This window comes from Lynx canadensis, chromosome C1 (genome assembly GCF_007474595.2).
Source record: "Lynx canadensis isolate LIC74 chromosome C1, mLynCan4.pri.v2, whole genome shotgun sequence".
NCBI classification, from domain to species: Eukaryota; Metazoa; Chordata; class Mammalia; order Carnivora; family Felidae; genus Lynx; species Lynx canadensis.
The window spans coordinates 214,207,595-214,471,923 of NC_044310.1; the positions used below are offsets into that span (position 1 = coordinate 214,207,595).

General features: G+C 50.0%; 3 protein-coding genes, 1 long non-coding RNA gene and 2 other non-coding genes across 11 annotated transcripts; all 6 read left to right on the forward strand.

Annotated features, from left to right (window-relative positions):
- The first annotated feature begins 12,581 nt into the window (after nt 1-12,581).
- Nucleotides 12,582-15,131, forward strand: NEU2 (neuraminidase 2). The gene is made up of 2 exons (XM_032594165.1): nt 12,582-12,782; nt 14,100-15,131. Exons 1-2 carry the CDS (start codon nt 12,582-12,584, stop codon nt 15,108-15,110), a joined length of 1,212 nt encoding a protein of 403 aa, XP_032450056.1. The 3' UTR covers nt 15,111-15,131.
- A 15,678-nt stretch (nt 15,132-30,809) lies between these two features.
- On the forward strand, nt 30,810-153,692 carry INPP5D (inositol polyphosphate-5-phosphatase D). Its single transcript, XM_030326163.1, has 27 exons — nt 30,810-31,081; nt 47,817-47,880; nt 83,064-83,214; nt 85,740-85,911; nt 89,596-89,736; nt 99,922-100,009; nt 104,041-104,121; nt 104,290-104,361; nt 105,306-105,429; nt 112,861-112,967; nt 115,366-115,468; nt 117,626-117,822; nt 118,285-118,402; nt 123,184-123,280; nt 123,806-123,944; nt 125,661-125,769; nt 125,956-126,044; nt 130,032-130,113; nt 133,625-133,714; nt 136,164-136,277; nt 137,574-137,656; nt 139,122-139,209; nt 141,823-141,972; nt 143,998-144,097; nt 146,357-146,623; nt 151,057-151,657; nt 152,546-153,692. The coding sequence occupies exons 1-27, from the start codon at nt 30,948-30,950 to the stop codon at nt 152,546-152,548; spliced, it is 3,564 nt and encodes a 1,187-aa protein (XP_030182023.1). The 5' UTR covers nt 30,810-30,947; the 3' UTR covers nt 152,549-153,692.
- A 29,812-nt stretch (nt 153,693-183,504) lies between these two features.
- ATG16L1 (autophagy related 16 like 1) lies at nt 183,505-260,544 on the forward strand. Of its 6 annotated transcripts, XM_030323728.1 has the most exons (19): nt 183,505-183,769; nt 187,468-187,561; nt 191,614-191,719; nt 192,451-192,524; nt 193,352-193,603; nt 197,947-198,012; nt 200,040-200,126; nt 200,785-200,841; nt 201,057-201,104; nt 201,758-201,860; nt 204,695-204,800; nt 207,940-208,010; nt 208,735-208,806; nt 213,928-214,048; nt 214,320-214,425; nt 216,416-216,565; nt 216,708-216,755; nt 217,105-217,206; nt 217,984-219,522. In XM_030323728.1, the coding sequence occupies exons 1-19, from the start codon at nt 183,655-183,657 to the stop codon at nt 218,075-218,077; spliced, it is 1,872 nt and encodes a 623-aa protein (XP_030179588.1). In that variant the 5' UTR covers nt 183,505-183,654; the 3' UTR covers nt 218,078-219,522. The 6 variants fall into 6 exon arrangements, with proteins under 6 accessions (XP_030179588.1, XP_030179589.1, XP_030179590.1 ...); XM_030323729.1 differs by lacking the exon at nt 201,057-201,104 and having other exon boundaries at nt 183,506-183,769; XM_030323730.1 differs by lacking the exons at nt 200,785-200,841; nt 201,057-201,104 and having other exon boundaries at nt 183,506-183,769.
- LOC115519845 lies at nt 194,046-195,384 on the forward strand. The gene is made up of 3 exons (XR_003970633.1): nt 194,046-194,133; nt 194,309-194,371; nt 194,493-195,384. It is a non-coding gene; the product is annotated as an uncharacterized LOC115519845 (long non-coding RNA).
- On the forward strand, nt 202,799-203,073 carry LOC115522655. Its single transcript, XR_003971541.1, has one exon.
- On the forward strand, nt 213,179-213,404 carry LOC115522656. The gene has a single exon (XR_003971542.1).
- Nucleotides 260,545-264,329: the final 3,785 nt, after the last annotated feature.

Genomic DNA, 264,329 nt, shown 5'->3' on the forward strand with positions numbered 1-264,329 from the left:
TTCAATTAACAAACATTTCAGCAGGATACTTTAAGCCAGACCCCACATTATTAGGCTCAGAAGATATCAGAATAAATACAGTTATCCCTACTCGCCTTCACTGTCCCCCACCACCAAAGGCTCCTGGTTGGGCTTCCACATATACAGGCATTTCAGGGTGTGTCCGCCGAACCAGCTATTCTTCAGGAGGACCTTTCCTTCAACTGGCCCTTATATGCTACACTTCTGCAACTCTTTTTCTTCGTGCTCACTCTCCTTTCATTGTTGCACTTGTTAAAAACCCTTATCTTAAGCATATCCTACGTGTGAAGTGTTATGGTAGCCGGGGCATGCATGCCTGTGTGTGTGAGTGCATCTGTGTAGGGTTCCATCTGATTTTCTTGGCATGCTTTCCCCCTTCCTCATTAGCAGTTTTCTTGTCTTCCCTTAGCTCCCAAGGGAAGTGAGCCTGAAGCTTTTTGGAGACACCCCTTCTGCCACATACGCCCAGTGCAGGGCTGTGTCTGCAGTAAAGCAGACATTTGGTGGGGTGCCTGGTGAAGTGAGGGCAGGGGTAGAGCAGGAAGGTTACGCTCCTGGGTGGGCAGGGCCAGAGGGGCGCAAGGGGAACGTGGGCCCTAGCTCTACCTGCTTATGTCCCCATCTCCTGACCCTGCTCCCCAGGGCCCAGGGCTGAGTGAGTGAGCTCTTAAGAGAGATGATGAGGTCTGTGGGATTTACATCTTGAGGTGGCCAGTGGATGTCTTGGGAGAGGAACTGTCAGATCTTTCATATGGGAGACAATTTATTTCATACCTTTGGTGAGCATCTAGTAAGTATAGTCACTGTGCTAGGCACTGGGGATACCATTGGTAGCATCTTGAAGGTGAATCTGATTTCTTTTTTTTTTTTTTTCTCCACCACTCCATCTCACTGCTTCAGAATAGGCCTCTAGCAGCTCTTATCCTGACTAGTGCAACGTCCTTTAAACAGGTCTCCTGGCTCAATTACTTCCAGTCCTTCCCACTCCATCCCACTCCGTATGCCTTGTGAATCTGCTAACAGCCCTGATCTTGTCACTTTCTTTCTCAAAAACACTTTACATAACCTCTGAGAACACTTTCATGAGCATTAGTCTAGAAATGTTCTGTCTGTATATAACCTCTCTCTCTCTCTCTCTCTCTCTCTCTCTCTCTCTCTCTCTCTCACACACACACACACACACACACACACACACACACACATCTGTATTTTCCTTAGGTGGGGTCACAGCATGTTCACACTGTTCTATGTTGTCTTGGTGTTTTTCCAATTCTGCACACGTTGGAGTCCTTCACTCTTTAATGGCCAGCTACTACTTCCCGTAATATATTCTGGGATGATACTGAGTGCCATGGACTCAATGTTTGTTTCCCTCAAAATTCGTATGTCGAAAACTAACCCCCAAAGTGATAGTATAGGAGGTGGATCTGTGGAAGGTGATTAAGTCATGAGAACTTGCCTATGAGGAACCTATAAAGTCTTTACAAGAGAGATCCTGGAGAGCTCCTGTGCCCTTCCACTATGGCCATCTATGAGCCAGGAAGAGGGGTCCCACCAGACACTGAATTTGCCAGTGCCTTGATCTTGAACTTCCTACCCTCCAGAACTGTGAGAAATAGATTTCTGTTGTTTATAAGCACCCCCAGTCTATGGTATTTTGTTATAGGAACCCAAATGGACTAAGGCACTGAGAAATCCCTTTCAAAACCTGAGATGTCCTTGATCAGAAGCTTTTGTGATGTTTTCTGGGTGATAATTTTTGATAGATCACTAATGGACTTAATACTCACAAAATAATCATTTTAAAATGGCTATTATAAATGTGCATTGGCAGAAATTGAATGTTCAAGTGTATGAAGTTGAATTCCTTATTAAGAGAATTTCTTTTAAGATTATCTAACTTCCTGTGTTGAGTTTGCTCTTGGGAGTGGAGAGAGGAGAGGAAATTTCAGTGTTTTAAATTTAAAAAATTGTAGTGGTTATTTTAAAAATACATTTGAAGGGCACCTGGGTGACTCAGTTGGTTAAGCATCTGACTTCGGCTCAGGTCATGATCTCCCAGTTCATGGGTTCAAGCCCCACATCAGGCTCTGTGCTGACAGCTCAGAGCCTGGAGCCTGCTTCAGATTCTGTCTCTGCCCCTCCCCCACTAGTGCTCTGTCTCTCTCTGTCTTTCAAAAAAATAAATTTAAAAAAATGTTAAAATTTTTAAAATACATTTGAAATATATAAAGGCCTGATCAGGGAAGAGAACTGAGCAGAAGCATGAATAATTACCATGATATCTATTGACCACCTCTGGGCCAGGCTCTGTTCTAAGCACTTTACACGAATTAGTTTGTTTAACCATCACTACGGTCTTACGATGAGAGAGCCAGGTATACAGAAGTTCGGTAGCTTGCCCAAGGTCATGTGAAATTTCCTGAACATACAGAAATGCTGGAAAATATATATATATATATATATATATATTACATATATCATATTTGATCTCAAATACATATTTGATCTCAAAAGTAAGAAAGGTAAATCTCCAGGTGCCATAAATAAATAGGTAATTCTATATTTACCTATTTCTATTTCTATTTCTATTTCTATTTCTATTTCTATTTCTATTTACTAGCTGGTGAGCTAGTTTATTAGGGACTGTACAGACATAGCCAGGGTATATGCTTGTTTTAAGTTCCCAGCAGTGAGGGCACAAGAATAAATACTCTGGACCTGAATACAGCAGAAAGTTTAGAAAGGAATTATGTCTCAGACGTAAAAAAGAAAAGAAGTCCCAGGCCATGGGTAGAAAGAGAATCGCTGAAAAGAAAATAGAGAACAAGCTGGGTTTGTACATGGGGTTAAAGCTTTTGCCACTTACAAAGTACAGATACTCTAAGATAGAAATTAAGAAAAAGTTGAGAAACTGTGAACCCTTAAGACTTAGGTTGAGACAATTGTGGGGAGGCATCCACAATCTGGGGCAATTCTGGGGGCATCTCCACCGCCACCCCCAAAAGATAATCCCCAATGAGGATGAGCTCATACATAAAAATTATAAAACGTTTGGGGAAGACCAATATGAAGGAATAAATGAATATAAATGATTAAAACATTAGTGTAACAAATCATAAAACATTTGAGAAAGTCCAATATGAAGAAAAACGTTCCATAAAAATGAGAGTTGACATAGGAGGAGATGAAAACAATGGAATAATATAAAAAGCGACATTTAAAAAATAAGTCTGTTTCAAGTGCTTAAAGAGGTAAAGTAGTAAACTATATAAAACAAGAATAGGAAATTAATTTTTTTTTTAAATTAAGACTTCATTTTTTAGAGCAGTTTTAGATTCATAGCAAAATTGAGAGGAAGGTGCAGAGATTTCTCATTTACCCCCTGTCCCCACCCGTGCACAGCCTCCCCCACTATCACCAACCCCACCAGAGTGGTATGTTTGTTACAATAAATGAATCTTCACAGACACATCATTATTATTCCAAGTCCATAGTTTACATTGGGGTTCACTCCTAATGGTGTACATTCTATGGGTTTGGATGAATATATAATGACATGTATCTATTATTTTGGTACATTACAGAGCATTTTCACTGCAGGAAAAAAAAATCATTTACGTTTCCCCTACTTACTCACCCCACCTCTGCAATCCCTGGCAACCACTGATCTTTTTACTGTCACTATTGTTCTGCCTTTTCCAGAATGTCATAGACTTGGAATCACACAGTGTGGAGCCTTTTCAGATTGCCTTCCTTCACTTAGTAATACGCTCTATGTCTTTTCATGGTTTGATAGCTCATTTGTTTTTAGGGTGGAAGAAAATAATTTAAAAAAAAGTAGTGTCAAAGAAGAGCTAAATAGAAATTGTAGAAATATTAAAATGTTGCATTAAAAAATGCTTAGCTATGGAGAACCTGGCTGGCTCAGTCAGTAGAGCATGTGATTCTTGATCTCAAAGTTGTGAGTTTGAGCCCCATGTTGGGTCTAGAGATTACTTAAAAATAAAATCTTGAAAAAAAAAAAAAAAGCTTAGATAGACACAACTTTAGATTTGGTCATTTGAGCAATATATCTACCTTCTCTGGCCTCTGTAGCTCATGTGCTTGCCTTTTCCCCCCAGATAGATAATCAGCACTTGGAGCTCTGGGACCTCATCCATGACCTCTCTTCATCTCCTCGGTCAGCATGGTATTGGCTACATAGGATGTATTCGATGAATACTTTTGAACAGTTAATCAATTGATCCCTTGGAGTCAAATGTAAGTTAAATTTGAATGCTGAATCAAACCCATTTTTAAACTTTTTAAAAAAGTTTATTTATTTATTTTGGGAGATGTAGGGCAGAGAGAGAGAGAGAGAGAATCCCAAGCAGGCTCTGTGCAGTGAGCGCAGAGCCCATCACAGGGCTCAAACTCCCGAATCATGAGATAATGACCTGAGACGAAATCGAGTCGGACACTCAACCGACTGAGCCACCCAGGTGCCCCAACCTCATTTCTATACGCTCTTTAGGTCCTTTTAAAACCATACTTCTGCACTCAATGGTCTGGCCAGGATAGAGTTAATAGCTACCCTTAAGCCACATTTTAAAGTCTTTCGTTATATTACTTACCATTGGTTTTAAGATAATACCTTTTTATTTTTTTATTTTTTTTGAAGTATTTTATTTTTTTATTATTTTTTTAACTGTTTTTAATGTTTATTTTTGAGAGAGAGAGACAGAGTGCAAGCAGGGGAGGGGCAGAGAAAGAGAGGGAGACATAGACTCCGAAGCAGGCTCCAGGCTCCGAGCTGTCAGCACAGAGCCCGACGCGGGGCTCGAACTCACAAACTGCGAGATCATGACCTGAGCCGAAGTCAGACGCCCAACCGACTGAGCCACCCAGGCGCCCCAAGATAATACCTTTTTAAACTAATAATATTCATATGCACCTAGAGGAATACAAGGAAGTAAATAAATATCATTGTAGTCCCACTAGTTAAAGTTAATTAAAATTAATTAGTTTTGTTCCATGCAGTGTGCTAAGTTTGGGGGGTAGAGCAGTACGTATTTTGATATAATTTTTGTTTATTTTTATATAGATTCTTGAGTGTACAAGAAACACATTTACAAAAGTGGGATCCTACCTTGTACGCCATGTATCCTGCTTTTTATACTTCCCACCATCCCGGCATTCTCTCATGCGTTACCTAATCTTTAAAACATGATTTAAAAAAATTTTTTTAATGTCTGTTTATTTTGGAGAGAGACAGAGACAGAGACAGAGTGTGAGCGGGGCAGAGAGAGAGGGAGACGCAGAATCCCAATCTGGGCTGTCAGCAACAGAGCATAACGCAAGGCTCGAATTCATGAGACACGAGATGACCCGAGCTGCAGTCGGACGCTTAAGTGACTGAGCCACCCAGGTTCCCCTTTAAAACATGACTTTAATTAATTGGTACCTAATATTCCATTGTATGGATGGATGGCAATTGCATTCACCAGTCACTATGCCTACGCTTATTAACCCACTTTTAAAACGCCTCTTCTGTGGCCCAGTGAGTTAGCCAGAAGACAAGAAGGACTTAGTGAAGGCATCAGCTTCAAGGTGATTCCCAGACTTCCCACACATGGGGTATGAGTCAGAGCTAGGAGGCTGGGTTTACTGGGCTTTTCACATAGGCTGGCCTTCGGGCGTGGCTTTTTTCAAAGAAAAGTTCAAGGTCAGACCACGACTGTCTCTCTGAGAACACTGAGAGGGCTCTAGACCAGAGCAGGACAGGGAGCCCAGAACGTGCCATCCAGGGGACACCTCTGCTGTGAGGCAGCCAGAGAGAGCTGACCCCCGGGAGAGAATGTGCCAAGGTGTGGCTGCACCTGGCTCTGAGCTACCGGACCTGTCTGGAGCTCATGGTACTGTGAAAGGACTTTGTTCAGTGGATGGAAGGGGAACAGATTAGGAAGACCTCCCTCAGCCCCCCGTCCTAGACTACAACAGAAAGCGCACCTTGAACCAGCTGGACTGCCTTCTGATTTTTCCAGCTCCTTCAGCCTCAGCCACACAGTCTGGTGGTGAGCTGAGGCGAGGTGGGTTATACAGGTGGTCCCCGATGTACGACGGTTCAGCTTAGGATTTTTCAGCTTCGAGATGGTGTGAAAGCAGAATGCATTCAGTGAAAACCCTACATGGCGCTTGGAATTTGGATCTTTTCCTGGGCTAGTGATGTGCAGCCCATCCTCTCTCGTGACGGCGGGTCGGCGGGGGCTCCTAGCCAGCCAGCGACCCCCAAGGTCAACGACTGGTACGCTGACAGCTGTTCTGTGCCCGCAGAGCCGTCCTGTCACTTTCAGCACAGCATTCGATACATTACATGAGTTAAGCGACAGTTCATTACAAAATAGGCTTTGTGTTAGACGATTTTGCATTAGACGATTAGCCCAACTTGCGGGCTACTGGAAGCGTTCTGAGCACGTTTAAGGTGGGCTAGGCCAAGCGAGGATGTTCAGTAGGTTAGGCGTATTAAATGCATTTTCAGTGTGTGGTGTTTTCAACTCCTGATGGGTTTATTGGGATGTAACCCCATTATAAGTTAAAGAAGCTCTGTATTTTCTGGCTGTGCACACGCGGATGACTCATCCTTCTGGGAATGAACTCACGGTCCATGAGTTAGGCTTGGGTATGGTGGGTGCGGAAGAAAAGGGCTCTTTGCCAGGTACTAGCACCTAGTGAGTCCTTGCCACATGCCAGATGCTGGGCTAAGAGATTTAAATGGGTTTATCTTGTATGATCTTCACGGCATTGGCCCTGCCTGGAAAGGTAGCCTCATCCGTTTGCTTGTTTGATGAGCACTGATGGAGCACCGATGATATACCAGAAACTTCTCTCAATACTGGGTTGTAGTAGCAGATGAGGCATATAGTCTCTGCTCTCACGCAGCTTGGAATCTACTGTGATGTTTTTTCTACCATTTTTCAGAGGAGGAAACTGGGGTCCAAGAGGTCAAGAAAGCTGCCTTCCTTACCCAGCTGGCCCTGGCAGAGCCGGAAAAGGAGCCGAGTCCGGCATGGCTCTAGCCTTTGCTCTTGCCCTCCCTGTACTTCCAAAGTGTCCCAGGCCTTGGGAAGCTTGGTTCCTGCTGGGCACACATTTTGCTCGTTGCAGCCATTTCAGAAGCAAGCTTGATTCAGGCTGTCCATGGCTCATTCTGATTCACTCTGACTATGCAGGGACCTGGACAGACTTCCTCCTGGTTAATGAGTACCAGCATCCTAACTGGGCCAGGGCTGGGCCTGGAAACTGGCATCGCCCTGGAGCACATTGGCAGATGAGTGGGTGACAGAAATAGGGCCTCCCTTAGATATATATAGGCACCGGCACAATAGAGGAGGCCCTGAGACTCGAGATGAGCCCAGAGGAACTCAGGAGCCCCACTGTTCTTCTGGAAGCTGGATTGCCACTGCCTCTGCTACATACTCTGACTTCCCACCCAGACGCCAGGATCTGACTTTGAACACTCTCCAAAAGCTGACCAACAGCTTTTCTTGGAACTGACCTACCTGTTCCTTTGTTAACATAAGCAAGAGCTCTTCTGTGCAAGGTAATTATGAAGTGACAGCGATATGGGAATGTCTTAGACCATGGCAGTTCTAAAGAGCAGTACAGCTCATCACCCTCAACCCCCTGTCTTGGCACCCACTCTGTTCTTGGGGAGCCCAGAGTACTGCTGGATGGGGAAAGATGTGGAGAAAGCTCTAGTTGGTCAGCTCAGGAAAACTCCTCATTCTGGCCCCAAGTTATATAGCTGGTCTGGACTTCGAGAAGGCAGCTCGGTGGTCCTATACTGGCATGGGAATCAAGAAAGCTCTTCTCAGCCCGGAGTAGGAATCCCAGCAATGCACTGGGCCCAGGCTGAGTTGTTGAACCCATTGGAAACAGAGTTTTCTTGGGAAAAGAAGCTGCTAGAACTTCAGTCTTGTGGTCCCCACATGCTTGCTTTGCTCGTGCTGTGGGCAGTCCAGATGCGGGCAGCTTCCTGCTCTTTGGAGAGCTGGTATTTCAACATGGCAGCCAACAGGCAAACATTCCCCCCAAATCTAACCCCCAAGAACAAGGGCTATTCCCCTGGGAAAAGCTGCATAGAGTGCCTCTTGTCTTGTTCCCAAAATTATTGGTTCTCTCTTATTACTAGAGGTTCCTGGAGGGCAGGGACCAGCACTTACCTGTTGATCTGTTTCCTGGCACCTAGAGGGTGCTCAGTGCAAATCTAAGCTGCCAAGGTATCTTCCTGAAGTGGGCACATGGAGGCCTCTGGATGTGAAAGGCACCCATAAGGCTGTCCTCTCAACAAGAGAGAGAAGGCAGGCCGGACTGCTTGCGTTTTCTAGGAAAGCCTTTTCGATCTGAGTCTCAGCTATGGGTCCCATGACAGCAGAGCCCCGTGGTTAGGGGTGTGGGCTCTAGAATCTGGCGGCTCCAGGCTCGCACCTGGGGGGCCACCCACTCCAGGAGGCCACCTCCTGCCCCCCGACTCCACTTCTCAGTTTCCCTACATCCGAGATGGCAGCACTAAGCCAGCCTCTCGGGTTGGGTGGGGAGAAGTGAGCTTCCTTATGTAAGATGCTTTGCTCTGGGCCTGGGCCCCACAAGACCACAAGCCATGTCAGCCGCTGGTTCCTTTGTGGGACCGTCTGAAATCACTGCAATTCAACCATTTTTGACCTACAGTGTGGTGGTTTCTCATGGCTCAGCCTGACATTGTCACTTGGCTGACTGCCTGGATGGTGGCATCTGAGGCTGGGTTATGCTGAGGCCCCCTGCCCTCCCCTCCCCCAAGGAGTCAGCCCCCGCTGGAGACGGAGGGGCCTGCATGGTCACCTCCTATAGCTCCCTTCTTGTCAAGTGGGGAGATGGAACCCAGGGAGGTAGGTTCTTGCTCAAAGATACACAAGGAGGGGACCTAGGGCTAGAATCTGATTTTTTTTACTCCTAATTCAGTTCTCTTCTCCCTATGTTGCTCTCAAGCTGCTGCCATGATATGGGAGCCAGAGCTGGGTCCAGATGGGCCAGCTACCAACACGAGGTGCTATAAAGCACCAGAAATGTAACGAGGTGCTGGAAGATGGCATTTTCCAGAACCCCTCCCAGAGTCAGTACTGCGGGGAGTTAGAAGTGTCTTTAGTCCCACCTCTGGCACTTAAGTGTTAGTGAGCTCAGTTTCCTCATCTGTACAATGGGATAAAAAAAAGTGGCGATTTCGTAAGGGTGTCACAGGTATTAAATAAGTGAATATTTATAAATCGTATTGTAAATACTAAAATTTATAGGGGTGCCTGGGTGGCTCAGACGCTTGAGTGTCCGACTCTTGGTGTCGGTTCAGGTCATGAGCCCACGGTTCTTGGGATCGAGCCCCATGCGGGGCTCTGCACCGATTCTCTCTCTCCCTCTCTCTGCCGCTACCCCTTGGCCCCCACCCCTTGGCCCCCAGCCGCGTGTGTGTGCGCGTGAGCTCTCTCTCTTTAAATAAATAAATAAACTTAAAAAATAAAATACAGTTTATAAATACAATTTACAAAAAAACTTTTTAAAATATAGCAGAGCACTTAAAAGAGTGCCGGCCCTTCGTAAAGGCGGTGTAAGTGTTGGTTATGATGATTATGAAGACATTTTTGGATCGGTGTTGTCGGTGGGCGTGCCAGTTCAGGCGGGTGCTGAGTTGCCAAAAATGAGATGAGCCCTCCAGATTCTCTTTTTCCTCCGCACCTGCCCTCCTGTGTCTGCTTTGGCTCAAAATACACATGGGGCAAAGACTCAGCCTAGCAGCCCCTAGGGGACAGGGTTAGCACATGTCTACAGCCTCCCCCTCCATGCCAGGCTCTTTTCCCACAGGGGCGTGGCTTTCAGCCTCACAGGTTTTCAGAGGGCAAGGCATTGGTGGGGGCATTTGTGAGGTCAGGTACGGCCATCCGTGTCGAGTGCTCAGACAGGTCCTGGTCCTAGCGAGCACTATTTGGTATTTGGCAATAAAGTTAAACCCTTCCCATCCTCACTAGAACACAAACTCCACCAGTCCACGGATTTATTTATTTATTTATTTATTTATTTATTTTTATTCACAAAGCATCCTGAGTTTCTAGAACAATGCAGGGCCCAAGGTAGAAGCACAATAAATATTTGCTATTTGAATGAAAAAATTTGTCCCCACCCTAAAGGAGAGCAGGGTCTAAGGAAGGTGTCTGGAAAACAGTGCAAACCTGGAAGCTTGTAACAAATTCATCTTCTGCAACGCCTCCCTCCCCCCCCCCCCTCAGCAACAGTTCCCTGGGGCCAAAAGAGGGACTTCCTAAAAAATAAATCGGGTTAGATCACTGCCTTGCCTAAACAAATCCGAAATCTTCCCATTGCCTCCAGGCTAAAATCCAATTCTGATGGTCAGTGAGCACCAGCTCAACATCGTTAGTCATCCCGGAAATGCAAATCAAAACCACAGTGGGATGCTACTTAACCCCCGTAGGATGGCTGTTATCAAAAAAAACACAATAACCAGTGTTGCATTGAGAGATTGGAATCTTGACATGGCTGGTGGGAATGTAAAATGTTGCGGCTGATGTGGAAACAGTCAGGCAGTTAGTGTTACCATATGACCCAGCAATTCCACTCCTAGGTACATTACCCAAGATACACGCCCAATAAACTGTTGATCGGTTTTCTGGAGAACACTGTTTACCCTGCCTCTTTCTCCCCCATTTCATTTTTATTTTTAATCATATTTGATTCTTCCCCATCTACATTTCTTTTTTTTTTTTAATTTTTTTTTTTAACATTTATTTTTGAGAGACAGAAAGAGACAGCGCGTGAGCGGGGGAAGGGCAGAGAGAGAGAGAGGGAGACACAGAATCTGAAGCGGGCTCCGGGCTCTGAGCTGTTCAGCACAGAGCCCAGACGCTCAAACCCGCGAGCCACGAGATCAGGACCTGGGCCGAAGTGGGCCGTCAGAGGCTTAACCGACTGAGCCCCCCGGGCGCCCCTACCACCTACGTTTCATAACAAAGTTTCAACGTAGCCACCCTTCTGTCTACTAAACTCCATGTTCCTGGATGACAGTTTCCAGGTCCAGATTTTACCATGAAGACTTACCTCTTCCGCTCACGTTTAGGCAAACACACATTTTTACCTTGTGCAGTGTTTGCCCTCATTAGTTTTATTTTGTTATTTTGGCCTAGCAATAATATTCATTGTGGCTTGAATAGAATATCGGTAGATTGCACTCGTTTCCCAGAAACGTTGAATTAACTTTTAAATAGAGAATCCCCGGACGTGGTAGGAAAGGGTGCAGAGGAGAGGCTGTGTGCTGCTTACTGCTCACCCCGCTTTCCATTTCCCCTCCCCGAAGGCCTGTTGCAGGCAGGGCTCCCCAGGAAGCAGGCTCCGAAATGGACAGGAGGTTTGTGGGGGCGCCTCCTGGGGTCAGCTCGGTGGAAGGGAGGGGAGGGCAGTAGGAGCAGGCAGGAGAAGGGGGGCTGTGATGCAGTGTCTGGGGAGCCTCAGTGGAGCCCACGGGAGCCCTGGAGCTGGGCTGGTCCTTGAGAGCATCCCAGGTAGGACGAGGGAGCCAAGTCTTTACGTTCTGGGCAGGCTGGCTGGCAGGTGGAGCCCTTCCTGGGTTATGACCTTGGTTCTTTTCAGCTGCTGGCAGTCCCGTCCCTCCCCTGGGCTGACAGCTGAGGCCCATCTGTTCTGCAGCCAGCACTCCCTGAAGCTGGGGGTGAAGTCACCCTGAAGGGGGAACCAGGTGGCCCGGCACAGGGACCACTGTCACCCACATCACCAAGTTACCTCCAGCTCTCCCTACCCTTTCTGGCCAAATATTTCTTTTTTTTCTTTTATTTTCTTATATGTCCGGAAGACCCTTCCAGCCCGGGTGGGGTGTCAGGAGCCTCTGTCTTCCATTGCCTGCACCCCCTCCCTGCCCCGGGGGGGAGGCGGGGAGCCCCCATGGTGGGTGCAACTGGGCCTCCCCTCAGGCAGCCTGGGGACGAGAGCCTCGAGAATGGAGCCTGTATTTTTTCCCCACATTTTTTTTTTCTTTTTGCTAAGGCAACTTTCTAGGGCTCTGCAGTTATAAAAAAAAAAACTCCCATGTGTCATTTTCTGGCAGCCGGACAGCTGCGGAGAGCCCCTCGGCAAGCACTCCTTTCCCACTCAGGGTTTAGCGTTTGATTGATGAGTTGGGTTTGGGAAAAGCAGTTGAAGGTTATCACGAATCTGTTGTAAGGAGGTTTGTTAACTTATAATAAAAATACGGCACAGAATACTCTTTTCCGAAGACCTCGTCTCCCATGTCTCACGCATACACGGCTGCCAGGCCCTACGAGGGGCATGTGCACAGTTGGCAGAAAGGGTCTTGGAATGTCATAAAGGGCGATGAGCCCCCACTGGGAAGAAGGACAGGCCACCCCAACGTCGGGTGGCTTGCCCGCGGGGTGAGCAGCCCCTGCCTGGGAGGGTGGCCGTGGCCCCGTCTCAGGATGTGAATGCAAGAGACTCACCTGCCTGTCCTGTGCCCTCCCCCAAGCCCCATGGAGTCGTGCCCCATCCTGCAGAAGGAGAGAGTGTTCCAGTCAGGAGCCCATGCCTACAGGATCCCCGCTCTGCTGTATCTGCCTGAGCAGAAGACAGTGTTGGCCTTCGCGGAACAGCGGATAAGCAAGAAGGATGAGCACGCGGAGCTGATCGTCCTGCGCAGAGGAAGCTATGACGCATCCACCCATCAGGTCCAGGTAAGGCAGGGCGAGGCTACAAGTGCTGGGAATCCAGGGGCCATGACATGCTTAGATGGCCGGCGTCTGGGGAACAGAGGGACAAGACATGCTGAATCCCAAGAGGGGCCCAGAGATCCATCAGAGATGGGGCAGAGAAGGTGTCCCCAGTGAGGGTGACCCACATGGGGTCACCGTGAGCAAGTTCAGCTGGCCTGGCTGCTTCTGCTTTCTTGCATAACAGGACAAGTTGGACAGGGAAACTGATGTTCGTACAGCTCCCGCATCCCTGAAAACCTGAGGGAGGGGTAGTTTAGTATCACATAACTGGTGGGGGCGGGGGGAGTGTATCCTTTTAGTAAAATTAACCTAGGGAGCAAGGTAAAGGTTGGAACTTGTGTCTTGAGATTGCAGCACATAGACCAAGTATTTAATTTTGATGAAGACACCCAAGGCTGGCTTATCACATTTGAAGGGGTTAATATACTATTATCATTATTTCATGGTCTTTATGACACAGTACCCAGCCAGAGCATGGGGTCTGAAGCAGATGGACTTGGGTTCAAGTCCTGGTTCCACCACTTATCAGAGGCATGGGCTTGGGCAACTCATCCATGCTGTCTAAGCCTCTCATTCTCCAGACGGCAGACGGAGCTGGTGACACCTGTCCCCCAGGAGTCAGGGATTAGTGTTAGACGGCATAACAGACATCATGCTCTGGGCACGGTGTCTACCCCTCGAACCGTTCACTGGTGGAGGGCTATTAATGGACGGAGATAGAGGGCAGAGCTGCTGCATGTAGGCCACAGCCTCAGGAACCGTGGAAACTCCTCGTGAGTCCTCGGTGTTGTGGTGCTATCCCTCCTAGGCTGCATTAATAGACTGTGATGTGTGGCAAATGGGAGGTGATTGTCACATTCTGCCCCGTCATGGTCAGACTGCCGGAGCTACTCTAAGGCTTTATTTTTCAAGAATGGGAAACTGGACCGGGCTGGTGAATGGAAGGGACCGGGATGAACCTGGGAACGGCTGTGCCCGAATCCTCTTCTCATGCTGCGGTCTGGCACTCTGCGGGTGCTCTGTAACGTATGTTGCTGGAAACGGCAGCGGTAGCCCCTCGAATGAAGAGTGTGCCGCCTCGGAGGGAGTACGGAGGGGCCGGGCTCCCAGCGCTCCGGGGAGACGTTGCGCGGGTGGACGCGTGCCGCGAGACCTTTGACGTTTCTCCCGTGGGATGCGCCACCTGCCCGTCTCCCCACACTGCAGTTCCTGTCACTGCCGCTGTCACCGGCCATTTCAAAGTCGTTCTTCTCCTCCTTCCTGTCTCCTCGCATTCAGTGGCACGCTCAGGAGGTGGTGGCCCAGGCCCAGCTGGAGGGCCACCGGTCCATGAACCCAAGCCCCTTGTACGACGAGAAGACAGGAACCCTCTTCCTCTTCTTCATCGCCATCCCGGGGCAGGTGTCCGAGCACCACCAGCTCCACACCAGGGTCAACGTGACTCGGCTGTGCCAGGTCACCAGCCCCGACCACGGGAGGTCCTGGAGCCCCGCCCGAGACCTCACCGGCCCCGCCATCGGCACAGCCCACGAGGAGTGGGCCACTTTCGCGGTGGGGCCGGGGCACTGCCTGCAGCTGCGCAACAAGACGCGGAGTCTGGTGGTGCCCGCCTACGCTTACCGGAACCTTCACCCCCACCGGCGGCCTTCGCCGTTTGCCTTCTGCTTCGTCAGCCACGACCACGGGCACACGTGGCAGAGAGGGAACTTCGTGGCCCAGGACACCGTGGAGTGTCAGGTGGCCGAAGTCGGGGGTGCGGAGCAGAGGGTCGTGTATCTGAACGCGAGGAGCCCCCTCAGAGCCAGGGTCCAGGCCGAGAGCACCAACGAGGGCCTCGACTTCAAGGAGGCCCAGCTAGTGGAGGAGCTCGTGGAGCCTCCGCACGGCTGCCAAGGGAGCGTCGTCAGCTTTCCCGGCCCCGGGGCGGGGGCGGACGCCTCGGACAGATGGCTGCTCTACACTCACCCCACCGACCCACGGCAGAGAGCCCACCTGGGCGCCTACCTCAGCAAGCCGCGCCCGGGCCCCGCGGCCTGGTCGGAGCCCGCCCTGCTGGCCACGGGCAGCTGCGCCTACTCAGACCTCCAGAGCATGGGCACCGGCCCTGACGGGTCACCGCAGTTCGGGTGTCTGTACGAATCGGACGATTACGAGGCGGTCATGTTCCTCACGTTCACCCTGAAACAAGCCTTCCCAGCTGAGTTTTTGTCTTTGGGAGCCAGCCGTGTGCCATCCAGGAAGGACTCCCGCCGGCCTGGGGCCCCCTTTCCTCCTGAACACCCCGAGTGAGAGGCCCGTGGGTTTCCCTCTGGGCTCTGGGGGCCAGCTCTCGGCTCCCCTCGCTGAAAGTGTGTGGAGACGTGTGCCTCTTGGCTGTCTTCCTGCTTGGATGTTTCCGTCCTTCCGAGGGATTCGGTTTTCAATCAGAAGTTGAAGGAACCTGGCTTCCCACGGCCCCTCGACAGGGAAGATGGGGAGACGTCGCTCTGCATGGCTCAGCCTGCCTGTTGCCCCCCCAGCCCCGGCTTCCGTGCAGGTCCTGATAAATGGTCGAGTCCAGCCCATTTCTTCTTGGTAAACGCTCATCATGTTCCTGGGAGGAGACGGAGACAAATTAGCAGAGGGGTGTGTGTGCATGTGAGTGTGCATGTGCATGTGCATGTGCGTGTGTGTGTGTGTGTGTTTGTGTGTTTGATGATGCTTTAGAGCAGACAGCATGGAAGACAGCTTTGCAGGGAGGTAAGCGGGGCTAGGAAAATTAAGGTAACTCCTCAAGCTGCCGTAGCAAATCAGTACAAACTTGGTGGCTTAAAACAACAGAAATTCATTCTCTGACCGTTCTGGAGGCCGGAAGTCCAAAATCAAGGTGTCAGCAGGACCTGGGGAGAACCCTTCCTTGCCCCTTCCGGCATCTGGTGACCCCAGGCAGCCCTCGGCTTACGGCTACCTCCCTTTAATGCCTCTGTCTTTGAATGGCTTTCTCCCCTTCCCCTGTGTTTTTTTCTTCATACCTGGGTAACCCAGGATGATCCTTCACTCAATTATATTTGCATAGACTCTTTTCCAAAGGATGCCACTTTCACCGGTTCTGAGGGTTAGGACGTGGATGTATCTTTTGGAGCCACCACTCAACCTGCTACAGTCATCCATCCTAAGTTATTTTTGTACAGGTGATGCGGCTAAAGGTAGGAATGAAATTCAGATGAATCAGATAATTCAGAAGAGGGAAGTGGGCAAGAGGGACTGGGCTGTTGGATGTGCGTCTGTGGCACAAAGCTGCTCCGGGGCGTTCAGCCTTTGCCATGACAGGTATGCCACCATGTGGAAAGAGAGGGGGGCAGGGGTGTGCTTGTGTAGATCTTGCTGTGTAGAAAGAGCAGGGAGAAGGCCGCTTCTGGTTGTCATGAGGGTGATAACCTGAGAGGGGGCCCGACCCGGGTGGAGGGGGCTGATGCTTCTTGTCATATGTCCCAAGTCCATTCGCCCCCTCCCCCCATCAGAGCCCCTCCTACTGATTGGATCAGTCTAATAGTTTGATGGCAGGGATCGATGACAACAGTCATGGATTCTTGCAACGGAGCCGAGTCTCCATGTGGCCAGGCAGTGGTTAAATGGAATTTTTACAGGGTAGGGAGCTGGAGGTGTGGCTTTTGTTCTGGTGTTTCCCGGCCCTGGCCTCCTATCTGGGTGCTACTTCTCTGTGTGGAGTTTTGTGAAATCCAGCTGGAAGGATAAGGAGTTAGGGCCTGCTCGTTGCTGGGGTGGAAAGTAGAGCTCCTCTGCGTTGGGGATGTCACCTGCTGTCTTCTAAACCCTGCAAAGTTAGCTATGCAGAGGCCAGAGGCCTGGTCAGGAGAACGAGGACAGGGCCACACAGGCCAGGAGCAGTGCACTAAGAGGTTTAGAGGTAGGGTGGTGCCACAGTGTGTTATTCAAATCAGGACACTTTTGAGAGTGAAAGGAGAATGTTATTAATAATTACACCAAGACAGTGGGCATCAGCCAGGACCGTCCAAGATAAACTGAGAGCTTTAAGAGAGAAAGACCCACCGAGGATTGTATCGGGAGCTGGCCTCTGCTAACTCCTCTGGAAGAGTCAATCATCTGCTAAGGGTCTTGAGATGAGTCGGGAATACGATAAGACATCCGGACACTGCCAAGCTCAGAAAATTATTCCCTTAGACTCTCTCTGTTCACAAGTCAGTGGGTCTCCATTACAACTGCTTTTTAGAATTCCCTGGGGAGCTTATAAACCGTGATGATGCCTGGGCTCCAGCCCTGACCAACTGATACAGAATCTCTGGTGGTGGCGTCAGGGATGAGTATTTTTTTCAAAAGCTCCTCAAGTTATTCTAGTGAACATAAGGATCAAGAACTGCTAGCACAGATGATCTCTAAAGTTCCTTCTACTTCTAAATGTATGCAAATATCAAAGTCTTCTGATTTGAGTGAAAAAAAGCAATAGTTGATTTGGTTAAAGTCGGACTTATCCACTCATTGAAAAACACCACTAAGAGAGTGAAAAGAAAAGCCATAGACGGGGAGAAGATATTTATAACACACATGTCTGGCAAAGGACTTGTATCCAGAATCTATAAAGAGTCCCTACAAACCAATAAGAAAAAGACAATCCAACGAAAATGGGCAAAGGACTTGAACAGGCACTTCACAAAAGAGGATATCACAAAGGCTGCTAAACACGTTTTTCAGAGAAATGCAAATTAGAACTATGAGATACCCACCAGAATGACTACAGTGAGAAAGATCGACAACAGCAGGTATTGGCAAGGACGTGAAGCAACCGGAATTCTACGCATTTCTGGAGGAAGCGTACCTGGTATGACCACTTTGGAAAGCTGTTCAGTAGTATCTACTAAAACTGAACATGCAAATACTCTATGACCCAGCACTTCCTCTCTGCAGTACGTCTCTAAAAGACATGAATGCATATAGCTGCCAAGGACACGTATTAAGAATGTTTCTGGCAGCTTTGTTCGTAAGAGTCCCAAAGGGGAAACGATCCAAATGTCAGTCGATATCAGAATGGATAACCGAATTGGGCAATATTCGCGCAAAGGAATATTTCACGATAATAGAAGAATGAAGTACTGCTACACACGAGAGCGTAGGTGGTTTTCCAGACATTATATATTTGCGCGAATGAAGCCAGATTCAAAAGACTACATACTTGATGACTCTATTTATATGAAGTTCAGGAACACGCAAAACAAATCCGTGGTGTATAAATCAGGAAGGTAGCTATTTCTGGAGGAGGATAGCTGTTCATGGGGAGCTAGGAGGAGTCTTCTGGGTGCTGGAAACATTCTACTATTTGATCTGGTGCAGCTTAGGAGGGCTAATTCTCATGTGAGAATTCGATGAGCTGTACACACAAGATTTGTGTACCTTAAAAGTTCAACTGAATAGTGGATTTGCTAGTTAAACCTCCAAATCAGTATATTATATTGGGTTGTAATAAAACTTTGGAAATGAATTTTTTTAATTAAAAAAAATTTGTTTTAATGTCTACTTTTTAGAGAGAGAGAGAGACAGAGCATGAGCGCTGGAGGGGCAGAGAGAGAGGGAGACACAGAATCCGAAGCAGGCTCCAGGCTCTGAGCTGTCAGCACAGAGCCCGATGCAGGGATCGAACTCACGAGCCATGAGATCATGACCTGAGCCGAAGTCGGACACCCAACTGACTGAGCCACCCAGGCGCCCCAGAAATGAATTTTTGTGATAAACTTTTTTAGGGGGAACCATTTTAGATTTACAGAAAATTTGCGAAGATAGTATGGAGTGTTCCCATATATCCCACACTCAGTTTCCCCTAGTGTTAACATCTTATGTAACTGTGGTACATGTATCAAAACTAAGAGATTAACGTTGATGCACTATTACTAAACTCTAGACTTCATTCGGGTTTCACCAGTGTTTCTACTAATGTCCTTTTTCTGTTCTTGGATCCAATCCAGGATACATTTAGTACATTTAGTGAAACTGAATTTTTACTATAATTTGTGTCCATGGAGACACACACGTATCCACAGACCGACACATAGCCCCTCCCCTTGCCGTGTGAGGCCGAGGAGACGAGAGGGCTTGGGGCACGTCCAGGGCGGTCGCCTCGGAAGGCCCAGAGCCTGGCCCCGCAGAGAGGGCAGGCAGGGTGGTCTGCTCAACCCAGTGGTGCCGGTAGAGAAGATCTGCCCCTCTCAGGAGAGACTCTGTCTCTGCACAGCGCGATGAGCTGAGGGCAACACGGTAGCCACAGAGAATTACTGGAACTTGTCCATTCTTAGAGGTAAGGCCACATGTGGTGAGACACAGCATGTTAGCCTGTAGAGACGGAAGTGAACTTGAAGTCTTTTAAGTCCAGCCTCCTCACTGAGGGACGGGAGGAGGTGACAGCAGGTTCTGTGAGGTCCAGTGACTTCCTCAAGACCACACAGCCCGTGGCAGGGCCGGGAAAGCAAGTGGGTTTCTGACCCTTGACCAGCGTCCCCACCTCTGTTCTGAGTTGTCTCCATTGTCCCTGTCTGACCATCCAAGGAGTACAAAGGGGTCTGTGTGTCCAGATTCTGGGACGTGGAGCTCTGCTCGGCCTGTCTCTGGAGCCTGTGCCCTTGGTTAGCCCCGGGCGCAACGCCTCCCTCGCTGGCATTGCCTCGTGGCCTCACCAGAGAGGGCGGAGAGATGCCAGCCCGGGCGTCTGGGAAGGCAGCACCTCCTGCAGAGCCGAGAGGCGTCGGAGAGCTTGGTGCTCCAAGTCCCTGCTCTGCGCTGTGAGATTTTAGAGCCAGCACCACACCACCACCCACACAAATCCCCATCCCGTGAAGAAGAAAGGAAGAAATCCAGTATTTAAATGTGATACTTTAATCACACTGCTCACAAGGTGAGAAAGCTGACTGTACTTTTGGCAAGGTGTTTCTTTTTCAAATTCCATTTTTGTACTGTTTTTAGGGGAGGATTTCAAGGGAATAGATGCCAACCATTTGGAAGTACAAAAAGGCAGGATAAAACCACCCGTAATCCCACTAGGCAGAGGCACATTTTCTTCTGGTCTTCTATCTGTGAGATTTGCTGAGATCATGCTGCAGAATCAATGTGGGATGGTGCCTTTCCTCCCCACTTGACATTATACCCGAAGCATTTCCCCCATGTTATATTCTTGCAAAAGATAATATGTCGAAGAAACATACTGTGAATTATGCAATCATTCTTGGGTATTAGAAATTGAAGGTACTTTGACTTCTTTTCTGTTATAAAAACACTGAGATGAACATCTTTGTGAGTAAACCTCTGTCTTTATCTGTGATCATTCTGTAAACTGAATCCTCTAAAAGGAATTACTGAGTCGAAGATGAACGTGTGAAATCCCTTGAGATGTGTTGTTTGCAAATGTAAAGTGCAACTCTTCATTATGAATTAAAATGTCTTGAAATGGCTTTTTTCTTTTATATTTTTCATATTTTTATATTTGTATTCTGAGCTCCTGGAAAAATTGAATTAAGTCACGTATTTGTTCCTTAATTCATAAGTCATGGTTCCTACTCTCTCCCTACATGGTTTATGATCTGGCTTAAAGACCAGTGGTAGACACACATACAGGAAATTCTAGAATCACAGAGGTAAGAAAGCCCTTCCCCGAATATTCTCTGGTCTAACTGTGTTCATCTGATGAAGGAAAAAGTCCTGGGAAGGGGGCATGACTTGCTCAAAGGCCCCTGTATATCCCCCCACCTCCCTCCTACTGCTCTGGACCGGAAGTTCCATGGTCCCAGCAAAAGCAGGTGGAATCCTGATGGCTGTCAGTTCCTTTACTTTTCTTCGGGCCCAATGGGTCACTGGTTGAGCATGCAGGCCCTCCTTTCTGCCCAAGGAGGTGCTAGGTCAGTGGGAGCTCAGTGACTGGTACCTGAGTCATGCTATTTCCCCGTGGGTAGCATTTTTCTCCTTTCTAGATCTTTTAATGAGAGCGTGGCTTTGTAACACCAGGGCTACCTGGTTTCCACTGAGAACCAAACTTCCAGTGTGCTAACTACTTCTACTGTTTTCTTCTCTAATCCAGCCAGAAAACATGTATCGAGTACTCATTACTCAGGCACTGAGCTGATGGTAGAAAATAATAGTGAGTGTCCCTTGAGGCCTGACTGTGCACCAGGCATTATTCCAAGCCCTTTGCAGGTGTCCACTCATTTATTCCTCATCCCGATACTGTAAGGCAGGTTACTATTATTGTCCCCATTTTACAGAGGAAGAAGCTGAGGCAGAGAAAGATGAAGCCCCTTGACCAGGATCGTACAAGCCGGTAAGTGGCCGAGCCAGGTGGTCAGGTTCCCGAGTCTGCCCTTGTCCTGCGTGGCCGAAGGGGAATGACAGCTGGGGAGGAGTTCAACCATGAACAAGTATCATAGCACAGAGCGAGAAATCCCAATGCAGAGTGCAAGTCCAGGAGGACAGGGGCTGTGTCCCCTGCTACATCGTGGGGTCTAAGACAGTGTCTGGGTGTATGGGAGCTCTCAGTCATTATGTGTTGAATGAGTGAATGAATGAATGAACGAACGAACACATCAAGGTACCAATGTGGTCATGCTGGAGCCCAGAGGGAGTGTAGGGGATGAGACGATCAGGCAATTCCATGATGGGTCTTGAATGGCTTGGTACAACCTGCCAGGGAGCTTGCCTTTCATCCTGTGATAAAAGAAAGGCATCAGGAGATCTGATCTGGAAGAGACGCAGACTCAGAGGTGCAGTTCAGAAAGAGCTTGGTAGAAATTTGGAGGACAGAGTGAGAGATTGTGTGTGTGTGTGTGTGTGTGTGTGTGTGTGTGTTTGGGGGTCGGGGGATCCTGAAGGAGGACAGGCTAGTGACAGTCCTCTGGAAAAGTCCAGGGGGCAAATGATGTCAGGGTGAACGAAGCCAGGACCAGAGAGGCTGCATCGAAGGGAGTGGATATTCCGGAGGGTTCTACAGCTGGGTGATTCATCAGATGTAGGTGGTGAAAGGAGGGGGGATGAAGACTTGGATTCTGGCTCGGGAGACTGGGTAGTTGGGTGACCACGTGGAAGAACAGGTTTTCAGCGTAAAACTAGGAAACTCAGGTGAAGTAGGGCTATAGTGCCCGTAAGAAAACCACCTGGGCAGTGGGAAGTGTGGACGAGGCTTAGGAATGACGTCAGGTCTGGAAAGGCAGATTTGGAAGCCCTTGTGGGGAAAGGGCCCTGGGAGAGCAGCAGACAGACAAAAGAGAAGGCCAGGAACAAAAGTGGGGGAAGCACCCGTATATCAGGGGATGGGGATGAGACAGGCTGGGAGGGAGGAACAGCAAGGCAGAGGGGCAGCAGTCAGGGTTCCAGAAAGGCGGCACGCCACAGCGAGGATGTTGGGAGAGGGGAGCGATTGGAATTTTGACAAGAGGTTTTCAGTGGGAATACAAGATGCTGTGACAGCAAGGACAGTTTATTCAAAAGGGTCACCAGTGAAGGCACAGAATAGGGCAATACCCAGGCACGAAGGAAGCAGGTGGGGACTTGGCTCTCAGTCTCGGCTGCCCACTGGACTCGCCGGGGGTGTCCAGACCCTCCTGAGAGATTTCTCTTTAATTGGGCTGGTGTGGAGCCTTTCAAACGCACAGCCAAGGCTGGGAACCCTTGGCGGGGAGGGTTGTTGCTGATTTAAGATAGAAAAATTTTAAGCTTCCTTGTGGGACGAGGGGAAGGAGAGAGAGAGAAAATCTGGGGGGGGGGGCAGGGTGCCTTCAGGAGCTGGTGTCCCAGCAAGGTGACACGGGAACCCAGAATGGTGAGGATAGAGGCGGATGAAGATGCATTTGAAGGTGTCCTGGGAGGCCCGGCTACCTGGGCAGAAAAGTGAGGGGTTTCTTTTTTGATGGCTTCTGGCTTCTGGGTGAGCTGCTCTGAGGAGCATGGGGAGGTGAGGTAGGCCAACGGGGAAAACGCTGGCTCTGGGATGGCGGCCAGTGGGGAAGGCAGAGGGCATGTCTACAAGAGCCTGGCCGCCATGCAGGTTGGGAGCTGCGCATTTGTCCAGGCTGAGCTGCCTGGTAAGGGGTTTTTCTGGGGAAGGTCAGCACCCCATCCGAGGGAAGAACCTGACTGGAGGCTTTCAGGGAGGGGTGGTGGGAGGAAGGGGCGGGGAGAGGAGTTGAGGGTGGAGAGAGGCCCGTCATGGGGACAAGGGAAGGGGGGAAGGGTAAGGACTGAGGTTTGTGGAAGACAGAAGGGAGGGAGGTGGTGGTCTGAGGGGTAGAGCAAGGTCTGGAGGTCAAGATTTGGTTGTACACATTCCAGTAGCCACCGCGACAATGGACAGGCGTGGGAGTAGATGCCCCTCCAGACATGGAGTCAGGAGGGCTCCTACCAAGTCCCCAAAGGTGGGGCGGGAAAGAAGAAGGGACGAAGGGACGAAGGGACGAAGGGACACAGGTTAATTTGGTGAGCCCGCTTAGAGTTTTTGCAAATGCAGGGTTTGCAATTGCAGGGGCTTTGTTCTATGGACAGCCAGGAACCATCAGAGGATTTTCAGTTGGAAGTGGCTAGACCAAAGCAAGGCTTTAGGAAGATGACCCTGGAGGTTGTTTGCAGTCTGGATTGTAGCCCAGGGCTTGGAATTGCAGATTTGGGAGATCAGCTTGGCCACTACTACAAGGAGAACAGGGACCTCCAGACGGGAAGGGATTTGCAGGTCGACAGGTTCAACAAGCAGCCAAGGCCCCAGTGCCCCCTACCAGGTGGTCATCACACCACACTTGAGTTCACGGGAAGAAACCTGGGGCACCTGGGCGCCGGATGGTTAAGTGTCTTCATTTCAGCTCAGGTCATGATTGCACGGTTCGTGAAATGGAGCCCTGTGTTGGGCTCTGCACAGCACGGAGCCTGCTTAGGATTCTCTCCTCCTCCTCCTCCTCCTCCTCCTCCTCCTCCTCCTCCTCCTCTCCCTCCTCCTCCCCAATTTGCATGCATGCACTTTCTCTCTCTCAAAATAAAAAAATAAATAAACAAAAACAAAAAGAAACCTGGAGGGTTGAGTGTGAACCAAACTTCTGTTCTCAAGGAACGTGTTCTAATTCTGAAACTCTTATGAGCAGGAGACCAGCACCCTTGCCTGGAACCCAGCTACTCCTTCACCTGTGCTACTCCCAACAATGGGAGCCCATGCGGCTTCCACAGACAATGCAGGGGAGCCTTTAGATGAATGGACCAAAGGCTCCCACCTAAGGATTCCAGAGTCCACAGAGAATTTCAGTCTCATCCAACCCAAAGTGTGCAATGTGCATACTGGTTATGAGGTCAAGCAGAATCTCTGATCTGCCACTAACTGGCAGATGAATTATTTATTTAATGTCTCTGGTTCTCCATCTCTCTGCCAGTTAAACGGAGATTATAATGAGACCCCCTATGGGGTATCACGAGGAATGAATGAAGCAATTCATATGCCAAGAGCTTAGCACAGTGTCTCACACATAGTAGCTGGTAGATAGATATTAGCTTTTGTTATAATGCAGCAAATATTTAGTAGGTACTGCTATGGACCAAATCGTTTCCCTTCTGAATTCACATGTTGAAGCCCTAACCCCTAGTGTGACTGTATTTGGAGATAGGGTTCTTAGGAGGTAAATAAGGTTACATGGGTTCATCAAGATGGGGTCCAAATCCTAGAGGTTTGGTAGCCTTATAAGAAGAGGAAGAGTGGGGTGCCTGAGTGGCTCAGTCGGTTAAGCCTCTGACTTGGGCTCAGGTCGTGATCTCATAGTTTGTGAGTTTGAGCCCCACATTGGGCTCTGTGCTGACAGCTCAGAGCCTGGAGCTGCTTCAGATTCTGTGTCTCCCTCTCTCTCTGCCCCTCCCCTGCTCTCTCTCTCTCTCTTTCTCTCTCAAAAATAAATAAACATTAAAAAATTAATTTTTTTTTCAACATTTTTTTATTTATTTTTGGGACAGAGAGAGACAGAGCATGAACGGGGGAGGGGCAGAGAGAGAGGGAGACACAGAATTGGAAACAGGCTCCAGGCTCTGAGCCATCAGCCCAGAGCCCGACGCGGGGCTCGAACTCACGGACCGCGAGATCGTGACCTGGCTGAAGTCGGACGCTTAACCGACTGCGCCACCCAGGCGCCCCTGAACATTAAAAAATTAAAAAAAAATGAGGAAGAGAGAGAAAGTCTCCCACCCTCCCCCGTCTCGTACAGGCCACGTGAGGAGGAAGCGAGAAGGCAGCCATCTGCAAGCCAGGAAGAGGGTCCTCAGAGGGGCATTTCAGAGACGACGTTCACACAGCTTGGGGACCTCCTCGGGGAGCAGGGATGCGGTCAAGAAATCCCAGGGCTTCCCAGCCAGGGGCCTCCGCGCAGGAGGAAGTTCACAAGACAACAGCGGGCAGAAGATGCTGATGGGAATGAAGTTAGAAGCAACAGCATGGTTTTGCTTTTGGTTTGGGCATTGGTGAAGAGCTCTGCTGGCTGTGGAGGCAAAGAGGAAGACTGACCGAACACGAAGCCGGGAAGGAGCTGACGTGTAGTCGCCGCGGAAAGCTGACGGCTGTTGGCAGAAAATGCATTTGGGAAATGCAGCGACAGGCCCAGGCAAGGGAGGATGGGGAAGCGCTCGGGGCTGGGACAGAGGCTGGAGGTGACGTGCAGATGTCAAAATAGGTAAAAACGTGAAAAAAAAATTAAGAATAGAAGACAATATGGCATAATTAACCCCAGAGAAAAACGTGCACTGCCTTTGGACCCTGTCGCCCTTCTGAGGATCTATATCCAGCAGACACACTGACTGGGATTTGTAATAACAAATATTGGAAACACTCTCAGGGGCCACCAGTAGGAGACTGGTACAATGCATGATGCTACGGCATATAATAGTATGCTAGCTTTTTTTTTTTTTTTTTAAGTTTTTTTAAAAATTTATTTCTGGGAGAGCACAAGTGGGGGAGGGGCAGAGAGCGAGGGACAGAGGATCGGAAGCGGGCTCTTCGCTGACAGCAGCGAGCCCAGTGTGGGGCTTGAACTCACGAACCTCGAGATCCTGACCTGAGCCAAAGTTGGATGCTCAACCTACAGCCACCCCGGTGGCCCTAGTATGCTAGCTTTTCAAAGACTATGGTAGATACAAAAAAGCTCCATGAAATGTTCAGAAATATTGTGAAGTGAAAAAAGTAAGCTGTATGACAGGGTTAAAAGAAAAAAAAAAAAAAAGATGAGGCCTTGGTTCCTCTCTCTTCCTTATGATTCCAGAGGGACATGTACCTGGGATGCAACCAGCCCAAGGGCCAAGTTGTCCAGAAAGATTTCACGCGAAACTTCTGGAACCCTAGTTGTCTTTGTATTTATTTAATTTCTATTTACATAAAAGTCGCATGTGGTCCTAAAGGAAATCTGGGAAACTAGAAGGAGGGAAAAAAAATTGCTCGTGGATATGGCACTTAACTCAGCACTCTTCAGATTCGGTGATTTCCCAGGATAAAGTTTTTTCCACAGCTGGATTCGTGCTGTATCCTCAACTCGGTTTCCTGATTTTTTTTTTTTTTTTTTTAACTTACCATTGTATTTTGAATATGTCCCCGTGTCCTTAACAGTCTTGGCAAAAGACACAAGTTATTTTTGTGGATGTGATTTTTCTCTCTTACCCAATTCTTCCCCCAAATCGAGCCCTACTCTCCTGGTTGCAGTTCAGGCCTATTTCATCTTCTGGCAAGGGGAGAGCTGCTCGCTGCCAGGCCTTTGGTATTCGAGGGAAATCCTTGAGCACAATGATGAACTCCGCCCCTAGACCCCTTGGGAAATAGCCTCCATCCCTACGGCGTCGTTACTATGGGAACGGCAGAGGCGGGACTCTTGGAAAGGAACAGCTCCCCCCACACAGGAACTCATGGATGGAGGCAAGAGTTGGAGGCTCCCCCTGGTGGTAGGGGGTCGCAAGGCTCAGAATCTGACCTATTTTCGGTTATTTTTAGTTGTAGGTAAAGAGCACTTTTATAGAATCCTCTCTTTCATACCAGGGTTGTTAAATCAGTGGCCAGCGTCAATGGCACTGGCGGCTGGCTGGGGTCCCCCAAGACTCTGTCGTCCAGCCACCGGTCAGGAGGGCCCCCTACGGGAGCCGTCTCATCGGAGAGCACCTGCCTCGCACCAGACCCTTTAGTGACTTCACAGACACTCTGTAGCGGAGGGATCTTGGGGCAGAGCTGGGGCTCAGACCCGGCCTTGCTCCTGGGTGTGTGCCTCGGGGTCTGCTTTCCAGCCCTGAAATAGAATTACTAGAGACTGGAGGGAAAATAGTGTGGGCGCGCCGTGAACGGAGACCCTGCCTTCCCACCCTTCGGGGTGCTCCGGCCTCCGGGAGAAGCCCCGCCCAGCACTCAGAGGACTGCTGAGCAGAATTAATGTCTGCAGGGGCCTGGGGGGAGGATCTGGGAAAGCCACCTGAAGATGCCATAGCGGACGCGGAGCCGGAAGTCTGTGAGAAGGCAGGCAGGTGGAGCCAGGCACCCTGATAGCGCTCGAGAACCCACAGAGGTGAAGCTGGGAGAGAGAGGGCCCAAGAAGGAGGCACCCTTCCTTCCCTGCAGAGGGTCGGGGGGATGATCCTTGCTATGTTTGGAGGTGTCTCAACCCTCAGGAGATCTCTGCTGAGTCGTCGTCTTTCACTCTAGTGGAGAGTGAGCCCTTCCCCATCTCGATAATAAGAGCCCTTGACCTTTGATTTGGGAGGGGCCGATGGGGGCAGGGTATATTCTCAGGGCAGAAGAGGGTGTCACTCTTTCCTGATGGGGGCGCTGACCCACTTGCCCTGGGTCCCCTGGCACTGGGAGCAACGCTGCCTGACCACAGGAGGCTCAGGCCTCCTGGTCCTATCCCGGTTTTCTGGGAATGGCCACCCCATCTCCTTCTTCAGCCCAAGATGCCTTTTTCTCAGGTCTGGGGCGGGGGGGGGGGGGGGGGGGGTGGGGGGTGGGTGAGGGAAGTTCACTCCTCATGACACCAGCCCGCGGGCAGCCTTCAAACAGTTCCTTCTGTATTGGTCAGGGTTTTCCAGAGAAACACCACCAACAGGATGTGTGTGTGTATGTACATATATATGAGAGAGCTTTATTTTTAAGGAATTGTCTCATGTGATTACAGAAACTGACAAGTCCAGGATCTGCAGGGTGGGCTGGCAGGCTGGGGCGGGGGGGGGGGGGGGGGGGGGGGGGAGGGACTACAGTTCAAGCTGAAGGCAATCTGCTGACAGAATTGCCTCTTCTTATGGGAGCCTCGGTCTTTTTCTATAAAGGCCTTCAACTGATTGCATGAGGCCCACCCAACATATGGAGAGTAATCTGCTTTACTCAGAGTTTACGGATTTAAATACTAACCTTGGGGCGCCTGGCTGGCTCAGTTGGCAGAGCATGCAACTCTTGATCTTGGGGTTGTGGGTTTGAGCCCCACGTTAGGTGCAGAGGCTACTTACAAAACAGAATCTAAAAAATTTTTAAATAACATAAATACTAATCTCATCTAAAAGTATCTTCACAGAGACATCTAGAATAATGGCCCAGCCAAGTTGCAGAAAATTGACTATCACGGCTCCCTCTGTTTTTGGTGACTCAGTGAGTCAACACTTCCTTCACTCCTTCATTCCTTTGCCCTCCAGTAGGAATCAGTGGGTGACTGCCCAGGCTGGTGGGCCGTGGGGAGCCCTGAGGTACAGCCAAGGGCTTCCGTGAACCCAAGACACTAAAATACAGGGTCTGAACAGGAAGCAAGAGCCTGGATGTCACAAAAGACTCTTCAGTGCACTGACTGGACACTGAACACATAGATAATTACCTCCTCTCTATCCATTATACTAAATCTTCAATGATAAGTCACTGTACCTCACGTGGGTGCATGAATTTTATAATACAAATTTTTAGTACGTTGTTTATATAGACAGGGGCCCCGCAAAAAATATTCACCCAGTCCCCACCCACCCGCTGAGAGGGCGGCCCTGGTCTAAGTGTTGTGGTTTTCTGAACAGGGCAGCAGAAGGGCAGGGGGACCAGGAAGCTGACCATGTCAGATGGCTCAGACAGCTGGGTTGGATGGAAGTAGAAATGGGATGGGCCTTAAAAATTAGGGAAATGCGTGTGTCATGTATGTGTCCTGTGTGTCCAAGGGAAATCACAGGGGTAAAGGAAAAAGGTGGTCCCACTGGCCCCCCGACTCTGCTGAAAGGCAGGACTCGGTAGGGACAGAGGCCTGAGAGAGGGAGTGTGGGAAGCTGGAGAAAGTGGCAGGAAGGCAGTGATAAGTGCAAGAGTCTTGGACGTGGTGGAGGGTCTGGTCAAGGTACTAAGGGGTCAGGACTGCAGATGGATCCTTCTGATGGGCCCTAAAGAGACCAAGGGGCCTTGAGGCTGAGACCAAGGAGGAGGTTGTTGGAGGGTCAGCAGGGAGGCAAGAAGGGTGCTAAATGGTGGTGATGGGAGCGTAGAGCTGGCTTCCAGAAGGCTGGAGTGTGGAGGCCAGCTCTTGTCCCCACGCCTAGCTCAGGGCCTGCCCAGAGGACCCTTGCTTCCTATGTCCTGAGAGTTTGGGAGTTGAGTGGTTAGTCCAGTGGGAGGAGCCGGGCAGGGTCAGAGGTCAGGGGAGAGGAAGCTCAGAGTGGCTTAGGGAGGTGGGAGTGAGGACTGGGGAGTTCACTGAGCCGGAGTTTCCAGAAGGAACGTCACCTGGAGCCCAGAGGCCACACTCTGGCCTCATAATCAGGACATGCTTGTTCAGAATCACCTGCCTTGTGGAGGTCCATGCAGGTGGAGGTGCCAAGGGCTCTTCAGCACAGGCAAGCTCCCTTAGGGGTTATTTCCTCAAGGTAGAAAAGAGGAAACCTCAGCTGAGAGAAAGACGTCTGATCAGCTCCTGAAGCTCCGATGTAGAGCTGGGGGGCTCAGACGGAGGCTCACTGAGCTCGGGCCTCTGGAGGGGGTCTCTTGTCATGTCTTGGGGGGTGGGGCGAGGCCTGGCTGTGGGATGGGGGGGGCACCACTGCCTTGTGCGATGGGTCAGCAGCGCCCCTTGACCCTACTGGGCCTGACCCAAGAACGGAGTGCACCCCACGAGTGGACGTCTGCTTTGGAGCCCTCAGAATCTGCTGGTCCGGGATGGTGGCCCCATGGGGGCAGCTCTCCTTTCAGCCACCGGCAAGTGCAACCATGGCAGCCTGGGGGCACTCCACTGGCCACCCTGACTCTCCTGGGATAAAGGGCACCGGAAGCCACGTTCTTCATCCTTGGCCAGGTGGTCAGCCTGTGGGGAAGTGTCATTTCCGAGCATCCTGGAAAGACCCAGAGGGGAAAACCCAGCCCGCATTCTCTCCGTGCAGGGTCAACGTCCCCAAGCCCTCCACCCCCTTCGTGTGTGGCTAAGCTGGACCGCCATGGAGAACAGGGTTCCTTCACACCCACCGGCGCTTGGGGACGAGTGCAAACGTGTCACAGAGCTGTCACCTGGGCCGTTGGAGCCCTAGGGTGGTGTCCCTCAAGGTCCTTCCAGCACCCAAGGCTGTGTGGTGGTTTCCTGAGTCTCTCACATTGGGAGGGGGCTCCACTGCGCCCCTCTCCCTCAATCTCGCCTGGCCCTGGGGGGCAGGCGGTGGTCCCAGCTGAGTAGCCCCTGGAGTAGGGTAAAGCCGAAGGCGAGGGATCCGGCCAGGGCGTGGCCATCCCACGTAAGCATCCAGACAGGCCTCCAGTGGCCACTGTCCTGGCCCGTCCACCTGCCAGGCCGCGCTTCTCCGGAAGCCGGCCGTGAGCCTCCTGACCCCGACGACGACCCAGCTGCCGCCCCGGGGAGGCCTTGGGGGGGCAGCGGGAGGGGCGGCCGGCGGGGGGGCGGGGTGGGAAGGTGGAGCGCGGCCTCCCCCGGCCGGTCTCCGCAATGAGGAAGTTCTCTGCCGCTGCTGGCTTCCTTTCCCTCGCTGAGCTCCTGAAACAGGAAGTCGGGCAGGGAGCTGGTGGCAGCAGCGGGGCAACCGAGAGGGGACCGACGGCGGCTCGCGGTGCGGGGGCCTCATCTCCCCTCGGTGGCGTGTGGGTCCTGGGGTGGCCGCCCGCCCGGCCCGGGGAGGCCCGTGGCCGCCATGGTCCCCTGCTGGAACCATGGCAACATCACCCGCTCCAAGGCCGAGGAGCTGCTGTCCAGGACGGGCAAGGACGGGAGCTTCCTCGTGCGTGCCAGCGAGTCCATCTCCAAGGCCTACGCGCTCTGCGTGCTGTAAGTGCGCCGGGCCCACGGGAGGAGGCGCGGCCCGCCGGGGGACAGGGTGGCTTCGGGTCACGCGATGCGTGGGCCCCACTTGTGTGCTGCCCGGATTTGTTGGTGGGTCCTGCTGAGGCCCCCTGTGGGCCTGCGTGGCCTTGGAGCTCAGGTTTTTCAGCGCCGGACCCCCCAGAGCCACTCTGGGCCTGGTCACACCCGAGCGGCGGGGGCAGGGGCCGGGTCGAGGGTCTCCAGGCTCTGGGAGGCAGGCGGGAGCTCGGGGCTCCAAGGTGGTGCCCGTGTTAGACAGCGGCTGGCTCGGCTCAGGTATGGGTCACAGATGCCCAGCCCGGAGACCCTGGTGCAGACCTCTGGGGAGCAGGCGTGGCGAGCGGGGACCCTTCTGGCGCCTAGGCTTTGGGTCCCTGGAGGACGCCGTTGTTCGGGAGCCAGAATGTGGGGTGGGTTCGCTCAAGAAGGACCTTTCAGTTCACCTAGAAGTTGCATTCGGGGCCCTGAGAGCAGAGGAAGTCACCATCACTGACGGGGAGAGCCTCTTCCCTCCTCACCCCGGCACCGGGCTGTGTCCCCCACCCATTTCGGCCACCCTCATCTACCCGCTTCACCTCACTCCCGGCTCCGGGAGATCGCCCAACGCTCTGGTTCTCTTAACAATGGAGGAACCAGCCACTTGCTGGAGGTTCCTTTTTAAAACACCCTTCTTGACCCATGTCTGAAGAAGGCCCTCAGCCCTGCAGCCCTGGCATCTAAGCACCCCTGCACGGCCTAGGGCAGCACCAGGGCACAGCAAGGGACGGGCTGTCCCCCTGCACTTCTCAGGTAGCATCCCTGGGCTTGCAGGAAGTTCCCTGTGACCAGGCAGCAGGGAGGCAGGTCACTGAACACAGACCCGTTTTGAGCATTAAGCGTACGTACTTGTCGGGGCGTTATCTCATTTCGTCCCCATGGCAACCTGAACCGCAGGTGCTGGTGTCACCCCCCTCCTTTGCAGTTGAGGAAACTGAGGCTCGGATAGGTTAAGCGACGGACGACGGTCGAAGCCAGGGCCATCTGACCCCAGAGGCTGCACCCAGGCCACCCCACTCCTCACCCTGTCAAGCTGTGAGCCTAGGTTCCGGGTGATACGGCAGGAGAAGCCAAGGTGTCTACGAGGACCAGCTGGGAGTATTAGAAAATGCTCCTAAACAGGCCTGAGTGTTGATGGCACCAGAGGCCCAACTCCCAAGGCCAGCTTCCCATGCTCCCCAGTCTCACACTCAGGGGAGGGGACCCAGGACCTCCCCACAGGCAGTGCCCCCGTGGGGACCCACCAACAGGGCCTGGGAAATAGTGGGGAGACTCCAAATTGACTCCGCTGGGCCCGCATGGACCGGTCTCCTGCCCCAGTGAGCGGCCGATTCTGTTGGGTGTTCGCTGTGTGCTGAGCCCCCGCTGACCTTCCAGGGCTAACTGGTGCAGCAGCCCTCTGGTCAAGGGGCTCTGATTGTGCCCCGGCTACAATGCAATCTCTGACTCCAAACGGGCAGCATGATGGAGGCCAGAGCCGGGGCTGAGTGGAGGCCTTGGGAACCTCTCGTCCGATGACCCCTGAGTTTGCAAGTGAGCGGAAGGAGCTTCGAGAGGGTGAGGCCTATGTCTCCACTGCCCTTACTAGCTGGCGGCAGGCTGGGATCCAGGCCTGGTTTCCCGTAGTCCTTCCTCCGCTCCTCCTCCCCCACCCCCACCCCCGTCCCCTCTTCTGCATGCAATGACTCTCAGAGCTGTAGAGAGTTCGGGGTCTGCATCTTAGGGAGGGCGCCCGTGGTGCCCAGCTGTCTACTGTCCTCTTCACCGAGGCCTGGACTTGTCATCAAGTTCCTGTCCTCGAAACCCTTTCAGGTCTAAACCCCAGGGCTTGGATTCTTCCCTGGGAACCCTGCCCTTCGGCCAGGTCCGGGGCTCCCCGAGCCCCTCTGCTTTTCAAGGGAAGCCATCCTTCCCGCAGGGTCAGGAGCCACTCCAGGCTGTGGGATGCCAGGGACCACCAAACTGTCCCCAAACCTGTGAGACACAATCCTGCTGCCACCTTTCATTTTGCCAATGGAGGAGATTTAAAAATGAAAAACTGACTAAATGCATGACAACTCACTGGACCTTCCAAAGGCTCATTTCATGGAAGAAAGCATCCTTTAACACCAAAAAGCAGTAAGAGTGTACTCTTAAAAACAAAACAAAACAGGGGTGCCTGGGTGGCTCAGTTGGTTAAGCTTAGTCTGACTCTTGATTTCGGCTCAGGTCATGATCTCATGGTTCGTGGGTTTGAGCCCTGCATCGGGGGCTCTCTGTGCTGGTAGCACAAAGCCTGCTTGGGATTCTCTGTCTCCCTCTCTGTCTGCCTCTCCCCTGCTCATGTTCTCTCTCTCTCTCTCTCAAAAATAAATAAACGTTAAAAACGAAACAAAAAACCAACCAACCAAACAAACAAAAAAACAAAGCAAACACCAGTCCTTTAAATCTAATAGATTTAACCTCTTGGGAAGCAAAGCCCACTATCCTTAGTTTTCTCTGTTCCCCGTGGCCGGGTGCAGACCTTGCCCCACGCCGTCCTGTCCACGGCCTGTGGGGTGAAAAGCAACTGGGCGAAATGTCCTCGGTTTCACAAGCGACAGGCTTCGCCCCTCTGCTGTCTCTCTGGAAGTCAGCTGGGAGTACGGGGACCCAGCTGGTGCAGGTGTGGGGTCAGGGCTCTCAAAGTGAGCCAGGACTGCAGGAGGAGACCACCAAGACTCCCCTCCTGCTCTAGAAATATCCACAGAAAGAGACCTCATGGCCCTGCGTGCGCAGGCCTCATTCTGCCTGTGCCCACTGCCTGGAGCCTGTCCCCAGTCCCCTCTGCTGAGTGAGGGGACAGCAGGGGGCCTCCAGCGGCTGGTTTAGGCAGCTGTGTTCAGAGCACCAGGAACTGAGTACAACCTCCCCAGTGGCCTTGGTGCTCAGGAAAGAGAACAGGATTTGACTATTTAAATGAAACGAAGAGGGGGGTGAGGAAGGCACCAAAAGACAAGGCTGCAATTCAGTGCCACCCACGTGATGAGAGCACACGTTCACCCCAGGCCTCGCAAACCCGCATTTCCTCCAGAGAGGTCAGCCCTACCGCCCACCTGCCACCGGGCAGGAAAGCTCAGGCCTCTCCTCAGCAGCTCAGAGAACCCCGCTTTAGGGAGGCCTGGAGGCCCGTCTTGGGCCCTGAGAGCCGGAGGGGGAAGGCCCCAGGCAGCTCTGCCGTCTTGGGGCAAGGGGGCTTGGAAACACAAGCGACAGTGTGCTCTTCTAGATGGGGCCTCCGTCGTGCTCACCTGACCACACTCAGTCCCACCGCAGGGGAGGCTGGAGGGGGCATCTGGCCCAGCTGGGATGGGCATACTAAGAGGCCGTCTAGCTTGTGCCCTCCTCTCCGGCCAGGACAGCACCCCCACGTGGCACCGGTGCACCTGTTAGGTGCTTTATGCTACAGAAAAGAGATACATACCTTTGGGGATGGGGGTCCCCCCGATGTAAGAGCCAGGAGTCAGCAGGGCCAGCCTCCCCTGGCTCAGGCCACACAGGCAGAACCAGAACAATGGCCCAGCGTGGTTGGGAACACAGTCTGCCCAGTGGAGTGGCGTTCCCACTGTAGCACACTAGAGTTGGCTTCCCTCCTGGAGGAGGGGCAGACATGTGCTGCCTCGTCCAGCCAGCTGGGGGGGCGGGGTGGGGGGGGTGGGGAAGTAATCTCGGTTTCCTCAACACACAGCCTTCCCCGAGACGCCCAGGTCCACCCACGGCCTCCTTCCCGGGGACGGCGGCCAGGCAGCCTGGATTGTGGCCTCGTCAGCACGGCCCCAAAGATGAAGAAGCACAGGAACGACATTCAGTCACCAAAAGCTCCCTCAGAGAAGGCCGCCTTCTCGTTAGGAAATGTGACAGGCCAGTTGGGGTAGAGCAGGCCCTAAGCCTTGCTCCCCTCACAAAAGGTGGTTGCTCACCCGTTCTGCCTAAAAATAACCGCAAGAGATTCACGAAGGCTAACTGTGTGCCAGGCTTTGTTCCAGGCTCTTTACATGTATTAACTCACCGTCGCCAGCGACCTTCGGAGGAAGTCCTGTTATTATCCCCACTTTAAGGACGAGGAAACTGAGGCCCAGAGAGGTTAGGTAGCATGCCACGTTTACAGGACCGATAAATGGCAGGGTCAGGACTTGAACTCAGGCCGTTCTCAGGAAGGAGAAACAGAGGGGAGCCAGCAAGCCTGGGGCTGTGTGGGATCGGGTAGGCCCGGAAAGGGGGGACACAGAGAAGGGACTGGGGGGGCAGAAATGTCCAGGAGAGGCATAAAGCCATTTCCGGTGGTGTGAACGCATGGATACAACCCCTTTTCCTCCAATTCGCTTCCAAAGTTTCAGTCAAGTTTGCACTGCTCACTGATTATTTTTGTGCAATGCAAAGAAATACACTGGTTTTCGTAGCTGGTGTTGACAGAAAGTGGGGCCCAATACTGGTCCAGACGGTAGCCTCTAGCCAGGCCGGAGGACCACGGGCTCTTGAAACCCAGTTTACGTCAGAGTTGGTCCAAGTGTTCTTTTCTTCTGAGTTTTCTTTCTGTGCGCAAGACGGGAGAGAGTGGAGCGCCCGTGAAGGCCTGTGGGTTCAATGGCTCACTGGCGTCTTCTGTGCACGATGAGGGACTCAGAACAACCTGGTGAAGCTGACGGTCTCCAGGCTTTCTGCGCCCGTGCCCAGCACACCAGGGCAGCTCTTCCAGAACCAGCGTAGGCTCTGGCTTCGGTGTGTTTTGCAAGCTGGCCTGCTTGGCGGGTTAACTTCACCTGGGCACAGACACTGGTGCCTCCCCGTCGAAGGGTCCGCTCTCCTGGAGTGTGAACCCAAACGTGGTGAAATGGCTGCGGTGCTCCTGGCCAGGCGTTCCTCGTTGCCCCAGAGATGGGCTGACAGGCGGTCTGCCCTTCCCGCCTCAATCCATGCCGTGCGACACAGTGCTTAGCGGACAGCCCTCCGTGACTGGCTGCGTTCGATGTGAGTTCTAGTGTTTGCAAGATGCTAACCTGCCTGCGCCCACCCAGCATCCTCTCTGGTGAGGTGCCCACTCCTGGGGTTAATTTGTTTTTATTGAGGTATAATTCACATCCCATAAAATCACCCTTTGCACAGTGTACAATTCAGTGGTGTTTAGGACATCCTTAGCGTTGTGCAACTATCACCACTGTCTAACTCCATCATCCCAAAAAGAAACCCTGTACTCACAGGCACTCACTCGGGATTTCCCCACCCTCCAATCCTTGGCAACCACTAATAGACTTGCTGACACTTGCCTGGTCTGGATATTTTATGTGAATGGAATCATACAATATGCGGCCTTTGTGTCTGGCTTTTTCCACCCAGCATTAATGCTTTTGGAGTTCAGCCATGTTGTAGCATGATTACGGTTAAATAATAGTCCGTTGTGTGGCTAGGCCACATTTTAATCATCCGTTTATCAGTTGGTGGACGTTGGGGTCGTTTCCACTTTTTGGCTATTATGAGAAATGCTGCTGTGAACATTCATGTACAAGGTTTTTGTGGTTTGGTTTTGTTTTTAAAGTTTATTTATTGGGGCGCCTGGGCGGCTCAGTCGATTAAGCGTCTGACTTCGGCTCAGGTCATGGTCCCACGGTTGGTGGGTTCGAGCCCCGCGTCGGGCTCTGTGCTGACAGCTTGGAGCCTGGAGACTGCTTCTGATTCTGTGCGTCCCTCGTTCTCTGCCCCTCCCCTTCTCGTGCTCATAAATAAATAAACATTTTAAAAAATTTTAAGTTTATTTATTTTGAGAGAGACAGAGACAGCACAAGTGAGGGAGGGGCAGAAGGGGGGGCGGAGAGAGAGAATCACAAGCAGGCTCCACAATGTCAGCGCAGAGCCTGACGTGGGGCTCGAATGCACAAACTGCGCCCGTGATCGTGACCTGAGCTGAAACCAAGAGTCAGGCACTTACCTGGGTGAGCCACCCAGGCACCCCCATGTGCAAGGTTTTGTGTGAACACGTGTTTTCAATGGTCTTGGGTGGGATTGCTGGGTCAAATAGTAATGGTAGCTTTCTGTGGAACGGTCACACTGTTTTCCACAGGAGCTGCACCGTTTTACGTTCCCATCAGCCATGACTGTTCCACATTTTCACCAACCCCCGTTATTATCTTTTTGGTGATGATTCTGGTGGCTGTGAAGTGGCATCTTATTGTGACCTGGGGCTGCGTCTCCCTAAATGATTAACGACGTCGAGCTTCTTTTCGTGTTTATTGGCCATTTGTCTATCTTTTTTTTTTTTTTTAATGTTTTTATTTCTTTTTGAGACAGAGACAAGAGCACAAACGGGGGAGGGGCAGAGAGAGAGGGAGACACAGAATCCGAAGCAGGCTCCAGGGTCTGAGCCGTCAGCACAGAGCCCGACACGGGGCTTGAACTCATAGACTGTGAGATCATGGCCTGAGCCGAAGTCGGACGCCCGACCGACTGAGCCACCCAGGCGCCCCGGCCATTTGTCTATCTTATTTGGAGAAATGTCTCTTCAGATCCTTTGCCCATTTTAAAAGTCGGCCTATTTGTCTTTCTGTTGTTGTCATTGGATTACTGAGAGGGTAAAAATGGGAGAATGTGGGCAAAATGTGTGACCCAAGACCAGGCACACACGGTCAACACCCACTAAACCCTGGCCGTTATTTTTTACAACTCATAAAGTGAGTAGTGACATTTCAGATGCAGAGGAGTATAGGGCCCCTCTGTGGAGAAAGTTCCACAGCAGAAGGAGAGAGAGCACCGGCAGAGTGACACTTCTAGAACTTCCTGGAGCCCTGTAGGAGCCTCCCGGAGACAGTGAGCTGTCATGTGGGGCCTCCTCAGAGGAAGTGCTCAAAAAGATAAGGCAGGAAGAGCACTTGAATGGCGCATGAGTGTCCAGTGGCCGCTGGGGCCAGGGTTGAGCTCCCGGAAGCCTGACGGAGAGAAGGGTCTGGGGCATGGATGCCAGGAAGAAGCACCAGGCAGATTGAAGATAAAATCAAGGAATGGAGGCCGTCTTAAGAGGGATTGACTAGTTCCCATTTGGGAGGGAGCTACTGAGGGGACAAAAGTCCTAAGGCTCTGCAGAGGGAACCAGCCCAGCATGTGGATGGGGTGGGGATCAGTGCAGGTGGCCGAAGCGGGCCCTGCCGGAGCAGAGTGGGTAGAATAAGCCTGCAGCTCTGGGGACCAGATCTTTCCTTTCTCCCGTGCTCATTTCATACCCCTGTTGTCCGTTAATTAGAAAAGCATTGTATCGGGGTGCCTGGGTGGCTCGGTCGGTTAAGCGTCCGACTGCGGCTCAGGTCATGATCTCACGGTCTGTGAGTTCGAGCCCCGCGTCGGGCTCTGTGCTGACAGCTCAGAGCCTGGAGCCTGTTTCAGATTCTGTGTCTCCCTCTCTCTCTGCCCCTCCCCTGTTCATGCTCTGTCTCTCTCTGTCTGAAAAATAAATAAACGTTAAAAAAAAAATTAAAAAAAAAAAAAGAAGAAAAGCATTGTATTAACAAGTACCAGGACCCAAACAACTTGGGTTCAACTGCGTTGTAAAAATCACCCCAGACAGGGCTGGTCCCCAGAGCATCAGCTGGTCCGGCCTTGCACTCATAGCCAGGACCCTGCCCTCCAGAGTCTCGAGGCTTGTTGAGGCCATCACAGGCGTCAGTGACGATGCAGAAATAGATCTTCTGATAAACAGCGCAGTGTTCTTTCAAGTAACTTAAAAAAAAAATAGTGTTAAGGGGAGCCTGGGTGGCTCAGTCAGGTAAGCATCAGACTTCAGCTCAGGTCATGATCTGGCGGTTTGTGGGTTTGAGCCCCACATCGGGCTCTGCGCTGATGGTGTGGAGCCTGCTTGGGATTCTCTCTCTCTCTCTCTCTCTCTCTCTCTGACTCTCTCCCACTTGCTCTCTCACTCTCTCTCTCTCTCTCAAAAGAAATAAATAAACTGGAAAAAAATCTTAAAAAAATAGCATTAAGCATAATGTGCAAAGAGGTATAAAGAAGGAAAGTAATCACCCAACTATTGAGAGACAAACGTGAATACTGCTAATTTGTATGTGTACCTTCTCATTCTCTTTATTCCTCTTTCTCCAGGGATGTAGAAATCTCTGTAATATTATATCTAGCTATACGCACATAATTTTGGTCTGTGTTACATTAACATTCCTCAGTTGGCTAAAAATTTTCCTAAATATCATGTTTAGCGGGCGCCAAGATTCTAGCACAACATGTGCCACAATTGATGAAATGACTTGTGTGATATGACATTTAAGTCGCCAGCAGTGTTTTATTGTTATAAATATGATGGTGATGGAGGTCTTTGTGCAGAATTGTGACGTTTCTGGGTATAGATTCCCAGAGGTGGAATTATTGGATCAAAGGATAGAAATACTTTTTAGATTCTTGATACAGAAAGACCAACGGCTCTCCAGAATGTGGTTCCACTTTGTGCTCTGGTCGGCTGTACAAGAGAGTGCCTACCTCATTCCAGCGGCCGTGTGCTGAATCTTTGCTCCTAAAAAAACATTATTAAGTTGCAAGGTGAAAGGTGGTTAATACCTGTTCATTTCTCTTTGCATTTCTTGATTGCAGTCGTGGTAAACTTGTTTGACAGGTGCGTTGACCTTCATCATTCCTCTTCCGCGAATGGTCTGTCCATTCTCTCTGACATTTTGCTTTTGAAGCTGCTGTGTGGTTTTTCTATTATCTGTTTGCATAAAGTCTTTGTATCACATTTGTTGCAAATATTTGCACTGTGGTTAAACTTTGTGATTTTCTTGACATTCAGAGACTTTTTCCTTCTTTTTCCTTTGTGATTTTTTTCTCTCTTTCTCCTTTGCTTTTAAATGTAGAGAGTCCCTCCGCTCAAGATATTCTGGGTTTTTTGTTTTTTGTTTTTTTTTTTTTTAGTGGGAGGCAGGAGGGTTAGGACAGGGCCTTTGGAACTTGATAGACTTGGGCTAAGGAGGACTCTGCCTGTCCAACCTCCAGCAAGTTGTCTAATTCCACGGGCCCTTGGTTTCCTTATCTGAAAACCAGGCTAAGAATACCTTTTGGGGTGCCTGGGTGGCTCAGTCGGTTAAGCATCCCACTTCAGCTCAGGTCGTGACCTCACTTGTGAGTTCGAGCCCTGCATCAGGTTCTGTGCTGACAGCTCAGAGCCTGGGGCCTGCTTCAGATTCTGTGACTCCCTCTCTCTCTCTCTCTGCCCCTCCCCTGCTCATGCTCTGTCTCTCTCTGTCTCTCAAAAATTAAACGTTTAAAAAAAATTGTTTAAATAATACCTATGTAGTAGTGTCATTGGGTGGATTGAATTTAATTGTACATCATGTGCAAAGTATTTGGGAAAAACAGATGGAAAGATGATAAATTTTTCATTTTTGTATGTTTATTTATTTATTTTGAGAGAGGGGGAGGGGCAGGGAAAGAGAGAATCCCAAGCAGGCTCCATGCTGTCAACACAGAGCCCAACACAGGGCTCAGTCTCACCAACTGTGAGATCATGACGAGCCAAGATCAAGCGTGGGATGCTAAACCGACTGAGCCACCCAGGTGCCCCCAGTTTTTTGTTTTTTGTTTTGTTTTGTTTTTTACATTTGACACTTTAATCTCTCTGGAATTAATTTAATGAGTAGCGTAAGCCAAGGATGTATGTGTATTTTTTTCGAGTAGCCAATCGTCTTTCTCAAGAACTTTCACTGAATGATTTACTTCTTTTCCTTTTCTGATTCATCCTTCACTGTATAGTAAGTCTTATATATCTCTTTCTTGCCTGTCAACCCTGTTCTGCCTATTGTCTGTTTTCTTACATCACTATCATGCCAAATGCATCACCACAATTTTATAAACGATTTTATTTTAGGATTTTCACATCTATTGTTTTCAAGTATCCTCCCAGGCGAACCAGCTAATAATTTTGTCGAGTTGGGAAAAAAGACAGTTGCACCTTCAATTAGAATTCCATGAAATCCATAATATAACTTGCAAAAAGGGACATTTTAGTATTAGTCTTAATGATAAGTATAGCTACCCCTATTTAAAATTGTGTCATTTTCTTCATACAGATCCTTCATATTTCTTGTTATGATTACTTCTGATTACTTTACAATTTTGTTAGTTTTGTAAATGATAGCTTTCCCCCTGCAGTTACCCTTTTGTGGTAACTGAGAACACACAGGAAAGTTACAGGTTTCATGAATTCACCTTTTATTCTGTTACCTTACTCCTCCTTGTTTCAAATTGCTTTTCATTTGCTTCTCTTGGATTTTCTTGATGGATAATCCTGTTGTATGTAAATCGTGATCATTTTGTGGTCTACTGTCCAAATACTTATAACTCTGATTTAGATTTCATAATTTATTACATTGGCCAGTATTTCTAAAACACTGCAGTGGAGGGTATTGGGAAGAGAACATATCTACCTCAGGAAGTTCTATGAGAATCAAACGTGACAGTTCCTGGAAAGAATTTGGTACAATACCTGCATGGAGTTAGCACTTGATAAAAGTTAGTTGTTGCTCATTGTCACGTTAAACAAGGACCCATCTTTTCCTAGTTTTGTAAATAGTTTTGAATAACTAAGTATTGAATTTTATCAAATGCCTTTTTAGTGTCTATTGAGATGACACATTGTTTCCCTTATTTCAGTATAATAGCTTAATTTTATGAAGTCCCTAACATTGGGGTGCCTGGGTGGCTCAGTCAGTTAAACATCTGACTTCGGCTCAGGTCATGATCTCATGGTTTGTGGGTTTGAGCCCCGCATCGGGCTCTGTGCTGACAGCTTGGAGCCTAGAGCCTGCTTCGGATTCTGTGTCTCCTTCTCTCTCTGCCCCTCCCCTGCTCACGTGCTGTCTCCCTCTCTCTCTCTCTCTCTCTGTCTTGCAAAAATAAATAAAATGTTAAAAAAAAAAAACCTTTTAATAAATAAATAAATAAAGTCCCTGACATTAACCATTTTTGCATGGTTAAAATTAACTGGGTTTGATCATGATAACTTTTGATTGTATTCTGAATTATTCAGGATTTTTGTGTACGTGTGCATAGGGGAGATCGATTTATGTGATTTGGGTCAGGTTGTGGCTTAAGAGTCATGTAAGTTTTATAAAATATGGAGACATTTATGTGGCATCATCATTATTAAAAAAAGTTGGGCAGAGGTGCTTTTCCTCAGAGCCACTTATAGAGATCATTTTTATTTTTCATTTATTTTTTATTTTAAAAAAATTATTTATTTTTTTAAATTTTATTTCTTATTTTTTAAAATTTACATCCAAATTAGTTAGCATATAGTACAACAATGATTTCAGGAATAGATTCCTTAGTGCCCCTCCCCCATTTAGCCCATCCCCCTTCCCACAACCCCGCCCGTAACCCTCAGTTTTTTCTCCATATTTATGAGTCTCTTCTGTTTTGTCCCCCTTCCAATTTTTATATTATTTTTGCTTCCCTTCCCTCATGTTCATCTGTTTTGTCTCTTAAAGTCCTCAGATGAGTGAAGTCATATGATTTTTGTCTTTCTCTGACTGACTAATTTCACTTAGCATAATACTCTCCAGTTCCATCCACATAGTTGCAAATGGCAAGATTTCATTCTTTTTGATTGCCGAGTAATACTCCATCGTTTATTTATACCACACCTTCTTTATCCATTCATCCATCGATGGCCATTTGGGCTCTTTCCATACTTTGGCTATTGTTGATAGTGCTGCTACAAACATTGGGGTGCATGTGTCCCTTTGAAACAGCACACCTGTATCCCTCGGATAAATGCCTAGTAGTGCAATTGCTGGGTCGTAGGGTCGTTCTATTTTTAGTTTTTTGAGGAAGCTCCATCCTGTTTTCCAGAGTGGCTGCACCAGCTTGCATGCCCATAAAAAATTTTATTTTTAAGCAATCTCTACACCCAACTTGGGGCTTGAACTCATGATCCCAAGATCAAGAGTCATATGGTCTCCCAACTGAGCCAGACAGGTGCCCCAGAGATAATTTTTAAATATTTCAGGTGCCTGGGTGGCTCAGTCGGTTAAGTGCCCGACTCGATTTCGGCTCACGGGTCATGGGATCAAGCCCTGCATCAGAATCTGTGCTGATAGCATGGAGCCTGCTTTGGATTCTCTCTCCTCTCTCTGCCCCTCCCCAACTTGCATGCGTGTACTCTCTCTCTCTCTCTCTCTCTCAAAATAAATAAATAAACATTTTTTTAAAAAGCTTTAAAAAAAAGCATCTGTGCTTTCAGAAACCCCTATTTATGCGTGTATGAGGACAGAGATCCTTGTTGTCGCTTATCTTCCCTCCCTATCTTTTCTTTCTGTACTGAATTTCTCGAACTTTTCTTCCCCGTTAACATTCCCCAGGACACGAGCTGTTGTGGTATTTAGTGCTGACTCATGAACTCCACGTTTTCCACTTCTGATCACTTTTCCTTTGTCTCATGCTGCTCAGTTCTCACAACTGACTTTTCCCACACCAGCAATGCAATGGTGTGCTGAGTTCACAATCAGACTTCTCCAGAATGTCTTTTATTCTTTTCGCAGTGATTCTATGAAACATGGAGGTAACGCCTTTGAGTCCTTAGAAAAATGATGCCCTTCTTTTGAGTGGCATTATGTTTTCATATGCCTGGTGGTTTTTCTTTTCTGACAAAGAACTGTCAGGAAACGTCGAGTCAGATTCTTTTGGAGATCAGAGTGGGTTTTTGCCCAAATCCTCTTACCAGCAAAAAAAAAAAAAAAAAAAAAGGACCAGCAAGGAGGGGGGTGGGAGCCCTGATCCGAGATCTAGCTGATGGGAGTAAGTGATGAGGGGTGGTATGGCCTCAAGGATAGGTGGGCTTCCTCCCAGGGGTCTCATATAAGGAACAATGTGCTGGACCCCCAGACTGCTGGGGCAGGGTGCTCAGCAGACCCCCAACAGCACTCTGGCTGCCTCCCCTCTGCCTCTCACCCAGCCACCTGGCCTTCCCTCACCTTCTCTCTTCTGAACTAATGGCTTCTTGTAATTCATCCATTTTCTTACTCTCTTTCTCTGGGATTCTTTGAGGTTCTGGTGGTGAACGGTGAACAAACACTGTTGGTTCCTAGGGCTGACCCACATTTTCCCTTGTTTCTATACGGGTCCAAGTGGCTTTTTTGAACACAAGGTTTCCACCCCTTGTTCTCCCACCCCATCTTGTCTACAACACTTAAGCAAGAAAAACAAAACATGTACAAACAGCACTAGAAATTGAACTGATATGTAACAAGAGTTACAAAGGGACTTAAGAACAATTATAGGGCATGCTAAGCCAATCAGCAAAGCGAGACAGAGACACTCGTGAGGTTCTTGAATTTTAGAGTTTGATTTCTGCCTCTTTCTCTTTCTCTCTCTTTCTCCCCCCATGGGGCTCGCCGTGGCAAAGGATGTTTCTGGGTATGCTCGTCAGTGTTTATTTGGCTAGGAATAGTCATACAGATATAGTCCTGTTTATCTGAGAGAATAAAAGTGCTGTGATGTTTCTTCCTACTTCTGTTTCCTTGTCCTCTTGCATTAAAAAAATTTTTTTTTAATGTTTATTTATTTTTGAGAAAGAGAGAGACAGAGTGCGAGCAGGAGAGGGGCAGAGAGAGAGGGAGACACAGAGCCGAAAGCCGGCTCCAGGCTCTGAGCTGTCAGCACAGAGCCCAACGTGGGGCTTGAACTCACCAACCGCGAGATCATGACCTTAGCTGAGTTGGACGCTCAACCCACTGAGCCACCCAGGTGCCCCCGCTTGTCCTCTTGCATTTACGTATAACTTCCGCAACCATATTGGGATTGATCAGGAAATGCCCTTCCCGGGAAGCATCTTCCCTCTTAGAACAGGATGGGCACCTGGCAGCTGTCGGGAGTCATGCGGGAAATTTTCTGTAAGCCCCACGTCATCTGAGGTGGGACAGCCTCCTCCATACCCAGCCCAGCACCATCCCAACGTGGGTCTCCAGTGGGACTGTTCCTGACACAGTCACCCTGAAATGCGACCCGCTCACTGGAAGGAGCAGCGGTCGAGGGCCTGTGTTAGCACCCTAAATTGTTACTGAATCACCCCAAAAGAGCTGGGAAGGGCTGGATGACGCAGCCAGTACATGTGTGTATTTGTACAACGTTTGTGCATCTGGGACCGGAATGCGGTGTAGCTGCTGAGGAGTGAGGGAGACCAAGGGGTGCCCCCCTCCACCTGCTCGCGGGGCCCCCGGAGCCTCATAGCATCCAGTCTGGAACAACTCATCTCCTGTGGGCTGTGTGTGTGGCATGAGTGGTGGTGGTGGTGACGTCGTGCATTTTCCCCACAAAGACCTGAAATGACCCGGCTCCGGGGTTGGCTTGTCTGGCCCTGTGCGCTGGGGCTGCTGAGACATCACTGTCTAAGGGGAAGTGTCCTCTCTTCCTATCGGACTAGCTTCTGAGTCCTGGTCTGTCTGAACAACATGGAACTGAGTCTGTCTTTCGGTGTTCCTAGAACTTCTCTGAAAAGGCCATAACGGCTCGTCTGCCACACTTGATTAACTGAAGGGCCTTTCCGGTTCCGTGCAGCTGTCTGCGCCCCTCTCCTTGGGACCCTGTTCTTCTGCTTTAGGGGCTGGTGTTTTGGGCCTGCTGAACTTCTTGCACAAACCAGCTGCCCTCAGCCAAATGAGACTCTTCTGGCCCTGGTGTCATTTGCATATCTACTGGAGGAAGTGTCTCGAGAGCCAGCAGTGGAAGATAAGGGGGTAGCAGGGCGGAGCCACTCTTGGCATTTGTTGCTGGCTTTGCACAGGGGGCTGAGGCTGGAGGGGATGGCGACGGGGGGGCTTGGACTGGGGTCCTGGGGCCGTCCTCCGTTTCTGGGACCTGTGTGGGAGGTGACGTGGCAGTGGCCTAGAGAGTCATCCCTGCCATCTCTGATATAAGCCAGGTGTGCTGTCAGCTCAGGCTCTGGAGACAGGGTGCAGGTTGCTGAGAATTCAGAGATGAGACAAGACAGGAAAAGAAACTTCCCTGTGAGAACCGAACCAGGTGGAAGTGAAATTACACAAAACATTCTCTAAAACTTTCTTGAAATATCCATTGGTTCAAAAGCCAAAAAAGATTGTAAAATTGACCACATAAAATCGTAAAACACAGCTAAAAAAAAAAAAAAAAGTCCCATGAGCACTGTCAATGACAACTCCAAAATAGTGTAGCATCTATCAAAGTCTGGCAAATAAATAAACAAAAGATGATCTTAAAAAATGTAATTCGCAGAAAATGTCAGTTTGTAAAAAGAAATTCGCAGAAAAAGAAAGACAACTATGAAACATAAGAGAACGCGTTCAACCTTCCTCATAAAGAAAGGCAGATTAAAGTAAGCGATCATTTTTCTTTCACCTCTCAGATTTGCAAAGATTGAAATGTCTGATAACAGCCAGTTGGCAGGGTGTGGGGAAGCAGACATATCCGGTTAGTGGGAGAAAAAAGTGACACAGCCTCACGGGAAGGCAATCGGTAGTCCCTGTCTCAAAATCTAGAGTCCGTGTCCAGCTCTTCTCGTGCCGACCTCCCCACAACCGCTAGTAAATGTCAGCACGTGCAGGGTTTAGCGTGCTCCAGGCATATTCAAATGCCTTTCAGGGGTGCCAGTTGGCCCAGTCGGCCAAGCATCTGACTCTTGATGTTGGCTCAGGTCATGATCTCACAGTTCGTGAGTTCAAGCCCCACGTTGTGCTCCTTGGAGTTCTCTGTCTCTCCCGGCCACGTGCATGTGCTTTCTCCCTCTCCTAAATAAATAGGTAAACATTAAAAAACGAGAAGAAATGCTTTTCGTACGTTAACTCACTTAATCGACACAGCAACAGGTAGGTGTTGTTACTGTCCCCGTTGTACTGACGGGGAGGCTGAATCTGTGACTTCACCAGTGCATGTGAGATGTAGGCACAGAGATGATAAAAAGTTAAGAAGTAACTACTCATCTCTCATCATAGGCTGGTCAAATAAATGATCACACAACCACATGGTGGAACGTGAGTTGGAAAGAATTCTAAGGTTTTTTTTTGTTTGTTTTTTTTTTTTTTTTGGTGAGAAAAGCAAATTTCAGAACAGCATGTATACTATGATATTATTTGCATTTAAAAAGACAGGGACATATAAGCTTGCATGTATGTTTAAAAGTTCCGGAATGGCTTACAAAAAGGAGTAGTAAATCTAAGAAGTGGGGCTCCATAGGAGCAGGAGAAGGAGACATTTATTTTTCATCCTTTACCTTTCTGCATGGCTTTAAATTTTTAAAAATCGGGGTATAATTTTAAGATCTAGTTACCCAACACGTATAAATGTTGAGCAAAGTGCCAGGCACCCAGGAGGGGCTGAGTAAGTGAAACTCCTGTAATGAAGCTATGTCTTGATGGGGGATTCCTTTAAATCAGACCACAAAGCTGTCAAGCACCAACATAAATCACACGCAAAAGACCCCACTGCCTTTCTTCCTAAAGTTCCTTGGGTGTGGAGGGGGCGGGGAAGGGGGCTTGGTGCAGGACTGCTCTATGTCAAGGCCGATCTCCACCTCGGTATGATCAGCTCCAAAGTTCAGAGACATCATGCCCAGATTCCTCCAGCCAGGTCAGGAATTCTCCAGAGAAATGAATTCTCTTGCATGGGTTCTGATAAAGTCTTTGGTCTATTTCAGGTATCGGAATTGTGTTTACACGTACAGGATTCTGCCCAATGAAGATGATAAATTCACTGTCCAGGTAAGCCCTTTATCAACCTAGACACACCTGGCCCTGCGTGGAGCCCGTGTTGGCAGAAGTAGGTGACAAAGAAGAAGAAGAAGAGGAGAAAAGCCTGTGCCCTAGACAGCCTGGACATGAGGGCCTGGCTGAGCCTCTTTCTCCCCCAGAAGTCTGTGGTTGAGGGTGGCTTAGTGGCTAAACTGTGACCCTGCAGAGTAACCCCGCTCTGTGACACGAGGAAGCAGGCCTGACAGACATTAACTTGTGTTCCTGAGTGCAAAGGAGAATGATGGTGAGGAAGGATGCCCAGAGACAGAGGAAGGGAACTGTGGCTTGTCAATTCTTTCCTTCAGTGAGCTCATCTGGGTGAAGGTCAGCGGGCCAGGGAGGAGAGGAGGGGGAGCTTCCAGGAGAACAGACCGTTTTTCCTGAGGGACTAGATGATTGCCCGGCGGGTTAGCGTGAGACGGTAACTTTCACTTCACAGACGCCTGTTCTGCCCAAGGCTGATGCTCATGGCATCTGGCTGCACCAGGTAAAGTCCAAGTGTGTAAAACTTGCCGTTAAATGTTAGCAAAGAATCAGCTGCACAAGTCTTTCCAAGTCTGGAAAGACCACCCTACACATAGTTTGCATGACAGACACCACGGGCTCTGTGTGACCGCAGTGCATGACAACCAAGTGAGGTGGAGGCCAGGGGAGCTATTTTTATCTGGCTGCTTTAAGAGAGCATGGGGGTGGTCAGAACAAAGGAGGTGATGCTCTCAGTGTCCTCAGCAGGGACAGAGGAGTCATGCTCAGTTCTCGAGAGGCACCCACAGATGGGGTGCACCTGTGTGTGGAGCAGAGCGGAGGAATAGAGCAGGGCTGGGACACCGCGTCATGTAGGAGCAGCAACGGGGTCTGTGGGTCTTTCTTTCAGTTGAAAAGAAAGTAAAAGTGGAGGAAGAGAGGTGGGGCCCTATCGTTGATTCCAGACGTGAAGGGAAGGATGCATTTTGTGCAGAACTAGATGCAGTTGTGGAAACAGGGCTGGACTAGGGGCAGGACAGCAGGCGAGTCCCTGGGGCACAGGTCACTGGAAACGTGTCAAGAGGGAGAAGCTGTGTGGAGCGGAGCGCCTCTGGGGAGCCTATTTACAGGGTCAAAGGAATCACTTCAATGAGCCACTTGTCAGAGAGTGATGTCCTAAGGGCATGCTTGAACCAACCCAGGGCGTTGTGAAGCTGCCTCCTCAGGCAGCTGGGGCTGTTTGATGCAGGGGCTTCTGGGAGATACAAGTTTGGGCTCACTCGGAATTACTCCACCCAGTAGAGGTCAGGCTGAGAGCCGCTTTTGGCTTCTTCGTCCTTTCCACATGTGCACCTACACCAGTATCTGAAGAGTTTTGGCTAGCCTGGGGTGTCCCCCTGTCTCGGCTTGGTCACCAGGGATGAATGGTAGCACATCTAGTATAAGACTGTCCGTTCATGTCCCTGGCGGCCGCTGACCACTGGTACGGTTGTCTCTCACGTGGGCTCCTCGCCTGCAGGGGGAGGCCCTCGGGGAGGCCCGTGTGGGGCGGGCAGCGGGCCTCAGCGGCCGCTACAACTTTCCGTATGTCTAGGACCGTGTGAACTTTCCTGGCCGGGTTGGCATCCCTGACAGGTGGTTTGCTGAAAGGAGTCTACACTCTCTTAAGTTAAAAGTTGGTCAATGCTTTTGATCTTTTTTTCCCCTTGTGGTTTCTTCTTTTCCTTCAAAGGGCAGAAGACTTTAAATATGACTAGGCCTTAAGCTGGAAAAGACACGACTTTGTGGCTTCTTGTATATACAGCGGTACCCACGGCCTGTAAACACGTATAGACTGCGTCTAGTGTGCCCTGCCCCCCCCCCCAACTCACCTTCACGCCCTTGCTGCTGGGTGGCCTGTGTGGCTGTGCGTGGCGGGGTGGCGGGGCACCGAGGGAGAAGGCCTGGCCTGGGACCAGAGGGTTTGGGGCCCTGCACCCGGGTGCAGCCTGCCGCGACTCAGCCCTTCTCTGTGGGTCCGCTCTTTCTCCCACCAACAGGTGCACTTCTCAGTTCCAGTCCCCAGAGGTAATCTGGGTGGCTCAGCCACCAACAGCTTTCTCTGCACAGGCCACTCGGGGGCCACGGGCCTGTGTGTGAAAGGGCTGCCTGAGCCACTACCTGCCCCACAGTCAGAGTGTGAGGACAGAGGGTTACCTGAGACCACGCCCAGCCAGGGCGATGGGCGGGCAGGTTCCCTAGAAGAGCTGGGGCCCCGCTGGACACGTGTGCTCCCGACCCCGGCACTGGGCCTGCGACCTCTTTGGTGGCCAACAGCAGGTCACCAGGGTGCGGGGATCCGTGAGGACTGGGCAGCCTGTGGAAGCTTCCACGCCTAAGGATACAGCTTCCTATAAAAAGACAGCACCTTGCCGAAATAACGAGAGTAGCTGGCTGCTGAGGGGCTGGTTAAAGCACGTGCGCCATGAGGTGAAGTCAGAGACTCGACGGGGCCTCGGTCCTCGCCAACTGCCGCTTACTTTAACTCTGGTTCCTCTTTTCATGTCGAGGCAAAACCTCATACTCTTTTCTGAGCTGAGCCACAGTTTCTAAATAACTCACTCCTTACACCTGAGTCTGCTCGGTGCCACCAGAAGGTGAGGCTCCTAAAATAAGAATCGGGCCTGAAAAACTTGGCCAAGTGAAGCGGCAAAGGCTTTACTGGCTTTCTCGTGTTAATTGCGTCCGCTCTTCTCCTGGGGCGTCTGTCTTTTTGGCAAAACCAAAGGGCCACTCCTGGTCCATCCGTCCGTTCTTTGTAGGGGGACCTCATGATGAGTGCATCATGACCCGCAAGAGGAAGCAATCCTGGCCCTCTGTGACCTTGCTCTCTCTCCACCTTTCTCAGGCTTCCAGATAATCAGAGAGGGGAGGGAAGGATGTAAACTAACTTCGTTCAACGCCCCCCCCACCCCCACCCCTGCTGTTAAGTACGAGTGTGGCTGACGCGTACAGACGGTGGAGCTCAGACCCGGGTCTCCACCCCAAAAGCGTGTCCAGACCTGGCTGGGTGTTGGCCCCCTGGGAAGGGTGAACTCTGGCAAGGGAGGATGAGGAGGCAGGGCCATGTGGCCTCTCAGAGAGGCCTCTCTTCCTTCCCACGGTTGTTGATGACACTGGTCGTCACTGGCATTTGGGCCTTGTGGCGAATCAATGAGGCAGCTGGCACTAAGGCAGGAAAGCATAAAACGTGTAGAACACCCACCCTGGTGACCGGCTGACATGGGGGAGCCATCACCTCCGCCACTGCTGTCTTTATTGGCTGAGAGGAAACCAACGTAAGTCAGTCCTACCTTATGCTCAGGTGAGGGAGGGAAGGAAAAATGGAGGAAATGAGATGGAAAGATGGGGGGAGAAAGACAATGGAGAGACAGGGAAGAAGGAAAGAGAAATGAATGAGAAAAAGAGGAAGAGGAAGAAAAAAGGAAGGAAGGGGGAGGAGTAGAGGTGGGTGAGGGTGGGGGGCTGTTTTGACAGAAGACAGCGTGGAAATAGGTGTGGGGCAGAGCCAGCAGAGAAAGGGGAGGTGGGGAGAAGGGGAGGTGGTATTCTAGAAGATTCTAGGCAAGTGCCTAAGGGTGGTGGGAAGGGGGCAGATCTTGTGGTGACCGGTCTCTCTCTGCTCTGCTCCTTGGGCTGTGGATTTCTGTGTCTCAGTTACCTCAGGGGCCTGAGAGAGGGGTGTTCAACAGCCTCTCTGCCCCCCAAGGCATGAGAACCTTCTGGTCCTCAGGGGTGGGCAGTGCTCAGAGCCCTGTGTGAGGCCAGAGGAAGGCACACCAGCTCAGCCCCTCACGCCTGAGTTTCCCAGGCCCAGAGCTTGGGTTTCTTGTAAAGCCCAAACTCCTTTTCTGACTTGGAAAGGGAAGCGACACTCCTCTGAGGAGCATTGATTCCAGAATGAGCTGTTAGGCCTCTGTGGCTTTTAAAATGGCCCTCCTCCGTGGGAGATTACGGACAAGTTTGAAGCGGCACGAGTGGTCCTGATGGGCCAGCCTGAGCGTGAGCAAGGGGAGAGAGGAGGCTCACGACATGGCTCATAAATGGCTGTCCCAAAGCCAACACCACAGTCGAAGTCCACACAGTCCTTTCAGCTGTATTCCTACAACCCCTCAACCTTTGCCCTTGTTCTGACATCCTTCCTACCAAGAAGAATAAAGCAGAAAATAAAAACGGCCCCTGGTCCCCGTCACATCAGTGTTTGCGGTGAACTTCCTGTCTTTTCTCATGGTTGAGACCGTATCCAGGATATGGACTGTTTAAGACAGGAACACGCACGAGTTTTAACGCAAGTTTAAGTGAAGACGGAATGAATTTGAAACTCTGCCTCATAGACTCTTTCGGTCTTCTTTCCTGATTTAGAAGAAAAAGCCCGGTGGCTCAAGCCGCTCGGGTGAGAGGCTCATGACTCAGTTCCTGGTCCCTGACAGTGGCTGTCATGTTGCTCTGGGCAGTGTGGCTTTTGGAGACAGAAAACAAAACAACTTTCTAAAAGTTGTTCATTCGTCACAGTGTCCCGGAGGGTAAACGGTTGAGCCATTGTTATTAAGTTCAGGAAGAGGGTGGTAGCTGTTATTGTTCTGAGTGGTCACCAAGTGCAGCAAAGATTCCATCTGAGCTGCTGGGCGAAGGATGTGGCTCTAACACACATTTCCTGACATTGCACAACGAGAGGGAGCAGAGAAGGTGCAGGCAGCAAAAGACACCCCGGGGCCATGCAGAGGGCAGTGGGCCTGGTGGGGGCCGAGCAGTCCCTTCAGGCCTTGAAGGCCACATTCTAGAAGCCTGCATTTCTTTACATTGAATTGAATTGGCTTGAACTGAATCGAATTGAATTTATTTTGTGAATTTTTAAAATTTTGCTTGCTGCAGAACGCAGGCCAGTTTTCTAAGCTTCTGAACATCTCAAAACGTCCCCAGTTGCCTTTACACTCAAAAGGAAATTTGATGGGGATAAAATTTTTTGAGGACCAACATCCTACAGAGGTACCCTTCCAGTGCCTTCAGAAAATAGCCCCCAGTGCAAAACCCAAGGCCATCCTGGGGCTGGTTCCATTATGGGGAATCCGTTTTTTCTAATTTCTCTGCTTGGAAGCTGGTGTGAATTGTTTTCTACCCTTGTCGTTTTCCTTTCGTCAGTAGTTCCTGGAATGTGTTCAGCCTGTTTGCTCTGCAAATTTGGGTCTGTCTTTGGCTCAGACTTCTCTCCTGTTTGGTCTTTGAATAAGCTTTTATATGCCAGCTCTTCTGACTTGTGTTTGTCATGTCAACTTCTACATGACTGTCTTTATCTTCTCTACGCACCCCCCCTCCCTGTCCCCAGACATCTTGTCCTGTCCCTGCCTCTCGTGCCCTAAGCCTTCTGGTCCACCTTGCCCCCCGAGATGGGCCCGTTTCCTCTTTGTTGCCCAAAGCAGAGCTCCCTAGGGCCATCCCCAGCTGTGGTCGACAGGCTTGGGCACGGGGATAGGACGCAATTGTAACCGGTGGAATGTGAAGGGAAGTGTTCTGTGGGGCTTCTGGGAAAGGTTGATTTGTCTTAGAGACACAAAGACGGAATGGTCCCCTTTCTCCTTTCAGAAGCTGTCATAGTGTGTGGTAGCTGGGGCTTTTGCCCCTCCCCCCCCCCCCCCCGCACCCAAGAGGCAGCTGGAGAGAGAGGCCAATAGGCAGAGGGCAGAGCAGAAAAATGAAATGCATCTGAGGCCACCATCCCCCATGAGGCCATTAAATGAACTGAACGCAATTAGCCAACCTGGTCACCGCCCTGCGTCCAGTCTTTCTTTCTGTTCAAGTAACTGAATTAGGGTCTTCTGTCACCTGCAGCCAAAAGTGTCCTAACATGCAAAGGTTCGGGCTCCCTAAGGGGAATTTCAAAGCAGAAAACGAAAATTTTAAACTGAACATCCAGTTTCACTGCCCCACAAGCCCACGAGCCCACGACGTGTCCCATGTGGTCTCTGCCTTTCCGCTGTCCTTAGCTGCCGCCTGCACCGTGTTCCTGGACTCACTCCCCAACCCTCCCCCCAAATATTGCCTGTGACGCACCTCCAAGCCAAACATCCTGGCGTTCAGTGTCCCCTTCTCCAGCTGTAACCACAAAAAAAGCACAGAAACCAATCCGTAGCTTAGCAGCTTCTGCCCTGGGAAGGCACCTCGGCTGCTGCTTGCGGCAGATGGGTCAGCCCCTCCTCTGGACTTTGCCTTTCAAGATGAGGTCCTGGGTCTAGCTGTGGCACATGCAAGAAGCCACGTAGTGTTACCCAACAGAAGGGAGTCTTTCCTCTAAGAACATACCTCACCTGAGAGGCCTGCCCTGACGACTCCATAAAAATATCTACCCGCACCCCCGTCCCCATATCTTGCTGTATCTTCCATGTGGCACTTGTAACTACCTGATTTTATATACTTCTCACTTGATTCATGTATTGTCTGTCCCAGAACTGTCTCTGGCATGCAGTGGCCACTTGGTAAATATTTATGGAATGAATGAATTCTCTGCCACCCTTGAGAATACAGAAAGAGCTACATACTTCAGTTACAACTTGTTTTGCCCTAGCCGCACTCAGCAGTCCTAAATTGGGTCTCCACGGGATCCACTTTATCTGTTGACTACTCACTCCTGTTTTTCGTGCCCTGTTTCTCATTGCCTTCAGAATGCCAATTTCCTCTGCATTCTGGGCAGCGGCCTCTGTCCCACAGTCTCCGTTTGGCTGCCACTCCCTCCCATGTGGATTAGAAGTTCACCATTGAGTTTTTCACTTTGCTGCAAGCCTGCCTTATCTGGCTCATCTCCCTCTTTAACTGGCCCTGTCATTTGTTGGTTTTTCCCTTTGTCCTCTTCTTGTGGGTTTTCACTCCTGGGTATTAAAGGCCCCGCCTTCTACATTTGTGTGAGGACATCAGGTGCTTCCCAGGGTGTTTTCCTAGTTTCTGCCGCAGCATTTTCAGAGAAGGCTCCTTCCCGTCTTCTTCCCTCTACCCTCTGTTTCTTCTTCTGAAATACTGGGATAAAGGCAGTACGTGTCTCGTAGGCAGATTTCCAGGGTGGACGGAGATGGTTTATGTGAGGCACGCAGTGCAGTGTTGGATATATGTGTGTCTCCATGAATGATCGATTTACAACAACAAGGAACGGGGGAGAGAAGCAAGGAGGCCAGTCAGCTAAGCAACCCCCAGGCAGAACCCTGCCAAGGGTTAAGGATGCCAGCTGCAGGGGAGGCAGAAAGTCCAGACATTTGGGGACACAGAAGACTCAGGAGTCCTGGGATTGGTACACGACAGTCAGAGGGGCTTGGGAAGAAGTGTGAGTGGCCAGGCATCCTGACTGGCCAGATTACTGCCCAGGAGCAGAGAGGAGAGGGAGGCACCAAGTTTGGGCTTCTCTGTCCTGTCTGGAAGGGGACCTGTTCGAGAACTGTGATTGGCCTAGGCCTGCTCATTCCCAGCTTTGAAGCAGTAGGGAAGACAGAAGGAGGGGGTCAGGGCAGGGGCCGGTGGCTGGGGTCCCCGCTAGGCAGCTCTCAGAGAGCCTTGAGGATACCGGAGAGGTCAGAGGGAGGGTCCTCTCACTCCCCCTGGGTCCTACCTCATCGTCCCTTCTCACCACTGCCCCCCATCGATTGAGCCCTTCTTGGAGCCAGCCACTTGACATATGTTCTTTAGTTTAACCCTGGAAGGGAGTATCGTTATCATTATTCTCACTTTAAATACAAGGAAACCAAGGGGCTGATACTATTTGCTTGGTTCACACAAGTAGTCAGTGACAGGATAAGGCTGTTATTTGACCGGCCGTGCTCTGGCTCTGGCCAGGCCACCCTCCCTCCCTTCTTAGCTTGGCTCTTAGTCACTAAGGCACCCGGCAGCCTGGGCCTCCGGCTGGAAGGTAAGCGCCAGACTGAGTCTGCTGCTGCCACCATGTTTGGCTCTCGACCTTTGGTTTCCCAACCACTGGACTTTGGCCCTAGCAATGGAACCAGCTGTGAGTTGTATGGCATTTGAGCCTTTAACCTTCTTGAAGGAGGCTCGAGATGACCCTACTTTTAAGCCGAGTCCAGTCAGCTCTGTAGCCATATCTCCTGACCATATTCCTTAATGACTTGTCATTCCAGAATGACTTAGCTCAGAGATGCCCCATTCGTACATCTGCTTGTTCACGCAGCAACTTCTGGTTGGGCGCTGGGGGTACAATAGTTAGCCAACTTCCTAGGCATTGTTCCTGCCCTTATGGAACAGATGTTCACCCCAGAGACTGATGACAAGCCATCATCAAGATTGTCCCCTGGACCGAGATCTATATCGCTTGAAGTAGAGGTGTTTCAGGTGTTTCTGTAGCAAAAGGAGCCCGCCCCAAATGGGAGGAGATGAACGACCCGACCAATGCCCCTAAAATATCATCACTCCCTCTTCTGTGCTGCCATAGCACTCCCCCTTTTCCCGCTACCGTGCCCTCTCCGTGTGGGTGGTCCTCAGCTCTGTTGTCTGTCCCCCCCCCCCCCGCCCCCGCTCTGGTGAACCGTGGGTGCCTCACGAACATGTGTGAGGGCTCGTTTGGTTCTGTGCTGCCCTAGAGCCTGGCACAAGACAGAAGGTTCATAAGCATTTGTCCAACAAAAGGCCCGGTTGGACTTAGCTTGAAAATGGTGCCTCTGTTTACCACTCAGGGCTCACAAAACCTCTGGAGGTTAATCTTAATCCCCCCATTTCTTGGCAGAGGTGTGCCCTACTTTGAGCAACCGCAAGAAGGAAAAATCCAAATTTCTTCCTAAGTATTGAATGACTTAATAGATAATCCGTTAGTCATTTTTACAAAGAAATTCACCATAAGAGAGTAGGAAGATCTCAAAGTCCCTTCATTTCTTCTCCTCCTGACAGTCCAAGTCGAGAGACCCTCAGTGCCTGCCCGTCTCTCCGCCACACTTATGCTCCTTCATGACTTGGGGGGAAAGTTTCTGAAGTTTTGAAATGAAGAAATGTGTTTTCCAAAATCCAGTATCTCTGGCAAATATATATACCCTTAAGACCCTAAGAAGAGGCCTTAGTACCTCATACTGGGACAAGGAGAGGACACAGGGACACAGTCCCAGGCTTTAAGGAGGGAAACCAGACATTCAAACAAGCAGATTTCAAGGTTACTCAGAAGTCTGCAAGAAAAACCATTGACTGCTTGGGAAACCGGACAACAGAATGGCTCTCTCTTTGTGGGAAGGCATCAAGGAGGTAGTAAAGATAGTTACTTCTACCAATACCAAGCTCCTTCCTGCCCCAGGATCTTTGCACTTGCCCTGCCCTCTGCCTGTGACTCTGTCCCTCTAGATTACCATGTAGCTAACTGCCCCAAAGTTACTCCCAGGTCTTCCTGTCTAAAGTCATGCCCTGCCCTGACAATCATTCTATTTATACCCCTTTCTTCATAGCCCTGATCACTGTCAGCAACCGTATTAGTTTCCTTTTGCTGCTGTAACAAATAACTGCAAATGTAGTGATTTAAAAACAACACAAATGTGGGACGCCTGGCTGGCTCAGTTGGTAGGGCATGTGGCTCTAAATCTTGGGGTTGTAAGTTGGAGTCCCTCGTTGGGTGTAGAGATTGCTTAAAACTAAAATCTTTAGGGGCACCTGGGTGCTCTGGCTCAGTCGGTTAAGCATCTGGCTCTTGATTTCGGCTCAGGTCATGATCTCACAGTTGTGGGATCAAGCCCTGCATCAGGCTCTGTGCTCACAGCATGGAGCCTGCTTGGGATTTTCTCTCTCCCTCTCTCTCTCTGCCCCTCCTCTGCTCACACACACACACTCTCTTTCTCAAAATAAATAAATAAGCATCATAAAAAATAAAATATTAAAAAAAACATAACACATATGTATTATTTTACAGTTCTAGGGGCTGCTAGCCTGAAATGGGTCTCACTGGGCTAAAATCAAGGTATTGGCTGGACTGTGGTCCTTTCTGGAGACCTAGGGGGAAATCTCTCTTCTTGCCTTTTCCAATTGCTGGGGGCCACCTGCCCTTCTTGGCTCACAGCCCATTTTCCCATCTTCAGCGTCAGCAGCAGCCAGTCAAGGCTTCCTCCCCATGCCATGTCTCTGGTTCTGACTCTCCTACCTCCCTCTGTCCCTTCTGAGGACCCTTGGAATTTGACTGGGCCCACCTGAATAGTTCAGGACGCTATCCTTATCTCAAGGTCAGTACATCAGCGACCTTAATTCCTTCTGCATCTTAATCGCCCCCCCCCCACCTGCCCCAATGCCATGCAAGAAAACCTATCTATGGGATTCAGGGGTCTGGGATCCGGATGTGGCCTTCTTTGGTGGGTTGTTGTTCAGCCCACCCCAGTGACTGTCTTTGTTATTTACCAACTCCCCTGTTTGTCCTCTGTCTCCACCATGAGGATATGAAACCCACAGGGGAGCTAAGACCTTGGCCGGCTTGCTCACCACTGTATCCCCAGCTCTTAGGAGAGCGCGTGGCACATAGGCGGTTCACCATAAATATTTGCTAAATGGCTGAATGAAGGGGTCAATTTGTAACATGAGTGTGGGAGGAGACGCCTGCATTTCTTTACCTCTCAGTGGAGGGGAGTGGGGTAGGGACCCTCAAAGGCCTCTGTGCTCTAAAAGTCTACGATTCCTTCTGTATCAATGACCTCAACCAAGGTTTAGGAGAAGGGGTGCTCGGAGCAGCTGTTTCATAATCTGTTCCGGGGTGTGGCGGCACACCGGGCGTGGCAGGCGCTGGGTCTGGAACAAAGTGAAGGCAGCAGGGGAGTTTGGGGGCGAGCAGCGGAGTTCACTAGGGAGCTGCCCCAGGCGGCGTCCCCCCCAGGCAGCTCCTCTCCAGGCTGAGGACGCAGAGTCTGTCTGCCAGCTGTCATTTCTGTCTCCCCCGGAGCACCTTGAGAGCTTCACAAAGAGAAATGAAGCAAGCTGGAAAGAAGACCATCTCAGGGACCTGTAATTAAGGATAAAAATATCCCTCCTCGCCTCCCAGGAGCGGAGAAACAGAGAATGCCCCCGTCCCGGGGACCCGGGGAACCATGTGGGGTTTGGAAAGATCATGATTAGCACAGGTTGTTGGTATGGATGAGCTTGTACAATTAGAAACGCCACCTATATCCAAGCAGTGCCAAAAGACATGTGGTTAACTTCCTGACGGGGAGGACTGAAGCGTGAGGCGTGTTAAATACAGAACCTTTGCTTGGGGAGGAGACAAAAGGGGAACTGGACACAGGGAAGGAGAAGATGGGCTTCCTTCTCTGCAAGCGTCAGAGGGAAATGGCGATTCCGAAGGCAAATGTCAAATACTGGAGGTGGAGGGGGAAGAAGAGACCCCCGGCAGCACCCCTGCCTTCCCCTGCCTCCCGGCCCATCGGTCTTGAGCTGGACTGAGCCAGGCTGCGGAGCCCACGACTGTCCTGGGCCCGCAGGTGCCCCCACCCCAGCCCCCTGCCCCCCTCAGCCCCACCCATGCTTCCCACCTAAAGGACGTACCCCTGCTGGCGCGGGTGAATACATTTGGACCCCGTGGTGAAAATGGTTATGCAGGCAGGAGCGGAAAGGTAAATCAGGAGCACGTCCTGAGAGCGATGTCTTCCTGTCTTCCTGCTTACACAGCCCGGCTAGGACCACTCGATCACTCTGTTGGCTAACTTTTCTTTCTTTGCATTCAGAAGGATTACTGCGGACCAATGTGTGTTATCTCTGCTTTTGCTCTTAGCAAAGTAGTAAGTGACGGTGAGGAAGTTCAAACCGAAAATACTAAGCAGAAATGAAATCCCCTGCCCCTGAGCCATGCCTTGCTTCCTGGGAAACCGTCCGTGTAAATGTGTTTCTCTAAAATGTAACTTTAGAACCTGTGACATATTTGCCGTCTTAAAAATAGTCTTAAAAGTACGTTGAGTGCTCATTAACGCACTCTTTAAATGGTGACACTCCTCCCATACGTGGGGGAGAGATTTGCAAAAATTTGGCAACGATGGTGTTGTGCCCGGTCAGCTAGAGCAAACACAATTTTAAGTGTGCTATGATTCCCTTTAAAAGTGGAAGTGGTCAGAAGGTGCACACTTTCAGTTATAAAATAAGTAAGTCGTGGGGAGGCAACGTATAGCATGGTAGCTGTAGCTAATGGAACTGTATTGTACATTTGAACGTTGCAAAAAGTAAGTATATGGCAAAAGCTCTGATTACAGGGGGGAAAAATTGTAACTGTGGTGCCGAATGTTAACTAGACACGTGGTGATCATTTTGCAACACATATGCTTATATCCACTCATCATGTTGTACACCTGAGCTAATATGTTGTATGTCAGTTCCAGCTCAATGTTTTTCTTTATTTTTGAGAGAGGGCGCAAGTGAGCGAGGGGCAGAGAGAGGGGGAGAAAGAGAGAAGAACCCCATGAGAGAGAGGGAGAGAGAGAGAGAGGGAGAGAAAGAGAGAGAATCCCATTTAGGCTCCCCGCTGTCAGCAAGGAGCCCGATGTGGGGCTCGAACTCGCGAACCGTGTGATCATGACCTGAGCCGAGTCGGATACTTAACTGACTGAGCCACCCGGGCGCCCCTCAATTTTTTTAATGTAAAAAAGAGTTCACTGGAAATGTTGCCTAGGAACAGGTCAGTGATAGATAGTGCTGATAGTAATAAGAGCATCATTGCTTGAAGTCCTTATGCCATCTGGAGCTCCTGCTACTGTCAGTCCTGAGGCAGCCTCAGGCCACACTCCCTTTGGCCAAAGACTGTTCCCACTAGTGCCTCCCGAGTGCCCTTCCTCTGCCTCCGCCCCATTCGCCCTGTGCCGTCCCCTGGTTCCCTCCCTGGTAGAGCCCAAGAGGTTCTCTAGTTCTGGGGAATGAGGCAGCCGCTGGCCCCAGGAGGACATAAAGTATTTGGGTTGCAGCTGGTCTGAACGGAGATGTGCAAAGTGAGAAATGCACACCAGATTTCAAACACTTAGTACAAAAAAAGAAAATTGAAAATTTTAAGAGACAAAGAAAAGAATAATATATCTCATAGTGATTTTTTTTATTGCAGATTGAAATCCTCCTATTTTGCTCTATTGGGTTGAATATATGCATCAACTTAATTTTACCTGATTTTTTAAAAACCTTTTTTTAACTTTTTTTTTTTGTAATCTCTGTGCCCAATGTGGGGCTCAAACTCACAACCCTGAGATCCAGAGTTGCATGCACCACCAGTCAAGCACCCCGTAAAATTCTTTTTTTTTTTTTTTTTTTTTTGAGAAAGAGAGAGAGAGAGAGGGAGAATCCCACAAGGGACAGAGAGAGAGACAGAGGGAGGGAGAGAGAGAGAGAGAAGCGAGGCTTACCCAAAGTGGGGCTCCAACTCGTGAACTGTGAGATCATGACCTGAGCCGATCTCAGATGCTTAATGACTGAGCCACCCAGGTGCCCTTAAATTTATTTTTAATGTAAAAAAATTCTTTTTAACGTAACTACTAGAAAATTTAAAATCATATATAAGGCTGGAGTTGTATTTCTACTGGAGAGCCCAGAGTGTGGGCCAAAGACCAGCGTCACCTGGGAGCTTCTTAGAAATGCAGAGCATCAGGCCCAGAGGTACTGATTCAGAAGCAGCATTTAAACAAGATCCTCAAGCGACAGCCAAGTTTGAAGACCATGTGTGTGGGGGGGGAGGGGGGAATGGCAGTTGGTCTCACACACGACGGGAGGGAGGGCAAATCAGCAGTATCCAAGAGCACAGATAGTGCCTGGGCCCGTGAGGATGGCTGAGCCACCGAGAATGCGTCCAACAGGTCACATGGTCAGAGATACACACAAGGGCGTTCACTGCAGCCATCCTTACAAGCAGGGGACCAGGGAGAACGGCAGACAACCTGACTGTGATTAATAGGGAACCGATACGTGAATTGTGGCCTGGCCAGTGGAAGATTTTGCAGTTATTTGAAAAATTAAGGCAGAGTTGTGCACAATAAGCTGGAAATCTCTCCAAAATGTTAAAAAAGTTGCAGGATGATATGTATTCTAGTACAATTGCTTTGTTAGGGGATAGATTATATACACAAAGCTACGCATGCATCAGAATAACAGGAAAGGTGTCTGAGAAACTGTTCACGGTGGAACGAGAAGGGGCATTTTCGGGCCATCGGGGGGGTTACCAACAAGAGAAAGGGATTCTACTTTCCAATTTACAGCCGTTAGTACCATTTTAATTTTTTTTTTAACCATGGCTGAGGTGGAACTCCCTTAATCATTATTTTTCTTTTTAATATTTCACTTCTTGCCTTTATTTCAAAATTATTACTACAGGAAATGGGATCGTGTCAGAAAATCTGGGGCTGAGGTTGCTGTAGCTTGGGGTCCCAAACGGGAGTCCCCATAGAGGTTGGGGAAAGAGCCTGAGACCTGATTGAGGAAGGGCTTGAATGCTGGGCTGGGGAGGTCAGAGACCGTTCTGTGGGTAGGAGGGAGTCATGGAGGGTTGTTTGTAACTGATGTGAAATTCCCATCCCACGAAATTAACTGTTTTGAAATGAACAATCCTGTGGCATCTGGTACATTCACAATGCTGCATGACCACCACCTCTGTCTAGTTCCTGGACATTTTCATCATTCCAGCATAAACCCCCAGACACATAGAGTAACCATTTGAAAGTGAGTTGTTGTTGTTTTTTAAATTACCATTTATTCCTTACGCCCGTTTCCCTGACATCAAGACCCTTGTAGGGAAGTGCTCCTGTTCTCTTTCCTTCCCGTTCTTTCTCGTTTTCCTGCCCTTTTTTTCTTGTTTTCTTTTTCAACCCAAATGAAATGTGAATATACCTTTTAAAAAAAAGTGTTCAGACAAGGGCGCCTGGGTGGCTCAGTCTGTTAAGCGTCTGACATCGGCTCAGGTCGTGGTCTCACAATTTGTGAGTTCGAGCCCAGCATCGAACCCAGCATCCGTGCTGACAGTGCGAAGCCTACTTGGGAGTCTCTCTCTCTCCCTCTCTCTCTGCACCCCCCCATCTCAAAATAAATAATAATTAAAAAAATACTTAAAATCGTTCAGACAAAACAGAAGCACAGAGAGTAGAAAGCAAAATTCTGCCCTCATCATCACCATACCCCTCTCTCCTCTGTGGGGGTAACCATTGCCAATGATGTGGTGTGCATTTACATAGAGATATGAGCTTGTACAAATATATAGCTTTTTAAAAAATAAATGGGATGATGTGGGCCGCCTGGGTAGCTCAGTCCGTCAAGCATCTGACTTTGGCTCAGGTCATGATCTCATGGTTCATGGGTTCCAACCCCGTGACAGGCTCTGTGCTGACAGCTCAGAGCCCGGAGTCTGCTTCAGATTCTGTGTCTCCCTCTCTCTCTGCCCCTCCCCCATTTGCAGTCTGTTTCTCTCTCTCTCTTAAAAATTAAAAAAAAAATTAAATGGATTATGCTGTACATATTGTTGCCCAATTTGCTTTCTTCTCGTAACAACTTGTCTTTGAGATCTGTCCATTCAGTTCACGTACCTCTGTGCTTTTCAACCATTGTACCATACAGTCCATCCTTCTGTGGACAGCCATTTACACACTTACACTCACAACAAGTGTCCTTGTTGTCATTAGTACAAAAACCAAGTGGTGCAGTCAACAGGCTTGCGCTGGCCTCTGTGCACATGTGCAAGTTTTCTTCAAGATGGTATCAGTAGGTTGAAGGAATGCATATTATCATAGATACAGTCTGCTCATCCTGCCAGAAACTGCTACCAAGTGGCCCTCCCACCTGATGTCACTTGGTGCCCACCAGATGCCCACAACTTCTCAATACTAGACATCAGTGTCTGTAATTTTTACCAAGCAAGGGGTGAAACATGCAATCTCAATATTTTATTCTGCATTTCCTTCATTAGATATGAGGATATGGGGCACCTGGATGGCTCAGTCAGTGAAGCATCTGACTCTTGATTTCGGCTTGGGTCATGATCCCAGGGTCATGGGTTCAAGCCCCGTGTTGGGCTATGTATGACAGAGTGGAGCCTGCTTCAGATTCCCTCTGTCCCTCTCTCTGCTTCTCCCTCACGGTCTCTTTTTCAAAATAAATAAATAAACATTAAAGAAAATAAATGAGGATAAACATTTTTCCTATGTTCACTGACCATTCATATTTCTTTTCCTGTAATTGCCTATTTATAGTTTGTCCGTTCTTTTTCCTTTTAAAAAATCCTTCTGGTTAAAAAAAACCTCTTTATATGTTTTGCATATTAATTTTTGGGTTAGTTAGTTATGATGTAAATATTTTCTCCCAACCTGTCATGTTTTAAAAACTTCGTTTGCGGTTCATTTGTCATGTGGAATTTTAACAACTTTTATGCAGTCACATGTTTTCACTTATGTATTCTGCGTTTTGTGAATTATTCATTTCAATATTATTTATCCAGGGAAAATACTAGTTTTTCCTAACAGTTTCATGATAAGCTTTTTTTAAAAGTTTAATTATTTTGAGAAAGAGAGAGAGAGAGCGCATGTGAGCATGAGTGGGGGAGGGGCAGAGAGAGATGGAGAGAGAGAGAATCTCAAGCAGGCTCCACACTGTCAGCACAGGGCCCAATGCAGGGTTTGAACCCACAAACTGTGAGATCATAACCTGAGCCGAAACCAAGAGTCGGATGCTTCACTGACTGAGCCACCCAGGTGCCCCCATGATAAACTTTTATGTTTATCTCTTTATTTTTACACTTGATATAAAACAGGGGCAGTAACCCCATCCTCCGAATGGATAGCCGTACCGTTTGTTAGACAGTATTCACCCCACCATCTTATTACACACTAAGTCCCACATCCCGCTAAAATGCTTTTGGGCTCTTCCTTCGGATGCGCGGACTGACGAATCTATTCTTGCCCTGGTTCCATCCCGTCCGCGTGACGTGGCTTTGCTCTCTGTGCTCCCATCCGGTGGGCTAAGTTCCTATTTATCGAGCTTGTTTTTATTCCTTGGGGGTTTCCGTACATTTTCTTTCCCAGATGAATTGTATAATCAGCTTGCAAAGTTCTTTTGAAAAATCCGTTGGCGTTTTCATGTAATTACATTGAATCTATAGCTTAATTAGAAAATAATTCGTACCTTTCCACTACTGAGTCCTTCTGAGAGCGTAGCACCTCTTCCGTTTGTTCGGGTTTCCTTTTATGTCCGTTTTGTGCTGTCTTTTATATTTTCTCACTGTAGTTCTTACGCCTTATGTTCTTACATGTAATGTAGTTTGGTTACCTTGGCAGACAGAATCCGTCCTCTTCCGTGATTTTCCGAGTGGGCCTTGTCGATGTCTAGGGAAGTTACGGTGGTACTACTCATCTCGTTTCTGATTTCCGAGGACGTTTTTGCTCCAGATGGAGGGTGCGAATCAAAGACAAGGAATAAAAAGGGGGAGGCGGAGGGGAGGGTATCAGCCACACAGTGCCCAAACGGGAAAGACGCAGCGGATGGGAAGCTAAGCTAAGCAGGGCCAGGTGGTCGGTGCCCAATGGCCTTCCGTCTGACTCGCCCACTGCCTCAGATCACGGAGCTCTGCTTCCACCTGCTTCTGTCTGGCACCCAGCGAATCTGAGAAGCCGGAGGGCTTGGAGGTGGCCACACGTTGGTGAGCCCACCACCCGGATCCTAGTCTGAATCACTGGTGTAAACGAGGAGGAGAGCCCAAGAGCACCAGAGGCCATGCCCAGGCGGACGGGGGGTGTGCTCTCACCCCGGTCCATATTCCTCCACGTAGCTCTCGACAAAACATCATGCAAGAATATCACAATATGTTTTATTGGAACTATGTATGTTATATCGAAGATCACAGACTGGCACACAGCCCCTGCTGTGTTGGATTTAGTGTTCTCCTTGCCTGACATATGTTTTTAAAAATTATGAACCAGCTAAAAGCAGTTTTAGGAATTCTGAGATTTCATAAAATATCCTGAATTTTTCACTTTCCTTGAAAAACTTGAAGATCTGGTAAGCTTAGACCTGTCTTACCCCACGGGAAGCTTCCCCCTTTTAATGAGGCATTTCTCTTTGACGTGACAAGGTCCCCACCTCTCCCTACTGCCTCGCTTCCCAGCCTGTTCCCCTTGTTTATACCGGCTGCCTGGCCTCGGTGGGCAGCGGAGCTGTGACCTCTATCAGATACAATCAACGATCTAATTCTAATTCTTTAGGCTAGCAAACCTACATCAGCCTTCTGTGTAAGTAAAATAAGAAAAACAGGTTCACCTGACCTGGTCTGGTCCCAGCAGACTCCTGCCGGCTCCCAGCATCGCTCCTTGCTCCGGCACGTCTCACCAACCCTGCCGTTAGTAATCTGATCTAGAATCTTGCCCAAAACGAGCACAAAGCTCACTCAACTGTAAGCTACAGAAGAACCCGCCTGACCCATTGTGAAAATCACAACTGGCCTGGCCTGCCCGCAGGCATCTGGCCTTCCTCTCTGCCCTTCCCTCCAGCTGGTCAGTACTGTGTGGTTGACTTCCCACCCCGATTGCACTTCCTCCCCTGGGGGAGGCTTGGATTCTGCAGAAGCAGGTATGGCTGTGTTCCCCATTTCCGTCTGGGGCTTTGGACCCGTGATGTACAGGTGCTTATATCGGTCCCTCAGAGCCAGCGGGAGCCTGCACACGGTGACTTTCGGTTCCTCTGCAGAGCATATGTTTACCCTAGGCTGCCCATTCACTGCTGTTTACCTAACCTGAGCCTCTTACCCCCCAGAAAGGGGGCTCTGAGGGTTCATTCATCCCTGCATCTGGCCGACCAGAACATTTTGCTGCCGTCCTTTGTAGACAGTCTCACCTCCCCAGCAGGCAGGTGGGAAGCTTCCTGATTTGACCTGGATCTCTACCGTCTTTAAGGGAAAAAGTGCCCTTCCTCACTGAAAGGTCACCCCCCACACATCCCCCCCCCCCCCGACCCAGTGAATCACCAGCCATCTTCTGTCAACGATACTGTTTCCTGATCTGGTGTTGCTTCCAGAGGTTGGGGGCCGTGCGGCGCGAAAGGCAGGTGCGTCCGTGAGGCCTCTAGGAATTGAAGGGATGATTTTGCCAAAGCTGTGAATGTCGCCGGGGCCCATGCAGTGGCAAAGACAACAGGTTCTCCAGGGAAGAGGACAAGATGCCGGTTTGCAGTGCTGGCCAATTCCTGTGGTGTAAATACGCTCACCGTGACCTCACCGTAGTGGCCACATGTAATACCCAGCTCTTGGGGTTCTGGAAAAATTGGGCTTTGGGCCGGTATGAGTTGGCACAAGCTGGCATGAGATTATAAATGTATACCTGCTCCTGCCCTGGCCGAGTCTGCGTGCCTCTGGGACAGTAGACGTCTTTATTAGAGACTCCCGTGGCTTGTTAGGGGTCAGCCAGATTAATAATCACTTCTGCTTTACTTAAAGTCCTTTTAATCCCCAAACCCTTATTTATACGTTATTTTAACTCAGTTTCACCCATTCCTTTTTATCGTATTTGGGGAAGATACTTGTTTTTCTTTTTTTTTGAGAGAGAGAGACACACACACCCACAGACTGTGAGCGGGGGAAGGGCAGAGAGAGACTCCCAAGCGGGTTTCATGCTGTTAGCACAGAGCCCAGGGAGGGGCTCGATCACAACCTGATCTGAGATCAAGAGTAGCACACTTAACCGACTGAGCCACCCAGGCGCCCCACTTCCCTTGAATATTCTGAAGTTCTGGCAACTTCAGGCCCATGTCACCCCACAGGGATATAATCGGAGCTACACGAAGCTGGTCCCTTCAGAGGGACATTTTTCCATTGTGCCACAGTCCCCACCTCTCCCTAGCGCCTCCCACCCTGCCTGCTTCACTCACATCAGGCTTCAGATTTTGTGCTTTTACCTACAGGCCGTATTGCTTTGTGACTAACAGTTACTTCCCCTTGCCCCTTTCCCTCTCCACTTGACCAAGAGAAAAACAGACACAGAAGGTTTAGGTAATTAATTCAGGTCAAATCAGAAAGGCCACAACACAGCAAAGAACCCATCTTTCGCTATCAGGCGTCACGATCAAAACCGCAGTGCATTCTCGCTATAAAGTAATGTCTTACCAACGGCTTGGGTCCCTTCTGTCCCCATATGCACCTGCATGCCCTTCCTTTAATAGGCAACCACTAGAGTGGGTTGTCTTTTTGTTTGACTATGCTCCTGTGAAATGTATATTGTCGTTCGTGTACAATTTTAATTTGCTGAGACGATATCATAGCGCTCAGTCTATTTTCTACTTTCTTCACCAAAGGATCTTCTTAAGACCCTTCCATGTTGCCTCTGGCTGCTGTGTGACTCCTCACATGCACTGGGACTGCACTTTACCTCGTCCACTCTCCCAGTGCTGGGCACCCAGATCTCTGCCGCCGCCGAAGTTGCGATGGCCATCCAAATAGGTGGCCCACGGTGACGCTCGGGGCACATGCCCAGGGGTGAAAACGCTGTGTCATAGACTATACACATGTTTACAGTTGCGTCTGATGGTTCTGCAGAACGGGCGGGCTACCTGGATCCTTTATAAAACACAGACGCGGAGGGAAGGGTAGAGGGAGAGGGGGCTGTTAAATATATATTATCCGTTAGTAAATAAGGACTTCTGGATGGAGTTCAAAACAGACTTGCCTCGGGGCGCCTGGGTGGTTCAGTTGGTTGAGTGCTGACTCTTGATCTCAACTAAGGTCATGATCTCGCGGTTTGTGAGATTGAGCCCCAACCTCTCTTGGGATTCTCTCTCAACCTCTCTCTCTGCCCCTCCCCAACTTGCATGCTTGTGCTCTCTCTCTTTCTCTCTCTCTCAAAATAAATAAAGAATCTTTAAAAACAAAAAACAACCAGACTTGCCTCCTACCAAAGGAACCAGAACACACAGGCAGAGAAACTGGAGGGTAGCCCCCTTTCGGAGTGCAAGAGCACAGAGCCTGGAGTAAGGGACCTGAGACCTGGTTCAAGTCCTGGTGCTGCCTCTTACGAGCCAAGTCACTTGGCCCTTCTGAGCCTCAGTTTCTTCCTCTGCAAAGTGGGAAGACCAACAGAAACTTAAGGAAAGTTGTTTGGGTACTTGAAACATAGTCATCCTTCCTTCCTTCATTCTCAGCCCTGAAGTAAATACGTGATGCGTTTTGTCACCCAAATGCTGAGTCTCTGAGTGCACTCAGTCTCATCAGGGCATTGAGTCTAGCTGACTCAGGGACTCACGGGACCAGAGGCCCAGCTACCAAGAGGGTTTTGGACTAGTCTGCGCAGAAGGCGAGGCAGGGTGTACACGAGAGTGTGCTGAGCCCCAGGGAGGGGAGGAGGGAGGGAGCAGGGAGGGATGGTAGTGGTCCTCATGGGCAGCCATGTTTGGGGGGGGGAGAGGAAGCTAAGGGCTTCAGGTCTGATCAGTTCCTCCATTAAGTGGGGGGGGAGGGGGCAGGGTTCCAAATTCTTTGCTGTTGGCCGGGGGCCTGGGTGCAGGGCGTGAGGGAGAGTCCTTGGATCGGCTGTCGAGGGAGGGCTCAAGATGGACAAGGACCCGGTTGGGGAGTTGAGCCTTACAGGTCACATTCTCCCAGAAGTACACCCTGAGCTTGAGGACCAGTGATGCACTAGAGAAGAGCTCCCAGGAGAAGCCTGGAAGGCAGTGGGAGATGCAGGAGAGAGAAGGGGTGAAGGCAAGTGGTGCAGGTAAAGCCTGAGACCCAGCCCGATCCGCTAAGAGCTCTGGAGTGTGAGTTACATCTTGGGTGTTGTCCCACACGGAGGCGAGGAGCTGGGCTTTTGACACCCACCCCAAGCACATGTCAGCCACCTTGGGTGGGCACAGGGAACGCAGAGCTCCCCAGTCTCTCCCGAATCTCCGTGCGAGTGAGGTGGCTCCAGCGCCCAAGCGGAATCATCTGAGGTTGCAGAGTCAGGCCTTCAGCAGCAAAGCACAGAGCCCCCAGGAGAGTGGGGACGGGAGCAGAGTGGTGAAGGGATCCTGGGAGAACGGGGCAGGACACCAATAGCGTTCCGTTCAAGGACCTAGCTGTGATCGGAAACCATAATTTGTATTCACGCAAATACTTTGCGCGAGCCGCTCCCTCTGCCTGCCATGATGTCCCCCTCTCTTCGCCTCATCAACTGCCATCCACCCTTTGCACCCCAGCCCAAGTGTTGTTTCTTTGAGAAATAATTCCTGACCCACCAGACAAAGTCTCTTTGTACGATCCTCCCAGGGCACCACGGTCTTCTCACAGCCTCTGCACCTTGGAATTATTTACTTGTTTATTGTACCGTATCTCACTTCTTTGCCAGACTGTGGACAAGACCAGCCCTGGGTCTGTGTTGGTCCCTGGTGAAAGCCTGCGGCCAAGTCCTGGGTGGGGCCCACGGCAAGAGGTTAACACATGTGTGTGAGTGCTGCCTGCTGGCTCCACGAGCTTCCTGGCTCTGGTGTACTCCAGTCGTGCTCAGGTACAGAAGGTGGTTGGGTTGTTGATCCTGGACAGCGGCTTGGATGGGCAGGGCCTGCAGAGGTGTGGGGCGGGGGTGGGGGTGGTCCCATGGCGCTAGGAGCTCTCGTGGCCACAGAGGGCTGCAGGCTTGTTGGAAAGATGGTGGAGCCCAGAGGGGCCTGAAGGCCTGCACAGAGGACAAGCTTGGAGGCTGGAGAGCAGACATTGTGGGAATGAGGGCATGAACTGAAGGAGTCGTCCCTGTGGCAGGTCCTGGTGATAAAACAAGTTGTGTCACAGTGGGCAATTGACCTAATCTCGTGGACGTTCAGCTTCCTCCTGGGTAAGTGGAGATAATTCTGCCCTGAAGTTTCAATAAAAGGAAGACTCTCAGGAACAGTTCATTCTTCCCTTCAAGCTTGTATCTGTCAGTGTTTGCTGCGTAACAAACTCAGAAAAAAATCTCAGCAGTTCACAACAAGAAACATTTCTTTTCCGGTCCTGGGCCTGCAGGTCAGCTGGTTGGCTGATCTAAGCTGGGATCTCCTGGACTCAGCTACGCTGGGCTGGACTCCACGTTTCTGATCAGCTCCGGGTCTGTTCCTCATGCCTGTATCCTTAGCCCACGCTGAAGGGCCAGAGGCTCCCTAGGGCACGTCATCTCATGGCAGATTGCAGGGGTCCAGGGCGGGCAAGCAGAACCCCACATTGCCCATTAAGCCCTGAACTTGGAACTGGCACTTTTGCCTACATTGCGTTGGTCAAAGCAGGTCATGTGGCCAGACCCAACATCGGTGGGCAAAGAAGTAAATTCTTCACACTGTAGTGCAAGGTGTTGCAAGATGCCATGATGAGGGGTGTGGCTGTGAAATTCTGTAGCAGGGAAGGGCCACTCAGCCTCAGCCCTCCTTCCCAAGTAGAGTGAAGTCCGGGCTTCGGTTTATGTGAGATCCTAGAGAAAGCATGAAACCTTTCCCACAGGGCCTGGCAGCCTAACTGGGATGTTGGGTATGATGCATAGTTTCTAGCTGTCAGCTGTGACTATTGACAAAGGACCCAGCCTTTCCCAGGGTCTGCACTGTGGGCCTGAAGTCCCCAGATGGGGATTCCCCCATCGAAACACCCAGACCACATGCTGGCAGGCAGAGCGTTGTCATTGCCTGACCCCTGGCCCCGACTGTGGTGGCACCGACGGAGACGCATCTCAGAACTGTCATTTCGGAACCAGCCAGAGGCACCGCGTTACCATTCAAGCTGCAGCTCCTTTGATGTGAGAGGTTCAAAGCACTTTATAAGCTGTTCAAGTGCTGCGAGGAGAGCGCGGGGCTTACTCCCCCTGCACAGATATCAGAGAGCGAGAGGCAGAGATTTGGGACCTCGTGATCTCAAATCCCAGTGGGGATGCCAGCTCACGAGCGATAAAGCTGAACGAGCTGCTGAACGCCTGGTGGGCGAGGGCTGTTGACCCGACACCCTGGGCTTCCCCGGCGGGAGAGTGCAATGGGCAGGGCCGTTGGCTGTGTCGGTGAGGGCGCGGGGCGGTCTGGGAGGGGGCTGGCTGCTACAGAAGCGGGAGCCGGGAACCGAGAGGCGGAGGGTTCCCAGCCTGAGGAAGGGGCATGGGTTGAGAAATGGAGATGTTGGCTCGGAGCGCCGGAGAGGGATGTGGATTTAGAAGTAAGTGCAGACTGGCAGGGAGCAGAACTCATGCCAAGTCGTTCTGGGAAGTCTGCCCAAGACAAGGCAAGAGGAAAGCCAAAGAACCCAGCTTCAGGAAGTGGGGACAGGTTAGAACAAGGTAGATGGGAGACCCCAGCTTGATGGCCGGGAGTGAGACAGAGCCCCCCACCCCATGCAGTCCCGGGCTCACCGGACCCAGTGGGCAGCCTGGTGCCCGCCTGGGAGCTGGGGGTGAGCACGGCGTGAGCTGGGAGCCGTGCGCCCTGCTGGCTGCAGCTGGTGGGTGGGGCTGGGGCAGGCTTGGCCGTCCGCCCTTTTCTTCCTTTGAGCTACTTGCCTCCTCACAGAGCTGCCACATGTGAGACCGAACCAGCCTCGCGTTGGCTTTCATGCTTTCGGCGCCTTCAGACATGTGATCGGGGCGGGGGGGGGGGTGGTGCTGCCACGGGGCAGGTCCATTGGAGACAGAACCATGCCCACGGGTTACAGATGCCAGCCTCCCCACCCCCATCGCCGCCCATCACAGCTCGGAGGGCAGGCCCGCTGCCACCCAGGATATGAGCTTCTCCCACCCGCGGGGTTTCATACCACCCAGCCCGCCCATTGCGCCGCTGGGGGCTGAAGTGTGCCAGGGGATCTCCAGCCACCTGGTCCCACCCCGAGTTGGCAGCTCCTTGTGTCTGCTCTCCTCCTTCCTGTCTAGCTAGAAAGTCCGTGACACCCCCCCCCCCCCGCCTCTCTTGTCTTGAAACTTTCCCTTGGGTGCCGTTCTTCCAACGGCGTCACCCATACAAGTCGCTTACCCACTCTGAGTCTGTTTTCTCAGCTGTCAAATGGGGCAACGGCACCCACCTGTGATATTAGGTATACTGTAAATTAGACAACATACCTAACATACCTGGCCCGGTTTCGGTTTCTTCCCTTTGGGGAGGGTGGGGTCGTCACCCCAGAGAGGTTCCAGGAGATCCCTCAGAGGGACCCCTCCCCTGCCCCTGGCGTAGGACGACAGCAGGCAACGGTGTTCTTGCTACCACGAACTTATCTTCTGTCTCCTGTGGCCAACGCCTGGACTGTTCACGGCTCCTAAACGAGGAAAGGTGGCGTAGAGCCTCTCCCCTGCACGGGGAGAGTCCTTGTTCCCCACCTGCTCCCTCCCTCCCCTCCAAGTGCTCCGCAGCTCCCACCCTCCAAGCCCCTTGAGCTCACAACACCAGGCTGTTTACAAAACATGGCAGCTCCAGGGGCGCCTGGGTGGCTCAGTCAGTTAAGCAGAGGACTTTGGCTCCGGTCGTGATCTCACGGTTCCGTGGGTTCGGGTCTGTGGGTTCAAGCCCCACGTCGGGCTCTGTGCTGACAGCTCAGAGCCTGGAGCCTGTTTCAGATTCTGAGTGTCTCTCTCTCTCTCTCTCTCTCTCTCTCTCTCAAAAATAAGTAAACGTTAACAAAAATTAAAAAAATAAAACTTGGCGGCTCCAGTTTCTTGTGACTGCCAGAAAGTGGTGCCCCTGAAAGGTCCCACAAATAGTTCTGAGACCCTCGAAGACCCCTCAATGTGCCCTCCACCAGCACCGAGCATTGTCCCTTTCTCTTTCATCCGCTCCCGCTTGTGAGGGGCTGTGGCAGGGGAGACCCTTGGAGAAGTTTGTGCTGCCCTTTGGGTACCCCGAGGTCACCAGGGTCCCTGCCCCTGCCTCTGTCCGCTCGTGCCGTGTGACCCCCTACGGTTGTCTTTCCATTCTTGGTATGTTAGTATTATTACAGTTCTGAGTATCAAAGATGTTTCCAAGATGTAGTTTTTGTACACAAGCCTCCAGAAACGTTTTTATCCAACTTTTTCAAAATCTGGCACTCTTAGACAAGATGCCTTGTAAACCCCTCTCCTCTGTGTGTGTCTGCTTGTGTGCACGTGTGTGTGTTAAATGGGCTAGGTTACAAAAACAGATTTTAAAAACTATTTAATTACTGCGTATAGCTCAAAAAAGCGTTTACATGTGACGAGGTGCAGAGTAAGATAAATTAATCTTAAGATAAGTTGTAAAGTTACCATCCTTCCCTTTATTTATTTATTTTTTAAAGTTTATTTCTTTATTTTGAGAGACTGAGAGAGAGACAGAGAACGCCGAGGAGGGGCAGAGACAGAGGGAGAGAGAGAGAGAGTCCCAAGCAGGCTCCACACCATCAGCACAGAGCCCGACACGGGGCTCGATCCCAGGAACCGTGGGATCACGACCTGAGCGGAGATGAAGCGTAGGTAGTGTTATGGACTGAGCCACCCAGGCGCCACACAAAGTTACTCTCTTTGCCTTTAAAATTACTCACTATGTTATGAGGGTACATTTTGGGCCACTTGTACACCCCATTCCTCTCCAGACGCTCCCGGCTGGCGTCAGCATATTTAGCGTCTGTGCGTGCTTGCCTGAATCTCCTGTTACTGTGGTGGTTGGCAAACAGTGACGACTTCCATCATTCCTTAAGCAGTTATTAATTGGCATTCTCCTGTGAGGAAGAGCGTCTCCGTCTCATTTGTTTCCATCAGAACAGACTCACCAAGTGCGCGTTTATTCCATGAATTATAATTATTGTTAGTATTCGTTTTGCTGCTCAAACGGAGCTCAGATAATCCTCTTTGTTTTCTGAGCATTTCCTTATTTTCTGGGACAACGGATGCCCCAGGTCGATCGCAAACCCTTCCTGCCGGGCCCTGGAATCGGCCTTCTCTCCCGGGAGCCCGGCTCTTTTTAGCGCTGAGTGGTGTTTAGCGACCGAGACCTGAGCTCCGGGTTTACTGACTGCCACTGCGGCATCTGTCGTTGCCTCCAGGCTGCGTCAGCAGACAGAGCTGGGACGCGTGTGGGTACACATGCATGCTCACACAGGCATCAGTGTTTACCTGTAAACAGGTGAACTCGCCCGGAGTTCACCCTGATACGTCCCCGTCCAATACGACACTACGGAGTTCATTCTAGCCCGACTCCTTTGACAGTGAGAAGCCCTGCTCCCCTGTCTGTGTATTTCTCGCCCTTTATCCGTTTCCCCGTGCATAGCTCTGTGCCCCTGGGCCCCCGTCAGACTTCCTTCTAAGGTCCCGGCCACTTCCTTGTCCCACCTGTGTCTTCTGCCTGCTGATCACCTCCTTGGCCCTGGCCCCTTGAAAGGGAGAGCAGGGAGAGGAAGCAAACCCATCAGTATGGTTTATTTTAAGTTTATTTATTTTGAGTGAGAGAGATAACACAAGTAGAGGAGGAACAGAGGCGGGGGGGAGAGACAGGGGGGGGGGGAGAGAGAGAGAGAGAGAGAAAGAGAGAGAGAGAGAGAGAGAGAGAGAGAGAGAGAGAATCCCCAACAGGCTCTACACTGTCAGCACGGAGCCCGATGCGGGGCTCAAACTCACGAACTGTGAGATCATGACCTGAGCCGAAATCAAGAGTCAGATGCTTAACCCACTGAGCCGCCCAGATGCCCTCTGATGATTATGTCTTAAAGAGAAGAAAAGGGGCACCTGGGTGGCTCAGTGGGTTAAGCCTCCGACTTCAGCTCAGGTCATGATCGCACAGTTTGTGGGTTCAAGCCCAGCATCGGGCTCTGTGCTGACAGCTCGGAGCCTGGAGCCTGCTTCGGGTTCTGTGTCTCCCTCTCTCTCTGCCCATTTTCTGCTCACGCTCTGTCTCTCTCTCTCTCTCTCAAAAATAAACAAGCATTAAAAAAAAATTAAAGAGGGGCGCCTGGGTGGCGCAGTCGGTTAAGCGTCCGACTTCAGCCAGGTCACGATCTCGCGGTCCGTGAGTTCGAGCCCCGCGTCGGGCTCTGGGCTGACGGCTCAGAGCCTGGAGCCTGCTTCCGATTCTGTGTCTCCCTCTCTCTCTGCCCCTCCCCCGTTCATGCTCTGTCTCTCTCTGTCCCAAAAATAAATAAACGTTGAAAAAAAAAATTAAAAAAAAAAAATTAAAGAGAAGAAGAAAAGGGGAGGGAGGGAAGGGCAGGGCTGACTGGTTTTTAAGGAGACACATCCTGGGGTCCCTCCTAGGCCATATAGTTGAAGAGGGATTTCTAGATCTGAAGTTGGCCTCCAAAGCTCTTCCCAAACAGGACTATCCCCTCCTTTTTCCTCATTAAGGGACACTGACATCAACCAAGTTACTAAAACCAGAGATCTGGAGCGTCCTTCCCGGCCCCTTGTCCCTCACCGACCCTTCCCTGGCTGCTCCGGGCACAGCTCTGGCTGCATTCTGGCCCCCGGCCCTCCACCACACCTCCCCCGTTTAAGCACCAGAGTGGGGCTGCTAGGCTCCCCGCCCCGCAGACTCTATCCTGCCCTACACTAACTAGCCAAACTGACATTTTCAAAAACGTGAATCTGATCAAGTACACACGCACACACTCTTAAATGTCTTTAGTGGCTCCAAATCAGTTTTGGAGCAAAATCCAGACTCTGCAACGCCCCAAAGGTCTCTCTGCTTCCTCCTTCTTCACCCAAGTCTGCAATTCTTAGGAAGAGGTTTTGAGAGAGAGAAGGTTGTAAGGGATTGAGAACAACCCCGAGGGCAGAAGGAAGCCAAGGAGAGAAAACAGAGGGGAGGCAGAGGCGGTGGCCAAAGGGAGGTGGGTCCCAGCTGCAGCTGGAAGCAGAGGGGACAGCGGTGTCCAGCCCCTGCTGAGCTCCTCTCTGAGTAGACGAAACACTGCTGGACCTCAGAGGTCAGGAGGTGATGCCCCAGAAACGGAGGCTGGGCCTGGACGTTACCCCTCCCTCTGCTCCATTGGCACGGTGCCTCAGGGGATGTGTGGGAGCCCCGGGTCTGGGGGGGCCACGAGGCCTGGGCTGAATCCAGCCCTGCCCCCACTGCCCCTCTGAGGCCTCCAACGCCTCTCCAGCCTCCAAGGGAAAATGGGGACAACAGTGACACCGGCCCCCCCACAGCCCTCCCGGCCCCTTCTTCACAGCAGCCAAATGGTATCGTCACCTGCTCAAGAACCTCCAGTGACTTTCTCCCTGAACTTAAATGAAACGCTTTGCTGTAATGGGGTAACGAACACGGTCTGGGGCTTCTTCCCCCGCTCCGTAGTACTTTCTCGTCCTCTGCACGGTGACTGCATATGCTTGTTAATTTAAAGCGATTGTATATGCTTGTTAATTGGCGGAAGCTTGAGGAGGGGGCGCCTTTCAGCAGTGGCTTGCTGGCTCCCCCGCCGTCGGATCCCACTCTGCTCCCTGTGCTGGCTTCCTCCTGTGTGTTAGGGCTCTTTCGGTTCCCCATTCAGAGATCCCAGACAGTGCTGATGTTAAAGTTACCCCCTGGGAAAGTTTAGCCCATCCAGCGCTCTGGCCTCCCTGCCCTGCTCGCCCTTCCTCCGGAGGGTGTCTGAAATTCGCAGTTATTTCTGGACATACCACATTTCTCAGAGTGCACAGCCCTGAGTCTCCAACAGACTGGATATACAGCTGCCCTTTGTCGCAAAGACCCTGGTGGTGGTCTCTTCCTGAGCCCTGGCGCTGGGGCTGGCCCTCTTCCCTTGCTGTTCCTTCCCCAGGAGCACTGTACCTGGGTGAGCTCAGGGGCCAAGTGGTGGGGGAAGAGGCCTTTCCCTGCAAGGCCCAGCCTGGCAACCCGCATCTCTGTTTCCTTCTGCAACTTTTCAAACACGAGGCCTGTTTTATGCCATGAGCACATCTCCCCAAACAGAGGTGGGGCGGGTCATTACCCTTGAAGGGGCTTCAGGGACTGTTTGAGGCTGAGCCAAGCAGGGTCCCTTTCCTTCTAGGACTTAGAAACTTGTGGGAAGGCAGGCATCGCTGGGTGTGGGGACGAGGGCTTTGTGGAAATGCTAGTGCTGGAAAGTGCCTGGAACATTCCAGAGACGAGATTGTAACGGAGACAGAAGAGACCGGTGTTTTGTTTCACCATCTGAACTACCCCCTACCATATTTTTTCCGGTGTGACTTTTGGTGATGAACATAAATTCATGTCCGTTCTGTCGATCCCACAAATCCCGAGAGGCGCCTGTCTGCTCTGTGCCCACACGCCGTAAGCTGACAGGCTGACGTAGCGCGGGAGATGCTTCGCTCTTTGCATTTTCAAAGCCAAGCTGGTATGTGCTCTAGGTGTCTGCCGAAGAGGGAAGGAACTCACTCCTGGTGGCAGGGGAGTCGCCACAGAGCGGAAAGCCGACCATCCATTGGCAGTACCCTGGGGAGGGTCTATAATCACGTGGGGCTCACGCTCTCAGTGCAAGTCTAACGTGGGGCTTCAGGGTTTCTCTGTTTTAAAATGACTTGATAAATCTCCTCAGGAAGGCAGTGGCTGCGGAATGCGGAACAAAGTCTGGAGGCCCCAACAGTCAAGGATGGAGGGCAGCCCCCCTTCCCCGAAAGCGCGGCCGGTTCCCTCTGCCCATGCGAGCGCTGCCTTCCCACTGCTTCCCTGGGGGCCCAGCCCCACCGCCTGCATGTGCCGAGGCTCTTCTGGTAGAGCCCACCTTCGCTCCCTCCCCAGCCCTGGTTTCCAGCTGGTGGAGGGGAGGCACAGCCACGTGAGGGTGCAGGACGGCCTGTCCTGGCCACAGAGGGCCACAGCTCCTGCTGGACAGCCCTCTTGGGGTTCCTACACCTGCCCCGCTTCGTGGGTGTTGCCACAGGGTGGCAGCTGCTCCCCTGTTGCTGGCTCCGGAAGGCTGTGCCCCTCTCATTGGTATCCCTGCACCCCCATCCACTAAATTCTCCCCCAAGGCCCTGATGTCACGTGACATCCGGCTCCTGCCAGGACCTGAGTGATACATACAGCAGACTTCTTGTCAGCATTTGTAGGTGCAAGTTGTTGGAAAGGCAGCACTTTTGAGGGAGGGCTGTGGTCCTGGGCGGTGAGAGGGGGGACCTCCCCACTGCCAACACCGCCCCACCCCGTTTCTTCGCATCCCCCTGCCCCGGACCCACATCGGGTCCTCTCTGACCATCTCTCCTGGCTCCAGATACCCGGCTCCTACCCCGACTCCACCAGAGCAAGTCCATCCAGCCACTAGTTGCCGGGACCTCCCACTGTCAGGGCCCCCAGACCTGGCCCCTGTCCACAGGGTACGTGGTAATGTGGATATGAACGTGACCTGGCCCCTGGCCCCGAGGGACCTCAGTGTTCCCGCTGGCCCATGGTCAGCGCCCTGTTCACCTGGAAGCCCCGACAGCTGACTCCCTGCTCCTGTCATTGACTTGACAGTGTTTGCTAGGTGGCCCCCAAGTCTGGCTCTCCTCTGAGCAGCCCCATCCCCTTGCTGGCCACACCACCCCACCCTCTTGGCCACCCTACCTGAGTGGAGATCCTTTCTAGGTCCGGCTGAGGAGCAGGAAGGCCACAGCTGGGCTGCCCCTTTCTGTGCCTGCCAGGTGGGGACGCCCACCTCCTGTCTGCGCTGCACTCCTCACCCCTGCACCCCACCCTCAGCCTGGGCCAGCTCAGGAGCTTATAGAATCCTGGGCACCCTGACCTTTTTCTCTTCCTGTTGCCGTTCTAGAATGTGCTTTGAACGTAAGTTATTCCAGGAGTCTCTGCGAACCCCTTCAAATCTTAGTGCCAAGAGCAAATACTGATGAGAGCAGTTCCTCCTCCGGAGAGACCCTGACTTTGGCCTAATTGGCATCCTGCCATCCATGTTTCCTCCGCGTCTGTGCTGCCTGTTGAGACAGGCTGCTTCCTGTTGACCCACACGTGCACAGCGTGTCTTCACTCCGCGTGGGATCTGCTGTGTGTAGACCTGCCCCCTGGCGAGCGCCCCATGCCTTTCCTGGGTGCTTGCCTCTCAGGAGTGGTGGGGGAGGTGCAGGAAGGCATCCCCTCCCCCCAGGAAGCAGTGCCTTTCAGTGACCATTCACTGGCTTGCGCGCCCGTCCCCGAAGACAGTCCTTGAGGCCTGGGCTCAACCTTCACCGTCTGCCTTCCTGGGTTTGCCAGGCCCTGGCTCCCTGGCCTCCGTGAACCGTCCAAACACAGGCAGGGTCCGGCATGTCTGTCCCGCCAACAGCACTCTGCGTCTGCTTCTGGCTGCCTGGTCCTCCCGCCTGCCTCCTGCCTCACGGCATCTGTAGGGATTAGATTCGTGTTAGGGGGCCCTGTTCCTCTGCATGCTTAAGACACTGTATTTCATCCGTTCTAAGACGCTTATTTTCTCACATGGAACATTTCTGAAATAAAACGTGTCCATGCTTAATGGCGGATCATAGTTTACGCGTTAGCCTTTTTAGGGCTATGCGTAATAACGTGTGTCTTAGCATCGATGCCTCTTAAGTCCCACCTCCAGCGTGCCCCCCTCAGACACACATTCCTGGCAGAGAACCCTCTTCCACACTCGCATATAAGCCGTTTCCCTTTGGCTTTCTTTGGTGGTTTCATATCCTCGTTCCATACGCCTAAAAGCTTGTCGTCCATTAGCTGCAAATTCTTTGGCAAGGTGACACTCACCACGGCCGCTTTAATGGAAGTGAGTTCATTGACCTTGCATCATGTCAGATTATTGTTGTTATTCTGCTCATTTTTGGTTTTGAACCTATTCTTGTTGCTTTTGAGAAGGTCTGCTGCTTAGAGATTTCTGGTTCCATAATGTTTGAAAGAGATTGCTTAACATGGGGCTTTGTGACAATAGGGAATTTATTGAAAATAATCTTTAAAAAAAACCCTTTGTTAAACTATAAATTTACTAACTGGCTTAAACAGCACAGTCACACACACATAGCCTCACGTACAGATTTGCACGCGTCTGGTGCAAATGCACAAACGAATACACTTGGAGAGACAGAAGAGGCCACGTGGAGAGCCGAGGTGAAAGTCAGGTGGATTCTTGTTGAAGGCAAATGCATCCTCACTACAGCATGGGGTTAACCACCAGGAGCAGGGCCTCAGGGACAGGTCTGAGTCCTGGTATGTTCCCAGAGGTCTGGGTCTGTCCCGGTCTGGGTCATGCTGCTTCGTTTGCTATCCCAATCCCACTTACCTATAGCCCTTCGTGAAGACCTCCAGACCAAGCAGCCACCCCCAGCCTCCCACGTCAGTCCCAACCATGCTGGAGTAATGGGTACCTGACTTGGAGGTGGGCAAGTCAGGACGGTCCGGCCACACTAAGCCAGACCCCCTGCGTTCGCCCACCTGGCAGGCTTTCCATCCCCCACCCTATTGTCCTGTTGGCCTTCCTTCCCACCTGTGGTCAGTCCCAGCCCCTTCAGCAAGAAGGCTGCTGGCAGCCCCCAGGGGAGCATTTGGACCTCTGGTTTCAAACTCCAGTGATGGCACCTTCTCAGCTTATTGTAAAATTCCATGACTGCCAGCGGGCGCCTGGGTGGTACAGTCGGTCAAGCACCCGATTCTTGATTTCATCTCAGGTCACGATTTCACGGTTCATGAGATCCAGCCCGACATCAGGCACTGCGCTGACAGCATGAAGCCTGCTTGAGATTCTCTCTTTCCCTCTCTCTATGCCCCTCCCCTGCTTGTGTGCACTCTCTGCCAATATAAATAAATAAACATTTTGAAAATAAATAAATAAAATTACATGACTGCCGTGGACAAGATGGGTGTTATGAAAATGCAGGTGAACTTAGTGTTAGGACCCGGATGGCTGTGCTCTGACTCCAGGGAAGCCCCGCCCAGAAAGGGGCGTCCTTTTGTATCATCCCTGTGCCCACCAACAGCCTGGTCCCTTTCCCCTGTCCAGCTGCACCAGGCTCACTGCTCCTCCCCAGAGCCCGGCTACATCTCCCTCCTCCACCCAGGGCAGCAACCCCACTCAACCGCTTCTTGGCTGGATCCGGAACACCCGGCCTCACACTGTCCACGTTTGCCCTCTGTGCCAGAGGGAGGGAGAAGTCCCAGATGCCTCTGGGTTTCTGGCTATGCCAGTGGGGACATGATGCTGCCATTCCTTGAGACAGGGAGCACGAGGAGAGGCAGGCAAGGTACTGGACAGGAAGGGCGGACAGGACTCGGGGACACGGTGGGTTAGGAGGGTAGGGTACTGCATTCAAGAGAAGGTGAGTCTCCTTGCGGTTCTCACATCCAGCCCGGCCGCCTGATAGCTTCTTGGTATGGGCGGGGCCTCAGTGGGTGGGGCCTCCATTAGCAATGCTGGCTGCCCAAGGCCCACCTTGAATTTTTTGCCGGAGCCACTGTACAAGCAAGAGGAAGGAGACCTGGCCCCAGGGCAGTTGAACAGCACTGCAGAATCACCTGCGGGCTCCTCTGTCATCAGCAACAGAGATATAAATCAGGGAAAAATACTGTGCTGCCTCACCATTTTTCTGAGTTTTGATAAAACAGAATTTTAACAAATGAAAATATTAAAATTAAAGCAAAACAATTGCCAGAGTAGATTGCCTTGTGTTTAAAAATAAATTATCTTGGGGGGGGGGCGGTTGAGGAGAAATAAAAATAATTCCCCAACAGAACACACATATACACACAGTCTAGAAAAACTTATTCCCATGTATTAAAAGTAGGTCTAGGGTGCCTGGACATCTCAGTTGGTTGAGCATCCGACTTTGGCTCAGGTCATGATCTCATGGTTTGTGGGTTTGAGCGCCACATTGGGCTCTGTGCTGACAGCTAGGAGCCCAGAGCTTGCTTCAGATTCTGTGTCTCCCTCTCTCTCTGCCCCTCCCTCACTCACACTCTGTCTTTCTCTCTCTCAAAAAAAAAAAAAAAAAAAAAAATTTAATTAAATTTAAAAAAAGTAGGTCTCTTGGGGTTTGGGACTACAGGTGAGTTCTTTTTTAAAAAAAGTCTGTATTTTCTAATTTTGCCATAATGAAAATGTATTACTTGTATAACCAAATGCTTTTTAAAATAAAAGTTAAAAAAAAAAAACAAAAAGAATCTTTAAAACTGTCCTATTTGTGCCTTTTGCAGACTGGCTCTTGGGGCTGCTGGTTCCAGGATGTGAGGGTGTGGGCGTGGCGGACAGACACTGCGTGGGAGCCCAGGGCTTTTTCTGGATCGAGGTCACTCCCTCGGCCTTGTTGCTCTCTGCTACAGGTGGCCTTTGTGGTTAGGTGATGTCCCAGCCAGTTCAAATGTGTTTCTGTTTGGGGTTCTGTCCTCAGGCGTCCGAAGGTGTCCCCATGAGGTTCTTCACCAAGCTGGACCAGCTCATCGAGTTTTACAAGAAAGAAAACATGGGTCTGGTCACCCACCTGCAATATCCGGTGCCCCTGGAGGAGGAGGATGCAGGTGATGAGCCAGAGGAGGACACAGGTAGGAAGGGGTGGAAGGGAAGGCAGGAGGGGAACAGGGACCCTCTAAGCACTATGCGGGGAGAAGCCCCGGGATGTTTCTTTCACTACAAGGCCTTGTAGATTAAGTGAGTCTGATTATCAGAGGGAGAGAGGGTGACGTGGTGGCTAAGGACGAGCTAGCAAGGTAGCTCTGGGGTCAGACAGACCTGGGTCAAACTTCCTGTTCCGGAGCTTCATAGCTGTGTGACCTTGGGCAAACTACTTAACCTCTCTGAACCACAGACTTCTCTTAAAGAGACAGTAAAAATAATATGTACCTGTCAGGGTGTCACCAAATGAGTCAATGAATGTAGCACACAGTAAGCACTCAATATATGAAGCTACCATCCTCATCAAAATAACTAGCTGCATTTCACTGTAAAGAGAATGGATGAGGAAATACTTGTAACTAACTGGAAGGCCTGTGAGAGAGGTGTTTCTTTATATCATCTCTAAAAGGAAAAAACAGTAGAGCCCCTGAAAAGTCTGTGAGAGTCAGGCCTCCCCTTAAAACCATGGAGGGCCACGGACCAGTCAAACAGGAGCCTGGCAGAGGACCCTGCAGCACAGAACCCCACCTGGACGGCACCCTTTTCGCCTCAAAAGTTCGCTCTCTGGGGCGCCTGTTCAGCTTAGTCAGTTAAGCGTCCGACTCTTGATTTCAGCTCAGGTCATGATCTCATGGTTTGTGGGTTCCAGCCCCACACTGGGCTCTGCACTGACAGTGCGGAGCCTGCTTGGGATTCTCAGTCCCTCTCTCTCTGCCCCTCCCCTGCTGGCGCACTCTCTCTCTCTCTCAAAATAAATAAATAAACATTTAAAAAAAAAAAAAAGTTTACTTCCTAAAAGAAAACCTGAGATAAGTAACTGAGCCCTTCAACTGGTCAGGGTTCCTCCTAAGTCCCAGGGCCTGGAAACAGGTCCCCTGGACTTGCCCCCCCCAAGAGGGGGCAGGTTAGACCAGAGATGCTGAGGTCCCTGGGCTGGCTCCCACACTGTCCCTGCAGGCTGCTGCCTGCCATGTGCTGGGCGCCCTTTTCACCCCACTCCCACGGGCTGGCTTGTGGGCCACGGGCCCATCTTCCTCCTGACTTCCTGGGGACCCACTCTGAGTGGTTGCACAGTTCATAGACCCCTCAGCAGAGGGTAAATTCTGAGGAGCGGAGTTCTCTGCGGAGGAGGTGAGGGCCAGGCAGAGTGTTGGAAAAGGACCGAAGCTCCGTGGAGACTGAGACGAGGCCCAGGCAGCCCATGTCCCTTCTCACCTCCCTCCGCTGAGTAAGAGGTGCCCTCATCTGAAATAGCCCCAGATGACGTGTTCCCGGGTGAGCCCAGGGTCACTCACCTGCTCCATGCCACGGCCACATGTCCCCCGGCTGTCCCCAAGGCCTCGGCCTTGATGCTGAGAAGCCGTCCTGCAGAAATGCCCTTCACACGCTGGTGTCCTCACTCCCAGCACACCTGATGGCTTTCCGGGGATGGCCGTCTGGAGAAAGACCCCGGCACCCTCACTAGCAGCTGGGAAGAGAAACCCAGTCTCGTGACGGCTGGCTTCACTTCCCCAAAGGAGGCGCAGTTGTGGGCTTGAACCCAAGCAGTGTGACAGTCACCCCCTCCGCCCGGTCCAGGGGTCTGATTTGGCTCAGGTCTCAAGGTGCTGCCAGTCCCCCAGGGCTCAAAACGCACTCATATCACCGCAAGAACCCCAGGCCACGGAGAGTGTGACGAGCTCATCCTTTAAAGATAATGTCCCCGGGGCAGCCCTGTGGCAGGGGGCCCTGGTGTGGCCATTCGGTGTGGGAGGAGGCCCCAGACAGGAGGTCTTGGACCCAAGGGGCTCGGATCCCTCGTCTATTTGTGCTGTGCACAGGAGAGCAGTTCCCCTGAGGGTGAATGTGCAGGAGTCCTTTCTTCCAGGCCAAATTCAAGGTGTTTGTTCTATACTTCAGTTCTCTGGGTGAAGGAGGCCCTCGCTTTCTTTATTTGTCTCCTAGGGTATGGTGGGGAGAGAAGGAACAGCAGAAGCTGGAGGGAAAGCAGAGGAGGGGAGGCCGGGGTGGGAGAGAGAGGAGCCGGGCCTGCTTGCTCCCCACCCTTGCGCCTCCTGTCTGGGGAACTGGGCCTGTGCCCCATCCAGGGCCCCTGCCTCAGCCCTGAAAGCTGGCCTTCCCGCTGAGGCTGCTGGCTCCACCTGTCCAAGGCCAGCAGCCCTGCCCGGTGCCCAGCTGGCGGGTGTTTGCTGAGCGCCTCAATGGGCCAACCTAGCCGCACGGCCAGACTTCTAAGACCGGGCCCCTGCCATCAGCAGGCCCCCCATCTAGTCAGGGAGCAGAGACAGAGGGGACCATGCAGGCACAGATGGGGTCTGTAACTGGGCGCAGCGGCCTGGACCCCCCTCCCCGACACGGGAGGGGTCACTATGCCAGAGACCCTCTGTAGCGGGGGGTGACCCTGAGAGAAGCGAGTGCTCAGACCAAATGGCGTTCCTGCTCTTCTCTTGAGTAGAAGGTGTCCTGTCCCCTCCTGAGCTGCCACCGAGAAACATCCCTTTACCTGCCGGGCCATGTGAGGCCAAGGAGGCCCCTGCTTCCAGCGAGAATCCGAGAGCCACCGAGGTCAGCTGGTCGAGCCTTTCCGAGCTATTGTTTCAGCGACTGCAGAGCATAGACACTAGTGGGTGAGTCCCTCCACCACGTGGCTCGCGTCTCAGAGGCCCGCCTCCGTCCCCACCACGCCCGGCTGCCTGGCAGGAGCTGGTTATGGACGGACGAGCGGTCCTCCGCTGCAGAGGCCTGGTCCAGATGTCAGGGGCCTATGCTGTGATCCCCTGCCCGGGGCTCGCCTTGAACCGCACGTGGCATCCTCTCGCATCACAAATATCGCGACTGCCGTGGGGTCCATGGAGTCCGATGGGCCACAGAGGGTTCACTGCAGGCTGGACCTGCCATGTGGCCCTTTCCTGCTCTGGGCCCAGCTCCAAGGGGGCCACCTTGGTCACCCGTACATCGGCCAGATCAGTGTCTCTGTGTATGGTATGGGCTGTGATCTACACCGCACGCCTCTCCTTTCTCCGTGGGACATGCAGTCATTCTAATTCTTTAGAATCTCCTTGATCTGAGTCCAGGCTCCCGGGATCTTGTCCCGTATGTAGGCCCACACTGGCTCCTACGGGTCCGTGTCGATGAGACCCTGCAGCTTCCTTGCTGTGTCCTCCTGTGTCTCTCTTAGCAGACCCAACACTTCCCCTGCTGGATGGTGGCAAGTGGGGGTATCGCGTGGGAGGGGTGGGAGTTGTCTTACAGGCCACAGGCCCTTGAGTACAAGACCGGCCAGGGCGGGTGGCTTTAACAGGAGGGAGCTCTCTGAGGGGAAAGATGCCCCAGTGCCCAGCACATTGCCTGGCACGGAGGAGGACTGCCCAGGTGGTGCTGAATGAGCTAATAAGTTAGTACGCGGTGACTTCCGTGCATTAAGAATCTTAAAAATATGTTTTTTTGTTTGTTTCTTTGTGAGAAAAAGGCCCCCTCGAAGAATATCGAGGGGCTGATGCAGGGCTAATTAGCTTCAGGGCTAATGCAATCTCTCTAGCCTGAAGGATCAGTGAGGACAGCTCTCCCACCATCCGATTTGGCAAAATACAGAGGAGATGCCTGAAAGTACACACGAGCCGCCTGGTTGCTAAGCTACCTGGTGTTGTTATATTTCCACTTTGAATACCCCTGGATTCTTCTGTAGGCCCACCAGGTCACATCCTGTGTGCACTCCTTGAATGACTTGTGTTGTCCCTGAAATAGCTAAATCCCCAATGTTTTCAACCTGTCGAGGTGTTATCACCCCTACTCCCTCCTTGTGTGCACATAACAACTACTTAGTAAACCATTCCGTATAGAGCCATCGTGCAGTTTCCACGAGGGTCTGTTTCTCTCCAGGGTTAGATGCTAAATGGACTGAGCTCCTTGGGGAAATAGGCTCCCGACTCCCTGGCACGTCCTGGTCAGTCCCTCCTCTCTAGGGACAGGTGCTCTCTGGGGCCGCCCGGCACAGTGACACAGGACGAGGTGTGCAGCCTCGAGAGAGAGGGCAGGGGGCGGCTGGGGGCTTGTGTGCTCTCTGTTTCTGCTCCTCAGCTAACACATGGCAGTGGGGCCCTCCTCACACTTCTGCTGGGAGCTGGGGCTGAGTAAACGGAGCACAGCGGCGGGACCACGGAAGCAGTGACACAGGGCTTGTCCTCTGTGCTCTTCTGGGTCGTGGAAGACTGAGATTCTGCCTTGTGTTTTAAAGTCAGTCTGTTTTAGGGCGCTTGGGTGGCTCAGTCAGTTGAGCGTCCGACTTCGGCTCAGGTCATGATCTCGCGGTCCGTGAGTTCAAGCCCCGTGTCGGGCTCTGTGCTGACAGCTCCGAGCCTGGAGCCTGCTTCGGATTCTGTGTCTCCTTCTCTCTCTGCTCCTCCCCCACTCTCGCTTTGTCCCTGTCTCTCTCTCAAAAATAAAATAAACATTAAAAAAGTAAGTAATAAAGTCAGTTTGTTTTGCATGGAAAATAGCTTTTTACATGAAGGACTGCCTTTTGATTATTCTTCGCTATAAGACAGCCTGCACAGTCTTTTGTGCAAGTTAATTAGATCTAATCAGGCCATAGTTAATAGTTATTATGAGACTGCTGAGTGAAATCAGGCTTCTCTGATAAACAGAGTTCGCATCTTTATGTGAACACTTTCCTACAACAAACGTCCTAACAAATACAGCTTCCTATAACAAGCACTCGTGGTCTCAGAATTATGAGTCCGGTAGTCTTTGGAACCGTTAAAATACATACCTTACTGCCGTGGGAGTGACTTTGTCCTTTTCAGAGACAGACTCAGGCAGAAACTGGATTTTTATGATGTCAAGACCCAGAATGAGTGTAGATTAACCTTCAATGTGATGACAGCCGGTGTGTAAATAGTTGCTGACTTCTCACTCTAAGTCAGTCCGAATGGCCAATGGCCGAGGGCCTTTCCAGCTTTAAGGAAAGCTTAGGAGCAACAGCTTTCCAGTCGTTCAAAGATCCTGTGGCACCAACTTGATTATACGTCAAGGCTGGAACAAAGATTTTTAAAGCTTGTAATAATTTTTTCACACAGGCAGATCAACAACCTTTAGTCTCAGCTTGCTCATTTGTAAAATAGGAATAATAACAATAACAATAACAATAATAATAATAATAATAATAACTGCCTCCTAACATTGGTTTGGAGACTAACAGGGAAATGGGGCATTAAGTGCTTAGCAGAGTGAGTGCTATGTTACGCCCAGGAAATATTTGCTGTGATTATGATTTGAATCATTACAGGAACAAAGACTCTAAAGTAACCCAGGAGCGCCTGGGTGGCTCAGTCGGTTGAGCGTCCGACTTCGGCTCAGGTCATGATCTCGCGGTCCGTGAGTTTGAGCCCCGCGTCAGGCTCTGTGCTGACCGCTCAGAGCCTGGAGCCTGTTTCAGATTCTGTGTCTCCCTCTCTCTCTGCCCCTCCCCTGTTCATGCTCTGTCTCTCTCTGTCTGAAAAATAAATAAACGTTAAAAAAAAAAATTTAAAAAAAAAATAATAAAGTAACCCAGGGCGGGGGCAGGGGGGTGGCAGGAGGGGGAATGTGCTGGGAGAGAGGATACAGAGGGACCATTAGATTCACGTGATGGACCTGGTGCCACACAGCCTGGGCCCTGCCTCTGCTGGGCCGTCATGCACGGTGAGCGAGTCCTGCCTGCATGTGCGTCGCCCAGAGGTTGAGGGGCCTGGAGCCAGACCCGGGAGGGCGAGGGCAGGGCACTGAGCCGGGCACCCTATTCCCAGCCCATCACTCACCACCGAGACTTCCCCTTGGAGCCCAGCACAGCTCAGAACATCCTAAACACAGAGCTCCAGGTGGCCTTTGACTGTGAATTTGGAGTTGGGAGGTGAGCTAGAACCATTTGCCAGCTCTACACTAAGCATCACTCAGCCCCCAGGTGCTGTCTTTAAAGGCAAAGGAGGTAGGGAAACAAGTCAGCTGTACATTTTCCAGTTGTTTTGTCTCCTTTTTAAAGGATAAACATGTTTATGGAAATGTTTATTTCCAACCAGTATCACTTCCTTCCAAGTATGGGCTTGGGAAAAAGCCTTTATGGCAGGGTGAAGAGGCATCCTCCCTTGCCGACCCTTAAACTTGCCCAGACCTGCTTCTCGACCCTTTCCCTGAGACCAGGGGAGCCATCCAGGAGCGTACACATGTTCTGAAGGACGGCATCTCGGCCGAGATGCAGAGAATGATTTCTTCCTTTACAGTTGGGCTTTGCAGCTAAAGGAACAGAAGCAGCAAGTTTCTCTTTCTATTATTTTCAGGCTTCCCGAAGAGCATCTTAAAGCCATCCAAGATTATTTAACCACTCAGCTCGCCCTGGATTCTGACTTTGTGAAGACAGGCTCCAACAGCCTCCCTCATTTGAAGAAACTGACCATGTTCCTCTGCAAGGAGCTCTATGGGTAATGGCTCCGTGGGTGTGGCCATCCCCCAGGGGCGGGGACAGTGGGGACAGTCCCGGGGAAGAGATTCAGCTCATTAGAGTGAGCCGGGCTCTCCGCCTGGCTGTCCAAATACCTCAGCTGTACTCAGAATAATAGGGCAGAGTTGGCAGAGGTTAGAAACCTTTGTGGTTGTTTCAAGGTTTTGTTTTCATGGTATTTAAACTGTGGCCCTTTTTTTTTTTTTTTTTTAACTGAAGTTAATTTGAGGCCAGTTGCTGTGGGAAGGGGTGAGTGGGAGCCCTTTCACACTTGCTCAGGATCCAGCAGTAAGACTTTTGCACTGTCCCTCCTTGCTGCAGCGAGCACCTCGGACAAGCACAAAAGGGCTCTGAGAGGAAAGAAATTAAAGTCAGCCAATCTTCTGCATGGGTGGGATCGGCCCAGGGTCGCCAGTTTGTTTTTTTTTAAGGGAGCCAGGTCTCCAAAGCTTTCATTCTCCAATATTGAATTCATTGAATGACCAATTGGGAAAAATTCTGATTTCTTTTAGATTTTGAAAATTTTATGGTTTAACTTAATGTTAAAATTAACTTCAAGCTTCAGTATATTTTAATTGTTAGAAGTACAAAATTAAGGCTGCTGTGCTATCTGAAGAATTGACAGAGGGCTATTTTAAATACTTGGGAAAAAAAAAAAAACCAGAAAATACCATTCACAAGATATCATAAGGAGCCAAAACAATCCCATTTTAAATGAAGGGTCAACACTTTGGTGGGAAAAATGGCATTTCATGTGGGTGAGTCTTTTTCAGCCTATACCATTTCCTGTGTATTTTATTATAAACTTACAGCAGCTCCAGAACTCTCTGGTCAATTTCTCTGCTGCCATATCCATCTTAGCTTAGCTAATATGCCAAAAAGAATCTTTCATCATCAGTAATCAAATTGAACTTTCCTCTGAAAGGCTCTTAAAAGCACAGTCAGTACATTCGGTAAATTTAACAAATAATTTTCTTTGACAAATGGAGCACACTCATCAGATTGGCCAGTCGGGCTTTGTTTCGGTGAATTGGCTTTCAACTCATGTAGTTTCAGCCAAGTGGACCTAGAACCATTTTTATAGATTTGCTTGGAGAGATATTTTTCCGCTTGATACTGTTGTTATAAATCATGTCTCACTAGGAAACACACACACACACACACACACACACACACACACACACGGCACTTTTTCTTTGTAAGAGACACAGATTCATGACGACTGGGAACAAGCATTTATTTCTGTTCCAGAGGAGATCCTGTTCTTTGCTGCTTCCTTGTGTGGGAGGAAGTACATCTCCAAGTCTCTCCGCTGGCTACCCCCCCCCCCCACCCCAGTCACTTCTACACCTTCCCCACCTCACTGCCACCTGCACTTTCCTGGATCTGGGTTGCCTCCCTTTCCGGACACAGCAACTTCCCCGGCGGGCCTGCCTCTCTGTGCTGGTGGGAAAGCTTCCTTGGGCTTCCTGCTTTCCCTGTCTCTCTTCACTGAACACTTAACTTCCAGCTAGAATTAGAGACACTGTGATGTATCTCACTGCACACCTGTCTGTCTTCACCCTCAGAGGCAAAAGCATTGGAAGACTTGGTTAACTGGGGGATGGAATTTTAGAAAATCTTACACAGAAGCAAAGTTATGTTTCCCCTTCCACACCTCTGAACGTGTGGGTTTCAAACTGCTTTGTCTGGAACAGGTCTTCAGTTCATTCATTCTGTCAGTCAATCATTTACTTAACCAATGTGTGTGGAGGGCCCCCCTCTGAACTTCTGGGTACTAGGATCCAGTAAAAACACAATGCACAAGCCTTCTGTTCTTTGAGACCTTGTTGTAGCTGACGTCTCAGGAGCACCATAGTAGACTAAGTCTGTAAACAAAGATAATTTTAATAAGCATTGTGACAAAATAAAACAGGTACAAGTGACAGAGACATTGGGTGGGAGGGTGTCAGTGTCCTTTGGGGGTTAAGGAGGCCTCTCTGAGGTGGTGATAGAGCTGGGACCTTGGTGACAAGGGGCAGTTAGCCACCCAGCAATTTCGTGGAGGGATGTCATGAAGAAAGGTCCCGAGGCAGGAATGAGGCCAGCCTGCGAGGAACAGAAAGTCTGTGTGGCTGGAGCACGATGAGGGAAGGAAAGTGTTAGCGGCAGAGGCTGGGGACAGGTGGGTATGGGGTGGGCCAGACACAGGATGAATTTTAGTTCAGTCTGAATTTTAGATACATCACAAATACGTTTTTAGTGTAAGTATATGCCATGCAGTGCTGGGATATACTTATACGAGTAGATTATCCATTATTTATCTGAAATTCAAAGTCAACTGGATCTCCTGCGTCTTATCTGGTGGCGTTAGGCAGGAGCCACAGCAGGTACACCTCACAAGACTCTCGAGGTTTTACAGGATTGTGCCATGATCTGAGTTCCGGCTGCAGAGAATGGATCTCGGGAGGCTGACACAAAGCAGGAGAGCAGTTCCAAGCTCAGGGGCTGTGATGCGAGGGCAGCTCATGAGAAGGGAAGGCGGAGATGTGTCTGGGTTGCTTCCTGCTGAGTCCCGGGGTTTGGGACAATGCCTGGCACGTGGAAATGGCTGATAGATGTTAGTTTAGTATGATGACCCTGGACGTGGGGGTGTGCAGGCACTGACAGTAGTGTGACCTGGGGCATGTGTGGATGCTGGGGCTGGTATACATTTGCTGCCTGTTTGGATGCAGGATCGGGGGAGAGGAATGGAGGGCAACCCCTAGATTTTTGGTGTGAGCAGCTGAGTGGATGGGGATGCCAGTTACTAAAAGTGGAGGTTGAGGAGGAGGGTGTGGAGCTGGGGGTGGGGGGGGGAACCTTTCTCAAGCTGCAGTGGGCTTGAAGACTATTAGGCATCCCGCCAGCTGAACCACCAACCTTGGAGTTATGCCAGAAGCTTAGAACCCGGGAGACCTCAGGGCAGGATCTACATTTGGGACTCATTAGCATGCAGTTGGCACTTAAAGCCTTAAAGAGACAGGTGGGGTGAGGTCACCACAGGGGGAAGGTGCATGGAGGAGAAGGGGACCCAGGTTGGACGTTTAGATGTGGGGTATAGGAAGGAGGAGCCGGAAGAGGGACTGAGTGAGGGTAGCACCGAAGATGACTGGGTCCATCCACTCAGACGGCCTGGCCCGAAAGGAACGTCCCTAAATGGGAAGGTGACAGAGAACTGAGGAGTGAGAAACAGGGCCAGAGCCTCCCCTGCAAAACGTCATGCTGAGTGTGCGCGTCTGAACGTCAGCGGCACAAGGGCTCGAGGGCGATTTGTGACCCCAAGTTAGATTCCCTAGAACCAGACAGAAACTTTTCCAGAGAAAAAAAGAAGAGAGAACAACGTCACCAGAGTCTGGAAATATTTGGTAATGCTTAAAATGGAGAAATGAGAAGAACTCCAAGTGGAATTTTAAAGTAAAATGTCCAAGTGTGGAAGAGGGTATTTTATCTATTAATGAGAGCAGGGTTAAGATTTTAATAGACAAATAAACCCGAAACAAAAATACGTCACCCGCATTACAACTGCTTCATTGGAGGCCATAAAAATAAACCCATAGTTTTCTAATCAAATCTGAAAAATCACAAAACAGCAGAATGTCAGGGAAGTATATATAGAAAACACGGGAGAGCTAACTAAGCTTATAGAAAGAATGTGTGATAAAAAATTGTGATAGTCTTTGGAAAGAGGGCATTCATAGAGATTCAACTTAGAGCTGGTAGGATGGGCTCTCGAAGAAGCAGGAAAAAACAATGCATAATCAATGGCTAAGTATATAAAAGAAAAAAGTATTCCCAGGCTTATAAAGGACCTAAATCCAGGTATTGAGAAGCCTCATAAAGATCCAATTAGCAGAACAACCAAATAGCACCATCTAAATCTCTCTCTCTCTCTTTTTTTTTTTAAACATTTATTTATTTTTTGAGAGAGACAGACCATGAGCAGGGGAGGGGCAGAGAGGGAGGGAGACACAGAACCTGAAGCAGGCTCCAGGCACTGAGCTGTCAGGACAGAGCCTGACATGGGGCTTGAACTCATGGACTGTGAGATCATGACCTGAGCTGAAGTCAGATGCTTAACCGACTAAGCCACCCAGGTGCCCCCCTCTCTCTCTTTTTTTAATGTTTATTTATTTTTGAGAGAGACAGAGACAGAGACAGAGACAGAGTGTGAGCCGAGAAGGGGCAGAGAGAGAGAGAGAGAGAGAGAGAGACACAGAATCCGAAGCAGGCTCCAGGCTCTGAGGTGTCAGCACAGAGCCTGACGTGGGGATGAAACCCACGAACCGAACCATGAGATCATGACCTGAGCTGAAGTCCCACACTTAACCGGCTGAGCCACCCAGGCGTCCCTAAATCTCTTCTTACAAAGTTTCCAAACGACAAGGGAAGATGAATTCAGAAAGTAAATAATTATAAACAGCACCCTTACTTTAAAAAATGGCAATATGTAATATCATTCCCACTGCCTGATAATACAATATAAATTCTGAAGCAGTATCTCCAAGGAGAAGATTACTGACCTGGAATTAATGGAACATAGATGTCATTCAAGAGCACAGGGAGTCAGGGTGCCTGGGTGGCTCAGTCAGTTGCACGCCCGACTCTTAACTTCGGCTCAGGTCATGGTCTCACAGTTTGTGGGTTTGAGCCCTGCGTCGGGCTCTGCACTGACAGCACGGAGCCTTCTTGGGATTCTCTCTCTTTCTTTCTCTCTGTCCCTCCCCCGCAAAATAGATAAATAAGCTTAAAAATAAAAAGAGCACAGGGAGTCTTTGCAGATTTTAAAAACTTGTAAAAATGTTCTAATCACATGTGTTTCCTTTAAAAAGGATCTGAGAATTTTTTTCCAGAAATCTTAGAGTGCTGGTGGTCCTAAAAATAAGAGCCCAGCAGCTTACTGAGCAGCTGGATATGAATACACCCAAAGCAAAAGTGTTCATTCTATACTCCCAGAACACAACATGACAAAAATAGAAATAAATAAGAAGACTAGCCACAACCACCCAACCATCTGCACACTTTCAGATAGCCTCTTAAATCACAGCTAAATTAAGGAAAGAACCGACACGAGGGGTACCCTTTATGGGTAGTGTGGGGGCACTGAGTAATCAGACCACCGCGTAGGAGAACTCTGTACGGCACAGCCAAAGCACTACTTGGAGGAAAAGCCATAGCTTTAGATGCTCTGTTAGGAAAAAGGGGGTAGGATGAGTCAAACACACAAACTGAATCCAGACTGTGAGTCTCTTGAAGGTTATCGTGGGTCAAGTCCTAATAGCCTTGCTATTTCCCACATCCAGCAAAGTACCAGAAACATGTGTTTACTCAGTGCTCATGAACGGAGATTGAATGCGTGCTGAGTATGTGTCATGCACTGTTCCAGGGATGGAGACACAGCAGTGACCCACACAGAGTCTTTTAAGAGGTCTCTGTCTAGCAAATAAACAATAACAACAACTGTTAGAGGGGGTATGGTCAAAATAAAATCAGAAATAAATTAGGAAAACAGTCAGTTACCATTTTAAATATTAGATGGGCGCCTGGGTGGCTCAGTCGGTTGAGCATCCGATTTCAGCTCGTGATCTCCCAGGTCTTGGGTTGGGTTTGAGCCCCACCTTTGTGCTGACAGCTCAGAGCCTGGATCCCGCTTCGGATTGTGTGTCTCCCTCTTTCTCTGCCCCTCCCCCACTCGCTCGCGTGCATGCTCTCTCTCTCAAAAGTAAATAAACATTAAACAAATTTAAAAAAACTTTGGAAGCATAGGAGACTTAGTAATCTGCATTAAAGATTTGCAAATCAAGAATACAGTGCACGGGGATGGGACGCCTGGGTGGCTCAGTCAGTTGAGTCCGACTTCGGCTCAGGTCATGATCTGGCAGGTCCCTGAGTTAGAGCCCCTCATCAGGATCTGCGGTGACAGCTCAGAGCCTGCTTCAGATTCTGTGTCTCCCCCTCTCTCTGCCCCTCCCCTGCCCACACTGTCTGTCTCTCTCTGTCAAAAATAAATAAACATTAAAAAAGAAAAAAAATTTTTAATTAAAAAAGAACATGATACACATTGACATGGCTACAGATCTTCATATTATAGTTAAATGGAACAAATATTTTACATACAATATGAAACATAAAAATTACCATGAGTGCCCTCCTTTGAAATTTCAAGAAGCAAATGAGGACCATAATCTATAAATTATTCCTGAATGGCAAAAATCACCTCATTCAGTCTTCAAGAAAAATACAGTAGTCAAGATAGCAGCCTGAAATAAAACGGTATCCATTTATTAATATAAATGTTTAATATTTCAGTAATGTTTTAAATTTTTTTTTTTTCAACATTTATTTATTTTTGGGACAGAGAGAGACAGAGCATGAACGGGGGAGGGGCAGAGAGAGAGGGAGACACAGAATCGGAAACAGGCTCCAGGCTCTGAGCCGTCAGCCCAGAGCCCGACGCGGGGCTCGAACTCACGGACCGCGAGATCGTGACCTGGCTGAAGTCGGACGCTCAACCGACTGCGCCACCCAGGCGCCCCAGTAATGTTTTAGTATATATAGTTTAGTAATATGAAAAATGGAGGCTTGGATAAAGAGCTCACTTCAAAGAAAAGTCAACATAAAACACCATCATTTAGTAGATTAAAAGATGAAAGAATCATTTGCATAGGTATCCTAACAGATGTGTGATTTTTAAAAAGTCATTTCTGGGGTGCCTGGGTGGCTCAACTCGGTTGAGCATGCAGCTCTTGATTTTGACTCAGGTCACAATCCCAGGGTTGTGGGATCGAGCCCCAAGTCTGCCTCTTCTCTGAGCTTGGGCCTGCTTGAGATTCTCTCCTTCTCTCTCTCTCACTCTCTCTCCCCCTCTGCCCCTCTCCCCCACTCACTCTAGCTGTTAAAAAAAAAAAAAGTCATTTCTAATTTTAAAGCATTTTACAAATGGAATAGAGGGCTACTTCCTTAGTAATGCAATAGGTGTCAATGTAAAACCAATTGCACTCGACAGGGAAACAGTAAAATCATTCTATTAAACATTCTAACGAAAGAGGGGCACCTGGGTGGCTCAGTCAGTTAAGCGTCCAACTTTGCTGACTTTGCTGACTTTGGCTCAGGTCATGATCTCACAGTTTGAGTTCAAGCCCCGCATCAATCAGCCTGTCGGTACAGAGCCTGCTTTGGATCCTCTGTCCCCCTCTCTCTGCCCCTCCCCTGCTTGTGCTTTCCCCAAAATAAATAAATACTAAAAAAAAAAAAAAAATGTTTTTTTTTTAATTTTTTTTTTCAACGTTTTTTATTTATTTTTGGGACAGAGAGAGACAGAGCATGAACGGGGGAGGGGCAGAGAGAGAGGGAGACACAGAATCGGAAACAGGCTCCAGGCTCCGAGCCATCAGCCCGGAGCCTGACGCGGGGCTCGAACTCGCGGACCGCGAGATCGTGACCTGGCTGAAGTCGGACGCTTAACCGACTGCGCCACCCAGGCGCCCCCGAAAAAAATTTTTTTTAACAGAAGAAAAAGGTGCCCTTTATCACCTGGTTTTGTGTTGTATGGGAAATTTTGGCCAAAGTAAGATGAGAAAAAGAAGGGACCCTAACCAACATTTCTAGACACATCTGGGAGCCAGTCAGATTTGTCAAGATTTTACAGTTTAAAAATAGAAGGAAAACCAGCATCATTCTTAGAAAACCCTAAGGATTCAGCTTGTGTATGTGTATTTGTGTTTTTAGGAAAACATTTTTAAAAAGGAGAACAATGAGGGACATCTGTTTGACGTTAAAACATGTTCAGAATTAGTGCCTTGGAAATTTTTTTATTTTAACCCAGAATTCTTGTATGAAAATGATAGTTTAAAGGGAATACTGCTGGGGCACCTGGGTGGCTCAGTGGGTTAAGCCTCTTCCTCTTGATTTCTGCTCAGGTCGTGATCTCATCGTGGTGGGAGGTGGGATCCAGCCCATGTCAGGCTCCACTTGAGATTCTCTCCCTCTCTCTCTGCCCCTCCCCTGCTCACGTGAGCTCTCTCTCAAAACAAATACATAAATATTAAAGATAAATAAAGGGAAGACTGCTGCATGAACAGATGAATGAACTCTGGCGGAGAGGTTGGGGAAACCCAGAACCTGCCTGCCCAGCCTTCCCCTCTCTCTGCTTTGCCAGTCAGTTCCCTCCACACCCTTCCTGGTCCCTGGAGTAGACCCACTTGTGATGCCTTCAAAACCAGCAGGTTAAAACACCATCCCCGAAACTGTGAGACGTTGTAAATCTGCCATCTTGGCATTGCCTGGTACACATGCGGAGCTCTGGATTTGTAGTTAAATGAATGATATGGAGCCTGGAAACAAATCCTACCATATTCTAGAAGAGCTTATATGCTCGATGAGCCCAAAAGAAGTATGTAAAACAGAGCAAGTGTTGTTGAGTGAAACTGAATAGTAATACGGAGAAAGATGAACCTAGTTCCACCCCATATTTAAAAAAAAAAAAAAATCTAGGGGCGCCTGGGTGGCTCAGTCGGTTGAGCATCCGACTTCGGCTCAGGTCACCATCTCGCGGTCCGTGAGTTCGAGCCCCGCGTCGGGCTCTCTGCTGACAGCTCAGAGCCTGGAGCCTGTTTCCGATTCTGTGTCTCCCTCTCTCTGTACCCCTCCCCCGTTCATGCTCTGTCTCTCTCTGTCCCAAAAATAAATAAACGTTGAAAAAAAAAATCTAGATGAGGTAAGGGATTAAAAAATATAATATCGACAAGAAAAACCCATATGTAATGTAACTTAAAAAAAAGCAAGTAAGAAACCAAATTAAAATGAGCTAATAATTGCTTACTAGTAAATACTGATGATAAGTTTTTAACTAAGGGAAGCAAAGAATTACCAAGGAAAAGATGAAAAATAGAACAACAAAAAATTATAAAGCACTTTGCAATGAAATCCAACCTGCCCAGGATGAAAATAACAGAATGGGGAAAAAAGTGCAACATCCAGGTTAAATAAAAAGCAAAGCGGTATGTAACGTTTATACCAACGTCCAAAAATTCTGGCAAAATTCCCAACAGAAAACTGACAAAGGACACAAACAATTTATACAAAAAGAAATACAGTAGAAACCAACTATGTAGAAATATATTTAATGACAATAAATTAAAGGTATGCAATCAATGCATCAATATTGAAATGCAGTGTTATATCCACTAAACGAGAGAGGGGAAGAAAATCCTAGAATGAGGACAGCACATCAAATGGGCAGGCTCAGACAGTGCCCCTGGCCCGTGATGGGTACCATCACTCAAAGGCTTAGCAATACTGCTCAAGAGACACAATCTCTGTTTATCATCAAATTTAATTGAAAATAAGAAAAGAAAGGGTATGGGAACAAAGCTGTTCAGAGCAACCTTTATTTGTAATCGCCAAGATCTCAAAATAACCCAAGTATCTAGCAATTCATTTTGGCACATTTACTCGACAGAATATTTCAACACCATTAGAGCGTTAAACATGTAAAGACATGAAGTTTGGGGTGAAATAACGGAGAACTAGAACTCAGAATTGTCTGCCACTGTGCTTAAAACAATGTGAAAACAATAGAAAAAGACAGGAGCAAAGAATGGGTAGGAGTTGTCAAGGAATTAGACAATGAAAAAAATCTCTCCAGGCGTCCGTCTCGGGGGCGGGGAGGGGATTTGAACTAGAAGGCGCAGACGACTGCTAGCACAGGAAGCCCCTGGGGCACGCATTTAAAATGCAGATTCTGGACCAAATCGGGTTGGGGCCCAGAAATTTGCATTTTTAACACCCGGGTGTGTTTGCAATTCTTCTAAACACTCGAGGTTGGGAACCAGGGATTACTAAGTGATTTCATAGTAGTTTCGCGATCCTAGATTCGAGTTATCCGCAGCCTGTGAGTATGGCTAACCAGAGGTAAATCAGATCTACGGATCTGCGCATTGCGACTCCGGTTTGGCCCAGGGTGGGCGACAGGATGGGAAGAGTGGGGGTCTTGGTGGGGGGAGGGGGGCCAGCACTGGCAGGCCTGGATCTTTGCCCGGGCTTGTCTTTTGCCAGACTGGGTGTGGCCATGCCTCTGGCTGGATCCTGCCATGCCTTCCCTGGGTCCTCACTAATCCTTGACCTTCACCTTGTCTCCTGCTCCCAGCGAAATCACCCGGACCCTCCCCTCCCTGGAGTCTCTGCAGAGGCTGTTTGACCAGCAGCTCTCCCCTGGCCTCCGTCCACGGCCTCAGGTAATGGCTCTGGGGTTGGAAAGAAGAGATTGATAAACTGGGGTGGAGGTGAGGGGTGTGGGGGGGTAAGGTAGCCCGAGTCCCCAGGGCTCAGAAGGGAGCCCCCCATCCACTCCCGCCCTGAGTTGGCTGGGGGACCAGAGCATGGGGTGGCCGGTGGGGGTGGGAGATTCAGGACCCTGTACCACCAGTAAGGCATTTCCCTGATGCCTGATTTTGAGTAAAGATTTCAAATTACATACTCAGCAGAACTGCCTGTTAGTGTTGAATAAGGGAGTACACACGGCCTTTTCTCATCATTGTTCATCGGAAACTATTAGAAAGAAAAACACGAGGTGCCTAGATGCTTGATCCTGCCTCTTGCCCCTTAAGGTGAAGATGCTCCCTGCCCCCATCCACACACAGGCTCCCAGACTCGCAGGAGCCAAGGCCAAGTCATCTAGGGAGCAAAGATCTACATATTGAAAGGTGTTACCAGCAGAGTTAAAAAGCAAAAGCAGCGTCTCCAGAGAAAGTACTTGCAACAAATATAAGGGACAAAGGATTAATATGTTAAAAAAAAAAGAAAGAAAGAAAGAAAGAAAAACTTCTTACAAATAATTAAGTGAAAACAACCCTATTTTTAAAATGGGGAGAGGTTATAAAAAAAGGCTTTCTTACCAACAAGGGGTGGGAGTGACCAATATATATACAAAAACTTGTTTAGCCTTACCTCATTAGTAACTGGCAAATGACATTCATAACCTTGCCTATCAGATGAGCAAAAAGTTGATTGGTGAAGTCAGGGCTTGGCCGGGCTTTTGGGGTCAGGGACTCTGCGTTCATTGGTGTGCAGTTGGGAGTAGAAACGGGGTTTCTGAAATATTGTTTATCTGCAACGACCATGTTAATTGCACACATCCTTAAAGCACCCGGTTCTATATGTAGGCAGTTGTCTTAGGGGAAAAAAGCAAATGGCAAAACAATATAAACTCCGAGGTACATCTATATGTGGAAATCAGACCAGAAGGATTTATACCCAAAGAGCTAGTCTAGTCACCCCCAGGGGGGATGGACAGAGGGAGAATGGGATAGGCCAAGGGGGACTTTGGGTTTGACCATACTGTTTGCTAAGAGTGTTTGCTAAGAGGTTTTTTTACTGAGAAAATGTATATGTGCTATTTATACAGCTTAAGAATTCACCAGAAATTTAAAAAGGTGATTTTGCTTTCCTCGAAGTGAAGGATGATACGTTAATTTCTGGGAAAGTAAAAGCAAATCCAGGCAAAACAGGGACCCTGCCAGACCCTCACATTTACATAGTTCGAACCGAAGACCATGCCCACATTTTTGAAATGGACCAGAAGAGGTAGAGGCCCCCAGGAAGTTAAGGTGACAGCAGTCAAGCTGGGGTGCTGCAGGACAGAGCTGGGACAGGATGGAGAGAAACCTCAGATGAGGTTGGAGAGAGGGGGTTCTCCTTCCCACTCTCCCTTAAGAGACCCTGACCCACAAAGAAATGCAGAGAGGTGGTTCTTGCCTTCAGAAGTTCACAAATGGAGGAGGAAGTTCCAAGGCTGCCAGCAGTAGAGGAAAGAACACTGAGAAACAGATGAGCTCAACATCTGACGGGCCCCTGGTGGCCCTTCGTTTCCTTATCTGTGCAATGGGTATAGCGTGTCTGATACTGCAGGGTTTTTGAAGGAGTAAGTGAAATGTTTGTGCGAGATCACATGACACTAGGCCCTTCTCCTTGGGTAGGCGAGACCTGCTGGGGACACCTGGACCCGCATGTGGAATTTAGTTGAGAACTGATGGGAGGTGCAACGTTACTAAAATGACTGCGGACTTCAGGGTTAGGAGAGACCTAGCTTTGCCCGGGGTGAGAAGGGAGAGTCGTTAACCCTGGAACCCACATCCTCCCTTTAAAAGGGCAACTAAAAAGCAAAGTAAAATAACTGGGCCAGTTATGGGAACCCGCAGGTGTCACTCAGACCAATTCGCTCACTTCTAGGCTAAGCTGTGAATTATGTCCTCAGCCTTGACGTTCGTGACATTTGGGGCCAGATGATTCTTGGTTGTGGGGGACTGTCCTGTGTATTGTAGGATGTTAACGCCTTCTTGTTTCTACTGACCAGATGCCATTAGCATCCCCCAGTTGTGACAACCCAACATGTCTCCAGACATTTCAAATGTCCCTTGGGGGGCAAGATCACCACCAGCTGAGAAACACTGGGCTAGATCTACTTGAAAGTCTCAGGTCTATACTGGCTGTGTGAGCTCGGACAAGTTGACTCACCAACTGTGACTCAATTTCCCGTCCGCAAAACAAGGGTTAGAAGAATCGATTCATGCTAGGATTAGATGAATGGATGCGTTTAAAATGTGCTTGGCAGCAGCAGAACTCCTCAGATTCTCCCGTATGTTCTGCGGGCTGGGACCCACAAGTGCAGGCATCATGCTAATCCCTTCGGTCCTGAGAACCAACCCCCAGTTTGTCGATAGCTTTGTTTACACTCGGTAAGTTTCTGCCAAGCCTGCCTCATAAGAGACAGGAGAGGGGAAGAAGACAGCAGCCTAAATCCACAAGGTGACTGCCCCGGGAAGCCAGCAGGTCATTCCAAGTGTCCAAGAAGGAGAGAAGGAGGTCAAATCTGTTATCTTTTAAATTTTTTATGAGAAAAACAACCCGGAACAAAGGGATCCTGAATTGTCCCTCTGCTGATCAGCTGGTCTGCACCACCCCCACCGACGCCCCTCCACCCCACCCCACCTGAGGCTTGACCTTGAGCTTTGTTAAGGAGCAGGGCAAAACCAAAAGAGAAATGTTGACAAATAGGATGTGTTTGAGGTGTTGACAAAGTCCTGAGGGTTGGGGGGGGTGATGAGGGTGGTTGGGGGCAGTTGTGATGGCCATGGTGGGGGTGGTAGCCGAGGTGATGGGACAGGTAGTACACTAAAGTGGGGGGGGGGGGGGAATTGGATGTCAAACAAAAGTGCAGGGTGGCTGACTTCCTAAGCAAGGGGTGAGGTAAAGGGATTTCACCTGGTTGGCGATAACCCTCGTTCCACTCCATACACATGTCTGATTTTCTCCTCCAGCTTCTGGAAGGCAGGGATGGTATCATTAATTCCACATGTGTGACTGCACATCTGGCTCAGAGTAGATGCCTTGTAAATGTCGGTTCTGGGAATAAACGCTTGAGACCGTGGATTTGGTCTCAAGACGGTCATGGATTCAAGTCCCGCTCTGCCATTCACTGGCTGTGTGACTTCAGACAAGGAACTTCGGCTCTCTGGGCCTCCTGTACGTGTTGACCAACTTCATGGAGCATCTTCTATGGCCAGGTGCTAGTCCTGCATGTCATGCTCATGGCCCCAGTTCTCACAGAGCTTCCGTTCTAGCAGGGAAAACACAAGGAACAGATGAATGACCTAGGTGGTTGATATGGAACAAAGCAGAGTGATTTGAGAGAGATGGTCATCTTTAGCTAGTGTGGTCCACGAACACCCCTTTGTGGATCTGAGACCTGAGTGAGGAGGTGGTCCTCCCAGGTGATCCCCCACATCTCTGGGAATTCCTCGGGGAGTGTAGCTCAAGGCCACGCGCAGGTCACAGGTGAGGAGGAGAGCGGCTGGGGGTGAAGGGTCACCATACAGAGCCTCAGAGGGCAGGGTAAGGAGTTCAAATAATTTTCTCCCGGTGGTGGGTTTTAAGCAGTGAGATGGCTATATTTTGGAAGTAGAGGAGGAACACCAATGCTGTAGATGTAGGGGGAACAAAGGTAACAATCAAGGCCAATCCCAGAATGTTTTTTGAGCAATTTGAGGTGACAGGAAATTGGAGAAGCAGATGAAGGTTTATTCTTTGGCTGTGATAATGTTGAGGTGATGCTGCATAGCTGATGTTCTTGTCTGCGAAGGGGGGTGATAGCACTTAGGGGGTTGTCAGCGGGGAGAGCAAAATGAGAGAGAGCGTGGAAAGGGCCCAGCGGAATGCCTCTGGATGGTGACACTCTGTGACTGCTGTCCCCGCTTGCTCTTTTCCTCAGGCGCCTGGTGAGGCCAATCCAGTCAACATGGTGGCCAAGCTCAGCCAACTGACGAGCCTCCTGTCCTCCATTGAAGACAAGGTATTAGGACATCCCGGGATGCGGCTTCTCTGGGCTTCTCTTTGGTCCTCTCTTCGCTTAGAGAATGCCCCAGTGTGCACGCTCTCTGCTCCCTTTCACTCTGTCCCCAAAGACGCTGCTTTCCCCGTGCCCCCCAACCTGAAGAGCCTTGTGCATTCATGCCCACAGGTCAAGGCCTTGCTGCATGAAGGCACTGAGTCTCCCCATCGACGTTCCCTCATCCCTCCGGTCACCTTTGAGGTGAGTGGCTGTGCCCTTGTATTCCAGGAAGCCGGGGGCCGTTCTGGTCCCTGTGGAAGGACAGCCTTTTGGCTCAGCGGTATGAAGGCAAGGAGCCCGACACTGAGAGTGCTGGTTGGCAGGGCCACGTGTGGAGCTGGTACCCAGACAGGTGTGCGAACCCCCTTCAGGGAAGGCTCCCCAGGGGAGAGCTCCTCGGCCCAAGATGCTTTAAACTGTATCTTCCAACTCGTGGCAGTAAGTGACATCAAAAAGGGGCCCCCAAAACTGGCAGCAAAGTAGTGCCTCAAGAGAAGAGCAGGAAAACATACAATTTCCATGATTTCCCCGAGCGTGACTTACATAGAACCTCCGAGCTCAGATAACAGAAATTTGTTTTTCTTAACGATCCACAGATTCCGGTGCAGCCAGCCCATCCCTGGTCCCATATTCCAAAACACAGGACGAGATGCGCCCCAAAGGCCCTTTCTGGCCCTGATGATAATTCTGTATTTCCATCTCCAGCTTCTGAGCATGCCTAGGCAATTGTCTTTTTCCTTATTGTTATCAGTAAATGTTAAATTGTTGGTTGTAACAAGGCCCAGGAGCTTAAATCTGTTATGAACATCCTTTCTGGGAATAGATGACACATCAGATTAATGAGTGTTGTCAAATTAAGCAGTGAAATGAATCAGTTTCCGGTAGTTCACCTGTTCCCTCTGCCAAACCTGTTGGCAGAGCAGCTGATGTGCACACGACGCTCGCCAGCTTCTCGGGGGCTGCCCGCAGAAACATGGACTGGGGCTCTGGGGCGAGGGACGCTGGGAGGTAGGAGCCCAATGGCACCGACGGGACACCAGTGCTGGAGCGGCCAAGGGCTGTGCGGCCCCACGGACGAAGGGCTCACAGGCTCCGGGAGAGTCTGGAGAGAGAGAGGGTGACCCACGTCTCCCCTCTCCTTGCAGGTAAAGTCAGAATCCCTGGGGATTCCTCAGAAGCTGCAGCTCAAGGTCGACGTGGAGTCTGGGAAACTGATAATTAAGAAGTCCAAGGACGGTTCTGAGGACAAGTTCTACAGCCACAATAAGAGTAAGACCCCCTCCCACACCCGTGACGCTCCCCTTCTGCAGGTGCCGTTACGCCTGGCCGGTCAGTTGCGGACCGCCAGAGAGGAAGTCCCACCAGGCACGCCCACCCCTGTGCCAGGATGCTCACCACCCCTCACCCTGCCTGTGGGTCCCCCGCCCGGCTCCGAGGCCCACCTCACATGTGCCTCCTTCACGAGGCCCTCCGTCTGTTCCACTGCCTTCCACCGAAGCCTGGGGAAGTGAACTTACATGCTCGGCGCCGGGCGGGGGCCGGGGGGCACTTCTTTGTGAATGCGCACTTCCCCACTAGGAGCCAGGCTGTTGCAAAAGGCCACGGCACGGTCCCCGTGCAGAGCCCTGCACGTGGAAGGGTTGCCGGACCAGTCAGCATCTTTTAGCGTAGCGTAGACTGAGACCCAGTTTAGCATGTGCTCAAGCATGTGGGTTCTGGAACTAAACTGCCTAAATTCATATCCCAGCTCTGCCACTCAGCAGCTGTGTGACCCTGGACGCATCGCCCAACTGCTCTGGGCCTGAGTAAGCATCAACAGAGATGGCAGACGCAGCATCTCATGGCATGTTTCACGTGGATCTCTAGACTTACCCATCAAGAACACTCACCTGAGCTGTCTCTTCAGATGGCAGATATTTGGCTCGACAGCCAAGCCCTACGGCAACATCCCCCAGAGTCCCCTACAGCTGGGCCTGCAGACTGGCAGGAAGGGAGATTCTATATTCAGTGCTGGCTTGGTGCCACACTGTGCTGGGCACAAGGGGACAGAGAGGAGTGCGGGTAGATCAAGGCCCTGCCACTTGCTAGTGATGTCATGTTGGCCTGGTTACTTATGGCCTCTGTGCCTCATTTCCCTCATCTGTGAAATGGGAATAATAGTAATAGTAATAACAATAATGGATTTCTCCTAGGTTTGTCATGCGGAGTAGATGAGCTGAGGCATTTGAGAGCACCTCCTTTGTGCCCAGCAGCAGCACCGGCCCCATGGCAAAGTGCCCAGGCAGAGGTCAGGGGAGAGAGGTCAACCCCACGTGGGCCTGCTCGGGCCTGCAACCTCTTGCTCCTATCTGGGCTGTGGCACCAAGGTCCAAGGGATGCTCTCAGGGCAGCAGGTGGGGTGGGAGTCTGGGGACCAGCCCCATGCAGGAAGTGGGGTGCAGGGAGGGGAAGAGCGTAGATGGCGCAGGGGAGACGGTAGAAGCCCAGCCTGGAATCCCAGCTTGGCCACTCGTGACCTCAGTCTAGTGCCTCTCTCCTTGTGCTCTTGTCATAAGGATACACATCCTGTGGGGCTGCCACAAGCCTTAAAGAGGTCAACTTTAGTAAGTAGTAGGTGCTCATGAAAACACCGTGGCTGTTCTAATCATCCTTCCAAGGTAAGGCAGAAGATGGAGAGGGCAGGATACAGCAGTGAGGAAAGACCAGGAAAAGAAAGTCCCTAGACACGGGGGTGTCGTGACACAGACACAGACACAGACACGGGCTGTCATGATCATGCAGAGTGAGGGTCACAGTGTTGAGGCAGGGCCAGAGACATGGGGCGTATGAGGGTTTGAAGTAAAGATCTCGAATTTCTGGACTCGAGGGTTCTGGGAAGCACTGTTCACCCTTGTCAGTTTAATTCAGTGGACGTTTTTCCTTGGAGTATCTTCCACAGACCAGTCCCGAGTATAGTCCTCCCTCAAAGATGTAGCAGTTTAGAAGGAAAGTTGACTTGTGAGCACGTATTAGAACGTGTGTCAGATGCAAGGTTAGCCTGGAAGGACAATTGATTAGCTCTGTTGTGGGATATATAGGGAGGCTTCATACTACAGATGGCTCTGTCTAGGGCTTTGAAGGATGAATAGGAGTTCACCAAGCATAAGGTAGGAGAGGGCACTAGGACTGAGTGGCATATGTCGGAGCAGGGTGTTAGGGAAATCTCATGTTACTTGTGGCCCCAAGGGGAGGAGCAGTGGGGCATGAGGTCCCAGAGTGGACAGGGCCCTGAATGCCAAAGTAAAAGTTGGAGACGTTCTGTGGAACGGAGAGCACTGATGGATGGGTTGACCTCCTAGAGGAGTGAATATACCCCTTTGTGGGATTATGGGCGGTGTGAGAGTTGCCGTCAGATCAGGGATGGGTGAAAGAGCCAAGCTGGAGAAGAGCGGCCCTGGGAAAACCCAGCTCGTGTCGAGAATGCACTGTTACAGTGGAGGTTAATGAGCCTTTTAAGGAGAAGCATGGATGCCCAGAGCCTGCCGGCCCAGACTGCCTGCAGGCCGCACCTACCTGGTCCCTGTCCTCTCAGTCCGTGGAGCCCAGCTCACCCTCTGTTATGGCATCTGTCAGTCACATCAGGACACAATTACTTGTTCACAAGTTCCCTCCCCTAAGTGGGCCAAGTCCCTATCTTACACCCTCTGAAATCCTGCACAGGACCAGGTACCCAGCAGGTGCATAGTCAGGGATTGCCAATTGACTGAGGCGCTTGCAATGTTGCTCATAAATTCCCACCCCCCACGCCCGCCCACCAGAAAAATGTGGTCTCCACAGAGGCCAGGAAGTGGGGCTTTTTTGTTTACTGCTAAATCCCCAGAGTTTACAGCCATACTTCCACAGAGTGATTGATAAATACATACTGAGTGAATCCCTGAGTGGGTGAATGAACAAATGAGTTCAAGACCATTGCGGTAACACAGTCCATGGGGCCGCGCGTGTTTAGGGACTTGTCTATAACTGGCACCGGAGGCGGGGTGCTTCAGCAGTGAGGAGCTCTGGGTACACTGGATTCACATACTGTGTCTGCATCCTTGCTCCACAGCTTCATAGTGGTTTGACCTTGAATAGTGGCTTTACCACTCACACTCCATGTCCATGGCCATGAAACGAATTCCTGTAGGGTCATTGTGAGCGCTGGTGGGATAAGGCGTGTTTTCAGCCAGTCCTGGCACAGTTTCCAATCATGGTTCTGTAAAGTGCTGATCATTTGAAGGAAATCTTCGGCTGCAGGTGTTGGAGCTTCCTTGCCCTGCTCCAGTCACCATGTTCATGGGTAGCTTTGGCATTGAGCTCTTCTGTGCATAGGAAAAGCCAGTTGCTGTATGAGGAAACCATAATGTATTCACTCACTGAGCAGTTACTAGGTGTATTATGTGTCAGGTGCTGGGGATGCAAAGGTGAATAAGCCGGGGCGGGGGGGGGGGGTCCTCGTTCTTAGGGAGGTTCCATGCAAGTAAGGGTCGAGGAGAAAATAACCAAGTACACAAATATATAAACCAGTAAGGCGTCAGGGAGTGATAAGCTCTAGGCTGGGAATGTAAGCAGGATGATAGGACAATGATGGAGGGGTGCCATTTGAGCTGCCACCTGAGTGTCAAGAAGATGCTGGCCATGCAGACACCATGGACAGCGGCCCTTGAGCAGAGTTTCCAAGATGGGAGCAAGCTTGGCGTGTGCGAAGGCTGGAGTGGCTGGAGCGCAGACGGTGCGGAGATTGGGCCCCTATCCTGGGCTTGGTGAGCCGGGTATGTTCTAAGGGCAGTGAGCCACTGTTAGGAGATTGGAAGCAAGGGAGTAGTGTGATCCCATTGAAGATGAACTCTGGCTGCTGTGCTAAAAGTAGATTGTGGGAGACAGGGAGACAGACCAATTAGGAGGCCTTGACAGTCGCCAGACAGTTGCCATGGTGGTGGCTTGACATGTTGAAAGATGGACGTTGGGAATGTTCTGAAGGTAGAACTGCTCACACCTGCTCATGGGTGGATGTAGAGGGGCAAAGAAGAGAACCACAAAGAGCTTCTGGTTTTATTTAACTAGGTGTGGGGACAAGTGGGCCACATACCAGGCCTGGTAGAGTACTAATCCTGATCGAGCAAGATGTCCCATCTTGGAAGCAGCCACACAATCCTGCATATGGATGTCAAGGAAAACCAGGAGTTTGGAAGGAAGGAGACATGGCCTCATAGTAGCGGATTAGGAAGAGTCTGAGGGGATCCCACTTGGTAGCAGTGGGAGTCACACCATGGGGTATTTACGGTGCCGACAAGGGATTTCTGAGCATACAGGACATCCACGATTTCCCTTGGGTGGGATTTCTGTCAAGATGGCCGTTGAACATACACTTGTCAGTTCCCTCCTAAAAGCAAAACTCGCAGGGACAAAGAGACCAGGTGAGAAAACGATGGCAACAAAATTCTATGTGCTGAAAAACAGATGGATAATGATAACCAACTTATAGGAACCAAAACTCAATTTTAAGCATGTAGTAGGAAAAACTGAGACACCTGACTCATACCACAGAACCCACAAAGGGTACAGGAATTGATACTGTGAGGGGCCCCTAGAAGTGGGGGTGAAGGTGAGATTATAAACATCAGGATTGGAAGAAAATCTCTTTTAAAAGAGTTAGACCCACCAGATCTTTCTCCATTCCTCACAGCCTCCCCTCTAGGTCCCCTCACTCATTAGAAGACTGGATGTTAGTTCTCCAGAGAAGGTAAAGGCTGGGGGGACACCAGTCCTGGTAAGGGCCGAGGAACCCACTGGAAACACAGGACTAAATAGCAGTTACTTCTGAATGTTGATCCCACAGCCTTCATCCCTGCCTGGCCCGGATGCTGCCAGCCAGGTCCACACGCTGTGGGCAGGAGGTTGAAAGATTCTTCTCTGGAGCACATGACCAGCCCAGGGGCAAAAATCAAGAGGTTTCCCCAAGAGTCAGCCCATGAGACCACCCAGTACAGAAGCCCAGTGTGACTCTGTCACTGTTGGAAGACACAGCCAAGAATCACCAGACATTGAAGGGAAGCCTGGGATGGGCAGTGAGACTCAAGGCAAAAATAAGCAAAAAGACCAAAAACTTGGAGGGAGCAAATTATGAAGTTTGAAAGAAATTGGACCATGAAACAAGAACAGAGTGCTATTTTAAAAGGAACGTCCAGAGAACAAAGTAGAAGGAGGAAGGAAGAGAGGGGAAGACGATAAGGAAGCGGAAATTAAAACATTACAGCAGAAAGTTTTAAAAATAAAAACAGAATGGAAGGGTAAAATGATAAAGTTGAGGAAGGCTCCCAGAAGTAGAACAAAAGAACAAAGTGAGGGGAAAATAGAAGAGAAGAGCTTATTTAAAATTAGACCAGTCCAAGATGTCCAACACCAAAATAAGTCAGGAAGAGAAAATGGAAACAATGAGAAAAATTCTCAGAGCTGAACACCAGTTTCCAAATTGAAAATGGCCCACAAAGTGCCCAGCATAGCAGAGGAAATTTGTTCCACCTTAAGGCGCACACAGCATTGGAAATTCTTAACAACATTCGTGTCAAAGAAAAGATCCTAAAATCTTCAAGGTAAAAGATAGATTACAGACTGTGTCAGGGCTCCCCCCAAGTCTATCTCTGGGTTCAGTGTCTCACCAGGAGACCTCCCAGGACTCAGCATAAAGTCATACAGCTATGCTTTATTACAGTGAAAGGATTCAAAGCAAAATCAGCAAAAGGAAAGGGCACATGGGAAGAATTCCATGGGGAAACCGAGCACAGGCTTCCAGGAGTCCTCTCCCAATACAAGTCACAAAGGGCACGCTTAATTACTCCCCCAGTGAGTTGTGACTATACATGTGAAATGTCATCTACCAGAGAAGCTCATTAGAAAGTCAGCACCCTGGGGCGCCTGGGTGGCGCAGTCGGTTAAGCGTCCGACTTCAGCCAGGTCACGATCTCGCGGTCCGTGAGTTCGAGCCCCGCGTCAGGCTCTGGGCTGATGGCTCAGAGCCTGGAGCCTGTTTCCGATTCTGTGTCTCCCTCTCTCTCTGCCCCTCCCCCGTTCATGCTCTGTCTCTGTCTCAAAAATAAATAAACGTTAAAAAAAAAAAAAAATTAAAAAAAAAAAAATTAAAAAAAAAAAAGAAAGTCAGCACCCAGGATTTTTACTGGCGACTGGTCACATAGGCACCCTCTCTGCCTGGCACGTACCCAAATTCTAGACTTCCAGGAGGAAAGCGGATGTTCAGCATAAACCATACTGTTTTAGAAACAGTTTGGGGATAGTGAGCTGCTCTTATCAGTCAGGAGATGCTGGGACCCTTCCCAAATCCATGTTCCCAGATGCCCTTCAACAACCACCTTGCAAGCATCTTTCCAAGGATGGTGGTCAGGCCTCCCAGGTTAACTCTTCTGCAGACAGGTATATCCAAATGACTTGGAGTTTGTCAGCAGCAGTGCCCAAAACTAGACATGATAGAGCAAGTTCTCCAAAGAGAGAGTCCTGAGGAAAATTATTCTGAAGTGTGAAGGTAGGGTTTTCAGGCATGCCAGGCCTCCAAAAGTTATTACCCATTCCCTTTTGGAAAACTTTTAGAGATGTTGCTCTACCAAAACTTGGGCATAAAGCAAGAAAGAGGAAGACATGATAGCTGAGAAATGGGATCCAGTACAAGAGAGACAAGTGAGTGAATTCCTGAATGATGGAGAGGGAAGTTCTAAGGTAATGGCTATGCATGAGGCTTAGAGGTCCCCAGCCCAGAGAAGAGAGGGCCCAGAGGCTCTGGGAGAGGCTTTCCCAGGATGGCAAACCTGCTAAAAGTGTTTAATTACAGGAAAAAGAGAGTTACATACTAGGAGGGTTAGGACCAATGGAAAAAAAAAAACATGGCAATTATTAACTCCAGGAAAAACAAAGTTGTGTAGGAAAAGGCAAGCAGTGGAGGTGTATCTGTCAATTGCCCTTCCATAGTCCTAATAATACACTGAGTACTTACTTGGCCAAAATTACTAGAAGATGAGGAGGGGACTGTAATTACGCATTAGTAGGGGGAGAGGAGTGTGAGAAGGGAGACAGGTTGAAAGAGATCTAAACCTTCATCTTCTGTAGTGGGAAGTCGATATGCAATAGGAAATATCTAAAACTGAAACACCAAGACGTAATATAAGCATGTTATTTAGAGACAGTAAAGTTCCCAAAGAATCCATTAAGGGAGTTGAACGTGGCTGCCTGTCGGTAGGAGGACATTGGAGGGAGGTGGGGTGGGGGGGATACTAATGTTTGTAAAAAATCTTGTAGAACAATTTGAGTCTTGGTTGTTGATAGAAGTGAACAATTTTAATTTAGACACTAAAAGCAAAGCAAAAGAAGGAAGGAACGGAGGTAGGGAGGAGGAGAGAAAGCAAAGGAGGAACATGAAAAGGTGACACTTCATACTGTCTCTGCTTTGGCCAGGCTGCCTCTTGCTTGTACAAAGCACCACCCTTCTCAAGCATGAGCCCTTGTCCAGAAGAACAGCCAGGAGCAAAGGGATCTAGGAAATTAGGCATAAATGTGGTGCTCACCTGGGGATGGGAAGTCAGGATTGTTGTTGATCAGGTGGCAGAATATAGCGTAGACTGTACATATTGTAGTGTGATAAGTGGATGAGTGAATAAATTCACTTTCATTTCTCTTAAGTCCTGCAGCTCATCAAGTCTCAGAAGTTTCTGAACAAGTTGGTGATTTTGGTGGAAACCGAGAAGGAGAAGACCTTGCGGAAGGAATATGTTTTTGCTGATTCCAAAGTGAGTGATGACAAACTACTTAGATGGGTCAGGAGGGGAGTGAGGGACATGTGTCTTTTGAGGCTTGCTTGTGCCTGGAAATTTGCACCATTAGCTCACTTGGTTCTCACAGCCCCCTTCCCACCTGGGAAAACCAGTCCCGGGGAGATTGGGACACGTCCCAGGTCTGCTGGGATTTGAACAGCTTGCCCCCGGGGGCGCGTCCTTGATCACTTGTGCCTTATCCCACCCTGAGCCCCACTGGGAGACCTTTTCTCTTCTCTGGGCTGGACTCAGAAGCCCTCTGGGGCACCTCAGATTTAACTCCAAATGCCAGCCAGCACTCCTTCTGTGTCTGCATTTTGCCCCACTCTGCAGGAGTGAGACGTCCCACCAGGACTGGCTCCTGGAACAGGAGGTGGTGCTGGCTGATGGAAATCCTCAGGGTCTTTGGGCATTGCAGGGGGCCTCTGTGTAGCCAGAGTCTGGCTTCTGTATGATCTGATCCCTCTGCTACGACATGGCACCCAGGGACTGAAACCCTCCACGTTGGCCTTACTGTTCACCCGTTAATATATGGCTCACGTGAGGCAGGGCGCAAAGCGCTCTAATCACATCAGATTGTTGGCTGACTGTGTGTTAGCACCATGGGAAGACAGAGGGACAAGGGCTCCCAGCTTAGCTTACCAAGTGCCAGGACCTGGCTTCTTTCACGTGCCCCATGGATGAAGTGGCAGGGGTGGGCTGGTGGGAGGCCAGTGGGAGGCCCGAAGGTGCCCAGAGCTGGCTGAGAGGGTGGGAAGAACTCAGAGGCATGACAGCGAAGGGGCGGGGGGAGGTGGAGAGAAAGAACGCGTGGCTGGGCGTCATTCTGCGTACGGGGACATAGATCCCAAAACCATTTCTGCCCGTTGCTGCAAGCTCAGGATTGAGACACAGCAGTAAACCGAGGCACCAAATTTGGAGCCATTCGTACGTAACTAAAGACAGGTTTCCATAATGACAGTCCTCACAACGTCCTGTGAGCTGGTTTCTTCAGAAGTGATTACCTGGGATTTGCAATTATTAGGGTGAATCGAATGAAATTGCCATCTCTGCAGGTGTGAAACAGGCACGTATTGGTAATTTCATATGGTACAACCTGAAATATATGTGTGTGTGTGCTTTTTCAGCCTGCCCTTGACGGCACGCTCTGAGAGAGCTGCGCTGCTTTGTCCCCTGCTGTATACCCAGGTACCCGGGACAACTCAGTGAAGACTATGAAGGAGACTCTGACAGCTTTCATCTGTTCTTTTCTTGTTAGCTTCCTTGATCTAAATTTTCCTTCATTAAATACGTAGTCTATTCTTGGGGTGCCTGGGTGGCTCAGTCGGTTAAGCATCTGACTTTGGCTCAACTCACGATCTTGTGTTTGTGAGTTCGAGCCCCACGTTGGGGCTCTGCTGTCTGTTGTTTCTGCTGTCAGCACAGAACCCGCTCAGGATCCTCTGTGCCCCTCTCTCTGCCCCTTCTCCTGCTGATTCTCTCTCTGTCTCCCTAAATAAAGAAATAAACTGGAAAACAAGCAAATAAATAAGTAATCTATTCTCATTGGTGGAAAAATAACAAATAAGCAAAACATTTAAAATGAAAACACACCTGTGCTACTAGTAGACTTTGGACTCTGTCTTTCTGGATGGTTTTTGTTTGTGTTTTTATAAAAATGCAACAGTGCTATTCATACTGTTTTGTCAACTGACTTTTCCCACCTAACAATATGGTTTGGACATCTATGCTTGTTGAGAAAGTATTTCTGCACCAAAACTTGTAAACCCTACGGTATTCTGTCTGGCATGTGGATGACTCATAATACGATTATTAATTTGCTTCCTAGGATTGGACACTGAGGTCGTTTGTAATTTTTTCTGTGTTGAAGTGCGCGCTACGGTCCCCGTGACACAGTTGGGTCTTTGCACGTTTCCTGGTGGTTCTTAATATATAACTTTATTTTTAAATTTTTTTTTCAATGTTTATTTATTTTTGGGACAGAGAGAGACAGAGCATGAACGGGGGAAGGGCAGAGAGAGAGGGAGACACAGAATCGGAAACAGGCTCCAGGCTCTGAGCCATCAGCCCAGAGCCCGACGCGGGGCTCGAACTCACGGACCGCGAGATCGTGACCTGGCTGAAGTCGGACGCTTAACCGACTGCGCCACCCAGGCGCCCCTCCTGGTGGTTCTTAGAGTCAGGTCCTTGCAGAGGAATGGCAGTCAGAAGCCACTTCCTTAAGACTTTGGACCCACATTTCCAGATTGCTCTCCTGCAAGTTCGTACTGATTTGCGCCCCTCTCAGTTTTCTTGAAGCTGACCAAGCCCTTTGAAAGTGTAATGTGCAGGGAGGTGGAGGCCTTTCTGAGTCTGTCTGCCCTTCCATCCCTAGAAGAGAGAAGGCTTCTGTCAGCTTCTCCAGCAGATGAAGAATAAGCACTCGGAGCAGGCGGAGCCGGACATGATCACCATCTTCATCGGCACCTGGAACATGGGTGGGTCCACATGCCCCCCACCCCCATCCGCTTCCTCCCATCCCCTCCCTCTGGGTTCTGCTTTGCTGCCTCGGGCATCTGCAGATGGGTGGGGGACACCTGTCCTCCTCCTGCCCCCACTCCCCAGCCCATCTACGCAGCCTCCTTTCTAGGGAATTGTGGACTTTTCCTGAGACAATGGATGAGAGAAATGAGCTCTGGGATTCTCATGCCCCAAGAGCAGCTGGGCTGGGTTACCTGGCATGTCTAAGCTGGAAAGTGTTAGGGAAACTGCATATATGGGTGACGGGGCTCTTGGGCACCTGCCAGCCTTAGGCAGCTCGCCAGGGGGCCTCAGGTCTGGAAGAGAGAACTCGCTCGTCAGATTTACTGAGAGAGGAAGAGAGAGCTCTGATGCCCAATTGCATTTGAATTTCATATAAACGGCACAGTTTTTTAGTATTGGTATCTAGGTAGAAATAAATACATACTAAATATATATTATGCTAAATATATACTATATATATTTATATACGGATACATATTATATGTTAATATATATTATACTGAATATAGGTTGTACCAGGTAGTGGAAGTATTCAGCTAGAAATAAGTACTAAATATGCACCATATATATATATATATATATATATATATATATATATATATTTACTAACCATGTACTATATACTTAAATACTAATACATATTTATATACTAAATATATCACACTAAATATAAGTCATACTAATTATTTAGTGTAAGTTTTCAGCTAGAGAAAAACTAAGTAGGTACAGGATGTCTAGTCAATTTTGAATTTTAGTTGAACAGATATTGCCTGGGACAGACTTCCTCTAAAAGTTATCTGTTGTTTATCTGATATTTTAATTTAATTGGGTGTCTCTCCTCCCCGCACTGTCCAGAGCGGAGTCAGCCTCCGCCATCTGACACGGCTAGTAGTCACCTAGCAGTGTCCTCTGGGAGGAGTAGGGTGAGTGGCAGCCCTTCATGGAGGGACAGGAAGTGATCTGGAAATGAGAACGTAATTTGCTAGTCCTGGACTGTCGGCTGAGTGGAGAGTGGGCTAGTCTTCCAACAGGGAAGTCAGGAGAGCCGCTGACCCAGATTCCACAAGCCACCAGGCCTTCATGCCCAGATTTTTTTCCAGGGGCCAGAGTAGCCCTGAAGTAGAACTCTGGCCCATGCCTGGGGACCTGTGTCCTCTTCTGTCCTCTCTAGTATTTCTTGCTGGCCGCCTGATTCTATCAGCTTTCCACTCGGGTTCGTGCATGCGGGTACGCTGTCCCTCTCGTGTTTCCTCTGTGAGCATGGAGGTCTTAGATTGGCTGGACGTGGTTAAGCCCATCCTGTTCCCAACTGGAGGGAGTGCCCTTCACACAGAAGACAGTGTGGAAGGAGCTGGCTGGCTGGCTGGGTGGGTGGGTGGGAGGCTTTCCCCAAGCAGAGACCACCGGCCCCGGGGTCTACAGTCCCACCACGAACCATGGCAGAGAACAGAATGATGGCAGTCAGGTCACGTCGGTTCTTGGCACTTGTGAGCCAAGAGGGTTATCTCCTTGGGGGAAAAGTTTACTCAATCTTGAAGGGTGTTTCGAGGAGAAATGTCTTTCATCGTTTCTTTATTGAGTTGCTTTGACTCATTTTTTGAAATGAAAATGGAGGAGGTCTCCACACTCTTCCTGTTTCTTTGGCTCTTAGTTTTCAGCTGAGATGTCTCTGTTTTGCAAGGAAGTCCCTGTTGTCTCCCAACCCTGGGCTAAAAGCCCCCATCCCAAACCTGCCAGCCTGCTGGGCTGTCGTTGCCAATGGAATGTACATTGCTCAAGGACTGTCTCAGTCACTAAGTTAGCCCCAAAGACTAGGATGGTGTTTGACATCTTGTGCCACTCGTTCAAGGCACCATATGGCATCTTCAGGTACTAGTTCTCATCTTTAAAAGTTCATGTTATCTTTAGAAAGAAACGTTACTGCACTCTGACCCTACCTGACATCCTGGGAACAATTAGTACCTAATTCTCTATCTACAATACTTTGTTGGGTGACCCAAATGGTTTTCAGTGACTGTGTGAACTTCCTGCCCTGCATACTTCCCCCACCTGTGTTTTGAATTCTCCTGATGTGCCTTTGACTCACTTGGTGTTGGGTTTTGCTGTTGAAGGTAACGCCCCCCCTCCCAAGAAGATCACGTCCTGGTTTCTCTCCAAGGGGCAGGGAAAGACTCGGGATGATTCTGCCGATTACATCCCCCATGACATCTACGTGATCGGCACCCAGGAGGACCCCCTGGGAGAGAAGGAGTGGCTGGAGATACTCAGACACTCCCTGCAAGAAATCACCAGCATGACTTTTAAAACAGTGAGCACCTGGCCAGGGCGCTGGGTGGGACTCAGGGGCAGTGGGCTTTGCGAGGCTGGCCAGGAGCATCTCAGAGGCAAGGGTGGGCTCAGCCTGTCTCCTCTCTCAATTTCCAAAGATGCCTGAATGTTCCTTGGTCGTTCTCCACCACCACCGTTACCTTCCAGGGCCAGAGAGGGGCACCTGTTCTGAAATTGGGGTCCGTGGGCGTTGCTGAAAATCACTAGCACGTCCCTTCTTCCCTGCCCCTGCTTGTAGGTCACTCTTGCTTCACTGAAATCTTACCAGTCCTGGTTCTTCAACTTTGTTGCACCTGCAAGGCATCATTAGGAGGCTTCGTGAAGCTTGGGGGTCCTAGACAGGTTCCCGGCACCTCGGGGGTGAGGGCTGGGTGGGAATCCCTTGCCGGGTGGTCAAGCACCATGCCCGGGCCAAGGGTCACCATGTTGTGCTCCCCTCCAGGTTGCCATCCACACCCTCTGGAATATCCGAATCGTGGTGCTGGCCAAGCCGGAGCATGAGAACCGCATCAGTCACATCTGCACCGACAACGTGAAGACGGGCATCGCCAACACGCTGGGTGAGCAGGGAGTGGCCGCGCTCCCCCGCTGCGTGTCCCCGGCTCCACTCGTGTGCCCATCCCGTCCCCACCAACAGCGACATCCCTGGGTGGAAAACTGAGCCTCACTTCCTGGGATCCCCTCGGTCCCGGGCAGCCGGAATGGTTGATTCCTCCAGCCTAAGCCCATCTGGGGTCTACCCCAGAGCTGCTGGGGATCTGGCCAAAATGCAGGCTCTGACTTAGCAGGTCTCAGGCGGAGCCTGACATTCTGAGTTTCCAGCCAGCTCCCAAGTGGTGTCATGCTGCTGGCCCCAAAGGCCCCCACCTTGAGAGTCCAGGACCTAGGACAGGGCTTGATGGACTTGCTGTAAAGGGCCAGATGGCAAATGTTTTAGGCTCTATGGGTCCGTGCTGCTCCTTACCCCTGCAGCCTCGACACAAAAGAAACCGTGGGTAGCACGAACTTGAATGGGAGTAGCTGTGTTCCAGAAAGCTTTGCCTACAGACACAGGTCGGGGCTCAATTTGGCTCACAGGCTTTTAAACAAATTTTTTATTCCTACATATTTTTGAAATTTTTTTGACGATTTTCATTTTTGAGAGACAGAGAGAGACAGAGCACGAGCGGGGGAGGGGCAGAGAGAGGGAGACACAGAATCCGAAGCAGGCGCCAGGCTCTGAGCGGTCAGTACAGAGCCCAACGCAGGACTCCAGTCCACAAACCGTGACATCATGACCTGAGCCGAAGTCGGATGCTTAACCGACTGAGCCATCCAGGTGCCCCTCTTATTACTATTTTTTTTAATTTTTTTTTTTTTTTTTGAGAGACAGAGAGAGTGTGAGTGGGGGAGGGGCAGAGAGAGAGGGAGACACAGAATCCGAAGCAGGCTCCAGGCTCTGAGCTGTCAGCACAGAGCCCAATGTGGGGCTCCAGCCCACCAACTGTGAGATCATGACCTGAGCCGAAGTCGGACGCTTAACCGACTGAGCCATCCAGGCGCCCCTGCCCACGGGCTTTATGTTTTCAACCCCTGGTGTAGTTCTAGAAGGACCCAGGTTGGATGTGGAAATGCTGGTTTTAGCGGTGAGCCTGTGGGGACCTGTCAGGGCACCTCAGAGAATTGAATTAAGAGCCGGGGACTTCAGGAGTGTGTTTGTGAGTGTGAGTCTTCGTGTGGGTGTAAAGGTGTGATTGTGTGTGTGTCTATATGTACGAGTCTACCTCGTACGCAAGTCTGAGTACGTGTGTGTGAGTGTACATGCGGGTCTATATGTGTAAGTCTGTGCTTGAGTGTGTGTGCAAGTCTGCATGTTCGAGTCCGAGTCCGTGTGAGTCTGTGTGTGTGAGTGCACACGCAGGTCTGTTCGCAAGTGCATGTGTGAGTCTGTCGGTGAGTGTGTGTGGGCAGATGCACCCACGCGGGCCGTGGGTGGAGTTGAGGGCAAGGCTAGTGGTTTCTGGTGGTTGGAGTCAGGGACAGGACGGAGTCCCAGAGACAACAGGATGTTGAGAGCTCTCTCGGCTTTTCTGCTGACAAACCGCAAGCTGCCCGTGTCCACACCCACTTGCCCCCTTCCTTCCTGTCTCCGTAGCTGCCCTGTCAAAGCCCACGCCCTTCTGCTGCCCAGGAACCTGTCTTTCCTTGCTGCATCCTGCCTGGGCTGCCCGTCTCCCTTCCCCGGCCCCTTCCCAACAGACGTAAGGTGCTTGGACCCCCTGCTACAAGATAAAACCACACCTCAGCCAGACCTCGCCTCCGGCTGCTGCCCCAGCTCTCATTCATCACTACAGAGCTGACACCGTGTCCCCCAGTGCGGTGCTAGGCGCTGGGCAAGTGACCACGCAGACAGCAGCCTGCTTGCATGGATAGACAGACAGTAAGATGGTTTCTAGGAGTAAGCGTGCTGGCAAGGTGCACAGGGCAGTGAGGCCCCAGTTCTACTTGAGATGGGGGAGGGTCCAGGGGTCTCTCTGAGAAGGACTCAAGTCCCAGGGGTAAGGAAGGGTCAGTATGGGTAGTGTTCACACAGCAGGAAAGTGAAGCAAAGGCCCTGAGGCCCCTGGGCCGCAGCTCTAGTGGATGTCAGGGGCAAGGCCAGAGAGGGAGGTATGAGGTCTGGGCAGAGTCCGAGCTTCGTGGCCATTAGCGGGTAGCTTGGAGGCCAAGGGGTTCCTATGCACCAGCTCCTCCCTTCCTCCCCCAACCCTGGGGCTGGCCTCTAGTCTCTCTACTGCTCCCCTCAAATGGTTCCCAGCCATGGTCAACATGGGGCAGAGCTCGGGGAATGCTGGTTGGCTAATGCTGGTGGACGTCACCTTAGAAGAACTAAGGCCTTTTTGAGAACGTACATGTTCATGGCCAAGAGCTAACTGCTTTATGAGTATTATCCCATTTAAGATAAATGCCCTGTGGGGACAAGGACTGTCGTTGGACCCATTCACAAGATGCTGGAGGCTACAGTGACATTTCTTAACCTGTCCCTAGCACAAGGGCAGGAAAGTGATGAGCAGGGATTTAAGCCCAGGCCACATTGCAGGATGGGGAGAAAGCTGGAAAGAGAGGCTCCCTGGGGGGCAGGGGAGCTGGGCCACCCATCGTGGTCCCACGATGGACCCAGGGCAGACGCCGGTCCAGAGGAGGCAGGGCGCAGGATCTCTGAGGTTCTTCAACTTGGGCTCCAGCCAGCGCTGTCCAGCCCGGTCAGAAGGTGAGCCGTGTAGGTGGTTACGAATTTGCCAGGAGCCACATTCAAGAAAGTAAAAGGAAACGGGTGAAGTCGGTTTTAGTTAGCATTTTATCAAACCTCATTCACTCAAAATATTACCATTTCTGGGCACCTGGGTGGCTCAGTCGGTTATGTGTCCGACGCTCAGTTTCGGCTCAGGTCATGATCTCTGGACTTCATGGGTTCGAGCCCCATATCGGGTTCTGCGTTGGCAGCGTGGAGCCTGCTTGGGATTCTCTCTCTCTCCCTGTTTCTCTGCCCCTCCCCAACTTGGCTGTCTCTCTCAAAATAAATAAATAAACTTAAAAATATATATATATATTACCATTTCCATAGATAGTCAATATGAAAATGAGTAATTATTTTATATTGTTTTTCTTTTTTTTTAATTCTTTTTTAAGTTTTATTTATTTGAGAGAGGGGAAGAGAGAGAGAACAAGTGGGCGAGAAGCAGAGAGGAGGAGAGACAGAATCCCAAGCAGGGTCCGCACCACCAGCACAGAGCCCGACACGGGGCTCGAACTCACGAACCGAGAGATCATGACCTGAGCCGAGGTCAAGAGTCGCTTAACCGACTGCACCACCCAAGTGCCCCTACGTTCTGTTTTTCTTACTGAGGCTTATAAATTCCAATGCCTCTGTTGCATTCAAGCCCACCTCAGTTGGGACCAGCCACAGTCCAAGTGTTCAGTGTGTGCACAGCTCAAGCCTACGGTATTGGCCAGAGCAGCTTTTCAGGCTTCCGTGTGTGTTAGAATGTCCTACAGCAGGGGTTGGGAAACTTGCCTCTAAAAGGCCAGACAGTAAATATTTCAGGCTCTGCAGATCATGCCGCCTCTGTTGCAACTACTCAGCTCTGTGGGCATAGCTGTGTTCCAATAAAATGTTCCTCATGGACTCTGAGATTTGAACTTCGTATCATTTTACTGTGTCACCAAATCTTTTGATTTTTTCCCCCCCAACTCTTTACAAATGTAAAGATCATTTTCTCTGGCAGTGGGCTAGCGTTTGCCTACCCCTGACCTACAGGGCTTGTTTAACCCAGATTCCTGGGCCCCACCCCCAGAATTTCCGATTCGGCACGTCCGGGGTGGGGCCTGAGAATTTGCACTTCTGACGGTTGTTGGCGATGCTGCTCTGTGGCTGTTTGGGGAACACACTTTGAGAACCGCTAGTCTAGAATAGATTGAAATTAAGAAAAAGAGGTGGGGGCACCTGGGTGGCTCAGTCGGTGAAGCGTCCGATTCGGCTCAGGTCACGATCTTGCAGTTTGTGAGTTCGAGCCCCGCGTCGGGCTCTGTGCTGACAGCTTGGAGCCTGGAGCCCGCTTCAGATTCTGTGTGTCTCTCTCTGCCCCTTCCCTGCTTGTTCTCTGTGTCTCTCTCTCGAAAATAAATAAACATTAAAAAAAAAAAAATTGAAGAAAAAGAGGTGGTCTCAAGTTTTGGTCCCACCAGGAACCTGGAAGGTCAGCCCCCCCCAGCCCTGGGCTCTTTTTTCTGAATCTTCCCAAGGCTTCTTTCTGGGGTAACTGATAACTCCCCTAGAGGGAGATACCCGGACAGCTCAGACCAGCAGCCTCCTCCCTGCACTGTGCTGAAATCTCTCCAGGCTGCAGGCCATTTACCCGGTTTTCTTGTCCTGGAGGAATGTCTTGCACCCCCCACCCCCACCCCAGTTCCTGCCACCTGCTGAATCTCCCACTCCAGATGGAGCTGTTCTGCCTTTGTCCATCTCTTTCACACACCTGCTTCTCTCCCTCTTTATTTTTTTTTAAATGTTTTTATTTATTTTTGAGACAGAGACAGAGCATGAGCAGGGGAGGGGCAGAGAGAGAGGGAGACACAGAATCTGAAACGGGCTCCAGGCTCTGAGCTGTCAGCACAGAGCCCGACGCGGGGCTCGAACTCACAGACCGTGAGATCGTGACCTGAGCCGAAGTCGGACGCTTAACCGACTGAGCCACCCAGGCGCCCCTCTCCCTCTTTATTAACAATATTGCTTCACCTTGATTTCCCGCCACTTGGTAAACTTGCCTGTGTGACTGACTTCTTCCCTCTCCCCTCCCTTTAGGGAACAAGGGAGCCGTGGGGGTGTCATTTATGTTCAACGGAACCTCCTTGGGCTTTGTTAACAGCCATTTGACTTCTGGAAGCGAAAAGAAACTCAGGTAATGGAGCTCCTTTCCCGGGAGGCCCAGGCAGACCGCACATCCCTAAACGCCAGAACTACTGTTCAGCCCTCGGCTTTTCCCGTAACTGTGGCACAGGAGTGACCTCTCGTGTGGGTGAATTTTGTCGGGAGGATGGAACACACATTTCCTTATGTCATTCATCTGATAGATGCCTAAATCCCGCTCCATTTCTAAAGGGAAAAGCCTCATCCGGGCATCCTTACAGACAAAGCCCATGTGGCTCATTTGGCCCAGGCACAAAGACAGCTATTTAGAATAATCATGATTCCAGTTCCCTGCTAAAAGGATGCTCCGGGAGGCCCCCTGCCATGTGTTCCCATTTCTGCCTGAAAGGCCCTTTGCATCCTGGCTGTGCCCCACCTGCACGTGCAGGTGGTTCACTGCAGCAGGGGCCGGAGAGTTAAGGCTCAGTCCCCCCAAGCTCCCTCTGATTTCCTGCTACAGTGGTGACGTAAGGGACCAACGGCCTCATGCTACATAGCTGCTTTTTCACTTAAATAGGCGAAACCAAAACTATATGAACATTCTCCGGTTTCTGGCTCTGGGAGACAAAAAACTGAGTCCTTTTAACATCACTCACCGCTTTACGCACCTCTTCTGGCTTGGTGATCTGAACTACCGTGTGGACCTTCCCACCTGGGTAAGGAGCTGCCCACCTGGGGAAAGAACTGTCCACCTGGGGAAGGGGCCACCCGCCTGGGAAGGAGCTGCCCATCTGGGGAAGGAGTGGTTCACCTGGGGAAAGGGCCATCCACCTGGGGAAGGAGCTGCCCACCTGGGGCTGGGGCTGGGGCTTCATGGGACAGAGGCTCCCTTGAGTGAGCTGAGGGCATGGGGCCGTGGAGGCACAGACTGAGCTGGGCCAAGGCAACTACTCCCCTTCTGGGACTCGGCACTCTTCTGCTGTTCTGTCATGGAACCCCTGCCTTTCTTTACACTTTACCGCTGCTCACACTTAGTTCCCACACAACTGCCCCAGCCGTTCTGGTCTTCCAGTGGCTCGGCCCAGATCTCCAGGAACTGTTAAGGTCTGAGGAGACCAGCACAACTTTCTGCCTAGATGCTGGTCACTGGCCAGCTAAGGAAGAAGTTCCTTACGTTGGATGCCCAGGCACGGTCCACTGAGCAGTGGTCAGAAGGGCCACCTAACACAGACATGCCTCGCTCGCTCAGGCAGAGCAAAGTGTTGTCTGGGAAGGTGGGGGGTGCAGGCCTGGGCGCAGAGCCGTGCAGTCTGCCCAGAGACCTTGGTTACAGCTTGAACGTCCCCGCCAGGGATGGAGAACCTTCATACCACATCCCGTGAGGGCAGAAGCAGAGAGGCAAGAACCCTGGGGCACCGACAGGCTAAGAAATAGCCTGGAGTCAGTTTCTGACCAGTGGGAGTTGGGATTGAGCGCAGACCTTCTCACTCCTCTTCCCCCACGTTTCCCCAAGCATCTCGCCTCTCCCTCTGGCTGCCCCAGAGGCTCGGCAGAGACTGAGGAGGAACCGAGGGTCTGTTTATGCCCCTTACGTCCCCACCACTCCCTCCCTCGTGGCAGACGGGAGAGGACTAGGAAGGAACCCCACAAATTTCCTCACCGGGAGGTCTGCCAAGGGCATTCACCAGGGCAGAGGTAACAGTCTGGGGAGAAAGGACGGCTGGATTCCATCCCACTGATGCCGCGCCGACTCTTGGGAGTCCAGGCCCGGATCAGGGAGTCCCGATGCCCACAGATTCAGGGGCTGGGGTTTCAACTCCTTCCACGGCCTCACAACAAGCTGCCTCGGTTCCCATAGACAGCAAGGGAAACATACCTACCCGCTAATGAAGTGTTAACAAAAAGAATACTAAAAGTCCGTGTGAAAAAGTAAAATGTCCCTCTACAAATTTGGAACGGCCAAAGCTTGTATTATCAGGTTGACAGTTAACTACTTTTGTGGAGTTTTCCTTATAAACAGTTGAGTGCCAGGGGCACCTGGGTGGCTCAGTCGGTTAAGTGTCTGACTCTTGATTTCAACTCAGATCGTGATCTCGCGGTTCGTGAGCTTGAGCCCCACATCGGGCTCTGTGCTGATAGCACGGAGCCTGCTTGGGATTCTCTCTCCCTCTCTGTCTGCCCCTCCCCCACTCATGCTTTTGCGTGCACACGCGCTCGCTATCTCTCTCTCTCTCTGTCTCTCTCTCTCTCAAAATAAATAAACGTTTAAAAAAAGCAAAAAACAGTTGAGTGCTAAGGAAAGCCAACCGGGCTGCCGCAGGACCAGGGTCTGGTGCAGAGTCCGCGGCTCCAGGCAGGTGGGTGGGGATGGGCCTCCTCCTGTTTGGGATGGGGGACGTGTCACCAGTGGCCCGGCTGTGTCCTTGCTCCAGGAGGCAGAAACCATTGTCCAGAAGATCAAGCAGCAGCAGTACGCAGACCTCCTGTCCCACGACCAGCTGCTGATGGAGAGGAAGGAGCAGAAAGTCTTCCTGCACTTTGGTAAGAGCTGCGGCTCTCTGTTCCTGGGCCCTCTCCAGCCATCGCCGTCTCCCCTTTTCCTGGAATATCCTCCCGGGGTTGGGGGTGGGGTGGGGTGCGGGGAAGGACTATGCCTGGAGAGGAAGGCAGTGTGGCCAGATGTGAAACAGGGATCACAGCAGAAACCAAGGTTTTGTTTGATTTCAGAGGAGGAAGAAATCACGTTCGCGCCCACCTACCGTTTTGAAAGACTGACTCGGGACAAATACGCCTACACTAAGCAGAAAGCCACAGGGGTGAGTGAGTTCTCTTCACAGGCGTCACCCTGACCCTCCATCACCACCCCCTTGCACATCTCTCCCCTCTTGTGTCCGTTCCCACAAAGACGAGCAGGGAACCGTTGAGCATCCTCGTCCGCTAGGCAACAGGAAGAAAAGGAAAGTTAGCAATCACGTGTTGATTGGCCTCACTGAGCAAAAACCTCTTCTAAGGAGAGGCTGGGCAGCCATACTTGCCGATGACGAGGAACCGGACTCGTGACACTGAGGATTTACCTTCTGTCCAGATAGTCTAAGATTCTGAGAGGGTTTAAAGTATTTCTATAACTGGGTCCTGAAGCTCTTTCTAAAGTTCTGTGATCAAAACTATTTGCTCATCTGCCAAGTGAATCATCAGTAAACAAGCTTCTTTGCTGCAGGACTTACCAGAGCCTTTACAGGTTTGTGAGCATTGTGGTTCTCCGCAGTGAAATTTGTGTGCCAAACTCAATTGGTCATGGAATACCAATTATGTTATGAGGCCCCTCGTGTTCCAAGGAATGGTGTTTCAGGGAAGCTGCAATAAAACCTTCATTCGTTCTTGCTCAGCAGATACTTACTGATGACCTGTGATGGGCTAGGCACTCTCCTAGGTGGTAGGAGATCAAAGATGATGAGACAACACACAGCGACTAACCAGAGATAGAACATGATGTTGCCGAATGCACAGAGGAGCAGTCAGAGAAGGACATGACCTACCGGGCAAGGAAAGATCAGGAGAGGCTTCTCCAAAGGGCCCAGGGCTGGTGCCTGAGGGACGGCTTGGATTTCCAAAGTGGACAGGACAAGGGATGAGGCTTATCATTTCCATTTGAAGGAATTGCTGGGACAGATGGGGAGACAGGAAATTCTGGCGTCCATCGCCTTCTGGGTCCTGACCGAGGGAAGCCAGCGCCCTGGCCAGGCCCTGAGGGGTTACGGGTGCGGAATGGCGTGTTCCCCAGTTTCTGGGGTTACTGGAGACCTAAGGAAATGGAGAGCAGTTCAGAATGTTGCCAGAGGGCTCGGGGCAAGAGGAGAACTTCAAGGGGGAGGGTGATGCCAAAACAAAGCAGGAGCCAATGGAGGAAACTAGACAGAGGAAGAGAGGAGATCCAGGTCCGCTACCAGGAATGAGGCCGAGACCCGCAGGGCAAGACACCTGCTCGTGAGTTGTCCACTGGCTGCTGTGTACCTGCAGCCCCCTAGCACTGTCAGGGCAGGTCCGTGGGGACGTGGGGGGGCAGTGAGGCCGTGTCCAGGTTGACTCGAGCATGCGGAGAAAGAGACAGGGGTTTAGCTGGGGTGAGGGAGGTCCTAGATGCCAAGTTAAAGTTTTAATCTGTTTGACGGGCATCAGGAAGCCACTGAAAGTTCTGCCGGGGGCTGGCAGCATGGCAGCGATCTACAGCACAGGCCGGTCTGCCTCTGTGTAGAGGATGAGGATACAGGGAACCAGCGAGGAGGCCGTATGGTCCTTCCAGCTGAGCAACCGGGGCCTGAGTCAGAATCGGGAACAGACCATGAAAAGCAAGAGGAAAGAAAGGACGTGTTGGCAGATCTGATTGCCATTGATAGAAATGAAAATCAGAAGGCGGAGCAGGCTTGGAGGGGTAAATAGAGCTTGTCTTCAGACTTAGTGTGTGATATTAGCCGACGATCTCAGAGGAAACCTCTGGAAGACAGTTGAGAATAGTAGATGACGCTGGAGACACAAGGACTGGGTCATAGATTGGGGAGTTGTGCCCGCAGAGAACATGGGCACAGCCGTGGGGGTGGGTGAGTTGTCGGGGAGTAAGTGAAGGATGCAAAGAGAACAACCATGGGCAGGTTTGGGGGCCACCCGTGTTCGAAGGCGAGAGGAAGAAGCAGACACAAGGAAGGAGATGGGACATGAGTGCTCGCGTAGGTGGCCGGAGGACCAGCCAGGCATCTCAGCACCACAGAAGCCGGGGGTGAGAGACTGTCAAGGATCAGTGGTGGCCAGTGTGGAGTACGAGTCCGGGAGAGCATGTGCCCTGCACGTGAACCATGCCCGAGGAGCTGGCTTTGTGGCCCAGAGGGTTTACTGGACTTGAACAACAGTTTGCAGAGTCTTGGAGGTGAAATCCAGACTTCAGGAGGATGAGGGTCGCTTTTTACCAAGTGGGTGCAGAGGACTCTGGTGACGCTTTCCAGAAATGCAGCTCTCTGGGCCTCATCCCCGGAGGCTCTGATGCAAGAGCCCTGGGGCAGGCCCCGCCTTCTGTATCTTTGTAAAGTTCCGCTAGTCATTCTTGAGGCAGCCAGTGCTGAGGACTGTAACGCTAAGAGGAACAGTGTGGCAGCACCTATGAAACTAATCTACCCTGTGATCTGGTAATTCCCACTTTGGAGTAGTACATTTGTTTGTCAAGAGGAAGATACAGGAATGTTTATTGCAGCTTTGTTCACAATGTCCAAAAACTGGGAACAGCCCTATTTCTGTCAGTAGTAGAGTAGATAAATGCAGTATGTACATACAGTGGAATACAACCACAGCAGTGCAGCAAATAAACTTCTACAGACAACAGTATAGGTGAAAGGAGCCAGACATCAAATGATATGTACTGAGTGAATCCATTTATAAGTTCAAGGTTAAGCAAAATTAATCAGTAGAGGCATTAGTCACCATAACGTTCACCTCTACAAGGTGGTGGTATGGACACAGAGGCACATGAGGGAACCTTTTGAGATGATGGAGATTTTCTATATCTTGATCTGGGTAGTGGTTAAATGGGTGTGTACAAATATAAAAATTCCTCAAGCTGTATATTTGAGGTTAGTACCCTTTACTGTGTGTAAGTTGTACCTCAAGTTTAAAAAACTAAATGGGTGATCCAAAAGTAGAGGCAATGAGAATAGAACACTCTTGAAAGAAAATTGATAAAAAGAGGAAAGTAATTGAAAGAGACGGCAGGGGTAGGCTCTTGTATGATGAGTGCCTTTACATTTATAGGCAGAGCAGAGGGGCGCCCGGGTGGCTCAGTCGGTCGGGCGACCGACTTCGGCTCAGGTCATGATCTCGCGGGTTGTGGGTTCGAGCCCCGCGTGGGGCTCTGTGCTGACAGCTCAGAGCCTGGAGCCTGCTTCGGATTCTGTGTCTCCCACCTCTCTCTAACCCTCCCTTGCTCACGCTCTGTCTGTCTCTCAATAATAAATAAACATAAAAAATATATATATAAGCAGAGCAGAAAGGGCTAGAACTTAAAGGGATAAAGGATATTGCCAATGTGCCTTGTCTATCACACCCAGTGAGCATCTCGCTTGCCAGTGTAGCCCGGGAGAGGGCTTGTCTTAGTACATTTTGTTTGACTGATTGGATGGTTACATGGATATGCAGATGGGTGGATGGATATGTGAATGAGTAGGTAGGTGGGTGGATGGGTAGATGGGCAGGTAGTTGGGTGAATAAGTAGGTGGCTGACTGACGGGATAAGTAGAGAGGTGGATGACTGTGTGAAAGGATGGATGGATGGATGGATGGATGGATGGATGGATGGATGGATGGATAAGTAGATGCTTGGCTGGCTGGATAAGTAGAGAGGTGGATGGCTGTGTGAATGGGAGGGGTGGCTGGAGTGTGTTATTAAAGTAAGGAGCTGGAGAAGATAAGCAGAGGCTGCGTTGAAAGTACCCATGTGTGGGGTTCATCTGAGTCAGAAAAAAAAGAGAAGATAAAAACAGGAACTTCTGAAATAATGCGGAGGATAGGTATGAGCACATGGCCAAGTGAGTCGATCTTCCAAAGCAGGAATCCAAGGCGTCTGACGGTGTGGGGGCAGCAGTGGACTCAGGACTTAAGGCAAATGAAAAGGCTTGAAGGCCACCTATGGGGAAAATCTATAAAGCTCCAACAGCACATGAATTCAAGGATTACAGAGGCCACATGTTAATCTTTTCTTTTACTGACTTACCTATTAAATAAACTAGCAGGCATCTCACAAAACTCGTGACTGTGATTTACAGATGAAATACAACCTGCCTTCCTGGTGTGACCGAGTCCTCTGGAAGTCTTACCCGCTGGTGCATGTGGTCTGTCAGTCCTACGGTGAGTGACAAGCTGGGAGCTCCGACTCCCTGAAACTAACGGGCTGCAGTCCGTCTCTGTGAAATGGGAGAAGTCCCTGCAGCCCTGGTCAGGTGACCCGAAGGAGCTGACGTATCCTCTCATGTCTCAGGCTGCAGCATGACAAGTGTCTTCTGATTTGGGAAACACCAGAATTAAGGAGCCCCTCTTAAAAGAAACCCAGACTTGTTCTGAAAACACGTTAGGTTTGAACCACACGAAAGTGGTATTTTTGTAGGTCAGAAATAGTCAACTATTGGAAATTCATATGGTTCAACCTAACATATACCATGGGTATATGCGTATGTATTTATGGAGATTTAAAGATAAATTGAGTTACATTGATGAGAAAGTTATAATATGCAATATTAAAATAAATAATTATGAAAAAGTTAGCAAAACAATTCAATAATTATTGACTCTAGAAGTTTAAGATATACTGAAGGAATTCATAATTGCTTGAGTGCTCATTCTTAAAAGCTACCTCTTAATTCCCATTGTTTGGAACTCTTCTGCACTGTGTACTTAGAAATTCAGAGCAGGGGCGCCTGGGTGGCTCCGTCAGTTAAGCGTCTGACTCTTGGTTTCGGCTCAGGTCATGATCTCACGGTTTCGTGAATTCGAGCCCCATGTCGCGCTTTGTGCTGACAGCTCAGAGCCTGGAGCCTGCTTCGGCTTCTGTGTCTCCCTCTCTCTCTTCCTCTCTCTGCCCCTCTCCCGCTCACGTTCTCTCTCAGAATAAATACAAAATAAATTTTAAAAATTCAGAGCAGAACTACCTTGAACACTTCACTGACTGACCATTGTGATATTATTTTTGAAACATCGCAGATTTTCAGGCAGTGACATCCAAAGGAGGGCCATCCTTGTTCCCATCCCAAGTCACTGGCCTGAGACCCCTGGTGGACTGTTCATGACCTCACCCCTACCCCACCCACCAAAGGGAGGTTCTTGCTGCTGCCCAGTGGCCACCTTTGTGGCCCCCATCCTCTCTCTGGGGACCAGCAAACACCCGTGTTTAAGTCCGGTCCCAACAGGTTGAACTGATTTCCATTCCTTTTTATTTTTTGCCCATGCCTCCTGATGCCCAGAGGGGAGCAAAGCGACTACCCTGGGAAGGAATGCACCCCACAGTCCCCTAGCACCTGAGCTCCGTCTCCCAGAAATGACTTCACTAGACAAACTTCACACCTTTAGGTGTGCAGAAAAGCACCCCACCCCCATAGCCACAGCCAAAGAATTATTCCGCGTTCAAGACCAATGAAGACTCCTATCCCACCCATTGTCAATCATCCCATTTCTCAGTGGTGCCTCTTTCCCACATCCTGCAACTCCATGAGTCCCGCCAATTCTTGTCTCTAGGAAGATGCCACCGTCTGCCTTATTCAGCAGGTCTCTGCGGCGATTCAGGAGAAAGTACTGGCTTGTAGCATTACTGCGCTTTGAAGCTCTTTAAGCTTGGCGTCCAAAAAACTCCATAGTGGAGATTTTTAGGAAAACGGAGGGAGATTGGTCTGGAAGTGGCATTGAGGAGCAAAGGGGACACACCTTCCCACTTTCTGGACCCACATATGGGGACAAAGCAGACAAACAGCCCTTAGTTGAGACGCTGTGGTATTTTCCGAGGAAGGACCAGGTATAGAATGTGAAGGGAAAGTTGAAGACGTAGGGAATTTTGCTAATGATATTTCACTGAATGCCGGAGGGTGCGGAGGAAGAGTTTAATGATTTGGGGGTGAGCAAGAAACTAGGAAAGAGAAGGGAATGAATGTCCAGAGCTCAGGAAATGGGGGTCAGCTGGGAGCTTGAGTCTTATGGTGATTAACATAAATAAGATGTATCAGTTAATCTGCTGCGTAACAAACTGCCCTAAAACTTGACAGCTTACAGTTCTCTGGGCTGGACTCGGGACTGTTCATCTCTGCTCTCTTTGGTGTTGGGCGGGCGCACTCAGGCCAGGAGCCCACCCAGACTGGGGGTTGGTCGGCCGGGTAGCCAGCTGTCAACAGGGGCGATGGTGGTCACTCGGCTGTGTTCATCACCCAGCAGGCTAGTCCAGGCTTCTTCCCGGTCCCGGGGGTCCCAGACGGGGAAGAGCTTTTCGAGTCTCTGCTTGTCTCACATTTCCTAATGTCCCGCTGGCCAAAAGAAGCCACAAAGCCAAGCCCAGACTCACTGTGGGAGGGGGGCATACAGTGTGTGGTTGCAGAGAGGCCACCCCGGTAACCATCGCCCTCCCGGTTTTCGGGGCACAGGCATCATACTGCTAGTGCTGTTCTGCTTGATACGTATGTAAATATTGTTAAAAACGCTGGTCTACCCTCTAACTTGTCGCTAGAACACCCCACGCTCGTCCTGATTCCCCCGCCTCCCTGCTTCACACAGCACTGGACCCTCCCTGACTTCTTCCTGTCTACATCCAAATGTGACTTAGGCTGGCACCCTTCCTACCTTTTCCCTTCTGTCTCAGAGAAGGGGTGTCCTCCCCCTCTCCTGGCCCCTCTCCTCCATCCCTTCTTCCTTCCCCAGACCGGTACCCCCGCCTTCCTCCGTGTTCTCTTCTTTCATTCTGTCTCGTTGTTTCAACTGTCTTTCTGATGGTTGTTAGCAAGTGAGCATGATTTTCCATGTTCGGTAGCCATCCGTATTTCTTTTGGAATTTTCTGCCCGTGTCCTTCGGTGGGTTGAAGGGTGAGCTGTTGCCCTTTGTCTTGCTGATTTATTAACACTTTATAGGAAAGGATGTAAATCGCCTTCCTGCCTTCTTGGTCTCCTGTGCTATTTCTCTTTGCCCATCACTGGCCGGTGTAGCTTGGGCCTCCTGCACACCTCCCCTGTGGAGCCCAAACATCCTCATGACTTCTGCTTCCACCCAACGTCGTGACTCCAAACCTAAAGATAAATCTCCAGCCTCGAGTACCCAGCCGGACAGCTCCGCGTGGCTCTATTATAAGCACTTAGAACTCGGTATTTCTAGAGCTGTGTTCTTTCCCTTACGCCCTCCAGACATGCCTCACTGCATTCCCTCCAAGCGCCATGTTCCTTAAAAGAGTTGTCTATGCTCTGTCTACACTGCACGTTCCACTGTCTCCCAATCCTACGAGGCATTGTGGGATGGGGGAAGGCACCAAGTCAGTTGCTGATGAGCTCGGTGACCTGAATTCCCGTCTCACACTGGGCCGTGAGCTCATCGGTGCAACAAAGTGCTGAGACCAGAAAAGTCCGAACGCTCCACGATCTATTTAAAAACTCGTGTGTCTTGAGGAAAAACTAGCACAGGCCCATTTTTGCCACGGAGGAGAGAGTGTCACCCACTTCCACTGAGACTCTTGAGCGTGGTTGTGGAAGGCCAGTGGACTAACAGGTATAAAATCATGAAATTTCTGGAGGCTTCCATAGGTACAAGTTGATTTCTACCATGGGTTTGACCTCCTTGGTTTGACCAGAAAGGAATTCTCCTTCCCTGCTCAGAAATTCCTTCCCTCCCCTGCAGGCAGCACCAGCGACATCATGACAAGTGACCACAGCCCTGTTTTTGCCACATTTGAGGCAGGAGTCACCTCCCAGTTTGTCTCCAAGAACGGTAAGTGGTGGATGGTGTCCGTCCCTCTGTCGTCCTCGATGACAAGAGGCTTCGGGCACTCATCTTCTGATTGCAGCAATCTGTTGTCCGTGGTAGATGGGGGCTCATCCTTCCAGACGAGTCCACAGTCCACGTCAGGCCGTATCATGGTTTCAGTGCAGAACATTTGCTTGTTCTCTTTGGCAGATACGTCAGCTTTCTGAGCCTCAGTTTGAATCCAGTCCTTAACATTGAGTAAACGAGGGGCACCTGGGTGGCTCATTCAGTTAAGCCGCCAAGTCTGTCTCTTGGTTTCGGCTCGGGTCATGATCCCACGGTTCGTGGGTTTGGGCCCCCATTGGGCTCTGTGCCGACAGCCTGGAGCCTGCTTGGGATTTTCTCTCTCCCTCTCTCCCTGCCCCTCCCCTGCTTACTTTCTCTCCCTCAGATGAATAAATAAACCTAAAATGTTTTTTAAAACAAAATTTAAAAAGTTGAGTAAGTGAATGTTTATCCAAGGTGTGGCATGTCCACCACCAAAGGCCATTCCGAGTGGGCCACGGATGAACATTCGAGAGTAATGCGTTTATTTTGACATGTTTTGCATCTGTCTCTTCTGTGTAAAGGCAAGCCATGCTGGCTTTTCATTCAGTCTCGTGGTGTCCTTTCTTACTTAAACATGTTTGCCTAAGTTTAAACAGTGAGTCTATTTAAAGAAAATATTAAGTCAGCATTCACGTGGGTGCACGGTGGGCGGAGATGGTGAACATTGTAAGGGTGGGATGTGGTGACTGAGTTTGGGAAATGCTAGAGTAAATAATACTTAGATCTGCAGGTAAATTTTCAAGTAACCCAGCTCAGCCCGGCTCACCAGGCCACCGTCATCCCAGCAGGGGTCTGGTGTTCTCTGTGGTGCATCCAGCCTGGGCCTGGGTGACTGGGGAGCCATGTTGTCACCTCCTCTGTAACCCTCCCCCACCCCTCTTCTGTGGTCAGCAGACAGTCCGGGCTAATTTAGGAAGGTTGAGTGGGGGGCTCAATGCAGGTAGGAAAAACCTGTATTACTGTGTGTCCTTCATGCCATGAAGGATGTGGGCACGACTGGAGTACTGTCTTTCTGGGACACTCCTCTCCATGCTGTTGGGTCTAACATCTACTCTAGCAGCGTGACCTCCACTCTCCACACAGCCTTAATCCACCACCCTGTCTCCATGCTAGCTCTGAGCACTGTCTTTCCAGAACCTTCCATGTCTCCCAGGCCTCTCACCCATCTCCCATCTCTCTGAGTTCCTGCAGCTTTGATGGGGTGGCTGATGCCATCACACCCTCGGTGAGGACCCTCATCACATCATCGGTATCAGGCTTGTCTTCCCTCCACTGGCACCCAGTACACAGAAGACACAAAGGCCATGACCTGGATTGAGCATAGGTTGACTCTTCCTAAGCAGAGCCTGGTCTAGATGCTGTGGGATTTAAGAACATAAAAGAAAGCTGAGTGAAATAAGCCAGAGAGAAAAAGTACCATAGGCGTATGGTATCACCTCTACGCGGGATCTTGGAAGAAACCGCCAATTTCGTAGAAACAGTAGGAGGGTGGTTGCCAGGGGCTGAAGGGAGCGGGAAATGGGGGAGATGGAGGTCAAAAGGTCCAGACTTTCAGTTACAAGATGAGTAAATTCTGGGGAGCTAATAGCATGATGACTACAGGTAATAATACAGTATTGTAAACTGGAGATTTGCTGGGAGTAGATCTGAAGCATTCTCACCACACACACACACACACACACACACACACACACAAACCAGTTAATTATGTGGGTGACGGATGTGTGAATTGTCTTGATCTTGGTAAGCATTTCACAGCGTATATGTGTATCAAAGCATCACGCTGTACCCTTTGAATGTGCACAATCAAGTTTGCTGGTTATTCCTCAATAAAGCTGGGGGAAAAGGAATGGAAAGGAAAGAAGGGCGCACGGGTGGGACGGAGGACTGGGATGTCTGTCCTTGCTCTCGGGTGGCTCAGAATTTACACGGAAGGATGGACCTTGTTCAAAGCCAGCCTGAGGACACTTGCAAACACAATCCCCTCCGTGAATGCCATGAGGAGCCAACTGTGGATGAGGGTAAAGAAGGAGTGGAGGGAGGTCAGCCAGAGGCAAAAAGAGCAGGGAGCCCTTGCTACCCGGACCTAGAAACGACACAGATTTGGGTGTCGACCAGAGCCTTTATACAAGCTCTCTTTGCCAGAACAAATGGGGAGACTGAGGCACTGAGGCTAAGGGCGTCGGGCTCTTGGCTCCTTGAAGTCTTTGCTCTTCCCACCCTGCTCTCCGCACATCAGAGAGGGCGTTCCCACCGTTGCGGTTGCTCAGCGCATGTGGTGGGATTCAGGAAAACCTCTCCTTCACCTGGACCTCACCTTCTCTGGGCACATTGTGGAGCCACATCTCTTTGTCACCTGTTCCAGGCCCCGGGACCGTCGACAGCCAAGGGCAGATCGAGTTTCTCAGGTGCTTTGCCACGCTGAAGACCAAGTCCCAGACCAAGTTCTACCTGGAGTTCCACTCAAGCTGCTTAGAGAGTAAGTGGGTGCCGAGCTGCTACCTGTTGGCCGTGCAGGCAGGACTCTTTCTCTTAGGTGCCTTTTCATTGGTGGCGCCTCGCCCCTCTTCTCTCTGGGAAGGATTCACAGATGGGCCTCACGGGGGTCTGCAGGGGGAGCGTTGGAGTCTGTGGTTACTGTGGGGGCACCCCCCAGCGGCCTGTGATCCTGCCATTGCGGCCTCAGAGGCAGGGACAGTCACTGAAACACTGACCTGTCGTCAGCCCTTGGAGGTGACCGGGCCGCTGGCTCCTCTCCTTGCCTCTCGAGTGTAGCCCCCGAGGGTCCCTCCCCTCCCCAAGCTGAGGCTCTGACTCAACCTGAGGGTCCTGGGCGGAGGTCCAGAGCTCGTGGAGGCCAGTGCCGGGCCTGACCAGCCACTGGTAGCCACCTGTCCTTCCTTCCGGAGTCCTCTGCTCCTTGGTACACGACGGGCATCGTTCTCAGGTGTTCTGGAGCATCCACAGGCAAGCGAGAGACGGACGGCCTGCTCCCAGCCAGCAGCAGTTAGCACAAACTGTGTTTAGCAAACACCATTTCCGGGTGACATTTCTAGGCATATTGTCTAAAGCTGTTTTGTGGCAAGATCTGGGTGGTTTCTAGCTCCCCTCGCCGAGATGGTCTGGAAGGGGGGGAGGGGGCAGAATCAACTCCATCGAAGGAGGCATTTTGGGACAGGATGACGGCTGCTTCCAGAAATCCAGAAGAGGAGTTGCCCCACTCCCCTCCCTTCCTTCTCCCACTGAGCCCGGGCTCAGTCTTGCTGACAAACCTGCCTTCTCCGCGAAGTTTCCAGGTCCCGAGTCACCAAGCAGGGGCAAGGCACCTCCAAAAATGATGAGGATTTTTGTGCGGGTGTTTTTAATAAACTATCGAGACATTTGCATACATTTCTATGGAAACAGCATATTAGGAAGCTTAAATTAGCATTTCGAAAGGCTGCTATCTTGAGTGGCGTGGGACAAGCTGTCATGTTTCCTAATCTCCTTGCCTGTGATGTGATGATTTCTTTGTTGCCTGGTTTGTTGCAAAAAAAGAGCTGAAAAGGAGGGAAGTCTCTGAGTTTTTCCTAAAAATAATCCAACCATGTTGGCAAATGACCATCCCCTGCATCAAAACAGAATCCCCCACAAGCCTGACTCCTAAGCAGTGCTGTTGCCCCTATAGATGAAAGAGGGAGAATATCTTCCTCGGTCTGGGTGGGGCGACCCTAGGAGTCTTCTCTGTCTGGTTCTTGTTTGCTCTTTGAAAACCAGCCTTCTTATCCTCTGTCAGGTTTTGTCAAGAGTCAGGAGGGAGAAAATGAAGAAGGAAGCGAGGGGGAGTTGGTGGTGAAGTTTGGCGAGACCCTTCCAAAGGTAAGTCAAGAACAGGATGTAGCCGGGGAGAACTTGGCATTCGCCAGCCCCTGTGGCCCCAGCATTCCTTAATGGATCACGGAAGAGATCCAGAGATAGATTTGTCTGACCATGTGACTTTGCAAAGAAGGAAACTGAGGCAGATCCCAGAGAGGCTGGTTCACAGTCACACAGCCACACAGCTGCAATGACAGGCCCCAGGCCCCGAGGTCCTGATCCTCCTGCAGTGGACTTTCACCTGCTCAGCCCAGCTTGGGGGATCAAGTGAAGGGGCAGAGAGGAGTTCATTGCTCCTACCTGAACACTGGGTTCAGAAAGAACTTGACGTGTCCATGGCCCCGTGATAGCAGAGGGTGGAATTGAAAACACATAGACCGACCATACTGGCAACACTTTCCTCTTTCTTATAGAAAAAAAAAATTGGTGTTCTACCTGGGACCCAGAAAAGCTTTTGTGACGTTGAGTTGACGGTGGCCACGTCTGGGTGTTCACACTGGGTGCGCGGCGGAGTAGGACCTTGTGGGGTTTTCTGTCACATAATGAGGAAAGGGTATGCAGAGGGGAGTTCAGGCCAGGCAGATCTGTTGTATGCGGCAAGAGTCCCAGGGGCTCTCCTGGAAGGTTCCCTCAGAGGTGACACTCAAGGTGAGCTTTACAAGATGGCCTTAAACAGGCGGAAGGACCCATCCTCTCCTAAGGCTTGGGTGGGACATGGGCAGTTTTGGGGGGCTGTTAATTGGAACCCGTTCTTGGGCCACGTCACAGAGTCTCCTAATTGCAGAGCACTGCTGATCGGGGTCCTCCACAAGGCCATAGCTGTCAAAAGTCCTCATAATGGGGCTGTTTTCAGGTACCTGAATCCCTGTGGCTTAGGTCTCCAAGGTGACATCCTGCCTCAGCCACCCACCCGAGCCTTCCGTTCCTCCCCTCCCGGCTGCCCCACACGGCAACCAAATGGCCCATCTCCTCCTTCGATCAAGTTGTGAAAGATGCCAGCGTCCCCGTCCATATAACACATGTACCCCCGTCTGGTTCAGGGGACTCCAGGGTACCCTGGCCCTACATCCTCACTGCTACCAAGACCTGCTCTTCCTCCTGCCTCTGTCCCTCCTCTCCACCTCACTGCCGCCTCCCTCAGGGTCTCCGTCCCACCCGCCTCCTTGCTGAGGCATCCTGAAGCCTGATGGAACTTTCTGGAATGCCTGTCTGGTCCTGGCATTCCCCCTCTTTATCTAGTTGGCTCCCAGCCCCCTCCTCACTCTCCAGCTTCACCCGCTGCCCCCACAGCACCTAAGGGGCCCCCTGACCCTCCACCCATCCCTGTCACCTGACAGCACCCTCTCTGTACCCTCTATAATCCCACCAGGGCACCCTGACAGAAGCTCCCTGCGCTCTACCATCACTCCCACCACGATGATCGTGTCCCCTGGGAGTCAGCTCTAACCCTGTCCCCTTCTCTGTGCAGCTGAAGCCCATTATCTCTGACCCCGAGTACCTGCTGGACCAGCACATCCTGATTAGCATTAAGTCCTCTGACAGCGACGAATCGTATGGTAAGGGTCCCTGGAAAGGTTGCTGCACCTGCTGTTAGCCGGTGGCCTCTCATGTAAGGGAGGCACTGGCATCTCCGTTCCAGAAAGCCCAGCTCCCGCTCTCCATCCTGTTCTCCTATCCCCCCTCTCCCCCTCCCAGGGCTGCCGGAGGGACAGTTACTGGTAACTCCTCCTTCCTGCCTTGTCAGGCTTCTGGGATTAATAGCCAGCAGCCACAGCCCCTCTCGTTTATGTAGTCTTTCCTGCGTCAAGAGTCTGTGGCAGGTGCTTTGCAGGGATCATTTAATCCTGACAAGACCTTATAAAGCACATACTATTCTGTCAATCAGTAGGTGAGTAAACTGAGGCTCAGAGAGCTTAAGGGACTTGCCTAAGTCACAGGTAGAAACTGGCTGAGCCCTAATTTGAGCCCATGTCTGTCTGGCGTTGGTCAGTGCCCATACTGGGCAGACACCAACTAGAGCGACGTCATCTCCTATGACATTTTCTTCAGCCAGTGCGTGGCTCCAGCCCAATGTCAGGTTCGAACTCCATACACTCATTGTGGTTAGAACACAGGGATAAGAGGGGCAGGTGGCCAGAGCGAGGCTGGAGGCAGGAGCCAGATCAAGCAGCTCCTTGCAAGAGGCAGACAAAAATGAATCCTGGTCCCAGGAGGGTGTTCAGTTTTCAATGGAAGGAATTTGAAGGCGTTCAAATGCTAATCAGGGGAAGTCAGGAAACAAAGAGGCCGATGACACAAGGGTGTCTGTGTGTTGGTGGCCTACTGTCCAGGCTCGCCAAAAGCCCTGGAATGTAGGTACAACGGCTACCTTAGCTGCAGAGGTGAGGAAATGAAGTGACCTGTCCAAGGTTACTTGTCCTTGGCCACGGAGTGACTTTGACAAGCTACCGTGTGACCTTGGACTTGAACCCCGGCAACCCAGCTCCAGAATCCTGCCCGTCACCCCCTCCTAGCACAGCACTGGACAGAGGGTCCCAGAGCCAGGCAGGGGTGGCCAGAGCCTGAGGATTGTACCGGCCCTGGATGGGGGAACCCCCATCCATCATGTCGGGGCAAAGAGAACGGATCCATGTGGAGTCCGAATGTTTGAAGTTTTGGTGGTAGCACACAGGAGCACAGGAAGGATGGCTCCGTTTTCTTGTTCAAATACTGTCCTCTTCCTTTGTTTCTGCCTCTTGGTATTCACACAAACAGCATATCGTAATAATAACGGGAAAAAAAAAGCCAGCCCACAGTCTCATTCCCCACAACGGGAACCATGTTTATTTTGGTCTCATACTTCTATCCTCATACATAGGCATACATAGATTTCTATATTTACAACCACCACAGAGGTGCCATTTTTAATTTTCTTTCTCCCCCAGTGATAGACATGTCAGACGATACACGTTTTCGTGATCATCCTCCTGTGCGGCCTTCACGACGGCTGCATTTAATGGCTTAATGATACCCTGTGGGTTTGCTGTTGATTATTCCTGTCCGTGTTCTGAATAATGCTGAGATGGATGTCTTTGTGAGCCTTTTTGATCCTCCTTCAGCCACATTTTTATTCTTTCGAATCCTCTCTTTAGGATAAGTTCCCACGTATGCCGGGTCAAAGGGCACAAATACGTTGGTGATTCCTGACACTCGTTATCAAACTGATTGCTGTAAAAAAAGTCTTGCCATGTTGACCTCGCCATGTCCAAGGGTACGGGTTTCCCCAGATCCTTGCTGGTTCTGGGGATTCTTTTGCTTCCTTCCATCTTGTACTAATTTCCTGTCTGTAAGAGAGTCCCTTAGTGCTGTCTTAATTTGCATTTTTAAAAAATTTTTTTTTCAACGTTTTTTATTTATTTTTGGGACAGAGAGAGACAGAACATGAACGGGGGAGGGGCAGAGAGAGAGGGAGACACAGAATCGGAAACAGGCTCCAGGCTCCGAGCCATCAGCCCAGAGCCTGACACGGGGCTCGAACTCACGGACCGCGAGATCGTGACCTGGCTGATGTCGGACGCTTAACCGATTGCGCCACCCAGGCGCCCCTTAATTTGCATTTTTGATGGCAGGGAAGACTGAACTAGTTTCCATTCATTGAAATTAACCAGTTACAATTCTTTTTGTGTGAAATACCTGTTTGGGTTATATGCCCAGTTACCTGCTGGGATTTGATTTTGAGGAGTTCCTTGTGGGGTTCACGAAGCCATCGGTCTCTTTCACGTTTTCCTTTCTGTCTCTGTGCAGAAGTTTTAAGCTTTTATATCTTCTTACCTGTCGGTCTGTTTTGTCATTTCTTACATTGCCTCAAGCCCTAGGAAGTTATCATTCGCTCCCGCAATCAGATTAGTGGTTAAGTCTGCTTGTCTGCTGGATTTTCTAGGATTTAATTCTTTTTTTTTTTTTTTTTTTACATCAACTAATCCACGTGGAGTTCATTCCACTGTAAGGTTTGAAATGTTTTTCCCAAATTGCTGAGGCGTTGTTCTAAAAGCTTTATTCGATAATCCCCACCTTGGACATTGTTTCGAAGGATCATCTTTGGACGGTGGAGTTAATCTCCAGGCTGAATGCATGGTGTTTCTCCCGTGAAATGGCTCTTGACATGACTGTTGTTCTCCCCACCTGCCCAGGCGAAGGCTGCATCGCTTTACGGTTAGAGGCCACGGAAACTCTGCTCCCCATCTACACGCCTCTCACCCACCACGGAGAGATGACAGGCCACTTCCGGGGGGAGATTAAGCTGCAGACGTCCCAGGGCAAGACAAGGGAAAAGCTCTATGGTGAGTGGGCACGAGCCCTCCCCTGCTCACTCTTCAGTGCTGCTGGCTTAGGGATAGGAAAGACATTTCTCTCCCCTCAGCCATTGCGTGTTCTCTCTGCTGTGGCCTCAGAACAGAAATCCAGCATCACAAGGGATGTCAGAGACCATCTGGCCCGATTCTTAACTGACTCAAGAATGTCCCTACAGAACCGCAACATCCCACGGCCGCACGTCTTCGTTCCCTGACCCCAGTCACCTTCCATCTGGAAGGATGGGAAGCTCGTGAATTTTCCAGATGCTCTGCTGCTCTTGTCTCCTGTTAGTCTTTTAGGCCTTGTCACTCCCAGTTAGCACCTCCACCAGAAAGACCAAGATTATACAATAAACCTGCCTGATTCTGAATAGTTCTTTCCAGGCTGCAGCTCACACATACATACCTACGTAGCTACGCCCTGCCCTCATGGTGCTGGCCAGGGCTTCTGGGCCTTCCAGATTGCTGTCACACACCCTGTGCGCTAAAAAGCGGCCCCATCCTCGTACTTCGCACATTTCCTTGGCTTCTCCCTACCTAGGCCCCACCCACCGCCCAAAACAGCGGCATCTTCTCCTCTGTTCCTTGGCAGGGTCCCCCAGCACCTCTTCCAGCTTGACCTCAACTCTTTGTGTCCTGCAAAACGACACTTGCTTCTTTCTGCTGGCCGTCAGGAGGACACGTTTCTCGTGGCTCTCAGAAAGGACACTGTGCAGCCTTGCTTGGGAACAAATGCTCATTGACAGTGTTTCTTCACCCCACGTTATGTCCCAGCCTTGGGGAGTCCTCTCCTGTCTGTCCCCAAAGGAGACTCCGCTGATTTCCATTAGGGAATTGTAGATGCCTCATCTCTAGATAAGAATTGTCACTGCTTCTCTGGGAAATATTGAAATGCGGCCAAGAGACCTTAATAGCCGGGAACACGAGGACGTTTCCAGACTCAAATCTGTAATTTTCTCAGAATCCTTCCCCAAAATTTTAAACTTGGAAACTAGCGTGTAGAGTCCTCAGTAGTATCCATCACATTAAAACCTCTCTGCTTGAAATAATAAATGATTTGAGGGATACAGAGCTGCTCAAAATGAGTTAATCAAGCATTTCTTGCTTCCCACACAAACAACAGGTGGTTTTTCCTTCCTTTTGCCTTTAATTCCTATTCAAAAGCACTCTAACAACAATGCCTAAAATGAGTTGGACTTTAACTTGATGCTGGATAATGTGGGAAACGATGGTCTTATGAATGTCATCCCATTAATGCCTTGCAGTAGCCCTGACAGCCCGGTTTCGTCCTTGTGTGGTAGATGGGGAAACTGAGGCGCAGAGAAGTTCAGTGTTTGGCTGAAGGTCATATATCTAGCAGGCGCCTAGCCCAGGGTGAGAGTACAGGTTCACAGGGTGCTAAGGTGGAATTCATAAACCCCACGGGGGCCTGAGTCTCACATGGATAATGAGAGCAGGACTCACCGTGTGTAGATGGTCAGCACTCCCTGCTTCTGGGAGGGCTCTGGGCCCTCAGGGGTACTATCTCCGGTGGATGGGGCTCCCTCTTCTGCCCTGTGGGAGCTCCTTTCTCCAGCAGAACCACAGGCTGCGGGGAGAGGGACTTGTCTCCTGTGCAAGCACAAGCCAGAGTCCGAAAGGAAGATGGTGTCCCAGTTCCCCTTTAGACGAGCTTGGCTTTGGTCTCAGATGCCCTTACGGAGCCACCTTGTTAATGTTTGTTTCATTCGGATCTGCCAAGAAATGTTTCCCTGCCCCTTGTGAGACCAATAAGTTGGACATGTCACATGATAAGACAACTCTGGGTGTGGACTCTTCTCCCCGTGGAGCGGGGGCACGCATCCTTCTTCGATCACTGAACTCATGTGAGGCCTCAGAATCTTGCTTGGCCCACCTCCCAGACAGCCACGGTTGACTGTCCCGCGTCGGCTGCCAATGGAAACTTCTATACCATCCTGGCCCATGCTGGGCGCCCTGGCCCTCACGTGCTGTTTGCTGTATCTCACCCTGCAGACTTTGTGAAGACTGAGCGAGATGAGTCCAGCGGGCCCAAGTCCCTGAAGAGCCTCACCAGCCATGACCCCATGAAGCAGTGGGAACCTGCCGCCAACAGGTAGAACGGGGGGGTTGCCAGGGCTTCCCCACCAACTGATGTGATTATGCAGACCCAGGACCCAGGGGAGGGTGAGTGGAGCACAAGGAAACCAGGGACCGGGAGGGAATGAGAGCTCTGGCCAGGGAGAGGCGTTGTCCGGCTGCCAGCCCCGGGCAGGTGGGTGTGCCTGTCTGTGTGCGGCCTGGGAGACGCTTCCGTGTCAGAGAGCAGTGGACTTCACTGACATTGGCCGAGCCCTTGGCGTGTGTCAGAGTCCAGAGAAATCAAGGCAAAGTAGGTGAGCCCCTGATTTGGGAACTCCCGGCCTAGCAGCAAGATGGCCAGTCCAGGGGGAAGCCACTGCAGAGGTGACTGCGGGGAATGGTTCCCGCGTCTCCTGGGGACCCGTGACAGCAGCGGCTCTGTGGTCAACAAACCCATCCTGCTGCTAAGGGGAAAACAATCACTGAGGAAAGTGCACACAGGTTGCTCTTGGCAGAGCCTGGACTGGGAATCACACAGACATTAAAGTCTATGTGACCGGGGGACAGGAGTCCCCACTGGCAGGGCCGCCTCAGCTCACTGCTGGGGTCCTGAGTCCTAGCATCAAGCCAGACGGCGTCGTCATGGTCCCTGTGCCCGCTTGCCTGCTGAGGGGGTGAAGCCATGCCGGTTAGCCAACGCGAAATCCCAGACGCCGCTGCAGAGCCCAGCTTAGTCCCCTCCTTCGGGCCCCCAGACCATTGTCCCTCCAGCCCTTGTCCTCGCACCTGCCCCACCCATGCACCAGGTCTCCCCTCTCCCAGCCAGTCCCTCGCCCACTTGCAACTTCTGACCCTCAGAGCCATATAATGTTCCCTTTCGATCTTTTTCTTCCAATGTTATCCCATCAATGAATGTATCCTAACTCTCAGATGTCTGTTTGGTTCCAGAATCAGGATCAGTGAGGGTCAACAAATTCTTTTTCCATTTGGCTAGTATTAGAACTAACGCTTCTCCTTCTTCTTCTTTTTTTAAATTTTTAATGTTTATTTATTCTTGAGGGAGAGAGAGAGAGAGAGAGAGAGAGACAGCCTGCGTGGGGGAGGGGCACAGAGAGAGGGAGACACAGAATCTGAAACAGGCTCCAGGCTCCAAGCCGTCAGCACAGATCCCGACGTGGGACTCGAACTCAGGAACCATGAGATCATGACCTGAGCCAAAGTGGGAGGCTTAACTGACTGAGCCACCCAGGCACCCCGAACTAATGCTTCTTAAATAGGCATTGACGGATGGGGAAGAGATAGACTGAGGCTGGTTGAGCAGATGAGAGATGGGGAGCCTTGCTCGTAACCCGTATACTCAGCTCTCTACTAGTTGGTTCTCATAAGAGCACTCTCTCACAAGGAAGGACGACACTCTTGTCGCCGAGAGGCAGCACGGTGTGTGTGTCTCCCAGGGTCACCTCAGCCAGTTCAGTGTTCAGCCCTCCATAGTGTTAAGCTGACTCCCCCTGACATTCGAGGTTCTGGCCTTGACTTCTGTGACCTCCCGCCCATCGTTCCAAATGCCTGCGTGGCCATCCCCATTCTGATGTCTCACGCAGTGGTGCGAGCTGACACATTCCAGATGGAGCCAGCCGTTCATTTACCACCCCCTCCACAGCCCTGCCACCCCCCACCCACGCAGCCTGACCTCGCCAGCCTCTTATCCATTCTCCCCACTTGCTCACAGCCCTTCAGGACTATGAAGCCCCTCCTACCAGGGCCTCCCACCCCGTCTCCCCTCCCTTACCTGCCTCCCCAGACAGGTCTTCTCTGCTCGCCCTGTGCCCAGTTCATCCCAGCCCTCCAGCTAGTCTGTCTCTGCCTCCTTTGTTTCCCTCAGACTTCAGCACTACGTGAACACCGTGTTTCTTAGTCACTGTGTTTTTGTTTTCTTGCCTGTCAGACGTGGATTTTATGAGAACAGAGACTGGCTGCTCTGTTCACACCCATATTACCTTCTGGCCCAGGGCCTGGTACTTACTAAGCACTCCATAACTATTTTGCGGAAGGAAGGAAGGAAGGAAGGAAGGAAGGAAGGAAGGAAGGGAGGGAGGGAGGAAGGAAGGAAGGAAGGAAGGAAGGAAGGAAGGAAGGAAGGAAGGAAGGAAGGAATCCACTGTCCAAAGAGTGAAGGAATCGCGGAGGACCTGGGGTCCCCGAGGGACATCAGAGGATGCTGGCCTCATGGGGTGCTGACCTGGAGAAGGGAAGGGAGCCCTGGGGTGTGACTTTGGGCGTTTTTCCCCTCCAGGGTCCCTCCATGCAGTGGCTCCAGCATCACGGAAATCATCAACCCCAACTACATGGGGGTGGTGCCCTTCGGACACATGAAACAGTCCTTGTCCCCTGACCAGCAGCCCACAGCCTGGAGCTATGACCAGCCACTAAAGGACTCATCCCTGGGGCCTGGAAGGGGAGAGAGCCCCCCAACACCACCTTCCCAGGCACCCATATCACCAAAGAAGTTTTCGTCCTCCACAACAACCCGGGGCCCCTGCCCCAGGACACAGGAGTCAAGGTGAGCGTCCTCTTCATCAAGTCCTCTCCCTTCCCTGGGTTTTCATCACCGGGAAACCTGACCCTAGAATAGAAGCTGCATGAAGCTAGGGTTGTGTGTCCACTTTGGTCATCGACTCATCCTCAGGGCCTGGAACACAGTAGGCACTCAATAAATGCCTATGAAATCGCCATGTCCTACCCTATTGGTATAAATTGGAAAGACTTAAAAAAATAGAACATTTTTTAAGATAGTGCCCCAAAAAACAACTTCCCGTAAAAACTACATTTATTGGAAAATATGTTTCTATCACCAGTGAGCCTTCATGCAACCTCTCAAGGAACAGGTGGGGATTTCTGAGTTCCCCTGCTTCTTCAGCCACAAGGGTCCTGTTCCCATCCACAACTTTTCCATCTCTCCTTTTGAGGCCAGTAAGAAAAAGCAGTAGCTATGGGGTGGGGGGTGGGGGCATGGATTTTGAAGGGTGGGAGGGCAGCCGGCCTGCAGAAGGAGTTTGGCCAAAAAACTTTGGGAAAGGCCAGGAGCCCAGAGAAAGCTGGCCTGCATCTAGAACTGGGCCAGGAGGACAGAGCCAGGAGGAGCTCAGGCCAGGCAGCCAAATCTCCATCCACTTCTCACTTGTGCCACGTAACACGTGAACCCATCCTTTAGCACCTCGTGGAAATGCCAGAGAGGGAGCCCTACGAGTTTTCCAGTAAGCACAGGATGATCGGGAAATTAGAAGTGCAGATCCCGATTAACGATGATTGGAGATGTACAAAATATCATGAGCACCGTCTTTCCTTGGTCGCTGTCTTGGTAATGACTTCAGGGGGCTGCTTCTGGACCTCTCTTCCCCTCTGAGGTCCTCTGTTCCTCAATGGTGTCTTCCATCACTTATGAGGAGCCAGGGAAGGGACCGTCGTCACACATCATCGTTCTTGCTTAGCACACCTGGCCTGGCAGGAGCTTCCTTTGGATTGAGGGGTACTTTACAGGTTTGCCTCTCAAGCATTTTTGCTAAAAACAAATTGGACAGATGCACGGAGGGGAGGAGGATGTGATAGGACAGGAGCAGTCGCGAGGCCCCTGAGCCTCACCCTGTCTCTCTGTGGCCCTAGTCTTCAGGGTTTGTTGATAATATTTTTGGACTGTGGTCATCCTGTAAGAGCCTTGGAAGAGGTTTCTCCCTGAGAAATGAAAACAAAAGCCACCGTTTGACGGGTGCTGAGGTCCCTCTGTGGCAGCCCTGATTCTTTAAGTGTAATGATTTTAAGTTGCCAAAGTCAGTGTATCTTTGTACTTAACAACTTGAACACAGCACATAGCCTGGAACTGGGTGGGGATGTATTCTCTTTGGTTCCATGGGTGACAGCTTCAGAACGGGCACATCTGTAGGGAAGGGGTCCCCAGGGTGGGGTTCTCAGCTCACTTCGCACAACCGAGGTGATTCTAGGCAACAAGCCAGCAGCTCCCATGCCTGGCGGCAACCCTCTCCACTACTCAGACCCCCGGCTCAGCCTGAGTGAAAGGCTGGAGGGGGGGGTGTCCCCAGCACCCTCTGTTCCCTGCCACCTCCACCCCACACCCAGGTGGAGCGAACAGCCGTTTCCGTTTGCTCAAGACTGTCCCCATTTCAGCACTGGGAACCCACGTCTCAGGGAACTCTTGAATCCTGGGCAAGCTGGGACATATCTCTGGGCTGAAGTCGTGTGGTGAGGAAGGGGGGCCCATCTCAGACCCTGCTCAGTGCTTCGCTTTAGAAAGGAAGATTCTGGAATCTGACAAGTGGGGTTATTTTGCCCCCTGGATATTGGTTCGCTCATTCCACAGCCATGGCCTCCTCTGGAACTTGGTTTCTTGTAACCTGCGGTCAGGGATATAAGACTTTTTGAATTTCTTGTGGTTTTCCCCAGTCGCCCTGCCCCCACGAGACCCCTCTCTCGGAGTGACAAGAGCCCCCTCAGGTGGAAGTCTTAACTTGCCTCCTGCTCTCTTCCCAGGGAAGGAACTTTGGAATCAACAAAACACTCACCCCCAGTGGCCTCTTCCCGGCCCTGCCCCTGATCCTCCTGTCTGTCATTTCAGCTGCCAGGAATCAGGCCATGCATTTTTCTTTCCAGCTTCTTGACTCTATCAGAAACGTCTGGTCGATGCTGCTTGTACCTTCCTGCACCTTCCTCCCTGCACCAATTCATAGCCAAGATCTTTGAGGATCCAGCAGGGGTACAGAGGGTGGCCTGATGTGGAAGGGCAGCTTTCAAAGTCTTTGTTCAAGGCCCCAACAATTCTGATTATGCAGCTGCTTCTAAGTCTTTCCAAAGGGTAATGAGCAAAAACCCCAAGTCAACAGTCAAGCCCCCTTTGGCATGTCCCCGAGGCTCGCCTCCCCCACACCCGTGGCCTCTCGTCTCATGAGGACCCATGTGAGGGTGACATCTCGCCTCTGTCCCTGGAGCCCACGCCTATTCCCTGAAGAGCCTATTAGCCTTGGCCTTTCCGCGACTTTGGAACAGTGTTTCAGTACACATTCCATCAGTAAGAGGCGTCGCGGCCTCAACACTTCATTGGTTTCCTAGGGACCTGCTTGTTCACGACAGCTTCCCCTTTTTGCAGAAAGCAGAACCCAGAACACTCCCCCCCCCCCGGGAGACTGTGCTGTTGGCCAGAAAGTAAAACGTGTTCCCATTCCGGATTATAATTCGCTCAGCAGGAAATCACCTCGAGTCAAAGCAGCAACAATTCAGGAAACACATCAACACAGGCAGCTCTTCCCTCCTTGCAGTTGGAACCCGGAGTGTCGGCGCTGCCCAGAGTCAGACAGGCCTGTCCGCTTGCCCGGCGCTGGCCCACGTCTCTCCCGGTTCCCTCTGAGTTTCGGCACGGCCACCCCATTTTTCTTTCCGTCTTTGAGTGAAGGAAACCACACTCACCAGGAGCTCTCCAGGGAGAGAGGGCGGTGTGGTTGGGAAGAATGCTGTGCTCATTGGGAGCATCGGTCCCCTGAGCACAGATTTTTGTCTGGTTCGTGGCCCCCTCCTGTGCCTGAGGCAGCATCCCACACACTGGGGGCCCCTGCTGTCTGTTAAACGGAACTCCTTGAGCTGGGGCCCTGGAGCAGCACAGATAGGTCGCTGAGGGGGTGCGGTCCCCCGCAGGCTTCTGTTCTGAGGGTCTGAACAGAATTTGCTAGAGACAACATAGAGGCTGTGGGGTTCTTATGAGGGGAGTCCAGGAAAGGAGGTCCGTTAGCTGCTGTGAGGCGCGGGGGTGTGGAGGGCAGGCTTCTCTGACAAGGACTGAAGAGGTGCCTTTGACATTGATGGTGCCATAGAAGTGAACTCCTTCTTCCCTTTCTCCTATGAAACCTTCAGCGAAGCCCCCACCTTGCTCCCTAGTGCTCCAGTGTGAGCAGTGAAAAGGTCTAAGGCAAGAGGTGAGCTTACCTGTGAGATCATCAACAGATGAGCAACACGGCACCGTCTCCTCTCATTTTTAGATTTGTTTAATTGAAGTGAAATGCCCATAACAAAATTAACATTTTTTTTTTTTTTTTAAAGAATAGAAATACTCAATTTTGGTGGCGCCCAGGCTCGTGAGTTTGGGCCCCACTTTGCATTCTGTGCTGGACAGCTCAGAACCTGGAGCCTGCTTCAGGTTCTGTGTTTCCCTCTCTCTCTGCCCTTCCCCCACTTGCACTCTGTCTCTCTCAAAAACAGACATTTAAAAAAATTTATTTTAACGTTAAAAAAAGAAATAATCAAATTTTTTCTCATCGCGGTCAAAATGGAAGGAAATCTTTTATATGAAACTCCAGGAAAATCATTGCTGGATGCTTCTTTTTCTTTCTTTTTTTCAATTTTATTTAAGTTCTAGCTAACATTTAGTGTAATACTGGCTGCAGGACTGGAATTCAGTGATTCATCACTTACATATAATACCCAGTGCTCAAGACTGTGCCCTCCTCGATACCCACCTCCCATTTAGCCCATTCCTTGCCCTCAGATTAACCATTTTATTGTTTATTTGTTTTGTATGTTTTATTTTTGAGAGAGAGAGAGAGAGCTCACGCGAGCAGGGGAAAGGGAAACGGAAAGGGAGAGAGGGAGAAAGGGAATCCCAGGCAGGCTCTTTGCTGCCAGCTCAGAGCCCAGTGTGGGCTGGAACCCACCAACCTTGAAATCATGACCTGAGCCAAGAGTTGGAGGCTGAACCGACTGAGCCACTCAGGCATCCCCCAAATTAACCATTTGAAAATGAACACTTGCGCTCGCTTCAGCAGCACATATACTAAATTGAACATTTCGGGCGCATTGGGAACAATCACAAAGTTGGGCAACCATCACCTCCATCTGGTTCCAAACGTTTTGATCCCCGCAAAAGAAAACCCCGTCGGAATTAAGCAGCCATTGTTCACACGTGCTTCTCTGTGTCTCCCCTCTGCCACCCTTCAGGCCCTGCGACATGGGCAAGAACTCAGCAGAACCTTCCCCTCAGGAGGACCCGCAGCTGACCAAGCCTGAGATGTTTGAGAACCCGCTTTATGGGTCTGTGAGTTCTTTCCCTAAGCTGCTTCCCAGGAAAGAGCAGGAATCGCCCAAAATGCTGAGGAAGGAGCCGCCGCCCTGCCCGGACCCGGGAATCTTGTCGCCCAGCATCCTGCTCCCCAAAGCCCAGGAGGCGGAGGGCACCAAGGGGACAGGCAAGCCCGCGCCCGCGCCCTTCCTCAGCCCCACGCCCCGGCTCCGCTCCTTCACCTGCTCGTCCTCCGCGGAGAGCCGGCCCGCGGGCGGGGACAAGAGCCAGGGCAAGGCCAAGGCCCCCGCCAGCTCCCAAGCCCCGGTGCCGGCCAAGAGGCCCATCAAGCCTTCCAGGTCCGAACTGAGCCAGCAGACCCCACCCGCGCCGGCGCAGCGGCCGCCCCTCCCGGTCAAGAGCCCCGCCGTCCTGCACCTGCAGCACTCCAAGGGCCGCGACTACCGCGAGAACGCCGAGCTGCCCCACCACGGCAAGCACCGGCCCGAGGACGCGCCGCTCGGCCGGGCGGCCATGCAGGTGCGCGGTGAGGGTGCGCGTACGCATGCGCGCGAGACCGCAGCCGTGCCTGGGGGCGTGCCCAGGGAGGGAGAGTGGGGGGGGGGGGTGTCCCCGGCCCCCCTGTGCCTGGGGGCGTGCCCAGGGGTGCCTGTGCATGCCTGTGATAAGACAGCAGGCCCCTGTTCAAATCTCAGAATTTGGACCCAGACCTCCAGTCCCTGCTCCAACACTAAAAGGGCTAAATAAGGCTCTGGGGACAAACTCTGAGCCCTCCTGTGTCTGGCCTTCAGGAACTCAGGCTCCACAAACACAAAGACCCCGGATCGTTTACATTTCACTGTCACCATCATTAGTGTTAGTACTTAAATGTTTCCCAGTATTTTGGAGACTTCAGATGCGCTGTCCCCTTCCTTCCTATAAAATAGATTTTTTTTCTTTTTTCTTTTTTCTTTTTTTTTTTTTTTGAGCAAAACTAATAGTGGTTAAGAACTACCTCAGGAGCCAGACTGTCTTGGGTTTGGATCCCAGCTCTCCCACTTTCTGGCTCTGTGCCCTGAGCCTCAGTTTACTCATCTGTAAAAGGGGGCTATTAATGGAATCTGCCTCATAGGTTTATAGGGAGGGTTGCATTTTATTATATGTTATTACTATGTTATAATTTACATATTAACTATATATTATACATTACATATTATTTCTTCCGTATACTATAATGATCACATATGCATATAACATATGTGCGTATATATTAGAAATCAATTACATAAAACAGTGTGTTGGCTCTTTCTAGCACCATGTTAAAGGAAGCCTGATCTAGCCCACCCTGTGTAAGGACGTGGGCACCTTCAGTTAGATCTGGCCTGGTGGAGATTTTGGCACTGAGAGTCTTCTGTTCTTGTCCCACAGTAAAGCCCCCGGTGAACTGCCAGCGAGACAGGAGCCCAGAGGAACAGCGTGAAGCCACTTGGACCCTCTCTCAGGACCCCCTGTTGACTCCTCCTACCTAGCTTCCTGTGCAAGGCTTACTATTTTTCAGGAGAGGGCCTAGCTTCTGTGTGGTCACAGAGTGCTCTGGCTGTGAAACTTGGCACCAAATGCTAAGGTTGGAAGGGAAAGTGTACTTGGGCCCCCAGCTTGATCTTGGTACTTGGGACCCATGAGCCTTGTTCCGGTCATCATTTTGAAGAAAGGAACTGAAGCGCTGATTTGCAGGTGGAGATATAAAATAATAATAATAATATTAATATTAATAATAATAATGGCTACATGTATGGAGCACTCACCACATGCTAGGTACTGTGCTAAGTGCTTTACAAACATAAGTTGTGTCTTCTTCAGCCAACCGAAACCACATCCCAGACCCCCAGTTCAAAACAGTGTGTTCTGAGTGGTTTGGAAAAAGCATTAAGAATTAAGGCCAGTGCCTTCCTGGAGCGAGACAGGGCTTGGCCTTTAGGGAGCTGAAGAGTGAGTGGTTAATTTAGGGTACAACAAACCTGGCCTTGTCTAGCTTCAGTGATGCCCACTGCTTTCGCTAAAGCCCTGGGGGGTCCAGCGGAGCTGGCGCCGAGGGAAGGGATCTCAGTTCTTCAGTCGGAAAGGGAAGGAAAATCAGCTCCTACTCTATGGTGGAGACATCCGGCTCCCACCTGTGCTGGAGACACCCAGGCCCTCCTCGAGGTGGGCAGCTATCACCAGGCGGTGGGCTGAGCCAATCCCCCCAGCACTTATCTCATCGTGCTAAGAGAAAAGTCTCTGCCGTCGTTCCCAAAGCCGAGCTCTCCTGCCTGGCTGCCAAGGGAGGGTGATCCTCTCTGTTCCAGCTCTCAGGACAGCGTAGCCATCTCCTCCCGAACTCCGTGGCTTTTGGCTCTGCTTCCTTGGTTACTGGGAGGGTAGGTTGGTGGCGTCTTTTCTTGTGTTGCTTTTTTGACATACAGAATTAGTGTAGGAAACCGAATCCAGAAGCGTGAGTACAAGGAGAATGGGTACGCACCCCACGTCCCCGTGTGTGTCAGTCTGTGTGACCAATAAATTGTGCCTTTCTCACTCATCCCATCTGTGTGGCGTTTTTTCCTGACATTCAGCCACAGACATGCTCCTAGGCTGCTGGGGCTGCAGAGCGGCCGGCACGGGAGGAGAGGAGGTTGGGGTTCGTGGTGGTGACGGGCACTCATTACCCTGACTAGAGGGGACTTTGTAGCACGGGGTTGAAGTTGACCAGAGACCAGTAGATGTTACACGGCTTTGTGGATTCCAGGCCTCGGGCAGCCGTCCAGCTTCTGCCAGTGTCATCCCCCCCCCCGCCCCCCCCCCCCCCCCCCGGACATACCACCACCACCTGCTGTCCTGCAGCCGCCAGGTCCTGCTGGCTCTTGTAAGTGTTCGTGGCTGAGCTCCGGAGACCGTGAACACATGTAAAGAGTCCCCAGATTGTGGGCCTCCAGCTCCCTGCATTCAGGGAGGGCCAGTGTGGGTGTGCTTGACCCACCCCCAACCCCCCCCCTTCCAGGGTGCTCTGGCCCGGGGCTGCTGTCCCCACCACCTCAGGCTACCCAGCCTCTGCTCAGGTCCACGGACACCAGGCCTGGAGCTGGAAGGAGTGGTGTTAGCAGCCGTGGAGCAAACCATTTGCTGCCCTGCACCCGTGGAGCGGGAAAGCCTATCCCAGCTGTATCTCCTCCCTGCAGTCAGATGGGACCCCCTCGCCCTGCAGGCTCACTTCCTGCTCCTCACACAGAAACACCGGAGTCCCCAGGTACCAGCCTTTGACTCGATAGGCCAAGGGCCAAGGTGGAAGGACAGCTGGAGACACCCAGGCATCCTTCAGGGCAACCCCCCCGTCTAGCCATCACCCCACGGCTGAGGACCTGGGCATGATACCTGTGGCTCCTGGGGACCCACTGGCTGCCCGGATGGGTGGGCCTTCTGCGAGCCACCTGTAGCTGCCCACTCAGAGGAAGAGCATAGACCTGGAACTTCCACCCCCACCCAGGATGGACGTCCAGGCCCTCCCCACCATTTCTGAGGCTTCCCAGGGGAAGTGAGTTGAGGACCAGCAGTGGGGGGTGTGCTTTGGACTCCCCATCATCTTTGCGTTCTAGCCACTGCCTGAGCAAGTGCAATGCCCCTCATGCGTCTCCCCCAAGTTCCGCCACAGGCTGCGCGAGCACCAACCAGGCTCTGTCAGCTGATGGGTAACAGAGGCCACTGATGTCTGGGACTGGAAACTGAAACGTAAGCTTCACCCTTGTCCTCCCGGCCACTCGGCCCTGCGCCCCCCCCCCCCCCCCAGGGTCCCTGACCACCTTCTCCCTGGGCTCTGTCCTGCCACCACTTTGGGGGACCACTCCAGCCAGAGTTCTCTGCCGCGTCTGCCGTGCTCCCAAACAGCCGACCCCTGTCCATCTGGCAGGATGATCGGGGACCCAGAAATTCCCACCTCTTTGTCACTTGAGTAATTGACCTGTGTTTAGCTTCAGCTAGCCTTCACCAGGCTCCCTAACCGAGAAGACAGGTTGATTAACACGCTTTCCTACAAGGGTGCCCCTACCCCGAAGATGCATCCTGTCGCCCTCTGTGATGGCAGAAGTTGCTCCAGCCATTGTTGTTGAAGAAGCAAAATTTTCCTTCCTTGTGTGATTGTATGAAAGCTGGTTCAAATGGCAGAGTTTATGCTGATGGGAAGGTATAATCACAATGGATATTCTCTAATGGCAGTTCACACCCAGCATCGCCACCCCCAGCGCGGCCTGGGGGGCACCTGCTGCAGCTCCGTGCCAACCCCCCTTCCCGACCCCCCTGGCGGGGAGGGGGTCAGCCACACTGCTCCTCCTTGTTCCTGGGTTTCCGTTCTTTTTCCATGCCATTTTTTTCCACCTCGATAAGAGGGAAGTTAGTGAGTCATTCAGAAAAGCTCTCTCCCACAGCTACCTTCCCTAACCCCAGCCTACAGGTCCTCATCTTCGCTGGTCCTTAAAATAGCTCCTTTCTCTCTGCAAACTAATTTCCATGGAGATCCAGCCATCTGAAGGCCTGGGAGGCTTCTGCAAGGCAGCAAACGCAATGGAAAGAGACCTTTATAATGCAAATGCCTGGTCTCACCCCCACAGACAACCCCACCCACAGTCCAAGAGGGACATCTCCCACCCAAAAAGATCTCATTTTGGGAAATCTGCACTGCTCCAGAACGACACTGGCAGGTTGTTTCCTGTTCTTTGCTAATTGAGACCCCTCTTCTCAGGTCACCGCAGACTCATCTGTGAGTGCTTACATGCTACGTGTGCACAGCTCATGGCCTGCCTTCGTTCCCCCAGCCACATAGGTGTTGGTGGCATGTGCAGGGCCTCGGGGGTCAGCACGCCTATTAAAGGGGACCTCAAGGGGGAGGGGTGGTCAGACAGAATGGAGTTTAAATAAAAAATTCCGTTTCCTAAAAATATGATCTCATACTGGGCCTTAGCCTTTCTGAACCTCGGTTTCCTTGTCCATAAAATGGGGAGGATGCCATCTGCATGGTGCAGTTGTGCAGATTCGTGAGCTCAGCTCTGCAGAGACTCAGGGCCCGCCCTGGTGTGGGTTTCACTGAACATTAACATTAGCCTCTCCCTCTTTCTAGGAGACCAGACAGTGGTATGGGAGGGCTCTGGAGAGAGCACACTGGGGAAGCAGGCCGAAATCAGGGAGGTTGCTGAGCTGGGCTTCTTGGGACTATAGGAATGTCCTAGAAGGTGGTGGGTAAAGGCCTCCAACATCTGGGCAAGAGAATGACTAGACAAGCAAGGCGGGGGGTAGGGAAGCCTTGAGAACGGGGCTGGCTGGGGCCAGCTGGGCTAGATGAAGTCAAGGAAGGGCTAGTCGAGGCCAGGGCTCTGGTTGGATTGCTTTGGCTACACAGACCAGAGTCACTCGGACTGCCTAAGCCAGTGGAACAGGCCTCAAGGACACGAGGACGTCCCTGTGCGGGCACCCAGCCATACCTCACAGGGCCGCCCTCCTTTCCATCTGGGACATGTTGGCAGTCCCAGTGGCCGCATAGCCTGGGCCGTTCTGGATCGTCCCGTCCCATGGAAGACTTCTCCAGCCCTTCTGTTTCTCTCTCATTTGGCTTCTTCCTCCTTCCCTAACCAAGTGAATGAGTCACAGCCCATGCTTCATCCTGCAGGCACTGAGGGGCCACAGGGACTCAAGCAGACAGTGACGTGCTGCTCATGTGTTGAGGCAGGTCAAGGACAGAGTAGAGCAAGTGAGGCTCCTGGGAGTAAAAGGTCAGGGGCATTCACTCCCAGGTGGCCACCTGAACTTGCACCACCTGAATGTAGCGCCCCAGCACCGGTCTTGCCTCTGCCCGGCCCCGGCCTTCGGAGCAGGGGGGGCGGGGGGGGGGGGGTGAGCACTGCCCGCGGATGCCAGGAGGAGTGATGGTCGGCAGTGCTCCAAACTGTGGCCCCAGCAGGGGCCTCGGGGAGGAGAGGGAAGGGGTGGAGAGGCAGGCAGGAGAGGCTGTCCTTGGAATTCTGTGGAGTCATGTTTTAGTGCATGGGATGTCAATAGAATGTTCACGTCTAATTTTGAGCATATCCCCAGACACGGTTTGTCTTGCTTCGGTTATTTTACAAACCAGCTTGCAGTATGGGCAGTGGCTAAGAGGACAGACTCTGGAGCCAGAGTGCCTGCATGTGCCCCCAATGGGCCAGGCTCCATGCCAGGCTGGGAGGACCCCCAAAGAACAAGGCAGTGCTCCCAGCTTCGAGCAGAGGCGCGTTTGCGGGCTAACAGCTATATTACCACGCGGTAAGAGGTGTGTGGACAACAGACCCGTGCTCTGAATTTCCTTCAGGAGTTAGCTGGGGAAACATTTTGCGACTTAGCACTTAGGCCATTACCACGGTGGTGAGGATCTCGGGCTCTGGGGTCACACCGCTGGTCCCACTGCCGCCCCACCCACCGCATGACCTTGACTAAGCGCTTCACCTGGCATCGCCTCCTTTTCCCCACCTGCAAAAAGAGAGTGATGTCATGCACTCGGGCTGTCGTCGTGAGGGCGGAGAGACCTAACCGTGACGAATCAACCGTGGCTACGTGCGAAGCCTCAACGAACGTCTGCTGTAACCGGAGTGATGATCTGACAAAAGCAAGGTAGGTCTTCGTGTTTCCATTTCAGCCTCAGCTGCCAAAAAGCCCACTTGTGTGGAAGCTGCTGAGTTTTTGCCCCTCACGACCGCTTCTCCCGGTGACTCCTTCGATCCCGGGTTCTTGGGCCAGGTCCTGGCTCCGGATCTGACGAACTTCATGGCTTTGGCCTGGTCACTCCCAGGGCCACACGTGTCCGTGACACCTGGGACAGGAGAGCTAGTGGCCTGGGCCCGTCAGCAGTGGCATGGGGCCTGTGCCCGTGTTCCGGCTCCCGGTGCCAGCGAGGCTGCGTCCACACCAGCCCGCTCACCCTTTCTCCTGGTCCTCCCACACTTTTCCCGAACCCGCTCGGCCCTGGATGGCCTGGACAAAGCAGACCTGGTGCGAACAAGCCCCCGTTTGCAGGCTACCTCCTAGGGGAACCAGCCCATCTGGAACTAAAAATAAAGATGATGGGGGGGGGGGGGTGCCTGGGTGGCTCAGTCAGTTGAGCATCTGACTCTTGGTTTCAGCTCAGGTCATGATCTCATGGTTCATGCGTTCGAGCCCCACATGGGGCTCTGTGCTGGCAGCGCAGATCCTACTTGGGATTCTGCGTCTCCCTCTCTCCCTGCCCCTCTCCCACTCATGCTGTCTCTGTCTCCCTCTCAAAAATAAATGAACTTAAAAAAAAAAAGATAAGGGCTGCTCACCCTAGAGCAGTTTCTCAGCCGTGGCAGCACTGACACTTGGGGCCAAATCAATGTTGTGGGGCCGTCCTGGGCGTCGTAGGTGTTTAGCAGCATCCCTGGCCTCTGCCCTCCAGATGCCAGGACACCCCGCCCCCTCCCCAACGCTGCTAGATGTCCCAGTGGGTGACGGGGGAGGGCAGAATCATCCCCGGAAGTGAATAACTCCCGTACCACACTTCCCCTGAGAAAGTTATTCCTTCTGGGGAAGATACGGACACACTTTCTGACACCCAAAAACAACAGCCAAAAGCAGCAGACCCGGAAGGAGGCTCTCCCCACACATCTGCAGAAATAGCACCAGGCCGGTTGGGCTCCTCCCCTTCAAGGGACAAAGATGTGGGGGTCACCTCAGGGGATGGGGTCTGGCACCAGGGTGTCTGGAAAGCGAGGAGGCTTCACAGCCGTGCCTGGAGGGAGCAGGAACGGCCGTCGGGGTCCGAGCCCCGTGTGAGCCCAGGGTCAGCCCCGGGGCCCCAGTCCTGAGATGCCATGGGATGCCAGCCACCGTATTCACCACTCTGCTGCTTCTTGTCTCTGCTTGGCCCACGGTCCTAGCCCTCGCTCAGTATGTCCTACGTCTAACACTCCCAAGAGCTTCATTTGGGGTCCGCTAACCTCCCCTGTCTTAGCAGTCTGGGTTCCCCAGAAACAGTCTTTGTGACAAAGTAGGGAATTAAGACCAAGGAGGGAAGGAAGCCAGTGAAGGACGCCGTGGGAGCAGGCGGCCCCTGCGGCCAGGTGGGACTTATTCTGTGGGCCCCACGCCTGCATCATCCCACCAGAGGAGAGAGCTGGGGGCTTTCACCCCGGCTCCCATGAGCCTCGGTGAAGGGCCGCCTCTGGAGGTGTTAATGCCTCAGCTCTTCTGGCCCGGGCAGCCGAGACAACTCCGGCGGCCAGCGTGTCATGGTGGGGCACCAACGTACCTGCTCCACCAGCTCCACTCCAACCAGAGTGCCCGCCGGCCTCTCCTGTTTCTACTCTGTGCTTCTGGGCTGATAGTCCTGAGTGCTCAGAGACACCGTCTGAAGAGATACTTAGCGTACGTGTGTCCCGAGTAATATAACGAGAGGCTGAAGGTACAGACGGCGGTCAGACCATACATGGAACTAGAACTCTGACCCGCAAGCTGCCGGGAAGCCAAGCCGTCCTCCACAGTCACCGGCCCAGGGGGGCAGCCTGCAGTCTCTTTGTGACAGTCCAGCCAGCCCCCAGAGATCAACAGCATCTCTGACAACTGGCCCCAAATAGCCAGGATTCGATTAATAACCGAGAGCTTCCCTAATTTTTGTGCCTGCTTCCAACTTGGGACCAACCAGAAAGCCAAACATGCCCCCCACAACCAGTCCCATAGCCACTCGCTTCTAGTTAGCCCGTCTCCAAGCTTCCCTGGGCCCCAGGCTCCCATCGGGGCACACCTGCAGACTCCCCGTCTCCCCTGTGAGCTCCCCCACTCCCCTGCCTGCCTTTGAGGCTCTGCTGCAAGGCAGGGACTGTGGCTGCCCCCTCGCTCTAGCAAATTCTGAGTGGATGGCCTTGGTCTTTCTCATTTGATCGGTCTTCACTTATTTCTACAGTTAGTCCGTCTCAAATAATTCACACTAAAAATGTATGGGTTTTTTTGTTAGAGAGAGAGAGAGAGGGCACACAAGTTGGGGAGGGGCACAGGGAGGGAGGGAGGGAGGGAGAGAGAGAGAGAGAGAGAGAGAGAGAGAATCTTAATCAGGTTCCATGCTCAGCACAGAGCCTGATGCGGGGCTTGATCCCATGACCCTGGGATCATGACCTGAGCTGAAATCAAGAGTCAGACGCCCAACCAACTGAGCCACCCAGGGTTTTTAAAATCTGATATTAAAATTTAACCGGGTATCCTGAATTTTATTTGGCAATCCTAGGGATGTTCCATCTATCTGAGGAGCCCATGAAGACTCCAAGACCCCATCCCCCAGAGCAGGAGGACTACCGTGCTTCCACAGCCGGAATGAGGCACTTCAAATCTCTCAGGTACACGTCTGTAGCAAGCAAAGAGGAGTAATAGGAAATAACACTCACTGCAGACTGGATTGTAAGTTCTGGTTTCCCATCAAAGAGAACCAAATCAAAGCTACGGGAGTGCTTGTTTTAGGGTAGAATTCTTTTTGTTTGTTTGTTTTTAAATTGTTTATTTTGAGAGAGAGACAGAGACAGAGACAGAGATCGTGTGCACACACGAGCAGAGGAGGGGCAGAGAGAGAGGTGGAGAGAGAGGATCCCAAGCAGGCTCCATGCTGTTGGCACGCATAGACCAACATGGGGCACAATCCTGTGAACCACGAGACCGTTACTTGAGCCAAAGTCAGAAGCCAGACTCCCAACCAACTGAGCCACCCAGATGCCCCTAGGGTAGAATTGTTAAGCATTAGATGAAAATTGACAAAAGTATATATCCCCTGTCAAAGCTCTATTTCACTCACGGGGCGCCTGGGTGGCTCACTCGGTTGAGCATCCGACTTCGGCTCAGGTCACCATCTCGCGGTCCGTGGGTTCGAGACCCGCGTCAGGCTCTGTGCTGACGGCTCAGAGCCTGGAGCCTGTTTCCGATTCTGTGTCTCCCTCTCTCTCTGTCCCTCCCCCGTTCATGCTCTGTCTCTCTCTGTCCCAAAAATAAATAAATGTTGAAAAAAAAATTTTTTTTTTTTTAAATAAAAAAATAAAAAAAAAAAACCAATTCTCCAAGACACCTGGGTAGCTGAGTCAGTTGACAGTCCAACTTCGGCTCAGGTCGTGATATCACGGTTTGTGAGTTTAAGCCCTGCATCAGGCTCTGTGCTGACAGCTCAGAGCCTGGAGCCTGCTTCCGATTCTGTGTCTCCCTCTCTCTCTGTCCCTCCCCCGTTCATGCTCTGTCTCTCTCTGTCCCAAAAATAAATAAAAAACGTTGAAAAAAAAATTTAAAAAAAAAATAAAAAAAATAAAAAAATTTAAAAAAGCTCTATTTCACTCTTAAGCTAGCTGTGTTACTTTGGTCAAATTATTCCGCACCTCAGGAGGGACAGAATTTGCAGTGGGTTTAGCCACACCACCTGCCTCAAAACTAACTGAAACAGTCCTACTCCCCAGAGGAACAGAATAGAATTCTGAGAATCCACAATTTATCATTCACAATGTCCAGCACCCTCTCCAAGACGGATTTATATAAAAAGAATCTGCAATACGTGACGTATCTCAAAAGAAAAGATAAGCAGCAGAGATCAATCCCATTCCATAAATTAGAATTAGTAAAGGGGGGCGCCTGGGTGGCTGAGTGTGGAGCCTGCTTAAGATTCTTTCTTTCTCTCTCTCTTTCTCCCTCCCTCTGCTCCTCTCCGCCACTCTCTCTCTCTCTCTTTTTCTAAAACAAACAAACAAACAAAACAAAACAAACAAAATGGGGCGCCTGGGTGGCTCAGTCGGTTGAGCATCTGACTTCAGCTCAGGGCATGATCTCATGGTCTGTGAGTTCGAGCCCTCCATCGGTCTCTGTGCTAACAGCTCAGAGCCTGAAGCGTGCTTCAGATTCTGTGTCTCCTTCTCTCTCTGCCCTTCCCCTACTTGCACTCTGTCTCTCTCTCTTGCTCAAAATAAATAAATAAATAAATAAATATTAAAAAAAATTAGCAAAGATGTTAAAGCACCTATGAAACTATACCCAAGGACCTTAGGAAAAATACTCCTAAGAGGTGCCTGGGTGGCTCAGTGGGTTAAGCTTCTGACTTCAGCTCAGGCCATGATCTCCCTGTTCCCGAGTTCAAGCCCCACGTCGGGCTCTGTGCTGACAGCTCAGAGCCTGGAGCCTCCTTCGGATTCTGTGTCTCCCTCTCTCTCTGCCCCTTCCCTGCTTGTGCTCTCTCTCTCTCTCTCAAAAATAAACAGACATTAAAAAAATTTTTTTAAAGAGAAAAATATTCCTGAAATACATAGATAAAATCTCAGCAGAGAAAGACATTTAAAAAAAAGTCAACCCAGAATTCTAGTCCTTGTGAGAAGATCCTTCAAGAATTAAGGTGAAATAGGGGTGCCTGGGTGGTTCAGTCAGTTAAGTGTCTTACTCTTGGATTCAGTTCAGGTCATGATCTTACAGTTTCGTGGGTTCAAGCCATGAGTTGGGCTCTGTGCTGGCAGCACAGAGCCTGCTTGGGATTCTTCTCTGTCTCCCTCTCTCTCTGCTCCTCCCCTGCTCATGTTCTCTCTGTCTCTCACAAAACAAATAAGTAAACTTAAAAAAAAAAAGCATTAAGGTGAAATAAAGTCATTTTCAGATAATAGAAAACTTTGCTCTCCGATCTACCACCAAAAAAAGGATAAAGGAATTTCTTCACGCTGATGGGTTATAACAGTAGGTAGAAGCTCGGATCTTCAAGAAGGAAAATAAAGCATCGGAAGTGATAATATGTGGATAAATAGAAAATACCCTCCCGGGGCGCCTGGGTGGCGCAGTCGGTTAAGCGTCCGACTTCAGCCAGGTCACGATCTCGCGGTCCGTGAGTTCGAGCCCCGCGTCGCGTCAGGCTCTGGGCTGATGGCTCGGAGCCTGGAGCCTGTTTCCGATTCTGTGTCTCCCTCTCTCTCTGCCCCTCCCCCGTTCATGCTCTGTCTCTCTCTGTCCCAAAAATAAATAAACGTTGAAAAAAAAAATTAAAAAAAAAATACCCTCCCTTCTCTTTTAATTTCTTTAAAATACGACTGCGTAAAGCAATGATTACAAGGATTTTATCGTAGTGGTTGCAATGAGTGTCATAAAGAATAGAAGAGGGTGGAACATGAAGCTATATGCTTGCAAATTTTAGACATTATACTTGACATGGGACAATATTGATTCTGAATAGACTGTGAAGGGCTAAAGACACGTATTTGCATCTCGAGAGTCACCACCAAAGAAGGGGATTCTTGGGCAACTTCTTCCAGTGGTCTCTGGCCCCCCTCTGTATTCCCTCCATACACCTAGCTTTTTGACCCTTTGCTGTCCCACGCTGAACGCTGCCCTGATTTCTTTGCTCTGCAAAATAGCACTGCTGCAAGTCCACAGGTAAGACGGATTTCAGTGAAAATGTAAGACAACGGATGGTCGGTCCATCACAGAACATCCTGGCCAACAACTTACAAATAAGTATGAGACGTGTTTGTTCTTTTTGTTTTTAAGTTCACTGATGTATTTTGAGAGAGAGAGCAGGAGAGCAGGGAAGGGCAGAGAGAGAGGGAGAAAGGGAATCCCAAGCAGGTTCCACTCTGTCAGCATGGAACCTGATGCAGGGCTCGATCCCACGAACCGTCAGATCGTGACCTGAGCCGAAATCAAGAGTCGGGCACTTGACCCACTGAGCCACCCAGGCGGCCCTAGACAGGTTTGTTCTTACAAGTCTTCAGTTACCCGGCCACCAGCAATTTTTCCCTGATCTCCTTTCCCCGGGACCCCCTGCCCCCACACTTGCCCTCCACGATCTTCCCGCTTTGTCCTATCGGGTAACATGTTCTGCATCTCGTTCAAAGCCCATCCTGGCCATGCCTTGGGGGTCAGCACCTCACAGTAGGCATGATCCTCCAAGATGTTCTGCTACAGAAAAGTAGTTTCCTCTCTGAAAAACTCCAGTACTAGCTTTTAAACCCATTTTCCTTCCTTCCTACATACAGATAACACTGTGGAGCTGTCTCCTGGCTCCCTTCTCTAGTAAACGGAGCAAATGAGCTGCAGCGCAAACCTGCATCATCCACTCATCCAGGTCCTGAGCCAAACAAGTGCCTTAGAAGCATCAAAGCTCACCCTTACTGGCTATTGGTACTGAAGTGTCCCCTCTGGGACCCCACTCCCCATCTGGCTTATTTGCTCATCCAAAATATCAATTTATGAAGCACCGCCTACGCGTTGGGCACCCAGTGTTTGTCACGTACACAACCCTCCCTAAGAAGGGCTTTTCAGAAGCCTCCTTAGAATATTAAAAAAAAAAAAAATCCTAGTATCTGCTATTTCTCTGTATCATCTCCTTGTTACTGACAAACACAGGGCCACCTGAAGGCCAGTTTAAAACGCCCAAATCTGACTGTAAAAACTTTGTGCCAGCCATCTCTTGCCATGTAACACAGCACCCCAAAACCCAGTGGCTTTGAACAACACTCATTTTGCACACAAATCTGCAATTTGGTCAGGGCTGGTTGGAAACAGCTGGTCTCAGCTCCCATCACTGTTACTGGGTGAGCCTGAAGGCCGGGGGCCAGACCCGTTGGAAGTTCATTCGTTCACAGGCCTGGTGGCTGATGCTGGCTGTCGGCTGGGACCTCAGTGGTGTGGGAACGTCTATGGCCCAGGCTCTGAATTGCTGTGCTGCATTCCAGGTGAGGCGAGCCCACATTCCAGGAGAGAACCAGGCTTCACCTTCTGTTGGGGGAAGTGTCAAAGAACTCACTTTTTTGTTTTTAATTTTTTAAAATCTTTATTTATGTTTGAGAGAGAGAGAGAGACAGAGTGCAAGCGGGGGAAGAACAGAGAGAGAGGGAGACGCAGAATCCAAAGCAGGCTCCAGGCTCCGAGCGCTCAGCACAGAGCCCGACACGGGGCTCGAACCCACAAACCGCGAGATCATGACCTGAGCTGAAGTCGGAAGCTCAGCCGACTGAGCCACCCAGGTGCCCCTTGTTTTTGTTTGGAGAGACAGTGCACAAGCAGTAGAGGGAGAGAATCTCATGACCCTGAGGTCACGGCCTGAGCTGAAACCGAGAGTTGAACGCTTCAACAACAGAGCCCCTCAGGTGCCCCTCACAGACATGTTTAAAACCCCACAGCCTTGAAAAGAAATGTTGCTGATAACTGGGCCACATAATCCACAGGAAGCCTCTTAACATCCTCCTTGCCAGTTCTCCCCACAGATCAGGGCATCCTGCTGCTTCTCTCCTCCCCTCCCCCTCCTCCCATCAGGACTGACGCCCAGTCTTCCTCACTCTGCTCTCTGCAATTCCTCTTACACCAAGCTACACTTAGATGCTCATGTTTTCCCTTTCCCTGTAATCCACCTCTGGCAATTTCCTCAATGGAACCAACGAAGTCTTCCCGCCTCGGGAAGGGGGGAGGAGTGAGGCTAGGTAGTCACTTTTAGTATTTTTCGTGCTAACCCTTGAACAACACAGGTTTGAACTGCAAGAGTCCACTTCTACATGGATTTTATTTTATTTAAAAAAATTTTTTTTACATTTATTTATTTTTGAGAGACAGAGAGAGAGCATAAGCAGGGGAGGGGCAGAGAGAGAGGGAGACACAGAATCCAAAGCAGGCTCCAGGCTCCGAGCTGTCAGCACAGAGCCCGACGCGGGGCTCGAACTCACGGACCGCGAGATCATGACCTGAGCCAAAGTCAGACACTTAACTGACTGAGCCACCCAGGCGCCCCTACGTGGATTTTATTTTTATACAGAATATACTGCAAATGTATTTTCTCCTATGATTTTTAACATCATTTTGTTTCCTCTAGCTTACGTTATTGTAAGAGGACAGTAGGTAAGACATGTACAAAACAGAGGTTAATCGGTTGTTTATGTTATCAGTAAGGCTATTCTTAGTTGAGTTTTAAGGGAGCCAAAAGTTTTCTGCCGATTTTTGACTGCATGAGGGGGTTTCGTGCTGTCACCTCCTGCATTCATTGTTCAAGGTCAGCTGTATATATATGTGTGTGTGTGTGTGCGTGTGTATGTTTTAAAGTGAATCCAAGAGTTCACACAGGAATTGTATTTCCAGTTAAGCCAGTAATTGGGATAGACTGGACCTCTTTGTGAGCACATAGCTGTGAATATAAATAGATACACTTGAACGTATAGGGAAAAGGTCATGCCCAAGGGATACCTTAAATGAGACCCTGTTTACAGAGACTCGGGCAGAGTGGACAGAGCCAGCAAGGGTATTGAGGCACCCAGGGACCAGCCACAGGAGGAAGACACTACCTCCCTTAGACCACTTGCTATCTAAGGCAGTGAGAGTTAGAGTCAGAACGAGGGGTCCCTGCTAGAAGCTGTAGCCATAAAAGAAACCAGGAAGAGCAGAGAAGGACATGGCTTAAAGGCACCCCTCCCTCCCTTTTTTCCTTCTCTCTTTTTCAAGTTTTATTTATTTATTTTGAGAGAGAGCGAGCAGGAGAGGGGCAGAGGGAGAGAATCCCAAGCAGGCTCTACGTGCAGAGCCTGACGCGGGGCTTGATCTCAGGCACCATGAGATCGTGACCTGAGCTGAAATCGAGAGTCAGACGCTTAACCAGCTGAGCCCCCCAGGCGCCCCTCTCCTCTTTTATCCCGCGCTGGTTCTTCCGTTGCCCAAGCCCAAAGCAGAGGCCAGAAGGCAAGGAAGCTCGGGCGGCGACACTGTCCGTAGGGGGGTCAGCCTCTGGATAGGGAACACGCCGAGAAGCGCAAAGAATGGAGGAGGTGAGCGGACAACGGCACCAAAATCAGCAGCAAAATCCGCTACAAAAACGGATAAGATCACCTTTTGCCAGCAACTCTTCCAAACTAGACATACATTGGGAGTAAAAGATGGTGGGGGGGCACATATTTAAACAATTAATAAAAATAGACAGTGACAGTAATTGGCATGACAGCCGCTCTTAATTACATGAGCTAATGGAGTGGGATTCCTGGCATGACTTACTCCAAAGTAATTTATATTTGGCTTGGAAAGCAGAATGGTTTTTATAACAGATTTTCCTAATTATGTTTTGCTTCTGTTAATACGAGGATTTGATTCCTCAAGTAAATACCACCTGATCACAAAGCGGGACGGCTCAAAAGCACACTGAGCACCAGGTGGAAGACAGCCTGGGGTTTCACAATTTGCTACAAACGGCGCAGAAGTAAATGGCAGGTTTTGCTTGGTTTCCCAGGAGCTGCTCTCTCCAGCTGGTTTGCAGAAGCGTGAAGGGCAGCTACTCTGTCTCAGGCTTCTTCTGGATTTCCCCCCCCCCCAAAATAATAACACTCAAAGTTTGCCATGGGTGAGGATCGCCTGCCCAACCTGCAAAATGCATGTTCCCAGGCCCACCAGAGTGCAGGGTTCCCTTGGTCCGGATGATGCCTAGGAATCTGAATTTCAGTGGGGAGCTGCTGTTCAAACTGCTGCACATAGTCATGCACAAAGGAAGCAAAGTGGTGTAATAAAGCGGGGGAATGGTTTGGGGTCAGAGCTGGGTTCAAATCCCAACTTTGCCATTGATTAGTTGAGACCAGTTTCCTTCTCCTTCATTTGCGAAAAGGATGATAGATACACATGAGTAAATATACATAAATATACATATGCTTGGAAGTGATAAATGAAAAGTGAAAGTCATGATTAATACATTGGTGCTCACTGTTTGTACCCAGAAGCTTCCTGATTGAGCCTTTCTCAAGATAATTGGGTTCTGGGAGTCCTACCTTACAAGACCCATGAGGACGGCACCTATAGGGTGTGCCGGATCTGATGGCCAGCACTATGTCCTTGCATTCAACGGACATCACTGAGACAGCATATTTCATACATTTCAGAGTTTTCGAGGCTCACTCTTTCCTTGTTTCCACTCAGGAAATTATTATTCATCCCGCAGCATACGGACAACAGGTTTTTACCCAATCTCTCTTGCTGCTGGCATTATACCATCCAACAATATGGTGTTAACAAAAAATATTAAAACTAGCCATCTTAGATTTTTGGTTCTGGTTCATAAAGTAACATAACGAAAGGGAAAATCTTTCGCACAGTCCCGATGGTGCAGAACCATTTAGAAATGATTCTAAATATAGATTCCCAGATGACAGAAGGGTTGTTTTATGTCATTCTGTGATTTCTTTTTCACAGCATGTTCTATGTGCTGGCATAAAAGATTTTAATGAAGTCAGAATGCTAAATTTAAGTGAACCTTTGCTCTCGTTCATTGCAAAATACAGCTCGTTGCCATTTAATTGGCTGTGCATCTTGGCATCAGACCCACAAGCACCAAAACAAGAATCAGACCTCATAATGCAACCGTCTTGATTGTGCCCAGCTCCTCTAACTACCACTGTGGGACTTTCCTGATCTTTTATGTAACTGACCTTCAGTGAATACATGCAAAAAAGAGTTTCCAATTGTTCCTCTTAAATCACCCTAATTGGACATGAGTACGTGATCATCTATGACTTGAATAGTTTACATAATCTAACTACTAATCCTTGATGATATATGATAAGCTCCAATTTTTTTGGTCAATAAACAGCCTATGAATACTGCGTATTATGGGGAATAAATTTACACCGCAAGCTGTTCAAAGCAAGCCATTCAAAACGTTCACTTATAACTTAGGGACAACATCGACAGTAACCTGTTAGTGACTATAATATCTGAAGTGGCTCCGCCAGAACCATTCTTCCCAACTTAGGAGTGCATAAAAATCACTCGAGGAATCCGCTTCAAAATGCAAGTTTGGGGGCCACTCACAGAGAATCTGATTCATAGCCCTTGGGGACAGGGCCAGGTGAAACCAGGCACATGCATTTTAATCAACTTCCCAGGTGATGCTGATGTAACTGCTTGGCTGATGTAGCAAGCCCATTTGTCCTGGGGGACCTGCCCATTCTCTCACCTGGGGGCAGACTCCTGAACGTGGCATCCTCTCAGCACCGGGCTGGAGGCAGGTGTGTATCTAGGATTAAGGACCGTCCTTCGGCTCTTGAACTTCTCTTGGCCTGGCTACATGACAGTCTAATCACAAACAGGGTAAATTTATGAACATCTAGCGGGTTACCTATCTCAGGATTGCTAAGAGAGGTTCTAATACTAGTTGCCTTTAAGGCCAAATAAAAATACACAGTCATACGCGTTCTTCGGTTGATCCTCACTACTCAGTAGGGTGAGTCTTGCCCATATTTTATAGAGAAGGAAACTGAGGTTCAGGGAGGTCAGGGCACTTGGCCAAGTCCACAGAAGAAAGGTGGAGAACCAAGTCTTCAAACTGTCTTCAGTCTTCAAATGCATGCTTTCCAACTCCTTGTCAAGCGTTCGGTTGTATTGCTAGGATACGTAGAGGTGGGTTAAGCATTTTACAGAAAAAATAAGCTAATTACCTCTCGGAATTAATTTTCTATGCAAGAGGAGACTATTCTGCATTCGCAGAACAGCAGTGACACAGGAAATGATCAAAATTCTAAGAAAACTTTCCTTCAGTCTCTATCTTCAGACCTTTTACAATGCTTCCATCTTTTGGTTAGGAGTGAAAATAGAAAAGCAAGTTGAGTCCTGGTTTGCCTCACATTTTCAAACCCACTATCAATGGCCCGGGGTGATGGAACCGCATCCCGGCGGGATCAGAAGAGTAATCCTCACAAACCTACCTCTAGAATTTCCCTTCATCTTTTGCAGTTTGCACGATTTTGTAGTTTTGACGGTCTGCTCCGACTGCCACGACAAAACACCATACCGTTCAGTTTCCGGTGACAGCCCACTTCCTGGTCCCCAGACGGCAGTTTTCTCAATGTCTGCACGTGCATGGCAAGAGAGAGGAAAAGAGATCTCTCTCCTCTTCCTCTTTCTATAAGGCCAACATTCCTATTGGATTAGGGCCCCACACTTATGACCTCATTTAACTTTGTATCCTGAAAGCCCTGTGTCCAATTATAGTCACATTGGGGGGTTAGGGATTCAGCACACAAACTTTGAGGACGACCCAAGTCAGCTGATAGGAGATGGAGTCAGTCATTTTCCAGGAAAGCAACTTTGGAAAGGTGCAAGTGGGAAGCTTTTCCTAAATGAAGACACAAAGTCCTGTCTGAGAAGGTACCCTTCCAACCCTTTGGTGCAGAAAGGGATGGTGTAACAGGAAGTCAACATGCGGGGTTTCCAGCCTTTAGGCAGAGCATGAGAAAATTCAGAACTCTGAATCTGGTTCCAAAGTGTCTCAGGCAGAGTTGTATGCAAATGCATACATAATGGTACATTTCCCGGAGAGGTTTGTTTTAACCTCGACGGCTTCCCTGCTGGTTTTTGGACATATTGGGCAAGCTCTGGCCTTAGGGCTGCCTTGGGCCGGGTTCCCTAGAAGCAGAGCCTGAGACTGGGGTTCTCGTGCAAGGGATTTATTGAGGAAATGCTCTCAATCCAAGCATCAGGAGAGGCGTTGAGGGCAGCAGGATAGGTCAAAGAAGTTAGGCAGAACTGTAGTTTTAGAAGAAGTCAAGCCTAAGCCTGTCCCCTGGGCAGCTTGGGAAGGGACGTACATCACACCATGGAGATTGTCCTGTGCAGAGGTTAGGGCACTGGACACCTATGCCGCCTCCTATCAGTCAGTCATTGGCCACCTCCCAGGCATCTCTAGGAAGGGAGGTCAGCCTATGGCAATCCTCCAGAGAAGGGGATGAGTGTGAGCCTTTAACAGCCAACAGCCACTACAACAGGGGGCCGGGGGCACAGGCTGCTACAGAGCATTGGGTGGCCTCCAACTGCACCTGCTACGGAGCCTGCCCTAGCTGGGCCCTCTGCCTGAATGCTCTCCCCCTAGATAACCTCTTAGCTAACTCCTTCACCTCTTTAAGGTCTTTGCTAAAATCTAACCTTCTCAGGGCGCCTGGGTGGCTCCGTTGGTTAAGTGTCCAACTTCAGCTTAGGTCACGATCCTGTGGTCCGTGGGTTCGAGCCCTGCATCTGGCACCGTGCTGACAGCTCAGAGCCTGGAACCTGCTTTGGATTCTGTGTCTCCCTCTCTCTCTGCCCCTCTGCTGTTTGTGTTCTATCTTATTTAATGTTTAATTAAATAAACATTAAAACATTTAAAAAACAAAATCTAACCTTCTCAGTGAGGTCCATCCTGGCCACCCTATCGACATGCAAACTATACCCCTACCCCCCACCATCATCCTTACTCTGCTCAACTTTTTCTTTTTGGCCATAGCTCCCATTGCCCACACGCATACATAATTTGCTTCTTTCACATGCCCAGGTTTTTTTTGGCTTGTCTCTCCCCATTAGAATGGAGACTCTTTAAGGAAAGAAATACAGGTCTAGCCATCGCACCTAGAATAGTGCCTGGCACATATCAGGCATTTAATAAATACTTGCTGAATTCACTAATTAAGTCTCAAAGAGGCCCTGACCCAAACAAAGGAGGCAGTCAAGAGCCTAAGGAAGGAGATGATATACAAGGGCTCTAGCCAACCCACTGGGAATGTAGGCCCTATGCCTCTATACCTCTCCACCCACTGGGACCTGCAGGAGGGGTACCCCGACTTCCAGGAATACATGGATGATATCATTTTTGGGTCACCATTACAATATGCTCTGGGTCCCGCCCAACACAGCTGCTGAGCTGGAGGACTTCAGCTTCTACTTACCCTTCTGAAATAACTTGGTTTTCACTCTCCCTCAGAAGTTGCACCTCGGGGAGTGCCTGGGTGGTTGAGTATCTGACTTCGACTCAGGTCATGACCTTGTGGTTCATGAGTTTGAGCCCCACATCGGACTCTGTGCTGTCAGTGCAGACCCTGCTTCGGATCCTCTGTCTCCCTCTCTCTGCCCCTCTGCTGCTCTCTCTCTCTCTCTCAAAAATAAATAAACCTTAAAAAAAAAAAAGAAGTTGCATCTTGGGAAAACTGTGGTCCCCCTGATAATACCTTACTTAGCAGAACTTCTCATTCAAAGATACGACAATGCCTCATAAACAGGAAATGAGGAATTTTCACACCTTCCGGGGAGGACGCTTACCAAAGTTAAGTGACCAGGCCAATAGCCACGTTCTACCTGCCTGATAAAAAAAGCTATCTTGGACAAATCCTGAAAAATATATATATAAAAAAAAATCAAATCTTTCCAGCCATCCCCCCAAAGAACACATAGGTAATTGTCTACCCCTAGCCTGGGCAAAAGGGGCAAAGAATTTAGACAGATATTACCCAAAGAGGATGGATGATGAAGAGAGGAATTGATGAGAAAATGTTTAATGTTACCAAAGAAATGCAAAGTAAAACAACAGTTGGATGTGATTATCATCTATCAAACTGAGAAGATTTTTTTTTTCTATTGTACTACCCAAACTGGTGAAGATGTGGTCACAACGAACATTCTGCAGCACGGGTGGAAGGTGCAGTGGTGAAGGCTGATGGAAAGTGCGTGGCCAGCTGTTTTTAGAGACTTTGCTGTCTTCATCATCTTTAACCTACTAGAGTCAGAGCCCTGCTGGAAACCTGTTCGGTAGAATCTGAAATTCAGATGGTGGAAGGCAGGGAGGCCTTTTGAAACCAGCCATTCGGGTTTCTAGCAGGACTAAAATGGCAGGAAGAGAAAGGGAGAGAAGCAGATTACTTGCGTGAGTGGGCAATAGATTCCCTAAACGTTTTCTTTGGCCTCACTTTCTATCACAAGGACAACTTTCTTTTCTTTTCTTTTCTTTTCTTTTCTTTTCTTTTCTTTTCTTTCTTTTCTCTTCTCTTCTCTTCTCTTCTTTTCTCTTTTCTTTTCTTTCCTTTCCTTTCCCTTTCCCTTTCCCTTTCCCTTTCCCTTTCCCTTTCCTTTTCTTTTCTTAATTCTATTAGGAAATTATACTTTTGGGCACCTGGGTGGCTTAGTCGGTTAAGCGTCTGACTTCAGCTGAGGTCACGATCTCACAGTTCATGAGTTCAAACCCTGCATGGGCTCTGCACTGACAGCTCGGAGCCTGGAGCCTGCTTCAGATTCTGTGTGTCTCCCTCTCTCTCTGCCTCTCCCCTGCTCACACTCTGCTTCTCTCCCTCTCCAAAACAAATAAACATTAAAAAAAAAGAAAGAAAAGAAATTATACTTCCGGGAGCTCCTGGGTGGCTCAGTCGGTTAAGCATCGGACTCTTGATTTTGGCTCAGGTTATGATCTCATGGTCTGGGGTACAGCCCTGTGTTGGGCTCTGTGTTGGGCGAGAAGCCTGTTTAAGATTCTCTCTCTCCCTCTCTCTCTCTGCCCACCCCCCTTGTGCTCACTCTCTCTCTCTTAAGAAAAAAAAAAAGAAATTGTACTTCTGGTGACAAACATGTTTTCAGGTCTCTCAGACATTTTATAAATCCTCAGATAAATGTGCGACCAAAAGGTCATTTGCTCTGTCAAAAACATTCTATTTACTCAGGCTGAAATGCCATTTGTACACATTTTCTTCATATAACTTGACTTTGCCCCTGAGTCAGATAATAGAGCTGAATCCAGCATCAAAATATGTAAACCCTTCCACCTGAGATGCAGACGCCAGCCAGGGCAGAGACGGGCTTCAGAAAGCATAGTGCGTGAGGGCGTCGTTTCGAGTGAGGGTGTGTGCGTGTGTGCACAAGGACAACTTTTGTCACGTTTACCCTGTGGCCCAACAAATACAGGAATTTAGTCTTATAATTGGAATTGTTGATTTTGTGTACTTTTGACAGCTGAATCATGTTTCCCATAGTTCTGGAAACTTCTGTCTGCACATGGCTTTTCGTAACCTGGAGCCATGTTAATAACTGTTTTATTTTCAAAATTCAATAATTCAAAATTCAAAATTCTCCCCCAAAAAACATTTTCTGAAGTCTCTTCATATTCTTTCTCTTCGAACTTCACTCACTAAAAATCAACCAAAATTGGAGTTTTTTCTGTCTCCACTAGAATAGACTCATCAACAATGGATAGTTTATTTTTCAGGGAAAACATTCACTGATTAAAAAAAAAAATAGCTTGGGGCGCCTGGGTGGCTCAGTCGGTTGGGCGGCCGACTACAGCTCAGGTCATGATCTCACAGTCTGTGAGTTCGAGCCCCCCATCGGGCTCTGTGCTGACAGCTGAGCAAGCTGGAGCCTGCTTCGGATTCTGTGTCTCCCTCTCTCTCTACCCATTCCCTGCTTGCTCTCTGTCTCTCTTTCTCTCTCTCTCAAAAATAAGAAACATTAAAAAAAAATTTTTTTTTAAATAGCTTTAGGGGCACCTGGGTGGCTCGTCCGACTTCAGCTCAGGTCATGATCTCACGGTTTGTGAGTTCAAGCCCCGCATCGGGCTCTGTGCTGACGGCCCAGAGCTTGAAGCCTGCTTCGGATTCTGTGTCTCCCTCTCTCTCTGCTCCTCCCCAGCTTGTGCTCTCTGTCTCTCTCTTAATAATAAATAAACTTAAAAAATTATTTTAAAAAATTATTAAAAAAATAGCTTTAGTCCATGAAACAGGCACTCACCGAAAATACAATTTAAGCTTTTGTTTTTTTAAGTTTTAGCAGGAAAGCTGCTTACAAGGTTGCTGGCAACTTCCAGTTTTGGAAGGTGGTGCTTCTGTAGCAAAAGATTTCCCTTATTACTTCCTAAAAATATCCACCCAGACTTCATTTACTTTGGAAAAATTAATAGAAATGCCCTGTTTAGTCCCCGGAAGGTAAAGCAAATCCCTGTCCGTCTATCTTAAGGATGCTGTGAAATCACCACAAATGGGAATACGGACTGCTGGGGGGAGGGGTGGAGAAGGTTGCACTCACTTGGATGCAGGAGACCTGCCCTCTTGGCCTTGTGAGAGAGAGGTCACCTGGGGTGTGGCAGGAAGGACAGGTCCCCCTCCCCCACACACTGCAGCATGAAGGGCCTCACCTCCGTGGTCATGGTCACGAATCAGAGCCTGAGAAAGGGCACAGAGAGGCCCCTCTCCCTCGGTCCCAGAGTCTTTCCCTGAGGGTTTCCTACCCTAAAGTTCTCAATTTCCCTTTCAGTCAAGGTTCTTTGCTTACAAGGAAGAGAAACTAGCTGCAGATGGAGAGCTGACGAAGAGCACGCCCTGGTGGTGGGAACAGGGCTGTCCCGCAGAGGGCTGCCCCACCCTGGGCCCTGCTCTCTCCAGACACTTCCTTTGCCCACCTCTTCCTTGCTCCTGTCCACAGACGGCTCTTCTGCCCATTCCTGGTCTCCCTGGCTTTGCTTTGTCTTGGCCTGGCTGCTCAGACCCCTGAGGCCCAGCTCCCCACTCTAGGACCCCTGGAAGAGGAATTTGGCCCAGCTTGGGCCAAAGGGCCATTGCTGGTCCAGAGAGCTGAAGGTCCAGTCACATGGTAGAACCTTAGCCACCAGAGCCACGATGTTATCAGAGGAAAAAGAAAAGTGGACTTGGGAGGGACAGGACGCCCCCTCTGAATGTCTACAGCAGAAGTGGTAGCTCCTTCCCTCCCCAGTCTTCTCCCGGTATTTGGGTTCCATCACCACCTCCTCTGGTTCCAGTAGCAGCACATGACGAGGAGGACTTGATGTAAGATATTTATTGAGGGAGATGCCTCTGGGGGAAGATGGGAAGGTCACGGGACAAGGCTGGTCCTCTCCGAGATGTCCGCTCGGGCTGCAATAACAAGATACCATAGACTGGAGGGCTTAAATAATAGACACTTATTTCTCATAGTTCTGGAGTCTGGGAAGTCCAAGATCAAGCTTCCAGAGGTTCTATGTCTGGCAAGAGCCTTCTTCCTAGTTTGCAGACAACCGTGGGGAAAGAGCGATCATCTCTCAGGTGTCCCCTCCTAAAAGGCACTCATTTCACTTATGAGGGCCCCACCCTCATAACCTAATCACCTCCCAAAGACCTCCAAATACCATCACACTGGGGGTTAGGGCTTTAACATGTGAATTTCAGGAGGATACATTCAGTCCGTGACAGTGCTCTGGAGGCAAAGTTGGAAGAGGGGTCTCCCATGGCTCAGGAGCTGCCCTGCCTCAGCACGCCTGCAGTGTTTGGTCACCGGCCGGGGCATCCGTGGGTAGTGCGGACATGGTCTGGACGTGCTGGTGGGTTCAGAGTGCAGCAGCCGGGGCCGTTAGTAGATTACATTTTCCCAGTAGGAGAGCTGAGAGGCACAAGTTCAAAGACCAGCACACAGGCCCTTCTTGAGTTTAAAATGCAAAAACTACTTAACTTGAAGGCTGTACAAAAACAGGTGATGAGCCGGATGTGGCCCGAGGGCCATATTTTGCTGATCCTTGGTTTAAATTACGGATTAAGGTTTCTGTTGCTCGCAGCTGAAATCCTCCTAACTTCCACAAGAGGTAAGTACGGCTGACACCAGAATGCTGATGTAAGGCTGCTTGCCGTTCTAATTCCCAGTGTAAATTCATTCTTGACACTCAGGCTTACATATATGCAGACCATGCCTCGTTTTACTGCTTGCATAACTCGAGGGTAAAGTAACAGGTGTGGAGTGGGGGGTAGGGCTTCTGTAAGAGACCTGCAAGGGGAGAGGTACTCTTAGAGTTTACCAAGGCACAGGAGACTCACTACCAGGAATCAAGATCTGTTAGATGCTTCCCTGGTACCCCAATCCCAAACACAGCAGAGGGGTCATTTACTCTTGCCTCCAACACACACACACACACACACACACACACACACACACACACTCCTAAATGAGGATACAGAGCTGAGAATGGTTGAAAAACAGCCTTCACGGGGATGGAGGTCAAGTTGGGCCCCAAGGAGATGGGGCTTTGAGAGAAAAGAGGTAAAGAGAATGAAAGAAACTGGAAGGAGGGAGGGAGAGACAGAGGCAGAGGGAAAGAGAGTGAGACAGAGAGAGATTGTGGAAGAGAGGGTGTGGGCCACTTTGCCCACCAGGGTGTGATCAAACGGTGCATCCCCAAGGTCTAGGGCAGGGCCCAGGCCCACGGGAGATCTCAGAGGCAAGCTGGAAAGACCAGAGGAGCCATTCCTGAATCTCTACCTCCATGCAGACTCTGTAAGAGCTGGACTGGATCACTTGAACCTGTGAGGAAGGATGATGGAATGTTTTCCAAGATCCTACATGGACTTCACAGGCTAGATCATTCTGCCCTGGACTGGACTGCCCCACACACCCCCGGAAACAAGGGCTGTGCTGGAATTACCCAGGGAGTTGGAGAAGCCATTTATCCATGTACAGGCTTTGATAAGATTAAGGGAGCTTGGCAATTTCACTGTGGGGAAGCTTAAGAGACAGAGGCCCAATGCACACGTTGGGATAGAAAAATTTGCTTATCGGAAAGAAGAGGTTCAGGACAAAAAAGCTGGAACCCGTATGCGTCATACACCACAGCGTGGCCAGTCCTGTGCCCCGTCTCTGTTGGACACTGTGTCCCTGGCTCGTTCCTTCTTATTTGGGGCTCTGCCTCCCGGAGGTGAAGTGCCTGGGCATTCAGATTTGCAGAGCAAACCCAACAGACTGCTGTTTCAACTTTAGACCTTTTTGAAGACAAAAGATCCATTTGATACCTCAGCAAAGAGCCATATCTCATGACATGCAGGATTTACTTATTTACTTAGAATCGTACTCCACCGCTGTCTGCTTTCTCTGTGGTTCTACTGTGATGTTGGTAGGCGCTCCGCAGAGTTATTAATACCCCGTGAGTCACTCCAACAGTGCTGCTTGAAATGGTGTCCCTTCACTTTCCGTTGAGGGGGAAGAGAAAATAGTTCTAACATATGGCAACAGTATTTTCCCATATTCCAGGTCTATTCTAATATTTCTAACTGTAACTTCTGGGTTATTAAGATTTTCTCTCACCGGCAGATACTATTACTTAGAACAGAGCTTAACTCACTCAAAAGTTTAGGAGATCTCAGATCTAGACCCTCTTCCCCAATAAGTCTGGAAATGGGATGCCGATTAACACGAAAAGTGCATGGTGAGAAGAGAAACGTGTTTGTCAAGATTGTAAAAGGGAAAACCCTCCCTTAGTGCCCACCTTGTGTGTGTGTGTTGGGGGGGACGGAGTACCATTTTGCCTGCCCAGCCCTAGTTTTTTTTGGGCTTGCCTGGTGTATTAATCAGGATTCTTGGATGGCAAGTGGAAATAAAAACCCAAAATAAACCAGCTTCAGTGAAATGCGGTACTGTATTGGCTCAAGTAACTGGACTGGGAGGAGAATAGGGCTGGGCTAGTTTCAGGAGTGGCTGGAACCAGGGACTCCAATGGCATCAACATTCTTGGTTTCTTGTCTCCTCTACCCCTTCTGATTGCCCCAGTTGTTTTTTTTTTTTTTCAGATTAAACTTTTCATGAGACACAGCCACTCGCGGATCCTGATGCATATCCTCAGACTTTCTACCCAAAGGAGAAAAGGGGCCCTCTCTCCCAGACCCAGGTAAAAAATTCCTGTGGAGGACAGTGATTGGCAGGGGTTTCTATGCCCATTCTTGGGATCGATTTGTGGTGTGGAGGGGCAGGGAAATACCATGAATGTAGTCAGGAGGGCAGAATGTGTTCATAAAAGAAGAGGGGGCTGGGCAGTCTGAACAGAAGATGTGTCCTATATCTTCCTTCCTCTGAGAACTGTCCCTTTCCTTCTGTCCAGAGGGAGGCATCCTGGAAGCGTCCTTCCCCAGGAGTTTAGAACTGGGGCTCGGAGGAGCCAGAGCAGTCTATGGCTTGCTTGTACTGAGAGGCTGTTGGAAGGGACAGTTCTTCACTTTCAGTGGGAGGGCGGGGGTGGGGCAAGGAGCCGGGGCACCAGACGAGAGGAAAAGGAAGCGGCAACTTACACAGGGAAGTAGACACCAAGGGCTGGGCATTCTGATGGGATTTGCATCCTGGTTCCAGTGATTCCTGGTGTCCAGCCACATCCGTGGTGCCAACTCGATGCAACACCCTTTCCCTTAAGGAAGCACAAATTGCATTTCTATCGCTTGTAATTAAAAGCACTCTGATCTCCATCTCACCCTAAAAACCAGCTACAACCCTGATGCGTTGACATATGGCACAACAGCATGATTAAACACACACGTGTGTGTGCATGTGTGTGTGTGTGTGGGGGGGGGTCTGGCATCAGTTTTCCTCGAATGAATCCAAATTCTGCCTCGTACTAACTCCGTGACATCGCACAAGCCACTTGACCTCTGTGCGTCAGTTTCCGCACCTGTAAAAGGAAATATTAACAGCACCTGCGATCGTGTAGGGTGGGGAAAGGAATGTTAAACCATGTAGAGCACAGTGCCTGGCACGCAAAAACCACTCAATATTAGCTGTTATTCACAGTAGGGCACCGTAGGGCACAGTAGGGCAGGAGTGTCTGGGAGAAATGTAATCATCTCTTTGAAGATCAAAGAAGCAAGCCACGGGAGAGTAACTTCCCACAAACACACTCTCTAGCCAGGGATCATATTCCCAGCTTGTTAGATGTGCCATGTTGAAACGACCAGCCACCATTCCAGATGCTTGGCTGCCAATATAGACGAGGGATAAATTTGTCCTAAGAAAATTGAGCTTTGCTGGAAAGCTCGTATTGGAGTATGAGGATGACACTCACCTCAGACACTGTCATATTTAAAATATGACATCTGAGTGTCAACATCTAGAGAGAGTAGATGACCAGACCCACATGTGGCTTAGTCTGGGTACAGAATCTAGAAATTCCTTATAATGACGTTTTCCTGCAGTGTCCAAACATAGGCAAACACAAGCAACACATGTCTATAAGGGAGCATGATTATTGTCATAAAAAAGGCGGTATTTGGAGGGATCATCAGTATGTCTGAAAACCTATGTTGGCTGGCTTCTTAACCATCTTTTGGTTAACTCTAGGAGCCTCTATGTCTACACAGTAGACAGTTAACACAGTAGCATGGGTAACTTAGCTTACTTTCACTTTTAGTGATCTGATTTTGGGAAGAGCTGGAAAGGAGTGGAAATAAAGAATCACCGGTGTTTCGTTTTAACGAGAGATTGTATTTTAGAAGAGAGTAAGAGCAAGAAGGAAAAAGAACGGGAGAGAGTCAAATCTCCCCGGCACTGCCTTCTGGCCAGCCCACTTTTACTTTTATTCCTTACAGTTGGAAATAATGCACCTTCACATCTCCCTTCCTGAAGAGCGAGCCCTGTGAGATCAGGATCCAAGCCTGGGCTGTCTGTCCCCCACATAGGACTCACCTCTGTGCCTGACCCACACGAGGACCCAACTGTTTGCACTTGCTGATTGAAAGATAAAGGGGCTCGGAAAGGCCTAGAGGGGAAGGACAAGAGTAAAGAGGACAGTTGTCTGAAAGTTGGACTTGGAAGTCCTCAGGATTGGGGCAGCACTAGAGGACCTCCCAGGTGAGGTGTACAGGCTGACGGTTAAGGTGAAAGTCTCTGGAAAGGGTTTTTATTTTTGTTTTTGTTTTAATGTTTTTTGTTTATTTTTGAGAGAGAGGGAGAGGGAGAGAATGAGTGGAGGAGGGGCAGAGAGAGAGAGAGGGAGACACAGAATTCGAAGCAGGCTCCAGGCTCTGAGCTGTCAGCACAGAGCTCAACGGGGCTCGAACCCACGAGTCCCGAGATCATGACCCGAGCCGAAGTCAGGCACTTAACCGACTGAGCCACGCAGGCGCCCCTGCGGGAAGTTTTTAACAGTGGAAATGCTGTTATGTTAAGTCTAGTTGTACTTTCCTTCGGTGATACTAAACCTTACACAAAGAAAGTTCTTCGGTGAGTGATGTCTCTTCCATTCCGTGAGCAAATATGCGCTGCTTAACACACGACGACAAGAATCTTGGGATGTTTTACATACACCTTGAGGAAGAAATGGTTTTGTACACACGTGTTCATTTCTGTAAATTTTTCTTGCATACGAAGTACAGGTGTAATGTGGAATAATTAGAAAACACATAAGACATAGAAAAAACATACTAAAACAAAAAATGTGTCAACTATACTCAAAGAAAAAACAAAAACACCAGCAATGCCACTGCCCAGAGCTAGTACTCTCAGCATTTTCATGTATTCCACTCAATGATTAAACAGCAGTTACTGAGCACCGAATACATAACAAGCTTCCTGCTCTTGCTGGCTATGATGTCGAGCAAAAAGAGACACAGCTCTTGCCTCAAAGGTTACAGTCTGGAAGACGCGCCTTCGTCAAGTAACGATATAAATATGTATCATTATATAAAAAAGCTCCAACTGTGATCACTGCTATAAAGGAGAGGTGCGTGTGTAGGGAGACCTGACCTGGTTGTGAAGGTCTGTTATTAGAAGTTTGGGGCAGTGATTACTGAGCTGAGGATTAACTCCTAGGAATCAACTCAGAGAAATCAGAAGGGAAGAGTGTGCATAACATGAGTGCCATAAATCCAAAGGCCCTCCTGTGGGAGGAAGTATGGTGAATGGCAGGCTGAAGTGTGTACCAGATAAAGCTGGTGAGTTAGGGAGAGGGCACACCTAGCAGAGCTTAGTATCCTTAGTTTAGAAATTATACCTTCTACGCATTTGACAAGTTTTGCCTGTGAGGAGCCAGGGATGCATTTATTTTACATAGAGCGGATTTATACCATTCACTGTTTTTATCAGGGACTTTTTTTTAAGTTTATTTCTTTTGAGAGAGAAAGAGTGTGCATGCATGCATGATCAGAAGGAGGCACAGGGAGAGGAGAGAGAATCCCAAGCAGGCTCCGCACTCTCAGAGCAGAGCCCGACTCAGAGCTCGATTCCACGAACTGTGAGATCACGACCTGAGCCAAAATCAAGAGCCGGATGCTTAACCAACTGAGCCACCCAGGTGTCCCAGGGACATTTTTTTGAACAATAAATATACACTTATTTAACCCAGCTCTTGTTGTTGAAAATACAGATCATTTCCAATTTTCCAGTTATGAACAATGCTGTGAAAGATGTTTTTATATATGGACATTTGTCCAAATATGTAACACAAATTTCTACAAGTGGAATTGCTGTTTCTGCAAACTTGTTAACATGTTTTGATGAGAATCTTATCTGGAAAATAAGCACATTCAACTGTCAAGATTTGATGCTTTGTGATGCTATGGTCTTTTGAGGTTAGTACCAGTTACATTTGGAGGCATTTTTGGTGACTTTCAGAAAACTGCTCTCTCATTTTCCTCAGCATGTGAGAAAGTTCCTTCTATTTCTGCTTCTTCCTTGTCCTTTCCACAAATTCAGATCGCTCAGTGCTGACTGCCGATGAAGTATCTCCAACAAGGCTGTAGAAGCCTGACTGAGCTACTCCCGGGCTCCACAGGAAAGGCTTTTGTATCTGTCTCTGAAGGAGCTTCCACTGGACTTAAGACATTGGAAGAGGACCCCGGTTCTGATACTCCTTTCCTCTCCCCTGGCCTCCTATTTTGTCCAATTCCATTTCATGCAGTAAATTCACTAACTTGTTAAAGGCAAATGAAGCTCAGACGATTCTATTACAGGCCATTTCCATTCTGAGTTGACAGACGCCATCTTCTCAAGAAACTGTCTTCCACTGACCATTTTCAGTATCTACTGGCAAACTGGCCTCTTCCTCTTGTTTACATTCCGCACCCTTAGCTTATCTTCTAAGAACCCATTTACTGTTAGATCATAGATAATTTCTAGGCTTCTAATCTTTAACATAGCCAATCTATTTACATTTTTCTTTAACCGTTCTTTGCATTCCATGTCTTCGTTGTAAAAAAAAAAAAAAAAAAAAAAAAAAAAAAAGAAAATAAAGTTCCCAAGGGCAACGGGACACGCTTGTTAAAGTATAGCGCAGCCAGACTTTGGGTAGGCCTTGGAAGATACCGGCGGTCTAGGTGAAGTTAGGCTTGCAATATACCAGGCACAGTACGGTGCACACTGCATTACATAGGTTATTCCTTTTAATCCTCACGGCAACCCTGTGAGGTAGATATCAGCAGGGTCCCCGTTTTACAGATTAAGAAATTGAGGCTTAGCGAGGTTGCCGCTCATCTACAGTCACTCAGCTACTAAGTGGGGAGTGGCTCCCACTTCTGCTTGTAAACGACGCGATGAAGAAAAGGGAGGCAGGCCAAGAAAAATATAAATCGCGGGGCGGGGGGGGGGGGGGAGGCAGAGAAGTCAACTTAAACTGGCGGGCGGCACCCTCCCGGTCTCCTTCCCGCCCGCAGCTGAACTTCTAGCGTAGCCCGCACGCCTCCCAGCGGCCGCTTCCCTGCTCCCTGCTCTTCCGGCCTCGGGAGGGCGTCAATACCCAGCGCCTCGCGCCGCCATCGGCCTCGCGCGTGCGTGTGGCGTAAGGCGTCGGGTGAGGAGGCGGGTCTTCCGGCCCAGATTCAAACCATTTCCTGCAGGAGCCGGAAGACAGTCCCGGACGGCGTTCGGGGCGGCCTGTGTGTGGAAGCGAGCTCCGGGCCGCCGGCCTTCCCGTGCCGGCTAGTCGCCCCATGTCGCGGGCTGCGGCCGCCAGTCCCCGCTCGCATTGGCGGTGCTGAGGCGCCGGGGCGACAGCGCGCGAAATGTCGTCGGGCCTCCGCGCCGCCGACTTCCCCCGCTGGAAGCGCCACATTTCGGAGGAGCTGAGGCGGCGGGACCGGCTGCAGAGGCAGGCATTTGAAGAGATCATCCTGCAGTGTGAGCGGCGGGCGGGTGCGGGGAGTGGGCGGGCGGGGCCCCACAAGAGCCGGCGGGAAGCCGAGGCCGAGCCCTGGCGACGCCCGCGCGCCTTGTGGCCGCCCCAACCCTTTTTTGGATCTTATTCTCTTTCACTGTAGACGGTTTCCCTACTAAACCGTGTGTTCTCCAGGGGCAGGCACCGTTCGTGCTTGTGCTTGGAAATTCAGCAGCCGCGCTTTGTGTACTTGAATAGGCTCCGGAAACGGCCCGTTTCGGGCCTCGTGTTATGAAACGGTCACCGACTTTAAGCCTTAACTCGCACAAGTAATGTTGTCCTCTTAGTGTAATGAAATGTTCAGCCTTGGAGTCCTCAGACCTCTTGTCTTTACTCCACCTCGGTGTTCTTTAACTGTTAGAGGTTTTGAGTCTTACTGTTTAGGTGGGACGTTGTGGTCTTTACTATTACTGAAAACTTCAATATGGAAGAGGTGGATTCCTCCTCTCTCCACCCCTCTGCACTTTGAGGACAAAAGTGTTTGTACCCTTAGATGAGTCCTAATGAGCGTTTCTTTGCCCCCCTTCCCAATTTTACCTAACTGATGACACATTTGGGGGAAGAAATGGGCCCTTTTCAGTCCTATGGTTCCATCTGCCCTTTGGAGAAAAGTCTGGAGTTAATGTCGATGATGAGGTTCAAAGCAATAGAGGTATTGAATTCTGACTGTGCTAAATCAGTGGTTCCCTATCTTATGTGCACGTTGGTATGACGTGGATCTTTTAAGAATTAAAAAGCCCAGACCAATTAAATTGCAGTATTCAGGGTGGGACTGGGGTATGAGTGGTTTTTGGTGCTCCCCAAGTATTTCTAATATGTGGGCTAGTTTGAGTGCTGTGGTAAATGTGTGGTATGTGTTATTTCACTTTATCTTCTTGAAAATTCTATAAGGCAGGTCCTAGTGTTGCCTTAGGAAACCCAGGCTAAGAGAGATTAAGTATTTCTTTGGGGAGGCATGCAGATTCGTCTTGGAGTCTGGATTTGAACACGGATGTGATGGGTCCTAACTTTTGCATTAAAAAAAAAATTTTTTTTTTAATGTTTATTTATTTTTGAGAGAGTGAGACAGAGCATGAACGAGGGAGAAACAGAGGGAGAGGGAGACACAGAATCTGAAGCAGGCTCCAGGTTCGGGGCTGTTAGCACAGAGCCCGACGCAGGGCTCAAACTCACGAACTGTGAGATCGTGACCTGAGCGGGTCAGATGCTTAACCGACTGAACTACCCAGGAGCCCCTGCATTTTGTTTTTCTCGCTGGAGCCCCCAAGAAATGACCCTTCCTCGCTTTTGCTGAATCCACCCTCTTAAAAAAGATGGGAAGGAAAGAGAGGTGATGTGCTGTTGTGCGAATTCCTTTTACTCTAGGAGATGTGGCCGCCAGAAGCACAGGAAACCCTTCCAAGGCAAATGCACGTGGGTTACAAAAATTCAGGCAGTCAGGTGTTTATTGAATGCTTAATCTTAAAAGCTAACACATACCGAAAGTCACATTGGACTGGAAGTCTGACTCCACACCTTGCTGAACTTTTCACTTACCTTTCTGGGTCTGGTTTGCTGCATCTATAAAATGCAGGTGAAGCTTGCCCTGTCTGCTTCATAAAAACTGTGTGTGTGAGTGCTTTGAAAGCCATCTACATAATAGCCCATAAACAGAAGTTGCTTGTAATTGTACTGACAGAGATCGAATGGTTTTTCTGCATTGACAGTGGACATTTCGGTGGGGTGGGGGGGATGTAGGAGGAAAGTCGGAAGGAGACCATCCTGGAGAGGGAACCCATCATTAAATAGCTGTAGTCAGTAGCGCATGCCTGAGGGGCTAGGAGCCCCGACTGAGATGAGAGGTAGTTCGAGGGCTGGAGAGCAAGACAACCTTTGCCTGTTAAGTTTTTCTCTTGGACATTGGGGAGGTCACTTCCAGTTTGCCTGTGGAACACCTTCCACTCCTTCTTGCCTTCCCAGGCCAGTCAAGTTCAGTTCCTGCCTGAGCCTAAAGAGAAAGATGAAAAGAGACTGTAGGGACAGGTGGCAGCTCTCCCTCAGCTGGATCCTTCTCTTTTTTTTTTTTTTTTTTAATTTTTTTTTTAAACGTTTATTTATTTTTGAGACAGAGAGAGACAGAGCATGAACGGGGGAGGGGCAGAGAGAGAGGGAGACACAGAATCGGAAACAGGCTCCAGGCTCTGAGCTGTCAGCACAGAGCCCGACGCGGGGCTCGAACTCACGGACCGCGAGATCATGACCTGAGCTGAAGTCAGCTGCTCAACCGACTGAGCCACCCAGGTGCCCCTGGATCCTTCTCTGTAGTGCGAAGAACTTTCAAGCAGGATCCCTTTGGAATGCCTCCTGTCCTTTTTAAGACCTGATGATCCCAGGGCACCCAGCTCTGGTGTGACACTTTAAAGACCTTATTAGAGCCCTTTGATGTGAGTGAACACCCAAGGTTGCAATCACATTTCCATGTTCTGTTGAACTGATGGATGAAATTAATCTAGACCAAGAGTATTTCTGTTTCTGTCCAGGAGTTCCATTTTCCACATGTAAAGGAGAAGTGGGGCTCAAGACTCTTTTAGAAGAAAGATAAGCCCTTCCGACAGGAGTACTCACTGGCACAAACCCTATCGAAATTTTGTTCTAGAGCGGTTCTGATCTCACACTTGTAGGATTTGTGACAACCCCCATCAAATGTAGCTATTCTGCAAGTGTCCCATGATCAATCTCTTGTTCTGCTCAGTGCCCCTTCCCCTCTTGCTAGTCCCCGTGGACTGTCATTCCTAACTACTTGTCATTTGAATTCCTGCGCCATGCTTCCTGTCACTTTTGTTACTTTTCAGAAAGAAAACTCAGTTTCTCTCTTAAGTTCTCCACTCGTGTGTTCTTGACACGTTAGCATCTTGCAGCCAGTCACCTGAGCAAGGAATTTCAGGATAATCTTTGACTTCTTACTAGTAAATCTCCATTCGTGTCACTGCCTGCTTTTCAAATCTGTTAATTCACCACTGCCAGTAAGAAAAGGTCTGAATTTTTCATTCTGCTCGTTCATGTGTTGGCTGGCTCCAAGTTTTCATTTCTAGCCACTTACCAGATGACTGCCTGCCCTCCTGCCTGGACTCCACCATCTTCACCCGTAAAACCACCCAGGCAAATGAGGGAAGATCACTCTTCTGTTCCCTTTTATGCTTGACCCTCTGTTATACTTGAGCTCCTTGAGGTCAAGGACTTTTCGTAGTTGTATCTCTAGTGCCCAGATCTAAAAATTAAATTTTCCAAATGTAATAATACGGTAAAGCTGTTTCGCATTGCTTACAGGTGTGTAACGTGTCATTTTTCCATTGTATTTGGTTGTGGTTTTTGTCTCGTTTTATTTTTTTACTCCTATGATTAAAAATAGGTAAGTGGGGGACATTCTTGCAGCGAAGTTTCCACGGGTTCCTTTGACTGGGTTGCTCATGCTCAGGCCAAGAAGCATCGAAGGAGCGTATGTTCCTGGGTGTTGGACAGTTGCTACCTTTGCTGTCAAAGTGCAGTACCTAGGACTTTGAGGCCTCTTGAAAATGAAACCTATCTAGTCTTCTGGTTGTTTTTTTGGTCCAGATCTTTATAGGATAATAAGTAGTAATAAGGTGTGCACCGTTAAAATTTTTTTTTTTCTCTTTTTTAACAGATAACAAGTTGCTAGAAAAGTCAGATCTTCATTCAGTGCTGGCCCATAAGCTACAAGCTGAAAAGCATGACGTCCCCAACAGGCATGAGATAAGGTATTTTGGAACTATCCTGTATCGCTTGTGTCTCTTCAGCAGAAACGTGTCTGCGTTGAGTTGTCACTGTTCGTTTAGAGGCGAACAGAATACCGCGTCTGTGCTCCAGTTTGTGTCTGCTCCTTTCAAATACGAACTTCTGAAGCCAAGTACCTAAAATTCTTTTCTGAAGGTATATGCCCACCCAGAGGGCTTAGCAGTAGGTGCTGTGAGCTTGAGAAGTTGCTCAAGGCAGGTAACTGTGCCAATTCCTTCTTCAGCCTCGGGGTCCACTTTCTGAATAATCACATCAGTAAGCATTCTTGAGCAGATTTACACGAATCTTGTTAATACTGGGATTATATCCTGGTGCATAAACATATAAAGTGCTTCGTATATAGTACAGGTCTATTTGATCCTTTTTAGTTCGGTGGATTTCAACATATTTTAGTAGAGTGTGAAATTAAGCTAGCTGGTGGCAACAAGTTTTTTTTTTTTTTTTTAAGAAAGATTAGGAGAAACCTGCATTTTAACAGAAAGGGTAAGTTGTTTCATTAAACATGCAAATATGTGTTCACAGTGGGAAGTTTGATATGTTTACTTGGGTTATTCATGTAAACTGTATTTCTTTTTGGGGGGTAAGGTCCAAGAAAATCTAATAGCCAGACTTAAGCAAAAGCAGTTTACCATAGAATCATTCTGTAGTGTTATTATTTTTTCCATGTTTATCACGTTTGCCTATTACATATGAGAGTTTGTATGGGAATAGTTCCCATTATTGCTCTAAAATCTATATACTTTTTTGCCTATCCCTTAACATTTACCAACAAAAACAAGTTGGTAGTAATTCAGCGATTTTTTTAAAACCCAGAAATGTGAGGTGTGGCTGAATTTATTTATCTCTGTAGCTAAATCTGCTGTATAACCATCTGCCATCCATGTTTCCTCATTTCACAAGATGGTCTCCCAGCACACCAGAGTGGGCAAGAGGAACAGATGGCCCAGCCCAGGGTTTGTCCTTGCTTAATAATAAATTCAAGAGATCCTGCCTGACTGTGGCCGGGGTGGGGGGTGGGGGGCGGGCATGAGCGGAGGGGGGGCTACTGTAGTATTTAAAATATTAGTTGCAGTGTTCTGGTCAATTTTAGGTGTAGAAAATGCCATTTTACCTTTTTCATCTAAATTCAGTCAACTGAAAACTTGTAATACTTTGTTTCTATGTAGTTAGATTCTGGGTGATTATACTTCTTTATTCTTTATTGGTCAGCCAAGCTTATTTGTTTGGAAAGGTGCAATAAACATACACAGTAATTCTTTTGACTATCACTGGAGTGGTAATTTAATTGGAGGTCCTTCCTTTCCTACAAACTTGAGCCCCTTAATCAGGCCTCTCCTCCTGACCGCCTTGTTTCTATTAATGGTGTTCTTATTTTCCACAAGTCATCTATGATTCCTTTTTCCCTCAGTATCCTGCCCCTCCTTGTTGGTAGTCACCCACTCAGGCATGCTCATTTTTCACTCACAGCCTCTTAATGCATCTGTCCCTTCATCCGGTGGGGAGACTAGCTCAAGGGGTGTTTGATGGTGTCGTAAGGGTGTTTGCAGAAGATGGGCCTGGTTGTTTCCTTCTGCCTTCTGTCTTCTTAAGTTCTGCCTGTCTCATCCTAGTTATTCTTAAAACGCTACTGCCCGTGCTTAAAAAGCTTTATCTGGATCAATTATCTGAGTCTCTTCTGAAGTGTTTTAATCCCTTTGCTTTCTGAATAGGTCAACATTAAACTCCTCAGCCCAGAAATCGTTCAGTCCTGTCTTTGTGTGTGTGTATGCTTCCTGGACAGCAGCATCTGGCAGAATTGTTAGAAATGCAGAATCTTGGGCCCCCGACCAGACTTACCGTTTCAGAAACTGGGGGTGCAGGGATGAGGGTGGTAAGGGCCACCATAATCTGTAATTAGGTGGTCCTGAGAACCACTGCTTTAGACCACGGCTTCCCAGGAGTCCTTGTCAGCTAGCTGCACCACCTGAGGGGTACAATGAGTGGCCTGATGCTAGCGTCCTGGAAGAAGGGACTAGTTTTACATTTGCATATTGCACATTGCTTTGCATTAAAATAAGAGGATTTAGTACAAATAATTTCTAGTCTTTCTGCCTAGTTTAGGATGGTTTCTTGTAAAGCGTTCCACTTTCTAATCTCTTGGCTTCGACTTCATGGGCTAAAATTGGGGAAGGATTAAGTTGCCTCAAAGGATGAGGTATTAGGATGTGCTTAGAACATGTGATAGAAATAGCTTAGACATCACGGGTAAAGTTAGGAGGGACTGTCATGCTGCTGCTCTCTTTTCCCTCTGGTTTGTTACAGGGCAGACAGAGGAGGCTGTTCTCCCCCCTCCCTTTGGGTGCTGGTGTCCTACTTTTCCAGCATCTTCCTCTTCTCCATCTTGTGCTTTTCCTGGGTGATGGTTTAAACGTCTGACTATCATCTGATGGTTCTCATCTGTAGCTGCAACGGAGACCCCAGCCCTGAACTGGAAGCCCACCGTTCAGTCATCTGCTGTTTCTGAGAGAGGATGTAAACCCTTGTGAAGTCTCCAAAACCACGTTGACCCTGAGAGAATCTGAACTCAGTTCTGTGGTTTCAGATATAATCTGTTTGCTGACAGCTTCTACTTGCTCTCTTTGAGCTTGGACCTCTTTACGTGACGTGCAGACTCTGACACCCGGTTTCCACTCCACACACCAGCTTGGGTGTCCAAACCGCGCTCTTCAGGCCTCCCCCGAAGCCTGCTTCCCGCCTAGTCCTAACCATCTCAGTAGGTGGCACCTGTGTTTTATCAGTTGCTCCCAACGCCTTGGAGTCCTCATTGACTGCTGTCTTTCTCGTAGACTCCACAGCCAAGTCCAAGGCAAACCCAAGGACTCTCTTCGGAATGGATCTAGGATCTGACCACCTCTCACTCCCTCCGCTGCTACCACCTCGACGTGAGCTGGACTGTGTAACAGCCTGCTAACTGATCTCCCTGTTTCTACCCCTGCCCCCCTGCAGTCAGCAACCATAGCTGTGCTTTTAAAGCATACGTTACTCTTCTGTTCACAGCACGACAGTGGCTTCCAGTCATGCCTAGGAAAAGTCAGGGTCCGAAGAGGGGCCTGGGAGGCACTGCATGATGGCCCCACCTCCTCCCTGACCGTCTTCTCTACCCTCCTGCACGCGGGGCTCCTCTCACACTCTCCCGAGTGCACCAGTTGTGCCACTGCCTGCGAGCCTTTCCAACACTTGACATTTCTTCTGTGCATCAGGCTCCAGCCCCTGGGGGCTGCATAGCTTGCTCCTCACTTCTTTCCAGTCTGCAGTCATGTGTTGCCTCCCAGAAGCCTTCGAGTGCCCTATATAGAACAGGACCCCTGTTGCTGTGTTCCCCTCTTTACCCTTAGTTTCTCTTCACATCTGACCATCTGACTTCATGTATTTACTTGTCTGTTGTCTGCTCTTAACTGTTTATCAGTTGCACAAGGGGGCGCCTGGGTGGCTCAGTCAAGCATCCAACTTCGGCTCAGGTCATAATCTCGGGGTTCGTGGGTTCAAGCCCTGCATCGGGCTCAGTGCTGACAGCTCAGAGCCTGGAGCCTGCTTCGGATTCTGTGTCTCCCTCTCTCTCTGCCCCTCCCCTGCTCACGATCTGTTTCTCTCTCTCAAAAAAATTTTTCACTCGCATGAGAGCAAAGCTTTGTGTTTACTTCCTTCTTCCAGCTCTAAGGTCAGTGCCTGGCATAAATGGACCTTGTCTTCTCCATATTTACCTAAACTTCATCTGGAACCCATGCTTTGTTCCTGACACGACCAGTGTTTGGGTTGTGGCTGGTTTATTTTACCAAGTGTCTCATGTTTCCTGCCTTCTAGAACTCCATTGCTTGGAGGAACTGAACTGCTTTACTGGCTACGTTGTCATGTGCAGGTTTGAAATTCTGAAGTTACTGTTCACTGCCTGATCGAAGAGGTTTGAGGTCTGATTTTTTTTTTTTCCTTTCCTCTCTTTTTTGCACGTTCTCTTCGTCTTCCTGGTTTGGGGATTTAGTCCTGGCCACGACGGTGCATGGAATGATAGTCAGCTACAAGAAATGGCCCAGCTGAGGATTAAACACCAAGAAGAACTGACTGAATTACACAAGAAACGTGGGGAGGTACCGATAGCCGCTCCCCATCTGTCTTCTGCTCTGTGCGGGCCCTGTGGTGGGGGAACAGGTGGGCAGGCACACTAGAATTAGCAGCCATCCCAGCTGCCTGTGGCATCGGCCTGTCTCTGAGAACGCAGCATCGGGAAAGGTGAGGTCTTCCCCTCCACCAGCAGAAGGGTGAGCCCGAGGGATAACTGCTGGTTGCCACACTCACAGGTGGCATGACAGGTATAAGTGGAGAAACCTCGAAGGAAAGAGCTTGCTGCTTGTTCTACCGAAGGTCTAATACCTTCCTAAAGCATTTGAGAGTGAACCCTGCAATTTCAGAAAAGTTCATTAGAAAGAAGGAAAAAGTTCTGGGCTGTGTTTATCCTGGGTGGTGGTCTGATGGCAAATTGTAAAAAGAAAAAGTTATCAGTTCAGCTCAGTTGATCATTTTATCAGCTGAAGGGTTTGAAAAGGTGGCCAGCAGGGGTGGGGGGGTGCAGACAGGTGTCCTCAGAGGGAACCTGTAGCACTTCTCGTCTGCCCACGGCTGCTGTCGGCAGGCGGGGAGCCCACATCGTTCCCATGAGTGTCCCCATTGACCCCTCTGCTCCTCGCTGCCACCTAGCTCGTTTCTTCTTGGTGCCTGGGCTGAATCCCACGGGTATGTTTTCTAGAGTAACCCACTGTTGTTTAGTTTCCAGCTGAGGTCCTGAAATCTCTCACTGATGAAAGTGTTCTTTCCTCCCCAGTTAGCTCAGTTGGTGATTGACCTGAATAACCAAATGCAGCAGAAGGATAGGGAGATGCAGATGAATGAAGCAAAGTGAGTAGAGGCGACCCTTGTGGGACTGGTCATGGGTTGCACTTGTCCTTTTACTGTCGGCCGGTGGGCGGGGCCGGCGGTGATGGCTGGTGGATGGAAGCCACACCTGGCTCAGCAAGAGTGTCATTTCTGTGCATGCACAGCCTACCTGCTCTAAGGGAGACAAAGGCAAGGACAGTGCCCTCAGTCTCCCAGGTTCCCAGCACACCCCTGGGAAGTACCCTTGGCCCTTGGAATGTTCCTGAAGCATTCATGGCTCTCCCTGTGGGCACTGCATATGGCAGCCGGTGTCTTCTGTGGTGGAGATGCGGCCAGCATATGTGAGTGTGTGGCCCTTGGGAACAGGGATGAGTCTGTGGGCAGGACTATTCTTGATCAGGGAGAAGCCTGGGATTCCCAGTCCTAGGACGTTTGAGCTGGAGGGGAGCCTGTCTTTCATCTGTGCCTTTTTCCCTTTCTCTGCAGACAGGGGTCTCCAGAGGCTTAGAAAGGCATCTTTGCTCCATGAATGATAGAATCAATAGAATGTGCAGAATTTCCAGCCTCCTCTTAAGCCCCCACTTTAGGCATCAAAGCTCCCTCTGGGGATCCTGCTTTTGTAGTCATTCATCATCTGGATGAATTTCACCCTACATATTTCCTCTCCTAATGGGCTTGTCCTGGAAACCACTGGGGCTGGGCTGGGCTGGGCTAAGTAAGAGTCCTCCATGGCACCAGGTGTGCTGGCTGAGGTGATTGTCGGCGGCCCGTGCTCACGTACCTGGCCAGGGTCTCCGGCACAGGGCTCTCGCGTGGTGCCATTCCTCCTCTCTGTGTCCTGCTTTCAGAATTGCAGAGTGCTTGCAGACCATCTCTGACCTGGAGACAGAGTGCCAAGAACTGCGTGGTAAGCTTCAGGACCTCGAAAGAGCCAACCAGACCCTGAAGGATGAGTATGATGCCCTGCAGATCACGTTTACTGCCTTGGAGGAGAAACTGAGGAAAACTACTGAAGAGAACCAGGAGCTGGTCACCAGATGGATGGCCGAGAAAGCCCAGGAAGCCAACCGCCTCAATGCAGAGAATGAGAAGGATTCAAGGTGAGACATCAGTCCACTGTTAGTGGTTTCCGTTTTGGGGGAAGTAGAGCCTAGTTCTCTGAAAACAAAAAAACCTAAATCTGTAGCTCTGATGATGGGGGACAGGATGAGACAGTCAGAAAACACTCGTCAAATTAGAAATAGCAGTGGTGGATATAGACGAGATTTGCATTTATAAGAACACTTTTGTGGCTGAGCAGAGGATTACCTTCCAGAAGGGTTTTTGGCCTGTTACAGTTTTTGCCAGTTTCTTTCAGTTTTCTAGGAGAAAAGCTGATTCATTCTTTCTTTCTTTTTTTTTTTTTTTTTTTAAATGTTTATATTTGAGAGACAAGAGTGTGAGCAAGGGAGGGACAGAGAGAGGGAGACACAGAATCCGAAGCAGGCTCCAGGCTCTGAGCTGTCAGCACAGAGCCCGATGCAAGCCTTGAACTCAGGAACCATGAGATCGTGACCTGAGCCAAAGTTGGCTGCTTAGCCAACTGAGCCACCCAGGAGCCCCAGAAAAGCCAATTCTTGAACAGTATAAGGTAAAGCAGAATTCAAAAAAGATTGGAATTTCCCCCACCCCTAACTTCATAAAACTGTCCAGACCCATATGAGGTTCTGGCTAGTATACAAGAGGGGTACGATCTAATCTCACATGAATATAGATGGGAAATTCCAAAGTCTCAAATTTCACTGGTACTTTTTTTTTCCTACTAGGATTTATCCCAGGAATGAAAAGATGGTTCATTAGGAGATCAATTAAGTCTATCACCTTGCATGGTAAACAGTATGACCACTTTAGTAGATCCCCAAAATGCCATTTGTTCAGACTCAGTTCCCAGTCCTGATAAAAACCCTTAAACTTGGAACAGAAGCTTTTAATAAAAACACCTGTCTGCAGCCAGGAGCTGATGGTGTACTTAACGGGGAAGCCTCCCATCTCAGACCCCAGGAGTCCGTCTCAGTGGAGGGAAATGTGTGTTGAAAATTCCCGCAGAGTCCCTAACACATCAGAACCAGGACACGGAACGCAAGGTACTAGAAGCAGCGGGTGGGGGTGGGAGAGGGGTCATGCTGATCCACCTAGAAAGCCCAAGAAAATCCCCTGAGAAAAACTAGCACTTAGTGTTCACCAGAGCTTGGAACATAACGATTTTAAAGCCCTGGGTCGGTAGTTTAGAATTTGAAAACCCCCGTTAATAATCTAAAAGAATGAAAATAGGAAAAGGTCTTAAAGAGTAATAGTGATAGTTACTCCTACCAAATAACATGTTCAGGTAGATTTCAGAATCTATGTAAAAACTGAAACCATGAGGTAGAAGTAAAAAAACCTGGTTATCTGCTATTGTATGAAAAATTCCTAAGAGGACTTTCTAAACATTAAAAGTAACAGAAAAAGTGGACTGTGTAAAATTTTCAGATTTCTTAAAGTCAGAGAACACAAAAGCAATCAATGGGACATGTGATTGTCAAGTAAATCTCCTGATATGGAATTGGATTAAGGAGTAGGTGAGCCCTTGCACAGGTGGGAAGTGCAGGGGGTTCGCAAAAGCACGAGCGCATGTGGTCCGTCCATCTGGCCCCCACGGGCTTGGGAAGGAGACGAAAAGCACCTTCACGTTGCTCGTGGCGAGCCCGTTCCACCACCTCCCGAAGGGCACCCGGGCAGGACCTGAAAAGTGTTCCCACTTTTTGGGCTTCATCCTAAGCTGGTACGGAGACTTGGTCACGGATGTTGTTTTGTGACGGCACATTACTCATAGTGAAAAAGCACTAGAGCCCTTGGGGGAGAAATAAATAGGGATATTTTCCTCCAGTGGGATTTTACAAAGTCATCTAAAAATACATGTTTTAGGAATACTTAGTGATGTGAGAAAATGGATAAAATTAATGCAACTAAAAATAGGATGGGAAGTGTTTTCATAGAACATGTAAAATTTGAATGAAATCAGATGATTGAAAGGAATTATGTTGTTAATGGTGTTTAGTTCTGGGTGGTGAGAATGTGGCTTTTGTTCTCTCATTTTATACTTTTCTGTATTTTCTAACTTTAAGTTTCTGTTGCATTAAGAAAACTGAGCTGTCCTTTTGGATTCTGTCTCATATACTTTTTTTTTTCCTGTAAGATTTTATTTTTATTTCGTTTTTATTTTTTATTTTTTAATTTTTTTTAAATTTTAACTTGTTTTATTTTTTATTTTTTTTTTTTAATTTACATCCAAATTAGTTAGCATATAGTGCAACAGTGATTTTGTAAGATTTTATTCTTAAGTAATATGTACAACCAACATGGGCAACATGAGGCTTGAACTTACAACCCCAAGATCAAGAGTCACATGCCCTGCGACTGAGCAAGCCAGGTGCCCCCGTGTTCACTTTAAGTAAAATAGCTCGGCCTCTGCTGTGGAGTCCTTAGGCAGCTTCATAGTGTTGCCTGTTGAACACCTGCCCAGGGAGAGGCAGGCAGGATGAGGAGCTTGGTCATCACAGCGGATGGGAGAATAATACAGACTTCGGTTGAGAGTGGGATGAGAGCATGTTACATGTGTGCTCTAGTTCCTTCCTTTGGAATGTCCTCCTGCGAATATGCTGTCGGGGGTATTACCATCTGATTGCGTAGGCAGGGCCTGGGCTTTCTTTTCATTACTTTGCTTAGACTTTACTCCTTAGAAATTTTCCCTCCTTCCTGCCAATCCCCAGGTTAGATGTCCTCCTCCTAGCAGCCTTTGTTTACCTGATAGCGTGGCCCATTCCATGTTCTGACGTAGCTGTTCATGCTCTGCTGAGGTCTGTCCTCATGGTCAGGCACAGCGGCTGCCGTGTCACACACACTCGGGGGGTATCCAAGGAGGACGTTTCTTTTTGGCTCCTCTAATGAAGGCCGGGCTGCTGGTGTTCTCTCCTCCCTGTGACCCTCAGTCTGTCCTATGTCCCTTGCTTGCAGCAGGTGCCTTTCCAGTAGAGGAGGGTCACACACCCCACCCTGACATCCCAGTTTCCCTCAAAGGTATCTCTTCCAGCTAAGAAGAAATTATTAAAGTTTGTCATTTGTCCTGTTCTCTTCTTCCAGATAGAAAATTAAGAGTGTGATGCACTTTCTTAAGCTGCAGCGTCATCCCTTCCCAAGATTCAGATATGCTACCTAGGGAACTTTTCCCCGTTTTGAGAATTAGCGCTGTGATCGAAGCTTTACAAAAAGTTCCAGCAGAATTCTTGGCTGGGGCTTGATAGCAGTGCTAGAATTCTGCATTGGGGGATCTCCACATAAAGGGTAAAAACCACTAGAGATGAACTTGCCGTGGAAAAGAAAACGAGGCCAAGGTTAAAAGTTAGGGAGATCTTCGCGGTCCTTGAGTTCGAGCCCCGCGTCGGGCTCTGGGCTGATGGCTCGGAGCCTGGAGCCTGTTTCCAATTCTGTGTCTCCCTCTCTCTCTGCCCCTCCCCTGTTCATGCTCTGTCTCTCTCTGTCCCAAAAATAAATAAACGTTGAAAAAAAAAAATTTTAAAAAAAGTTAGGGAGATCTTGAATTTAGGACTTGGGGAAAGACAAGAATTGTTCTGAGAAAAGGAAATAGTGGACTCAGCTGCTGACCACATTAAATTTTGTCTGCAGCCGAGACGTCTTGTGTCCAGCCCTGGTCAGTTGAAGCCATGTGCGTTCTGACAGTTCAAGAATCTCCTACCTCAGTTTCCTTATCTGTAAAATACTGCTTAATTTCAAAGCATTGTTAATGATTAAATGAGTTAAAACCTGGAAGTAATAATACCAAGCCAAGCAGAAGTAAATTCTAAGTAAATCTTAACTGTTACCATTCATGCTCTGGGTACATTGCTGCAGAAAGCCAGCTCTAGACCACCACTAACCCTGCATAAACCTGGTGTGCCTTTATGTCCTGAGAGGCCCCGGGTCATGACAGGCAGGCTTCTCCCTTACTAGTTCATTCACTGCTTTCTCTAAGAACATAATCCCTCTTCTGGGCTTTGCTCTGGAATCCCTTAAGATAGGGTTCCTTACTGATGTTACTGGTGTGGGCTTGGGACTTTGGTAGCTTTGCCCAGGGCAGTTATGTTACTGTATTTTATTTTTGAGTTTATTTATTTTGAGAGGGAGAGCGAGAACCCCAAGCAGATCCTATACTGTCAGTGCAGAGCCCGACGCAGGGTTTTGAGAACGTCAGATCATGACATGAGCTGAAAAGAGACGCTGAACAGACTGAGCTGCCCAGGTGCCCCCCAGGGCAGTTATTTTAAATGCGCTGGATATTCAGATGTGTTATTAGAGCTAGAAGTTTATTGAGAGCCGAAACCCCATGCTTTCTTCAAGCAGATATAACCAGTGGGCTTTGTTTTAATAGGCGGCGGCAAGCCCGGCTGCAGAAAGAGCTTGCAGAAGCGGCAAAGGAACCTCTACCCGTTGAACAGTAAGTAGAGATATTCCCGTCAAAACTGTGCTGTTAGTAATTTGATTCACTCTTTTTAAATGACTTTGTAATGTTTTTATTTCTATAAAACCGTGTTATGGATTAGTGGAAAGAAAACTAAAAGATTTAAGGGAGCCGATAAAAACCTACTCGTTACCTCCCAGGAGGCACCTCTAGTGTATGCTCCTCATCAGCCATGAGCGCGAGGTCTGACTTCCCTCACTCTGAACAGGTGACTGCTGCCTGCCTGCTGCTTTCCTCTCGACACTTTGATCCATTTTCTACCCCTCGTCGGGCCTGTTGCCCTGTATTGCCGGGCTGGGGTTCTATCTCTTGCTCTCCGTTCTTGGTTGGTGACTCCTGTAGGAGAAAGGTGTTCATACCGAGGCCCTGCTTTAGATTTAGAATATGTACATTTCTTCTCTACTCCCAGATGTGGAAAATAAATCTGCAGTGTATTTTCCTGAAACTACAAAAAAATGATTGACCTAGAAATGACAGCTTTTCCGGAAACTACAAAAAATGATTGACCTAGAAATGACAGCTTATGGAAGCTGTTTATGCTGCCTCCTGATTGCAGCATAAAGAGGTGGCTGGGCGTGACACGACTCAGGTCCTGCATACTGCCCAGGATCTCACAGAACAGAGCTGAGCAAACCTAACCTAGGGGTGTCTGACTATAGAGGCCTGTTCTTCGTCTCTGTGCTTCCCACTCAGTAGGATTTCTGGGTCAAAGGCCGTGTCTGTCTTTGAAGGGTTTCGATTACCAGTTGCCACATCCTGGTGTTTTCTTAGGGCCCTGGGCCTTTGCACCGTCTGAGTGTCTTCACGTTGTAGTATCTGAAAGTATTCACATAGGGTCAGCTCACGTTTGCTGCTCTGTTGTCGCCCTTGTGTGAACACAAGTGACTCCCCCAACCCACAACCTCGAAGAAAAGAAAGGCCAGCCTTGTTCTCTTTCTTCAGGCCTGCCTTTGGTCTCCCGACATCCCTGCCAAGACTGGGGTCAGTTGCATGGAGTCCTAAAATCAATAGCCAAGGAAAATGAATTTACTTTGACTTGGTTTAATTTGCTTGGTAACAAGTTAAGTATATATTTACATAATCCAGATAATCATGGAAAAATCTTGCTTTCAAGTTCTAAGGAGTCCAAATATTAGGTGATAAAGTCTTGGGTTGTTAGGTTTTATTACTTTACTTCTCCGTGAAGATTGCAACTCGGCAGGAGGTCATTAAGACCAAAATAATTACTTGCCTTCCCCTGAACCAGGAAGGGGAGGGGAGTGCCTTCCAGAGGCACTTTGTATCCAGTGGGATAAACAACAGTGCCTTTCTGTGGTTTGATTATCTTGTGGGACATGCGATAGACTGACTCCCAAGATGTCAGAAGGACCAAGTGTTTGAACACAACCACAAAATACCCAGAGTCAAAAATGAATTGGGTTTAGATTTTGCTTTCCCATTTTTTAGTATGAAAGCACTATTTGAACCCGATAGTAACGCAGCTGCTGATTTCATTGCTCTTCCAGTAGTTCTTCGTGTCCCCCTGGGCCTCCTGCCTACACTGCCCTTTTCTTTCTTGTACTCCATACCTGCCCCGGCCGTCCTCTGTGCCGCTCAGCCCATCTCACGGGACTGTATCGGGAGCACTGCAGTTCAGTGTGCGGGAGCCCTGCAGCTGTGAGCCAGACTTCTGGAAAGACTGTCCCTTGGCACACCATGTTGTTACAGACTTACTAAACCATTGTCGTTGCCTGCTGAGTGAGAGCTGCGTTCACACCTCACAGGATCAAAAGATCGCTTTTCAAGTTATTTCCAGCAGCAATTCTGGATTTGATTTCAGCAGGTTAAATGTTTCTCTTAGTACGTTCAGAGTGTGGCCGCCCCTGGTCCTCCAGATAACCCTTGGCCGTCTCCGAGGCGCACAGGCCGTGACTAGGCGATGGTGATGACATTCGTAGAGCGGACTCGCCTCGGAGCTCCTGGTGAGCAGAATCAAAGACTCTGCCCCTTGCCTTTCTTTCCAGGGATGATGACATTGAAGTCATCGTGGATGAAACCTCTGATCACGCCGAGGAGACTTCTCCTGTGCGAGCCATCAGCAGAGCGGCCACGTAAGTGGATGGGGTGGGCCGGGAGAGGAGAGCTCGAGCCACAGTCTGACAGCACATTTGTGGCCAGGACAAGAGCAGCCTGATGCATCCAGGGCCCTCGCTGGAGCGCCTGGCCCCCCGTCCTAGGCATGGAGCGTGCGGGCTCCTGAGTGTCCCCGTCTTCCTCAGGTCACCTCTTAATGGGAGACAAGCTGTCCCTTCGTGCTGCCACTAGCTGTGAGGGGAGGCAGAAAAGAGTGTAGTGGCTTTCTGCAGGAGGGACAGGGACACCTTGTTGGGCAGATCAGACTGCTTACTTCTTAACTTGGGTTCCAGGATTTTTTCTCTTTGCTAGAGCAGAACTGAAAGGGTGGGGATTGGTTATTTACAGACCCCTTGAGGTCAGATTAACTGTGTCCTTGTCTAAAGCACGATTTCCAGGACAGTTAACTTAATGTGTGGGAACCTTGTTTCTTTTAAAACTTGGAAGCTAGGTCCTCCCTCCTGCCTTCCCACTGTTTTCTGGTGGTTTGCTCCTCTGAAGGGTTTCTCAGCTGGGGTTTGGGGACTCCATGGGAAACATACTCCCAGATGTCTATTTTTGTGGACTGTGTTTTATTGATGAATGATTTGGGCAAAATGTTTCTAAGGTTTAAACCTATGCTCCCCTCCTCTTTAGTAAGCGACTCTCGCAGCCTGCTGGAGGCCTTCTGGATTCTATCACTAATATCTTTGGGTAGGTTAGAAAACCTTCACCATTCCTTGTTAAATGTGTGTGGATATTCATAAGTATTATGTAGGATTTATCACCATTTTAAATGTACACCAAAATTTCAGTGGTGCTGAGTAGACAGATGCTTTAATTTCAGCTTTTCACTTAGCTTCTTCCTTTTCTCCTCCATTTTCTTTATCTTACTCCCGCTGCGTGCTGATCTCTGGCCTTTCCTTTAGTCTGTCCGAGTCTCCCCTTTTGGGACATCACTCTTCTGATGCTGCCAGGTGAAAATACTACCCTCTCTTGGCCCGGCATGCGAGCGTGGCTCCTTGATAATCGTAATCGTGCTGATCACCGCTTCACCATCCCCCACCGCCCACCCCTCCCCGCCATGGTCGGATGGATGTGCATGTGCACCCAGGCCGCTGTGCATGCTCCTAGGAGCGCTTCACCCTTTTGAGCAGGCGCTAGGTTGAGCTCTTTACCCAGCAGTCACGCTCTCATCCCTCTCTCCTTTGGCATGCATTCGACTCCTCCTTGGCCACGGTGTACGTTGAGGGTGATTATAAGTAGGCATAGGTGTCACCTTGAAGTCATCTTACAAAAATACAGACGAGCTCCCTCTGAGCGGGCAATTACAATATGTTGAAAACGTTTCGTAGCAGTTTATTGACTGGGAAGCAATAGTTTGGGATTGCTTTTCGGTGTTGGGTTTTGGAGTCCATGAGTTAGCAAGCCGGAGAGTACAGGTATGTGCTGGAGATCTGTCCGGGTGTCATTTGGGTGAGGGTGCTTCTGATCGGGTGCATCACTCTGTGGTTTGGAGAGTCTAGGAGGGAGAAGAAGCTGCCAAAAGTCGTCTGTGAAGCCCTTCTGGGCGTTTGGTGGACCTTAAACCCTGTGCAGTCCTAATAGTTTCCTTTATGTTACTTCTTAGGAGGCGCTCTGTCTCTTCCTTTCCAGTTCCCCAGGATAACGTGGATACTCATCCTGGTTCTAGTAAAGAAGTGAGGGTGCCAACGACCGCCATATGTGTCTTTGTAAGTATGGTTTAATCCCACTCCCAGCAAGCTTTGTATGGTAACAGAGCCTGACAGTGAAAGGATCCATTCTGTGCTGTAGCTAAGTTTCCTACCATTTTATTTGTAGCAATAGCAAGCTCTTACGCCTGTTGGCTCTGTCTGAAGGAAGGGATTGATACATTTTGCTTAGGTTCAGGGGGCAGGATTTATTGTAACCATTCTCTAATATAGGACTGGCTGAGAGAAATTGGTAACATGAGAGATGGGAAAAGGGAGAAGTGATTAGGGTTGGTGAGAAGTTACAGTCATGCATGTAATTGTCATCACCAGTTGGCTTCCATCTAGAATGGAGATTCTGGTCAGTAGTCTGTTTTAGAAGGTTGATAAGGGCAGCTATTTGCTTCATGAATCTGCCCAAACCCGTGTGACTTGCGATTGTTAGGAGGAGTAAGGTTGGAAGCAGGAGACTGTCCTGGGCAGAGGCCACTCGATAGCCGGACTGTCAGCTGGAGTTCAGAGCTGGGTGCTAGTACCGAGGAGTAATTAGGTCCCCACTGGGGTGATTGAGCAGCACTGGGCCCAGCTTGGAGAAACACAGAGTACCTGGCTCAGGGCCAGCAGGCAGGAGGCTGGTGGGGACCGAAAGGCAGAGCAGGGCCCAGGTAGCTGGGCTGACTCTTGGATTGCATGGGGTGAGTTAGAGGAGCTCGCTTTCAGGGTAGAGAAAGACTCGCTGTCAAAATGGGATGAAATTTATATGGGGGAAACTTTCAGTTCTAGGCATAAGGAGGAACTCGGGAGGTTTCCACACCGCAAACTGGTTGAGTGGTTTAACCACCTTGTATGTTGTCAAGGGAGTCTCCCTCTCGATGAGGAGTTGAACTGAGACAGTCAAGACCCCTTCGGTTTCTCCTCCACTCCTGTGATTCCCTGACAGGCCCTAGGCACCCTGCGGAGGTCAGTGATGATTGGTAAAAGGTCTGATTGCACTAAACATCACAGCCCCTTCCCTGCCCTCACCTCCCAGCAGCCCATTGTTTCCTCCTGTCACATTTAAGTCATGTGTACGGGGTAATGGAGCAGCTGATAGTTTGGGATTCTGTCAGTGTGTGTTTCTGAGAGTGGACAGTTCACAGCTGACAAATATCCGACAGAACCAGCCGTGCAGGAGATTGAAGAGTGGCAGCTATGGGTGTGATGGTGCATGATCTCAAGTTTTCAATCTGAGACCTCCCAAGTAGAAAGCATAAAGAAGGAAAAGGAAGGGAGTCACATGGAGGCAAAAAAGATTGGTCCCCCTACAGCTTTTCAGCAATTCAGAAGGGCTGAGGTGGGGGTGTCATCACCAGGGAGAATAATAGTAAGACAGTAATAAAGTGATGTTTCTATCGCCATCAGTTAATGGTCATGTTTCTGATAATATTTCAAGCATCTTTTTCAGTCCCAAGCAAATGTGACAGATTCTGTCTTCCCAAAATGATGTTTTTGGCAAGTGATTAATGACTTGGCTTGTTTGTTGGTTGTTTGGTTGGTTTGAAGTTTATTCATTTATTTTGAGAGACAAAGGGGGAGGGGCAGAGAGCGAGAATCCCAAGCAGGCTCGGTGCTCAGTACAGAGCCCGACGCTGGGCTTGATCTCACGACCCACACGATCGTGATCTGAGTCCATATCAAGAGTCAGATGCTTAATTGACTGAGCCACCCAGGCACCCCAGTGATCTACTACTTGTAATCCGTGTTTTCCAGTCTTTTTTTTTCTCCCTTTTAATTATAGAGATTTTCAAATCCAGAAAAAGAACTTCCGGTACCATCATCTGTCAGGCAGCTCTAGTTAGCCACGTTTGCCAGTCTTACTCTCTCGCCCACACACTTTACCGGAGCACTTTAAAGCAGATTGCGGACATCGTAGTTCATCCACAAAAGTTGCAGCGTCTGTAGTCTTTTAGTGAATCTTCTCATATTCTTTTCTTCCATCTTAGGAGAGGATGCTTTTTACTCCGCTTCCCTTCCCATCCTGAACACAGAAAACATGCCACCTTTTCAGATTATTTGTTCTAGTTTGAATGCCAGTCTCAAAAATTTCCCTGTGAAGAATTTAAATTCTCCCAAAGTAACACCTATTTTATTGAAGGCCTTCTCGAGGTCAGGCACGGTTCTAGGTCACAAAACCTGCAGAAGTCTTTTCCTGTATATGGGCAAACTGAGGCTTCGGGAAGCTAAGAAACTTGGCCGAAGTCACCCTGCTAGTACACATTAGAGAGCCATGTTTCCAGAACTGAATAGAATCCCCCTGTTACACTGATGTGTGTTGTAGCAGCAGGAATGGCATCCACTCGTATCAGGACTCCATGTTCAGATTACTCCTACAAGGAAAACCATAAAGGCTTTTTTTTTTTTTTAAATCATGAGAAGTCATGCTGTACTTCCACTAGATAAAGAGTTTAGTGTGTGGCGTTAATATAATCTGGACCAAAAAAGAGGCAGTTAAATCAGAGGCTTACTTTTAAGCTATGAAGATCATAGAATATAGATTGAAATTGCATTTTTCTTAAGAAGAAATAAAATTAAGGCAAAGACAAACTTTAGGCGGTGAATCTACACAGATTTTGATTCCTTTTTAAGAAGGTTGCTCTGTATTTAAAAAATGGAACTGTAACTTACAAGAATAAAATGGTAGCAGAGTCTCGGGGAACCCTAGGCTAGGAATCCAAGTTAGTTTATGAGTGATCTCCTTTATTTATGGATAAATGTCTAACAACTTTGGTTAGGCATCCAGAATGTTCGTTTGTATTGGGCTCGCTCTTCTCAAGAATGACAGTGATTGGGGTTGAAGCAGGGTGCTTGTCTTGCAGGACGCTCATGATGGGGAAGTCAACGCTGTGCAGTTCAGTCCGGGCTCCCGGTTGCTGGCCACAGGAGGCATGGATCGGAGAGTTAAGCTTTGGGAAGTGTTTGGAGGTGAGACCTGAAGAGTGAGAGAGGGAGGCTGTGTTGGGGACATCTGGTTGACCTTGCTTTCAGGCAATCTTTGAATTGTTCATCTTCTCAAAATGTACAGTATTTTGTGTAAGGGATCATCTGACCAAAGCAGCATTACCATCTCAGACATTACAGCCAAGTGGCCGTTGCTCTGAGTTTTTAAGTAATGACTAGAAAATGCTGTTAAGTTACAGATACGTTCGTGTTTGCATTTTCTCAGATACGTGCTAGAATATTTTCCAAGATAGCACAGGTTTTAGAAGGAAAATGAAAAGTCTTAAAGTTTTAGACTTTATAATTAAACTACGCATTGAGCTAAAGTGTGTGCATTTAATAACACAAGTGGCCTTGGCCTGGGGGAAAATGACTGAGGTCATATCTAAGCTTGGGAAGAAAAAGAGGGGTGTATCTCCCAGGAAAAAACGTATTTAACGAGCAGCTTATCATCAAGAGCCCAAAGATCAACACCCAGTCTCTTTGATTAGACCTTGTTTCCGAAGTGACCTCTGAGTACTCAGAAATGCAGTGGCGTTAGAACAGGAAATGGGGCTTAATGAAACCATCTCTTAGACTTCTGAAGCTGGGGATAGCTCAATTTCAGCATTTTGAGATTTAGTTAGCTACTCCTGGTTTTTTTTTAAATAAAGCAAGGTCAAGGGATAAGGCTGAAGGTGTTAGTAAGAACCAGTTTGTCAAGTTTCTGCAGTTGTAGCACACACACGCTTGTTGTCCAGCGGTGAGTAGCTCCAGGATGCCCTGGTCTCTATCGTTTCCCCCGATCCTCACAACAGCCCTGTGCAGTTTGAAAGGTATGTGTCGCCCCTACTTGACAAGACGAAAACAGGAAGACTCAGAGACCCTACTTGATTTGCGTTGTTGGTTTACATGGCTGATAACTGATCGGTGAGGCAAGGGAGGGTCACAGCCGGGACCTGACCTGGGTCCTGTGACTGCGGAGCCCTCGCTCTTCCCACTGCGGCCTCCCTTTAGCTGTAGAGCTGCTAAGCCTGTGTTGCTGCTTTTAGTGTGTTCAGAGCAAGAGCAATCTATTGATCCCTTTGGTTATAACAGATTATCAATAAAGCACCAAACTTGTGTGCTCTGCCCCCCCACAAGAAAGTGACTCTAATTGAATTCCTGGCAGTTACAGCTATTTGAAGGCCATCAAGATTTGTGCCGTTTTACCCAGAAACACCTTATGAATGATAATTGCAGGAACTGTTGGGAAGACAACAGTAAAGCCATAGAGTAATAATGGAAATTTTATGAGATTTGGTTTTTTAAAATTTTAGGTAGATAGCTGTTTTTTGTTTTTACTTTTTTTATGTGTATTTATTTTTGAGAGCAAGAGACAGAGTGCGAGTGGGAGAGGGGCAGAGAGCGAGGGAGACAGAGAATCCGAAGCAGGCGCCAGGCTCTGAGCTGTCAGCACAGGGCCTGATGCGGGGCTCAAACCCACGAACTGTGAGATCATGACCTGAGCCAAAGTCGGATGTTCAACTGAGCCACCCAGGCGCCCCAGTAGTCTGTTTTGATTGTGCCTTGTGATTAAATAAAAATCACCCTAGAAATATTTTTTACTTCTGAGTCAATAAAAGCACCTATAAGAAAATGAGAACCAACCTTTAGTAACAGTGTTACATTTTTGCTGCCGAAGAGGAAGTAAACGCTAATGGAAATTATGAAATAGTTTGAGGGGGTCCTGTTTTTTACCCTTTTAAAATATCACAATAACTGCAGTTTCTGCCCAGTAGGAACATTTGTCCTTGCTCATTCTATAAAAAGCACAAGCTCCATTGGGAATTATTTATATAAATACTGTTGACATAGCGTCCCTTGGTGTCTTCTAGATAAAAGAGCTTTGGTAAGGTCTTTTTGGTCATTTGAGATCATGTAGAATAGCATTTATTGATCCTTTCTTACATTTTGGCCTGTGTCAACTGCCAGAGAAGTAGACCGATATCTTGGGCATAAGCCAAAGAGATATTTCTTAGAATGTACAGTAATATTTTTGTAAAGATCTAATCTAAATAAAGACCTTAATTAGTGGATGTTGGCCTCTTTTTGACTTTTGAAAATCTAATGAAAGCTAGGATCAATAAAAGGCATTAAATGTGCTATACAGGTATTTTGCAGATAAATTCAGAAGGAGGGATTCGCCAAGCCCTCAGTAATCCTGACCCTAAATATTTGACAGCTCCAGACCAGTATTTATATCATAGTTTTTACCAGTAAGAGAAAAGGCTGTTCTTTGTAATGTTCCCTATTTTGTGCTCCCCTTTTATGAATTTGATTTGAATGGTTCCCTAATTGTTTCTCTGGACTTGTCATCATTAAGCTGCTCTTTAAAAAAGGAACTTAGTCACATCATCTTGAGACTCGTACTCTTACACGTTTGTGCCTGCATCATTAAAGTTTCTGCGTGGGTGGCCAGAGCTGTGTGAAAGCAGGACCCGGGCACGTGGCTGGGCCTGTTGGTGAAGGCGGCTGGGGAGAGGGGAGCATTGACAGGCAGTGGGATTGCCAGAATCTTAGGTTCCCGGAGACAGAGTAAGCATAAGGACAAATTCCAGAAACTCCAAACTAGCTTTACTGGCATTCTGAGGACTAGCCAGTTACACAGAACTAAAAAAAGAAATTCTTTTCAGCTCCGAATGAGAATTATCACATGGATCCTGAAAATTTAGTGCTCAGCTTCTACAGAAGTGATAGCTCAATTGACGCGAATACTGATCAAACCCAAAGACGTATTTATCTGAATTAGAAACATTTTACTCAGAAGTACCAGAACTAAAACTCAGTCTCTAGGTGCATTGACATGTCTTTAAAATTCCCGCATCTACCTCTTTGTAAAGGGAATTAATGACTCTGAATTTCTTGAAAAGACCAACTGAATGCATGCGAACTGCTAAGCTCTGCGTCCATGTACACATGCATCGTCCTTCCAGCTGACTAGCTGTGTATTTGTCCTGCTATTCTTAGACTCTGCGTCAGTGCAGGAAAGCTGCTGTTATGAGCCTGTAATTGGTTTCCATTGTGTTTCAGGTGCCCCATTGTAACTTCAGTATTGGCTTTACTCTTTGTTTCATTTCTTTCCTCAATCTTTCTTTTTTTCCAGATAAATGTGAGTTCAAGGGCTCCCTGTCTGGCAGTAATGCAGGAATTACAAGCATTGAATTTGACAGTGCTGTAAGTATATAGTATCCGGGGAAATGGGTGAGTTTAGAAGGTCTTAGAAAAAATGTAAGACATCTGGTTCTTGGAGTTTAACTCAAATGGTTTGTCTGCTGTTCTCTATCTTAAGTGATATCAGTGATAGGTCAGGATGCATGTAGATTATCAGTTCTTTGCTGGCTGTGACTATGATGAAGATGTGGGGGGGGGGGGGTCAGATCTGCTGTGCCCCAGCCTGTCATTGTCTCTGCAGACTTGATAAAGGCCGTGGCTGAAGTCCCAGCGGTGCAGGTGGAGGGGAGAGGGGGTCTGGCCAGATGTATCAGAGATGCGTGGGTCTCCGAGGAGAGTAGTTAGGAGATTGAGGGAGGGGAGAGCCAGGGCCTCTGGGCTCTGCAGCTTGGACAGTGTGTAGAGAGCATTGGTATTTGGGGTTACTGAAGGGGGGGGTGGGGGCACTAGTGAACTCAAGAGGTCAAGTTCCAGGCTGAGCTGGAGGGTCTGCAGCATTCTGATGGGATGGGATTGAGCAGACTCAGGAGAAAAGTGGATTTACCAAAATTGGTGGGTTGACAGAATCCTGGGGATAACGGTTGGTATTCCACATCAGGTGTGCAGCTTTTAGGCATCTGAACCTTTCCTGGACCTGATTCTTGGGGAATTTGTATTGTGTGGACTGAGATCTTCTAATTCGTCTAAAATTTGTCTCCCCCCTCCCCACTCTCCCTCATTCCCATAGGGATCTTACCTCTTAGCAGCTTCAAATGATTTTGCAAGTCGAATCTGGACTGTGGATGATTATCGGTTACGGGTAAGACTCAATTAAGAAAGCTAATATCTCCAAACTTCCATGAGGTTCTCTAGGGACAAAATGTAGGAAATGGCAGGTTGATTAATGAGGAGAATCGTGTTTTCCTGAAAATCATACTTGATTCCCTCTGCCCTTTTCCCTTTCTCCCTTGGGAAAATTTACATTTCCACATTACGTTCTTTCTTAGTCCAAGGTTCAGTTTCAGAATATTTGCAGCAGGAAACCCTCACATTTCACATGAAAGTCTCCGTGTTCCTGTTCAGAACAGGTGCCTTGGGTACGTGTCACTTTTAGCTGAACTTCAGCGATCCTGACACCATTGTATAAATTGTGTTTGTTACGGGCTCTAAAACTTAATAATCACTTCACAGAGTATAGCTGAAAGTAGGACGTAGGAATGCATATGGATGCACTTAGGACAGCGATCATAACCAGGCTGGGAGACAGGTGTGAGAGAGAGGGAGAAGGACAGGTTTGGATGTGGAGGGGTTTGCCCTGGAACCCAGAGTTGCCAAGAAGTTGCTTGGCCTCCACAACAAAGACCAAAACTTGATGGTTCTATCACTTTTGTTCTTTTTTTTTTTTTTTTTTTTAAGTTTATTTATATTTGAGAGAGAGTGAGAGAGGACAAGCAGGGGAGGGACAGAGAGAGAGGGAGACAGAGCCCGATGCAGGGCCTGATCCCACGAACCGTGAGATCATGAGCCGAAACGAAGAGTCAGACGCTCAACTAACGGAGCCACCCAGGCGCCCCTGTCTCGCTTTTGTTCTAATGAAAAACAAGTAGCTTAATTTGGAGACGTTCCGTTTTTCTTCTTAAGCTTGAAGCAGTTTTCACATGAGCTCATGAAAGGCTGTTGACAGGTAAGGTGGAGGATGCACTTTTTATGAAGAAAAAGGCTTGATTCAAGCTTTCGTATGTCAGCCCCCATGAAAAGTAGGACATGATGTTAAAACCTCAAGATAAATCGCAGAGAGTGGGGAGCTGCGGCAGAATGGTCCATTGGGTAGGTGCCGGTCGTCTGATTTGAAGACGCAGCCACGCGGCGGGAAGAATCTTCAGAAATGCACGGTTACCGTATCACGCAGGCTGTCCGTTTTCTTTAAGGAGCTGTATGGAAAATCCCCAGTACTAGATGGTAGTCGGGACCTCCGGGGTGAGAATTCGTCATTCTCAGTTGAAAGAAGACCCAAGGCTGCACGTGCAAAGTTTGGGATGTGAAGGTGACAGAGATGATGTTCCCTTGTGAAAGCTGGAGAGCTTTCAGGCATGTTCTCGACTGAATGGAAGAACAGGGAGGTGGGCAGCTGGGTGCCCGTGGATGGGGCTGGACTCTGCTCAAGCAGTGCTCACTGCCGTTCAGGCGTTTGAACAAGCTTTTAGTTCAGGCCCTATAGTTCTGCCCCCTCAACGCAGCCTAGCCTGTTCTCGTGGCAGCATTGTAATCCACATACCGTGTGCTCTACTCTGTTCCCTGTCGATCACTTACTGGACATTTGGGACAGGGTTGAAGACCTCTGGAGTCCTTAATTTGCCTAAAGGAAAAGGGATCTCTTCTGGAGTGGCTCTTACGTGTTAGGCCCAGCACTGAGATATGTTATATACATTACTGCTTTTTAACTGCCAGGGGCACAAGGTGAGGTGAGTAGGTATGTGAGGAAACTGAGGCTCAGGCCCACAAAATTGCCTAAGGTCACACAGTTAACAGATGAGAAGATGCGAGTTGGAACTGAAGCCTGTACTCTTCTCTGTGTTTGATTGACCTGGATTATTCTAGTACCTCCGGAGACTGAGGTATAGCAAAACTGTCTAAGAGTGAAGAGGGACATACAGTCTTCCTTACATTGTAGGCCCTTGAGGAGAAAAGCAAACAGTTGAGTTGTCAGCTAGTTGCGTAGGATGATATTTTTCATTGGTGGAAGAGTTCTGCTCAGGTGGGCGGAAATAAGAAAGGGACTTGGAGGCAGGAGCTAGACCTGGAAGACAGAGGTCACGATGTTGGCACACTCTTTTCAAGTGAGCTAGCTTACAGAGGTGGGCTGGGTTCCACTGGAGAGATGCTCACGGTGCTGGGGCACCAAGCCTAAGCTGGGGTTGCTGACAGGTTGGGGAGCTGGTGCCAGGATGGTTAGCCTCCTTCGCTGAGCTAGCTGGCTTTGAGGGCCTCTGGTCAGCTCTCGGTAAATGTGTGATGAAGATCGGGAGGCCTTTTTAAGGATTGTCTGTGCCCAGCAAAACCACATGAAACTCTTAACCACGCTCCAGGAAATAACGGGCTCCCTGTTGTAGGAGGTTCTGGCTTCTACATAGATAGACCCTAGTTAACAGAAGATAATCGGAAGACATGAATGGAGGGAGCCCCACGTTCCGAAATTCAGGATCCAGGCCTTGGTCGGTCGGTATCTCCTTAGCTTTTATGATAAGGGAATGGTGTTTAGGAGAGACCAGAATGCAGGGAGCAATTGGTTGAGTGTTTACTGTAAAATCCTTGTAGCAAGGGTATCCTAGAAACAGCCTGGTATTGAAAGGAGTCCATGACAGAGGACTCCCTTGAACCAAGCAGATGTTTTAGACCCCCTTAAAAATCCGGAAGGTCACTGCAAAACTTCAATGTGACTTGAGCAAATGGATTTGAAGAACCCACCTGTTCGCTTCCCTAATGTTGACGTGGGAAAGTAACCGCAGTGACAGGACTGGCTTTGTTTCAGGACCTCCCTCCTCAAGGTGTGCGTTTTTCTGGGGTCCGGTGCCGGCTCGATTGCGAGTCCGCCCTGAGGCACAGAGGCGCCTGGCAGAGCCCTTGCTCTGAGGGAGGCTCAGGCTGCTGTGACATCTGAACCCACTGCCCCATCTCTTAGGAGTCCCTGTTGAGAAGAGGATGATAAAAGCTAAAAGTGTTAAAATTAATGAAAAGAAACATCAAAAACACCGAAAGGATAAAAATTTTACGTAAAACTGATCCATTTAAGAGAAGGACGTTTTAAGTTATGCAAAAGAGCAAATGCTGTAGGAAGCTACATTCCGTACCCCGGAGAGCATGGAGATGTGGCCTGTCAGCTGGATTTCCTCCAGGAACGAGGCTTGCGGCGGGCCAGACTTGGCCAACCTACGTACGAAGAGCCAGGAAGTAACAGTATCCCTTTTCTTTCTTCGAGGAGTCCATGAGTTTTATTCCGGGAAATTAGGGGAAAGCTGTGTGCTCGTAGCCATTCGTTGCAGCATCGTTTGCGATGACCTCGCGACTTCTAAAGTGATTCTAACCGTCCCGTGTAACCGTGAGCACTCTTCGGGGGTGCGGAAGGGATGAGCGCCAGGGCCCCCGGCCGTGGGGCCTTGTGCTTAGGTCACCTTGTTTGGTCCTTACCCGGACAGCGTGAGGAAGAGGGTGGTCTCCCGGCTGTTCCGGCCCCCGGGTGTTCAAAGCCAAAGCGTTGTGACCCCAAAGCCCATGCACCTTCAGCTGTCAACGTGAGAAACTGCTTGCACTATAATGTGAAAAGAGCAGTGGGTAAACTTCTAGGAGTACTTTGACATGAAATAGAAGAAAGTATTACAAACGTGGAGTTCACAAAAATGGGCGCGCTCGCACAGCCCATTCGTGAGCAGGGTCTCTCCTGTGTTGGCGAGCTGTGATTTTACTTCTGTAGTAAGAAGGAAATCAGTGAATGTGCCCTAAACTTTGGGTACTTTGTTGAAATAGTTCTTTGCTAAGAACTTAATTTCCGTAGTGTGAGGAGGACCTTCCCGAGTGTTTTGTCTCCCCACGATTTGTACAGACGGGATGGTGTGTGCCGAGTGGCGCCGTCGCTCCTGAACCGTAGTGAATGGAAGCCTGGTTGCTGGAGTTGTCTTGATCTTACGAGCAGGATCCGTGGGAGGTTTTTACACAGCCGCAGCCACAGCACAGCTGCCCCCTGGCTGGCAGCAGTCGTACGATGCCGTTCCAGCCTCAGAGTGGGAGAGAGGAGTCTTGGAATCCGTGCCAGCTTCTCCCTTCCTGAGGGAGGAGGACGCGCGGGCCTGCGTCTTCTGTTCCTGGGCTGAAGTGGCGCCGCTCCGCTGAGCAGGGAGGGAAGATTGGTTTGAAAAATTCCAGCACTAAATGTGTAACACAAAACTGAGATCTCCTCCTCGGGAGTTGGGGTTGAAACCCAGTAAGTTAGTTACCAGTTGTAGTAAGCATATTAAAGCTTTTCTTTTCTTTTCTTTTCTTTTCTTTTCTTTTCTTTTCTTTTCTTTTCTTTTCTTTTCTTTTCTTTTCTTTCTTTTCTTTATTAGTTAGATGGTTAGAAAAAAAAACAAAAACCAATGAATACCCAGTGAGCCTTTGACAGTTTGCACACGTAAGCATGTTGGCCCACACTGAAAAGAGGTCACCGATGAGTCGTGAACAGTCAGACTCCCCGGCTCCCCTCCCCTAACCCTTGGCCTCCTGTGGGGCTCCGGATAGTGCTGTGATGGGCAGGGGGGCTGCTGGACCTAGGTGAGGCCTCAGTTCTGGGCTCCGTGGCCGACACCCGATAGCCAGCCACAAAGGGGTTTGATTGTCGGGAGTGCTGGTGTCTGTGGTTCCCAGCTGACTTTTCAAGCTGAGACCTCTGATTGAAAAAAACCCCCAGGGGTTTTAATTGTTTATTTAAAGAGTCCTGATGTTTCCTTTTGTAAATTATGCCTGCAGGGAACCTGTCCTGACTTTAAATAGGGTCTGGACTTTCAGAGGCACTGGGTAAAACCGAGGCTTTTAGAATTTTGTAATTTGATGTAAGCCAGCTTTACAGAAAAGCTACGAGAGTACTGTGGACTCGTGGCATCTGTCCCAGGGCTTATGTCAAAAAGGTACTCCAGCTGTCTGTCCCATTGTTTTGAAGATGGAGGCGTGTGACGTTTGCGCTGCTTTTGTTTTGTCTTGGAATGTGCTGGGAGATTTCTCTTCTTCCTCTGGATACCTCACCCCTGGGCAGCACCGAAAGACAGACTTTCTGGATGTTTTGCCGCACTCCATGACGTATCCTTTGGTCTGAGTGTTCCTGACCAGATCTCTGGGTGTTTTGAGAAGCTGGCTCTCCCGACGTGGTGCGTGTGTCCCCCAAGGCTCACCCCTGCTGTGTTCTCTCCCCTAGCACACGCTCACAGGACACAGCGGCAAAGTGCTGTCTGCCAAGTTCCTGCTGGACAACGCGCGCATTGTTTCCGGAAGTCATGACCGGACCCTCAAGCTCTGGGATCTCCGCAGCAAAGTCTGTGAGGAAATCAGTCTCTCTGAATATATGTACGATTAGACGTTAACCGCGAGGTGTTTGTTTCCACCCGAAAGCCTGCGTTTAGTGTGATACAGTTTGAATTGCAAGTCCGGTTTCATACTCAGAGTGGCGTTGAGGTAGTGACAGCTTTTCACGTTTGAGATTTTGTTTAAATGAGGAGCTCTGGCTAGCTGGGGCGAGAGGGCAGCGCTGCTATGCGCACGGCCACCGAGGGGCCGCTGCCTGATCACTAACGTATGGTTTTCCTACAGGCATAAAGACCGTGTTTGCAGGATCCAGCTGCAACGATATCGTCTGCACAGAGCAGTGTGTGATGAGTGGACACTTCGACAAGAAAATTCGTTTCTGGGACATCCGGTATAAAACCCGAGAGCTCGGTGGAGGCGGCTGAGGGGAGGGTCTGTCTGTGGTGGAACTCTGGTGATGTTTTGTGTCTGGGTTGTGTTTTTTAAAGTCCCTGGAAGTGGCAGAAATGAGCTCCGAGTGCACACTTACCGTAATAGTTCCATAATTCTTTACCATGAGGCAGACCGTTGCGTTCAGCGGTCACTTACGAGCGTGCCCTGTGCACTCACTGGGCCCTTTACCAAGTGCCGCGTAAGCGAAGACGGACAGCTCGGTGGTTTAAAGCTGACACGCAAGCCTGCAGTGTTCTGAAGTAGAGCTGGGCACCTCTGTCCAAGGATGTGAGAAAACACCGGTCAGGATGAGTCTGGAGCAGTGAGCAGGCGTCACATGGCAGAAAAGCTCACTGACAGACTCTCCAGACAGGACAGCGGGACGGCCTGGTGTGGCTGAGACGGCAGATCGGGCTGTGGGCAGACAGGACCAGCAGGTGGTGGGTTGGGAGCAGATCAGTGTTTGTAAATGACTTGAGCCTCTGAGCCATCGGGTGTTTAAGGGAGGACTGCTCCTCATGCGCACGAGTGAGCAGACGGTGCTAGTGCTGTCTGGACGGTGTCCTGGGAACGGGGACCTCCTCCAGCAGCGTGGGAGGCAGGCGGGGGAGTGGATTTGAGGGAGAATCTGCATTTGGGGGGTGAGGAAGGGGAGAGTTGAAGCCACGCGGGGAACAATCGACAGATTCTATGTTCAGATAAGGACGTGACGTTTGTGCTTTCCAAGGGACATTTGGGTAAACCGAAGCAGAATTTTTGGGAAAAGAGTCCTCGCGGGAGGACTCCAAAGACGTGAGGACAGAGTTACTCAGCGGTGGCCCGAGAAACAGGAGACCGCGTTTTAGGGAGCCACCGAGGCAGGGTGGTCACAGATGGGGAGGGAGCTGGAGGGTCCTGTTGTTGGGCCACGGGTGGGGGAGCAGAGGAGTCTGAGGGCGAGGGGAGTCCGGTGGGACGAGGCCGGTAGGTTAGGAGGGAGGTCGCTACTGGTCCCAGTGAACGCAGGACAGTTGTGGAGGGTGGGGACGAGGAGCCTCTGCTTCTAGATGATGCTTAGGAAGGCCTGGTGTGAAGCTGGCACCTCCTGGGCAGCCCTTCCAAGTTGTATTCATACCCCCTGGTTAGCCTCTTTGAACCTGAAATGTGGCGTGTTAATGTCGAACTGGGTATCGGGAAATCTCCTGGTCCACCTGTTGATTGGACAGATGAAGACAGACCCTGAGGTGCAGGGAAGGGCATCGGCTTGCCTCCAGCCACATGTTTAGCGACGATGAGATCAACACTGTTACTTAGCGTGGGTTTGGGGTAGGACATCATTTCATTGAAAGCTTACGCCAAAGTGACTACAGAAGGGTCCACACCTCCTTTGGCTGTATCACCCGACAGGGCCTTGCAGGATTGCCGTTCACAGCCCTGGCCGGGGACTCCTCCCTGGAGTCCAGCTCCACACCTGGAATCACGCAGCCGGACTTGGGGGTCCCGGAGCCGAACTTTGTAAGGCAGGGAGCCCGTGAGAGGCCACACGTGCGTCCACGCACAGTACAGCATCCCGGACCCACCAGAGCAAGTTTCTGAGCCCTTGGGTTCAGCAAAGTGTTATCACTGAAAGAGCCTTAAATACATGATAGCCCTGCTCGGTTTGTGCCGATCCGGAGCTCTGATTGGCACTCACATCATCCCCCAAATGAGCAAGGAAACGAGTTCTTCCCAGATTCAGAGTTCTGGTACTTAAAATATTACTGTAGAATTTACTGACAGAAGAAATAACAAAAGCAGCCACTGAGGCGATTTCTATAAGGTTGGAACACATTCGCTGTCCTTGAAGAGTACCGCGGTCCAGTCGAATTATCTTCTCCCCACTTCTCTGTGGAACACGGCATCCTGGTGAAAATGGGCAAGTTCTGACACTTCGGTGTCCCGTTTTCTCAGACTTCCCTTCCCTTTTGTAGATCGGAGAGCATCGTCCGGGAGATGGAGCTGCTGGGCAAGGTCACTGCCCTGGACTTAAACCCGGAGAGAACCGAACTCCTCAGCTGCTCTCGCGATGATCTTCTAAAAATCATCGATCTTCGAGTAAACGCCGTCAGACAGACGTTTAGGTAACTGGACCCGTTGGTTTGGGGTTGCATTGGAATCTTGCCAGTTTCCTGGGGGGGTCACGTGAACACCAGAGGCCCTGGCCCTGCTCATAAGTCCCGAGTGCGGTGAGCTCTTGGGGTAACAGTGCTTTGTTGGTTGCAGCGCCCCTGGGTTCAAGTGCGGCTCTGATTGGACCAGAGTTGTGTTCAGGTGAGTGGTGGCGCTCCTCCCGCCTCGACCCTCGTCCCACCCCCCACCCAGTGCATCCCCAGGGGGCCTTTGCACACCCTCTCACCCTGAGGGAGTGTCCAAGAGTGACCTGTATGTAAGCTCATCACTAGGGGTCATTATCACCATCTCCTTCCTTTCTGGTATCCTAAGAACTGTTTGAAGGCTTCCGGGGAGGGTGGGCGACTCTCCGGGACAGCGCCGGGCAGGCTCTCTGGAGAAGGGCAGCCCCTTTGCCTAGCTCTGGCTCTGCCTGTGTGGCGCTTCTCCCGCAGGACGCTGAATCGGGGGTGGGCGGTTGACACCTTATCTGGTCTTCCGTGTTCTCCAGCCCTGACGGTGGTTACGTGGCAGCGGGCTCGGCTGAGGGCTCCCTCTACGTCTGGAGCGTGCTCTCGGGGAAAGTGGAGAAGGTCCTTTCAAAGCAGCATGGGTAAGGTGAACCCTCTTAACCCCCTGCGGTCGTAAGCAGGTCCTGTGACTTCATCCCAGGGGTCCTTTCCTCTTCGGGCACGGACCTGAGTCAGCCCCGTGAGGGCAGCGTGCGCTCGCTCGCTCTGCCGTGAGCTGGGTCGGTGGAGAGAAGCTGGGGCCATTTGTGCAGTACAGCGGAGGGCGGCGTTCTGCTTATTGGTGTCACGGGCTGTTTCGGTTAGAGCCGTTCGAGTAGTGGCTGCCGGAGAGAGGTTGGGGCGACAGTCTGCCTTCCTCGTTAACTGGCCCCTCCTCTCCGCCTCTCCTCCCTTCTCAGCCCCTTTGCATAGGAAACTGACTGCTCGTAAACACTGATTTTCGCGTGCTATTTTTCAGTCTTCCCCCGGCCTCCTTTATGTCTTAGCTTTGTTCTCCACCCAAGCTCGCTGCTAGTGAGACACCGGGCTTTCCTCCGTCACCACCTCTCTCCGCCCCCAAGAGCAGTGGCCACTGCCCGCCCCTCAGCCCCCTGAGGCTCTCGTCTGAGGGTACGAGCTGCCCCCTTGGGGTAGTAGCCTTGATAAGGCCTGGCTCCTTTCATTCCTGAACCGCTTCCGAAAATACAACGCGGGGTTCCTTCGGGTTTTTTGGCACGTTAGTAAGGGCCTGCCTGTGAGTGGGAGCAATACTGCCAAGTAAACCAGGCCCTGGAAAAGGCCTTGCTCCCTGAACGTGAAGGGGACCTAGTGTTCAGTTCACCGAGATCTCACACATGTTCCGACCTCTCCCTTTGAAGCTCGTCCATCAATGCAGTGGCGTGGTCCCCCTCCGGCTCCCACGTGGTCAGTGTGGACAAAGGAAGCAAAGCTGTGCTGTGGTCAGAATATTGACGGCACCTCCTCGAGAGAGAGCAGAGCCGAAGCCGGAGACGCACGCAGGCTCCCGCAGCTCTGTCCTGGCGGGGGGTGTGTTGGGTGTGGCTTTGACCGCCAGTGGAGAGCCCGAGCCACGGGGTGCAGTGGCTTCCTTTGCACGGGATTTCCGAGGATTTGGGCTGAGGTCTCTACGGCCTGAAGGAATAACAGTGCGAGAACCTGACCCTGTAGTCACTTAGCAGAGGTGCGGGTTCTTGCCCTGATTCGGTGGGAAACACTACTGGCTCTGATCTTCCATACCTCAGTGGGGGGAGCGGGGACACCTACCGGTTTCCTCGCAGGCCGGCAGTGCCGGGAACACCCCACACGCCTGGGGTCGGTTCTCCCTCCAGGCTTTCTCCCGACCTTCTACGGTTGGTTCTGGCCGAATGCATGTCCTGTCACCCTGGGGTCATTTTCCTGGTGAACTCGCTTTAATCATTGGATTAACAGAAACCCAAACAGGATTACCCCTGTCCTCGGCTGAGGGGGCTGCCCTGATTTCTGAGGAGACAGGACTGTGGTCCCTCCCCGTTGGTCTGTGTCATTATTACGAGGCTCTCACTCTGATCTCATCTGATTACTGTTGGAATTTCCTTAGCTCTCCCAGACTGTTCTTAGAAAGCCTCTGTTCTTCAAAGCTTTGAGCGTCCTTTCTCCCCAACAGTGCTATATACTAATTTCTCAGTCAAGAGAGAAATCCCAACTTGGTTAAAAAATACTTTTTGGAGGCGGGAGAGGAAGGGTGCAAACCTTCTTCCAGGAAAGTGTGCTGCAGGGGCAGAGTGTATTCCTGTGTCCGTCTGTAGACTCCCAGAAAGTGGGTGCACGCCACCTTCCCGGGTGCCTCGCTTCTACCCGCGGGTGATGAGGGATTGGAGGCCTCGAATGTATTCGCCTGGAGCCGGTAGTTCCAGGTCACTGCCCTTTTGCCAAGCCTACGTGCAATAGCCCCTCGGTGCTTTAGTGCGAGAAGCCCATTCCAAGAAGCATGGGAATGTCATCTTTAGGTTTCAGGAGTTATGAGCAAGGCCGGGGGCAACTGGCCTGTGGCTTTCTTTTTTGTTTGTTTGTTTTTTTTTACACATTTATCCTTACCATTTTACCTGTGTATATCATTTTAGTTTTTGAGTGACTGAAACACCAATACTTTTATCACCTTTTAATTTGCACTTTATATTTTTCCTTCTGCACTTGTTCTCTGGACAGCTGTGGGTGACGAGAGCTGGAGCTGGGTGAGGAGGGGGGCCGCCGCCGTCCTCCCTCTTTCCCCGGCCCTCCTCCCCCCATTTCAGCTTGCTCCAAGAGCTCAAGGGGAGGTGGAATTCATAGGCCAGGGCGCAGCTGTTATTTATTTAATTATGTTGCCCAACAGAACTTGATTGTAAATAAAAGAAGAAATCTGTTCTATACTTTTCAAACTCTGTGTCTCTTGGTGGTTATTTTATTCTCTTCTGTCCTTAAGAGAAAAAGCTGTTTCTTTTATCTCTTTTCCTGGTGTTTGTTCATTTGTAAATAACAGCTAGTATTCTTCTGGAATCTCTCCTTGTCATTCAGCATTTAAGCCCAAATTGCCACTGCCTGAAAACCAGCATTCCGGTTTCACGTCACATGTGAGTCTTAACCCGACAAAAGGTCTCCTGCCTCTGGGCATCTGTCCTTCCAAGAGCCCAGCGCGCCGACGAAACTCCCGCCGTCAGCTCAGTGCTGTGGCAGATGTGAGCCTCCAAGTTCCTCACCGGAGACCTTGCCTGTAGGATTGGCGACGAGCTATACCTGTCTCCTGTTGGTCTCTGGCCTCTTCTTTGCTGAAGGGGCATGAGTTACCTCACAGAGGAGTGATTTGTTCGTGGGCACTCTGGTCTCTAGCAAGCAGCCTAGTGCTAGGACGAGTCCTGACGTTCCGGAACCCTCCCCGAGAGACCGCTGTCCGGTCCGCTTACCACTGCATTTACTGAGGGGCCTGCCAAAGTCCATTTAGCCCAGCAGCTGGGCTTGGGATTCCATCACGATCTGAAGTCTCAGAGGCAGCCGGCAGCCTCCAAAGAGCTGAGAGAGCCCTTTGTAGCTCTTTGTACTCACTTTCAAGGAGGTGAGTCATTCTCAGAAGAGGCCTCAAGTAAGCATTGCAGTAGCCTCCGGTTATCCTGTTTTCTTTGAACTTTCAGGGAAGCTTGGCTGCTCTCTACTTTGAACAGAGATGCTTCAGTTTGAGGTCCGTCCACACTGTGAAGCTCTCTTCGGGTCCCTTGACTGCCAGGGCTGAGCTGTTCAGTGTGCGGGCGCCCACTGCAGTGGAATAGGATTTGCACCCAGTTCACGGTCCTGATGCTCCCATCTGTCAGATCTGGGGCCCTGCCCCACTGCTGCGGCTTCTGCTGGCAGGGGTGTGGGGTGCGCGCAGTTTTCCCGTTTCCCAGGTGAGTCTGGGTGGTCGGAGCTGGTACGCTCCTGTGGAAGCGGTGTCGGCTTTGACCCGGACATTAACATACCTCAGAAGTTGATTGTTTTGACATATTTTTTAGATGAACTGTTCCGTAGGTCGTTTCCCCAAACAGTGTGATAAATCAAGCTCGGCGCCTTACTCGTGAAGCACATAGTGTGTACACGCTAGTCTTTGTCCTAGAAATCTTGCAAAGCCCCCTGCGTCTTTCACCTTTCACGTCGTGGCTCACAGATTTTGTATGGATGCCGGCGTGAGTGGGCGAAGCTGCTCTCAGCTGGGAGGGGCCTGCCTGCCCCCAGGGGTGAGCTGCTTGGGAAGTTCCACATTGCTGAGTGTACCAGGGTCTTCACATGCGTAGCACGTAGCACGACCGTGCTCTTAGAGAACTGGACGTTTTGAAAGGTGCACTTGAAACTCCTCACCCTTGTGGGCACCGGGAGAGAGAGCAGCCATGATGAAACGCCCCACACACGAAACCACAAACGTTTCTGGATTTCTGCGAGATCTTGGGTGGTCATAAGGAGCCTGTGGCTCTCAGATTCTGTGATCTCCCAACCGCATCCCGTGTCACAAGTCGGGGCGTTTCACAGCTTGGCAAGAAGCTGTTCTAGGGTCCTGACCCCTAGTGGGCGCCATTGCCTGCAACCTGCCTGCTCCTCCAGGCCCGCGGGCTCGGCCCCAGGCTGGCCGAGTTGATGCCTTTCCTCCACTACGTCTCTCCTCTTGTGCCCTACTGTAATTCCCACTCGCTAGAAATCCCAAATTTGCAAGCCAATAATAAACTTTGGAAATCTTGAGTTAAGTGAAATGTACCCATTTGTTAGAAAATGGAGGGAAATTGGTGCGATCCAGTAAGATTGGTCTCTGATCAAAAAAATTATTCTTAACCTGCTTTATCTCGGCAAAATTTGATTTTCGTACCCCAGGAAGCTCTGGCTTTCATAGCACAGCCCTACTGGTTTCTGTCTGTGCCTCCCAACCCCTCCCTGTCTTCCTTCCAGATACTTTTTCCATACTGTTTGTGCTCTAGCTGGGCTGTGCTCCTCGAACGCTCCCCGTCTCTCTCAATTCTGCCCAGGGCTATGCGGCCCTCATCTAGCCCTGACTGACTGGCACAGGGCACAGTGAAGACACCCACGTCCGGCTGGATCCAGAACCTGATGAGGCTAGAAGAAGTCCCGGTGCCCCTCCCCTTGCCCGTCCAGCAAACTGAAAGCGTGTCATTTTCCCCGTAAATCAGCATGCATCATCCCAAGCTAACCAGGACACTGTGCCGTAAGTTACACCTCGTAGAATTAACGGGAACTCCACGGCCCTGACTATCCAATCTATATTTGAATTTTCCTGGTTGCTTCAACAACGGGTTTCTTACGATTGGCTTGTTTGGATCAGGATCCAGTTAGCTTTCGCTGCATAACAAACCACCTTAAAAAGTAATGGCCTGAAACAACCATTCTTTCTCCCGATTCTGTGAGAGGGCTGGGCTGGCCCAGTTGAGGATGAATAGTAGAGGGTGGCCTCACGTCTGGCGGGCAGCTAGGAGAACACGGGTGACGCACCAAGTATGCATGCGTCAGTGTGCAAGCACTTGTCACTCTGCCTGGGTCGCCTTTATCACATCCCATTGGCCGGAGCAGATGGCACAGGCATCTGCCTGAGTGTGGGGCGCCGCATGGGGACAGGAAAGGGAATTAATTGTCCACAGTAAGGCCACATTCTGTTCTCCTCTTTGGTCTTTTTTATTCTAGAACGGTATCTGTTGCAGACTTCTTTCTATGCCGCCTGCTGGATTTGGTTGACTTTGCTCATAGAGGCAGTACGTGTGTCCCACGTGGGAACAAGCAGCCCTGCATGTCGCTGTGTCCCAGGCTTCTGTGGATTTGCTCTGGCCCTAGATGTGGAGAGGAGAGCAGGTGAATTTGGGCCCTGGGCTTCCTTCTCCCAGAGAAACAGACTTAGGAAACCACAGTTATGCTTGTAAGTCAGGCCAGGCAGCACGCAGGCTGGACACAGTCTGGTTTCTGGTCGGGAATCAGAAGCGTGTTGATCCCTAGAGGACACGCCCAGATGGTTCCAAGAGCCTGTGAGTAAAGTCTCAGGAGCAGCCGTATCCTGGACCCCCAGGCAGTGCTTGGCACAGTGGGCGCTTGGTCGCGTTTTTATTTAGTAGGATTGAGTCAGCAAAAAGCAAACCAGACAGCCCCCAAAGGGGGGCCAAAGGGACAAGAGAGGAGGAGGGATGGAGAGTAGTTAAAATCTAGGAATAAACCACAGAGGAAGTGCAAGTGTTGTGTAGAAGCTGTTGTGTGCATGTAGGTGTAGGTTTGGGGTCACAGTGCAAAATGTGTACTGTTTTTAGATGTATTGAAATCCACATAAAATGAGCCATTTTAAAGCGGATTCACACTGGACAACCCCCACCCCTATCTAATTCCAACCAAAAAAAGGGGCATTTTTGAAACCAGGTTCGTGCTTTTTTCCAAACTCTTTTGATCTAGAGCAGTTGATCTACCTGAAGAAAAGCATGCGCCCTTGTCTTAGCTCAGGTTGCTTTAAGGAAACACCACAGACCAGCTCAGACAGCTCAGGCAACAGATACTCCTTTCTCCCACTTCTGGAGGCGGGAAGTCTGAGGTCAAGGCACCGACAAAGTGGGTTCCGTCCTGCCTTAGCTTGTAGGTCACTGCCGTGCACCGCGTGCTCGCCTGACTTCCTGCTGCACTTTCAGAGTGGAGAGTGGGTGTCTCTTACAAGAATGCTAATCCTATCAGATCAGGGCCCCACCCTCGTGGCCTCATCCAACCCTGATCACCTCCCAGCGCCCCATCACACAGGGTGGGGGGTGGACACAAACTCAATTCATAACAGTACTCCCCTCGGAAAGGCGTCTTTCTCCGTGCGATCCGCGTCACGAGGAAGCTGCTCAGTTTGTGATCAGCTCCAAAATCTTGTGTTGAGGCAGCTTCATGACCCCTGAAGGACCCTCTGGTGTTGGGACCCACGTGGCGTGGTCAGGGTGAAGAAGCCCCCGAGGCACATGTCATTGGCCTCTCGTGGGAGAGGACAAAGGGAAGTGTTGGCCAGGATCCCCCTGCCTCCACTCTGCACGGGACTCTCCTTCTATAGGACTCACCTGCACATTTGATGCATCTCCCCAACTCTGCAAGTCAGGAGTCTGTAGGTGGCAGGCCGAGGCCCAGCTACCTCCCCAAGGTCGCAGTGGACCCATCCGTAGGCCACAGAGCCCAGGACTCCAGTCTGGGGCTGTTTGTACCACATGTCTCCTTTACATGGAAACCTGGAGCGCCAGGTACCATTCCCTACATGACGCCTCAGCACGGACATTCGAAATCTGCGTAAGGGTGGGCCCCCGGCATGGTGAGAGGGTTTCGATGCCCATGAGGAATGACCATCTGTGTCCTGATCATGAAAAGAGTCACACGTAGAAGATACTGGATTAATTTGCAGCAATGAAGAGAGGTGGAAGGGAAGCTGAGTCCTTCCTAACAATTTCCCCATGGGTCACACACAGTTTGAAAGAAAGGTGGTAATGATTTCCCTATCCCTGGAAGCATTCAGCCACTTCTTATTGTGGATATAGAGTAGAACCAAGCTAGGGGTGGAGTGTGGCCTACATCCTTTTTTTTTTTTTTTTTAATTTATTTTGAGAGAGAGCAAGCAGGGGAGGGGCGGAGAGAGAGGGGGTGAGAGAATCCCAAGCAGGCTCCGCACTGTCAGCACAGAGGCTGATGCAAGGCTTGAACTGACGAACCACGAGATCGTGACCTGAGCCAAAACCAAGAGTCGGACGTTCAACCGACTGAACCACCCAGGTGCCCCTGGACTACGTTCTTTTCCGAGGTGTCTGCCCAAACCCACAGGATTCCATTTATGATTTCAGATGCTCTAAGCCAGCCTGACCTAGAACAGCTGTCCGTTCTTTAGGTCAGTTGACCAAGAGGTGCATGTTGGAATTAAGGTGGCTTTTAAAAGCTCTTGATTCCCTGGCAGTCTTCGTAAATCCAGTAGACCCCAGTCTTCTCGGGTCCTCTCTGCCTCGGTGAAACCAAGGCAATGAGGACACAAGGTTTTCATGTTGTAGTTGACATTTAGCGGAGTATGCCAGTGTTCCTTGCACACGTGCCCTCGTAAAACCCTAACACGATAACCTAGCCCCAAAGCCCATAAGCTTCTTAAGCTGAACATCCCCAGCCTGGTGCTGCGTCTGGTACTGGGAGGGGAAGCCCAGGGCTTGTAGCTTCGTGGCACCGGACGCCGACTCCAGAGAAGCTGGCATTGCTGTCGCCAGTGGTTCCCATACGGCGAGTGTTCAAAGAGCAGTCAGTTTCCAAAATAACCAGAGAAAGGTTGACAACTTTTTCTTTGGGCCAAGTAAGGATGTTTTTTTTCTGAACTTCCATCTACTCTAATCTTTATTTTATGAGAGAGGGGACATTTTGTTCTTACGCTTAGCAGCTGCATTCTGAAACATTTATGAGTAAAGTGTCATGATGTCTGCAGTTTACTTTCAAAGGGTTCCAAAGGAACAAGGAATAGACAGGTGGAGCACACACAGGGAAGTGTTCGTTGTCAAAGCCCAGCGTTGACTGTGTGGGTGTCGCTTGTATTATTCCAGCCTTTCCCTACATTCTAAACAATAGATTTCACAAAACGCAAAACTCACGGCAGATCAGTGGTTGCCGGGGACTGGGGAGGTTGGTGGAGAAGTTGACTGAAATAGGGGCCAGGGAACTTTTGGGGGTGATGGCAATGTTCTGTCTTGACCATAGTGGTAGTTAAGCTCCTCGAACGGCACACTTTAAAATGGGCAGACTTGGGGCAACTGGGTGGCTCAGTCGGTTAAGCGTCCAACTTTGGCTCAGGTCATGATCTCGTGGTTTGTGGGTTCGAGCCCTGCATTGGGCTCTGTGCTGACAGCTCAGAGCCTGGAGCCTGCTTCAGATTCTGTGTCTCCCTCTCTCTCTGCCCTTCCTCAGCTCGTGCCGTCTCTCTCTGTCTCTCAAAAATGAATAAACATTGAAAAAAAATTTTTTTAATGGGCAGATTTACTTGTGTGTAAAGAATGCCTCAATAAAGAGAGAGAGAAAAAGGACATTTTAATATCCAAAAGCTGAGAACTTCATAACCTTAGGATAATTTACATTGAATGCATTTGGCTCCATGACAAAACTTACAACAGCGCCCTTCTTTTTCTCATTTTTCTGCCAAGCAGAGAAAAATTCATCACAGACCAGAGGCTGGGAACGACTACCAGAGACTCCATTTCCCAAAAAATGAGGTCTGGTATCCGGCCCACCCCCAGTTTTTTCCACCTGCCAGGCGTCGGCAGGTCAGTAACTGAAGTCTGCTGATCTGCACCCTCCCAGCAGCCTGGTGCTAAGAGAATGGGCGTCCCAAGAGCACCCACAGCTGCAGGCGGGTCCCAGGTGCTGCGGCCACCGCTCAGGGCAGCCCTTCTGATGCAGACGCTAAAAGAAGCACCCTGGTCATTTGCCTTTCTCTTATGTGCGTGGGTTTTTTTTTTTTTTTTTACGTTTATTTATTTTTGAGACAGAGCATGAACAGGGGAGGGGCAGAGAGAGAGAGGGAGACACAGAATCTGAAACAGGCTCCAGGCTCTGAGCTGTCAGCACAGAGCCTGACGTGGGTCTCAAACTCACAGACTGCGAGATCATGACCTGAGCCAAAGTCGGACGCTTAACCAACCAAGCCACCCAGGCGCCCCTATGTGCGTGTTTTTAAGGGGAAAAAAAAAATCAGAGATTCTTTTAAATTTATGACAGTGTTATATTTTAACCATTCCGCTATGGGAGAAGTAAATGACTCTTGGAGAAAAAATTTTTAAAACAGGTGAAACCTAACATTCCCACCACACAGAGACCACTGTTAGTTCCTTATACGTATCCTTTCAGATTCTGCATATTAAACATGCATATGTGTGTATACACATATAGGTACAAGTTTGCATAGGTGCATAGGTGTGTATTTGCAAGGTGTGATCATATTACGCATGCCATCCTATGATCTTCTTTGTGCAGTCACTAGCTCTCCCTTCTTATTCCAGATATTTCCGTCTTACCTGCCACCTAGACCATATCCAGATTTTCCCAGTAGACCCAAAATGTCCTGTAGATCCGGTTTTTCCGATTGGAGATATGCAGTCTGGGACCACACGTTGCATCTGGAGGTTGGGTCCCTTAACGTTTTTTGATCTAGTACCTCCCTTTTCTGTGACATTGACTCATGAAAAGACATCAGCCACTTTTCCATTCATCTAGTCACTCTCTCGTGCCATCTAGCTCGTTCCTCTCTTCCCTGCATTTCTATAAACCAGAAGTGATGTCTGAAGGCTTAATGGATTCCAGTTAACCCAAGGTGACACGTGACATCTGGTTGGCATCATTGCCAATTCTGAGATTGACCATGGACCATGCCTGGTCCCCCCAGTACTGTGAGGCTTGCACCTTGTGATAAGCCCAGGATCCAAATGCCATCACTTTGGTGCTATAGGAGCAGCCATTTCCCCATCACCTCTTCACCTGAGGCCTTTGACTCCAATGAATAATTGTCTGAGTCAATCATTTCATCAGTATTTGATAGTAACTTTCACTATCATTCAGCCACGGTAAGGCCAACAGATCAGGAGACAACGGCCACTGAAAAGATAATCTGTTACAGTTCCCAAAAGGAGGGGACAGCCCATGCCACGTGGGGCCACATGGGGAAGCACCAGATTCCGCCAGGGGGCAGAGGGATGGAGGGGAAAACATGGGCAAGAGTCTCTGTGGTTTCCCCAGGAAAGAGCTGATGAAGCAAGATATGTGGGTTGAAGATTGGGAGAGTTTGAATAACTTCTTCTGGCTCTTTAGTGATGGGCTCTCTCCAGTGTCTGAATCCTGGTCTGGGGATAATTAGGGCAGGGCAGTAGTAGCTCAGTGTGAGAGCCTGACCAGGGAGGAAAGGAGGCCTCCAAGGTGTGTGGGCTCTGAATTGGTTACTTTGCGTATGAAAGGCTGTCTCTAGGAAAGGGCTAGCAGTCTCCAGGGGCCCGCAGAGCCCCAGATGTCAAGGCAACAGAAATAACGGAAAATATGGGGCGCCTGGCTTGCTCAGAAGAACAGGTGACTCTTGATCGAGGGGTTGTGAGGGGTTGTGAGTTTGAGCTCCACAATGACTGTAGAGATTACATACATACATACATACTAAAATACAGAAAATCAAAAGGCATGGCTGGCTAATGGAATCAGAGTTTGTCAAATGATGTTTTTCTAATTCTGTCATTCCTTTTGCCAGCTACTGCTGGCATTCCTCTGGTTTAAAAAAAAAGCAACACACAAAAAAGCTTTCCCCCTTAGAAATTTAAAACGGTTCTGCCAGCTATTACACTGTTGCAATCCAGAGACTCATCGATGTGCTGCTTCAAGGCTAGTGAGATCCCTCTTCTAAGTGCTGGAGATGGGATAGGTAGTCGGAAGTCGCTATCCCCCCTGGAGCATGCATTCCAGGAACGATGGGGCCGGGGACAGACAGGAAAACAAGGCACACAGCTTCTCCTGTATGTGAGACAGTGATAAGTGACAAGAAAAATAATGCAGAGAAGGCTGCAAGTTCTGGGCGAGCTGGTACGTTATAGGCTGTGGGGTGAATGGGGTGACATTGAAGTAAAGACCCAAAGGAAGCGGCTCTCTGTGAGAGGAGTGTTCCAGAACAGGAAACAGTTAAGTGCAAAGGCCCTGTGGCAGCTTTAAAGAAAAGCGAAGAGACCAATAGGCCGGAGAAGTGGGTGAGGTAGTGAGAAATAAGCCCATCGGCCCACTCAAAGGAGGGATGTGGAGACTCAGCGCACAGGGAAGTGAAGTGAAGTGAAGTAGTCTGATTGGGGCAAATGTTCATTCCCTCCTCCCTTTGTTCTTTGACGCATGTTCTTTGGCCTCTGGAAATAAGCGCTCAAAAGGGAGAGGGGAAGAAGAACCAAGAAGTGAAGTGTGTAAGGGTTTGGGACTCCATTGGGGGGGGGGGGGGTTGTACATACTTCGAATAGGTTATAAACCTGTTAACTAGACAGTGTAGCTTTTATTTGGTATTTCTGAAAATGAGTCATCTCCCTTACTTCTCACAAGAGGTAACAGGGGAGCAAATCTGGGAGGGCCTTGCAGGCATTGTCCAGACAGAGGCGGAGCCCCCGGAATGTTTCCATAGATGCTAACACCCCAAAGTGTTAGAACATGCTTTTTGCTTAGACTTGGCTTCATTCCCGGACACAAGGTCAAGTCCAATAGGTAAATGTGTCTGCAGTGTCCATGTGTTCATTCCCTGAGTGTTCTTGTGAGCAGCTGTCGTTCTAGGCACCGGGAACGCAGAGGTGAGGGAAACAACAGGATGGGTGCCTGCCCTCCTGGAGCCAAGAGTCAAGTGAGGGAAGAAAGATCATAAAATAACCACACAAGCATCAAATGCAGCTGTGCCTCCAACCCAGCCCCGGAAGTTGGGGAAGGCTCCCCGGACGATGGGACTCCTCACTTACAGCACGAAGGGTGAAACGAGTCAGCAAGTTGAAGACAGAAGAAGAGGATTGTTCTTTTTTTTTTTTTTTTAAATTTTTTAACGTTTATTCATTTTTTGATAGAGACAGAGCAGAGCGTGAGTGGGGGAGGGGCAGAGAGAGAGGCAGACACAGAATCCAAAGCAGGTTCCAGGCTCTGAACTGACAGCACAGAGCCTGACGCGGGGCTCGAACCCACGGACTGTGAGATCACGACCTGAACCGAAGTCGGACGCCCAACCGACTGAACCACCCAGGCGCCCCGAGAAGAGGATTGTTCCAGGCAAAAAAGAACAGTGGGGTGGGGGAGTGGGGGGAAATGTGGCTCAGGACAATGTGGAAAGCAGGTAGAGATTTCAAGATGGTGCCCGTGTCCTGACAACAGTGGGAGATACTAAACGGAGGGGACAGGTCAGGGTTTGGGAGGCCCCTCTTCCACTGCAGACAAGGAGCCGGAGGCTGGCCATGGAGGTAGTCAGACGGCAGGAGACATTATGGTCCAAGGAAGCAGAGGGGGTGGTGTGGACTCAGGAGGAGGCTCCGGGGATGAGAAGATGCGGACAGATTCCAGAGACAAGGGGGGAGGAGGGGTGCATGTGGGGGGAGGAACAGACAAGACTGGGGACAATAATCAGGAGGGCAAGGGGTGGAGGGGAGGCACCCATCTGGTCTGGATTGAATAACACCAGGATTCATCTTGAGGTTGACATTTCTCCTTGACCTTTTTGTTTCTATCCCCACGCCCAAGGTTGCATTAGCCACCTGCTGAGTTTAATCAAGTTTGTCGAGCACTCGAAAATCCCCTGTCCCGGTGATACTGGGGGTGAAGGGCTAATCAGTCTATTTCCAGAACCCAAAGAGGGTTAGGATAAAAAGCAGCTTTTCCTGAGCTATCCTCCCCCGCACCACGCCTTCCCCACTGGCGCTCCTGCACCTGTGAGCCCCTCTGGACGGAGACTCGTGCCTTTGCCTAATGCTTAGAACTGCTGAAACCACCAATTCGCCCGTCTCAACCCTAATCCCTTCTCCACCCTGCTCCTTAAATGGGATTTGGCTTCTAGACACTGAGACCCGGGTGTGGGCACCCTCCCCAAGTTCCCTACAAATTCCCCACGCACATCAGCCGGGGACCTCGGTGGGGTCATCTGGTTACACAGAGCCAGGGCCGGCTGCTCACCCCAGAGGGACAGAGCCCTTCTCCTCGCCTCCCGGGCCCATCTGGCTGCACAAGGTACATGACCATCCCCAGCACAAGGCTTCTCGGAAACCCGGGGCAAGCACAGGGAAGAGCAAGGGTCAGGACGATGGGCATTTTCACGTGGTCGGTCTGTCCCAGGTTTGCCTTCTCCGTGTGGTTTCAGGGACTTTGCTTGCTAAAGAGGCTCAGTTCACTGAGTTCTGGACAGCTAAGATGGCTTTTCCACTGTGCGTAAAGCTGGGGAGCAGTGAGAGAACAGGATAGGAAAACAGCTGAGTATGAGTTGCTGGGCAGAACTTCTGGGGACTTGGGGCACCTGGGTGTCTAAGTCAGTTGGGCGTCTGACTTCGGCTCAGGTCATGATCTCACAGTTTGTGGGTTCGAGCCCCGCGTCGGGCTCTGTGCTGACAGCTCAGAACCTGGAGCCTACTTTGGGTTCTGTGTCTCCTCCTCTCTCCGCCCCTCCCATGCTCATGCTTTGTCTCTCTATCAAAAAAATGAATAAACGTTAAAAAAAAATTAAAAAAAAAAGAACTTCTGGGGACTTGACATAGTTTGAAAATAATATTTGTGAAGTGGTTATATAGTGGTCTTCAGGAACTTTCTCTATTCTAATTACCATAAGACATTGTGAGGATAGAATTTTAAATCCAACCTGGCTAAGTGTTATGATGCCAAAGGCTAATCAGGAACTAAAACCTTCTCATTGGAATCTAGCTGGGCTTCTGAGTGAGGTTTTCTAAGAAATGTTTGAGGCTTATCAAGAAAAATAAAACACATGTTTTTAAAAAAGCACACCACTGTGTAATAGAAACTAGACAAAGACCTTATTTAATCAAACATCGATATTCAAGCAGATCCAGATAAATGTCTAATGGATCCACAGCATCTCACAAGTTGGTTTTATACCAAGAATGTCCTTGACTGTATATTGAGGATCATTTTACCTTTCCCCAGCCCTCTAACACCTGACTTACATCCCGCGGTGGAAGAAGCTTCCAGGGACAGATAACATGGCGGCCATCGGGAAGACCGGCAAGGCTGCACCAAACCATGTTATCTTCAAGAAGATCTCCCGGGACAAATCGGTAAGTGGTACAGAAGTGAGCAACTTGATGCAGTTTTTTTAAAGGAGCTTTTTCAAGAATAGACATGGGGACGGGGATACCTGGCCAGCTTAGTAGAGCATGCGACTCTTGAACCTTGTGGTTGTGAGTTCAGGCTTCACGTTGGGTGTAGAGATTGCTCAAAAAAGAAAAAAGAAAAAAGAAAACAAAAAGAATAGACACAATCAACATCAAAACCCTGTGAGGTTGAGGAAGATCTTTGTCTATTTTCTGTCTCTCTGGGTGACAATGAGATATGAATGAATGAGTGAATTGTACAAATACAACTTCTTTTCAGTCTCATCAAGAATTTAGTCCTGAGACCTGTCATTTTCTCCTCATCTCTCAGTCCCCACCCCTTACCCCCCATTTTACTTGGCTGGCCTTGAACCAATGACTTAAATTTTAAACACTATCTTAAAGGGAAGCCTGATGGAAGGTCTACACCACAGCCTCCATGGACGGGGTCTCCTTGCTCCACCTGATGGCTTCTTAGGGGCCAGCAGTCTAGCTCGGCACTGTCCAATTCAAGCTGCAAATGTTATTTTAAAGTTTTTAGCAGCCACATTTATAAAAAAGAAGAAACAGATGGAATTGATTTTCATATATACTTTTATTTAACCCGATATAGCCAAAAAACTATCATTTCAACATGCAAATGATATCAAAATTATTGATGACATTTTACATTCACTTTCCAAGTCTTTGAAGTCTGGTATGCCTTCTACATTTATAGCACGTGTCAGTTTGGAATGATATTCCAAGTGTCCAGGAGCCCCCTGTAACTAGTCGCCACTGCACTGGACGGTGTAGATCTAGATCATTCTTCTAGTTGACTTCTGAGGGGTTCCCGCGGAAGTGGTTGAGAATTTTCCTTTCAAAGGCTCTTGATACAGTTGGATCAGTCCACTCTTTGCTCAAGCAGCTTAGACCTGGAGACTGTTTCCGACACTGAGTCTATGTGCAGGACACAGAGAATCATCATCATCGGCCCAAGTAGACGCTTAGCCAGCACGTGCGGTTCTGAAATCAGGTGCTCCAGGGACTTCTCAGCGCTCTGTTTTCTGTGCTTTGTAAAACTGAACTTTGGATTTTTCCTTCAGGGTTTATCAAATGTTAAGCCTCCCTGGGCCCAAAGGAAACTCTGTGACCCTCATAGTGCAACACAAGAGAAACAGGTTGGCACAGGGCACTCTGCCCTTTCTGCTCCCAGCTGAGGAACTCCACTGTGGGGTGATAGATAATTTGGGGACTCCTCAACCATTTATTCTCCAAACTCTTTCCCACTTGTGTCTTCCCAACTTTTCTGGCAGAAGAAGAGAGAAACCACTCCTGCTGGGCCATATGTTTTTCCCGCTATTTTATTCCTCACACCTAGATAGACATCCTTTGAACTGAGAAATTTAGAATTTTTGTGCGTGTGGGCAAATCTATCAATTAATGTCTCGCATATTAGGATTATTCCAATTGCAGGCTCTGTATGGCCCCAGGCAGGGTGCACCAGGAGCCCTGGGCCCATTTCTCTGTGATTCTCTCCACTCTGCCCTCTTCTGTGGTCTTCATCCTCCAGCTGGTGGCAAGATGGCTGCCCTAGCTCCAGCCATCTCATCCTCACTTCCTTCCCGAGAAAGGAAAAGACTGTTGCCTTCCTGGTGTCTCTTCTTAAGAGTGGGAACATATTTTCCCAGTAGCCTCCAGCAGACTTCTGTCATATCTGATTGGTCAAAACTGGCTCACATGCCCACCCTAAACCAATCCTGAGCCAAAGGAATTGGGTGATCATCATTGGATCAAGCCAATCAAGAATTACCCTCTGGGGCTGGCCTCCTCTTAGCCTGGGCCCCATGGGGATGGTGAACCCTGAATGCAGTTGGCAACTTCTGTCCAGGAAGAAGGGCACATGGGTCTGTTGGTTGAGCAAACAACATGTCGGCTGCACCTCTGCATTGTTCGGCCCCACTTCCCTACCTGCTCCTGTCCCTTCCCCCACTCCCTTTCCAGTTGCAGCAGAACACACGCCTTTGCTCCCATCCAAGGTTCATGCTATTTACACGTACGTCTCTCGGTCCACTTCCTCCTTGGAGTCTTACCATCAGCTTCCCTCTCTACCAGTACTTTGTCTGAACGTAAAAGCAAGGATGGACCTTGTGCATATTTTAAAAACATTTTTTTAATGTTTATTTATTTTTGAAGGAGAGAGACAGAGCATGAGCGGGGGAGGCGCAGAGAGGGAGACACAGAATCTGAAGCAGGCTCCAGGTCTGAGCTGTCAACGCAGAGCCAGATGTGGGGCTCAGACTCACAAACTATGAGATCATGACCCGGGCCGAAGCCCGATGCTTAGCCGACTGAGCCACCCAGGCGCCCCCGAACCTCAGGTGTATTAAAGACAGCAACCAACAAACTCCCCTTAACCTACCACCTTTCCAGCTCCTCTTCCTCCAAGCTAAAGCTTGAAAAAGAAGAAAACACACTCTCTCCATCTACCTTCTCTCTTCCCTCCTCCCTACCTCAGTCAGCTGCCCAGCTGGCTTTCCTCTTGTCCATCCATTCTCCACTTTGATGCCAATGTCATCTCTTCTATAAAATGGGGCTAATTCCTACCTCACAGAATAGTTGTGGGGATTCAGTGAAATACTGTAGTCAGCGCTTAGCTTGGCACCTGGGACATGATAAGCACCGAAATGCTATTCAGTCTTTCGTCCTGCTTAAAATGCTTCAACAGCTTTAAGGTTGGAACCATCAGCCTGCATCCCCATTTGGTGGCCCTTCACCTGCAGATGAAACCATTGGTTCCAGAAGCATTCTCTTGGTTCTGGGCTTTGTATACACTAATGTTTGTTTTGTCCAGAAAACATCCTCACACCATCCTTCCCAGCCACCCGACTATGCAGTCCTTCGGGTGTTTCATCAATAATACAAATAACTTAGAAGGCACGGGGATTCACTCCAGAGTATCTGATGTGAGGGAGTAGATCTAGGAGATGATTGAATGCGAACAGAAATTATTTTGGGTGGTTCATGGAAATAAAAATATGAATTTAAGAGGCTTAGGGATGAAAGGGGCTAGGAAGGGTGCGTGAACTCACTCATTGGGGCCCTTAGCAAATGCTGATTAGATCCCTGCAGTGTATCAGACACTGTGGCAGAAACCTTGATGGCTGAAAGGTGAAAGAATTCTTACCATTAAGGCACTCACAACCCTGTGGTTTAGAGCGGTGCGCTTTGATGAACACGACCTATGTGCTTCCATAAAGGGGGTTGGCAGAGACCTTCACCACCAGGGGCATGGAAACAGACAGCAAGAGGACCAAAACCATGGTCATTGCCCCCCAACTCCCCACACCCTCTTTCTCAGGGCATGGGTTCAGGTTTTCCCATACAGGAGCTCATCTGGTAGGATTTCAGGGACTACGGAACTCCTCCTGCCTCTTTACTCAGTTCAGAAATTCCTCTAATGAGGAGGGGAAACTGGTTCATTCAACAGCCAGCTGTAAGAGGCTTAAGTGTTGGGAGGAGACTCATGTGCATAAGCATAACTTTCCACGGAAGTATTATCAGTGAATTCAACAAGGTTACCTGGATGATCTCAGACCTGGGATGTCAGATCTGGGTTTCCCAGACCTCCAGGCTCTGGGAAAAGGTGGGAGAATGGGGACCATCCAAGGGGGTGGGAAGAATCCCTTGGAGCAGATTTATGGGGCTGAAGAAAGAGCACACCTTGCCTGCAATCCATAGTCTCTGCCCACAGCCAAGCAGGGAGAGAGTGGGTGATGGGCAAGCTGCAGGGCCAGGCAGCAGCTCAAGACGAATCAAAATGTGCCAGCTGTTGTGGGGCCAGGGGTTTTGTTTGTTTGGTTTTGGTTTTTTTGTTTTGTTGTTGTTTTGGTTTTTTTGTTTTCTTTTGTTTTTTTTCGGTTGTTGCTGATTTTTAACATGAACGCTTTAGTGCTTTAGTGTTCTTTGGCCACTTGGAATCCACATGTGTTCTTCCCACAGGTGACCATCTACCTGGGGAAGAGAGACTATATAGACCATGTTGACCAAATAGAGCCTGTGGGTAAGTTGAGTTTGGAGTAAGATTGTAATTAAAAAAAAAAAATTTTTTTTTTAACATTTATTCATTTTTGAAGACAGACAGAGACACATCGTGAGTAGGGGAGAGGCAGAGAGAGAGGAAGACACAGATTCCGAAGCAGGCTCCAGGCTCTGAGCTGTCAGCACAGAGCCCAACACGGGGCTTGAACCCACAAACCGCAAGATCATGACCTGAGCCGAAGTCGGAAGCTCAACTAACAGCCCCCCAGGCGCCCCAAGATTGTAATTTTAATGATGGTTTTCCTTTAAGTCATCAGACAACTGCTAGTTTTGTATTTCTTTCAAGTCAGTTCAAGTCAGCTTTGCTAATAATCTAATTGTAGGAATGCAAATTAAAACATGAGGTGCAATGCTGATTGGAAACAATTTCAGAGCGTGGGGGAGACAAAGGACTCATTTCTAGAATATATAAAGAAACTCAACAGTAAGAACAACAAAATCCAATTAGAAAATATGCACAAAGGGGTGCCTGGGTGGCTTAGTCAGTTAAGCATCCGACTCTTGATTTTGGCTCAGGTCCTAATCTCATGGTTCGTGATTTCGAGTCCAGAGTCGGGCTCTGAGCTGACAGGCAGAGCCTGCTTGGGGTTCTCTCTCTCCCTCTCTCTCTGCCTCTCCCCTGCTCGCTCACTCACTCACTCTCTCTGTCTCTCTCAAAAATAAATAATCTTAAAGACAATAGAGTAAAACTCTACATAAAACAAAGAAAACACACAAAAAACATGAAAAGCAGTTCATCAAAGAAGATGTATGTATGGCAAATAAGAACACGGAAAAATGTTCAGCATCATTAGCCACTAGGGAAATGCAAATTAAAGCACGGTGAGTTGAAATATCATTATACACCTGTCAGGATGGCTAAAATTAAAAATGGCGACCATACCAAATGGTGGTGAGGATACTGGGAACTGGATCACTCATACATCGCTGGCCGGGATGTAAAGTGGAACAGCTCCTCTGGAAAATAGTTTTGGGGTTTCTTTAAAAATTAAACATACACTTACCAGATGACCCAGCAATTGCATTCCGGGCACTCATCCCAGAGAAACAAAAACTCACGTCTACACAAAAACCTGTCCACGATTGTTTATAGCAGCTTTATGTGTGACAGCTCCAAGCTGGAAGGAACCAAAATGTCTCTCAATATGTGAAGAAGGTTAAGCAAGATACTGTACATCCATACCGTGAAATTCTACTCAGCAATGAGAAAGAATGAGCCGCTGATACACGCCACAGCTTATGGATCTCAAGGGCATTGTGCTGAGCGGGAAGAGCCAGTCTCAAAGGCTATATACCGTGTGATTTCACTTATATAACAGTCTAGAGATGGCCAAATTATAGAAATGATAAACTGATGAGTAGTTCCCCGGGGACAGAGGATGGTGGGGGAGGGGATGATCCAAGAGATTGCTCTATGGTGGGGGGAACCTCTTTGTATCGATTGCAGTGGTGGTTACACAAACCTCCACATGAGATAAAATGACTTTAGAACTATACACACACTGTACCCTGTACCCATGTCAGCTTCCTGGTTTCGATATTGCAGGACGGTTATCTAAGATGTAACCACTGGAAGAAACTGAACGAAGGATACACAGGGACTCTCTGTGCTATCTTTGCAACTTCCTGCGAATCTATAATTATTTCAAGTAAAATAGCTGTTTTTAAAAAGACTGTAAAAAAAAAACAAAAACCAACCCTGGCATTTTTAGGCACTTGAGGATGAGAATGTCCCTCAGCAGAACGTTTTCTGGAAGGTTATTTGGCAATATGTCATCAAAAGCCAAATCCAGTTCTACCATTGATAGATCAAAGATGTATGTAGTAAGGATGGTCCTCGCAATACTCATTATAATGGGGAAAACTGGAAACAACTTAAATGCCCTAACAAGAGGGGGTTAATTAAATAATTTATGGTGCATCCATTCAATGAAGCAATAGCAGTGTATAGTCATTAAAATGATTAGTACATTTGTGTGTGTGTGTGTGTGTGTAAGAATAGCTGTTTGCAATATATAGTTGCATGAGAAAAGCAGTTAACCGAATAGTATATAGAGTGGGATCTCAATTTTTCAGTAAAATCATCCATATAAGTGTATATACATCTGGAAAAAAAACCTGTGCCGATATCTTGACAATGGGTATCTCTGAATGGTGGAAATTTGGGTGACTTTGTTTGCTCTTTGCTTAACTGTCCTTTCTGATTTTCCTATAATGAACATGGATTACTGTGTAATTAAAGAACCACAGATAAATATATAAAGAAGGCCTCTGGTCTCTTTCATCTTCTCCGCCCTCATTATTCTTTTCCTTTCCGTGTAGATGGTGTTGTGTTGGTGGATCCTGCACTTGTGAAGGGAAAGAAAGGTGAGGCGGGCTTCTTGAACTCTGAGGACCTGGTCTGGTCTGGTCTTGGCTGGCTCTGGGGGCGGAGGGTCGGGGAGTCCGCTGGTGCTCTCTCACACCCATCGGTGCCAGGCCCTGTCGCCCACACTCCCTGGTATAATCTTCAGGACCCTGTCCTGTTCACGTCAGAGCTCATCGTCCTCATTTCCCACATGAAGGTAAAGACCCAAGGGAGTCACTTGTTCAGGGTGGCAGGACAGGTAAACGGTGGACGGAGCGTGGAGAGCAGGTCTGTGGGCTCCATCAGCTCTGTGGTCACCCTGTGCCTTGTGGCTCTCTGCTGGAGGCAAACTCAGGAGAGAAATTGATGGGAAATTGAGCCCTGCTGGAAGGCTCATTTTTTTAAATGCTGACTGTGGTGGTTCTGAACCACAGCATCACAGCATCCCTGAAGACGTCTGGCAGCTGTGGTGTGTGTGGCAAGTAATTTGGTGCTAATAACAGTTGTGTGAACTAAATTAGGGCAGACCCCAGTTCTCCTTATGATAACGTTACTGAGTCTGTTCCACTGTGAATACGCTTTTTAGAGTGGTTGCTACTGGCAACTACAAGGCGTCATTCCCACCCCTGGATGTGACCACGGAAGCACGTCAGAGGTGGGGCCATCAGCACCCAGGGGTCATGGCAGAAATGGGGTTGAAAACCACCCCTTCTGCTGTCTCTGACTTCCTCCTGGGTATCCTGCTTCCCTCTGGCACCAGGAGGATCCTGGTTTGAGCCCTGACAGCCCACACCCTTGGCCGGAGAAGGCCTCCCGCTCTGAGGGAAAGCACTGTCCAGTGAGGGAGGCGTAATGCCCGGGCATCTCTGGGCACCTTCTCTTACAAACACTGGATGAGGGATAGGCAAGTGATCATTGGCTCTTCTGAGCTTAGTGGGGAGGACACAGACAAAATCTACAACCGATGACTTCTAGGACTTGGTGGCACCCCTTCTGATATGCTTCCTGTTCAAGAATAATGAGCTTTGCACGCTTTTTTTTTTTAAACTTTTTTTTTTTTTTCAACGTTTATTTATTTTTGGGACAGAGAGAGACAGAGCATGAACGGGGGAGGGGCAGAGAGAGAGGGAGACACAGAATCGGAAACAGGCTCCAGGCTCTGAGCCACCAGCCCAGAGCCCGACGCGGGGCTCGAACTCACGGACCGCGAGATCGTGACCTGGCTGAAGTCGGACGCTTAACCGACTGCGCCACCCAGGCGCCCCTGCACGCTTTTATTTACCCCATTAAAGACTGTTGTAAATAGCCCTCCCTCAAAACATATAGTTTTTATATAATCCTTTTGGTTCACTGGAGGCACAGATTATATCTGTTTGATTAACCTGAATTTGCAGAAGTTTTGGCTTAGAGAATGCTTGATGGGTTTCTGAGCAATGTGAAAGAAGCGTTTCTGGGATCTGATTTCGTCTGTCCTCTTGGTCCGTAAGGCCCTGGCCAGCGCCTCTGGCAGGCCCCTGTCTGGCACAGGTCTGTTTTGCTCCCTAGTGCTGTTTCCCTCTGCTTATCACCTTCATTCTCAACTCCATGCAGACATCCTGTCCCCAGAAGCCCAGCGACCTCGCACCTCCTGAGGTCCCTGAGCAGGCGGGTCAAGAGGAGGGGGTGATAGGGTGGAGGACACAGGGGAGCCTGAAGGCTAAATAGGCGGTTCATGGAAGGTGCCTCTGTGTCCTCTGACATACGCTTTAGAGTAATTAACACAAGCTCCAGGGAAGGTGCCGGATCTGCAGAAACAGGTGGGTGCTGTGGTTCTAGATGCTAATGGGTGGATGTCGGTGGCTGCCCCACACCCACTCAGCCAGGCAGAGGCGCCACGCCAGTGGGACAAGCCCATCCTCCTCTTGTCTCCCTTCCAGTGTACGTCTCTCTGACCTGCGCCTTCCGGTACGGCCAGGAAGACATCGATGTGATTGGCCTGACCTTCCGCAGGGACCTGTACTTCTCCCAGGTCCAAGTGTTCCCTCCTGTGGGGGCCGTGGGGGCCCCCACAAAGCTTCAGGAGAGCCTGATGAAGAAGCTGGGGGAGAACACATACCCCTTCCTGCTCACGGTGGGTGACTCCTCTCCCTTCTCCCCTCTCCCCTGCCCCAGCTCCTTCACCTTACAGTGCGACCAGGAGCGAAGGAGGAGGGGACAGAGTAATGACTTCACATTTGTGGGCCTTCAAATTGCATCCTTGGAGGAAATTCTAGATTGCACGGGCTGTGATTGTCTTTTTTTAAGTCCTTGAAAATAGCCTCTCAGCCTTTGAAGGCACCATTTCAACCCACGGTTTAAATATTTCCCTTCATCTGACCAGCTAATTACACGGGCATGTTATTCCCTCACTTGCTGATCTATAAAAAGAAAGAAGTGCCCCTCATTTGGCCTGGACTCGTTCTAGATGTGAAAGGGCTCCCTGCAGGATGGGAGAGCTTACTGAAGTCGGAAGTCGTCTGTAGCCTTGACCGATGTTCAGTGGTCACGGCGGATGAGTGGCTCCACCTCTCCTGGGGCTTTGTCCCACCTGGTGAGACCTGGTGACCCACGGTGCCAGCCTGCGTGCCTCTGAACACTTGGGCGTGAACTCAGTACAGCCAAAGCAACTACTGCCGTCCCTATGAGCGTGTCTGTGTGTCTTACGATTATCTATTGCTCCAAAGTTACACGGCTCAGCCTCGAAAGGGAAGGGAAATTCTGACACATGCTGCAACACGAATGAACCTTGAAAACATCAGACTAAGTGAAAGAAGCCAGACACAAAAGGACAGACTGTATGATTCCACCGACAGGAAAGGCCTGGAGCAGTCAGATTAATAGAGACAGAACGTAGAATGGCAGGTGCCAGGGTATGGGGGGGAGGGGGGGCCGGGAGTGGCGGGGAAGGAATCAGTGTTGACCGGGTACAGGGTTTCAGTTTGGGACAAGAGGAATGTTCTGGAGATGGATGGTGGGGATTATTGCAGAACAAGGTTGGATGAACTTCATGCCAATAAACTATGCACTTAAAATGTTTAAGTTTTACATTATGCATTTTACCACAACCTTTTTTTTTTTTTTTAATCACTTAAAAAAAAAGTTTTGTGGTCGTGCATGTCCTTGTGATCTTGTACTGGGAGTTTGAAGTGACGTAACTTTTTTTTTTTTAATGTTTATTTATTTTTGAGAGAGAGACGGAAACAGAGACAGAGACAGAGAGACAGAGCACGAGCAGGGGAGGGGCAGAGAGAGAGAGAGAGACACTGAATCCAAAGCGGGCTCCAGGCTCCGAGCTGTCAGCACAGAGCCCGACGTGGGCTTGAACTTATGAACCGCAAGATCATGACCTGAGCCGAAGTCGGACACTCAACTGACTGAGCCACTCGGGCGTCCCTGAATTGCCATAACTATTTAGAGATAACAAGCCAGCATGTATCAAGAACCTTTAAAATGTGATTTTGACCTGATGGTTCCCTTTCTAGCAGCATAGCCTCTGGACTTAATTAGAGAAAATTGTGCTAAGGTAGATGAAGAAGGAGGTTTATTGCAGCATTGTTTATCATGGCAAAAAAAAAAAAAAAGCAAAGCACCATTTCATGAAGGGCCAGCCTGTGAAGGGGGCCGGCGAAATTAAATGTGGTGTTAACAAAGCCCCAGAAACAGTGGTGCAGAGCTCGCACATAGAAAAATGGTCATAACGCATTCTGAGTAGGGCTAGGGTGGCGATGTGAGCAAAGCAGAGGACAGGACATGTGCATCGTTGGCCTCATTTCTGTAGAGCACACATCTGCGTACGTGTTTGTGGGCAAGGGTGCCCATAGGACGCTTGCAAGTTTGTGTCTGTGATGTTATTCCGGGTGACCACGGTGTTTTTGTTTGTTTGTTTTTGTGGTTTTTGCTTGCTCGTCATCGTCTTCCAATTTTTGTACATTGAATGCATATTACACGTGGAAGAACCCCCTCTGAACAAAATGATTTGTTTCTTCCCACAGTTTCCTGACTACTTGCCCTGTTCAGTGATGCTGCAGCCTGCTCCACAAGATACGGGGAAGGTTAGTTCAAAAAGAAATGCCATGGATTAATTCATTCCTTCAAAAGACTTTATATATATATTTTTTTTTGAGAGGGGAGGGACAGAGAGAGAGCGGGGAAGAGACAGTCCCAAGCAGGCTACAGTGGTACCAGCACAGAGCCCAACGTGGGGCTCCATCCTATGAACGGTGAGATCGTGACCAGAGCCGAAATCGAGAGTCGGATGCTTCACCCACTGAGCCACCCAGCTGCCCCTCAAAAGACTTTTAAAAATAGCCATATATTGTGGAAAATTTCAAATAGATACAAAAGTAGAGAGACATTCTAATGAATCTGGCCACTGCACTGCGAGGGGCTGGATGGGTCAAGCATGAGCTCCAAAGGAAGAGAGAAGCAAAGGGGCTGAGTGTGTGTAAGGAGGAGTGGCCAGGGGGCTCTACGCGGTGGGCAGAGGCTCTAAGCCTTGAAGGAGGGTGGTGAGGACAGGGGGCGAGAGTGAAAGGTGCCAGGACCCAGGGATTACAGGCCCTGAAATCGGAGGTGTCACGAGCGAGAGGGCTAGACAGGAGTGAAGTGAAGACCAGAGTGGCGAGGCTGATCCCGGAGTACAGAGGGGCACGGTGACAGACGCCACAATCTGGGCAGGGATTTCCGATGTGGGGATCTTGCCCCACTGGTGGTTTGTGAAATCGGTGCAGTGAACCAGAAGGAGCATGTGAGAAAAATCGAATAGAATGAAATAGGATAAAATGGGGAATCTGCACAAAGCTCAGTGTTACTTCCCGAGCCATTTCACACACGCATGTCTGTTTACTGGGCCACATTATAAACTTTGCTTCTTACCGTGGGGGTGGCCTGAAACATTTGAAAGCCACTGGTCCAGGGAAACCCAGATGTGGGTGTCCAAGATGGAGGAAGACGAGGTCACTAAATCAGAGTGGGGGACCCTGTGCCAACCCAAGTGCTCCCTCTACTCCATCCCAGCAGCAGGGCTGTGGGCATGGGCTGGGCCCATGAGGCCCGGGAGGGGAGCGGCTGCACGGCCGAGGGCCTCGGGGCCCTAGAGCTGGGGAGACCCTGGAGCTGGAACGGCAAGAACACCAAGGAGTTTGTCAAATATAAAAAAGAGGGAGACAGAGAGGCTTGAAGCGTTCGGGCAGAAGGAACAGCATGTGTCCAGGGTGGACCAGAGTGAGGGCTTGGCTTGTATAGGCAGCGTCTTTAACGAAGTGGGTGCAGGGGGAGCGAGGAGGGACAGAGAGGGCTCAGTCATGCCACTAAGCAGTGCCGGCGTGATGGTGGGTAGTGGTGCCGGTACGTTCACGACCTAGATTTCAGACTCGCCACGATTCCACAGCTGCAGAGCCAATGAGGCTGTGGCTGGTATGCCACCATCAACGCAGCTGGCCTCGTGCCCTTTCTCCCTCCGGGCAGTGGGTGAGGGCGGTGCGGCCCCCATGCCCCCCACGAGTGATAATGTGCAGAGACGAGCAGGCTGGGGTGGGGCCCCGTGGGGCTGGTGGTGGAAGGTGTGGGGGACGCTTTTGCTTTACCCACGCAACATACCGTTAGGTAGTTCATTTCAATGTTAGCAGACTTTGCTCCAAATTCCATTTCCAGCTTCTCAGCACAAGTTGGAAGAGCCGCCAGCACCAGACCCCCCCCCCCCCCCCCCCCCGGTCCAGCCTGGCCATTGACCGTGCCCCTCCCTGCCCCCCTCCCCCACCCTGGGCCGGGCATTGGTGGCCGGCATGGGCCGTCGAGGGCCTTCTGTTGCTCCGTGAGCACCTGAGTCTGGCCCCACTGTAGGTAGTGTGACACACATGCAGGGTCACATCTAGAGGGACAACTAAATGGGGGGGTGGACACCATACATGATCACCTTGGGGGCTTGGGGACCACGGTGTGCTTCTCGTACTGATGTCATTATTTCCTTACACCGCAAATCTCTCCTCACTGGGGCAGCCCCAAAAAGGACATGGCAAATATAGAAAGAGAAGGTGCCACATAACATCCCGTGGGCAGTGTGACCCCAGCCCCCAGGAAGGGAGGTGCTGACTCAGGCCTTGTCTCTTCTGTTGCCCCCTGCAGTGCTGTGGGGTCGACTTTGAGGTCAAAGCATTCGCCAGAGACAGCATGGAGGACGAGGAGGACAAAGTGCCCAGGAAGTAAGAGTGTAGCTGTGGGAGGAGGGGCGGCGCTGGGGGGGCGGGGCAAGGAACTGGGGTAGAAAACCACCCCTCGCTTTGCCTCCGTGAACAGGAGCTCTCCCCACAGGGCTGCGTGGCCAGGCAGTCAGGAAAGACTGTCTACGCACGGGGCGGGTCAGTGGCTGATCATTTGAGGGGTGATGGAGAGGAGTTAGCAACCTCAGGGGTTCACATAAGCCTCTGAAAGACTCTAGATTCCCCCTCCCTCCCTCCCTCCGTTCCTTCCTTCCTTCCTTCCTTTCTTTTTAAGTTCATTTATTTTGAGAAAGAGAGCGCGCATAAGCGAGAGTGGGGGAGGGGCAGAGAGAGAGGGAGAGCTCTGTCAGCAGAGAGCCTGACGCGGGGCTTGAACTCACAACCTGTGAAATCATGACCCGAGCCCAAATCTTCATCCGCAGGAGCTCCGTGCGTTTACTGATCCGCAAAGTACAGCACGCGCCCCTGAAGATGGGCCCCCAGCCCCAAGCAGAGGCCGCCTGGCAGTTCTTCATGTCCGACAAGCCCTTGCACCTCGCGGTCTCCCTTGACAAAGAGGTGAGCAGGTGACAAAGAGGTGTGTCCCATGTGGGAGCAGGCCTGGGGGACAGGCCCCGGGCCCCCGTCTGCTGTGAGTGTGTGGCACGCGATCTTGTTTCTAGGCACAGTTAAAGCACCAGCATTTGTGAGCAGTTGGCATTTTTCATAATTTGGAATTCATGGAGGTGACCCTTAGAATAGCGTCCTGCTGGCCACATTCCCCTACACCGCCAGTCCCGACCAACTAGGGAAAGGGGTGGTGGTCTCCACATCCCCCTGCCCCAGACTCTTTTTCGCCCCCTCTGCCCCCACGGGCCTCATTTACCAGTGTAGCACCAGTGGGTGCAGCTTTGCAAATGGTTTACTTCCCCTGGGAAATTTAAGTTTCAACATCATGAGGAAGGGGTGACTGAATCACGTGAATGTCATCACTCAAGTATGTCACAGTGGAAAAGGGCGAAGAAGCACCGGCCAAGGCCGTCTCTGGTCCTCTGGTTGCCAAGAGCTGGGCACACACATGGGCAAAAGCTCAACGTACTGCGTGGTGTGTGTGTGTGTGTGTATGTGCGCGTGTGTGCACGTGCATTCCCGTGTGTGCGCATGTATGTCCGGGTGTGCCCACCTGGGCCTAGATCATGTGGGGAGCACTGCGGACGGGAGTTCGGCTACTGGGCTCCCAGTGATTCCCAGTCACTGCACTCATCCTGCCCCAAAATGGCCTTATAATTCCGCTCAGGACCCCCATGGCCACTTCTGCCGTGACCCTCAGACCCTCTGCACTGGGTGTTCCAGGCGGGAATACCCTCGCTCCCCTCCACGTTGGTCACCATAGTCTTCCTCAGTTTATGCCACACGCAAGGCAGGCTGTGTTCTGGACTGTCACCAAAGGAAACATGTTGCTGTCACTTTATCTTCCTTGAAAGTGTGGGAACTCAGTCACTTTTACACTAGTTAAAGGGTTGAGATAAACCTAGAAAAAGCCATGAGATTAAAGATACCACCACCCTGTGTTCCTTTTTTCTGACTTGTCTGCTGACTTTTACAGATCTATTTCCATGGGGAATCCATTACTGTGACCATTACTGTGACCAACAACACAGACAAGACAGTGAAGAAGATTAAAGCATTAGGTAGGACCCTCTTCTCAAAACGGGAGGGTAGTGTCTTCTAGAACTTCTCAGTCTGGTCCTATTTCCCAAGGGTCTCTCCTCTGGTTGGATAAAGACTTCCTGGGTCTTTGGAACTGCCTGTTTGTCTCTGTTGTCATGGACAGCAGGGACTTGCTGGAGGCGAGACCTTCAGCATCACCTCCTGAAACCTTGTGTCTGCTTTAGGGCTGTCTTTTGTCTTGAAACAACATCCCTGACAGGCCATCTTCCATTTTTCCATGCCATGCCTTCCTGGAGGAGCCCCTTGCCAGATCTCCGGGGAAGGCATGGAGTTTTCTCTCTCGGATCAGAAGGAATTTTTGTTGGTAGATACCGCACAGTGCAGTGGGCAAAGCACTAGACTGACAGCCAGAGGCCTGATTTGTGGTCTCAAGCTGTGTGAGTCCTCTCTGAATCCCAGCTGAGATCCACGGCCCTGATTCCCGGTCTACCTGCCTGGATTTCATGAGGCTGCAGGGACCGGTCACACTGGAGGTGCTTTGTGAACGGCAAAGCCCTACCGTCTCTGCTGCTATTGCAACACCACGAGGTGATGACCACGCCTGGCCTCATGCTACCAGCAGGGCGCCTCCTGCCTGCTGTTCTACACACCTCTTCAGCTCAGAGGGCATCAGAGTGCAGGGGATGGTCTGATGTCATGGTCTTACAGGGGCTACGTAAAAAAGACACAGCAGAATGGCCGGGGAGGGTGACCTGTAAGCTCACTGCTAACTCAAACCCCCAGTGACTAAGTTAGACGCAGAGTGTGGATTTTCAATGCTAAATGGGGCGAGTTCCAGGAAAATCAGGATGGTTGATCGCTCGTGTCATACATACACCACTTTCCTCTGTGTTTGTGTGTCCCTCATCAGTAAGGAGGTTCAGGAGTTTTGATGAATGCATACTAAGGAATTACAGAGTTTTCCCGATATGAATATGAATGCTCACAGCTTTGTTTTATGTTGGTTATTTCGTCTGCATTTAGTCTTTGTGGGACCTGGAGTTATTTAGCATCTTTTGTGTGTAGTATCCAACATATAGTGTTCCACAAAGCAGCAGGATTGAGAAAGTATCATTTGGTCCTTTATTTTTTGTTTTGTTTTTTTTAATTTATTTTTTATTTTTTAAGTTTATTTATTTATTTTGAGAGAGAAAGAGAGCATGGGTGAGTGGGGAGAGGGCACAGGTAGAGGGAGAGAGAGAGAATCCCAAGCAAGCTCTGCGCTAACAGTACAGAGCCCGACACGGACCTCGAACTCATGAACAGTGAGATCATGACCTGAGCCGAAATCGAGTTGGATGCTTAACAGACTGAGCCACTCAGGCAGCCCCATATCACTTGATACTTTGATTTTAAATTGTTTCTCAAAGTTTTATGGATTCTAATATCGAAGCCATTAATTTTTGAAAGAAGGTTGAATTTTCTGAAGCAAGATGTTAGTAGCTTTAAAAAATTTTTTCCATGTGTTTTTTTTTTTAATTTTTTTATTTTGAGAGAGAGAGCAGGACAGTGGCAGAGAGAGAGAGAGGGAGAGACAGAATCCCAAGCAGGCTCTCCACTGTCAGCGAAGAGCCCAATGCAGGGCTCAGTCTCACAAACTGTGAGATCATGACCTGAGCCCAAATCAAGAGCGGATGCTTAACCAACTGAACCACCCCGGGGGCCCCTTTAGTAGCTTTTTATATGCTGGGCACTGTGCTGAGTGCTTCACGCAAATTGTTTCTTTTAATCCTCAAATTTGGTTTTAACAGAGATTAAAAATTATCTTTTTGATCATCACAACAACCATGTAAGTTAGATACAATTATCTCCCCCATTTTGCTGATGGGGAAATTGAGGCTCAGACGAGCTAAGTAACTCACCCTGCGGCTCATGGCTAAGCTGGGATTTGAGCCCAAGTAGTCTGGCTCCAAGCCTACCTTCCTGTCAGTCTTATGCTGCCGGCAGGTGGTTTCTAGCTTGAACAACTAGAAGGAGGTGCTCATTAAATAAGATAGTGTTGGGAAAAGGTGGGTCTGGAGACAGAGCAATTGGTGAGTTCCAGAACACTTGGAAGGATACCCAGGGGTATGCTGTGGGCTCTGCAGAGAGGGGTCTCCCAAGAGGTGCCATTTGAGGGAGGCTGGCCCATGGCTGGGAGCTGCCACAGAGCAGGTGATTGGTGAACAGAAGTGTCCTGAGCACAGAACCCAGAAACCTCAGCCTTAAAGCCAAGCTTGAGAAGTACAGTCCAAGAGCCACTGGAGAGGGAGACGAACCGTGTCCCCTGCAGGCTCTGTGCACATGTGCGGAGGACCCCACGTCGAATCACCACCCCTGTCCCTCCTTTGCAGTGGAACAAGTGGCCAACGTGGTTCTCTACTCGAGTGATTATTACACCAAGCCGGTTGCCGAGGAGGAAACACAGTGAGTCGCTTGTTGGGTTTCTACTTCCTGGACAGCTCAGGCTTCTTTGTCAAGTTCCCCTTTCATTCATGCTGAAGAGGGAAGTAGGATGCTTCGCTTCCTTCCTTTTTTCTCACTTCAAGGGCTGCAAAGAAAGTTAGCATCTCAGTTCCATTCTCACTCACAAGAGTTCTGCGAGATCTCGCTCACAAGGGATGATGGAAAGGAGAGGAATAAAGATCCAAATGTCCAAGTGGGAAGAGGTGGGACTTTCTGTTGATCCTTGGAATACGTTGGTAGGAATTTGATCCTATTTCTGCCCCCAGAGCAGATAAGCAAATGATCTCTCAGCTCAAGCGAAGGTTCTCTGTGTTTTGATCTTCAACTCAATTTGAAAATGTGGTACCAGTGACAGCCGGTTCCAATGATAGATCAGTTCTGAGCCCGGCATCGTGAATCATTTCTCTCCCTTCATTAGAATCAGAAACAGATGAGAGTCCTGTGATGGCGTCTTCGCGCTGGAGCGAGAGACCTGCCCGGTTTTGCTCCCCGCTTTTCATTCCCACACAGGCCACTGGGGTGACGCCTCCCCCAGAGCGTGTCGCTTGGGCAGGCCTGTTCCTCTTTGTCTTGCTGGTGTGTCTAAGCACCGTTGTATGCAAAAAATATTACCAGAGTTACAGGAAGGGGACTGGTGAGGAAAGACAGACTGATTCAGCAAGAGAACATGACGTCAAGTTTAAAAGACAACTTTGGAATAAACTATTACTCAAAGCAGATCTGGCCTCAGGTTTAAATATAGATCCAGAGGGGAGGGAGGAGGAAAGAGCTGTAAGTCACCAGCTGCTCCCTTGGTGCTGGGCTGGCGGGGCCTGTTCTCCCTTGCAGGTGCGTCCTCGTACATCCTCGCGTCCCGGAGTCTCCCGGGCTCACCTTTGGCACATGCTCAATGATGAGAGGAGAAAATGGCCCCTGGCCGAGTTTTTCTCTCAGAGAGCCCATTATCTGGTCTTCTTCTCAGCAATTCGGTGCATTTTGGAGCAAATGATTCCCAGGAAACTGGCCATCATTCTAGGCCCCCCCCCCCCCCACCAAGGGTGGGAGGCAGGGAGACTGAAAAACCTGGGCTGGATGGTGCCCACGGGTCTCTGACTAGAAGCCACTCAGAAGGCTGTAGAGCCTGAGTCACTGTCCCTGAACCCTGGGGCACCCAGGACCCTGGGGGCCGACTCCTGGGTTGTGTTTTCGGGGCCCCCCTCTGCCTTCTCCTGGCTGGGTACAAGGATGGAGGGTGTGCCAGGAGCACTGACACAGGCTGCGGGCTGGCCGGGCCCTGCGGCCGCGTGACCGCTCTTGGGCATAGGCCTGGTGTGCGCTGTGCGGGTGAATGGCAGAGCCAGTCCTGCAGCCTCAGTCCCACATTCTCCCTGCATGAGCCAGGGATGCTCCAGACCCCTTGCCGCTGTGTCCCCAGCTCCATCCCCGACCTGCAGACCCACGGTTTGTCATGGGCTCCCTGTGTCTGTCAGATGCTGAGAAACTCACCACCCGGCCAGTGACAGGGAAGCTCTGGGAGAGACAGAGCACGTGTGCCTCGAATCCAAACCAGTCCAGTCTGCGGGGCTCACAGAGGGCGGCACCGCGCCCTCCTCAGCGATCCATTCCCCTGGACACGTGCCACACCTCCTGGTGTGGTCCCTGACCCTTGTGCTAGTCAGTCTCATTTAACCCCACAAAATACTCCAGAAATTCAGCGACTCAGAACAGGATGAGGAAGGAATGTCCTAATGTTGCTGGCGGCCTTTTTTTTTTTAATGTTTATTTATTTTTGAGAGAGAGAGAGACAGAGCACAAGCAGGGAAGTGGCAGTGAGAGGGAGACACAGAATGCGAAGCAGGCTCCAGGCTCTGAGCTGTCAGCACGGAGCCCGACGTGGGCTCGAACTCAGGGACCGCGAGATCACGACCTGAGCCGAAGTCGGACGCTTAGCCGACTGAGCCACCCAGGCGCCCCAACTGCTAGCCCATTTTGAGCTGCCATAATGCTTGTCGTAAAGCAAGTGCTCAGATACCTGAACCGTCTTCCCTGTGGGTTGCAGGGAACTTGGATCCGATGGTTGCTTCATGACCAGAAGAACAGTTGGCCAAATATCCTGTCTTTCTTCCTGCAGAGAGAAAGTGCTACCAAACAGCACTCTGACCACGAGACTGACACTGTTGCCCTTGCTGGCCAGCAACCGTGAGAGAAGGGGGATCGCCCTGGATGGGAAGATCAAGCACGAGGACACGAACCTGGCATCCAGCACCATGTGAGTCCTTGTGGCGCAGGGGTGGTGCCCGTCTGCCTCCCTCCTCATCTCACCCCCTGGTCTCACGGGCCCACGTGTGGCATGATGGCTGTCCAGCTCCGCTGCGTCCAGTCTGGGCCACCCTGGGCAGATTACGCAAGCTGAGAACCTCAGTTTTCCTGTCTGTGCGGTGGGGGGTGCTGCCTTTCCTCCTGGAGAGGTTTAGGATGATTATGGGAGACAATCCATGGACAGTGTGGTGCTTGGGACGCAGTGAGCGTTCCAGAAATGTCAGCCGTTCCCTTCTAAAAGTATCACTCGCTAGTGTGGCGCCCTTCACATATAACAAACGTCGTAATGCAGTTGGCCGCACGAATGACGGAAATGTCATTTATTCATTTCTACCAGGAAAGGTAAAGAACGGGAAGTGCTGGTAGCTACAGATGTCAATTAAATTTAAATGAAGTTCACTGATCTGCTGACCCCAACTCAAAGAACCGCTGGCTGCATTCAGCCAGCGGATCTAGCAAAACCGAGAGTGAAGCTTCAAGGTCAACTCTCCACTGCCACTTCTGGCCATCTTTGGAGGCTTCCACTCCCGGAGCATGTCTGTTGGGGAGCCCTGAGTGTTTGGGCGGAGCCGCGGCCGAGGCTCAAGGCCCACTGGCTGCCGTCCCCCGTGTGGCGCGCTGGGGCTCCCTCCATGGCCCCAGCAGGCCGCCTCCAAGGCGATGCCGTCGGGCAGAGGATCGCCTGTTTGACCTCCATGACCCCATAGCTCAGTAGCACACGTTCTCTGAGACAACAGTGGGGTCAGCAGACATTTGGCAGAAAGCAGCATCACAGGAGTCAGAGGATTTTCTGAGGGTACTTTGCCGAGTTGGTATGTTGGATTCTCAGGCGCTTCGGTGAAGGTCTAGGAGACTGATGCTAGGTCAACTTATTCCAGGGTGTGTGATCACCACACCGGCAATGGCATGCCGCCTTTGTGAAAATGTTTTAGGGTTCACGGGCTATTTCACAAACATGTAAGTCGTCCACACTTTTGTGTGGAGGGTGAGTTTATACTCATTTTTTGAATAAGGAAATTGAAGTTCAGCCAGAAGGGAGCAGCTTGACTAAGGTCACCTGGTCAGTTGATGACACAGCAAAGTCCACCCCTAAACCTGAGTCCTTTACTTACCCCCACCTTCAGGGCTGTCTTCCAGGGCTCTGGAAAGCGACAACCACAGCAGAACCCAGATTAACCAATCTGTGTGTGTGTGTGTGTGTGTGTGTGTGTGTGTGTGTGTGTGTGAGACAGATAGACCGACAGACAGACAGACAGAGACAGGGAGAGACAGACACAGAGATAGAGATAGAGAGACCAGGGGGGAGCAGACAGCCTAATGCATTCAAGGAAAATGGCAGAGGAGAGAGTCTGCAGGATATTCTCAGGCATGAGACGAAGCACATTCTCTTCCCCAGCTATTTGACCCCATTCAGTACAAGTCAGAGAGTCAGTCCTGGCAACAGGGTAGGGTCTCAGGCTTGTATCCCTTTTTGCCCCCTTTGGTGGCAACCTCTCTCTATTGAGTGACCACATCCACGGTTCCAGACAAAGGCATTTGCCCTCCGCAAGGAGCTCCAGGCACTAATGAATGAGCCGATGGAGTCTTCAGGGGGCATCACGGCTCTGGGAGCGACGTCCAAGGTGCATCCCATCCCGTGAGATGGATCCCTGGGCTGGGGTCTTTGGCCCAGAACATGCCCTGCACTCTCTCAGACCCTTCTCACACCTGTCAGCACAACCATTCCCCCTGCGTTCTGCCTCAAGCCTTCAGCTTTCTTGGCCACGTTATCTATTGTCATTCACACTGTTCCAGTTAGCATGTCATGATGTTTTTCAGACCATAACTCCTGTGACTGGGCATCCGGGAATACTTAACGTCCCCACATCAGACCAATGAGACGATAATCTGTGTTGCCGATGCCCAGCACGGTGCCTATCAGACAGCAGGAGCTCGGCACCTGATGGTAGAACCTGAAATGGAGTTTCCGTTGGGGAAAGTTAGACGGCACTGTCTCCGGGGCACACATGATGGCCCCACGCACCGCGTTCACTCGATGTTGCTTCAACACGGTGCTGGGTGCTGGGGACACAGGGCCAGAGCACAAAGGAGAGAGACCCAAGCTGCTTGGTGGGTGTCCACGAAGACTTCACAAAGGAGGCTCAACTTCAACTTGAGATCTTAGAGAGCAGAGGAGGAAGGCATTATGTTTGGCAAGGTGGGCACATGGGAGACGCTGGGGCATAGCAGGGCCTGAGGTGGCAAAAGCAGGCAAGGCCAGCCCCCAGACTGCCTCCCAGGCCATGCTAGACTTGACCCTGGGAGAGCTCTCTGGCTGCAGGGTGGCTGAGAGCTCAGGGAAGGAGCCTGGCCTGTGGGAGGTAAGTTACTGAGATAATATAGGCAGGAGAGGTCAATGAGGGACTCGTTGGTTGGCCCAGGGAGGGACTCAGTAGATGGCAGGTGGGGCAGAGGGAGGAGCCGAGGAGAACAGGGGTTTCTGGCTGATAAGCCGGTGGATGAGCATCAGTGGAGACGGAGCAGGGAGGACCAGGAAGCACACTGTGGCCTCTGAACGTCCAGGGGGAAAATGCCAGGCTACAATGCAGGAAAGGAATCCCCTTCCCTGAGTAAGGAAAGTTCTAGGACTTTGACAGCTTGATTGAGTTCACTGGTTCCTTGAGAAGATGCCCCCCTTGTAATAGGCTTGTATGGAGGTGAGGGCTTTGTTCATCCATCCGGCTCTTGCTTTCTGCTGCTGCACTACATCCTTCCCCTTTTCCCTTCTGTTTGAGCAGACTGAAGGAGGGCATAGACCGGACTGTCCTGGGCATCCTGGTGTCTTACCACATCAAGGTGAAGCTCACGGTGTCAGGGTGAGTGTTCAAGATGCAACGCTGTCTGCTGTCGTGGCCTTTCCCAGTCTGAACTGACCCTTCCTTGAATGATTGATTAGGGGCCAGAAAGTAAGAAAGGTTTGCAGATTCAATCGCTGACCAAGTAGAGGTTTGGAGAGATCCTACCCGTCTGGCTGTCAATTCTGTCTGATATGACAGCACGTGGAAAAAAAGTAGAAAAGCGAACTACGAAGGATGTGCCCTGTTAGTACTGCTTGGCAAAAGTGAGCGTGGTATGCTCACGCGGTGGAAGTCGATATGCAAAAAAGGGAAATAAGTTTCGCACTATATTGCCCTGCAGGAGGGAATGGCCACTGCAGACACACTCCGGGCAGATCTTCATGCCTGCATCTCAGGAGGCAACCATCCATAATGGGAACACCTTTCCTTCCTCCCCAGCATGTAATCACAGGATTTGGGAGTCTCCTTCTCATAACGAGAGCACAGATACCTCAGATTTCTAGGGAACTGATTTTCCTTTTTTTTTTTTTAATTTAAATTTTTTTTTTTTTTTTTTTAATTAATTTACTTTGAGGGGGCGCCTGGGTGGTTCAGTCAGTTTAGCATCTGACTTCAGCTCAGGTCATGATCTCACAGTTCATGAGTTCGAGCCCCGCATCGGGCTCTGTGCTGACAGCTCAGAGCCTGGAGCCTGCTTCAGATTCTGTGTCTCCCTCTCTCTCTGTCTTTCCCCCTGCTCGCACTCTTTCTCTCTCTCTCTCTCTCTCTCTCTCTCTCAAAAATAATAAATACACGTTAAACATTTTTTATTTACTTTGAGAGAGAGAGAGTGAACAAGCTAGGGAGGGGCAGAGAGAGACAGAGAGAGAGAATCCCAAGCAGGCTTCACACTGCCAGTGTGGAGCCTATTCAGGACTCGAACTCACGAACCGTGAGATCATGACCTGAGCTGAAATCTAGAGTCGGACGCTCCACCTACTGAGCCACCCAGGCAGCACCCTCCCCCCTCCCTTTTTTTAATGAGATGAACTTCTATTTAAAAAATCTCATCAAAAGGAAAAACTTTGAATTCTCCATTTCCTTTCAAAATCTATTGCCAAAGGCTCTGGCCTTTCACCTGGCCATCACCTTTCGCTTGCCATCAAAGGCAAGTCCGGGCATATTTTCCATAAATCTAAGTCGATAAAGAGCTGCCCAAACGTTGCTTCGGACAACAAAATAGAGCATGGGTTGATTTCACAAATTTTGTTACTACGGTGTCCATATGTGTAGTGTTTTTCAAAGTGTGTAGCATTTTCTTTGATTTTCTCTGAGAGGATCTAAAGCATTCAGCAGAGTTTCTTTTAGCAGTCAAGATAAGTAAATAACAGGTATTTCGCAATGACCTTTGTGGTTTATTCTTGAACATCAGGGCTTGGACCCAAGTGATTCCTCTTTTTCGCTAATCCGCCTGAGAAAGAGATGAAAACACAAGTAGAGAGGATTAGTTGAGTTGCCTGTTACGGGGATGCACGATCCCTAACCTACGGGAAGGTTGTGAGTGAGGAACGTGCCTGGGACAGGTCCACCGCTGAATAATGGGAAATAAGGTCACGTTACAATTGGGACAGTCACCAGCCCTGTTTGCTTTTGTGTTTTCTAGCCTTCTTGGAGAGCTGACCTCCAGGTAAGCCTCGTCACCTTCCTTCCCTGCCCGATTCCCAGGATATCGCAGGGGACCAAATCTGAGGTTCAAAACAGTAGCAGTGAAATCCGGTTTATTGGCAGTTATGCTCAGAGGTGTTATGAAATGATGCCCACTTGCTTTTAGGATGCATCATGTGAACCTTGCCTCGTCGGTGTGAGGCTGGGGATATTTCCCCCCGAGACTGCAAGCCGAGCCTCCCCTGGGCAGGGACACACAGCTACACACACACTCAGAGAGCTGGCGTGCTCCAGGCCACTGCCTTTGTGTCTGTGTGTCTGTGTGTAACACAAAGCTGACCACTTTAACCATTTGGTTTTATTTTATTATTTATTTATTTACTTAGGCATTTATTTTTTAATGTTCATTTTTGAGGGGGGGAGGGGCAGAGAGAGAGAGGCGGAGAGACCCAGAATCCCAAGCAGAATCCAGGCTCCTAGCTGTCAGCACACAGCCCCATGTGGGACCTGACCTCACGGCCTGGAAGATCACCACCTGAGCCAAAGTGGGATGCTTAACCGACCGAGCCCCCCAGGCGCCCCTCATTTTACCCATTTTAAAATGTACAATTCAGTGGCATTGAGGACCTTCAGAATGTTGTGCCATGGCTACCACTATCTGTGTCCTTCATATTTTTACCACCCGGAAAGGAAACCCCAGACCTGTTAAGTGGGCTCTCCCATTTCCCCCTTTTCCTGGTCCCTGGCCACCCCCAATCTTCCTCCCTCTATGGACTTGCCTACTCTGGGTATTTCCTAAACGGAATCAGACAGTATTCATCCCTCTGTGCCTGGCTCCTGTCGCTGAGTGTCATGGTTTCGCCGTTCATCCGTGAGGTAGCCCGTGTCAGTGTTTCATTCGTTTTGTGGCTGAGCAATATTCCACTGTGTGGATGCACCACGTTTTGTTCATCTGTTCATCAGGGGGCGGACATTTGGGTGGTTTCCGCCTTCCGGGTGTTGTGAATGGTAACGGTTACCTTTTATAAATCGTGTCCGCAGAGGCAGGGTAAGGAATGTTTGAGGCAGGCACTGACCTTACACAGTCCTTCCCTCAGACCCTTACCATCTCCATCCCTCGCACGGGACCCAGGGTACAGCTTTCCTCCCAGACCTCACCTGTACTGGGGACTGACGAGAGTGGCCTTATAAACAGATGGGCTTTGATGGAAGCTGGCAGGGGGAGGCCGTGGGTCCTGGGTGAAGCAAGGAGAGACCCTTGTTTTTTGTCACCCTTTCCTTTCCATTCTTCCTTGGTCCAGATTTCCCTTCTGTTCTCCTTCCTGACTCCTTTCCTGCCTTCTTTTTGTATAAATTCCAGTCTTCCCGAAGCCTTTCAGCTTCTGGAATTTGGAGGGCCCTGCTCAGCTCTGTTCTCTCTAGCAAGCGACTATGTGACTGTTAACGTGGAGTTAACATTTAAAAAGTCGTGTACGGTTTTGCCAGATTTTTTCCAAAACCATCCTTTCTCCAGGATTTCACCTCTCCTCTCCCCAGAACATCATGTCACTGAAACTAGAATCCAGGAGGGATGGGGAGCCTACAAATCCTAGCTGTCTCTGCCAGGCCTAAGTGAACTTTCTGGACCACATTCCAGGGAATACATTTAAGATTCCTACTTGACCACTTCCTGATTTCTGGTTTGTTTTGTTTCGAATCACGCTGAATCCTCTGCCAGCTGGGAATCTCTGCAGCCACAGCTCTTCTCCGCGTGATTTATAATCGTGCACGTGTTCTCACCTATCTGCATTCTTTTTTTCTAGTGAAGTGGCCTCTGAGGTGCCTTTCCGCCTCATGCACCCCCGGCCCGAGGACCCAGGTCAGTCACACGTTGTCGTGGTTTTCTCTAACCGTTTACTGTTTGCAGAGTTCTTATTTATCCATTGGTAGTCATTCCTGATTGAGTCTCTGGGTGTCTCTGGGCATAGGTACAACAGGTGATGGTTTGCCATCCTCAAGGTGCCCCAGGCCAGCCCACAGGGGAGGATTTATCCCCTCATCCATGAGCCATGGCCTGTCTACCTTCAGTTAGAACGCGGAGGACAGGGCATCCCTCCTCTTGGACATGGGCTCTCTTGTTGGGTTGGGTCAGGAATGATTTATTTTTATTATTATTATTATTTTGTTAACATTTGTTTATTGTTGAGAGACAGAGACAGAGCACGAGCAGGGAAGGGACAGAGAGGGAGCCAGACACAGAATCTGAAGCAGGTTTCAGGCTCTGAGCTGTCAGCACAGAGCCCGATGTAGGGCTTGAACCCACAAACCATGAGATCACGAGCTGAAGTCGGATGCTTAACCAACTGAGCCACTCAGGCGCCCTGATCAGGAATGATTTAAAAGCAGAAGCTCAAGTGGGAATAGAACCTGATTGAGATTGAAAGAAAATGTAGGCAAAAAACGCATTTAAGAGGCTGAGACTTTTGCATTTCATGGGAAAACATTAACAGGCAATTAAGATGCCTGACAAGTATTTTGGACAGTGATTTTTGACAGGATTATCGTGAGAGCACTGAAAATACTAGAAAAGAGTGTCAGGCCGAGTTCCTGACACCTTGGCACTCCTTTGAATTGCAAATCTGTTGGCTCTTGTATGGCTGTCTGAAGAAAACGAAGCCAGGGTTGTACGACTCTGTGAATATACTAAAAACCACTGGAGTGTGCATGTAAGTCGGTCAATTGTGTGGTATAGGAATTAGATCTCAACACGGCTCTTTTAAAGGAAGTAAATGGAGCGGCAAACAGCACACAGGCGCGAGCTCAGAAATTCTGGGGGAAAATTCTCCACTGTGTTAATGTTAAGGTGGCTGAGTTGGCAGGAAAGGAAAATAGACTTGGGTGAATGAGAACCCTCCCTAGTTAGAGCAACAAAGAATATTTTAAGTAAAAGTGTTATAAACAGGGCCGCCTGGCTGGCTCATTCGGTAGAGCGTACGACTCATGATCTTGAGGATGTAAGTTCACGCACCACGCTGGGTGTAGAAATTACTAAACAAACAAACAAACAAACAAACAAAAGTGGTATAAACAAGGAAGATTTATTTTTCTTACACTTTCTAGGTTTTTAAATATTGATCATGAAACGGCATTTAGACATTAGAATGAGCCCCACCCCCATACTCATTTTGGGTTGGTCTCAAAAATATTTTGTCTCAAGGTATTTTTTTCCGAATGTTTTGGATTCAAATAGTCAATGTACTTTGGGGGAAAAAGTAGTCTGGCCACATTTTTCTTATTCCTATACGCTGGCATCATTCAGATACTATTTTTTAACTCTGGGGCGCCTGGGTGGCGCAGTCGGTTAAGCGTCCGACTTCAGCCAGGTCACGATCTCGCGGTCCGGGAGTTCGAGCCCCGCGTCAGGCTCTGGGCTGATGGCTCGGAGCCTGGAGCCTGTTTCCAATTCTGTGTCTCCCTCTCTCTCTGCCCTTCCCCCGTTCATGCTCTGTCTCTCTCTGTCCCAAAAATAAATAAACGTTGAAAAATTTAACTCTGTGAGATTGAGATGCATTCTGGTGCCTTCCAAGGACATTTAAAAAGAATATTTTAAAACTATGACCTGAGGGGATGTCACCATTTATGCCAGATTGTTTTCTAGAGCTGTGAACAGACTTTTCAACTTCACTTGGGGGAAAATGGGGCTCTTCCTTTTTTGGGTATGACATTTTCGTGTTTCAGTCATTGGGGCCCTCCCTTTGAACATATCACAACATCAAGACTACACAATGATCTTTTATGCTGTGAGATTCCAGGGGGAAAGGACAAATCACGCCGTGGCCTCAAAATTCTGACTTTGCAGTCTGGATTCTGATTTGAGTCACAGATGTTTCATTCACAGGAGTGCACACATCTTACCTGTCTAGTTCCTGGCTCTGAGTTAGACAGGTAGACTGAGCAGGAAAGGTGTAACCTGTAGCTAAGAAGCCTTGCCAGGACCAGGGGCCAATTGATTTGTACCTAATACACACTACGGAAATGCTACCAAGTTTTTATTATCCCATGTCAAGAGCATCCACATGGAAGGCAGGGGTTGATTTGACTCTCTTTAAGGCTGATGGTCCCAGTTAGTATAATCATGATAGCACCGTGGGGGCCCAGGATGGTTCTTGCCCAGGGGCCTCTCTGTTGTTTTCCTGTGGTCAGCAGCCCGCACAGACACTTCCCTCCCCGTGCTTGAGAGACCAGAGCAGTGACTCTCCATCACTCCTGGGCTCTCAGAAAAACCCTCTGGAGTTGTTCACTTCACTTAGCTCTTGCTGATTCACCACTGAGGGTTACGACAGCGCCTTACTAAGTGGGCAGAAAGCGAAAGGAGCAAATAAAGAGCAAAGGACCATTCAAACGAGTAGCAGTCAATCAGGGGCTGCAAAACGTATCTGAAAACATAACTCAATGACAACAACAACATGATTAACCTGTTCACAGAGAAATCAGACCCTGAGGGGCCCGGGCGTGGTTCCCAAGCTTGAGCGCGTACCCCAAATACCCCAACCACGGGAGGTGCTGGTTAGACATCCAGTCCCAGGACACCCCCGTAGCGAGCCGGAGGAGAAGGTGTGAGCCGGGCCTGGCAAGCGGGTCCTTACAGCACCTGGGACTCTGCTCTAGATGCAGTCCAAAGGACAGGAAGGGAGAAAGCATCCTAGAGGTGAGGGTAGAGGAGGTGAGGGCAGGCACTCTGTAAAGGAGGCCGTGGTTCGAATGTGCAGGGAGAAGGGCTACGGGAGCTGGAAAAGACAGAGAGGTGGGGATTACGTGGGGTTGTTGTGAAATGCGCGTATCTGGGCTTCTTATCCCTCCGACTATAAAGTCACCAAAATAAGGAAGAAATTTTTCAGGTGCAACTGTCAGACAGAATTTATTCTGATAGATTTCTCTCTCTCTCCTTTATTCCATGCTTACTGCTACAGCAAAGGACAGGTGAGCCATTGCTCTGAGTGTCCCTTTTGTTCTGTGACTCCCTCCTTGGGTCCAAACCCCTCTGGGGTTCTTTTTGTACACACCCCATGCTCTCAACACCACCTCAGGCCCTGGTTTTCTTTTTGCTCCCTAGCACTATGGCATGTGTGCGTGCTCAGTTATACCGGGTATGTGTGTCTGCCTTGTGGGTTTCTTCATTGTCTCTTTTTTGTTTAAGAGATTTTATGTGAAAAGCTGTGAGGAGGATGGCTTGATGCCCTGCTCCATCATTTAGAAAAATCTTGATCAGTTCATCTGTTGCAAAAGGAAGAACAAAGATCTTGCTTTGCTTGGGATTTCACTGCAAGCTTCGAAGAGCATGCCATGATCGAAACGTCCTTTGCCTTATTGTAGTTTACAGGATGAAAATTTGGTTTTCGAGGAGTTTGCTCGCCAAAATCTGAAAGACTCGGGAGATACTGAGGAAGGGAAGAAAGACCGGGAGGCCGCGGATGAGTGAAGAGGTCACCCTTGGCACTGGGGAAACGGGGTAGTTCACAGCCTGATGAGCGGAGCTCCACAGTTAGTCCTTTAGTTATGCTAAATACCGAAGCGTGGGTCTACTCACAGAAATAAAGTTTGTTCTGCTCTGATTCAGGCTGGCTTGTTGAGGGGCCCAGGTGACATCACCCACGTGCAAGCTGCAGCCATCAGAGTCCCCATGTCTCAGGTGGGGGAGGGCGGGATCTAGAAAGGAAGCCCGACCTGCTCAGCGCTGGCTCATCGAGGTGGGAAGGCATCCTAGATGTGGTGTGCTCACCTGGTGGAGCCTGGTGTGTCCAGGGCTTTCACCGGGGGGCCTGGGGTAAACAGTTTCCCTGGAAACATATAGGCGGCGGGGGTGGGGGGGTGGAGGGGGTGGGGGGAGGCAATGTTTCTAGTGACCTGACCAATCCTAGCTCCACGGCCCCCCAAGAGCCTCCTGAGATGAACAGAGCAGAGGACAAATGTGGCCAAAACACTCTTCATCACTCGCTTAACTTTTGCTCCAAGTCCCTGTTTGAGCTCTGGGTTGTTGGTTAAGTCTCTCTTGAAAGCAAGCAATGAAATCAGATTTGGCTGGTTTAAGGGAAAACAGGGAGTGCACTGGAAGGACCTTGGAGGGGCTCAGAGAATGGAATTAAAGGAAGAATCTGAGGTGGGCAGGAATCAGCAGCTCCCGGGGCTGCCCTCTGGACAGCCATTCTCCCGTTAGTGGTGGCCTGGCACCAGGTACCCTCAGCCTCGGGGTCTCTGGTTCCAGTGTGTAGGTCCTGGGACGGAGAATCTGGTTGGCCCAGCTTTGGTCAGGTCGGTCAATGCCCAGCGGCCGATGACGGCAGAACCCAGCCCTAGGAATGGCTTGTCCTGGAAGGGGGCACTTCTCAGGGTGTCTTCCCTGAGACTAGGTGGGGGACAGGCTGCTCTGTGTCAGGGAGGAAGGGGGGGCTAAAGGAGAGCAGGGGGGCTGTAGGTGGTGCCTGGTGGTGTCCTTCAGAGTCCCCTTCCTGGCCCGTGGTATCTGCCAGCTTGGGGGCCGCTAGGGCCATGGAGGGGCTTTGGGGGGTGTGTAGGCTCTGGTCCATGTTTCAAGGGAGTAGGAACAAAGAGGTTTGCAGAGCTCTGCACAGGTCTACCCCTCACAGAAGGTAGGAGGGTGAAAGGAGGGGACAGGGGTGGGGTGGACACGTGGGGTGGGGTCTCCAGGACCACAAGCAGTGGCAGAGGGCTGCACAGCAGCCTGGGTTCCATGCACACGAAGGCTTCCACATCTGGGCTTGTTCAGCAGGATTCCAGGCTGGCTTGTGTCCTGGGGACTGGGATTTAGGCTGGAGGCTCCCATATACACAAAGGAGGGTGTGGATTTATGTGTCAAGTTTGAGCCGTTCTGATATTGACAGGGATGAGGATTCATTTCTGGAGAAGGAATAGTAATAATAATAATAGGCAGAAGACTGGGCCTTTGGCCTGTGGGTTTGCGGGGTCAGACACAATTTCTCCTTAGCGTTTCTCCGATTCGAAGAGAAGAGCACGTTCCCATGCCAGCCTACGCCCCCTCTCAGGATACTCAGGAAGGATCAGGGCAGCAGGCCACTCTGGGGATCCGAGCCCCTCTTCTGTTTCCACCCAAGCCCACAGGCCAGCTGTGCTCGGCTCCCTCTAGAGATCCTAGGCGAGCCGGCACCCGGGAGTCAGCCCCGCGGTGCCTGGCCAGAGGACCAGCCTGTTGGGTCCTGCATCGCTTGATCCCGGGACATCCTCAGTCAGGGTGGACGTTAGTGGGCCTGACCTTTGGAACTGTGTGGGTTAGAGCTGGAGACCAGAGCTGGAAGGCCAGTCCCTGCACACCAGCGGTCAGAACAGCTCTTGCCCTCCAGGTTATTTTAGTCCCCAAATGCCCAACTCCGAGACTTCCAGGTGCTGGCAGGAATACAGCCTGCAGCTGGCCACCCTGGGGAGGGGGTTGGGGGTAGGAGCAGGAAGAGAGCAGCCGGCTGCTGCGAATGGGATGGGAACCCTGCCTGGGCTGGGCCTGCACGCGAGGGTCTGCTGGCATGTCGGGAGGGAGGATGTGCCTGCGCCGGTTGGCTGTGTGGCCCGGGGCTTTTTCCAGGTAGCTGCATTTGGAAGAAACAGGGTACCAAGGAACTGAGCGTGCCACATGAGGAAAGTGGGGCTGGGAACCTGGGAGAAAGTTCTGCAACCGGCAAGCAGAAGCCTGGAGAAGCAGAATCCCTGCTACTTACTGGGCGCCTGCCTTGCGCGGGGCACTGAGTACCTTAATGTCTCATCATTCCCTCTGTGCTTGTGAGGGGGTCCCGTCATACCCAGTCGTTAGGTGGGGAAACTGCAGTTCAGAGAGGTCAGAGTCGAGAGTTGAACTCTGGTTTCCCTGAGTCTATACCCCAACCTTTGCTCACATTCTGATGCTGAATAAGTATATGAGACCTTGGAGAGCCAGAGGGGGAGATTAGCGCTTATGGTTCAGCACTGGCTGCCTGTAAGTTCTTTTTTTATTTTAATTGACATGTTATGGAGAGAACTGTAGATTCACATACAATTGTAAGAACTAATACAGAGAGATCCTGCATTTTCCGCAAGGGTAACGTCTTGCAAAACTATGGTGTATGCTATCACGACCAGGACCTCGACACTGGTACACCCCACCCATCGGCTTCAGATTTCCCTAGTGTTACTTGTCCTCGTGAGGTGAGCATATTTGGTGCGCTACAATTTTATCATGCGTGTAGCTAGTTAAATAGAGAGTCTGTTTGCCTATGCCGGTAACTCTACCCGGTGCTCCCATCCTACTCCAAGGCCACAGCCCGTACCGGTTACCTCACTAATCCTTGGGGAGCTGGGGTAGGTGGGGGGCCCCTGTTGGCTTGTTTAGAAATGTATGGGGGTGGTTTTTGGTTGTCACAATGCTTGGGGGCCAGGAAAATTATATGTCCCACAGAGAGAAGCGATGTCCTGCTCCAAATGTCAATCATAACCCTAGTTCAAGGTAAAATCAGATTATTCTCACATTTGGGTGCCTGGGTGGCTTAGTCGGTTGAGCATCTGACTCTTGATTTTGGCTCAGGTCATGATCCTAGGGTCATGGGATTGAGCCCCGAGTCGGGCTCCACAGTCAGCATGGAGCCTGCTTAAGATTCTCTGTCTCTCTCTCTCTCCCTCCGCCCCACTCTCTCCAAGAAAAAATAAAAAAATTACCATGTTTTGAACCGCATCATTTATTCCAACATGGAGCGGGTTTTCCTGACAGGAGGTGCGTGCACTTCTACGTTGACAGGTCAAGAAAGATTAGGTTGGATGTGAAGTGTGTTATTACTGCCACCTTGATATGCCCTTAAGGTGGGGTAAACTCAGGGAGCTGCACATTGTTAGAGATGATTCACAGCGTGACTCATGCCGTAAAGAGGCACCGGAGGGAGTGTGCTCTTACAGGCACAGCACTTCGAGGGGGGCTCTCGGAGGGAACTGTGCTCTGCAGTCACCCGAGAACAGAAAACCTTCTTCACTCATCAGAGAAAAATATGCCAGAGTTATGTTTCGCTGGTTGAGGAACATAATACAATTCTTAACGAGCCGAATGTCTTTTTTAAAAATACACCTTTTATTTTCAAGTCCTGTAGGTTTAGATTTACAGAAGGTTTGCAAAGATAGGACAGTGAATTCCCCCACACCCATCTCCCTTATTACGAACATCTTCCACTAGGCTGGCACGTTGACCACACTTAATGAGCCCATATTGACATGTTATTATTAAACTCAAGCCCGTTCTTTATTCAGACGTCTGTAGCTTTTGCCTAATGTCCCTTTCATGTTCCAGGATCCCAC

Excerpts from the sequence above, each read along its gene's own strand:
- NEU2 (XM_032594165.1), top strand. The coding sequence starts at position 12,582 with ATGGAGTCGTGCCCCATCCTGCAGAAGGAGAGAGTGTTCCAGTCAGGA. Across the intron at positions 12,783-14,099 it reads CATCCACCCATCAGGTCCAG|TGGCACGCTCAGGAGGTGGT; the intron begins GTAAGGCAGGGC and ends CCTCGCATTCAG.
- INPP5D (XM_030326163.1), top strand. The coding sequence starts at position 30,948 with ATGGTCCCCTGCTGGAACCATGGCAACATCACCCGCTCCAAGGCCGAG. Across the intron at positions 31,082-47,816 it reads GCCTACGCGCTCTGCGTGCT|GTATCGGAATTGTGTTTACA; the intron begins GTAAGTGCGCCG and ends GGTCTATTTCAG. Across the intron at positions 104,122-104,289 it reads TGTCCTCCATTGAAGACAAG|GTCAAGGCCTTGCTGCATGA; the intron begins GTATTAGGACAT and ends TCATGCCCACAG.
- ATG16L1 (XM_030323728.1), top strand. The coding sequence starts at position 183,655 with ATGTCGTCGGGCCTCCGCGCCGCCGACTTCCCCCGCTGGAAGCGCCAC. Across the intron at positions 191,720-192,450 it reads TACACAAGAAACGTGGGGAG|TTAGCTCAGTTGGTGATTGA; the intron begins GTACCGATAGCC and ends TTTCCTCCCCAG. Across the intron at positions 200,842-201,056 it reads TCTATCACTAATATCTTTGG|TCTGTCCGAGTCTCCCCTTT; the intron begins GTAGGTTAGAAA and ends CCTTTCCTTTAG.